Source organism: Chanodichthys erythropterus, chromosome 5, assembly GCF_024489055.1.
Source record: "Chanodichthys erythropterus isolate Z2021 chromosome 5, ASM2448905v1, whole genome shotgun sequence".
Taxonomy (NCBI): domain Eukaryota; kingdom Metazoa; phylum Chordata; class Actinopteri; order Cypriniformes; family Xenocyprididae; genus Chanodichthys; species Chanodichthys erythropterus.
The window spans coordinates 2,109,383-2,381,424 of NC_090225.1; the positions used below are offsets into that span (position 1 = coordinate 2,109,383).

Genomic DNA, 272,042 nt, shown 5'->3' on the forward strand with positions numbered 1-272,042 from the left:
TTATAAGGTCAGAATTGCGAGTTATAGTCAGAATTGTAAGATATAAAGTCAGAATTGCGAGTTATATAGTCAGAATTGCGAGTTATATAGTCAGAATTTCGAGTTATATAGTCAGAATTAATAAAGCCAGAATTGCGAGTTATATAGTCAGAATTGCGAGATATAAAGTCAGAATTAATAAAGCCAGAATTGCGAGTTATATAGTCAGAATTGCGTGATATAAAGTCAGAATTAATAAATTCAGAATTGTAAGTTATAAGGTCAGAATTGCGCGTTATATAATCAGAATTGCGTGATATAAAGTCAGAATTGCGTGATATAAAGTCAGAATTGCATGATAAAGTCAATTAATAAAGTCAGAATTGCGAGATATAAAGTCAGAATTAATAAATTCAGAATTGTGAGTTATAAGGTCAGAATTGCGAGTTATAGTCAGAATTGTAAGATATAAAGTCAGAATTGCGAGTTATATAGTCAGAATTGCGAGTTATATAGTCAGAATTTCGAGTTATATAGTCAGAATTAATAAAGCCAGAATTGCGAGTTATATAGTCAGAATTGCGTGATATAAAGTCAGAATTAATAAAGTCAGAATTGCGAGATATAAAGTCAGAATTAATAAAGCCAGAATTGTGAGTTATATAGTCAGAATTGCATGATATAAAGTCAGAATTAATAAAGTCAGAATTGCGAGATATAAAGTCAGAATTAATAAAGTCAGAATTGCGAGATATAAAGTCAGAATTAATAAAGTCAGAATTGCGAGTTATATAGTCAGAATTGCGAGTTATAAAGTCAGAATTGCGAGATATAAAGTCAGAATTGCGAGTTATATAGTCAGAATTGCGTGATATAAAGTCAGAATTAATAAAGTCAGAATTGCGAGTTATAAGGTCAGAATTGCATGATATAAAGTCAGAATTAATAAAGTCAGAATTGCGAGTTATATAATCAGAATTGCGTGATATAAAGTCAGAATTGCATGATAAACTCAATTAATAAAGTCAGAATTGCGAGTTATAAAGTCAGAATTGCAAGATATAAAGTCAGAATTGCGAGATATAAAGTCAGAATTAATAAAGTCAGAATTGCGAGTTATATAATCAGAATTGCGTGATATAAAGTCAGAATTAATAAAGTCACAATTGCGAGTTATATAGTCAGAATTGCGAGTTATATAGTCAGAATTAATAAATTCAGAATTGTGAGTTATAAGGTCAGAATTGTGAGTTATAAGGTCAGAATTGCGAGTTATATAGTCAGAATTGCGAGTTATATAGTCAGAATTAATAAAGCCAGAATTGCGAATTATATAGTCAGAATTGCATGATATAAAGTCAGAATTAATAAAGTCAGAATTGCGAGTTATATAGTCAGAATTGCGAGATATAAAGTCAGAATTAATAAAGTCAGAATTGCGAGTTATATAGTCAGAATTGCGTGATATAAAGTCAGAATTAATAAAGTCCGAATTGCGAGTTATATAATCAGAATTGCGTGATATAAAGTCAGAATTAATAAAGTCAGAATTGCGAGATATAAAGTCAGAATTAATAAAGTCAGGATTGCGAGTTATAAAGTCAGAATTGCAAGTTATATAAACAGAATTGCGTGATATAAAGTCAGAATTAATAAAGTCAGAATTGCGAGATATAAAGTCAGAATTAATAAAGTCAGAATTGCGAGATATAAAGTCAGAATTAATAAAGTCAGGATTGCGAGTTAAAGTCAGAATTGCGGGTTATATAGTCAGAATTGCGTGATATAAAGTCATAATTAATAAAGTCAGAATTGCGAGTTATAAAGTCAGAATTGCGTGATATAAAGTCAGAATTAATAAAGTCAGAATTGCGAGATATAAAGTCAGAATTAATAAAGTCAGAATTGCGAGTTATATAGTCAGAATTGCGTGATAAAGTCAATTAATAAAGTCAGAATTGCGAGTTATAAAGTCAGAATTGCGAGATATAAAGTCAGAATTGCGAGATATAAAGTCAGAATTGCGAGATATAAAGTCAGAATTGCGAGATATAAAGTCAGAATTAATAAAGTCAGAATTGCGAGATATAAAGTCAGAATTGCGTGATATAAAGTCAGAATTAAAAGTCAGAATTGTGTGATAGTCAATTAATAAAGTCAGAATTGTGTGATATAAAGTCATAATTGCGAATTGTAAAGTTCAATTGCATGATATAAAGTCAGAATTAAAAGTCAGAATTGTGAGTTATAAAGTCAGAATTAATAAAGTCAGGATTGCGAGTTAAAGTCAGAATTGCAAGTTATATAATCAGAATTGCGTGATATAAAGTCAGAATTAATAACGTCAGAATTGTGAGTTATAAAGTCAGAATTGCGGGTTATATAGTCAGAATTGCGTGATATAAAGTCATAATTAATAAAGTCAGAATTGCGAGTTATAAAGTCAGAATTGCGTGATATAAAGTCATAATTAATAAAGTCAGAATTGCGAGTTATATAGTCAGAATTGCGTGATATAAAGTCATAATTAATAAAGTCAGAATTGCGAGTTATAAAGTCAGAATTGCGTGATATAAAGTCAGAATTAATAAAGTCAGAATTGCGAGATATAAAGTCAGAATTAATAAAGTCAGAATTGCGAGTTATATAATCAGAATTGCGAGATATAAAGTCAGAATTGCGAGTTATATAGTCAGAATTGCGAGATATAAAGTCAGAATTAATAAAGTCAGAATTGCGAGATATAAAGTCAGAATTAATAAAGTCAGAATTGCGAGTTATATAGTCAGAATTGCGTGATATAAAGTCAGAATTAATAAAGTCAGAATTGCGAGATATAAAGTCAGAATTAATAAAGTCAGAATTGCGTGATATAAAGTCAGAATTAATAAAGTCAGAATTGCGAGATATAAAGTCAGAATTAATAAAGTCAGAATTGCGAGTTATATAGTCAGAATTGCGTGATAAAGTCAATTAATAAAGTCAGAATTGCGAGTTATAAAGTCAGAATTGCGAGATATAAAGTCAGAATTGCGAGATATAAAGTCAGAATTGCGAGATATAAAGTCAGAATTAATAAAGTCAGAATTGCGAGATATAAAGTCAGAATTGCGTGATATAAAGTCAGAATTAAAAGTCAGAATTGTGTGATAGTCAATTAATAAAGTCAGAATTGTGTGATATAAAGTCATAATTGCGAATTGTAAAGTTCAATTGCATGATATAAAGTCAGAATTAAAAGTCAGAATTGTGAGTTATAAAGTCAGAATTAATAAAGTCAGGATTGCGAGTTAAAGTCAGAATTGCAAGTTATATAATCAGAATTGCGTGATATAAAGTCAGAATTAATAACGTCAGAATTGTGAGTTATAAAGTCAGAATTGCGGGTTATATAGTCAGAATTGCGTGATATAAAGTCATAATTAATAAAGTCAGAATTGCGAGTTATAAAGTCAGAATTGCGTGATATAAAGTCATAATTAATAAAGTCAGAATTGCGAGTTATATAGTCAGAATTGCGTGATATAAAGTCATAATTAATAAAGTCAGAATTGCGAGTTATAAAGTCAGAATTGCGTGATATAAAGTCAGAATTAATAAAGTCAGAATTGCGAGATATAAAGTCAGAATTAATAAAGTCAGAATTGCGAGTTATATAATCAGAATTGCGAGATATAAAGTCAGAATTGCGAGTTATATAGTCAGAATTGCGAGATATAAAGTCAGAATTAATAAAGTCAGAATTGCGAGATATAAAGTCAGAATTAATAAAGTCAGAATTGCGAGTTATATAGTCAGAATTGCGTGATATAAAGTCAGAATTGCATGATAAAGTCAATTAATAAAGTCAGAATTGCGAGATATAAAGTCAGAATTGCGAGATATAAAGTCAGAATTGCGAGATATAAAGTCAGAATTGCGAGATATAAAGTCAGAATTAATAAAGTCAGAATTGCGAGATATAAAGTCAGAATTGCGTGATATAAAGTCAGAATTAAAAGTCAGAATTGTGTGATATAAAGTCATAATTGCGAATTGTAAAGTTCAATTGCATGATATAAAGTCAGAATTAAAAGTCAGAATTGTGAGTTATAAAGTCAGAATTAATAAAGTCTGAATTGTGAGATATAAACTCATTGCTTCCAATTGTGAGAGTGGGGTCCAAAAGTTTGGGATCGCTAGTCTCTTTCTGATGGTCCTGGTGTCACTTCTACTCCATGGTGTTGATAAATGAGCAGAGCCTGTTTAAAAAGACCATTGACTGGTCAATTACACTGATGAAAGCCAACAATCGAGGTCTTTCTCTGCCGGTCATCAGAAGGACTGAATCGGAGAGTATCTGGTCAATGGCAGGGTGTCACTTCCACTGCTCTGTGTCACAGAGGTCGTGACCCGCTCCTGTAGCCTGTCCCTCTGTCAACATTTGATCACGTCACAGGTCAAACTCACTTGACGAAGAAATCAATGTGCACTAACAGGCGTCTCACATTCTCAGTAGTCGATATCATTGCCTGAACCCAAGAAACACTTAATTTTATAAAAACATATTCCCTATACACATCCAAAATAACTAAAGATTTTTAATGCTTTTGGAAGAAGTCTCTTAAACTGTGTTGAAAACCCTGTAACACCTTTGATGTTTTGACCGGCCTTTTAAAAATTGCTTGTAAATGAGTAGTTATGTGATCCTTCAATTAGGACAGGTTTTGTATTAAACATTGTATTATATACTGTATAAACCTAATTTAAAGAATCACAAGATTGAATCCAATATTTGGTGATAATATAGTATAACAGGAGATTTATAAGCTATTTTTTGTATGCCGGTCATTTTTGGGTAGGGGGGGAAAAATCCCCCCCAAAATACAAAAAATATCCCCCAAATTTTGGGAAATGTTATACTCTGTGTGAGCAAAGTCAGCAAGGTTTAGTCCAATGCGACAACATTAACGAAAAAGAAAATTCATTCAGGGTCAAAATTATCTGAATACAACATAAAGGTAATATTGTGAAATATTATAACAATTTAAAATGGCTGTTTTCTATTTAAATATATTTTAAAATTCCACAAAAATATGAAGCAACACAACTGTTTTCAACATTGATAATAATCATAAATGTCTCTTGAGCAGCAGATCATCATATTAGAATGATTTCTGAAGGATCATGTGACACTGAAGACTGGAGTAATGATGCTGAAAATTCAGCTTTGATCACAGGAATAAATTACAGTTTAAAATATATTCACATAGAAAACAGTAGTTTTATATTGTAATAATTTTTCACAATATTTATGTCTTTTCTGTACTTTTGATCAAATAAATGCAGCCTTGGTGAGCTTAAGAGACTTCTTTCCAAAAATAAAAAACCTTAGATGTACACCACTGAACTAGAATGTGTTTCAGTAAAGCAATGGTTCCAGAAACCATTGTTGCAATGAACATTCGGAAACAACATTGCAAAGTTGCGTGCTTGGAATGACAGATCTTGACCTGTGGTTAGAAGCATAATTTCTTGTTTGCATGACATGTGGATTTACTCTTCCCCTGCCATTGATGGAATTTTCCTGCATTTCGTGTTTTTGCTGTTATACGGTAGGGGGCGCTATTACACATCTTCTGAAAGAGCACAGAATCTCAGCATCAAAACACAGGCAAAAAAAGAAGCAGAAACAAGTGATAAAAGATGCATGCTGTAGTCTTTGGAAAAAACTGCTTTTTGTTCATGTTCTCCTTTTTTTTTTTTTATGAAACACCCACATTAAAGTGTTGATAACAAAGAATGCATGAAGCTAGAATAAAACAGGCTTTTGATTAAAAGCAGAGGCTCTTTCTTTTGATATATAGCATGCTCCGATATTCATACAACAAAATATTCTGAGGGTTATGAAAGTTTTGTGAAAATTCTAAAAATGCTGCCAGTGGCTGGTTAATGAGTTAATACATCCTTATCTGATATAAATAAATCTGGTGAGCAGTTTTGCCTGTATTTCAGCTGTTTTTGAAGAGTGTGCATGTGCGTATGTGCTCTAGTATGTAAAAACGAGGCTATGACTGAATCTGGAAATAAAGCAAAAGAAAAAAAAAAAAAAGAGAATTAGTCCTCAGATTCCATGTCCGTAATTTATAGCAAAAAATCTAGCATTAATTCGATCTCAAATGTATTCTATAAAAGAAGTTATTACTGCACCACCTGCGTGACATCATTAACCAACATGGTTGAACGGCAAATTTGCAACAATATGGTTTCAGGAGACATTCGTATGGAAGAGGATTAGGGCCAAGCAATAATAAAAAAATAAAACCATCTCGAGATTAGTTGTTAGATTTCGAGAAAAAACTCGTTAAATTTCGAGAAAAAAGTCTAAAAATGTTGAGAATAAACTCGTTCAATACGAGAAAAAACTTGTTAAATTTCGAGAACAAATTTGTTAAATTACGACTTTATTCTTATAAATTAATGACTTTATTCTCAACATTTTATCTCAACTTTTTTCTCGAAATGTAACATTTTGCTCGTAATTTAACGAATTTGTTCTCGTAATTTAACGACATTATTCAACATTTTATCTCAACTTTTTTTCTCGAAATTTAACAACATTTTTCTCGTAATTTAACGAGTTTTTTCTCATAATTTAATGACTTTATTCTCAACATTTTATCTCAACTTTTTTCTCGAAATTTAACAACATTTTTCTCATAATTTAACAAATTTGTTCTCGTAATTTAACAACTTTTTTCTCGAAATTTAACAACATTTTTCTCATAATTTAACAAATTTGTTCTCGTAATTTAACAACTTTTTTCTCGTAATTTAACGACTTTATTCAACATTTTATCTCAACTTTTTTCTCGAAATTTAACAAATTTATTCTTGTAATTTAATGACTTTTTTCTCGTAATTTAATGACTTTATTCTCAACATTTTATCTCAACTTTTTTCTCGAAATTTAACAAATTTATTCTTGTAATTTAATGACTTTTTTCTCGTAATTTAATGACTTTATTCTCAACATTTTATCTCAACTTTTTTCTCGAAATTTAACAACATTTTTCTCATAATTTAACGAATTTGTTCTCGTAATTTAACAAGTTTTTTCTCATAATTTAATGACTTTATTCTCAACATTTTCTCAACTTTTTTTCTCGAAATTTAACAACATTTTTCTCATAATTTAACAAATTTGTTCTCGTAATTTAACAACTTGTTTCTCGTAATTTAACGACTTTATTCAACATTTTATCTCAACTTTTTTCTCGAAATTTAACAAGTTTTTTTTCTCGTAATTTAACGACTTTATTCAACATTTTATCTCAACTTTTTTCTCGAAATTTAACAAATTTATTCTTGTAATTTAATGACTTTTTTCTCGTAATTTAATGACTTTATTCTCAACATTTTATCTCAACTTTTTTCTCGAAATTTAACAACATTCTCATAATTTAACGAATTTGTTCTCTTAATTTAACAACTTTTTTCTCGTAATTTAACAACTTTATTCAACATTTTATCTTAACTTTTTTCTCGAAATTTAACAACATCTTTCTCATAATTTAACGAATTTGTTCTCTTAATTTAACAACTTTTTTCTCGTAATTTAACAACTTTATTCAACATTTTATCTTAACTTTTTTCTCGAAATTTAAGGAGTTTATTCTCAACATTTTATCTCGACATTTTTCTCAAAATGTAGCGAGTTTTTTCTCGTAATTTTTAACGAGTTTATTCTCAACATTTTATCTCAACATTTTTCTCGAAATTTAACAACTTTAATCTCGAGATGGTTTTATTTTTTTATTATTGCTTGGCCCTAATCCTCTTCCATACATTCGTGACTAGCTAGTTGATTTCTTCAACGACGCATTGATTGTACTTTGGTAACTCAGCAGCGAATTACGTCTTTGAACAGGAAATGCACCCTGTTTGATTATCACATTCATAAGCTATTGTATTTTAATGGTAGTGTAAGATAGTAGTATTTCATGGTATATTTTTAAGTTAAATCTAGTTATGCACAGGCAAAAATATAAAGGAAGATTAGCTAACTTTTAACAGATTCCTCTTGTAATTTGAATGTTCTTTTCTCTGAGCTTGAGCTGAAAGTTTGACCCGGTGTCATGGGAAACTCTCTGTCCAAATGTGTCCCGAGGGCCGTTTCTGACCAGCTCTCTTGTTATTCTCAGCACTGGCCAGTAGCCTCAGAGGTCACGACCTCTCTCAGTATTCACTGATTCATGAGGAGGCTGGAATCCTATATGCCGTCCCAGGGCACTGAGGATGTGTTTGTCAAATGTGCTGAATACTGAGAAACAAGAGCTCTTCACTGAAGCAAATGTTTCCTAATATCATGAAGAAATGGTTCACGTTGTGTAGTCTTGATGTGCAGCATTCTGTTGATTACCACAGATGATAATTTCACATTCATGCATTTGTACTTATTCACCAAGCTTGTTTTTTTTTAATAGATGTGAGAGTGTTTTACTCATGAACAGGTGTCTGGTATGGAGTGTTTGTAGTCGTGTTCGGGTCTCCAGTGATCTTTTATATCTCTTTACTGTGGTCCTCCTCAGCGGCTTTGATCTGTGTGGCTTCAAAGGTGAAACCCTGCACGTGTGTTTTGATCACGGATCGCCTCGCAGCTCTTTTACAGGAAAGTTCTGCTCTTGTACTTTCGTTCTGCTCTTAGGTTGAAGGTTAAAATGTGTAAATCTAGTATAAATATAAATACAAATCTGATCCTGTATTTGATCTGTCAATCAATTAAAAAAATAACTGAATTAATAATTTAACTAACTGCAAATAATTCAATATGCATACAAATTGGTTAAATGGGTAAATCTGTTATAAATATAAATCTAATAAGAAGTTTTGACTATTTCAGCTGTCAATCAATTAAAAAGTGAACTGAATTATAATTTGATTAATTAACAAATCATTCAGTATGCAAACAAAGGGTTCATTGAGTAAATCTGATATAAATAAATCTGATGAGCTGTTTTTCCTGTATCTGAGCTGTCAATCATTTAAAAAATGAACTGAATTATAATTTAACTGCAAATAATTCAATATGCAAACAAAGGGTTAATTGAGTAAATCTAATATAAATAAATCTGATGAGCTTTTTTGTCAGTATTTCAGCTGGCAATCAATTAAAAAGTGAACTGAATTAATTATCATTGATTAATTAAATCAATATGCAAACAAAGGGTTAATTGAGTAAATCTGATATGAATATGATGAGTGGTTTTGCTTGTATTTGAGCTGTCAATCATTTAAAAAAATAAATGAATTATAATTTGATTAACTAATTACAATGAATGCAATATGCAAACAAAGGGTTAAATTTGTAAATCTGCTATAAATATAAATCTAGTAAGCAGTTTTGACTGTATTTCAGCTGGCAATCAATTAAAAAGTGAACTGAATTAATTATAATTTGATTAATTAAATCATGCAATATGCAAACAAAGGGTTAAATGATCAAATCTGTTATAAATGAATCTGATGAGCGGTTTTGCCTGTATTTGAGCTGTTCCTGAATTATAATTTGATTAACTGCAAGTAATTTAATACACAAACAAAGGGTTAAATGTGTAAATTTGATATAAATATAAATCTAGTAAGCAGTTTTGTCTACATGAGCTGTTAATAAATTGAAGTTTGATTATTTGTTTGCTTAGCAATACTAAGATTGAATTAATGCAGAAAGTACATCAGAAGGTAAAATTACAAATAAAAATATAAAAACAAGATACAGATAAAAATACTTATAGAAGCATAAAATCAAATATACAGAACATGCTCAGAAATACCAAATAATAATAATATAAATATACATATGCATACATAAATTCATCAAAAAATAATTGAATATATTTGTTATATTTTCAATATTGCAATCACTATTTTCTGAAAAAATGGACAAGCCCTTAAATGAAGAGCATTCAAATACATTATTAAAAAAAAAAAAAAAAATGGATGTTAATTTAACATTAATATAAAACAGCTTTCACCTTTTGAAAAACAAATTTCAAGACCCCAGAATTCTGTTCCATCCTTTTTTAACAAAATATTGCAGTTGCTTCAATTTCCGAAGTCTATCCATTATGCATTTACTTATTCAATATCTCAGACTAATATATGCTGCCCTCTCGCTCTTTATTCTCCACATGCTCTTTTGTTGAGAGTGCATCTCTCGTTTGTTGTATTCTGAGCCAGTGGTTAATTGGCGGCACGCCTGTCTGTTGTGATTCAGCTCAATGTGTGAGGAAGCTTGTTGTACACTATAATATATTAAAAGGGTGCTCACAAAAGCTCTCTCGCTCTTTTCTATACGGCCGAGACTGTGGAAACCCCTCTGGGCTTCATTCAGGGAGGGGTTGGACATTTAGTGTCTGCTCTCTATGAATGCATGTCAGCGATATGGAAATGAAAGCCGATTCGAAGGCGTCCAAACATGCTTATTCAGTAAGGCTTTGTGTTGATGGCTCTGTCAATGAGTGAAGAAATACACACACATCCTCACCATCTGTATGTGTTGGCACCGATGGAGGGGCTCTTATGGGCAGACGCTCGTGGTTATGACCAAGTCTGTTCTGCAAGCTAAGATAAAGCAGACTTATAAAAATTGCTTCTGTCCATTTTCGCTGAAGCTAAACTCATCTTTAGTGTGCACAAGGGAACGGCACTGAAAGCAATTTTAGAGGAAAACCGATAAAAAGCAGGATACAAAATCATTGGGTGTAATGATGCTCTGGTTTTAAATGCTATTGGTCCAACTAAAAGAGAATGAGTCAACATTTGCAGAATCTTTAGTAGGCTAATATTACCTCAAATATAATGCAATTACTTTTCTAAGCAATCAAACTCACCTATCGGACCGTTAAACAGACGAGAAAAATCTTTTGTTGAAGGTGCGACTCATTCTAGAGACCAGAATGTCATAGAAGCTTAAGGGTGGAATTATTTTACTATTTTATTTTAATTAGCAACTGTATATTAACATCAATGCAACACATTGCAATGAAACCAACCAGAATACACTAGCAACTGCATAGCAACACCCTGGAAACCACCCCAAACATCCTAGCAATCACATAGCAACATACTAACAGCCTAACTGAATAGCAGCATCCTAGCAACGCAGCCACCCAGAATACCCTAGCAAATGCATAGCAACAGCCTGGAAACCACCCAAAACATTCTAGCAATTGCATAGCAACAAACAAACAACCTCTCAAAATTCCTTAGCAAATGCATAGCAACATCCTAGCAATACAGCCACCAAGAATACCCTAGCAACTGCATAGCAACACACAAACAACCCCTCAGAATTTCTTAGCAACTGCATAGCAACATCTTAGCAATGCAGCCACCCAGAATACCCTAGCAACTGTGATAGCATCACCCATGGCAACCACTCAAACATCCTAGAAATCACTTGGCAACATACTAACAGCCCCTCTGAATGCATTATTATCAATTACATAGCAGCATCCTAGCGATGCAGCCACCCAGAATACCCTAGCAACTGCATTGCAACACCCTGGAAACCACCAAAACATCATAGCAATTGTATAACAACACACAATCAACACCTCAGAATTCCTTAACAACTGCATAGCAACATCCCAGCAATGCAGTCACCAGGAATACCCTAGTAACTGCATAGCAACATCTTGGCAACCAACCAAACATCCTAGAAATCATATAGCAACACACTAGCAGCCACTCAGAATGCCTTAGCAACTGCTTAACGACATTCTAGCAGTACAAACACACAGAATACCCTAGCAACTGCATAGCAACACCCTGGAAACCACCAAAAACGTCCTAGCAATTGCATAGCAACACACAAACAACCCCTGAGAATTCCTTAGCAACTGCATAACCGCATCCTACAAATGTAGCCACCCAGATTACCCTAGTATCTGCATAGCAACACCTTAGCAACCACCCAAACATCCTAGCGATCACATAGCAACATACTATCAGCTCCTCAGAATGCATTAGCAACTGCACAGCAACATTCTTGCAAAGTAACCACCAAGAATACCCTAGCAACTGCATAGCAACACTCTGGCAACCACCAAAACATCATAGCAATTGCATAGCAACACACAATCAACACCTCAGAATTTCTTAACAACTGCATAGCAACATCCCAGCAATGCAGTCACCAGGAATACCCTAGTAACTGCATAGCAACATCTTGGCAACCAACCAAACATCCTAGAAATCATATAGCAACACACTAGCAGCCACTCAGAATGCCTTAACAACTGCTTAACGATATTCTAGCAGTACAAACACCCAGAATACCCTAGCAACTGCATAGCAACACCCTGGCAAGCACTTAAACATCCTAGAAATCACATAGCAACATACTAACAGCCCCTCCAAATGCATTAGCAGCTGCATAGCAACATACTAGCAATGCAGTCACCCAGAATACACTAGCAACTACATAGCAACACCCGGGAAACCACCGAAAGCATCCTAGCATTTGCATAACACACAAACACCACCTCAGAATTCCTTAGCAACTGCATAGCAACATCCTAACAATGCAGTCACCCAGAATACCCTAGCAACTACATCGCAACACCCTGGAAACCACCCAAAACATCCTAGCATTTGCATAGCAACACACAAACACCACCTCAGAATTCCTTAGCAACTGCATAGCAACATCCTAACAATGCAGTCACCCAGAATACCCTAGCAACTGCATAGCAACACCCTGCCAACCACCCAAACATCCTATCAATCACAGCAACATACTAACAGCCCCTCCAAATGCCTTAGCAACTGCATAGCAACATCCTAGTAATGCAGCCACCAAGAATACCCTAGCAACGGTATAACACCCTGCCAACCACCCAAACATCCTAGCAATCACAGCAACATCCTAACAGCCCCTCAGAATGCATTAGCAACTGCATAGCAACACTCTTGCAAAGTAACCACCAAGAATGCCATAGGAACTGCATAGAAACACACTTAGCAACTGCATATCAATATGGTAACATCTACTTAACTGCATAGCAACATCCTAGCAACAAGCTACAAAACCTAATTATTGTGGTAGTGAGTTTTGCATGGGCAAAACATTGGAAAATGTAAATATATAGTCTGTATTAGTAAATTTAGTCATTATTAGTCTACTTAACTGAATGTAAATGCCCTTTCATGTGAAATATATTTTTATTCATGGTTAAACTTATTTCCCAGGGCACATGTCATTCACTGGTTGGTTATGCAAGAAGACATGAGTTTAGTTAAAGGGATAAACACAGATGCATATAGGGTTGGTCGTCTCTGGCAGAGATGCCCATCGCAGTGGGTGAGGTATGGGACAGGCATTGGCATGGCCCCCACCAGCACTATTATGTAATCCATCTGTGCTGCCGCTGCAGGCGATTGGCACTGCCTTTAAGAGAATAGCGATTGGGTGACCCTCACCAGTCCCCTGACAGCCACAACTCTACCCACAATCCCCTTCTCAATCTGTCTGGCCCTCTGCAGCCCTTCACCTTCAAATGACCGGGAACAAATACAAATTACATGGTAATTCAGAAATATCAACTTCAAAACTAAACGACACAAGATCCACCAATAGCAAACCACAACCATTCAATCAGGACAAAATAAGCCCCGCCCTACATTTGTTCTTGTTTGGGAAGCTGTTTCACTCGGATACACATCACAATAGGGAAGAAAAGACCATCCCAACTTACATTTCATGCCGACTTTAACGTAAATACTTGAGTTCCTTGCATCACCACATATGCAAGTAAAATAGGCTGTAAATGTCATTTTATGTTGAAATGCTTTTTTACCCTTACATGCTTCTTTTTCTAAACTATATGAGCAGTAACTAGAAATATGTTTATACACACTAAAACACAGACTTCAGCAGATGATTCATCAGTCAGAGACCTGCGTCTGATGGTGCACGTCAATACAGAGATGAAACTGGCACAGAATTGTCTGTGACGCACATCTCGCCTGGCAGTGGCCTTTTCTCCTTCCTTTGCATTTGGAAAAGCTGTTTACCAACTGACCCTTGGCCCGTTCATCTCTAGACCTCAGTCCTGCAAAAACTCACAATTATATTTCTAGTTGGGTTTTGTTTGTGATTGAGGTCTGATCGCAGCATATCTAAGAGACAATCTTCACTAATTGATGGAAATGCAATGGTAGAGAGATAAGTTTTTAATTGGATTTCACAAAAGAGGACAACTTAACTCAAGAACATGACCTTCAAGAGCACTTTCTGGTTAAATTCCTGGCCACTGGCCATCTTACTGTGAACATTTTTTTTGCATTCTCTAACAATATTACATGCATTAATGTCAATATGTTTGGGATGTTTTAAGGGAACTTAAAGTAGCAAACAAAGTCTAGATTTAAGTTGATGTGGTTAGATTAATAGCATTGCACTGGCCATTTGTGATCATGCTGAATGATTTTTTGGCATTTTACTGTATGCAATACTGTCAATACTTTAAGGAATGTTCAAGAAAAAGTCCTTCTGTTTTCTAAAGACAGACAGACAGACATTTTTTAGCACACGTTTCCATATTCGAGGTGACAAATAAAACATCTGGAAGCCTGACTGTGTTTTCCTCTCAAATATTAATTTATTTTCCTGTTTAATGGGAAACATAGATACAGGAAGCACACGTCTCAGCAAGAGGAAAGGTCGGCGCCTTGGTGGCCTCTTTATCGAACTGAAGATGTCGAAGAACATTCACAGGGGCATCATTCCTCATCTTCATCCACAGTCTTCGTGACTCTCACGCTCCCTTCCTCCAGGACGCTTACTCCGAATCAATAATGCAGAGGTCGATCCATTATGAGACGTGTTTGAGAGAGAGATGCTTATTCACATGCATGTATTTAACACGTATGACACACTGCACTATATTGAAAGAACGGAGCGCCTAACAAAAATGAAAATTACTTAAATATATTATCAGTGGTTTATCAGTTCCTCTTCGTTCACTTCAGGCACTCCTGTACAGCAGACACAATGTCATCAAAGATCGTGTCTCTGTTTTCTTTTGTGACCTGTGGGAGGAAAAACAGACAGCAGAGATTAACTGGAATTGGACATTATCTGAAGAAAATGAGAATGGAAAAGATGAGCAATTGTGAAATGAGCACAAATAAGGGCTGATTTGTTTGTTAAACATTCATTGGAGATAGTTCCCAAGTGTCCATGATTCTTCCCAGTTGTTATTAATAAGATTTTTTTTGAACATCATTTGATAGAGTTTGCACACATAAAGGGCAAGTTTTAGTGGATCAATAACTAGAAATGCCTATATCTTAATATTCTCCCAGCTAGGCAATTGAAAAATGACAATAAAAAAAAAAAAATATATATATATATACGATTTAAAAATTCCAGGTTTTTTATGACTGTAGGAGCTATTATTGCATAAAACTAAACCTAAAACATGTCGACACTAGCTATGTTTCCATCCAAAAATGCTAATTTAACTAATTTGGAATATCACATCAAACATTTGCGAATAAAGCAGTGTTTCTGTCCAGTGAAAAAGAACAAAGTCGTCACTTCCTGATAAACTGGTGCAAAAAAATGGAAGTTGCGGCATAGAAGCCACTGTATATAATAATTTTCGTATGAATTATTTGCGCCTCAGAACGCACAGATGAAATGCAATACACACTGTCATGTTATCTTGCATTCAGATGCCTGGTGTTTGTGAAAGCAATTGCGTAAGGAGCTTCTTGGAGGAAATTATCCCGACCAAAACAGCATTCCAGATGCTGGGCAACAAGATGGGTCCACTGGTTGGTCCAGTAATCCCTTTCAATCGCAAAGTCACATGTCTTTTTTGATGCGCATCAAGGAATTTATTCGGAAAAAGTGTTTCCACCGTAGTTTATGCTCATTTTCGCATTTTTTTAATTAAGCAAATTTTTAGAATGTATGCCCATCTTGGGGTTTTCATCCAGCATTTTTTAATTTTTTTTTATGCGATATCCCAAAATGCACATAAAAATAGGTGGATGGAATCATAGCCACTGAAGCTGAATGATGCAATTCAAATGGTATTTTTGCTAACTTGTAATCACGGCACTTGTGTGTGTGTGTATATATATGTATGCTGAAATCTGAGCTCTTTATAATGCTGTCAGCTACGAATATATATATATATATATATATATATATATATATATATATATATATATATATATATATATATATATATATATATATATATATATATATAATAAAGTTGAAGTTATTCAAAAGGGCTATGTGTAGAATTCAAAAACCCTTGTTATTAGCGACACCATTGGCCATTAAGTGAACTGCAGCCAGCAACTTGCTGCTCGTGCTCGCACTCATGCACACGTAACATACAAGAGACTGAACGTCATTCAATGCCGATATACTCATGAGAAGTTCTTTTTCCAAACCCAAACATCCTAGCAATGCAGTCACCAGGAATACCCTAGTAACTGCATAGCAACACCTTGGCAACCAACCAAACATCCTAGAAATCACATAGCAACACACTAGCAGCAACTCAGAATGCCTTAGCAACTGCTTAACGACATTCTAGCAGTAGAACCACACAGAATACCTTAGCAACTGCATAGCAACACCCTGCCAACGACCCAAACATCCTAACAGTCCCTCTGAATGCATTAGCAATGGCATAGCAAAATTCTTGCGAAGTAGCCACCCAGAATACCATAGGAACTGCATAGCAACACCCTGGGGAGAACTTAAACATCCTAGAAATCGCATAGCAACATACTAACAGCCCCTCTGAATGCATTAGCAACTGCATAGCAACATCCTAGCAATGCAGTCACCCAGAATACCCTAGCAACCCAATTCAATGCTGATATACTCATGAGAAGTTCTTTTTCGTTCTTCGCTTGGAAGTAAAAAGATGTTGGAAATATATTTGCAGTGATATACTGTTAACAAACATCCAGACGGCGTCCACACTGATGAGAGCGACGTTTAGATGAATATGTAAATATGTGCTGCATGCTCTCCTCTCAATAACAAAATAAACACAAAAAAGACAGCGGTGAGAAAACAGCATTTCAGAAAGCTTCTGATCATAGCGATGTAGATATGTTTGAACCAGCGCTGTGATTCACCGCATCATGTCGACAGATGAGGTCGTTAAAATTACACTTTTGAATATAAAGTATATTAATTTTTGAGACTTTATAGATCTGACTATGTGAAAATATAGTTTGAATGAATCCTTTTCTTTGACATTACAGTACAGAACGGCTCTTTTATCCTAAACATTGTATAAGCATTCGTTTAATGTGTCATTGAAAGGAAAAGAGGAACTTGGGAGCATCCTTTTGATTTTTCCCAGCAAAAATGAGTCCTTCACATAAAAATCAGTCGACAGGCTTTGATAGACAACCCAGGAAGTTGGGAAGGTCTAGTTTAAGACTCATTACAGGCTGTTCACACATTGGCAATACAAAAAGCGACTAATACATAAAAATGGTTACATATAGCCTTTGTTAATACTTATTTCTCAAAACACTTTCAACACGCAGTGAGGAAGAATACTGAATAAACACGAGGAACTGTGGAATGCATAGAATTTGGTGAACAATGCAAGTGTGAATTCTGTGGAGCTTCTGTTGATGTGGGCGCAGATTACATACAGGCCAAACAAAACGCGTTGGAAAGGAATCTGTGTTATCAACCATCATATCAGCACACAGCACATGTAAACCTGCACTGGGGTTCACGCCATATGTTTCCACACGCCTCGGAGCAGACGCCTGGATTCATCACATGCTGGTCTAGACACAAAGGACAATGACTCATGGATGAACGGTCAAATGTAGCCACGCTTCCATTTTCCTTTTTGAGTAAGCCAGCATGCATCATGTATCTTTTGGGGAAATTTGTGCATTGCACTTTTGGTAATGAAAATAAATGTTTACTCAAAAAATATTTAGGCCTAATTTTAAAGGGGACCAATTATGATAATTTCACAAGATGCAATATAAGTCTCTGGTGTCCCCAGAATGTGTCTGTGAAGATAATTTATTATAGCTTGTCAAATTTGCCCCTATTTGGGTGTGAGCAAAAACACACCGTTTTTGTGTGTGTCCCTTTAAATGCAAATGAGCTGCTGCTACCCGCCCCCTTTCCAGAAGAGGGCGGAGCTTTAACAGCTCAACAACAACAAAGCTGGAGAATCTCACGCAGCCAAAATGAGGAAAGTTTTCAGCCTTACATTGTTCAAACCGACACTGATGGAGAGACTCAGGAAGAAGTTACAACTTTTAGACATTTCTGAATGGTTAGTGGATAAATTGATGTAGTTGCTGTGGAGTTGATTCAACTCATCCACTAGCATGTGCCGTCATGTTCATCTTTTGTGTTGAATTGACCCTCGTTTGGTGTAAAATGACGGCATGACAACAACACTCTACTACAACAACTCTTCCTCTTCTCTAAAGCAGCAAAACATGACCCCGCCCCCTTTGTTGTGTGTTCTTAGGGGCGGGGTTTATGTAAATTTTAGGGTTTGTGATGTCACCAACCCAGGAAGAAGTTCGTTGTAGTCCCTACCAGCCGCTTGTAGTTCTTAAAAAGTGACTTTTGTAATAGAAAATATCTCTCTTTGCATTGAACTTTGAGTGTCGTAACTTTGCAGATGTTTTTTATGATCAAACAGCAACATTACACACTAAATAAAGTTAAAAAAGTTTAAAACTGTAATCCAAATGGATGAAATTTTTATATGCAAATCAAATGCATAAACCCTAAATATATCAAAGTGTTATATAAATTCTTTGAAGTAGGAAAAGGACAAGAACTATATTTTTTTCCATATAGTGATCTGCAGTATTTCTCTACAGTAGTTGCATGTAAATCAAAGGTGCCAAGGATGTTTGCATGGAAAATTCCAGTGAGGTAAAACATATTTTTACCATAAATATCTTGACGTCCTGTCTGCTGCGCACTTCCTCCACCAGCGTGAGAGGTTTTCCTTTAGGAACAGGGATGGTGCCCAGGATTGAACAGCTGGAGCCGTCCAGAGTCTGTCTCACCGCACGGATAAACGCTTGGCTGAACAGCTCCATCTTCCCGATCTCATCGATGACAAACACCCTCTTGCTTCCCTCACACATCTGTTCGATGAGGACAATGAATAATGAAACTCAAATCTGAGCATGTTTAACACTTTGTGCATGCTGTTTTACAGTGTCACTTAAGGGAAAAGTTCATTTGGTAACCCTCATGTTGTTCCAAACCCGTATGTTTTTCGTTCTTTTACGGAACACAAAAGTTCAACCACAAAAGTAGATTGTGAAATTTGGCCGCCAAGCTCCAAAAAGTACAAAAACACAACTTTAAAATTAAAATGGAAAATATAAAATAACCTATTCAAAATTTTAAAAACTAATGATACTAAAATGACACTGAAGTTCATTCAAAGGTCTCAGGGCTCGTACACGGCGCATCCTACACTAACTAGCAAAGATGATTAACATGAAGGCTCTGGCTCCAGACGCACTAAATGTGTCAGTCAGGAATGCATGACTATGGCTCACAGACAGATGAAATATGAGTTTATATTTGATGGTAGCAGCATAGTGCTGAAGATATGGAAGTTCAAACCTGAAATGACAAACTGGAGAGCTCCTAAATGAATAAGAACTTAAAGGGGTCATGTTTGTCTTGATCTTTTGTCTTTGTACCATTAAAACACCCCACAAGTTTCAGAGCTTAAAACGTCCTTCTCATTATAAACAAAACATCTTTTGGATATTGTGGGATCTGTGATGTCAAATACATTTCCATATGACTTCCTCCAGAGCAAGACATCGACGAAGAGTTATACATCACTGCACCAAAGGGCCCGCCCACTGCAACTCAGTCGCTTAACGGCTGACATTTGCCTACACTGGATGTGAGCATCGCGTCAAAATCAAATGGAAGAGTGAAAGCTTTGACACGTCCAGTTAAGACAGCTCATTTGTGTCTCTGTACAGACTTCAGACAGATCCCAAGTGGATGGTTTATTTTAACGGCATCCCAGATCATGTTGGAGGAGTATATGTTTGTTCGGAGCATTTGTTTTGTAAACATGGCACAGTGTAATGGAGAGTTTTCAAAGAAACTTTTGTTGACAGATGAAGCAGACAACCGTATTGGATTTGACAGCAGCTGCATCACAAGTGAGTAAATGATTTCATTATGTTTTGTCTGTAAATTCTGCTTTGTCTGGTTTTAAATGGATAATGTTTTCAAAACACTTCCTTGCATGCAATAGCGAGTAGGCATTGATATGCTATATTGTAGGTTAGGGCTGCACGATATATCGCATGCAATTGTCACGCGCATTTCGTCAGCGATATTGCGTGGTTTGTCAGTGAACTACGGCTTTGTCTATTAAATGCCACTCCATTTGAAAGCAGGTGATGGCGATTTAGCGGTAATCAGGGAACCGGCTTTACTGAAGAAATGCGTGTGACAATCTCATGCGATCTATCGTGCAGCCCTATTGTAGGTTGTTACCTATGCAATGACGTTAGCCAATCATAACAGTGACTGTTTACTGACAAGCCTGATTTATTGATTCACATGATTTATTCCCCCTCAAGCCATCCTAGATGTATATGACTATCTTTTTCAGATGAACACAATCAGAGATATCTTTAAAAATATCAAGCATGGTAGTGAACGAAGGGTGTTTTGAAGCCCCCCAAAATTGCAAACATCCATAGTAAATATAATAGGGGGTTAGGGGTTAATAAAGGCTTTCTGAAGAGAAGCGATGGGTTTTTATAAGAAAAATATCCATATTTAAAACTTTATTAACTAGAAACGAATTAAAATAATAAATCTGTCATGATTCCTTTAAATTCCTCACTCAAAGCTATAGACCTTAGTCAGGTTTGACACCATATTGAATTTAATGAGACTTTAAAGGATAGACGTACAGTCTTTACAATGGCAAGCACTGTAAAAGGTCCTAAATCATGTAATTAAACTTTCAAAACTGTATTATATGGAGTTTTTGTCCAAGGTTTTTGCTCTTTTCAGAAAGGTATTTCATCAGCTGAACAAAAACAACAGTATAATCAGGCGTGCATATAACTGGTGAGTACCAGAAAACGTGGAGAGAAGCGCTTTTGAGTACCAACATTTTTGGGGAGAGGGACATGTTAGGATTTTTCCCCATCTCTGGTAAGATAGAAATCTTGATGATAAGTGTGCTCATTAATTATTAGGGGTGCAATGGATCACAGTTGATCCGTACGGACCAGGCCCCACGCTTTGGCATACATGTGATTCGCGGATTAACTGCTAAGTTTAATCATCATAATGTGAAAGTTTATCATTTAGACGTGTTTTGTCTTGCCAATTTACACATTCAAACGATTTTAAATGCGGAAGAAGAGTCAAAAATCGGGACTCGCGCTCCTCACACACCCGAAGCGTGAGCATGCTGAGAGAGGCTTTCAGACTGCGCTCGATCACATAATCAATTCTTCTTTCATGCTTACGTGCGCTTGAATGAACACATACACAAAATTTCGTAAAAATACCGGTATCGCAAGAATTCTCTCATAAGTCAACGGTTGAGAAAGAAACTGGTATATTCTGTCTTAAAGTGACAGCAGCCTAATATTCCTGCTGTTGTCTGTGTCATTAATGTTCATAAAATAAAAACAAATATTATCATCATCTACCATGATCGAGAGAAAAGAAGAGCAGTCAGGATGAAAGTGATGAGGACAGCTTTTATGATAAGTGTGTCGCGTAAAGTGTGAGTACCAAACAGCATCTCCAGGTGCTCCCTTGAGAGCCAGACCAAAAAAGTTATGTGCATCCCTATACACATGCATTTCTATATCCCTCATTTTCATTCCTGTCAAAACTTAAATATGGCTCTACCCTGATTAAGGTCTATTGTGTGGTTTCAGAACACTTTGAATATAGCACAGAGGTTGTATGTACTCCCTTTATGCTGCTTTTATGGTGATTTATGGAGCTTGAAAGCCCCAAAGCCCTCTTTTTGTATGTAAAAGTTTGTAAAGATTCTGCTAAACATCATCTTTTGTGTTTTTCAAAGTCAGGTCAGGGACTTTCCCTGTAGTTAGTTCACCGTAAAAAAGATTTTTCCGAAGTTGTGAATAAAATAAAATAATTGCAGTACGTTTTATAAGAAAATTGAAGTTTTTCTACTTCAAAATTTAATGTTACATGCAGTTTCTTTGTTAAATTTGCAAGCAATTTCTGAGTACTCACCATTTGTTTTTCAGTGTATATCATACATCATTTAGACTAGAAAAAATTACGAGACTATTAGTATGCACATAGGTTGTTTATATCATCCATCCATACATACGTTTTTGAAAAGAGGGAGTGCGAGACTCTCAAATGACTGAAGATCGACCGCGTACTGTCCGACCCTGTATTCACGTCCACCTGCGGCGGATTCAGCGCTGGGATCAAACAGACAGTGTGTTAGTGGATGACAACAGCACTAAAACACTAAGACGTGCGGCTGACTGATGGAGAGGCAAACGGAGATGATACCTGAGCCTGGACAGACGTCCTCTATCACCTGTGAGCGTGACCACATCAAAGCCCACTCTCCTGCCTCTCTCTCGGACCTCCTCTGTGTAGAATCCGCTGACGGAGACCCCAGAGGAGACCATGGCATCACACACTTTCTTCACCAGAGTGGTCTTACCCACACCTGGTAGAGAAAAACACTTTATTTGGGCGTAATTTGCCTTGAATTGCACCTTTTATTTGGTGATAATGATCATCCGACTGTAAATTTTCTTGCTGCATGGCTATTTACCAGATAAGTTAATACATGCACATATTAAAGGCACAATAAGTAGTTTTTCGCCACTAGAGGTCACCTATTCAAAACAAAGGCGTAGCTTGATGACGCCGAGATTGTGCGTGGATTAATGGCGTCTTCACCTCACAGAAGAAATGGGACAGGACTTGGGCAGAAATCATGTTCATGGATGGGATTATTAACGTTACTGTAGTATGAAGTAGACCAGGGCGAGTGCTGTGCGAGCAGAAACGATTTAATTTTATGGGGCGCTCACACCAGACACGACTTGCGCAAATAAATCGTGCTATTTACGCATAGTTGGATGCTTGAACAGCTTCAGTCGCGTGTGACATTCACTTCACAACAGATGCAAATTTGCATCATGAGATATGTGTCCCAGACTCTTCCACTTCTTTCTGCACACTTCCACAGAATAAACACAACTCATTAGCGGGGAAGTAGTTGTAAAATACGGCGAATAAGCTCAATTTGCCGGCTTTAGCCAGTTGTCTCAATATGTCTCAATAATAAATATATAGCCTAATATATAGCTCAAATTGAGTAAAGAGCGTTTCTGTAAGAGTATGAAGATGTATCGTACAGTCAGTGACGATAATTTTGTCCTTCATTGTTTCGGATTTCTGCCTCCGCTCGCTACGTCATAATCACGTCACTACTAGAGCAAGCTCCTGATTGGTTAACGTGGCGCGAATTTTCACCAAAGTTCAGATTTTTCCACTTGCGCGATTCATGCGAATCACGCGTTATGCACGTCAAACACCCGAAACGCTCATGGTAAAACATGGTACTCGCGGTAAATAAAGAAAATGAGATTTAAACAACAAGACTACAAAACATGATTAATTTTCTGTCTATAAATGTATCCAAACAGTTGTTCCCTTGTCTAATAAAATATATAACATATTAAAGCATCTTTGGTGTTTCCATCAAAATAAAACCAGAAATCGAGGGTAACGCGGATATGATGTCATTGACAGGTGACGCATGGACACGGTCCGTGTCCTGGTTAAAATTGCTTATTTCTCCGGATTTAAACATTCTTGAAAACATCTGGGTTACGTAAGTAAGTTAAAAAATATATAACATTGTTCTAGTGGTTTTTTTTGGGGGGGGGGATTTTTTAATCCAAAAATCTTACATATTGTGCCTTTAACTGATTGATGAAAAACTGATTTGATATGATTTTTATAAGGAAAATGCTGTGATATTCTAGCACAATAATGTATGAAACTGGTTGCTTGGGTCAGTGATCAGAATACTGTGATTGATTAATATTATTGCATATTATTAAACTGATTAATATTAATATAATTTGCATATTAAAGTCGTTTCATATGCCATTTGTTACCATTACTGTAATGTGGTAGTTCTTTCAAAAGTTTTGGCTTAAAAATCAAAGCTCAGAAGAGCTGCTGATGTGTCAAGTTTGTAATAGTATGCAAAACGAGTGCTTATCTCTGAAGGCATGCCGTTTATACTTTCTAGAAGTGTAAATGTATACTATATTCGCGTTTATTTACATTTCCATGGCACACAGAACAAGATGCATGACTTTTGTGTTTACTTCGTGAATTTATGATGCATTTTACCGGGAACGCCAGTCAGGAACACGTGCTTCATCGTTTACAGATGATTCCCGCTGCTTTAGTTCAGTAGTTCAGTCAGGTCAGGATCCCACACACACATGCACACTGCATACTATATTACTGCTACTTCCGGCAGCATGATTATGACGCAGGCGCTCGAGCGACTCAAGACTGAAAGTTTATAAAATGAGAAAAAAAGTGTCTTGTGCAAGTTAATTGTGCAAGAATTTAGTACTTCACCACGAGGAACATTAAATCATCTGCCATTTTTATGGCAAAAAAGTAAAAAGAAAGTATTTTATTCTCACAGAGGTTTAAAAAAAAAAAAAAAAAAAGGAGAAAGCGTAAATTATGTTGTCTAATAATTCTATTTATAGGAATTAATATTATATTAATTTACGTTTTATCTGATTATCTGCACTTTTATGCTTTATATTTAAAAATTCATGCTGTTAAAAACCCAAACAAAAACACTGTTTGACTTAGGATTAGGATATTAAGGAATAGAAAATGTGTAGTTGGTTCTGACAATAACTAACACATAATATAAATTTATATTAATGCTGGACAAATGATTAATCGCATCCAAAATAAAAGTTTGTGTTTACATAATATATATGTTTGTATGCTGTGTATACTTTTTTTTAATATTTAAATACATACACTGTATGTATTTGTGTGTGTATATATTATATTATATTATATATATATACATATATAAAATTAAATATTTGCATGTATATACTGTACATATATTTACATAATTTATATAATATATAAATATTTTAGATATAAATATAACTAAATCAATTAATTCTTAAATATATACATGCATGTGTATTTATATATACATAATAATTATAAACAGCACACACACACATATATTATGTAAACACAATGGGATTGTTTGATCAGCATTAATTTATATAAATCAAAAAGATAAAATTATCTTCCACCTGTTGCCATCAGACAGTTCAATAACCAATCCTGTTGCGCCCACTTTCAGACTGTAACAAATTAAAATGTTTTTTTTTTCATTAATTTGTTTTGTATTTAACTCCAGCTAAATTACGTTTCACACTGTCAACTGTTTCTGAGATAATGTATATTCATCAAATACAACAAATACAACAAATACCGTTATACTTAAATATTGAGGTTTATTCAGGGCATCAGTTTTCTATAAAAAGCATGAAACATCTCATTTATAACAAATATTCATTCAATATAATCCACATTTCCACTTTATCCATTTTAAATGACTTAAATGGGTTCATTACTCATTTACTAATGGATTGAACATTCTGCTTAAGGCACCGGGTATTTTCTAACCTCTTCACACAATCTCTCGTCTATGTAGGCCTTGATTGTCGCTGTAGCTTGCATGAGTTCCGTTCTGTTCTGTTTATGCCATTTTTCTTCAACTACCTTGTGAATTGACGCCCCCAGGGCATGGTTGCCACTTTGTTTATAAACTAATTTCTGCAAAAATGCGTATGTGCGACCTGCGCACATAAGTATGCACGGTTACAAAAATCTGGCGGTACACGTACAATACACACATACTCTTCCGATGGCGAAATTTGCATCATGCGCACTGTACATTGACCCTCACGTACGCGTAAAAAGTGAAGTATACTTTGGGATTAAGCCTTGGGTATACTTAGTTTTTTACGCATACGCACACAGCCGAACGCACAGCCTTGCAAAGTATACTTTATTTGACTTGTACGCGTACACAGGCATTCAATGCATGCACAGTTTTGAGCAATCTCTCGCCACGAGTTACAACCCATGTAAACATATTTGTATTCTTTAATGCTGAATTCTTCACACAATCTCTCTGTTATATAGGCATCCATTGTCGCTGTAGCTTGCATGCGTTCCTGTTCTGTTTATGCCATTTTTCTTTGACTACCTTGTGAATCGACGGCCCCCGAGCATGTCTGCCACCTTGCGGATAAACTAATTACTGCAAAAAAATAAATAAATGTGCATGTGCGATTACAAAAATCCGGCGGTACACCGACACTCGCGTACGTGTAAAAAGTGAAGTATACTTTGTGCTTTAGAAACAACAACTGTGTTTATTGTTGTAGAAATGCTGTGGATTTTTTTTTACAAATACTGAAAAATATATTAATTAATAATAAAACCATTAAATACTTATTGACATCAAATTAAATCTGTATTTGAACACACAAATAACTGTGCCAATGAATGCATTTCTATGCAACAATTCCGTGTGTAAAATATATTATTCATATTAAAATAAAAACAAGATGTTTGGTGGTTTCTGGTCTTTATCACAGTGTATATCCTGGAAGTTTATTGAAGACCAGTTCTGAAATGTGATGGCAATTCCTGTCCAGTCCCAGAGAACCCAGTTTGTCCCGTTCCTCTCCAGCGTCGGAGTGTTCTGGAGATGAAATGGACTTCAGCACAGGGTTATTAGAGGGTGAATCTGAGTCCTTGGACACCCGACTAAATGTCATGCCCTTTTCAGCAGGGTCACTGTCAAAGCTCTCTGATTTTTGAGTCTTTTGTCCACTGCTCTGTGATCCAGGCCTCCGACGTCTGCCACTATCAGAAGACACAAACCCATCCTCACAGTCATCCGAAGACAGACTCAGAGCGGAGGTCTGCACACGTGGTCTGATGACGTGTGTGCCTTTGAGGGAACGTTGCGGAGATTTCTCCGCTTTGACAGGAACAGGAAGACCTCTATTTTGACTTGAAGTACTCGAACCGCTGTTTGTTTTACGCCTGTTTGGTTCTGGACTGCTGAGCGGGTCAGGCGAGTATCCGTCAGTTGTGTTGAGGCTCGTGAAGTCATCCTGATACTCTTCTTGTTCGAAGGAGCCATTACTCAGGCTTGACCTGCGAGGACGGCTGCTTGCTGTACTATCTTCCCTGCTGTTTTCTTTAAAACTCTGGACGCCAGGATTGTTCAGATCTGAATGCTGCTCACTGCGGTCACTCAGTGCACTTGGAATATGAACTCGAACTTTTTTGTCTCTTTCATCCAACGTCGTCTCTGCAACATGTTTCGCAAGACTTTCATTTGAACGTTTTGATGATGCAGTTTTAATTGGTGTTGGGTCCATTTCAATACTGCTAACTAATGTTTCAACAGTTTCATCTAAGTTGACGCCTCTGTAAACTGACTTACGAACACGTTTATGGTCAGACGACGTCTGTCTCGTTGGCTGGTCTTGTTTTATGTTCTGGTATTCGATGCATTCGTGCCGTTTGGCAAGACCTGGTTTGACCAGCTTGAGTCTGAGATGAAAAGACTTTGTCAAGCCATATTTAAGCATCCTCTTAGGTTGCAACTTCTCTTCATTTTTCTTTGCACCACTTGCACTCTTTACTGATTTTACACCTCCTTTTATCTTGCATTGGACGGGTCTCTGTTTAGGACTAGCTTTGATTGTTCTCTGAGACTCCGTTTTTGCTCCAGGCGCTGATGTGTACAACCACGCCAGGTGAGGATGGATGGATAACGGCTGCTGCTGTGTCTGTCCGTTCAGCTGTGAAAGTTCAACTAGTAAAGCATTCAGCAGCGGTAACTGTCTGATAACATTCCCAAGCGGAGCTGAATCAGTCTCTTTATGCCGTGACCTTGTAGTTGAAGTTAACTTACTGGATCTGTCCGCCTTTACAGCTGCTATCTCTGGATAATCATGCATGTCTTCATTGTTTCCATCTTCTGGATCCTCTATATTAAGACTCTCAATTGCCTCAATTAACCCTGTAAAGCCTGAAATATAACATAATAGTCAGAAAAATCTTCCTTCCTAAATAGAACATTTTGCATATTTGATTCATCAGGCTCATATAGTGAGAATATGGCACAAAAGAGGCCCAAACTTAGCAAAAATGATGCAATTTGGTGCATATATTACATTTTATATGGCCAGAAAGTGAGTTGAAATTCTGATGCATGCAAATCAATGAGATCTTTATAGCAGATACTTACATGAAACACCTCAGTGTCACTCTATATCTGCCAATAATGTCTCCTTTGTAGTTTTAAAATCTTTGTAGGTTTCTTGATTATGATTTCACTTTTTTAACTTTAGTTAGTGTGTAATGTTGCTGTTTGATCATAAACAACATCTGCAAAGTGTCGACGCTCAAAGTTCAATGCAAAGAGAGATATTTTCTATTACAGAAATCACTTTTTAAGGACTACAACAAATGGCTGGTAGGTCCCTTTAAATGCAAATGAGCTCCGCTTTCCAGAAGAGGGTGGAGCTTTAACAGCTCAACAACAACAAAGCTGGAGAATCTCACGCAGACAAACACCAACATTACACACTAACTAAAGTTAAAAAAGTGAAATCATTTTATTTCAGCAACATTTTTATCCTTAGATGCCTTACAGAAATCCATTTATCAAATATAATACAGTAGGGTAAACCTCCTACTTTTCCTCTCCTGTTGGTTCTTCAGGCCAGAGCTGTAAAACAGAGGTGGAGGGCAGAATTCGGTGTATTCCTGTGCATCTTCAGTCCACGAGACTCTCTGTTCAGCTGGCTGTTCATCAGCTGACTGTCCATCAATGCTTATTTGTGGAGAGAAAGCATTACCAGGATGATTCTCAGACACTTTTGGTGGCATCTCACATTTTGCATGCACTGATTCGTGTTGTTCTGCTTTTCCACGGGTCACGCCGACTTCACAGACTCTGTTTTCAGGGATATGAGGGATTAAATGAGCTCCTAGACTTACAATCTTATAAGCCAGAGAAATGGCACCTATGCTCTTTCCCATCAGATTGCAGATTGAGGTCAGCAGTCTCTCTCCATGAGCGCTCGGAGAGCCAATACCATGTTTACCCACATCCAGTTTAATTCTCTCCGTCACTTTAGCCAGGGATATCAAGGAGCTTCCTATAAGTTTGGGAATCTCATCTTTTACATCCAATACCATTGCATAGAGAGGAGTGTTCAGCAGATGGGTGTGTAACGAGTCCAAATTCATCTTAAAAAGACAGGATTTGCCTTTATGGAAGGAATACTTCAGATTGTCTCCATCATCTTGTTGAGATACAGCCTCAGGTGACACGCACAGGTTAGCATAGCCTGATTTAGATGAAGCATCCTCGTGTCCTGATTGGTAGATGAGCAGTGTGGGGAAATCTAAGAAGCGGACACCGACTGCAGGAGCCGAAACACTGCCACGCGCACCGTGGACGCGGACGTAATCGATCACCAGTTCCAATGAGAAGAGAGTTTCCTGCGTTGATGACATGTTCCTTATGCATGAATTTATATATAAACAAGCATTTTAAAGGACAGATTATCTATAACGGAGATGAAACCGTATCAGGAAGCGTGTGTGTGTGTGTGTGTGTGAGTCTGAGAGCGTCGCATCACCTAGCAACGACATCGTCTCAGGATTAAAACGTCACTGGCACCGTGGGATCCTGGGAGATGTAGTTCATTTAAACATAATTGATTTTGAACCATAGACTGTAGTTTTGAACGGATGAATGGCATGTTTAAGTTAAAATGGTTGCAAGCATTTTTATACAATTCTGAGAGTTTTTAGTTTAAAATTCCAACATCATTATTTAAGAAACTTGGTGGCATTGAATTCTTACTTAAATATTTTTAAACTTCCAATTAAATTATCTGCATTTCATCAACAAGCTTTGCGATATTGGAAACTAGCACAAACCCACAACTTTACACAACACAATTCCTTAATATGGAATAATAAGTATATTCTACATAGAAATAAATCACTCTTTCATGAAGACTGGTTTTGTAGAAATATTTGGTTTATAAAGGATCTCTTTGACGATGATGGAAAGGTGCTGGATTACAGTGCTTTTACTATTAAACTGTTTTGGATGGCATGCAAAACCAATTTCAGCCATTCCTTCTGGACTTAAAATTATTATGAAAGGTTATTTATCGTAAAGTCGATTTATACCAATTTTACCATCACTATACCTTGGGCTAATTGAGTTTAAAAATAAGAAATGTACAAATGTTTATATTAGTCAAATATTCAACAAGATCAGGTTCCCTTACAGGTCTTCAAGAAATAATTTGGATATTTTCTTTGACAAACAAATGCTTAAGCATATTAGAACCTTCTATTTAAAATATTAGAAACTCACTTTAAAATCTTATATGATATTCATCCTTCTGGAGAGTTTATAAGGCTTAGATTTAATTTTGAAATTATGTAAATTTTGTAATTCTTCTCCAGAAACACAGAGCATATATATATATATATATATATATATATATATATATATAAATATATATATATATTTTTTTTTTTTTTTTTTGCTTGCAAATATTCTAGTGTATTCTGGGAAAAAGTGCAATTATGGTTAAAAGAGGGAAATGTGGTTGATTTGAACCTGTCCTTTATAGATATTAAATATGGAAACTGACTTTTAAAAAAAAAAAAAAAAAAGTTCATTCATGGGATTCAATAGATAATAGAAGGATCTTAGTAAACATCTAAGATTTGAATACTTAAATGCTTTTTAAATGTGTTTTATGGTTGTGGGACAGCAGTTTGACCAATTCTGTACAATGGCTCATATATTATTACAAATAATAATACAAGTGGAACTATGTTATATTTATACTCTGATACCTTTTTAAATTATTATTTTCTTATTTAATGGTTTGCATAATTTTAACTATGTACACTTGGTAATGTGTTGATTGGTGTTGTTCTGTGGTTTTTATTGATAATAATAATAATAATAATAATATATTTAGCTTACATTAGTTATTCCTCCTCCTCCTCCTCCTCCTCCTTTTCCTCTTCTTCTTCTTCTTCTTGTTATTATTATTATTATTATTATTAATATTATTAACAACAACCACAGAACAACACAACAGTTACACCTGAACCTGTGGTCAGTGCATTGTCATTTATTTAGTCAGTCATTTTTTTGCATTTCTATATAAGGTGAAAAATGCAGTTAGTCTAATTATTAAATATATATATGCATGTTTACATAATTGTTTGTAAATAAATATATATATATATATATATATATATATATATATATATATATATATATATAATATATGATGTCAAGCACTGTACTCTTAAATTGGGATTTTGAAGCAAGCCAAATTGAGACAAAGAAGAAAAGATTTTGCCTCAGTCTTCCAGTTGGGGCCACTATTACTCCAGGTTCAGTTTTCAGTTCATAGTTGTTATTAAACTGATATCAAAGAATATTTCATCCATAAACACCCAAACAGCAAACAATCCCATTTGAAATGACCTGGTGTGAAAACTATGAACTTGTCTGAAATACCTTCACTAAAAAGTCTATTTACTGTATATTTATGTTCTTGCCACCTCTGTGAACAAGTGCGTGGGCGGAGTTTGGCAACAGCTCGACCAATCACCTGCCGCGGTGGGCGGGGCCACAGACCGGCTTCATGCGATCCGAACAATCGGCAGTATTTTGGATGGAGTGAGTGGAGGGTGAAGATACCAGCTGCTCTCAGAACATCCAAGTGTTTCTGTATGGAATATGATCAAATCACTGGCTTTGTGTTTTAAAGGAATTAGACTGTCGTTTATCTGCACATTATGGGACTTTCTTCTACTCTGAATGCTGAAGGTAAGGTTCATTTGTGCTGCTTACTTATTGTGTTGTGATTTCTGTAATAATAGCGTGCGTTGAGTTTCTTTTAGTTTAGTTTTAGTTCAGTAAATATGTTTTAGTTTAGCAGATATAAACCCTTAGATTGTGACTTACAGCCTAGTGAGCTGCCTACCTAGGCGTCACAGTCGCGTGCCGCAGGTTTGGTCGTTTTGGGCGCGTTCCTTGTTGTCAACGCTAATGATGCCCAGAATGATGTCTGTCTGACAGCTCACTAGGTGTTGAGAAAGTCCTGCTGTTTGAGAGGCGTCTTTGAAACAATACTGAGAACTCAGGTGAAGACATCACACATATGCATGTGCATCAGACACATGCACTTTGTCATTTTGCACATTTATTGTCTTTATCATGGACTGTACCTATGGAGTTATCATCAGGTTCAGATGCAGCACAGGGACTGTGCTTTAAATAACACAAAGGCAGACTCAAAATTAAGTTGATTTTAAACACAGGCTGTCAGAAATCCACTAGAGGGCTCTTGAATGTTCTTTTAGATCAACAATCCACTTACTTGATGATGGGATTGTCAAATTTTCTTTATTCAGGTGATAATCTATACCACATGTGAACAATGCATTGGAGTTTTAAGATTATTTAATTGCAATTTTTATGTATGATGCTTGAGTGACAAATTACAGATTGTATACTACTTGATGTGAGATGATATTTGAGTACATGCATAGATTTTGCACCTTAAATATAGAAAACCGCTGCTTTAGGCTTTGATTCATAACACTTGTTGTCTTTACTTTTGTGGAAACCACAGATGAAACAAACAAGAAGTGCCATGGTAATGCCATATATGTTTTTGGACATGCACCATGGTAATTTAATGGTATTCTTCTGTGTGCACCATGTAAATAAATGTGGTAACGATGCAGTGATATCATATGTGAAACCATTTCTCCACCAAAGGAGTTAATAATAAGCTGTCATTTTTATTCTGCTCTAAACAAAGAAATCATCAGAAGTATAGTAATGCAGGAGTCTTTGTGCTGTGCCACTCAGAGGACTTCAGTATGTCTTCTGAACAGAGAGCACGTATCAGATTGTGGTCAGATAATTGCACATTTGATTAGACAAGTTACACAGCCGAGTCCTTGTGCGGTGCGGTGTCAAGGTTAATAAAGCCATTTTCTTTATAGCCGTATCATCAGTAATACGTGGGGGACACGGACAGGAGAAAATCAGTTCCTTCATACCAGCAAACAATATTGCATCCCTGTCTCTGAGGATGAAAACCTCCTGGAAAGACTTTATACGTCATAGACATATTCTAGTTTAATAAACAAACACTAAGCGTGAGCTATCAGAGTGTTTATATCCCTGAAAAGTGATTTAGTTGCAGATGGTGGGGGCAAAAAAAGCATTGTTTAAGGGTTTGTTCACCCAAAAATGAAAATAATGTCATTTATTACTCAACCTCATGTCCTTTGTTCATCTTCAGAATGCAAATTGAGATATTTTTGATGAAATCTGATGGCTCAGTGAGGCCTGCATAGCCAGCAATGACTTTTCCTCTCTCAAGATCCATTAATGCACTAAAAACAGACTACACAACAGACTAGGCCATCTGACCAATCAGAGCAGAGTAGGCTCGGGGTTTAGAAAAACTTCCCCTGCGTTCCATTCGGAAGGGCTCATCCCTACGCCCTAATCCCTTCAAAGGGTTTACCCTCCGGAGTGAGAGCTTCGAAGGGATGAAGGGGGTCAAAAAACTATTTTTTTGTAACGCACTTGTTATCTTAACGAGGCGCCTTAGTCTTTTTACCTCTGGTTTACTCTTTGTATTAATACGCATTCATTACTGTAGTAACATTATAAGCTACTGCTGGTCTTTTACTTTAAATATAATGTATATTGTGTCTATGTATTTGAAACATTTGAATGGACTTATAAAGGGAGCTGTAAAGTATTTCTGTTGAAGTACAATATAATTTTGACCATAATAATGTGCCAAATCTAACTTGTATAAATATTGCAGTATAGAAAAATACTATACATTTATAGGTAAAATCGAACTCTTAACCTCCTGTATCCATTCTGTGACGTAAAACAACTTCCCTTTGCAAAGGATCATGGGGGCCCGAAGTGTCCATCAATTGTACCCTTCGAAATCCTTCATACCGAAGGGCCCTTTGAAGTGACCAGTTTTGAGTACTTCGGTTTGGAACGACCCTTCAATATGACGACCATGACTCTTTTCACTCCGAAGTGCCCTCCGGAGGTCGATTATATCCCATTTGGAACGCACAAACTGTTTTCAGTCTCATTGAGAAATGTGCAATGTATATTATGAGGAAATTAACATGTTTTTTGACCTTGAATGCATGTTAAGCTATTGTAGAAGCAAAAAAACAAAACAAACAAAAGTAAATTAGCGTGTCAAATTTGCCCCTATTTGGGTGTGAGCAAAAACACGCCATTTTTGTGTGTGTCCCTTTAAATGCAAATGAGCTGCTGCCCCCGCCCCCTTTCCAGAAGAGGGCGGAGCTTTAACAGCTCAACAACAACAAAGCTGGAGAATCTCACGCAGCCAAAATGACAAAAGTGTTCAGCCTTACATTGTTCAAACCGGAGTCGACACTGATGGAGAGACTCAGGAAGAAGTTACAACTTTTAGACGTTTCTGAATGGTTAGTGGATAAATTGATGTAGTTGCTGTTTTAGCTTGCAAATGTTGTTTATGATCAAACGGCAACATTACACACTAACTAAAGTTAAAGTAAAATCATAATCAAGGACCCCTTTAAGAATATTGACAAGGTGAATGACTATGACATAAGTCAATGTGTTAATTAGTCTCATAATAGACTGTTAAATTAAGTTTCTGTTTAAAGAGAGTTAGAATTGATGAACTCGCCAAGGTTGGCTCTGTCATTGAATTCTTTAGCTGAATGAATTCTCAGTCTGAATAATGACACTATTGTCATCTGTAGAGCTGCTTTACAGCTGCAATTGAAGGCTTTTTTAAAATTGCAATATTATTGATTGAATTTTGTTATTTTCCTTTTATTGCTGTAAAGCTGCCTTGAAACAATCTGTATTGTATAATGTGCTCTTTAAATAAATGTGACTTGACTAGTTAAGGTAAATTGTGTATTTTCATTGTTATTGGCCTGTTTAAGTTTTCTTCTTTGTTGCTTTATGGAAGAAACAAGAAGTTTGTCTTCCCATCGCTGGGCTTGGATGGCACGGTGACTGCAGAAGGATGTTTATCTTGCGTTGCACTCATTCATAACATAATGACAGGAAATTAAAGCTCGTTTTGGAGACTCCTCTTGAAAATAACATCTGTCAGGACAGGTGGACAGCTGCTCGCTACCCTCACGTCAAGCAGGAACGTTTTGTTTAATGTGAACCAAGTTAACACTATTCAGTATGCTTTATGATGGGATGTGTGCATTGTTTTAGTGTGGCGGAAATGTGTTTCAGTCTAGTATTGAATACGAGACAGCATTTCTCAAACATACAAATCTTAGTCGTGCTTCTAATCCATTGGATAAAGGAATAGAATATCTTGAGATGTGGCAATCAGGACCAAAGGATGCCAAGACAACTGTTTATCGCTGTTATCGCCCACATTGTGTGATATTACAAGGAGATTTCATGTTTAACCAGAAGAGACGAGATGGACTCCAAATGAAATGGATTAGTAGAGGCCATCTGCTCTTCATGTTTACTGGCAACTCATTCAACAAATAATGGAGCCCATCAAAAAGGCCTTTCCTAAGGCAACAGTCTCTATTACTAATGCTTATAACATAAACCTTTGACTCCAACACTTCAGTATGTAATTCATCAAACACGTTTGTGCTCCAGATGTGAATGATTCTTCAAATCATGTCTTACTTTCGAGATATCATTGATTTTACTCCTTGGCAGATGATAAAATGGACAATCCACGGACTCAGATCATATTGAGACCAGAATATCACAGGAACATGAGGACTCTTTTGGTTTGGGTGCATTGGAGAAGAAATGGGTACTAATAGGTTAGCAAGAAGCAATGTATGGATCTTTAGCCATGTGAATTCATGCTTGGTTTGCAATCAGTCACCCGTCTGGTTCATTCTCTCTTGTACTTGTTAATGACCAACAGTTGTGACTGGCATCATCAGAGCAGATCTCTGCCAGCTGCTGGTTTACGCCACAACAAGCCTGTTTGTTTATTCAAACCGTATTTGTGTAACTGTTGTCATTTGGCGGAGACACAAGTATCATGACAATGAATGTTTTTTGTTGGTTTTGGAATGTGGCAAATTAAATCTTGTTTTAAAAACAAGTGTTTTATCGGGTATCAAGCATGCTTATTTAGCAGGCAGATTAGATAATGCAGCTACTTTAATTCTAAATTTGGCTTCTTAAATGAATGGTGAGATGAGTAGATAAAGCATAATGTGTTCTTGGATGTTTCTTTGGTCAAATTCAAGATTTATCTATGTATAAGGGAAAGTACATTTTAGGTCCAGTATCCATTTAATCCCATTTTTGCCCTTTATCATATTTTTTAAAATTGTTCTGCAGTGTGACAAATGAAATGTACTTTTCCATGTAGTCTCTCAATTAATGAGTTCATAAAAGATGCATGCATAGTAATTAGCAAATGCTGCTTAAAATAGTTTTGCATGGATTTGTACGTCACGCACACCACAAGACACTGTGTAACACAAAAACTACCCAAACACTGGGTTGTTACGTCTGACCCAGGATCTGGGTAACACAAAAACTACCCAAACGCTGGGTTGTTACGTCTGACCCAGGATCTGGGTAACACAAAAACTACCCAAACGCTGGGTTGTTACGTCTGTCCCAGCATCTGTGTAACACAAAAACTACCCAAACGCTGGGTTGTTACATCTGACCCAGGATCTGCGTAAAACTAAAACTACCCAAACGCTGGGTTGTTACGTCTGACCCAGAATCTGGGTAACACAAAAACTACCCAAACGCTGGGTTGTTACGTCTGACCCAGGATCTGGGTAACACAAAAACTACCCAAACGCTGGGTTGTTACGTCTGACCCAGGATCTGGGTAACACAAAAACTACCCAAACGCTGGGTTGTTACGTCTGACCCAGGATCTGGGTAACACAAAAACTACCCAAACGCTGGGTTGTTGCGTCTGACCCAGGATCTGGGTAACACAAAAACTACCCAAACACTGGGTTGTTACGTCTGACCCAGGATCTGCGTAAAACTAAAACTACCCAAACGCTGGGTTGTTACATCTGACCCAGGATCTGCGTAAAACTAAAACTACCCAAACGCTGGGTTGTTACGTCTGACCCAGGATCTGGGTAACACAAAAACTACCCAAACGCTGGGTTGTTACGTCTGACCCAGGATCTGGGTAACACAAAAACTACCCAAACGCTGGGTTGTTACGTCTGACCCAGGATCTGGGTAACACAAAAACTACCCAAACGCTGGGTTGTTGCGTCTGACCCAGGATCTGGGTAACACAAAAACTACCCAAACACTGGGTTGTTACGTCTGACCCAGGATCTGGGTAACACAAAAACTACCCAAACGCTGGGTTGTTACGTCTGTCCCAGCATCTGTGTAACACAAAAACTACCCAAACGCTGGGTTGTTACGTCTGACCCAGGATCTGCGTAAAACTAAAACTACCCAAACGCTGGGTTGTTACGTCTGACCCAGAATCTGGGTAACACAAAAACTACCCAAACACTGGAAAAATAACCCAAATAATAACCCAGAAAATGATCCAAAAGGCTCAACCCAGGACTGGGGTAGAAAAAAATAGCCCAAAATCTTTTAGAGCGTAACATTGGAAGTTGCATGAAGTTAAACGGGGTGAACGCCACTTCTATTATGTGTACTTCTATTGTGTGTCTTTATTACATTGAAAAGTGTTTGATTGGAGTGGTTGGACGCTGCAGAGACATTCATTTTATTTGCAAGGCAGTTTGTGTAACACCCTCTTTAACCTCTGGCTGTGTTCTGTATCCTGATCTTTAGCTTGAGAGCTTGACATTGTTCTTATATGAAATCTGAACAGGCATATGATCAATGATGATTCAGTCAAATGTATGCACACATCCACCCCAACACAATCTCATCTTGCAGATTGGTGAAGGAGACGCCCCGATTAAGTTTCTCCAGATGTGTTGCATGGTGTCTTTCGTCTCTGTGCAGGTATTAGATGGAGATGATTTACTAGCCCAGGGAATATCTGTTGCTGCTAATTTTGGCATTGTCACTGACATTGCTTTACCCTTTTGTCTGCTATTGTGTAGGGATTCAGTCCCACAATGGATCTCTGAGTGCTGTCACAACGTGGAGTGGCAGAGAGAAATTTATACACACAGTACTGCCTTAATTATTCATGGCATAGATTCAACAAGGTGCTGGAAGCATTCCTCAGAGGTGTTGGTCCATATTGACATAATATCATCACAGTTTCTGCAGATTTATCAGCTGTTCCAGCACATCCCAAAGCTGCTCTATTGGATTAAGATCTGCTGACTGTGGAGGACATTTGAGTTTTGTAAACTCATTGTCATGTTCAAGATACTAGTTTGAGATGATTTGAGCTTTGTGACAGTGCATTATCCTGCTGGAAGTAGCCAGAAGATGGTCATAAAGGGATGGACATGGTCAGCATCAATACTCAGGTAGACTGTGGTGATTAAATGATGCTCAGTTGGTACTCAGAGGCCCAAAGCGTGTCAAGAAAATCTCCCTCACTCCATTACACCATCAGCAGCCTGAACCGCTGACACAAGACAGGATGGATCCATGCTTTTATGTTGTTTACACCAAATCCTGACTCTACCATCTGAATATTACAGCAGAAATCTAGACTCCAGTCTTCTATTGTCCAGTTTTGGTGAGTCAGAGTGAATTGAAGCCTCAGTTTGCTGTTCTCAGCTAACTGGAGTGTCACTGGTGTTTTTCCTGCTGCTGGAGCTCATCTGCTTCAAGGTTATTTGAGTTACTGTTGCCTTTCTATCAGCTGGAACCAGTCCGGTCATTCTCCTCTCATCAACAAGGCATTTTCACACACAGAACCAATGCTCACTGGATATTTTCTCTTTTTCAGATCATTCTCTGTAAACCTTAGAGATGATTATGTGTGAAAATCCCAGTAGATCAAAAGTTTCTGAAATACTCACCTACAACCAAAACACATTTTTTGAACTTCAGCAGATCATCGTGACCATGTCTACATGCCTAAATGCACTGAGTTGCTGCTATGTGATTGGCTGATAGATATTTGTGTTAACGAGCAGTTGAACAGGTGGCCGGGCTGGGCTGTCAAACGTACCAGTCGGTACAAAAAATAAAGTTTGTTACCAGCATTTCTGCAGAATGGTACCCGGGTATATTCAGTATCTCTCGTTCGTGTTTGTTTACAGCTATTTACAGTGTGTTTTACAAGCGTTGAACATTGAAGCCAATCACAATCATATCTGTTGAGCATGTGAACGCAGTGGCCTATCAGAGGTACCCTTGGGCTGCACACTCGCAGATGCTTTCATCATAACCAACAAAGTGTAAACACAATGTAAATAAGAGATTCATTGTACAATTAAGACAGCTTTTTTTCTATTATGACGGGTTCTTGCTTTTGTGTTTATTACTCATTCACAATCTGAATACAAGTTTAGTTTTTCATGCTGCGAAGTACACACAGTTTCTGGATTGATAACCGTATTTGAATGCATGATTGGTAACTGCGATGATTGACAATGATAACCAATGGACGAGACAAAACAGGGCAACATTTTTTAAAGTACTTCATTCAGCAGTTTTTGCTCTGGTACTGAAATTGATATAGAGAACCGTGAAATATTACTGGTATTGGTACCGACTATTCTTTGGCTAAACACTACTACCACTACTACTACTAATATGTTTTATTCATATAGCACCTTTCAAGAACCCAAGGACACTTTAGATAATATAGACAAAAAACACAAATAATAGAGATGTACAATCAGGGAGCAACAACATGAACTGCTGTTAGACAGTGATCATATAATGTTGTGACATATAGCCAAAACTTAGCTTTCAAAGTCAGAAATCCAGTTCCTAAATCCCAATCGGTAACTGAGTGACACTTGTTGGATGTGTGTGCTTTCCAGCTGTGTATAATCATGTTACAGGCCCAATGTAAGCATGTTATGTTCTGCACAGTGAGTGCTACGGAAGTTATCTCCTTATTCTGTCACTCATCCCGTTTGGTTTCTGCCATCATGGCTTTACTGAAACATCTATATGAGAGTTTGGCAGTAAATGAAGCTGAAGTGGGTCATTTGTATTCGAACACTGACAAAAATCACATCAAGTCCATTTTGTTGTCAGAAATGTTGGCGTTTCTCAGCCACACATCTTGCAGTATTTATGCATCAGGGACTGTAGTGGAAGAAACGGCTCATTTTTCTTGTGCTTTTTACAGTCGCTTCTTTGTAGACGCATTGGGACTTGAATCATTTGTATCATTCTTCTTTTTTTCAATCGTGTATGCTTATTTGCCAGCATGTGTCAGTGATGCACATTTGTGGTTGATTTATGGATGGATGGATGCCCATTATTAAGACATTTCCTCCAGAGTGTGCTTTGTGTTAATGGATGAAATCTCTGGGATTGTGCAGATTTGTCCTAAACTAGTCAAGATTAGGACGAATGTGTTGTTAGCACAACATGGGCAGTTTAGCTGTCTCATCTTAGTGCATTAACGTTGATTCCAACTGATGTGCGTCAAAGGTGTGTGTAGACTGACTTTTAGAGGATTTAGGGTTGGAACTATATGCTTTATAGGGCTGGGCAATATGGCGAAAAATAAAATCACAGATTCAGCATCCTAATATCCTCTTTATTTCAAGTGCACCAGACCTACAGTGGAAACACAGCTTGATTTTTGGCCTGGTGACTCTAGGTCCGAGGCTATTGGCCCCACCCACACATTGTTAGCCCTGGCTCGCACTGGCCTGACAATGGAAAAGTGGCTTTTAGGGCCAAAGTGAGAGTGAAGGTCAGAGGAGAACCTGTGATGCAGCAGAACAAGCATCAGCTCGGCAGATGGCATCACGCGGGTCAAGACTGAAGACCCCTCTGGTCAGGGGTCGAGATATATGGTGACACAGACCACTCTGTGCTACTGAGGGCCTGAGATGTTGTGACCCACTTATCATCTGAAGTATGAGCTGCACACACGGTTCAGTGAAATGTAGGCTAAGGCCGACATACTGTTTGCACGCTTTTAATCCTGCACAGTTTATCACAAAGTGCTGCATGTGGATGGGGAAAATGGATTTCATCGCTTAGATGATCCTTTAGCTTTTGACCCTTGTGTGGATACAGTTCTTGTTCATAAACAGTGCGTGAAAATCATCATGTCAAGCAAAACAGTTGAAATGATACAGTAAATGCTCAGGTTGCCTTATAGGATTAGAATCCTCTTCTTTTCCTTTCTGTTGAATTAAATTTGCATTGAAGCTTAAAGGGGTCATGGATTTAGAAGTCAGAAATATAGAAAAGCAATCAAAAAACACTCCATTTACATTCACTGGAGTGTTCTGGACTCTCGCCAAAGCTCCCGTTAGAATCAACAAATCTCTTATTAGGGGTTCAAGTGTGTAGCTCTGAAACCCTATTGTAATTGTTAAAATTTCCAAGGATCAGCTTACTCCCCTAAAAGTGATCCTGCAGACCAAACTGTAAGTCGTAGAGACTTGAAACTTTTAGGGCTGGTAGCACTCACACCGTCTACAACGTCACCAAGGCTCACCCCAATCGGCCTGACGGGGGCACTACAGCGGTCAAAAGTATACAATATAACTCCTAAATTGTTAGGCATAGACACAAGTGTCTTATATCACAGAAATATACAACCCAGCGTTTGTCTTATATCACAGAAATATAATTATATCCTTGACTCAAGACAGACAAAATGCATGCTATGGAATCGCTTGTCGTTCATGGCAAAATTTTCAGGTATTTTGGAACCAAACCGGTGCAGCGAGATTCTCCGGAGTCTGATTGTCAATTATGAAAAAAAGTTTAAATTTTGATTCATGGTCCCAAAGGGCCGGCAAAATGTTCGAAGTAGGTGGAGCCACTTTTACTACAATGGCTATAACTTGTGAATGGAATGCTATGTTTTCACCAAACTCCGCACAACTATGTAAGAGCTCATTCTGAGGTCACGTAGAATAGTATGTGGCGACTGGCCACTTGGTGGCACTATAACACGAAAAAAACATGATAACAGCTATAACTGCGCAACTGTTAGTACGATTGACTTGAAAATTGGCATGCTGTGTCTTGGTCCAAGGAGCCACAATTGTGTATGAGGACATTGGCGTATCTCGAAAAACATGGCCGCCTGAATTTTGAGCACCTATTAGACAAGGTTAACGGAGGCCGATCGGAACGAAACTCATGGGCATGTTTGACTCATAGCCCTAGAGGTCTGTGAGAATTTTGAAAGAAATCAGCCACTAGGTGGCGCTAACGCGTTTTACACCTGTGTAATCATGTGGTGTTTCACACATACACACAATATTCATATCATTTGATAGATCTCCTCATGCTGAACAACTTTTCCTCAAGAACCACTGTGTCAATCAAATCGTTCATTAAATATTCATGATTATGTAAAAAAACCTGCTTTTGCGAACTAGTCCTAGGTTTTTCACCTGAACGGAACCAAACCAGTGCAGTACAATTCTCTGTTCTCTCTAGATCAATAATTATATGTAAAAAAAAGTTGAACTTTACCCTTTGGATAGCTATAACAGGGTCATTTAGAAAATTGCCGTGGAAAAATATACTCCAAAGCCTATAAATCCCAAACGAAAACTCTGAACTTCACAAAAATAGGTGAGCAAAAACAAATATGCAAATAGGTTGCGCTATAACTGTTAAAAAGCTTTAAAAAAATGCATTTAATATGGAAAACTGCCTATTGACAGTAAATGGTCTTTTCCATCTATGATTGAGATGGTTACATAATACTTCTTTTACTCGTTAGCTTAAAGGCCTTAAAACACTTGAACCCTGATATTTGCAGCTTTTACCTATATTTTACATCATGTTTGCACTGTTAGTTATGATGAAAGCATTCGTTATTGTGCAGAAATCGATTTAGAATGACGAGATCACTGCTTTCATGAGCTCAACAACATGTCTGTGATCGACTACAATGTTCATCTCTACAACCTTTCATGCCACGATCTAAATGTAATGCGATAATCAACACTTTTCACAAATAGTAAACCTTGTAATAGTAAAAACATGCTAAAAGTTTTCAAAAGAGTTCCACATGTAATACTTACATCTTTGCAAATGAAAATAGCTAAGTTTGAGCAATAATATCAGTGATGGTTTAATATTGAGCAATAGATATGCATACATTGGCTATTTTTCATCTGCTTTGAGTGAGTAAAAGCAAATCTTTCTTCATAGGTCTTTTTAATCTGACATCCAGGTCTAACATATTTCCCAGTGGTAGTTGTAAGCGGTAAAATAATGTGTTTTGATTAAGGATTGAGTGAGCGGCCTGACATCATGTTCTGGTTGGTGAGTGTCTGTTGACTCACGGTAGAGACAGTGAAAGCGGATCAGTCATTAACCGCACTGGAGCTGGACTCGGGGGTCACGAGGGTTAACCCGCTCGCTTTTCTCCAGTGGCTCCAGACAATTGGGACACTGACCCTGACGCTCTCGACCTCGGTTCTGAGATGAGAGGGATTTTCAAGCGCATACCTCTGCCCTATTGTGACGGGCAGGCGTCTGAGAGAGAGGGGGAGGTATGCTGCCGCTTGTGGACTCTGCTCTATTCACTTTCTCTCGACTCAGCCTTTTTCCTTTTCCTATTTTCACAGTTGCTGTGTGAGATAGTGAAGTGCAGTTTGCACAGTTGGTAAGGCCATCGAATGGGTAACATGTTCCTGCCATCTGGCCTTCTAGCACTTTTAGAAGGAATGCTTTTATACGGAACTCTTGGGTTCTTCACTCAATTATAATGCCAAAAAAGTTCTATGTATTGCGTTCAAGGTCCACTTATTTATCAGTCCATGCATTCCCTAGGAATTGAAGCCATGACCTTGACATTGCAAGAAACAGAAACATCTATTATGAACACTTTTCCGTTTTTATTATTATGACAGGATTTTATTGAATGAAATAAGCCTGAAACCTAAAAGTTGCCTGTAATATCTCTCAAGACCTCCAATACAAGCTGACATCATTCTGTGTGTAATGATAAAAACTCATCAACCGTTGTGTTAGTTGGAGTGGATTTGTATTTATTACACTGAGCTTTCTTATTATGAACTCTTAAAATGCAGTTTTTATGGGTGAGGAGTTTCAATTATTGTGTCAAATGGAGCGTAACCTTGACAGATGTGCGGTAATGTGGTCACGATAATATGGTTTGTGTTAGTATGAGCCTCATGGGAGTTGATGCTGGATGGGTTGATGTTCTAACCTCCTTCATCTGACCTTCCTTTGGCAAGACAACAAATCAGATTCTTCCTTCTTGCAATGCATGTGCACTAGATAACAATATTACAGCAGGTCTAATGCAGTAATGATGTCAAACTGCTGCCAGTATAATGAATCATTAAAGAACAGAATGTTCAACAAAACACTTTAAATTTGATGTTTAACTTATACATAGTTAAATTAAGATTGAATTTGATCAAGCATGATTGTTTGTTATTAATGAATCTAGATTGTTCAAGCAATGAATTACACAGATTGCATCAGTCCTGGCCCTGTTATTTGGCATGGAATACTGTTTTTTGTCTAGGAATCATGGTTGTACATGCATCGTGCATTATTGGAAGTGTCTTGGTGCATGAATATGAAAATCATTCAATGTCAATGCATCTCTTGTAATCTGATACAATCACAGTATTCCTGTAGTTCTTTATTTCGAAACAAAAGCATATGGGAACAATAGACCTGTAAAACAAAAATGCTGACATGAAGTTCTGAGACGTTTTCAGGACGAAGCCATTTATTTTAAGAATAATTGCTTTGACATGCATCACAAAAGGACAAGCACAGTATCATGGGAAATGACATTCTTGGTTATTGAAATATGATTTGATGTTGAACATTTCTATGAGGAATTGGCATAAAACTCAGTTACGCTGTAAAAATAGTTGTAAATAAAGATTATTGCAGTACATTTAGCAAGAAAAGACTATTTATTTAGATGCATTTAATTCAGTGTGTTACTTGTCATTTCTTTGTAATTATTTGGGAAATGTACTAGCAATTTCAAAGTGAAAATTGTTTCCTGTTTTTTCCCCCAAGTTAATTCCTTCCATGTAGGCTTTACTTACTTAGCACATATGGATGTCATGGATAATTGAGGCACTTGTTTACATTGTATATACAGCTAATATTGAAGTATGCTTGCACTGTAAAAAATGATTGTTGCAATTAGTTATCACAACTTGTGTTGTGATGACTCAAAAATCCAAGTTGATTAAACTTAAAATTTTAAGTCAGCACAGTACGTTTTTAAGTTGAAACAACATATTATTATTTATTCTAATGTTGAATTTCAAGGTGTGTAACAACTGACCAAGCCTATGTTCGGGATAGCATACTAATCATTCTGTTTTTGAAGTATATTGAGCCCTATCATGCACTTGGCGCAATGTGACGCGAGTCGCGCGACGCAAGTGTTCTAGGCTAGTTTCATCTCGACACAGTTGTCATTTTCATGTCCAGCACCATGTTGTTTAAATAGCAAATACACTCGTGTCTATCTGTTCAACCATGGGTGTGCTGGTCTGAAAATGAGGTGTGTTCAGGCGCATTGTTGGCGTGTTGCTATTTTGAGGCAACTGAAAACGACCAACAAAAACCTGCTCTATAGTCAATGGTGCAGTATTTTTTTTGTTAGTTAAAGAGTGCGTTAGTAATATGCGCCTATTTGGCGGGTGCACAGCGTGCATACACTCTGCTTATTACACACACAGGGACTCGCAGCACCACACAAACATGACAAATATTAAAAATAAAATAATTACTCTCTGGAGAAGCGTGCAGTCTTTCCGCTTGCAGATAAATAGCGAATCCACCATGGCGTGAGCTCAGCTGGCTTTTAAAGGGAATGGGTTGTTTTTTTGCACGTTATGCCCAAAACACACCCATGACTCATTAAGAGACATGGTACAACCCTTTTCTACCATGTGCCTGGCATGCCGACCATTCCTGTTGTTAAACTAGCAAAAGAGGATTCGTAAACGCCCTAAGTGCACCTGCGCCATGCACTTACATTGCTAAAATAGGGCACCTACAGTGCATACTGTGTGCTAGGCCTGCACGATTAATCGAAATTAAACCGCAAGCGATTTGGCTCTCTTCTCAGTGAAGCACGGCTCTGTGATCAGTAGTAAATGCTGCTCTATCTGAAAGCCAGAGGGCGCTCTCGTGCAGAAACACCAAATACGCCCCGCAGAAGTACGATATATTGCACGTCATTCCAGGAAATCCCTATGGGCGTCATACTTTCGCTGTCGCTGAATAAATAAAAGATTGAAATGCTTTGATTGTTTAAACATGATTAATAAACACACGACTATGACAATATATGGTTTATCTGAGTTCTTCAAGCCTTTTCAAATTATGCAATGCTAATCGACATAGCCCTTATCACTGAATAGAATACTATGAAATAATATGTTGTGTGCCTTATTCTGTGTAAGAAACATTCAACAGATGTTTGGTATAAAAGCATGTTATTAAATGTTGTCTTTTGTTGAGGTTCAAAAATGCTTTTCATGTTTGGAAAGATGTTTGACGTGTGTTGCTTTTTCAAATGCACATTATAAACTACTCAAACTCGCAGTGTTTTCAGATTTTTTTCAGATCAGTTTACTACTGATCACAGAGCTGTGCTTCACTGACAAGCTGCGCATAAAAAATGATCGCACTAAGCCAAATCGGTTTAAGTTAATTTTTGTGTTACCTGCGATTTATCGTCCAGTCCTACTGTGCAAAAGTTTATGTATGCATGGAAAACCTTTTTGATTTGATAATGGTTATTGTGCAAATGCAACACTCAGTTAATATACTCATTATTGGTCACGTTCCTGCTGCTTTACTTAAGCTGTCATTTACAGTAAAACATCTTGCTCTAGTCCTGCATTCACTCGGTTTCTTCTTTTCAATGCTGCGCTTGTCCTCAAACGCATTGTTGTTTTTCTTTTCCTGTTCAGCTAATGAAGGCTAATTAAGCTTAATCGGAGAGTCACTTATCAAGTAGTTCTGTATTTAACCTTCCCTGTCAGCGGAGCAGCCAGTTAGTGTCTCTGTCACAGGTCAAAGCTCATTTAGTGATGCATGAAAGCTGAGATTTAACTAATTCAGTCTCTGAAATGCATCGTGCAGTAGCATATTAAAGCATGTCTTCTCTGCTGCACTGTTTAGGCTTATCTTATCTCTTCTCTTGCCCCAGAAACTTCCTGTGGCCGTGTATAATTGCTGATGACCGTTTCATGAATATGAGTCTTTTGATAAAGCCAGCGGTCTCATTCTAGCAGTCATGTGTTCTTGACTGATTTCTGGAAGGAACCTGATTTATGTTTCTTTTGCTAGCAGAGATGTTCACAAATGCTTTTATAATCTGTTGCAGAACAGGCTTGGTGAGAACGCTGCAGTGTTTTGAAATGATAGATTCACTTTTTAACTTTAGTTAGTGTGTAATGTTGCTGTTTGATCATAACATCTGCAAAGTTACGACGCAAAGGGAGATATATTCTTTTACAGAAATCGCTGTTTAAGGACTACAACATGCGGCTGGTAGGGACTACAACGAGCTTCTTCCCGGGTTAGTGACACCACAAACCCCAAAATTTACATAAATTCAGCCCCCCGAGAACACACAACAAAGGGGGCGGGGCCATGTTGGGCTGCTTTAGAGAAGAAGAAGAGTTGTTGTAGTAGAGTGTTGTTGTCATGCCGTCATTTTACACCAAACGAGGCTCAATTCAACACAAAAGATGAACATGACGGCACATGCTAGTGGATGAGTTGAATCAACTCCACAGCAACTACATCAATTTATCCACTAACCATTCAGAAACGTCTAAAAGTTGTAACTTCTTCCTGAGTCTCTCCATCAGTGTCGACTCCGGTTTGAACAATGTAAGACTGAACACTTTCCTCATTTTGTCTGCGTGAGATTCTCCAGCTTTGTTGTTGTTGAGCTGTTAAAGCTCCGCCCTCTTCTGGAAAGGGGGCAGGGAGCAGCAGCTCATTTGCATTTAAAGGGACACACACAAAAACAGCATGTTTTTGCTCACCCAAACAGGCAAATTTAACAAGCTATAATAAATGATCTGTGGGGTATTTTGAGCTGAAACTTCACACACACATTCTGTGTGTCTTACAACGTGGCTCATTCCATCAGAATTTGTCTGAAAAATCGGTTTTAAAATATTTGAGTTGAATTATTATAAATAATGTTTTCATTGGACATGACATCACTGGACGTAACTAGACTCTTGTTTACAGGATATAAGCGATTTTGACAGGAAAGAGCTGTCACTTTCAGAAAGAGCCTTTTATCAAGCGTGTGAAGGAAATTGGCCTTAATTTCCTGTTGTGTTCTGCCATGCTGGTCACTCTATTGTTCTCACATAACAAGTGCTTGGAGGACACGGATGCATTTATTGTCACTCAAACTCCATTGAAAACCAACTGATGCGTTTTACATTCGATTACCTGACACTGTTTGGTAACATTATCTTGTAGCACTTCCAGATTCTCAGGCAAACTCAACAAGACTGAATGCGCTTTTGGAGATCATGTTGTCCATCTCAGGCTAAAGTTCGCACATTTACTAGAAGTGAAAAAAAGGACAAATGTCTTGAGTTTATTTATTTATTTTGGTCTTTGGCCATTGCTCCCTAGAAGAGATGGTAGAGACTAGAGAGAATTTGAACTTGTGTTGTCCAGATGAGCATCACATTTCAATATGTTGATCCACATGACAGTGATTTAAAAGATAGGAAATTCTGATTTCCAAACCAGGGTTGGCATATTTCCTGTTAAAATAATTTGAGGTTGAACATATAGGAGCTTTAAAGCCACTAGTTTACATTTCAGCCCATTGGTGTAAGGTGATAATGGGGTCAAGGATGGTCTCCATTTTCTGTACACTCCTAAGCAGTGATGTCATCATTATTTTAATCAATTTCATTGGTAGAGAAAGACTTTACATTTAAAATGCATATCTGATTTTTTATGTTTTAGTTGATTCAGTCCACTTTTAGAGTAAACTAGCATTTTAGGTGGCCATAAAGCTTACACACATTGGCGGTGTCTGAAATCGCCACCATATAACCCCTAGTCCACTAAAGTAAAGGAACTTACACCTGTATGATTCCTCTTTGGATGCCATCTTCCACAGAGTTGCAGAAATTAATTTGACACGACCTTCACAGTGCATTATGGGTATTATCTAGTCACTGACTGTACGTTCTATATTGTTTGAGATGCATTGTAGGATTGAATAAGTGTGCTCGATAATATCTACTATGGTTTTGGACACCATTACAATTGGCTGTCTCCTCAAATAGCGCACTGTTCAAGGGTATAGACCATTTGGGTGCAAAACATTGCAAACCGATGATGTTTTGTGGGGCGGAGCCTGTTTGGTGGCAGAAAATGGCAGTTCCGCAGTAGCAATCCATGGAAACCATGGAATAATGGAGTTTATATTTTACAATTCTGACTTTTTTTCTTGCAATTCTGAGTTATATCTCACAGTTCTGAGAAGAAAAACCTGTATTGCAAGATATAAACATGATATTCTACCTTTTTTTCCTTACAGCTGTGAGTTTATAGACTTTTTTTCCCACTCAGAATTCTTATATAAACTTACAATTGCAGAATTGGGAGATATAAATGTTATAGGTTTGAATGTTATCTATTTAAATTGTTATAGGTTAACATATTATTTCATGCTGTAACTGTCGGGCTAATACATTATGCCCCCTATGAACTGCATAATATGTGTGAATATTATGTAGATCTATCAAGTTCATGCTAATAGTTGGGAAATAGTTACAGGTTTCATCAGTCCAATCTGTTTAATGGCTTGCAACCATAAACGTCTGCATTTAGCTTCGACCACGGTATTCTGTAACAATGAAGACCCTCTCTTTTTTGCATTCCAATTCTGACATCCAACAAGAAATTTTTTCCTCTTATTCCGTGGATCTTGGCCGTTTTTGTGCAACTGCAGTGATGTAACTGTGATGCCTGTTCCCAAATGGACTCTGGAGGTGATTTTGGACACAGCCATTGATTAAAAGCCACAAAACTACAATTTTAACCAACCGCTATCATCGCTCAAAGAATGGGTTGCTAAACATTTTGAATATCCTATTTTCTTATACATTACCAAGTAAGTTGACTTGAAGACTTGTTGACTTGTTGACTTGAAGACATTACTAATGGAAAGAAAGTATAGTTTGATTGCTTTTACATTTATGCATTTGTCAGATGCTTTTACCCAAAGCTGCATTTATCAGTTCTGCTTTTCCTGGGAATCGAACCCATGACCTTGTAATGTCTGTATGAATGCCCCTATTTTATCCACCTTTAAAGCACAGTTGTCTGCAGTTAATGATCCGGACTGACAGTGGCCTGATTCTTCCTCATCTCCTGTTTTCTTGTAATCCGTTGTTCCTTGGCAATGTTGACCAGATCACAGATCTGTGGCTTCAACCTTCCCTCCCCCTCTTCTCAGAGTATCATCCTCTCTGGAAGCTTCAATCCAAGTTCCCGGTACGGATGCTCAGTTAAACAGAAGCCATGGGGCGAAATGGAGAAGGGATGAGACAGATGCATTATTCCCTACACATTGTACCAGAACGGAATGAATTGAAAGGATTGTTATGCAACAGAGATGTTCTTCGTTGCTTTGAAATATTGAGTTTATTATTGCAGTTCTGTTACATGATGTCAGCATGGTGGTTTTCGGATGGGTAGTAAATGTTTTTAGGAGGTGGTTTCTCTGAAACCAGGTCATAAACATCCATGTCTTTGAACTTGAAGCTGTCTACACTTTTAGTCTGGAACATATTTACAGTGCAGTAATCCCAGCAAATGCCACATGTGACAAACATGGTTTACTTCCATAAAATATTGTTTTATCATGAGTTTGTTTTAATCCTCTTTAAGCTTTTGGTCCTGACAGGCAGATGGTGGAATAAAACTAACTCAATTGAAAAGTGGTTTCATCACTTTGATTATCATTGCACAGTGACCAGCTCACTTCTGGTCAGTCTTGCTGGATAATCTAAATAAAACCAGATTAAGTTGTAGATATGAAACATAACAGGTTTCCACACAATGCAGTTGACCTAAAGGCCAAGGGCTCTGGCTGAGCACGCAGAACCAAAAGCTGGTAAAATGAGGTCAAGATGGATTTTGGACTATGGCAACTAGTGTGTTTCTAGTCTGAGATGGTTTTCCAGCTTAGCCAAATCCCATCCAGATGATAGTCAACCACCTAAAACAGCTTGAACCATCTAATGACTGGGAATAGATCACAATGTCGGACTAGTCTTTTAGTAGGGATGGGTATCATTAGGATACTATCTATACCAATATTACTTGCTGTCATCAATAAGTTTTATTGATGCTACTCTCCATAATTTGGTTCAGAAAATAAAGACTTGACATAAAATGAAATTGGAGGGTGAAACAATATGAACTATAGTTTGCATACTTACTCCACAAACTAACAAACCCAGAAAGGTAATGTTGACGGCATTTAGCTGTCACCTTTTGTCTTCGCCGTTGTGTTCTTTTCTCAGCCTCGATAATATGTAGCACTTCAAGTTGTCGTAGGAGATTTCGTCACTTAGCCCTCCTTTTTGCTCTTTCAGTCACATAAAATCAACATTCGATCTCCATTATCACGAAACCAAAGAAACTCATCCTCCGTTCTTAAATGACATCAATGTTGGCCGGCTTATGTGGTGCGAATGCAACCAGGAAAGTTTAATTCTCAGTGGAATGCCCTGGTGGCTACTTCTTATGACTGAGTTCCTGTAACTTCATGGTGCAAAAGCCCCTGTAGAAGAATCATTGTTGGTTCACCAAAGAACATTTCAGTAAACAGTTCTTAAAGTAACTAAAGAACCTTTATTCCACTATAAAGAACCTTTGGTGGAATGGAAAGTTCTTCATGGAACCATTGATGCCAATTAGAGCTGCATGATTCTGGATAAAATGAGAATCTCGATTTTTTTAGTTTCAAATAAGATCACAATTCTCCCATGATTCTGAATACACAACTAAAGAAAATAACATGTAATTTACTAGAGGTTCTGACAAAATATTAATTGCTGAAGAATGAATTCATGACTCATTAATAAATACCTGTTTCATTACTGGATGAATCAGTGTTTTTGAACAAATCTTTTGAATGAATGATTCAATGACAAATGCATTTCTTAAAGTCACTTGTCGCCAACTATAGGCGTAATTATGTAATTGATACAACCGTTATTTGAAGCGCCAAGTTAGTTTCAAAAGGTGGTTTGCTCACGCTATCGCAGACATCAGTGTTTATATCATAACTTTAAACTTTTATTTCAGTACTTCTGTGATAATTTGAATATTTGTAACACAGAAATAATTGCAATCTTTTTATGATTAATCATGCAGCTCTAATGCCAATAAAGAACTTTTATTTTTAAGAGTATACAGTTGAAAATGTTAACAACCATTCAAACTCCATCTGAACCCAGTAACCAGCGTAATTATTTTTGGTTTCTCTATGATCGATTGATTGGTCGTCCAGTCCAATAGCCAACTCAATGACTTGATTAAAGTCAGATTGAATTCGAAAGCATGTATTTGTATATGATTTTCTCTTCCACTTTTGTCCTTTAGATTTTCATTCCACCCTTGATATGGACTTACAGTCTTGTGGCTTTGGCTCATGTGTAGGGCTGTGCAATATTTATCATGTACAATAATATATCAATTGTCGTTTATAACAATATGCGAGCTGACATTATCAAGTATGTCACACACTGGAAAAAATGATCAAAAACACGTTTTGAGAGTCCAAAAGCATTGACTGTGTGATGAAGCCTATCAAAATTCAGTTACAATGCTTCTATAATTTAAGTTATGTGGGCAAAAAATATCCCTGTATGATTTTGTTGTTGTTTTATATTTAGCCTATAACAGTAAGTCAAGTAACGACACACAAGCAAGAGTGTGGTTTTCCCGAATATCAGCACATAAGCGTGATCATGAATGTGATATTGATTTTATTCAACAGTTCAACAAACAGGAAGTTAATATTGAGTGTTTTGGTCACAATATTGTCTGTTTTAGTTCCAAACAAAGCCAGAGCAGAACTGCAGAGCAAAATGTTTCATACTTGAATGAATCTGTGTTCTTAAATTAATCATTTGAATGAATGATTCAATGACCCATTCATAAAGACAGTCATTTGCTTAATTTCTAAATGAATCAACCATTTTGAATGAATTGTTTGAATGAATTATCAAATGAATCACTCATTAAGACAGGCTGCCACCTTTTAGATAGGCCTAAACCAGCTCTGGTACTAGCAAAAAAAACCTTCTGGGCAAAATATTGCCTAAAAAATCCCCCAAAATATCGAGATTTTATTTTTTGCCAATATCTCGCACCCATACTCATATGTTATCTGTATGTAGTTTCCATTAGTTGTTGATTTCAGAACGGCGTTCAGCAGTAGGTTCCCGCTACAGACCCATCACAGACCCCACAGCTCGGCTCAATGTAGCATGTGATCTGAGGCCTGTAAGAATATAAGCTTAAGATAACCCATGTGATAGCTTATGGAGAGTTTGTTCCCATGCTGCGGACTGCAATTTTGCAAAAAAAAACTTCAGTAAATTAATTAAAGTAACTCTTTTGTGGAACTTCCTTAAATTGGTCCCCTTTGGGCTTAACAAATCTCAAGTCTGCAGCTTTCTTCATCGTAAATGTCATATTTATCTGTGGCGGCTTTTATTATATCTTCAGGGGGACTTTTTTCTCTGGCTGTGAAATGAAGTTGTGAAGGAGAAGATCCTCTGCAGTACCATGCAGCCGTCCAAAGCTTTGAAAACATCTCCAGACTTCAATCAGAATCCCTGCAGTGAGGTGATAAGGGAGAGGGGAATAGGAACGACGGGTTTATTTGGGTCCATGTAGTTCGGCTCCAGTGGTGCTGCGATTAAGGACAAGCACCGTTCTCTGTTCATTTTTCATCTGGTGACTGATCTCGTCTCGAGGGCTTGGAAGAAACATTCTCTTGGTGTAACTGAAGCTCTCTTTATGTCACTCTGAATTATATAAACATTTATGCCTTGAAATTCTTCTGAGCTTTGAACACAGTCTCTTTTATGAAGAAAACAGCACTTCAGATGGTGCTGTCATGAATTAGATCCGTGGCACAGATCTAAACACGTGTACTACAGTACGTGGTGCTCATGTAGGTTTGAATATAGCTTGTGTTGTGTATCAATCCTGCTTCCTCCTAGTTGAAGTCCCATAATGCATTATAATGCAATTGAGTGCTAGTCTACTTCCATTTGTGTGCATAAGTGTCGATACATTCTCTAATTGTTTTCTGTGGTTTATTGTTAATTGTTTATTATTGTCATTGTTTATTGTAATTGTAAGGATTTTTATTATTTTTCTTCTGCCGTAAAACTGATCGTGAAGACCAAACTGTAAGGCCTAGAGACTTGAAACATGGCCAGATGAGAGGTCTCAATTTGGGGAGAGACTAACAAGATATGTCCCCGATTGACCAATAGGTGGCGCTACAGCAATCAAAAACGCAAAACTGCTCATAATTCCCAGACTGTTTGTCGTAGACTGCCTTATATCGTTATCATGCCTTATAATGTTCTCTGGAGACTGAATATCAAAAGTTATCAAAAAAAAGTTCGAAATTTTGATTCACATTCGCTAAGGGGTGCCAAAATGTTCTAAGTGGGCGGAGCCACATTTACTAAAATGGCTATAATTCTTGAACGGAATGAGATATTTTCACCAAATTTGGTACAAATGTGTATGGGCTCGATCTGTGGTCACAGTAAAAATTGGACAATTGGACACTTAGTGGCGCTATAACATTAAAAAAAACATTAAAATAAAAGTCCGATTGACTTGAAAATTGGCATGCAGTGTCTTGGTCCAAGGAGCCATGATTGTCTTTGAGGACAATGGCATTTATCGAAAAACATGGCCGCCATCGGCTCATGAATTTTGAACACCTATTAGACAAGGTTATCAGAGGCCAATCAGAACTAAACTTGGTGGGCATGTTTTACTCATGGTCCTAGAGGTCTGTAAAATTTTGAAAGATATCGGCCACTAGGTGGTGCTAAAGAATTTTACGGCTCTGTAATCATGTGGTGTTTCACACATCCACAAAATATTCATATCATTTGATAGATCTCCTCATGCTGAACAACTTTGCCTCAAGAACCACTGCTGTCAATCAAATAACTCATTAAATATTCACGATTATATAAAAAAACCTACTTTTGCGAACTAGTTCTATGTTTTTCGCCCGATCGGAACCAAACCAGTGCAGCACAATTCTCTGGACTCTCTAGATCAATAATTATCAAAAAAAAAATGTTGAACTTTACCCTTTGGGTAGCAATAACAGGGTCATTTAGAAAATGGGCACACCAAAATACACTCAAATGCCTTTAAATCCTAAACAAAAACTCACAAAAAAAGGTGTGCACATGCAGCATATGACTGAAGCATGCCAACTTTTATGGAGATCGGACCATAGGTGGCACTATAACTGTTAAAAAGCTTTAAAAACATATATTTGCTATGGTAAACTACCTGTATTGGCTGTAAATTGTCTTTTCCATCTATGATTGAGATGGTTACAGCCTTGCTAAATGAAACATTATACATTTTTATGCATGCACTTAAAGGCTTTAAAGCGCTTGAACCACAACAATTGCTCGCAGCTATATTTATGTTTGCAATTCTACTTAGTGCTGCCGACGTTGTCAATGCACCATTGATGAAATGATCTAAAATGGAATGCTCCAGATTATTCTGATGAATCCTGCAGAATAATTTGGTCTCATTTTGAATGGCAGCCCTCATTTATATTGCATGTCTGCATGCATATATTTCCACACATCTCTGGTTCAAACCAGGGTCGGAGAGGAGAACGCAGTATCACACACATCACGTCAGGCGTATTCATTTTTTAAAAAACGTAAATGCATGTCTCTCGATGAGTTGATTCACAGAATGAAAGAGGAACTCATTCACGGGGCTTGTTTCTCACGCCTGAATGAGAATGTCCTTTATCCATCGAGTCAAGTGGTGCATTGTGAAATCTACCAAAGAAATGCAAATATTGGGAACAGATGTACTGGGCTTTTCTCTTCTGCTGTCATTAGGAATGATCCCATTCTGAAGGACCCAAGGCAGTGGGACAGGCCCATAGTCTTTACAAGGGAAAAGCCATGTCACCCGGCACGTGACTCCTGCCGGATTCTTTAGCTCTTTTCTTTGCCGCTTCAAACTCTCAGGAAGGATAAATGGATTTTTTTAGTGCACTGAGCCTGAGGGAAGACTCTCACAATGAAGGACACACAGCGAGATTCTTTTCAGAAGAAAAAAAAAGTAGCAGCCACTCTCGGACCTCGTCTCTCTCTCTCTTCATGAGAATTTCCTTGAATGTTTCCACTCCACCCCGTATGAGAGCGGGATGAGAGAATGGAAATGACCATGTTCTGTTCCTTTCCACTCCTTTTAATAAGGGTTTTATTCACTGTATGTGAGAATATATTAATCCTAGCTGATGTTTGGTGGGTTTGGCGTTTTATTCTATCGCATGTGTAATATTGAAAGACACATTTTCACAACTTATCCTTGTCCTTGATTATGATTTCATTTTTTTAACTTCAGTTAGTGTGTAATGTTGCTGTTTGAACATAAACAACATCTGAAAGTTACATCGCTCAAAGTTCAAGTTTGAACAATGTAAGGCTGAACAACACTGTTACTGACAATCCTCATTTTGGCTGCGTGAGATTCTCCAGCTTTGTTGTTGTTGAGCTGTTAAAGCTCCGCCCTCTTCTGGAAAGGGGGCGGGAGCAGCAGCTCATTTGCATTTAAAGGGACACACACAAAAAGGCGTGTTTTTGCTCACACCCAAATAGGGGCAAATTTGACAAGCTATAATAAATGATCTGTGGGGGATTTTGAGCTCAAACTTGAGCACATTCTTGTAAAAAGGGCATTATAGGTCTCCTTTAAATAGTGCTTTGTAACCTAGGAATTCTCTCTCTCCACCTCTCTATATTATCATTATTATATAAAGTAAAAAACCTATATTAATATTAACCCATTTCAATAATAATAATAATAATAATTGTTGTTTTTTTGCATTTCCCTTCTTTCCATTTTGTTTATCTGTCGCTGGTTTGAGAACTGGTCAATGTGGCTTTATTGGTTTTGTCTGGCCATTTCCACATGATTTGGATTCATCTGATGCTTGTCTTGTCAGAACCGGCCCTGCGTCTCACGGCTGATGCCCACAGAACAGATGTTTCCAATGGCACTTTCAAAGTGACACTTAAAAAAAGAAAGAGAGAGAAAGAGACGGCAGCTGCGTGACTGAGGCGAACAGTCAGATTCTCATGAAGTTTTATCGAAGCCATCTCCCCGCGGGGTACGTCGGGGCTTTGGAGAATAAGTTAGCGGTTTTTAGTTAATCAAATATCTGTTGTCTGAGTTTCTCTTTTAATTAGTGGAAGTTCCTGCTGGGATGTGACAGATGTTTAAAGCTGCCACCATTTCCTCATTGTCGTTGTTTATTCGCTCTGTCGGTTGTGTTTGGTACCCAGCTGTTCAGCAGGCCGCCATGAACCTTCACCTCCAGATGCGAATACATAAACTCTTCATCGCATCACACCAATTTAAACCACCAGTAAGACTATAAATGAGCAGTTTGGTTGTTTGATTGAGAGCACTCGACAGATAAATCATCTGACCACTTGAGATGGAGTGAGTTGCTAGTTAGGGGCCAAGCACCTATTGTATCCGTTGGTGTTCTGTTTATTATTCTTCGTTCTTATTCTTCTTCCACTCTGGAAGTCTATGGCAGCTCATAGAACTGCTTGTGGGAAAGTTATGAAATTTGGCACACTGATAGAGGCCAGTCCCAACATTAACCACGCCGATTTTGGACTCTCTAAATCAATGCCACCAACTTTCATGCTCAAACAGCAACATTACACACTAAAGATAGATAAACATTGAAAAAAGTATAATAGGATCACTTTAAGTTAACACAATAATTGCACAGTAATTATTAAATATGAAACAAAATAATAAAAAGACAGTAAATTTTTTTTTTGTTGCGTACATAACACAAAGAAAATGTCAGTGTGACCAATGTAGTCTGATTCACAAACAAATGACTCTGATGTATGGAAGCTTGTTTCTGCCATTAAATAAAAAATAATTAGTAATTGTGACTTTTTATCTCACAATTTTTTACAACTCGCAATTGCATGTTATAAAGTCAGAATTGCGAGATATAAACTCACAATTCTGAGAAAAATGTCAGAATTGCGAATTTGCAATTCTGACTTTCTATCGTGCAATTCTGACTTTATATCTCACAATACTGACTTTATATCTCGCAGTTCTGAGTATGTCTCGCAATTCTGACTTTATATCACTCAATTCTGACTTTATAACTCGCAATTCTGAGTATAGCGCAATTCTGACTTTATATCTCTCAATTCTGACTTTATATCACACAATTCTGACTTTATAACTCGCAATTCTGGGTATAGCGCAATTCTGACTTTATATCACTCAATTCTGACTTTATATCACTCAATTCTGACTTTATATCTCACAATTCTGAGTTTATATCACTCAATTCTGACTTTATATCTCGCAATTCTGACTTTATATCTCACATTTCTGACTTTATATCTCACAATTCTGACTTTATATCTCACAATTCTGACTTTATATCTCACAATTCTGACTTTATATCTCTCAATTCTGACTTTATATCTCGCAATTCTGACTTTATATCACTCAATTCTGACTTTATATCTCGCAATTCTGAGTATGTCTCGCAATTCTGACTTTATATCACTCAATTCTGACTTTATAACTCGCAATTCTGAGTATAGCGCAATTCTGACTTTATATCTCACAATTCTGACTTTATATCTCACAATTCTGACTTTATAACTCGCAATTCTGAGTATAGCGCAATTCTGACTTTATATCTCACAATTCTGACTTTATATCTCACAATTCTGACTTTATATCTCTCAATTCTGACTTTATATCTCGCAATTCTGACTTTATATCTCACAATTCTGACTTTATAACTCGCAATTCTGGGTATAGCGCAATTCTGACTTTATATCACTCAATTCTGACTTTATAACTCGCAATTCTGAGTATAGCGCAATTCTGACTTTATATCTCACAATTCTGACTTTATATCTCACAATTCTGACTTTATAACTCGCAATTCTGAGTATAGCGCAATTCTGACTTTATATCTCACAATTCTGACTTTATATCTCACAATTCTGACTTTATATCTCTCAATTCTGACTTTATAACTCGCAATTCTGGGTATAGCGCAATTCTGACTTTATATCACTCAATTCTGACTTTATATCTCACAATTCTGAGTTTATTTCACTCAATTCTGACTTTATATCTCACAATTCTGACTTTATATCTCACAATTCTGACTTTATATCTCTCAATTCTGACTTTATATCTCACAATTCTGACTTTATATCTCTCAATTCTGACTTTATATCTCGCAATTCTGGGTATAGCGCAATTCTGACTTTATATCACTCAATTCTGACTTTATATCTCGCAGTTCTGAGTATGTCTCGCAATTCTGACTTTATATCACTCAATTCTGACTTTATAACTCGCAATTCTGAGTATAGCGCAATTCTGACTTTATATCTCACAATTCTGACTTTATATCTCACAATTCTGACTTTATATCTCTCAATTCTGACTTTATATCTCGCAATTCTGGGTATAGCGCAATTCTGACTTTATATCACTCAATTCTGACTTTATATCACTCAATTCTGACTTTATATCTCACAATTCTCACTTTATATCTAACAATTATGACTTTATATCATGCAATTCTGACTTTATATCACTCAATTATGACTTTATATCTCGTAATTCTGACTTTATATCACGCAATTCTGACTTTATATCACTCAATTATGACTTTATATCTCGTAATTCTGACTTTATATCATGCAATTCTGACTTTATATCACTCAATTCTGACTTTATATCTCGCAGTTCTGAGTATATCTCGCAATTCTGACTTTATATCGTGCAATTCTGACTTTATAACTTGCAATTCTGAGTATAGCACAATTCTGACTTTATATCACTCAATTCTGACTTTATAACTCGCAATTCTGACTTTATATCACTCAATTCTGACTTTATATCTCACAATTCTGACTTTATATCTCACAATTCTGACTTTATATCGCGCAATTCTGACTTTATATCTCACGATTCTGACTTTATATCTCACAATTCTGACTTTATATCGCGCAATTCTGACTTTATATCACTCAATTCTGACTTTATATCACTCAATTCTGACTTATAACTCGCAATTCTGAGTATAGCGACTTTATATCGTGCAATTCTGATATTATAACTTGCAATTGCGAGTTTAATCTTGCAATTCTAAGAAAAAAAGTCAGTATTGTGGGATAAAAAGTTGCAACCTTTTTATTTTTTTATTTAGTGGGAGAAATATTTGACATGATTTGGTCAAAATGGCTCTTGCATATTCAAGGACATTACCATAATGCCATTTTTACTGGACTTTGATCTGTGTGAAATGTTTTGAAGTCATGCAGTTAATGTGTTTTGATAATCAATCATTGTGGTCACCTCTCCAGTTTCATTGTACTGATGCCCATGCCTAGTTATGACTTCGCAGTCTCTTTCACGGCTTTTCCTGCATCTGGGCAAAAGCAAGAAAACCTCCCTCTGTGCTTTTAGCTCTTTCCTTATCTCTCAGTTTGTCAGTTTTTGTATTAGACAGGTGATGGAGCTGATGGAAAGCCTCACGCTCTCTCTCTGTGTTTTCCTTCCTCTTGTACCCGTACCCACACCCTGTCACGGTGCCCGTCAGCTGGCAGCACTGCTTTATGCTCTCAGAACATGAAATCTATATAAATCACCTCCAAAGCCATTCATTTATTTTTCATGTGCTAATTTTAGACTCAGCGGTGTCAAGTTCCAGCCCTGCATATGAAATCATCAGCTGTGGAGACAGAGAAATGAAACAAACAGCTAGTCAGTCGATGAGATGACTAGTTGGTTTATCTAGATTTTAGCTGTGATATTTTAGTGTCCGTGCATTAATGTGAATGAGATCTCGGAGATTTTTCAGATTGTTTCGGTGTGCTAAAACAGGTACAGCTGCTACTGTTAGCATTCCTAACCTGTGCGAAAAATCAGAGAAGTTACATGTCATGATTTTATTAAAGCAGCTTTAGTGCAACATTATATAACAAAATGAATCACTATTTCAAGAGAGTTACTGACCTTCTATCACCTGAGCTGAGCAACGCATGTTTATGCAAAATCCATTTAAAAACAAAAAAAAAAATTGATGGTATGTCAGTGATGTGCCTTTGTGCACCAATCAGTGCTTGTTTTTAAGTCTGTGTAGATTCATAGATTAATCTCGTTCCATCACAGTTTAAGATGGCAAAATCTAGTTGCATTTGAAAATATATAGTGTTGCACATCCCTAAACAACCCAAGTTGGGTTGAAAATGGACAAACCCAGCGGCGATTGGGTTAAATGTTTGCCTAATCTGCTGGGCATTTTTAATTAACTCAACTATTGTTTAAAAATGACTGTATGTCTGGCTTAAAATGAACCCAATATAGGTTGGAAATGAAAAATCAGACACATAATTACTAGAGGCAACAATAATAATCAAAAGGTGAACATTTATTAATAAGCAATAAATGTTTATTGTTTAAATATTATTCATTAAACTTATGAATAAATGTTCATTTATTAAACATTTTAATACATTTTAATTTCCAACAAATTTTGGGTACATGTTAAGCAAACAATACAGTAATGTTTTTTTTTTAAACAATAGTTGAGTTAAATAAAATTACCCAACAGGTTGGGGATTTTTAATCCAACTGCTGCAACACATTTGCTGGTTTAAAACAACCCAATTGTTGGGTTACAACAACCCAATCGCTGGGTTAAAAGAAACCATTTGCTGGTTTAAAACAACCCCAATTGTTGGGTTAAAACAACCCATTCACTGAGTTAAAACAACCCATTTGCTAGTTTAAAACAGCCCAATCGGTGGGTTAAAACAACCCAATCGTTGGGTTAAAGCAACCCATTCGCTAGGGTAAACCAGCCCAATCGGTGGGTTAAAACAACCCATTCGCTGAGTTAAAACAACCCAGTCGTTGGGTTAAAGCAACCCATTCGCTAGGGTAAACCAGCCCAATCGGTGGGTTAAAACAACCCAACCGCTGGGGTAAACCAGCCTAATCGGTGGGTCAAAACAACCCATTCGCTGGGTTAAAACAACCCAAACGCTGGGTCAAAACAACCCAATCCCTGGGGTAAAACAACACAATCGGTGTGTCAAAACAACCCATTCGCTGGGTTAAAACAACCCAAACGCTGGGGTAAACCAGCCCAATCGGTGGGTTAAAACAACCCATTCGCTGGGTTAAAACAACCCAATCGGTGTGTCAAAACAGCCCATTCGCTGGGTTAAATCAGCCCAATCGCTGGGGTAAAACAGCCCAATCGGTGGGTCAAAACAACCCAATCACTGGGGTAAAATAGCCCAATCGGTGGGTCAAAACAACCCAATCACTGGGTTAAAACAACCCAGTCGTTGGGTTAAAGCAACCCATTCGCTAGGGTAAACCAGCCCAATCGGTGGGTTAAAACAACCCATTCGCTGGGTTAAAACAGCCCAATCACTGAGTTAAAACAACCCATTCACTGGGTTAAAACAGCCCATTCACTGGGTTAAAACAGCCCAGTTGCTGGGTTAAAACAGCCCAATCGTTGGTTTTAAACAACCCAATCGCTGTGTTAAAACATTATTAGAGTATATGATGTTGTTGACTTGGCAAACAGGTTTTTTCTGCATGTTTCAGTTAAACATTATTGGATTGAATCAAAAGTGAGTGATTTATTCCGGTGTGTCTGTTTAAGCAGCAGTTAAACCTTCACGCTTGGCCTCCTAATGTCTGTTGGTGTATGAGTTTTGGTCGAGTGGCTCAGTCGTGGTCCTGTGGTGCCAGCATTCTGCTCGCTGTCTGGTGTGACTAAACAAAGCCTGCCAGAGCTGAATATGACACACGTCTTTGTGTCAGGATGAAAACACCCTCCAGTAGTGTAGAGGTGAGGTTCCTAAAGTCAACATGAAACAAACAAAATTGTCCCTGTTTGTTTTCTTAATGCACACTCTTGACCAAGTACTGCCCTACATTTTTTTTCCTCATTAAATATCCGGTTGCACTCCCATATAGTCACAAATACCAAAGGAGAATGGGTTGCAAACATATCATATTTCATTAGTGATGTTTAATTTTTCAGTTTTTAAAAGCAAATTAGTCAGTGGGGACGGCCGGATCATGCTGAGGTTGCCTAGCAATGAGTCAGTCATGTGTTGCGCGTTCCCTCTCCGTAACACTAGTGAGAGTTGATGGGAGCGACTGTGTGTTTACCGTTGACAGCTGACATCAGATGGAGGGATGGTAAGATTGAGAGCGAAACCGTGAATGAATAGACAGACCTCCTGAGTGCTGCATGCCCGGATCGCTCACCAGCTGCTGTGGGACGTTCTCTTGGCGTCCCTGTAAGCAGATCAATCTGAAGAATCAGCCTTGATGGATTATTGAATAACATGACAAATTAATTGCACTCTACAGGCATATGATCTTTGCGTAATATTCTTTGTGAATATATTAACTCTGTTTTAAAATGTAAAGCACTGCCTATCTAAACCACATTTTTTGCTGATGGGAGTTTATCTGGGAATTTTAACAAAATATATCGTAAATTCACTTAATTTACAATACATGCAAGCACCCAGGAGCAGTCAATGACGTATCTGTCTGTAGATTCCCTACAAATGCCTCCTGACCCCGCCTCTGCTGCAATTTCATTGGTTGAATCAGTAAACTAGTCATTTTCCTTTCTGCCCTTAGAATAATTTTGAGTAAGTAAAACTCCCATCTGTGACATTTTTACTTCTGACATGAATACTGGTCCAAAAGGTAAAGAGAAGGCAATCCCAGAATGCACTGCGATGAGCTCATTTATATATATTAATATTTAGTTAGTTTATTCATTTATTTATTTCGTAATTTAGTTGTGTAGCTTAGTTATTTTAGCAATTGTTTTATTTATTTTGTTGTTTATTTAGTTATTTTGTTACTTACTTTAATTAGTTATTTAGTTGTTTTAATTTAGTTGGGTAGCCTAGTTATTTGTTTTTTTTTTTTGTTTATTTATTTAGACATGACATGCAGGAAAAAAACAGTAGGCTAAATCGCGTGCACGATTTACTAATTCGTTCCCTCGATTTACTAAAAGGTGCGCATGATTTATAAATCGAGGGAACGAATTAGTAAATTGTGCGCACAATTTAATTTTTTTTCTAGCATGTCATATGCGGGGCTCCGTAATTTAGTTAGTTATTTTGGTTATTTATTTTAGTAACTTTGTTATTTTGTTGTCCATTTAGTTAATTATTTACTTTATTTATTTATCTTGTTATTTAGTTTTAATGTAGTCGGTTAGCTTAGTTATTTTTTATTTATTTATTTTTTTGTTAGTTATTATGGTTATTTATTTTAGTCATTTCGTTATTTTATTGTACATTTAGTTATGCATTTTGTTATTTAGTTTAGTTTATAGTTATTTTATTTTAGTTTAGCTAGTAATTTTTGTTATTTGTTTTAGTCATTTAGTTGTCTTAGTTATTTTTAGTTTAGTTATTTTAGTCAATTAGTTCATTATTTAGTCATTTAGTTTATTTATTTAGTTAAGTTACTTCGAAATTTTTCCATATTCATTATTGGATTAAGCCGTATTGTTCAGTGCAATCCACTGACTCATTTTGCATTGGGACGTTTTCCTGCCAAACAAGTGGCCTTGTTGTAGTCAGCTGTGGTCAAGTTGGCCGACTAATGACCACGTTTCTGGTTGACCTGGCCTTGTTCAGTGTGTGGCTGCTGTTCAGTCCAGTCTTTTTCTACTTTTGAGGCTTTTACATGTATTTATACACATGCAGTCAGGTGTAAATGGCCTCCATATTTTAGATATCACTGTTGTGACCCTGATCATGACACTTAACCTCACATTACTCCAGTCTTAGTAAGCACTATATTAGCTGATTTGGGTTAAAGTTGTGTCCACCAATGCATACTTTTTCATACCTGACTCTCTATCGTGTTGAACATACAGTATGTGAAGTGGCCCACATGAGGCACGTTCCTCCGAGGGGCCCCTACATGACATCTGTTCTTAGGCATTCATCACTGTCCCAGAAGTGTTTTGCTTTCATCCACTAGGTCATTTTCATTATCCTATTTACACACTCCCCTGCCGCCCACTGAAAACCTCCAGAACACTCCTCTGAAACGTAAGCCTCGCTGTAACGCCCGTCATGACCAGATGGCCTTTGCATTTCAGAGTCACACCGTGTCCTAACTTGGCACGATGAGACAAAGCGATCCCATCTAAGCAACAGTACTTGTTGTTGTTAGATTGGTTTCTGTTTTACACATGTACACAGCGTTATATCAGACATATTCTGATGGGTGTAGCATATTTTTTTTCTTTCAGTATGGATAAAAAAAAAAAAATCTGCAGACTATAGACTGTCTTCTGTTTTGCTTTGGAGTGTCCGGCTATGTTTATACTAGAACATAGTTCTAACAGTATGCAATGATAAAAACAGTAGTACACTGCATTATTTCCACAGTTTTTGGGCCCTATAATATACCCGGCGCAATGCGACGCAAGGCGCAGCGCAAGTGTGTTTGCTAGTTTGCGTCCGGCGCCGTTCGCGTTTTCCCGTTCAGCGCCACGTCCTTAAATTAGTAAATGCATTTGCGCCAGTTAGTGCACCCATGGGCGTGCTGGTCTAAAAAAAGAGGTGTGTTCAGGCGCATTGCCGGCGCATTGCTATTTTAAGGAGCTGAAAATAGACTGCGCCATAGAACAACTCAAACCTGGTCTAAAGTCTAAAGTCAGTGGCGCAATATTTTTTTTGTTAGAGCGCGTTGGTAGAAACTGCGCCTCTCCACAGTGCGCGTTGACTTTGCTTATTACACACAGGGATACGCATCACACAAACATGCCAAATATTAAAAACAAAAGGATTACAGTGTAAAAGAATATTATTGTGTAGGCTACATAAATATAAAAATGTAATGATGAATAGTCATTGCGTGTATTAGAATTAGGCTACCTGTTTTCAATTTAGCCTATTACTACTTATAACGATGAACCCATTTCAAAAATGCGTCCCAGCGCACAGACCGTTTTTCCGTCATTAAAATAGCAAAAGTGGATTTGGACACGCCCTGAGTGCACCTGCGCCGTGTGCTTTACACTTTGCGTTTTGATCGTTAAAATAGGGCCCTTTGTGTGTAATTCAGTAGAGTAGGGCTGCACGATATATTGTTTTAGCAACGATATTGGAATGTGCGCATCCACGATAGTTACATCACAGGATGTGCGATGTCAAGTGTAGGGACTGTAGTTGATCCGTACGGACCAGGCGTGATTCAACTGCAAATTTTATCTTTAATCTTGATCATGCATTATCGTTTTAGGTCCTGTCAGTTTTAGGGATGGGCATTTTTCCAAAAAATTTTATTCGAATATTTGGGCCCGTAAATAAACAAATATTTGAATATTCGTTTATTTAAATGAGGTTAAACGAGAAGGACGTTATTTTTTTAAATCATCAAGGTTTTGTAACCAATTTTGAACAAGTTTGCTGTTAGGCAATATACACAACAAGCTTACGTTTCATTTAGTTTAAAGCATTAAACAATATATGCAAACAAAACAATATAAAGAACAAAAGCATTTAAGCTCAATCAGCGCGAACGGGAAAAACGCTAATAAAGCAGACAGCGCCAGTTATCATACAAAACATACATAATACACTGAAGTCAGCATATGGTTATCGTGACGTGTTCATATTGTTTCACATGTTCATGTTGAGAAAAACAACATCCACATGCTCGGTTGAGAAAACTACCTGCTCTGACGAAACAAAAGATTACGATAATATATAACGGTATGCTCAGCTAAGTTTCTAACAGTAGCACTGTGTGTTTTCTCTTCATAAATATGTCTCCCTTAACGAAATTTAAAGGAAGCGTTTGCCTTAAAATCATTTTGCTATTAGATGTTATCTTCTCGGCTCACTTATTGGGGTAATGTTACAGCTGCGCTTTTACCTTTCGTGAATGCAGTGATGGACAGCTGTCTTTCCTCATTCGACTGGTGTTTTGATTTCATGTGCTTTCTCATTATGGTGGTGATATTATGATAACTCGGATTCATTAATTCTTTTGATCAAAAGTAATTACATTTTGTAAGATCATTTTCATCCAATTAATTCCAAACTTCGCGAGGCCGACGACAACTGCATTTACGGCCAGAAAAGCAACATGGTAAAATTCGAATAGTATTTTTTTTTCAAATATTAATTACAGGTCGAATATTCGACTATTTGTGCACACCCCTAGTCAGTTTAAACTTTTAAGTGATTTTAAACCATTCAAGCGCAAGAAGACGTGAAAGAAAGCTCAAGCTGCACAGACAGCATGCGAACACTGAATTTAGTTTTCTATTTGTGTCTTGAGCGGACAAAATTATGTCAAAATGCCCATCTCTGCAAGTGTCCTTGTAAACACAGGCGCTTGTGGCTTACATGAGCGTAAACAATTAAGAAAGAAAACCGATGCGTATCATTATATTGGATCTGTACGTTAGCTCTTAAAGTGACAGCAGCCTAATAATCCTGCTGCTGTCTGTCATTAAAGAGGTCATGAACTGCGTTGTTTTATTGTTTTAGAATGTGTTTCTGGGTGCACTTATAATGTTATTATGATTTTACATCAGAAATTTTAATAATTTAGAAGTAAAAGGCATTTTTTCCTACCCTGATTTTAGCCTTCTTATTTGAACGCTCTGTTTTAAGGGGCGTGTCTGCTGTGAGACTTGAGTGTAAACGCCCACTGCTGTGATTGGCTGACATATTTGCATATGAAATAGCTAAGTATTACTTTCTTAAAAACTTTTAGCACGTTTTTACTATTACAGCTCTCAAGGTTAACTAATCGTGAAAAGCGCTGATTTATCGCATTATATTTATATCGTGGCATGAAAGGTTGCAGTGATGAACATGTAGTCGATCACAGACATGTTGTTGATCACATGAAAGCAGTGATCTCGTCAATTTCTGCACACTAACGAATGCTTTCATCATAACTAACAGTGCAAACACAATGTAACTAAGAGATTCAATGAATAAAACATGAGTTTTGGTGCGAGTCCAGAACTCAGTCACTGATAAACTCGCTCTGTTTGATTGACAGCTCCAGTGATTGTAAAGGGAGCGTTCTTTGATCGCTTTCTATATATAATGTATTCGCAGTTTAAATTATACAACACATAGACATATTCTCCAATATCGTGTAGCCCTACGCTAAATATTGCCTAATATTATCTTTTCATTGCCGATGCACAGAAATACCCATTCAAGTTTGTTTACTTTTTTGATTAAGTGTTGTTGAACCATTTTTAATTAGTTTTTTGACCAATTTTTAAAAAAAATTTTTTTATTATTATATATTTTTATTTAGTCAAACTGATTATCTGTCAGCCTCAAGTTTAATTGAGTTATCTCAGAAATAAATAGTTGTTTATATTTGTAAAAATGTCCTTTCGGCAGTGCAAGGACATCAAATAATGTGTCAAGAAGCAAAAAAATGATCTTGCTTTGATCTCGTCACACTGGAAAGAGACGTCAAACACATTGCATTGTGGGAATTCTGTGTGCTCTGTCATATAGTGCATATTTTGCAAACTCAGAATTACTCACTGCAGAAGCTACAGAAGTAGTGCATCCACACACACACTCTCAGCTCTCTGTGTGTGGCATCTGCAGTGCCCATTCACGTATCATAAAAGCCTCACTTTCATGTGAATTATGCCGAGCTCCTCCAGGTCCTGCTGTTCAAGTGGGCATGAGTGCCTGGACGGTGTGTGTGTGTGGGTCTGTTGTGCCAGTTACTTCAGTGGAGGCCTTCTGGACTCCATCTTTTTCCCAAACATCCCTCAAATTGAAACTAAGACGGCATGTTGTCCTCAACCTCCTCCACCCCGCGCAGCAGATCAAAGTGATCCCTCTGAAAGGAAGCCCGGACTTACTTGAATTTGGCGTAATTAAGCTCCGCCATTTCCTTCCACTCAAATGGTCCTTTATTAGATTCTTTCTTCCTTGCACTGATGCTGAGGAGGAACGGGGGAGGGCGTGAGGCTGAACATGAATGTACTGATGTAGACGAGTGACCGGATTATTCCACACACACACTGAACGTCATTGTGAGGAGTGGAAGTAAAACCAGCTGTGAGCGCACTGCACTGCTGAACACAGACCGTAACCAGCCAACCATCAACAAACACACTCGACAGCAGCACAACACACTGATGCCAGAGCAGCCGCAGCACTGCTGAGTGATATTCACATCCTCCGTTACAGTTCCAGAACCATTGAGAACCAGCGCTTCATCTGACCTTCTCTCTGTCTGCCACTGTCGGTCTGTTCTCTATCTATCTATCTATCTATCTATCTATCTATCTATCTATCTATCTATCTATCTATCTATCTATCTATCTATCTATCTATCTATCTATCTATCTATCTATCTATCTATCTATCTATCTATCTATCTATCTATCGGTTGATTGATCATTCATTTGTTCACTCATTCCATCGTTCTGTCTTTCTATCATTCGTTTTATTATTCTGTCCTTCTGCATTTCTATCATTCATTCCATCGTTCTGTCTTTCTGTCGTTCGTTTTATTATTCTATCGTTCTGTCTTTCTGTCATTCTTTTATTCTATCGTTCTGTCTTTCTATCGTGCATTCCATCATTCTGTTTTACTGTCATTCATTCCATCGTTCTGTCTTTCTGTTGTTCGTTTTATTATTCTATGGTTCTGTCTTTCTATCATTTATTCCGTCGTTCTGTCTTTCTATCGTTCGTGTTATTCTATCGTTCTGCCTTTCTATCGTTCTTTCCATCGTTCTGTTTTACTGTCATTCATTCCATCGTTCTGTCTTTCTGTCGTTCGTTTTATTATTCTATCGTTCTGCTTTTCTATCATTCGTTTTATTATTCTGTTGTTCTCTTTCTATCTTTCATTCCATCGTTCTGCCTTTCTATCATTCGTTTTATTATTCTATGGTTCTGTCTTTCTATCATTCATTCCGTCGTTCTGTCTTTCTATCGTTCGTGTTATTCTATCGTTCTGCCTTTCTATCGTTCATTCCATCGTTCTGTTTTACTGTCATTCATTCCATCGTTCTGTCTTTCTGTTGTTCGTTTTATTATTCTGTTGTTCTCTTTCTATCATTCATTCCATTGTTGTCTTTCTACCGTTCGTTTTATTCTATTGTTTTGCCTTTCTATTGTTCATTCAATCGTTCTGTTTTACTGTCATTCATTACATCGTTCTGCCTTTCTGTCATTCGTTTTATTATTCTATCGTTCTACCTTTCTATCGTTCATTCCATCGTTCTGTTTCACTGTCATTCATTCCATCGTTCTGCCTTTCTATCGTTCATTTTATTCTGTCGTTCTACCTTTCTATCTTTCATTCTATCGTTCTGTTTTACTGTCATTCATTACATCGTTCTGCCTTTCTGTCGTTCGTTTTATTATTCTATCGTTCTACCTTTCTATCGTTCATTCCATCGTTCTGTTTTACTGTCATTCATTCCATCGTTCTGCCTTTCTATCGTTCATTTTATTATTCTGTCGTTCTACCTTTCTATCGTTCATTCAATCGTTCTGTTTTACTGTCATTCATTCCATCGTTCTGTCTTTCTATCGTTCGTTTTATTCTATTGTTTTGCCTTTCTATTGTTCATTCTATCGTTCTGTTTTACTGTCATTCATTACATCGTTCTGCCTTTCTGTCGTTCGTTTTATTATTCTATCGTTCTACCTTTCTATCGTTCATTCCATCGTTCTGTTTTACTGTCATTCATTCCATCGTTCTGTCTTTCTGTCGTTCATTTTATTGTTCTATCGTTCTGTCTTTCTGTCCATTCCATCGTTCTGTCTTTCTGTCATTCATTTTATTATTCTGTCTGTGGTAAGATGGTCGATACCGTGGCTGACTGACCGCAAAAGAAATGGCAAAACTCCAGAAAAAGTCCATGGAAAGTTCTTTATTTTCAGGATCCAAAGATTCAAGTGTCTATACACAGCAAAAGCCAAGGCAACATGTCCAATGGATTGGGCAAAATAACACAGGGGAGAAAAAAAACAACAAACAAAAAAAAAAACAAATAATAAAAAAAAACTACTTTGAGTACAACTCAAGACATAACAAGAAAACAAAAAAAACGAAACGGTTGGCTACAGACCCAACATACACCAGTTCTCTTGTTCAAGCATTTCCACTCGTCTTTTATTCTCCTGGCCCCCTCCCTTAGTATTCAAACGGACCAATCCCAACACTCCATTTGTTAATCAGGACATTTCACACTTCACATAGACTTTCAACATCACAAGTCACATCCAAGAGAAAGTTTTCCTTTAACCAAAGGCTTCTCTCCATAATAATTCATCGATGTATACATGTAAAAGACATTTTAATCCACATATCCTTGATTGACTAACTCCTCCCCTTCAGGTTGCCATAAAACTGGTTTCCTGTTCGTGGGCCACTCCTTTTTGGGCTTTCCAGGAACCTGTAAGACACAGAAATGAAACGCATACATTAATATTCACACATTTCTTGATTTCACCACCTTATTGAGTGTTCCACATTACCAGCAGTCACCATGGAATGTGCACCTTCCATGTTACTGCTTCTAAGTAAAAACAAACAAAATAAAGATCTTAACAAACATGTCTAAGGTGTTTTCATTTTAACCATGTGTGCTACATCACACTGTCCTTCTGTCTTTCTATCGTTCATTCCATCGTTCTGTTTTACTGTCATACATTCCATCGTTCTGTTTTTTGTTTTATTGTTCTATATTTTTTTCTATTGTTCATTTTATTTTTCTATCACTCTCTTTCTATAGTTCATTCCATCATTCTGTCTTTCTATCGTTTGTTTTATTGTTCTGTATTTGTCATTCTGTCATTCTATCATTCTGTCTTTCTATGATTCTGTATTCTATCGTACATTCTATGGTTCTGTCATTCTATCTGTCTGTTATTCTCTTCGTCTGTTATTGTCTATCATTCTATCTATAGTTCTATAATTCTATCATTCTGTCTGTTTGTTTGATCTATTGTTCTCTGTCTGTGCTCTGTCTCTGTTTGTGCAGTCGTTTTATGTTGTTTGTTCTGTCTGTCGTTTTCTCTCTTTCTATTAATGCCTGTCATTCTCTCTTCATATATATGTCTGTCATGTTCACTGGCTGTCTGTCATTCTGTATCCATCCATCCATCCATCCATCCATCCATCCATCCTAAAAACATGAAAGTGGAAGTTGAGCATTTTCTTGTGGTGATTTTGGAGCTAATGCCGCCGTTAATCCATCAATAATCTGTAAACGCTCATATATCAAACACATTTTATTGTCCTGGTCAATACAGAAGTCTGTCAGTTAAAAAACAAACAAACACTACAAAAGGCAGCTGCAAAGTACTAAATTAAACTACGCCTCAGGTGAACAGTTAATAATGAATTAAAGCACCCCAGAAGTTTGAAGAGTATTCCAGAAGAAGGTAATGTTCAGCAGTCGCATTTCTCTCTCTGAGCATATGAATCATAGTGTGATGTCTAGAACGCTTCTGTTTGTTCCAGATGTTGGTGGTCGCCTACAGATTTGATGTTGAAAATATGCAGATGTTTCGGGCTGGATGATTAAATGTAAAGTTTCCATGCAGAATGTTTATCTGTCAGGTAAATCTTTTGCACGGTCCGACTGCAGAGCTAAACAGATTCCTCCAGTGTCCGTCTCAGCGCCAAAAACATCTCTCGGCATCTAGAAGGTCACGTATTGAACCGTGGCGGAACAATGGAGCTTTTTTTAGTCTTTGTGTCGTTCTTCTTTATTTCCCAGTAAAGTTGAATGTCACAGTCTAGCGCCCCCCTCACCGCCCCTTTACATATGATAATGAGGCCGTTGTGTGCGGGTTGGGAGGGCGCAGATTACCAGGGCAGCTGTGAACATTTTAGCTAACTCTGCCTCAGTGCCTGCCAGCCCTTTCTCCTCAACTTTCACCTCCGTCTTTCCTCGTTCTCGTTGTCTTTATATTAGAAGGACAGGGTTCCAGCCAGTTGTTTTGGATCATTTCAAGATGTTTCTTTCCAGAATGATGCATTTGATGGCCTGTACTCAAGCAGTGGATGTAGGAACCGGTGTGGATTGAATGTCAAGTGGATTTAGGAGGTGTATTTTGGGTACGTTAAATGATTCTCAAATTAACTAATTTTGTTTGCTGCTGTTGAACTTGTCTGGATTGGAGTCAAAAACAGCACTAAAAGATTGAATTATTGAGAAGCATTCAGATATTTGTGGAATAATTAAATGGGGTTTACAAAGTTTAAGAGTCGTTCACTGAGAGGGATTTTTTTTAATGGATTAATTAGTCTCTGTGTTGGTGCTAGTAGGCGTTTCTCGACTAGTGCTTTAGGTGGTGGATCTGTATCCCCATTGGTAGTTGTCACATTGTGTCACTGCTTACTTGAAAGTTGAACTCAATGAAATTCTCTGGCCACTTAGTTGCAAATTACTGTCATTGTGAATGCTTCACTATATGTAATGTGTATGTTGGAACTGAATTACTGAGTTTTCAGACTTGTCTAGTTGATCAAGGTCTCGGACTAGTTAGCTATAGCAATCAGCTGATCTTAAATGCTCAAGATTGAAGTAAATGTCCCTTGCAACACACTGTAAAAAGTATTTTTTGAAGTTGTACATGAAGATTATTAGAGTACATTTTACGTTTTCTAAATTTCATTTTTAATTTATTGTTACTTGCTGTTTCTTTGAAATATTTTGCACTTAGAACCGGCAAGTAAATATTTCAAATTATTACAAAGTAAATTTTACATCAAGTTTTTTCAGTGTAGGTAATATGTAGGAAATATTTTACAATCATATTTTAGCAAACAGAACCCATTATAATCAGTGATGCTGTCTACACCGGATGCAGCGCGACACAACAAATTCCCGACAGTAAACTGATGCCCCAATCTATTTCTGACGTATTTCAAGCGCTTGTGCTACTTCTGACACGCAGAACAAATGGATTTGCACCGGTCGCTTTCGCTGTAAACACGCTGAAACACTAACTATGAGCAATATAATGATGCTTGACTTGGCAAGATTTTTTAGTTTTTGTGAAGGTGTTTCAAAGCTTTTGCTCTCAGTTGACATTATTTGACTGTGCTGTGACTAAGTGCACTTCCTCTGACCTGAGCTGTTGTAGGTGAGAAAACACAAGTGAAAAACGCACTTCCCACCATGACCTCTGCGCTTTAACAGATTCACATTAACACTCTCACAGCTCTGATGGGGTCTGTCCTCTTTGATAGGTCAGTGCCTCTCCAAACCCTGTGCGTGCAGCAAGTTTTTCAGATGTCCATATTTTTCTGGCACACATACTTTTTTAAAGAATGAAGCACAAATCCCTTTTTTTCTGTGTGGAATCTGTTGACTTGGTATTCAATTAATTATAGTGAACTATTTTAATTAATTTTATTTTAAATTATTTGTATTTATTTTTCAATTGAACCTGTTGTCTGCTCAACGTGACTTAAACGTTGCTTTAAAAAATGTTGGGTAACACTTTACTTGAAGGGGTGTGCATAAGACTGACATGACACCTTCATAATCATGACATGACACGTGTCATAAATATGAAGGAGGTTTTATGCATGTTTTGTCATTAAGTGTCATTCGCTCAATGATGTCATTTTTAATGCAAAGATGACATTGTTTGAGATGTCTTTGTTACGACAACTTGACATAAACCAACACATCATAACCTGTCAGTGTCTTTGTCATTACAACTTGACATTAGCAAAACATCATAACCCGTCATAAACATGACATAGCAGATTAATTATCAAACTTAAAAAACCACTTAGCTTTATGGGTTAACATTACATTACATTATTTTGGTAACACTTCAGTATAGGGAACACATATATAAACCATTAACTATGACTTTTACCTCAATAAACTCTTAATTTACTGCTTATTATAGTTAATTGTTAGGTTTAGGTATGGATTAAGAATGTAGAATAAGGTCATGCAGAATAAGGCATTAATATGTGCTTTATAAGTACTAATAAATAGCCAATATTTTAGCCATATGAATGCTTATAGTAATAAGCAACTAGTTAAAAGACCCTAAAATAAATTGTTACCATTATTTTATAACAGTGTCATCTTTTTTACGAAATTTGAAATTGTCTATTATCTGACCTTCTGTTGGAGGAAACTTAAAAAAAAAAAAAAACATGAAATGAAAAATAGTCATGACGCTGTTATAAAATTATTTGTCAGAGTATTGTCACTTAATGACATTTTAATGACAAGTTCAATTTGTACCACTGTACTTGAGCTGAAGATACATATTCATGACACTATTATAATGGCCTCATGTCAAAACCAACCACATGACAGTTTAATGCAATGTTAACCCATAAAGCTAAATGATGTCAAGTTGTCATAACTTGGACATCTCAAACAATGTCATCTTTGCATTAAAAATGACATAATTGAGCGAATGACACTTAATGACAGTTGTCATAAACATTCATAAAACCTCTTTCATATTCATGACACGTGTCATGTCATGATTATGAAGGTGTCATGTCAGTCTTATGCACACCCCTTCAAGTAAAGTGTTACCAAATGTTGGTAACAGTGTTGTGAAAAATGGCTAAACTCATAAAATAGATGTAAAATAAACCATGTAATATTTAGTCTGAGCTCTTACATTTGACAATTTTCTGATGGATAAGCACCTCGCTTCTCTGAACCTTTGCTGAAGAAGAGAAAAATGGACTTCTGTACCCTATTTCGAGTAAAGTGCTTTCTCGCTGCATGACAGGTTGCCATTATAGGGAAGGCAGGCGGTGGGTTTGTGCGTCTAGTAATGGCTGACGTGCGGTGCTGGTGGTGGTATATTGTTGTGGCCTGCTGAGGCACATCGTCTCTGCCAGCCGCGCTGTATGAGAGCTTTTCCAACGCTGCCACAACAGATGGTTGATTTGGAAGAGGCCCACCAAGGAGCTTGAGCCATCAGATGTCTCCTTTAGAGTGGCCAAGAACAAACATGAGTGAGCTTCTCTAGTCAAGACGCTATACGGGTTTGTTGAAGCGTTCCACCAGCTGTACAAGATCAAAGTCAAGGGTACGATTGAGAACCGACCCAGTCACGACTTTGATATTGTTTTCTTTCCATGGGTGCTTCTGAAATATATATATGGTTTTGAAATAATTTTTGTGTTTTTGGAAGCAGTTTCAGCCCACAACCGAAATGGGATCCAGATTAAACCTCAGAGCTAGAGAAATGTCATTCAGACTTGTGCATCTTAGACAAGTATTGCACATTTTCATGATCAATATTTATACAGAACTTTTTTGTAAGGGTATTGTTTTAGTTTTACAATGTCAGCAGTGCATAAACTAGAGCACCTGAATACCTTAACATATTTACTCCAAGATTCATGTTTGCAGCAGGGTTATTACTGAGGATTAAAAGCATCGTATTTAGATAGATTTTAAACATTATTCACTCTCTTTCTGACTTTGCTCATCATTATGTCGAATGCAGAAGCCTTAGGTGGTCTAATGCATCAAGGGGTCAAAAGTCAGTTCTTGCTCTTTGTCTTGGTATCTTCCTGTTTCAAGGAAAGGCACAATAGAGACATAATTTACTCTGTTAGAATATGCAAAGTGAATGAACTCTAGCCTATTGACAGTGCATCTTCCTCTTCACTTCCCAATGGATGTGCCACTTGTTTAATTTGCAGTAAACAGCACTTCCTTGGATCAGATCACTGCTTAGGGATGTGTTTTTTTTCTCTCACAAATTTATATGGATTTCTGTATAATCTGTATTATTAATGTATAGTCATATTGAATATGGTTTTCCTTCTTTTTTGTCCTGTTTTTTGACTGCTTCTATTTAAGAGTGCTGCATGAAGTGTTTCTCTAGTATACGGCCTGTGCTGTGAAATGTGGTTCCTCCAGCAACAAGTGTCCTGGAAGGATCATCATATACATCAGGAAAAAGTGCCGTGTCTTCAGGGACGAGTGTTTTAATATGGGCTACTGGCCAGCAATTTCATTTGGGCCATGGATAGATGGCTCTGCTAACAGCCCATTTCTATTTTCTGGAGAAGGAAGGCATCTGGGGATTTCAGAGGGGACCGTTCCAGCTGCTCGGGGGCAAGGGCAAACACTTGACATGTACACGGAGGATGAAGGATACTTTGGCTCTAAAACTTTGTTTTTCGAGTAACAGAAGTTAAACGCTTCTAGATGCACAAGCTTGTTTTTACACATTGTTGTGTTTGGAAATCTGTCAGAAATTGTGTCATTGCCACTAATGTGCACATTAGTTTAAATTATTGTCTTCTACATTTTTTTTTCTAGCAATGGTTGGAGCAACAGTTGTCTTGTTCAGCAGGTTATTTAAACTGTTGACATGTTTATATCTAGTTACTTAAGTTACGTTGGCTATGATACTAATGCTGTCCTATAGAGGGGGCCACAGGATAAGACATCTTTTATGTCTACTCTTTTACTCTCCATTTTCATCAGTTAAAATGACAAATAAATGCATCCTTTGAGAGCACTCCATATTTTTTTATTTGTTTATACCACCTGGATACTCAATAATGATTAGCTGAATGCACATTTTAAACTGTTTATTTTACAGATAAGTTAAGTTCTAAACGTATGCGATGCTGCAATGAAGCATGTTCTATGCAATTGTGTTGATAAAACAAAGATACATTTCTAGTTTCAAAATTATTTGTTCTTCAGATATTCCTCTTTAAAATAAATAAAGTATTAGCTGTATGAAAGTGACCCACATTTGGTTTTTGACCACTGAAAAATTGTATAATTTACTCTTAGAGCCATATTGAGATCCTGATATCTCTGGTATTGAACCATATTGGGCCTTAAAAATATGGATACCAAAAGAAAAGTTTGTTCAGAACCAGAACCTAAAAGCATATTAAGATATCTTTAATATTCCTTAAGTTACAGACATGCAAACTTTATGCAAAAAAACAGCTTTTGAACTGTCACCGTTGGCATTTAATGCAACAAACTTTGTTAAAGTCAACAGGTTTTCTAACAGACCTTCCAATTTCTGTGTAAAGATAATATAATGATGCTGCCATCTTTTTAAAGTCATTTTTACCCCCCTGTAATTGTGCTTCAAATTTCAGGTGTCTCAGTAAATATACATATGTGACATTTAATATGTCAGCTTTCATCACTAACTTTCTTCAGAAAAAATATGAACAAAATCAAAACTTTGAGCTAGGAAAGTTTCTGAAATTTGGTTGATTTAACAAGGAATGACCTTACAGAGATGATTCCTTAAATGCCATTAACTACACAAGACTGAATTTCGAATTACACAATAGTCCTTACTATTTCTGCATTATAAATATATAACAGAAATAGTATGCGATTCTGAATTCAGCTATAGTGTTAATTGAACAGCATTGCAGCCTTTGTAAAAGCACAGGGAGCTTCTCTTTATAAATCAATAATTAAAGATCAATGGGGACTTGAGAAAATGCAAATACTCACTTGAATTTTGACTCCAGTTTTCTTCTTTAGACTTTAGATAGTTCATGCCGTTGCCATCAGCCGATTTCTGCAAGAGAAGTGTGTGCCATGTCAGCTGTAAACTTGCATTTTTTTCCGTCAATATATCATCCATCATCATGTAGTCAGTAGACCCAACAAAAGCTGGATCTTTTAAAATGCACACTGCATTTTCTCCATGCTTGTGGATGTCAAAATACACCAGATGCTTTTCTCTTTCAGTGACTGAATTTGGTACATTTGCTCATTTTCTTATTTCTAATTAGGACACATTATCAGCATCTCTTTGCTTGTCTAATCTGGTCGTTCTCTCGCACAAAATGCAAATTCTCTCTGCATCTCTTTCAGCCACCAACTGTTGATCACCAAAGGGTGTGATTCCCCTACAAAAACTCACTATTAAATTCCCAGCGGTAGCTCGTGGCAGGCCTCAAAGAGCCCGGCTGACGGAGGGACGGTCTTATTACAGAGGAGGTTATAGACTCGTAACGTCCAGAGCGGCACGCTGGTGCTAATTTGAGTGCCAGCTTGTGGTGGACGCCTCCCCGTCGAGAAGCCTGAGTTATGAGCCGCAGATAAAAAGGAAGGGTGTGTTTCAGGGGGCCATTTGGATCTGTGTTCAGGATAGCCCGACTTGGCCCTCGACCCAAACAAACACGCACCGTTAAGAATAGCTCCGTCAGTAGGATGAGAATGAGTTCCAAGAACCTTATAATGAACTCTTAAATATAAAAGCAACACATTAACTGGCCTAACAGTTTAATTGCTTGAATTTTCTTGAGAAGGTTTGGCCCGTTTTCAACTCGCCATTAATCTGCTCCTTCAAGGCTGCGAACTGCTCTGTTGAAGCAGAAATACGAGTGTTTATGAAACCAGAGATGCCAGTGTCTGGTTACCGTTACCGGCCTTTTTTTTTGGACGGCGAGTGAGGAATTTAATAATCGCCATCCGTATCACCTCAAGGTTAAAACAACGGCGCTTGAAGTTTGATTGAAACCAGAAAAGTCCTGAGCGAGGTGTAAATTGCTTGTGTGTTGTTTTGTATTCTCAGATAATAGACTGTGATCTCTTTATTTAACCTGAATAAGGACAAAAATAAACATTGTTGGTTGAATGACGTACATGTGAGTTGAGTTTGAAGAGGGAGGCCTCCCTGAATCGTTTCATTAACTCATTTTCGCATTCAGCCATTTATTATTTATGAAAGCCGTTTAGTGTTTTTTCATGCCGTAAGGTGTCTGGTTGTGGAGAGTGTTATTCAAACACAACTGACTGGTTCTTGCCAACCACTTGTTATCACAAGCATTGCTATTATGAGCTACTATTGTGCAAATGCTATGCATTAAACTTTGCCACATAACTTATCCAGCACTGTTTGCTCTATCGACATGAATGATTGTTGGAGAGACATTGCTATAGCTTACAATTTTTGCTTTCTCTGGTGGATTATAATACAGGCAGTAAATCCCACACACTGGCAGTGTGAAGTGTCTGGTTTCACGAAACTATTTAAAGGTGCCGTAGTCTTTTTAAAAGATGTAATATAAGTCTAAGGTGTCCCCTGAATGTGTGTGTGAAGTTTCAGCTCAAAATACCCCATAGATTTTTTTTTAATTAATTTTTTAAACTGCCTATTTTGGGGCATCATTAAATATGCACCGATTTAGGCTGCGGCCCCTTTAAATCTCACGCTCCCCGCCCACGGAGCTCGCGCTTGCCTTAAACAGTGCATAAACAAAGTTCACACAGCTAATATAACCCTCAAAATGGATCTTTACAAAATGTTCGTCATGCAACATGTCTAATCGCGTAAGTATGGTATTTATTTGGATGTTTACATTTGATTCTGAATGAGTTTGATGGTGCTCCGTGGCTAACGGCTAACATTACACACTGTTGGAGAGATTTATAAAGAATGAAGTTGTGTTTATGAATTATAAAGACTGCAAGTTTTAAAAAATGAAAATAGCGACGGCTCTTGTCTCCATGAATACATTAAGAAACGATGGTAACTTTAACCTCATTTAACAGTACATTAGCAACATGCTAATGAAACATTTAGAAAGACAATTTACAAATATCACTAAAAATATCATGTTATCATGGATCATGTCAGTTATTATTGCTCCATCTGCCATTTTTCGCTGTTGTTCTTGCTTGCTTACCTAGTCTGATGATTCAGCTGTGCACAGATCCAGATGTTAATACTGGCTGCCCTTGTGTAATGCCTTCAACATGGGCTGGCATATGCAAATATTGGGGGCGTTCATATTAATGATCCCGACTGTTACGTAACAGTCTGTGTTATGTTGAGATTCGCCTGTTCTTCGGAGGTCTTTTAAACAAATGAGATTTACATAAGAAGGAGGAAACAATGGAGTTTGAGACTTACTGTATGTCATTTCCATGTACTGAACTCTTGTTATTCAACTATGCCAAGATAAATGAAATTTTTAATTCTAGGGCACCTTTAAGCTCAGATTCAGCATGGTGAGTGCCGCTGTATGAGACATATCATAAATTATAGGAAAGTTGCTGACCGCTAAAACAAACTTTTCCTACATCTTGCCTCCATAGTAGTTTCATAGTTACTGATCACGTGCACTCCACTGATTTCACTCGTATTGGTTGAGTGCTCCAAATGATCGGCTACCGATCGCTATCGGCCAATAATCGCTTTGGGAAGTTTGATTAGCGGTCTCTATTAAAGCCGATCTCGTAAACCGATATCATGCTGACGCCGCATAAAGACGCACACCTGTTGTGAGAGGATCAGCATGATCTCTGTTCGGCGTGGGTAAAATTATTATAATGAAGTACAATTCATATTTCTGTATTTTTGTTGCCACTGGTTGTTTTTTATGTCTGCGGGTTGAAGTGACCCCAAAAAGCATGACCCTTGGAATGTGAATTTTACCAGGGGAACCCTGCCAAAAACGTGAATTTTACCCCCTGGAAAGCGATTTATTTATTTATTTATTTTTTATTTGGGACCCCCCTTAAACCCGATTGGGCTAGTTTTGAATAGCAATTGGGCAGTTTTGTTGTGAAAACCTGGCAATGTTGGCGCTCATGCACGACTCGAAGCGCACACACATACGGCCGCCTCACAAACAGCTTGCGAGTAGCAAATTGTGCTTAAATGAACAAACACACATAAATGTATGTACAAAATTACCGTCTTGATGAGTTTGCACATAAACACAGTTTTGTCTCAAGTCAACAGTTGTGTAACATGGATCCATTGGATCCATGCAGCTTTTAAAGTGACAGCAGCCTAATAATCTGGCTGCTGTCTTTGATTTTTTTTATTCTATCTTTTGTTGTCTGATTGACATTAATGATGCTCGCTGCTCTTGACTAACTTTTGTAACTAAGTGTAATTGACCTTTTTCCGTAAGTTGAATACAGAAGGTGGTGTTCATTTGTTCTTATTTTATTACTGACTGTTTACTTGTCTTTTTTGTGAATTCAATTCAGAGATTGAAATAAGGCTTGTGTTGTGTGTAAAAACAAAAATGCACTGCCTGATCAAACATTTAGGTGAGATAATTATATATTTTTTGAAAAATGTCTAAAAGTGGCCCCTACCCCCTCAAAAAAACAAAAAACAAAACAAAACAAAAAAAAAACAACCCAAAAGAGTCACCTAAGGGGGGGATTTCCCCCTTTTTCAAAAATTAAATTCACGCCCTGAATGAATGTCTGTAACAATCCTGATTGGAGCATCCCTATAAATAATTCTATATGATAAAAAGAAGGATTCAAAAAGATCTGTTTTGTGATCTTTATTCCTGTAATCAGCGATCGCTGATTGGCTCCAAATATCCTGATCGGAGCACCCGTAGTTGCCACTCCTGAAAGTTGCTCTTCATTTGCATTAAGTTAAGCATATCTCATCTTTGTCACATTGCATCCTGTCGCCAACAGTCCCTGTCGCTTGTGTTACTGGAAATTGCTTTTTTATTGAAACAAATGTTGCTGCATTTCGCTGGTATTGTGAACGGGCTTCAGAGTTTGGTGGGTTTAATCCTAGGTTAGGTTTGCACTCATCCTAATCAGCATAACACTAAACCACAGTGCCTAAACTCTCTCCCAGCATCCTGACTTTGCAGCACAGCTCTCCTGTCAGAGCGGGTTTGGATGACGAGGAGGTTTGAAATGACCCCTGCGCTCAAGAGATTCACAGGATTCAGCTGTTTCTGCCCTGCATATCCAAGGTCTTGTATTGCATTAAAAAGTACAATCCACCAAAAAAATCCACTTTTTGTGCAATTTTTAAATATTTAGCTATGAGTGCAAACCTTCCACAAACCTTTATAATAGTACTAGGGATGCTATCGGCCACCATATCGGTATCGGCCGATATATGTTCATTTTTATTGTTTTCGTTATCGGCCCGATAAGAAAATTTGGCCAATATATAAAAGCCTATAAATAATGGATGATTTCCTTCAGCTGAGACACTTCAGATGCGCACTGTGTTTTTGAATTGCTTGAAATATGATTGAAATCCTAGTTAAGTGCAACATACAGCATAAGTCTGTCATATAAGATACATAATATTATAATGAGAACATTATAATTATGTGCTTGGGACATGGCTTTTAATGGTGAGACATTTGTTTTGTAACCAGGCTCTCAAAAAGTATAAATTGTTTATAGGTTATCGGCTTTCAAATATAAAGAATTATCGGTTATCGGTATCGGCCAAAATGTTCATATTGGTGCATCCCTAAATAGTACACAAGTATATCCAAAGCAAATAAAATCTCAAAATCTTTGCCAAAAAAACCCCAAAAAAAAATCATGCCGCTGATGACACGATGTCTACAATGAGATTTATTATAAATAAGTTTAATTAAAAAAATTAAAAAGTAAAAATAAATAGCTTTAAATGTGCATTAAATGATGGCAAATGTGGACATGCTGTGAACATTGTCAAACGATGTTCTTGTAATATTTTCCCCAGAGTCCAGCGATCACGTCTAACGCTGACAGTGCCATATAATTTTAAAGAAGACTGACAGCACCGGGTTCTCCTGGTGACGGCACATTAATACTCCCGCAGCCTCTAATCAGGCCACCGTGTCAAAAGATTATTTTAAGACCTGGCGAAACGGCTCCGCTGCGCACGAAAGACACCAAAACGGCCCAGCCAGCGACAGAAAATGAGTTCATTGCTATAATTAGTCTCGCAGCCACCACCCCCACTCCCCAATTTCATTTCTTTGGCCTTGGAGGTTGACCAAAGATAATGACTGCTGAGTTTTTCTCGTTAAAAACCTCTGTATGTGTGTGTGTGTGTCAGACCTCCCATTATCAGATTTCCTTCACACACAGAAGGCCCAGTCACAAAACAAACCCTGTGCAGGTCAGAGGTCATAGGGATGATATATATTTTTGCTGACCACCACCAAGTTGTGCTGCAATCAGGGGCCCCTGTAGAGAAAGACACGATGGAGAACATTTATCATTGTCTGTGTTCTAGATGGACTTCATAGGTTCAGAGACCACCATGATGTGTAGTTTATGTGTGTGGCAGATGTTTACACTTTCCAGAACCTTTCGTCTCTCTGTTCCTCTGTGGTGGAGCGAGTCTCCAACATCCATCTGATCTGCTGAAGATGGAAACTGGTAAAGATGCCACTTGTCTGTAGTTGTTGACCATTATATTGCCATTGCTGACAATTATTGGACAATATTTGTCTTTTTTTCTTTTTTAATTATCAGCTTTAGGCCGATAAGTGTCGGAAGTGTCAGCATCGGCCATAAAAAAAATCATATCGGTCGACCACTATCCTCTTCTCTTGTACATTTTTACTAGTAATATTTCGGTACCACATCGGTTATTGACCAGTATTAGATTTTTTTTAATATAAATTGTCTCTATTGGTCATTATTGGATATATATTTATCTGACAGTATTACATTTTAATTGTACATGATCTTTTTCCTTTTTTTTTTTTCATTTGCATCTTAGAAAACACTAATAATTTAATAGCAGTTAAATGTAATATTTAGCAAACCTCAAGATGAATTTTTTCATACTATACATTAATAATGGCTCAATTCAGTTGTAGCAAAAAACTATTGATTTTAGTTTTTAATGTTTTATTTTTAATGTACTTTTGTCTTTTATTGTAACTTTATTCAGTTATTCATTCATTCATCTATCCATTCATTTTTGTAGAATATTAAAATATAATTATTTTTATGTTGGCTATTAAAATAATTGACAGCTTACTGTAATTGGGCAGAATTTAATTTTATCGTGCAGAATATCACTGCATCCCTAGTTTTTGATTTTTCTCTAGTTTATGCAATTTTCTTACTAGGTTAATCTTGAAACTTTGCAATATTAGATCTTGTGTGATGAATTTCTTGTGATTTTCTTCATTTTAGGTTTCTTTGGACATTAAAATCTGCTTAATGATTAAAACTGCTGTAGGAGAACGTGTTTTAACATTGAGGCCTTCACAAAAAGCCTTTGGAAATGATTGCCGGGGTTTTGCATGTGATGAACTGGTCCTTTAAGGCATCATTTGGATTCAGATGTTTAGATTTGTAAGGAGCTTTTGGAGAAGGATCTTTCAGTTGGAATTCAACTGAGTCTCGTTACATTGAAGGAGACACTTTTAGTCACAGTTCAGTAGTCCTTGAGTGTTTTGTGTATGGGGTTTTTCCTCAGTTACCCTGCTGTGTGTATCTTAATGATTGTGTCGACGTGAAAAGGGATTACGTAATGGGAGCCCCTCTGTTTTGTCCTTGCTCATCCTTTCAGAAAAGCCTGTCTCATTTAATGAAGTTATTTCAGGAAGCACTTTTGCTGCTGCTGCATTTCAATGTGAAAACAGTTAGTTAGGTTACAGCACTGGGATCCAAAATCCTGCTCGCTTGAATTGTTGTGAAGGACAGTCCAAGGGGACGCAGTCTGTAAGAAAAGTCGATGCAAGTGAACTAATGCAGTCAGAAAATGACATGAAGCTAGCTGTTCTCATTTCAGTCGCATAGAAATCCCACCATAGTAATTCTTCAAAGTACTTTATGATCCCGTGGTTTTTCTTAATGATGAGCCCAGGATGCTATTAAGATTTGCAAAATGGTTTTCTGTAGGTCGGTGATGGGCTTTTGTTCAAACAATATTTTGACATTTTTATCTATTCTGCCTCAATCAATCATGTAATTTATTTGGATTCATCCTCATTTCTGGGCTTTTCTTGGCAAATATTGTGATTCATGCAATTATTCAGTCGATTAATCTACATGCAATTTGATTTTGATCAATTCACAGTAATAAAAATAACCATTTGAAGACGCTCTTTTATCCAAAAACTACAACCAGGGCATCAATCTCCCTTCCAGATTCAGTGTTCTCAATCCTAGTTGCATTTACACCAACTGTGAATTTGGGTCAACCTCAAAATTTGCTTGTTGCTAATCAAAATGCCTTTTGCAATAATGCTAATATCATCATAATAAAATTACAACATGCAGCACTGGCCTATATATTATTTAATGTATGTATATTTGTAACCACTATATTTAGTTTTTTTTATTGTTTTTCCTCCTCAAACAACAGCATATACATTTCATCTATCTTGATGTGTCAACAAATTCCCCCTCCAGATGTCGTTTGTCCTGCAAATATGAATGTTTCTCAGTTGTGTTGTGCTGTACATGAGAAACTGAACCGTGGAATAGGTCGGACACAGTGAAGATGGGATGTACTGTCCCTTGTTCCTGTTTTTTTTTTTTAGGCCTAGTGAAAATAGAATGAAGATTAGTGGTTCTGTTCAGAAAAAAAGGTCATACCGTTTATGTTGTAGGTCAAGCTATATATAATATATAATATATAATGGATTTTTTTTTTGTGTGTGTGCTGATAGCAATGTCAGGTCATGTAACATGATTCTATATAGCACATTATATCAGGATGCATGAATGTGGCATTCGCACGAAATTCATGAACATGAAAAACCCATTAAGGTCATCAGTGGCACCTTCCCAACCCACAAATGATAGCCGAGTTCAGTTCAAATGCTTGGAAAGTCCCCATTGGAAACCTTTAAGTAACCTTTTAAGCAATGCATATATATAGGTTTTCACAATAATGTTAATTAAAAATGAGCCCTTGTCTAGCTATCCCAATGCTTCAAATAGCAATTAAACATCTAAAAGTATCTTTATTTGTACGATTTCTTAGAGGAGTACCTTTCCTTTGTCCATGAAGAATGTCGTATTTCTCTGTTCACTTCTGGACATCTGGTGCATCCCTCAGCACAAGTTTGGTATCATTGTAAAGCGCAGAATTCCAACTTTGTGAATATTCACAATCCTGATATACACATCTACACAGAATTACAGTATTTCAAAAACTCTGTTATCTGTTATGTATTAAGTAATCATTTGGTTAACAGTTGGGGAAAACATCTTATGTGTAACATTATATTAGATCCGTGAGATACAGTAGGTCTTAATATATAGGCTGTCTGTTTCATGAATGTTAATCAAACAATTGTGGAATCATGAAAAAAAGTTGAATATGTATATTTTTCCTACAAATATGGGTTTTAACTTGGTTGTGCCAAATTTTGTGGTATTACCAGGGATTTTCTAAGGTTTGGTTGCTGGTGATTTTGTTTCAGAACCTTCAGAAAGCTTTAACTCGATATTTCTCAAAACTGACTTTACTGACTCTATCGACTTCAAACAGGTGTAGCTCAGTCATTTATAACAAATCATACAGCATTTTGAAGGCTTTTTTAGAAAATGTGAGAATAACAATAACCCATTTTTGAAAATATGCTCATTGTGACTCATTTTGCCAGCACGGGTCATATACAATAAATATGCAATGCATTTAGGGGCGCCAGTACTTTGTGAGAGCAAATAAATGTGGCATGAAAATAAAGACATTTTCCTGAGTTCTCCTTGTATAATGCACAATCAAGTATGAAAACCACTGAATGTACCCTTAAGTTTATCTCTCCTTATGGTTAACAAGACTGATTTGAACCCCTACTTGGCCAATACAAGTAAGCAAAAGAAATAGGCATTTATATTTTTAAATGATCTCTTTGTGAGAAGACCTTCTTGAAGGAGTCATCAGGCCTGTTTTGCGGTACACACCCTGCTACTTATCTAACAGTCTTACATTGTTCTGTGGTCATAAGGAGGTTTTGAGAAAGACATCCCACTGTCTTGGAAGAGTATCTGAATAAATATATTCTGCTGTTCTCTGTGAGATGCCTTAATGTGCTTTTGTTTTTCTCCTTGCTCCCAACAGATCGCTCTCCTCCAGCTGTCGTCCTAAATTAGCTGAGCTCTGTGAAAGGATAGCTGTTTCAGCTGACCCCTGAAGCTCCAGTCGTCCGTGACACCCAGTCGTCCTGCCTGTCTTTCATCAAACTGGTCACTCCTGAAGAAAAATGGACTTGGAGTGAAAGGAGCCCCTTCATGTGGGCAGACAACTCTTAAGCTAGTTGAGATAGCTGGACTGGGACTCAAATGGGTGACCTATGACAATGTAACCAATAAGGGGACTTGAGTTCTTGCTTTCCCAAGCAGCTGAAAGCAGGATATGAGCTTGAGCCGTGGGTATCGACGATAAAACAAACCTTCCATCGCTTGAGGGCTTCTCTAACGTCATGCAGTCATCTGAGGAATTGTTTACCAGGAAGCTGAAAGCATTGAATGGGAGTATGGGACATCCAGCGGCCAACACCCAGGGCAAGCTGGAAGGGGGTGGTAAAACGAACGGGACGCCTGCTATGCCTAAAATGGGGGTGCGAGCCAGGGTGACGGACTGGCCCCCGAAAAAGGAGGGTTGGGAAAGCCGAGGCGGGCCCAACTACGAGAGCGTCATCACGGCCTTCCAGAACGGACAGCCAGACCAAAGTGTGGAGATCACGGATTTGGGCGAAGCACCATTGGAGCCTGATTATTCGGATACAAAATATTCCCTGAGTGACCTTCTGAGTCGATCCCCCTTGAAGGGGCTTCATCCCATTCGCCAGCGGAGTAATAGTGACGTGACCATCAGCGATATTGATGCGGAGGACATAATGGACCAGAACGCCGTCAATCCCAACACTGGTGCCTCGCTGCATCGGGAGTACGGCAGCACTTCCTCTATTGACCGCCAGGGCCTTGGGAATGATGGGTTCTTTACCATGTTGCGAGGATACCGGATTGACAATTTGGACCATCGCAGTGCCCCGCCTGTCGGTTTCCCAGAGCTCCTTCGTTACGACACAACCCTCTCCCCAAGCTTGCAGACCGCTGCTCAGATAGCCCGCGGTGAGATCGTCCGCATCTCGGGCTACGACTACGTGGACAGCTCCCTCCTCTACAGCCGAGAAAGGGAGAAGTCTTTCATGCGTCGTCTCAAGTCGGAGTCATCCGAGACGTCGCTGTTCAGGAAGTTGAGGACTATTAAGAGCGAGAACGACGGTCTGCGGCTCTCCACCGAGCAGGATGACCGCCGGCCGCTCAGCTTTCAGAAATGCTTCGCTCACTATGACGTCCAGAGTGTCCTCTTCAACATCAGTGAAGCGGTGGCCAACCGCATCAGCCTCAGCCAGAGGAAGAACACCACCACCGGAGCTTCAGCCGCCTCGCAGTACCAAGTCCCAGGAGGTGGACAAGTGGGTGGGAATACTACTGGACCTCCATCCATGTTCGAATCACCGCTGGGAAGTCGGGAAGACCTCAATCCCAAGGAGAACCTGGATGCGGATGAGGGGGATGGGAAGAGCAATGGATTGGTGCTCAATTGCCCGCATTTTCGCAATGAGATTGGTGGAGAGGGGGAGAGGAGGATCTCTCTCTCCAGGGCTACCAACACCACCTACAGTGCTGGAGGAGAAAACTGCTCTTTTGAGTCGTCCTTGAGCTCCCACTGTACCAATGCTGGTGTTTCTGTCCTGGAGGTGCCACGGGAAAGCCAGGCAATCCACCGTGAAAAGGTCAAGCGGTACATCATTGAGCATATCGACCTGGGAGCGTATTATTTCCACAAATATTTCTATGGGAGAGGTAAGCCTTATTGTTTTGCATGAAAAATGGGGTTCATTCTTGTTGTTAAAGGGTTAGTTCACCCAAACATGACATTTCTGTCATTAAGTACTCATTCCAAACCCACAATGCAATCTTTGGAATGCATTTTAAAGGTGCCCTTGATTCAAAAATTGAATTTACCTCGGCATAGTTAAATAACAAGAGTTCAGTACATGGAAAAGACATACAGTGAGTCTCAATCCCCACTGTTTCCTCCTTCTTATATAAATCTCATTTCACCTCCGAAGAACAGGCGAATCTCAACATAACACCGACTGTTACGTAACAGTCGGGGTGTACGCCCAAATATTTGCATAATGCCAGCCCATGATGTTCCCAACATTATAAAAGGCATTAGACAAGGGCAGCCAGTTAACGTCTGGAGCTGCACAAAGCCGAATCAACAGCAAAAAACAACAACAGCGAAAAATGGCAGATGGAGTAATAATAAATTACATAATCCATGATAGCATGATATTTTTTTTTTTCCTCAATGTTTATTTTTATTTTAACAAGTGATACTGAAAAACAAAAACATTATACAGAACAGATAAGAACACCCCCATCCCACCCAACCCTATGTAACAGTCAGACACAAAAAAAAAAAAAAAAAAAAAAAAAAAAAAAAGGAAAGTTATATACATACACATACATACACACATACATATAAATATATATAATAAATAAAAATATAATAATAATAAGATACAAATATGTACATTCAGAATATTTTTTTAGCAGAAGTGTTCTCCACGAAGGTCAGCAAAGGTTGCCAGGTGATAAGAAATCTCTTATTTGACCCATTCATAGAACATCGCAGCTTTTCCAATTGTATGTTATACATCACATCTTTAATCCAATGTCCATATGTTGGAGGTGAAGAGTCTTTCCATTTGTACAAAATTAGCCTTCTAGCAAGAAGTGTACAAAAAGCAATAACATCAGACTGGGATCTACTTAGATTATTGTCTAGACTAGCAACTCCAAATATTGCTGTCGATATGTCTGGAGGAATAAATTTACCAAACATTTTAGAAAAGGTCTCAAAAATTTGGCCCCAGTATTCTAGCAATTTTGGACATGACCAGAACATATGAAATAAAGTAGCAGGAGCTTGTTTACATCGGTCACAGTTAGGGTCTACATCGCTTTTAAATTTAGCCAATCTGTCCTTGGACCAATGGAGACGGTGTACAATTTTGAACTGGACAATCGTGTGCCTGAGGCTTACAGAGGATGAGTGTATTCTCCGGATTGCTTCCTGCCACACATCGTCTGGTAGCTGATCCTCAATTTCTTTTTCCCATTTTTGTTTTAAAGATTCTAAGGCAGTCAGATTGTGTAGATTAAGTAGTCCATACACTTTACTTATGGACTGTTTTTCTCCACACCTGTATTCGAGAATAGAATCAATGAGAGATGGGGCGGGGCAATGAGGGAAACAGTTTGAATTTGATGACACAAAGCTTCTAAGTTGTAGATACCTAAAAAAGTGTGTATGAGGAATAGTAAATTTTTGGACTAAATGTTCAAAAGAGGCAAATGTGTCATTGAAATACAAATCATGTAATGACCTAATGCCATTTTTTGACCATATATCAAACGCTGCATCTGTCATAGAAGGAGTAAATATGTGGTTCTGTACAACAGGTGAGGCAAGCGGAAGGTTGTTAAGTGCAAAATGACGTCTAAACTGAAACCAAATTTTTATAGCTTGTAGTACAACTGGGGAGAGTGTAAGGCTAGATACTGAATGTGCCAGTGGCAGCCTAGAGCACAATACTGATAGAGGGTTGTATCGGATGGATGATTTCTCCATCTGTGCCCAGCTGGCTTTCTCATCTTCCCCCAGTAAGTATAGAATTGCTCTGATATTTACCGACCAGTAATAATATAAAAAGTTCGGAAGGGCAAGACCACCTAAACTGCGGGGCCTTTGTAAAACTTTATCCATTGCCCTAGGGCGTTTTTTATTCCAAATAAAACTTGTAATTTGAGTATTTAAGTTACAAAAAAAAGATTTTGTGAGAAAAATTGGTAAACATTGGAAAATGTATAAAAACTTGGGCAAAACAGTCATCTTAATTATGTTAATCCTTCCACCTAGGGAAAGGTGCAAAGAGTCCCACCTTTCAAAATCCTGCTTCATACTTGCTAAAAGAGGTTGATAATTGGCTTTATAAAGCTCTTTGAAATTTTTCGTAAACCAAATCCCCAAATATTTAAATTTTGTCGTAGTGATTTTAAAAGGTATTGAAACAGAGAGCACGTCTGGAGTCATGGGGCCAATTGGCATAAGTTCACTCTTTTGATAATTAACTTTATAACCAGACAGCTGACCAAATTCATTAAGTAAATTTAACAAATTTGGAAGACTTGATGATGGGTCAGAAATGTACAGCAACATATCGTCCGCATATAGAGATACTTTGTGTTCAAGATCCCCCCTCCACATCCCCTTGACATTAGTAGAAATCCTCAAGGCTATGGCTAGGGGTTCAATTGCAATTGCAAAGAGGAGTGGCGATAGAGGACAGCCCTGCCTTGTACCGCGTTTTAGCTCAAAAAAAGGTGATATGTTATTATTAGTACGTACCGCAGCCAATGGGGCTGAATATAAAAGTTTAATCCAAGATATAAAGCTAGATCCGAAACCAAACTTTTTAAGAGTAAAGAATAGAAAATCCCATTTCACTCGATCAAACGCCTTTTCAGCGTCAAGCGATATAATAACTTCTGAAGTATTAGTTGGAGAGGGGCCATAAATTATATTAGCAAGACGTCTGGTATTAAAGAAGGAGTGTCGACTTTTAATAAAGCCCGTTTGGTCAGGTGAAATGATCGCTGGAAGAGCATCCTCCAGTCGTCGGGCCAGGACCTTGGCTAAGATCTTAGTATCAGCATTCAAAAGCGAAATCGGGCGGTAAGAGCCACATTCTAAGGGATCTTTCTCCTTTTTAAGAATCAGAGAAATAACTGCTTGACGCATAGTACATGGTAAAGAGTGAGATAACAAGGATTCTTCAAAGACAGATAGCAATAATGGGGAAAGTTGAGTAGAGAATTTTAAGAATTCAGTCGGATATCCATCTGGACCTGGGGTTTTGCCGGTCTGCATACTTCTGATTGCTGCTTCTATTTCTGAGATTGTAATTGGTGAGTCAAGATGCGCAGCTTTTTCCGGGTCTATCAATGGTGTGTCAAGTTTCCTAAAAAAGTCTTCTAAAGTCAACAGGTCAGAGGGTGGGTCTGAGGTATATAACGACTGATAAAATTGATAAAAACAAGAATTAATCTCTGTACTATCCCTGTGCTTCAGGCCTTGAACATCACATATCTCCGAAATGATATGATGAGCTGATTGCTGTCGCAACTGGTGAGCTAGAAGATTCCCAGTCTTTTCCCCGTACTCATAAAAATTACACCTCAATTTAGAGATAAGGTATTCTGCCTGTTTAGTTGCCAGCAAATTGAATTCAGTTTGTAATAACATTCTTTGTTTTAGTCTCGCTGGGGATGGTGAGAGGCTATTCAAAGAGTCGAGTTCTAAGATCTGATCAGTCAATTTCTTTAATTGATCCTTTCTGGTTTTGCTCTGACCTGCACAATACGAGATAATTTGGCCTCTCAAATATGCCTTCAACGTTTCCCATATAGTTGACACAGCCATTCCCGGAGTCATATTTACACTAAGAAAGGAGTCTATTTCAGAGGAGATATAACTCACAAACGTCTCATCTGAGAGGAGAGTGGAATTGAATCTCCAGGGACTGTAATTTGGTTCTTTGGTATCAATACGCACCGTCATAGTCAATGGACCGTGGTCTGAAATAATTATGGCTTCATAATCACATTTTATAACTGACGATACAAGATTTGTGTCTATGATAAAATAATCTATACGAGAATAGGAGTTGTGTACTGGAGAGAAAAAGGAATATGCCCGGGTGATAGGGTTATGAAATCTCCAGACATCAGCCATTCCATATGTTTTAAGAAAGTTCTGTATCGTATGTGCTGATTTAGTTATTGAAATCGTTCTGCATGCACTACGATCCAGAGTGGAGTTAAGAACGCAATTAAAGTCGCCACCGAGGATAAGATGATGCGTTACCATATTTGGCAACTTTGAGAAGAAATTACTAAAAAAAGGTGATCATCCCAATTCGGGGCGTAAATGTTGGCTAAAATAACAGGGAGCCCATACAAATGTCCCACCACGATTAGAAATCGCCCATTCGGATCAGATTCAACACTTGACGCTACAAAGTGTATATTTTTACTGAGAACTATCGCCACACCTCTAGCCTTAGATTTAAAGCTGGAGTGAAATGTCTGACCCACCCACTTATTTCTAAGCCGGCAATGATCAGAGACGCGTAAATGCGTCTCCTGAAGAAATGCAATATCAGTCTTAAGATCTTTTAAATGAGCAAACACTTTTTTACGTTTTACAGGGTGGTTGAGAGATTTAACATTCCAGCTCACCAGTTTAACTGAACAACCATTTACTTGAGAAGAAATATTAATATTGGTCATGTGGAGCTAAGAACAAAATGTTACAATAGTATATCCTGATGTACATTGACTTCAATATTGGATGATATACCAAGAAACATACAAAAAAAGAAAATGGTCTGACATTACCCCTACCTTTGTCATCAACATGAACATGATGAACCAGGAACCCCCCAAAACTGAGTCTACACATTATGTGCTTGTCCGGGTAGCTCTTAAAGCAAACTAAGCTAAGCAGAGCTAGAGCTCCTACCCAAATTGTCCTGACCGAGATAACAACATTAATGACAACAGTCATCGCAAAACAAAATCACGAATTTAACTGCATCACAACAGGTAAATCATAAACTTCCCACCAGATTTATATAACAGAGGGAGAAAAAAAAAAAAAAAAAAAAAAAATAAAAAAATCTGTTATATTCCGGTGTCATCCCCAGCGACGATATACTTCTTGACGTGGGCCATGGCTTTATCCGGATCCAGGAATTCTCTATCCGCGCCGTTGTGAGTGATCCGTAGCCGAGCAGGAAACAGCAGGCCGTATCGAACACCTTGTTGCTCTCGTAATAGATTCCTGACGTCCGTGAATGCGGCCCGTGCTTTGGCGACACTAGCAGTGTAATCTGGGAATATTGAGATGGAATTTCCGTTCAGCTGGAGCGGAGCCTGATTGCGTGCTCGACGCAGGACCTCGACGCAATCCTGATAGTAATGTAACTTTGCTACTATCACCCGTGGTTTCCCTCCGGGGATCAACGGTCTCAGACCACGATGCGACCGGTCCACCAGAACTTCTTTATCCAGTTTCAGCACCTCAGATAGTAATTTAGAGACCGACTTCGTGGAAGCCGATTCCGGTCCCTCAGCGACCCCCACGATTCGAATATTGCACCTCCGCATCCTCCCCTCCATGTCTTCGGATTTGTCTCGCAGCTCCTTCAATTCCGATTTTAAAGTACCCACCACGGCTTGTAGTTCGTTCACTTCATCCGTCCACGTTGACATACTGCCTTCCATATCTTTAATGGTAGTTTTCATTTGTTCAATGTCAGTGCGCATTAGCGTCGCATTGTTAGCAATTTCCGTTCTGACAGCTTGTAGCTCGCTCTTTAGAAAGTTGAAATCGTCAGCGAGGGAGTTCTTAAGTTCAGTTCTTATCACTACGGAAATATCTGCTTTTAAAGATGTCAGGATCTGTAGCTTCAATTCTTCCATATCGGTCATGTCTGGCGGATTCGGTGTGTGGTCACGGTCAGAAGCTGAACTCTGTGTCGAGGGAGTGTCGGGCCTAGAATCGCAGGATCCTTTGTATTTATATTTCCGGAGCTTAGAGGCCATCACTCTTTCCGAGGTTCGATCATTGCCCACTGCGTGTTCAGGAATATACTATAAATCGCGCTGGGGATAATTGAAGAAGATATGTTGTTTTAAATGCAAACTTAGATAAAAATTAGGCAGGAGCTCAGCTAAACACGTTCTATTCCATCGCCTGCTCGCTAGCGCCCCCCCGATAGCATGATATTTTTACTGATATTTGTAAATTGTCTTTCTAAAAGTTTCGTTAGCATGTTGCTAATGTACTGTTAAATGAGGTTAAAGTTACCAACATTTCTTACTGAATTCACGGAGACAAGAGCCGTCGCTATTTTCATTTTTTAAACAGTCTGTATAATGCATAAACACAACTTCATTCTTTATAAATCTCTCCAACAGTGTAGCAATAGTTGTTAGCCACGGAGCACAGCCTCAAATTCACTCAGAATAAAACTTTAACATCCAAATAAATACTTTACTCACATAATTCGAAGCATGCATGCAGCATGCATGACGAACATCTTGTAAAGATCCATTTGAGGGTTATATTAGCTTTGTGAACTTTGTAAATGCGCTGTAATATAGTCGACAGCTCATGTGGCAGGGAGAACGCGATTTAAAGGGGCGGCGCCGAGTGTAAATCAGTGCATTGTTAATGATGTCCCAAAATAGGCAGTTAAAAAAATGTATTTAAAAAAATCTATGGGGTATTTTGAGCTGAAACATCACAGACACATTCAGGAGACACCTTAGACTTATATTACATCTTGTGAAAAAGCATTCTTGGGCACCTTTAAGACATTTCTGAAGCACTAATGTCATTGCACCTTTGTCTTTACTACCTTTCTGGCCCTTAAAAGGTGCAATGACTATGGGTGCTTCAGAAACCTCTCGGATTTCATAAAAAACGTCTTAATTTCAAAGATGAACGAAGGTCTTACGTGTTTGGAACAACATGAAGGGTAAGTAAATAATGATAAATCATTTTTGGGTGAACTAACCCTTTAAATCTAAATCATTTCTGTTTCCTTGGGGGAACTTTACCTTTAACTCGAAAATGAGTACAAAATACAAACTTAAAATGTCTTTTTTTTTTGTGCAGTGTAAATCATAAAAGATCTTGTATTTTGTAATATTTTCTCCTTTGGATGCTGTTCTGGTGATTTAGGGGCTGAGACAATAGCAGGTTTTGTTAGGCCTGGTGTTTATTACACATTTTGAAAGGAGAAACACTTGTGCCAAGGTTTGAGGTGTGAGAATGTTCTCCTGTCTTTGGCCTGTGATTTGTCATGTGAGAATAGACAGGGTGAGGTGCAGCTGTTCCCTCCGAGGAGCCGTGATGCCGAGAGCGGTGTGACGGGACCCTCTCCTCACACCACAGTCCCACCGCTCTTCATTAAAACACCTCTCCGTGTCTGGGAATGGAACAAGCAAATGATACTTCGACTTATACAGCACAATGTCATTCGTGTTTGACTGAAAAGGTGTCAGTGGCTGTCAGACTGCTTTTTTTGCATGTCTGCACATCTGCATAGTCCGGACAGGATTGTGTTACCCATTCCTAAGCTCTGGAAAACAGCTGCTTCACCTCTTGCCATGGAGAAATTCGTTTCTTTCCTTTGACTACGCTGAATAATGAGCCGCAGCCTGTGGGTGAAAGCTGTGATTGTGTCCTGCACGTTCACGGGCTTTCCAGCCATAGCGAATGAGTAAATTACAGCTCAGCTCATATGACAATAAATCATGTTAGCAAGCTCGTTCTATTGGGAAATAGATAATCATCCGCCTTGCCGTGTCGCCAAAGACCTTTCAAGCAGAAGAGCTCAATTGCCTCTGTGCCTCCATTTGTGCAGGGTTATATTTAAGACACTGATTAGTCTTGTGCATTTAACTATTTATTTTAAGTGCCGTTTAAAGAGGGAGGGAGTTGAAACTCAAAATGAAATCAAAATGGACCCTATTCAAACAACTTTTTGGCTGTATGGGCTCTTGGTTAATTCTTAACTAATAGCCAAATATAGTTATTTAGTTATTCTTTTTAAACTATGTTGCAAGTAATGCAGATTTTCTAACATCTTGCTAATAGTTAACTCAGTAATTTAGTGATGATTATACAATGAAGATAAAGTCAATAATCCAGCAAATAATGATGACAGATTTGTCAAAAAAAGGAGCGTTTGGGATATGTCGAAATACATTGAATTAAATTTAATGCATAACTTGAATGCATGACTTTGAATTAAATGTAATTGGGTCATTGATAAATAAAACATAATGGAGATATAATTAATGTTGAAGTTTTATATAGTATTAATAATGAGATTATATGGTTTTTATAATCAATTAACACTGCTTTTGACATTTTTTTATAAGATTTTTTTTAAAAAGTCAATTTCTTTAAGTTTTAAATTTCCAAATCTTTTGACACTGCCAGATGTAAAAATTTTATCGCAACGGTCATTAATCAGCTGTTGGTGAACATGTCAGACTAGCGATCAGAAACTACAGATTTTAGCCTAGGATTACAGGAATCTTTTAGGATTCTCAAAATTTGTTTCAGACGACCAAATCGTGGCCAAAATCACACAGTGTGCATCCGGCTTTACATACTTTGGATGTCATATCTTTTGTTTTTTATTATTGTTAAGTCCTTTGGATAAAAAAAATGACCCGTCACGTCATTGACCCAAATCATAACTTTAAATTGCATTAAATGGAATACATAACTTGATAACATATTACTTCAAATTAAATGCATAACTTGAAATTAAATTGAATACATAACCTTAATGCATTGAATTAAATATAATGCATAAATAGAATCGTGCATAACTTTAAATTCGAAGCATCATGTGATCCTGATTTTATTTTGACAGTCTGACTTTCCTGACTTCAGACTAACAGTCAGAGTCCATTTAACCTTTCATAGCTGATCATCACCCCGTCAGCGTCTCTTCAGGGACCTGTAAAGGACAGACCTGTCAACATGTCTCTCCCATGAGCCACTATCCGCTTTCACACCTTTACTTTCCGTGATGCTTTTATCACCCAGGGAGTAGCATTGATTCCATTAACTTCCTCTCCCCATTTGCTCCTCTTCGTGACCAAGATGCTGCATGATCAGGGATGATGCAAGATGTGACATGCCCACTGAAGGTTGCATTAATGCATGAATGTTATTAATACTTCATCTTGTTAATCATCATGGCAACATGCTCAGCTCGATTCCTCCTGTTGGTGATGGACAAGCTGATGTCTTTTTATTCGGTCAGACAGTTTAAAGGAGACCTATAATTCCCCTTTTTCAAGATGTAATATAAGTCTCTGGTGTCTCCAGAATGTGTGTGTGAAGTTTCAGCTCAAAATACCCCGCAGATCATTTATTATAGCTTGTCAAATTTGCCCCTATTTGGGTGTGAGCAAAAACACGCCGTTTTTGTGTGTGTCCCTTTAAATGCAAATGAGCTGCTGCTCCCGCCCCCTTTCCAGAAGAGGGCGGAGCTTTAACAGCTCAACAACAACAAAGCTGGAGAATTTCCTGCAGGAGTCTAGTAAAGTGGATTTTAGAGAAGATTTGGGCAGTCGACAGTGGTCATGTTGTTTTACTCTTCACTGCAGCTTTAGGCTTTAACCTCATGAGTCCGTTCGAGAGGATGAGATGAAGTGTCACTGCTGAGGGTGTTTGTTGTTGTTCACTGCTGGATTTGAGTTGGATTAGGGCTGTTTGAGTAGGAGCTTTCAGATCTCTCCCATCATGCAGGTTGCTCCTGCTATCATAACTTTGTATAAGGTTGTATTTGCTTTTCTTGTTGTGTCATTAGAAGGATCCCACACGCTACTTGAGCTGTTGCCAATTTCTTTGTTGTCCTATATTTTTTTGTTTTGTGTTTTGCATCAATACGCATTATCCTAATGTTTTTCTCCCTATGGTATGCTTTAGTGACATTGCCCATTATATTGCATAATTTTAGCCTCAGGTTTTTGACATGATTTCCAAATGCATGTTTGTCTACAAAGGGGCTTACTGAAAAGGATATCAAAAAGAAAGAGGTTAAGCCTCATCTGTGGCGGGTTTTATTTCTGTTGCTAATCTCTGACGGACCCCTATGGTGCAGTGAAATCAGAGATTATGGATCATATATGACACTAATGTGTCTCTTAGACTATCCGGGAATCTATGGAGATGTGTCCTGGATCAGACTACATCATTAGACATGACAGATAACATGGACATTTTAACTTTTCTCCATTATAACACCAAATTAAAATAATCCAATTTTGCCATTGTTATTTTTTATATATATATATATATATATATATATATATATATATATATATATATATATATATATATATATATATATATATATATATATATATATATATATATATATATATATATATATATATATATATATATATATATATATATATATATATAATATTATTTTATATTTTGTTTTACATTTTACACAAAAATCTAACAAGAAGCTAATTTATAAATTATTTAAAATCTATTAAGTAAATTTTATTTTATGTAAATAATGTCACAATGCAAAAATCATAATGGTCTCAAAATAAGATTGCTTTGGTTTATCCATCCATCCATCCATCCATCCATCCATCCATCCATCCATCCATCGTTTGTTCGTTCCATCAGCCATAGTTCATTCCAAGTCAAGTCAAGTCAAATTTATTTATATAGCGCTTTTACAATTGGTAATTGTTTCAAAGCAGCTTTACATATTAGAAGCACAGAAAAAAAGGGAAGTGGTTAAAACTGTACAAACAAGCGTGGTAATATGTAACATATACAAGATGGTGCTACATGAAGCCAATGTCGGCTGACTTCCAGGGGTGGAAAAAACCCCCTAGGAGAAAAACCCAGCGTGCTAGCACTGGGAAAAAAGTCCTAGGAGGGAAAAAACCCCTTGGAAGATATATATATGTAAATGTATATGGAGATCAAAATCTGAATTGTACATTTTTATTATAGAGATTAAAAATCGATTATATATAAATATATGTAAGCGGATACGGGGATTAAAAATCTGAATTATAGATGCAGCCAGAACTGGGTCTGTAGGCCCATTGTCTCCTGGGCTACGTTGTAGTCAGGTCCAGACGCAGGTTCTCCATCTGACCTGGATACGGCCTGGATCCAGCACCCGGCAAACCTCAGGATAAGCAGAGACACAGATATTAGCGTAGATGCCATTCTTATTCTGATGTACAGGTATATCTAGTGTTATAGGAAATGTTCTCGGTTCCGGCCGACCTAAATATTGCAGCGTAACAATCCTTTAACGGATTTGAAAAATGTTAATGTATTGATAATGTGTTATGTGTATGCAAGAGCAAAGAGATGTGTTTTTAGTCTAGATTTAAACTGACAGAGTGTGTCTGCTTCCCGAACAATGCTAGGAAGATTGTTCCAGAGTTTAGGTGCTAAATAGGAAAAGGATCTGCCGCCTTCAGTTGATTTTGATATTCTGGGTATTATCAACTGGCCTGAATTCTGAGATCGCAATAAACGTGAAGGACTATAATGCACCAAGAGCTCACTTAGGTACTGGGGAGCTAAACCATTTAGAGCTTTATAAGTAAGTAGCAAGATTTTAAAATCTATACGATGTTTAATAGGGAGCCAATGTAATGTTGACAGAACTGGGCTAATATGGTCATACTTTCTGGTTCTAGTAAGAACTCTAGCTGCCGCATTTTGGACCAACTGTAGTTTGTTTAAAAGCCGAGCAGAACAACCACCCAGTAGAGCGTTACAATAATCTAGTCTTGAGGTCATGAATGCATGAACCAACTGTTCCGCATTTGTCATTGAGAGCATATGTCGTAATTTAGATATATTTTTTAGATGGAAGAAGGCTGTTTTACAGATACTAGAAACATGACTTTCAAATGAAAGATTGGTATCAAAGAGCACACCCAGGTTCCTAACTGAGGACGAAGGTTTAATGGAGCACCCGTCAAGTGTTAGAGAGTATTCAAGGTTTTTTCGTGAGGAAGTTTTTGGTCCAAAGATTAGGATATCAGTTTTTTCTGAATTTAATAATAAGAAATTTCTTGTCATCCAGTTTTTAATGTCAGCTATGCATTCTGTTAGTTTTGTGAATTTGTAGGTTTCGTCAGGGCGCGAGGAAATATAGAGCTGAGTATCGTCAGCGTAGCAGTGAAAACTAACACCATGCTTCCTAATTATCTCTCCTAAGGGCAGCATGTACAGAGTGAAAAGCAACGGTCCTAATACTGAGCCTTGTGGTACCCCATATTTAACCTGTGATCGATACGACATCTCTTCATTAACTACCACAGACTGATAACGGTCAGATAAGTACGATTTGAACCATGCCAAAGCAATTCCACTAATGCCAATATAGTTTTCAAGTCTTTTTAAAAGAATGTTATGATCGATAGTGTCAAAAGCAGCACTGAGATCTAATAACACTAATAGAGAAATACAGCCACGATCGGATGATAGGAGTAGATCGTTTGTAACTCTAACGAGAGCAGTCTCAGTACTATGGTATGGTCTAAATCCTGACTGGAAATCCTCACAGATTCCATCCATCCATTGTTCATTCATCCATAGTTAATTTGTTTTATCCATCCATTGATCGTTGTTCACTCCATCCATCATTAGTTCATTCTATCCATCCATTGTCCGTTCCATCCATCCATCGTTTGTTTGTTTGTTTCATCCATTCTTTCATTCCATTCATCCATTGTTCATTTGTTCAATCCATCCATCGTTTGTTTGTTCATTTCATCCATCTATCGTTCATTCCATCATCCATAGTTTGTTCCATCAATTGTTCGATCATCCATAGTTCATTCCATCCATTCATTGTTCATTCCATCCATTGATCATTTGTTCGTTCCATCCATAATTTGTTGGCTCCATCCATCATTAACTCATACTATCCATCCATTGTTCATTCCATCCATCCATTGTTAATTTTTTTGTTTGTTTCATCCATTCATTCATTCATTCATTCATTCATTCCATTCATCCATTGTTCATTTGTTCCATCCATCATTTGTTAGTTCGTTTCATCCATCTACCGTTCATTCCATCATCCATTGTTTGTTCCATCAATTGTTCGTTCATCCATAGTTCATTCCATCCATTCATTCCATCCATTGTTCATTTGTTCTATCCATCCATTGATCATTCGTTCGTTCCATCCATAATTTGTTGGCTCCATCCATCATTAATTCATTCTATCCATCCATTGTTAGTTCGTTTGTTTGTTTCATCCATTCATTCATTCATTCCTTCATCCATAGTTAATTTGTTTTATCCATCCATTGATTGTTGTTCGCTCCATCCATCATTAGTTCATTCTATCCATCCATCGTTTGTTTGTTCGTTTCATCCATTCTTTCATTCCATTCATCCATTGTTCATTTGTTCAATCCATCCATCGTTTGTTTGTTCGTTTCATCCATCTATCGTTCATTCCATCATCCATTGTTCGTTCATCCATAGTTCATTTGTTTTATCCATCCATTGATTGTTGTTCACTCCATCCATAATTCATTCACTCCATCCATCATTAGTCCATTCTATCCACCCATTGTCCGTTTGTTCGTTTCATCTATTCTTTCATTACATTCATCCACTGTTCATTTGTTCAATCCATCCATCGTTTGTTTGTTCGTTTCATCCATCTACCATTCATTCCTTCATCCATTGTTCCTTCCATCAATTGTTTGTTCACTCAATCTCTCATTCATTCCATCCATCCTTTGTTTGTTAGTCCATTTATTCCATCCCTCCATCATCCATTGTTCATTTGTTAAATCCATCCATCCATCATTTGTTTGTTCGTTTCATCCATCCATTGTACATTCCTTCATCCACTGTTCGTTCTATCAATTGTTTGTTCACTCAATCCATTGTTCCATCCATCCATCCATCCATCCATCCATCCAAGATAAGGTCATCTGAATAAGGCCAATAAGGTCAATTTATTTGATGCAGATGATCTTAATAGTCATGAAAATAATATCACAATGCAAAAATCATTATGATCCTAAACTAAGCTTACTTCATATATTTTTTAATAGTGTCACAATGCAAAAATCCTAAAATAAGTTCTCACTGTTATCAGCGGAGTCTCCCATATGTGTATCTCCTCAGCTTGACCAGCACCAGAGAGGCTGTGAAGAGTTTAAACAGCCAACTTCCTCTCGACTCTTCCTGTCCGGTCTGCTCAGGGTCTCACTCACTTTGTAGGGTGTTATTAGATAGTGTTATCTCTCCTTCTTGACCCTGACCTCATATCTTCCTCTCCTTCCTGTCGTTAACCCCCAGAGCACCAGAACTACTTCGGGGTGGATGAGAACTTGGGTCCGGTGGCCATCAGCGTACGGAGGGAAAAGCTGGATGATGGGAAAGACAAAGAGGCGTCGCAGTATAACTATCGGATCACCTTCAGGACAAGTCAGGTACGGGAGTGCTTGACTAATGGACATGAATTTCTCAGTAAATACTGATATAAATAAATATTGATAATTGTGATTTAATTAGATTAATTAATGAGCATATCATGGAGTTAAAAAATTAATGGACTGATGGCCCTAATTGCATTACAGTTTTTAGTTTTAGTGTACACTCTAAAAAGTGCTGGTTTAAAAACAACCGAAGTTGGGTTGAAAATGGAGAAACCCGGTGATTGGGTTATTTTAACCAGCGGTTGGGTTAAATGTTTGCCCAATGTGCTGGGCAGTTTTATTTAACCCAACTATTTTTTAAAAATGACTGTATGTCTGGCTTAAATATAGGTTGGAAATTAAAAGTCAGACACATAATTACTAGAGGCAACAATATTAATTAAAAGGTGAAAATAAGCAATGTAATAAATGCTTATTGTTTAATTATTATTCATTAAACTTCATGTTCATTTACTAAACATATTATTAAATTATAATTTCCAACATATTTTGGGTTCATTTTCAACAAGCATTACAGTAATTTTTAAACAATAGTTGAGTTAAATAAAACTACCCAGCAGGTTGGGTCAAACATTTAACCCAATCGCCAAGTTTGTCCATTTTTAACCCAACTTGGGTTGTTTTTAACCCAGCATTTTTTAGAGTGTAGTTTAAATGGACTACAGGTGTCACACTGGAATCATACATAAACATTTAAATAATTCATTAAAGTTTTACCTGCAGAAATTATGCATTTAATTAATATTAGGAGATAAAACCCTTCCCCTTTCAAACTTAAAAGCTTGAAAATGTCTTAATTGGCAACATTTATAAGAATCCCCATGAGATCAATTAATAATATTTTTTTTTATGAACAGAATGTCTCTGTCCAAATTATGAAAATAAATGTGAATTGTTTATTTGTTTGTTTATAAAATTATCTTAATCGCCATGAATATGTCACAAAAATCTTAATGTTCCTAAAATGAACTTCATTTTCTAAATTATTTGTTTGTTTGTTTGTTTGTTTGTTTATTTATTAGGGATGGATGATCTTAAAATAAACTTTATATTTCTTCATGCAAAATATAATTCTCTTTTTTTTCTGAGGTTATTATCATTATCATAATTTTGGAGGACAGTAAATCAACAAACGCCGACATGCAGATTATTTTCTCTTATCAAATGCATCGCTGCACTAAACCTTGGGCTTTGATCTTCAGCTTCTAATGGCTCTTGTTCACAATTAAACTGAATTATGAAGCCTTTTGTCATTTCCTACATGCCAGAGATACTCACATGAATCAAAATCTCAGAATGACCCTTTAAAGAGATGCTCGAGAATTCAGCATAAAAGACTTTTACTTTATGAGTGCAGATAAAAGGGTCAAGACTCAATTTCTTTCTTTCAGACAAGAGCACACTCTCGAATCTCCTGCCAATAACATGATATCCCAATGGATCTATATTAAAAGTTTTATTTTCTCATAAACTGACAGGATTAGGTACTTGAGATTACATACTCTGCTGATATGTTGAACCAGAATAGTAAAAACCTACTGTCTTGTCATTGGATAATAAAGATTTTGATAGTTTGAGGCAGGAAAATGTCACAAATGCATGCAATGTTTAATGAATCTCTTTGTAATTTAAGCACACTAACAGCTCTTCTTTCTATGGCCCTCATCAGTTAACTACCTTGCGCGGGGCGATTCTGGAGGACGCTGTGCCTTCCACGGCGAGGCACGGGACGGCCCGCGGTCTCCCTCTGAAGGAAGTGCTGGAGTATGTGGTGCCTGAGCTGAACATCCAGTGCCTCCGACTGGCCCTCAACTCACCCAAAGTCCCCGAGCAGCTCCTCAAACTGGACGAGCAGGGGGTGTGTACTAGTCTAGAATGCTGGAATCTGATTGGATGAGCTGCGGTTGAAGCCGTAGTCAAGTAAATGATATGCATAGTAGGGCTGCACAATATGGGGGAAAAAATCTACTAGATTTTAATTGCGAGAAAGTTGTGAAATTTGGCACACAGATAGAAGATAGTCTGCACACTATGACATCATTTTCTGTCATGAACATTTTTCACGCTGTTTTGAATCTTTTTCCTCAGTCGTTGCTCTGATTTTCACAAAAATTGAACCAGATCATCTTCAGACCATGCTGACAAAAAGTTATGGATTTCAAGTCGATTTGTTGATAAACCAATCATAGTGTCATCTCCCAATTCCCAGTTTTCGAAAAACGCGCGAACAAATTTTACGAAGCACTTGCGACAGTAGTTGTAAAGCTGTATCTCCTCAAAAATTTATCGTATTCTGACCAAACTTGGTACATGTCATCACAAGAATGACCTGAGGCTACTTGCTGCGTTTCGGCACAGTGCCACCTACTGGTCCGGAGATATGAAAAATGGTAAATTTGGTAAAAACAACATAAAATGCTGTATATTATGAACACATTAGCATTTTATTATGAAAAAAAAGTTATAATGAACATTTACAAAAATGCTAATAGCTTTGGACTATATTAAACTATTGTAATGAAACTTGTCTTAATAGTTTCCTTGGGTCATGCCGAGAACATAGATACCGTTTTTGCCATATTTGGCCAAACTTCCTGTCTGCCACTTTGATTTTCTTTCAAAACATACTTTTTCGAGCTCTTCCTAGACTGTTCATCTGATTTTCACCAAAATCGAATTGTATCATCTTATGGATTTTGTGTCAATAGATTCACATCAACACAGTTAAGACATGATGCCAAAATATTGAAATATTGGCATGTTGACACCAAACTTTGCATGTGTCTTTGTCACCTCACCCTGACCACACCACATCAATTTGGTCACACCCATTGGTCAAAAGTGATAAACCATTAAATCTTTACTAGTGACTGTGTTTATAATATTTCAGTCATTATGCCTAAAATCATCTTAATCCGTCTTTAATTGCTTATTGTTGCAGTCAGTCAGTGCCTGCTTTGAGCTTGGCCCCATAATTTGCTGCTTGCAGCTATATTTATTTATTTTTATTATTATTAATGAACAAAATATATGAAAATTACTAAATTAAAACATTTTTTTTTATATTTCAATGTAAGAAATAGAGTATTTAACAAAAAAAGTAAAAAAAAACAACAACTTTTTACATTACTGTGAAATTATATTAATAGCCGTCTTCATTTCTTCAAACATTAACACTAGAAGTCCCAGAGAGCAGCCATTTGGCTTTTCTACCTATAAAACCCGCAGGACAGCCGATGGGCTGGAAGTCTTTAGGCTAATATCCTTAATCAGCTGTGAACAGTTGCTTTTGTTATGTAAACAATGTGGGGCCATGCTGAGCCACTTCAAGGAAACTTGTGTTTCACTTTGCCATCTTAGGGAGAAATCAACACACATGTTTTTTTTTCCTTTGTTTCTGAGATCTATTGATAAAAATAGTACAAAATAAAATAAAGAAACCAACCATTTATACACATATTTACAAATAATATTAAAAAGTGAGTGAGTACATTCCAGCAATCACTCACAATCCTGGCACTGCCTGGCAATATATTATAAATACATTTTGTATATATTCATTATATATTAATATTATATTTGAAATACATCATAAGTCCATTTTTAAAAGTGTTTGAAAGATGGGTTCAAGTGTACTACAAGTGGTAACTAAATACATTTTTCTATACAGAGATAGTATGTTAAAAGCACATTTTAGTTCAAATTCATGGTGTCTCAAAATAGCACAGTTGAGTACACTTAGATGTTCTTAAGATTATCTTAAGAAGTACTAAAGAAGAGCTTTTAGTATATTAAGTACAAAATAAGTGCATGGAAATAGAGCACTGTACATTAGTGTAAAAGTGTACTAAAATAAAGTGTATTTTACTGCACGTTTTTTCACCTGGGTAGACACTCCAACACTTTCCGTTTGCATTAAGATTATTTCTATTACCACGCTGGCAGATATTGATCATTTTACTTAAGTAAAATGTACTTAATTTAGATCCCCCCAGGAGACAAGACTAAATATCATATATAATTTTCTCATATAGAAAATCCATCTTGATTTAAGATTTTTTTTTTTTTTTAATTTACTTGAAATAGGATAAAAAAATACTTAGTATGAAAAGCATTTTTGCAGTGTGAATGAGTGAGTTAACTTTTTAAACATCACTTGCACTCCCTCATTTCAGGGTTAACATACTCAGAGTTTTCACTTAACCTCCTTTCTGAAACCGGCCCATAGTCAATCAAGTTCTCCGCTTTTAGCAGCCCTCCCTCCCCCACACATACAAACAAGCCACCAGCAACCATTCACACACACACCCCCAACCCCCCTGCAGATTGCTCAGGTAATGACCATATTTACACATGAATTGATGCTAATGATAGCCAAAAGACTAGCCAGTTAGCATCCACTTGGCTAAAGGAGGGTTACAAATCTCTGGGACTTCTAGTGTTAAACCATCAAACCTGTATTTAGACGGAAAAGCGCAGGTATGGAACATATATTTATTTAATTAAATTGCAGCCTTTGTGATTTTAGCATCATAATATGACAATTTTATTGAGTTTAATCGTGTAGCCCTAATGCATAGTGTCTTTTGTTATATTGCTTTTGCTGATGTTTTACGCCTATAAGCAACATTCATTGTTCTAATGCTCAAAGTAGTGGTCAATCAATATGGGTTTTTCAGTGATTGATTCTTTAACATTTTTATGTTTGATTTTTTTGATTATCCTTTTGTGATTTTTACTGATTTTGACATGCTAACCATAATTTCTTTCAAAATACTGTCGTTTCTACAGTTGTTGTGCAAGAAAACTTGTAACATGTAACATCAGAGCAGCCTTAACTTGGCTGTGTAAAGATGCCTTGAGAATGTGCATTAGAAAAGTAACCGTTTCTCACAAATCTGAATTATATCTGTAACACAGCAGTTCTGAAAGTGTTAATGCAAATAATGCATGGTTATATGACTCAAAATCAACATGCATTTGGTCTCAAAAACAATATATATAGAGCTGTTTTTCCCATGGAGCATCTGTCAACACGGTTTCAGATGGCCGTCTTGGTTCTGAGGGAGAAAATTAGCCAATATCATGCAGGTCGATCAATAACAGCTCCAGTCGCCCATTGATTTTCCAACTTGGAGAGGAAATGTGAATCAGGACGGACTAATATAGCCAAAATTACATTCTGTTTCATAGACGTTTCAAGACGTTTCATTCCCAGCCTCTCAATAATGTTTCATTATCGTCTTTAAATAGTGTTTATTGAAGATCTCTCGAGTGCTACACAGCATAATTCTCAGAGTTAAATCAACTCTGCTTAAAGTACATATGGTCCCTCTTTAAATAGAGTTAAAATAACAATGAACAGAGTTAAAGTTAACGTGCTGTTTGTGCAGGCTGTGATTGAAGTCAGTTGTAGTTCTTGAGTTTCTCTTCAGTGATTCTGCTTGTTAACAGCAGGTGTTCATCACTAATGCTCAATCATAACTTACTTATCTCATTAACTTTAACTCTGCTTCAGTGTTACTTTAACACTATATAGAAAGGGACCATATGTACTCTGAGCAGAGTTGATTTAACTCTGGGGATATTGCTGTGTGTAAATATAGACTGAAGACTGGAGTAATGATGCTGAAAATTCAGCTTTGATCACAGGAATAAATTACACTTTACTATATATTCACATTTTAAACTGTAATATATACATTTAGCAGACGCTTTTAGTGACTTACAAAAAAGAAAAAAAAGCAATTTGTCAACAAGTGAACAAAAATTATAATATTTCACAGTATTACTGTACTTTTTCATCAAATAAATGCAGACTTGCAAGTGCATTTACTATTTAAACAACTTGTCGCTGGATGTGAAAATAACTGTGTCAGGCTGAAACTAGCAAAAACACTTGCGTCGCACCATGATAGGGTATGATAGGGCCCGTTATATCTTTCTAGCTCCCTGTCTTATGAATGTCAAACTGTGGATTCCCATTGACACATGTGCCATGAATCTTGTTGCTTGAAGCTGTCAGATAATCCCCAGAGTTTTTTGTCTTACATAAGTGACAAAAATGGAAGAAAAGAAAACATTGCATTGCTGGATGAAATGGCACTTTATTGATTATAGTTTCGTGTTTCTCTGCAGGAGCATATAAGGGTTTGTCCCAGAAGAGTTGTGTTTTAGCGTAGGCCCTGTGCAGGTTTCCCTCTTAGTTAGTCGAACAAGAAAACTCTGTGAAGCACTTAACAACTGTTTAATACTGTTTGGCACATGACCTCTCGTAAGGATTTTGGGAGTTCTCTCAACTCGAGCAGGGAAATCTGGATAACGTGTGCTGAATTGCTACCAGTTGAAACAGCGTAATGTTGGCCTCGGACTTGGAGTGTGTTATTTGTACAGCCGTTCATGCGTACTATGTTTATAATTTAGGCATCAGGTTTTGGTTTGGCACGCACCACTCAAATTTTCCTATTTCGTTTGCTACTGTTAGTGCCACAAAAATTACACACTTCACCTTTAAAGAGCACCTGTTATGCTTTTCATATGGGGAAAAATAATGTGTTTTTGACCCCAAAAACAAAATCAAGACTTTGAAAAAGGGCGTAATACATAATTTTAAAAACATTCAACTGGCTGCCGAAGATCATCTGGTTTGGAGATGAATGGTGGTCTTCGCCTCAGGGGAAGTAGGTGTGAAAAACAACACCTATGTCCCATAATGTGCTAATGACCTCCAGTCTGCCGCCCACACGGCCCTCAGGGGCGCGTACAAAAGAGCAGGAACCGTATCACGTTACCTTGGGCTGCTGCGGGAAAGGTTCACTGCTCACTTGATGGTGACTGATAATGAGAAGTGAACTTTGTCGTTCCTATTCCTGTGCTTTTCTTCTCTTGCTTTTGTGTAAGTCGTCTCACAGGAGGACAGAATCGGTGGCTGCTTAGAGCACAACAGTCGGGATCAGCCAGTTGAAAGGACTGCTTAGACTAGTCTTAAAAGTTAGTTATCTCATTTTTTTCTTCAAGACTGCTCATTACTTTTTAAAGTCAGTTACCTCAAAAGGTAAATATAATTTGGTATAATTTGACTTGGAAAAATAAGTCTGGTTGACCACTAGTCAATCTTTACTAGTTGAATGTTGATTTTTAGCAACAATTTAAGACAATACCTACCATGAGCTCTGAAGTTAAGCTTAAGATATTATTATATTATATTATATTATATTATATTATATTATATTATATTATATTATATTATATTATATTACATTATATTATATTATATTATATTATATTATATTATATTATATTATATTATATTATATTATATTATATTATATTATATTATATTATATTATATTATATTATATTATATTATATTATTATTAAATGTTTTATATTGGGAAAAAAGTAAATAAATTAGAATACAGTATGTTAATGCAGTATTATATTATATTAATTATATGTTGGTTAATTTTTATATTGTTTTATATTGAGGAAAAAAACTATATTAAATATAAATGATTAAACGATATATTATGATTTATATTTAGTGTATATTTAATCAATCCATATCTGAATATATATATATATATATATATATATATATATATATATATATATATATATATATATATATATATATATATATATATATATATATATATATATTTGTAATTGTTATTTTTATTCAATATTACACTTTTATGATGTACAATATTTAGTATATATAATATTTAAAATAATTTACATGATTATTAATTAATGTATTTTAAATATATTACTATTTTTATATATTTTATTATTTTGTGTGTATTTGTTTTTTATATTTTTTATTCAATATTACACTTTTATAATATACAGTATTTAGTATTTATAATTTTTAAAATAATTTACATGATTAATTATTGTATTTTAAATATATTAATATTTTTATATATTTTATTATTTTATGTGTAATTGTTGTTTTTTATATTTTTTTATTCAATATTACACTTATATAATATACAGTATTTAGTATTTATAATATTTAAAATAATGTACATGATTAATTAATGTATTTTAAATATATTAATATTTTTATATATTTTATTATTCTATGTGTAACTGTTGTTTTTTATATTTTTTATTCATTATTACACTTTTATAATATAAGGTATTTAGTATTTATATTTAAAATAATTTATATGATTATTAATTAATGTATTTTAAATATATTAATATTTTTTATATATTTTATTATTTTATGTGTAATTATTGTTTTTTATATTTTTATTCAATATTACACTTTTATAATATACAGTATTTAGTATTTATAATATTACAATACTTTACATGATTATTAATGAATATATTTTAAATATATGTGTGTGTGCGTAATGTGATTCATCTCAGAAATGGTAATATTGTCTCAGATAATTGAATTAAAAGAAAAATCCCTTTAGAGAAAAGAATGGGAAAACACTTCTGGAAGCAGTGATGGTGATAAAGCGTGTGGTCATATCAGATCATTTGTGCCGCTTTACGCAGTTTAGCGGTCAGCGCTGTACGAGTCATGAAGCGCTGCATGACGACACTAGCCGTTTGCTGGTGCTTAGTCTTAGAGTCATGAGAAGTCATTACTGCCCCGAGGGCTGATGGGTGCAGAAGAGCGCGCAGTGATGTCACAGCAGTCAGGATGGTGTTATGTAAAGCACTCGGCTCAAAGGGAAACCTGGAATAACTGACTCTTTCTTTCTCTCTATCCCTCCATCACTGGCCTGTGTTTCTTCTTTCTTGTGGCGTTTCATGTCATTCAGAGGCTTATCTGTGTCATGTTGACCTCTTTGTTATGAACGGACAGAAGAATGTGTTTCATAACCGTTATACTCTCTGCTGTTTGTTTGATTAATATATCAGGATAGAATGGAAAATATCTGTGCCAAAGATTTCAGGTTTGGATATGAGAGATTGAATGCTTTCTTTTCTGCAGAGTTTCAAACCTTAGTGAGCTGCCTCTACCTGGTTTGTTTGCTTTGAAAGGTTAAAAGAGTAAATATTAATTACCGTTATGTGTCTGATGTTGTAAGGAGCGATACCGTTGTGCAGCGTTTATCTCAGGAAGTTGACCGAGTGGATCTCTGAGCTGGCCTGAGCGAGTGGAGGCGGGGCTAATTTGCATATTCATGGTTCTGCGTATATTAAGCAAACAACTACTCTAATAAGTAGAAACATTCAAAAACAAAATTGAATATCTTAAAGATCTTAAGCTGTAAGAACTTTTTGATGCAGTTGAAATAGAAACTGACAGGATCAAGCAAGTGCATGACATCACTGTTGGCTCATTTGACTTCTCTGTGTTTGCCTGGTCTAAAATCTGCCTGTTGGCCCTATACCTACCCATTCAGAATGTGTCAGCAGTTTGGATGATGCCTCTTTTATAACTCAAGTTTACTGCACTTATCCCAGTGTGTGTGTGTGTGTGTCCTTTCTAAAGCCAAGTAGGGCATCTCCTCTGGACTGCATTAGTGCTGTTAGAGTAGATGCCGTGGAAGTCACTGGCTGTTCCTAATCCAAAACAGTCGGCTGAAGGTTTCAGAGAGCAAGGTCGCCATGACAACAGCATGGTTTCCAAGCTGGGAATACTTGACCCATGTGAGAGAGTCGAATCTGATTCCTGAGCGCTGAATATTAGCTCCATCATGCAGAGAGGCCGTTTTTCCTGCCTCATCAGCCCCGTTCAGCGCATCTGAACTGGGTTACGGTTGCGTAAGGAGCGCTTCGGTGTGAGGGTCAGAGTTTGTGATGGCATTTCACTACATCTTAGTGTCAGATTGGAACTGATTTTTGTTGCTGTGTTTTTCAAAGAGATTTCTGTCCCAGCTCACTTCTGATCAAATGAAGTGAGGGAAAAGATTTAGTGTTTGAATTCACTGTTTTGATGGCTTTATGTGTATTTTGGGCAAAAATTGGTTGTTTTAACACAGCAGTTGGGTTAAATGTTTGCACAAACTGCTGGGTAGTTTTATTTAACTCAACTATTGTTTAAAAATTGCTGTATTGCTGGCTTAAAATGAACCCAAAGTATGTTGAAAATTTAGAGTTCATTTTAATCCAGCCATATTGTAATTTTTAAACAAAAGTTGGGTTAAATAAAACTCCCTAGCAGGTTGTGCAAACATTTAACCCAACTGCTGTGTTAAAACAACACATTCACTGGGTTAAAACAACTCTTTCGCTGGGTTAAAACAACCTATTTGCTGGGTTAAAAGAACCCAATCACTGGGTTAAAACAACCCATTCGCTTGGTTAAAACAATGCAATTGCTGGGTTAAAAGAACCCAATTGCTGGGTTAAAGCAACCCATTCTCTGGGTTAAAACAATCCAATTGCTGGGTTAAAACAACCCATTCGCTTGGTTAAAACAACCCAATCGATGGGTTAAAACAACCCAATAGCTGGGTTAAAACAACCCATTCGCTTGGTTAAAACAACCCAATCAATGGGTTAAAACAACCCAATAGCTGGGTTAAAACAACCCATTCGCTTGGTTAAAAGAACCCAATTGCTGGGTTAAAACAACCCATTCGCTGGGTTAAAACAACCCATTCTCTTGGTTAAAAGAACCCAATTGCTGGGTTAAAACAACCCAATCGATGGGTTAAAACAACCCAATAGCTGGGTTAAAACAACCCATTCGCTGGGTTAAAACAACCCATTCGCTTGGTTAAAACAATCCAATTGCTGGGTTAAAAGAACCCAATTGCTGGGTTAAAACAACCCAATCGATGGGTTAAAACAACCCAATAGCTGGGTTAAAACAACCCATTCGCTGGGTTAAAACAACCCATTCGCTTGGTTAAAACATTCCAATTACAGGGTTAAAACAACCCATTCGCTGGGTTAAAAGAACCCAATTTCTGGGTTAAAACAACCCATTCGCTGGGTTAAAACAACCCAATTTAACCCAGCATTTTTTTGGAGTGTAGTTTGTTGAAGTATTAAACTAAAATAAAAATTTAAGCTATTTAGAAATCTAAAAAAAAATGGCAAAAGCACAAAATTACTAAAAATAAAACAAAAAAATGTAAACTGCAAATATAAAAATAAAATCTCATTCAAAAACGTAGTAATATAATTAGTAAAATATAATTAGTTTGAGGAAGTTATATTTTTTTATATACTATGTCAAAGATTTGCTGACACAAACAGGACCATGTTTGTTTGAGAAACTCATCTGTAAGTGATCATTATTGCGCAGTTGTTTTTGACACTTCAAGCTGCACGTAAACGACACATTTCACCTTTAATTTCACAGTCTGAACATGATGTGATCCCACAGACATCCCAATCCCTCAATTTCCATAATGATTATTAAATCCTCATGAACAGCACGTCTCTGAAGCGTCTCCTCCTGTAGTCATCGTTGAACCTGTTTGAACCGATGTTCATCCCACAGACTGAGCTCTTCTGAATGGACTTGTGTATGATGGACCCATCGGACTTTGTTTCAGCCACACCCTGAAAATAAATGTGCAGCTGCCTGATGGTTCAAATATGACCAATTCATTAATGACCTAATCTGTTTTACATGCACTGATGCATACCTGACTAATTGGTTTTGCTTGAGGTGTAAAGTTTTAGTCATAGTTTCTATAAACAATCCCTTGATGTGTACTTCGTTGGGATCCTCATTTGACTGCACAAAATAAAGTGCAACCTAAATTGAGTTTTATCGATATTCGATCAGTAATGAAATCTAATATGTGTGTGTTTGCTCGTGTTGCAGCTGAGTTTCCAGCACAAAGTGGGCGTCCTGTATTGCAAAGCGGGTCAGAGCACAGAGGAGGAGATGTACAATAATGAGAACGCCGGGCCGGCGCTGGACGAGTTCCTGGATCTGCTCGGTCAGAGAGTCCGACTGAAGGGCTTCACCAAGTACCGAGCGCAGCTGGACAACAAGAGTATGTGCTAATGCTGACACCACGTACAGACAACACAGTGCATATTGTGCTCTTGTATACACTCCTGGGAAAAATGAGCCAAGCCCAAAATGTCTAAACACTAAGCCCTTTAATTGTCTTAACCACCAATTATTGGTCCATATTGCAAAGACAACCAAGAAGTGTCTTGAGAACAAGTCCAGCAGGCTCATGTTTTGGCCTTGGTCAGAGTCTAGTTTTGAACCATATAGGGAATATTTGGCCTCACATTAAACTCAAATGAACTGAGATGAGTAATTTTCAATTTGAAGCCATTAACATTGAGTGGAACAACACTGACTCTTTTTCCTGTAGAAAGTTGTCTGCAAGTTTGGGAAAGCTATTCCGTTCTTCTAACTCACTTTATCTACAGTATTATTGCAATTCTCACAAATTTTTATTTTTGCATTTTTGTGCTTGGCCCATTTTTCTGCCCAGGAGTGAGTGTATGTGTGTATAGATGTATGTATTGTATTATATATTTGCATTAACAAGCAGTTAAACAGGTGTAATAAAGTGGCAGTGTGTGTGTGTGTGTGTGTGTGTGTGTGTGTGTGTGTGTGTGTGTGTGTGTGTGTGTGTGTGTGTGTGTGTGTGTGTGTGTGTGTGTGTGTGTGTGTGTGTGTGTGTGTGTGTGTGTGTGTGTGTTTTATTTGTTTGTTTGTATTTTTATTATTATTTATTTATTTATTTTGAGAACATGAAATTTTATATATTATAGCTTTTTTGTTGTTGACAACTGTCCTCCATTACAGCGGATTCGACCGGCACTCACTCGCTCTACACGACCTACAAGGACTATGAGCTGATGTTCCATGTCTCCACACTCCTGCCCTACACTCCCAACAACAGGCAGCAGGTCCGTGTCCTCCTGAGACCAAACTGAAAGAGATCTACTTTTAACTTGACACTTAGGGATGAAGGAGTTTTGCATTAGGAATTGAAAAAAAATCCATCCATCCATCCATCCATCCATCCATCCATCCATCCATCCAATCATCCCACCCATCTATCCACCCATCCATCCATTCATCCACCCGTCCATCCATTTATCCACCCATCCATCCACCCGTCCATCCACCCATCCATCCATCCAATCATCCATCCTTTCATCCACCCATCCATCCATCCATCCATCCATCCACCCATCCATCCATCCATCCATCCATCCATCCACCCATCCATCCAATCATCCCACCCATCCATTCATCCATCCATCCATACAATCATCCATCCTTTCATCCACCCATCCATCCATCCAATCATCCATCCTTTCATCCACCCATCCATCCATCCATCCATCCATCCACCCATCCAATCATCCCACCCATCCATTCATCCATCCATCCATCCAATCATCCATCCTTTCATCCACCCATCCATCCATCCATCCATCCATCCAATCATCCCACCCATCCATCCACCCATCCATCCATCCAATCATCCATCCTTTCATCCACCCATCCATCCATCCATCCATCCAATCATCCCACCCGTCCATCCACCCATCCATCCATCCAATCATCCATCCTTTCATCCACCCATCCATCCATCCACCCATCCATCCAATCATCCCACCCATCCATTCATCCATCCATCCATCCAATCATCCATCCTTTCATCCACCCATCCATCCATCCATCCATCCATCCATCCAATCATCCCACCCATCCATCCACCCATCCATCCATCCAATCATCCATCCTTTCATCCACCCATCCATCCATCCATCCATCCACCCATCCATCCAATTATCCCACCCATCCATTCATCCATCCATCCATCCAATCATACATCCTTTCATCCACCCATCCATCCATCCATCCACCCATCCATCCAATCATCCCACCCATCCATCCACCCATCCATCCATCCAATCATCCCACCCATCCAATCATCCATCCATCCACCCGTCCATCCATCCATCCATTCATCCAATCATCCATCCATCCACCCATCCATCCACCCATCCAATCATCCATCCATCCATCCATCCAGCCATCCATCCACCCGTCCATCCATCCATCCATCCATCCATCCATCATCCAATCATCCACATCCACCCATATATACATCCATCCATCCACGCATCCCCCCATCCAATCATCCATCCACCCATATATCATCCATCAATCCATGCACCCACCTATCCAATCATCCATCCATCCATCCATCCATCCATCCATCCACCCATCTATCCATCCATTCATCCAATCATCCACATCCACCCATATATCCATCCATCCATCCATCCATCCATCCACGCACCCACCCATCCAATCATCCATCCACCCACACAAACCATCCATTCATCCATCCATCATCCAATCTTCCACCCATATATCCATCCATCCATCCATCCATTCCTCCAATCATCCATCCATCCACCCATCCATCCATCCATCATCCAATCATCCACCCGTATATCCATCCACCCGTCCGTCCGTCCATCCATCCATCCATCCATCCATCCATCCATCCATCATCCAATCATCCACCCATATATCCATCCATCCATCATCCATCCATCCACCCACCCACCCATCCAATCATCCATCCACCCACACATCCATCCATTCATCTATCCATCCATCTATCCACCCATCTATCCACCCATCCATCCATCCATCCATCCATTCATCCACCCACCCGTCCATCTATCTATCCATCCATCCATCCATCCATCCACCCATCTATCCATCCGTCCATCCATCCATCCACCCACCCACCCATCCAATCATCCATCCACCCATCCATCCATCTATCCATCCATCATCCAATCATCCACCCATATATCCATCCATCCATCCATCCATCCTTCCATCCACCTATCTACCCGTCCATCCATTCATCCACCCACCCGTCCATCTATCCATCCATCCATCCACCCATCTATCCATCCATTCATCCACCCATCCGTCCATCCATCCATCCATTCATCCACCCATCCGTCCATCCATCCATCCAATCATCCACCCCTGTCAACTGTACAGCATATTAGGATTTTTATTTTTTTATTATTTTTATTTTATATAAAAATTGTAAGCATACGCTTTTTTTATACTTTTTTTTTTTTCATTTACTTCTTTTTAGGGAAGAAAACAAAAATAATATGTCACAAAGCTGGAATTCAGTGTAATTTTGCCACTCCTGCCAACTGCAGATAACTTCACTTTTGTATTTGATTTAAAGTTATAATTGTCAAATTTTAAATGTAATACCATTAAATATACAGTATTTGATGTGTTTTCCGTATCATAATAGATTTATAGTCTATCAAATGCATAAACTTTGGAAGAGCCACTCCAGCCGTGTCACTGTCACTTGCGTCTCTGACAGTCGATTGGCAGGATTAGAGGATTTTCTGTCTTTTTCTTCTCCAACTTCAATTCTATTCGATTGCGCAGGATTAGCAAATAAATCCCTGGCCGTAAGCTTCAAGAAGACTTGGGCACAGTTCAGGCTCTCATCTTCTCATCCGCCCCGTCTCTCCCATAATCCTGTTTGTAACCCTTGGCCGCTCACAGGAAGGCAGGCACACAGTTAATATGACATCCCTATAGAGCGGCTCAGGGTTAATAGAATATATTGAGTTCCTGACTCTGTCGACAAACGCTCTTATCCAACATCTATGAGATATGAAGGCAGACTGTTCTAAAAAAATTTCCCAGATTCAGATACTTATGCATGATGAGCTTAAGAGATTTTAAATAGTCTTCCACAGCATCTGCAGATGTCTTCTGTGCCATTTATTGCACCAAAATTACACCATATGGCACATTGCTGGTGATTATTTGCATTCTTTTTAAAATATTTTAATATGTTTCTTATTGCTATGAAAAGAATTTCCTTCCTAAATTCTTTAAACCTCCTCAGACTGGCTTGATTTAAGAGCCAAACACAATGGAAATCCATCCAGCATTTGGCAAGGGTTAATTTTGAACCCTAATTACTAAAAATGATTTAAAATGTGTTTCTTCTAGTACATATTAGCCGAAATAAATTGGACTGATATGTCATCTTTTTTTCAAGGCACTTTGAAATACAATTTCACATTTCCAAAACCTTCACTTCCTGTTCATGATGGTGTTTGAACTGTCCGTTCACCTGTTTGTTCTGTTCTCTCACCAGTTGCTCAGAAAGAGGCACATAGGAAATGACATCGTCACCATCGTGTTTCAGGAGCCCGGTGCCTTGCCCTTCACACCCAAAAACATCCGGTCCCATTTCCAGCATGTGTTCGTCATCGTTAAAGTTCACAATCCGTGCACTGAGAATGTCTGCTACAGGCAAGTGATGAAACATCTGTCTGAGAGTGATGCCTATGTCGTAAATTAAGAGAAAGGAAGTTATTGAATGTACCATTGATGTCTGTTGCGTTAAATGGAGCTTAAGAACCTACATTAAATGCTGGAGGACCTAAAGGAATCATGTGTCTAAATGCTTGGCTTGTCTGTAATTTGTGATCTTCTGTGTAAAAGCAGTGCTAAAGGCTGTTTGAGTCATTTCATTATTACAATTAAAGAGTAAATTCTGTCCGTATTGATTCATCCACATGCCTTTCCAAACCGCTTCCTTTCATCCATGGAACACAAATTGAGAGATTATAAAGAAGATTTGAGCTTTTTCTCATGTAATGAACCTTCAGAAACCAGTGGCTGTAGAGCCTAAAAAGGTACTTAAAAATGAAGAAGCTTAAAGTACTATTAAAACAGTCAATATGACTCCTGTTCTGAAATCTTCTGAAGCCATACTGTAGATTTGTACAAGGAACAAAGCTAATGTTAAGTTATTGTTAACTCGAGCTAAAACTATTAAAAATAATTTCATGGAAGTTGAAATAAAGCTGATATAAAATATAAATATTAGATGAAAAACCTTAAAAACTTAAACTTGAAAAGTCTTCAGACTAACATAATGGAAATTCATCCAGCATTTCAAAACTTGTATCACAAACAGGGGCCAACTTTTTTTTTTACCACACCTTTTAGTTATATGTGTATGTGTGTGTGTATGTGTGTATAATATATATAATATATATATATATATATATATATATATATATATATATATATATATATATATATATATATATATATATATATATATATATATATATATATATATATATATATATATATATATATATATATATATATATATATATATACAGTGGTTACGGAAAGTATTCAGACCTCCTTAAATTTTTCACTCTTTGTTATATTGCAGCCATTTACTAAAATCATTTAAGTTCTTTTTTTTTTTCCTCATTAATGTACACACAGCACCCCATATTGACAGAAAAACACAGAATTGTTGACATTTTTGCAGATTTATTAAAAAAGAAAAACTGAAATATCACATGGTCCTAAGTATTCAGACCCTTTGCTGTGACACTCATATATTTAACTCAGGTGATGTCCATTTCTTCTGATCATCCTTGAGATGGTTCTATACCTTCATTTGAGTCCAGCTGTGTTTGATTATGCTGATTGGACTTGATTAGGAAAGCCACACACCTGTCTATATAAGACCTTACAGCTCACAGTGCATGTCAGAGCAAATGAGAATCATGAGGTCAAAGGAACTGCCTGAAGAGCTCAGAGACAGAATTGTGGCAAGTTTTATATATATATATATATATATATATATATATATATTGGCCAGGTGCCAAATAAGAGTAAAATTAATAAATTATGAATAATAATAATAATAATAATCCATTTTATGTTGCTAAAAATACTGCAAAGTACATTTTCACAGCCTGTTAAAAATATTTATCACAATTTTAAACAGGCTGTGAAAATGTATTTTGCAGTATTTTTAGCAACTTAAAATTTATTATTATTATTATTATTATTATTATTATTATTATTATTATATTTGTTTAATTTCTTTTAGTACATATTAGCATATATATACATATATAAAACTAATAAAAATGACAAAAGCACAACAAAATTACTAAAGCTTAAATATAATTATCAGATGAAACAATAGAAATGTAGAAATGCAAAAAAAAAAAAAATTGCCTTGGCAACTAACTGAAATAAGTTTAAGTTGAAGTTTATAATAACTAAAAATACAACTGAAAAAAAATAAAGATATATTGAAATGTTAGAAAATAATACAATGACAAAATTACCAAAACGTAACTTAAAATGAAAATGGAATCTAATATAACGGAATATAACAATAATAAATACTATGATAGTATACAATAATATTGAATTAACACTCCTTGACAGCAAACGCTGTTGCTTCTTGTAACATAAAAGTCTGAAAATGTGAATATGCACTTGTTTTTTCAGTAAATAACAATATATTTCAGTCGGTTCATCACAAAAATCTGACTTCAGAAAATGAAATTTGGCCCACAAGTCATATGGAGTACTTTAATGGTGCATGTCCATGTTCACTGCCGATTTCATTGTGAAATTTCTTCAAAACGTCTCCTTTGTCTTTCATGGAAGATGGAAATTACAGATTTTTGCAATGTCTTTGAAATGTTATGAGATCTGTGAAGTGCATCTTGAGCAATATGGTGAATTGTGAATTGCATTAGCGACACCAGACACTCCAATCTCTCTTTGTGACCTTTGCAGCGTTGCAGTATCCAGATCGAAAGATGTGCCTCCGTTCGGCCCTCCCATTCCTAAAGGCGTGACCTTTCCCAAGTCAGCCGTCTTCAGGGACTTCCTGCTGGCTAAGGTGATCAACGGGGAAAATGCGGCGCACAAATCCGAGAAGTTTCGTGCCATGGCGACCCGCACGCGACAGGAGTATCTCAAGGACCTCGCGGAGAACTTTGTGAGCACGACGACGGTGGACTCTGCGGTGAAATTCAGCTTCATCACGCTGGGAGCCAAGAAGAAGGAGCGCGTGAAACCGCGGAAGGACGCCCATCTCCACAGCGTGGGTGCCGTCACCTGGAGCGTGGTGGCCCGAGATTTCGGGCAGTCGGCGGACGTGGAGTGCCTGCTGGGGATTTCCAACGAGTTCATCGTGCTGATCGAGGAGGAGTCCAAGAATGTGATTTTTAACTGCTCCTGTCGGGATGTGATTGGCTGGTCTTCAGGCATCATGAGCATCAAGATCTTCTATGAGCGTGGAGAGTGTGTGATGTTTTCTGCGCACGACAACTGTGGAGAGGACATTAGAGAGATCGTACAAAGACTTGAGGTAAGAACATTGTTGGGTTTCTTGATTATAATTTGACTTTTTTAACTTTAGTTAGTGTGTAATGTTGCTGTTTGATCATAAACAACATCTGCAAAGTTACGACGCTCAAAGTTCAATGCAAAGAGAGATATTTTCTTTTACAGAAATCACTTTTTAAGGACTACAACAAATGGCTGGTAGGGACTACAACGAGCTTCTTCCTGGGTTGGTGACATCACAAACCCTAAAATTTACATAAACCCCGCCCCCGGGCTGCTTTAGAGAAGAGGAAGAGTTGTTGTAGTAGAGTGTTGTTGACATGCCGTCATTTTACACCAAACGAGGGTCAATTCAACACAAAAGATGAACATGACGGCACATGCTAGTGGATGAGTTGAATCAACTCCACAGCAACTACATCAATTTATCCACTAACCATTCAGAAACGTCTAAAAGTTGTAGCTTCTTCCTGAGTCTCTCCATCAGTGTCGACTCCGGTTTGAACAATGTAAGGCTGAACACTTTCCTCATTTTGGCTGCGTGAGATTCTCCAGTTTTGTTGTTGTTGAGCTGTTAAAGCTCCGCCCTCTTTTGGAAAGGGGGCGGGAGCAGCAGCTCATTTGCATTTAAATGGACACACACAAAAAACGGTGTGTTTTTGCTCACACCCAAATATGGGCAAATTTGACAAGCTATAATAAATGATCTGTGGGGGATTTTGAGCTGAAACTTCACAGACACATTCTGGGGATCTTGTGAAAAGGGGCATTATAGGTCCCCTTTAACTACCTGCTTTAATTGATAATTCCCACCGTGCACTGTGTTTCCCTAGGTATAATTACTTAATTTTATTATGTATTTCGTTTGCATATATATTTAGACATTATCAAAGACTGCTTTTTGTCACAGTTTAGATTTTATTTATTTGTTTACCTTTCAAGTAGTGTGCAACATAGCTGTATATGAATGTAAAATGAAGTTATTATTTCCTAAAAGAAAGAACTAATTCTGAACTGCTGAAACGAGTCATTAGTAATTCTAGTCTTATTTCCTATGTAGGTTTGTAACACATTTGCATAATGCCAGCCTATGGTTTTCATTGGCTGCTTGCAAACAGCGTCTGCTTTGCCCCGCCCACAAACACTGTAGTTGTATCTGAGGCCTGGCGATTACTCCGTTATATGGATTTTACTGTTGATGATTTGACATGAGGATTGTGTTACCATAGGATAAGGACTCATGCTGGAATTGATACTGTAAAACAGAAGCCATTGTTGCTGTTCGTATCAATGTGTGGAAGAGCTGAAATTCAGATATGATAATGGGCTTTTGGTTTCTGACACGTGCTGTAAGCAGTTGACCAATCACAACAGACTCGGCCATCTGACCAATCAGAGCAGAGTATGCTCTCGGAGAAGAGGGGTTTAGAGAAACTGAATCCTTTATTGAACCATTTCTGTCACTCTGAGAAAAGAAGTGATGCTGCAATATATAATACTGAAGATTGAAGTGTTTTTTAAACCTGTTGCAGGAGACTCCAAAACAAAATAGAGCCTTTAAAATAGCATAATTTAATGAATGATCAAACCACTAAAGTGTGGTCACATTTACCATTGCTTTGATTTCACAAATAAAATGCCATTTCAGTTGGAACCAGTGCAGCGAAATTCGCATTGGGATCAAATTTGGTGAACTTTGACATGCAAATGTGCAGTGGAGACCAATAGAAGACTTTCTGATTCCTCAGTGACGTCTTTGTGGGTGGAGATTCGCAACTTGGCAACTGAGTTCAATACTGCAAATATCAGCTGCGTGATTGTTTTTATTGTTGCAAAATGTAGAATATATTATCACTCAACTCTGATCTGCTAAATGCAAGTGTAAGATATTAAGATATTAAGATATTATGAACATTAACATCATGATTTTAAAGCTGCTTAGAAACAATGTAATGTGAAAATTGAAAAATAACATCTTAAAGACTCCAAACGTTGGAACAGTAGTGCATGTTTAATTTAATCATTTAAACTAGCAACCAAAACTCCCATGATGCCCAGTTCCTGTTCATTTATTTGATGTGTCTTCAGGATACCTCCATACAGATGTCTATCTTCTCATCTCAGTCCTTTCGCTTTTACTAAAACATGCTAATTCTTTTCCTCCCTTGGCTGGAGAAGTAAGTCTGCTTCCACTTGTGGTCGTGTTATCTCGGGTAACGGTCTAATTATTTCTTAAATGACTATTCTTCGGGGATGTTCAGGCTTAGTCTTTTATCAGAAAGCAGTCTGTAATTACACATTTCCGTCGTCTTGATGTACATATGTTCATGACTACCTGTGAAGAACTGGGCTTGATGAAATCTGAGAAGTCATCATAATCTTCTTACAAGATTTCTCAGAGGGATGGAGTAATATCGATGGCCAGAGTGTTTGACCGGTGCGGGTGTAGTGTTACTCTTGGCGGTGGTCCTGATCTATGTTCTTGGCTCTTGTCAATGCCCAAGCCAGTTAAACTCACTCGGGTCTATCAGTATTTGGCTTTCAGATGCCGTGTAGGCTGTAGTAGCTTCTTGGATATCATTTCCCATATATAACCTGATTCAAAGGCTCCCTCAGTCCCTGTGGACCTTTTCTAGTCCACATTTTGGTGACGTAATGCTGCATAGACTGTTGGGAAGACGCTGCAAGAAGAACGAGACGTGGCGCAGTGGTCAAAGATGTCAGTTTAGAGCATGTTTCAGGTATTTTAATAACATTTAAAATATTTCAATATTTATATATATTAGTATTTGTATTATATTTAGTGCTGTAAAATCAACCAATCACGATTTAATCATATTAACAAAAGTTTGTAAATAATATACAGTATATATATATATATATATTTGTACGCACACACACACATGCACATATTTTATATTTACAAACTTTTATGTTAGATAATCACGATTAATCGATTTGAAAACACTAATTATATTATATATGTTTTTAGCTAATATATTACATGAAATATAATAATCTTTATATAATTGTACTTATATTTTATAATTTATTAATTCATATATCAGTTTAGTGTATGTTTTAGGTATTTTTAAAACATTTAAAATATTTCAATAATATTTGTTTATTTTTTTTAAAATAATTTATTAAAAGAAATATAAATATTTATATATGAATTATTATTAGCATTTGTATTATATTTAGTGCTGTCAAAATCAACCAATCACGATTTAATCATATTAACAAAAGTTTGTAAATATACAATATATATATATATATATATACACACACACACATATTTATGATATGTTAGATGTGAAAACACTAATTATATTATATATGTTTTTAGCTAATATATTACATGAAATATAATAATCTTTATATTATTTTACTTATATTTTATAAATAATTTATTAAAGCATATATATGCATGCATTCAATTAATTGAAAATACAACAATATATTATATGATATAATATATTAATATATAATGTTATATGATTTTAAAAAAATCATTTATTGAAAACAAATATTTATTTATTTATAAATTGCATATATCAATTATTATTGGTGTTATCTAATTAGTCTAGGAAAAATCAAACTTAAGGCTTTTTTATGACTTTCTGTTAAATTTATATAGGATGGATAGTCAGTGGGTCAACATACCATGTGAAGCAGTTTTTGTGCCGGGAATGTGCCAATGATGCCTTAAAATGCTGTCTAGGTAGACTGCACACTATGTTTTGGAACAGAGCTATTGATTTACTGTGAGGTTTCCTTGTTTATCGTCAGCGAGGACATAGAAAGGCAGAGAAAGCTGTAATATGATGCTGTGACTGATGAGCTCCGCCAGGTTACCTGGATGGTTTGGGGACAGGGAGATCTCCAGGGATTAAGTGCAAGTGGGATTAGCATCACTCCTGTTTTTGGCCTCGTTTCCTAAAGGCGTTTTGTGTACTCGGGACTGCAAATGCTGTCAGACGCGACGCTCCCAGAACAGATGTTTCTCATTCGGGAGCCGCTCAGAGTCATTATGAAACAAGCCCCGTGTCACCTGTCTGAGCGGTTAGTTGATTTGATGGAGATTAGATATTCCCCGGTTAGTGACACAATGGGATTGCGTTCATGTTAGGACACCAGCATCTTTATTTAGGAGATGCGCACAGCAAAGCAGAGTAGGAATGTCAACTGTCTGATTTTTTTGGGAATTTGTTAAATTTACCATTAATTTAGTACCATCAATGTTCATTAAGAATGCATATACAATTTTTTTCTAGAATGCTTATATTAATATTATGAAGTAGCTATTGGAGTAATTACTTTTAACATTGAATTTTCTTTGTAAACATCAGCCTCATTAAATGAAGTCTCTCTCTCTCTTTGTGTGACTTTAGAGTGTAACCCTCCTTCAAAGTCAACGCACCGCAGGTCGGCACACAAGCTGAGGGTGTCCTTGTTTCTTAGAGCAGCCCCCCCCCCCTCCACATGCATCTCATACTGCGACAGACGAGCCAAACGGTCTCACCTCAGGGGCTCGCAGCGCTGCGACTGTGTGTGTGTGTGTGTGTGTGTGTGTGTGTGTGTGTGTGTGTGAGGTCTGAGCGTAAGGAGGAAAATGACATCCTGTACCTGTAGAGCATCCAGCACTGCTCCTGGAGGACGAGATAAATTTGCATATGGGATGAGCCAATGAATATCAAGGACGGGATAGGTCTGATCGCTACTTATGCTAATCATGCCCTCTTATTTGACTTCCTGTGTCTGCTTTACTGCAACAAAAACTGTGCCAGTGAGCAGTTAATGGTGCTGTGAGCGATTTGAACATTTTGCTTATTTTCACTAGACACTGTTCTGGAAGAATGGATAGATAGATAGATAGATAGAACGATAGATAGATAGAACGATAGATAGATAGATAGATAGATAGATAGATAGATAGATAGATAGATAGATAGATAGATAGATAGATAGATAGATAGATAGATAGAACGATAGATAGATAGATAGATAGATAGATAGATAGATAGATAGATAGATAGATAGAACGATAGATAGATAGATAGATAGATAGATAGATAGATAGATAGATAGATAGATAGATAGATAGATAGATAGATAGATAGATAGATAGATAGATAGATAGATAGATAGATAGATAGATAGATAGACAGAACAATAGATAGAACGATAGAACGATGGATGTATGGATGTATAGATAGATAGATAGATAGATAGAACGATAGATAGATAGATAGATAGATAGATAGATAGATAGATAGATAGATAGATAGATAGATAGATAGATAGATAGATAGATAGATAGATAGATAGATAGATAGATAGATAGATAGATAGATAGATAGATAGATAGATAGATAGATAGATAGATAGAACGATAGATAGATAGATAGAACGATAGATAGATAGATAGAACGATAGATAGATAGATAGATAGATAGATAGATAGATAGATAGATAGATAGATAGATAGATAGATAGATAGATAGATAGAACGATAGAACGATAGATAGATAGATAGATAGATAGATAGATAGATAGATAGATAGATAGATAGATAGATAGATAGATAGATAGATAGATAGATAGACAGAACAATAGATAGAACGATAGAACGATGGATGTATGGATGTATAGATAGATAGATGGATAGATAGATAGATAGATAGATAGATAGATAGAACGATAGATAGATAGATAGAACGATAGATAGATAGATAGAACGATAGATAGATAGATAGATAGATAGATAGATAGATAGATAGATAGATAGATAGATAGATAGATAGATAGATAGATAGATAGATAGATAGATAGATAGATCGATAGAACGATAGAACGATAGATAGATAGATAGATAGATAGATAGATAGATAGATAGATAGATAGATAGATAGATAGATAGACAGAACAATAGATAGAACGATAGAACGATGGATGTATGGATGTATAGATAGATAGATGGATGGATAGATAGATAGATAGATAGATAGATAGATAGATAGATAGATAGATAGATAGATAGATAGATAGATAGATAGATAGATAGATAGATAGATAGATAGATAGAACGATAGATAGATAGATAGATAGATAGATAGATAGATAGATAGATAGATAGATAGATAGATAGATAGATAGATAGATAGATAGATAGATAGATAGATAGACAGAACAATAGATAGAACGATAGAACGATGGATGTATGGATGTATAGATAGATAGATAGATAGATAGAACGATAGATAGATAGATAGATAGATAGATAGATAGATAGATAGATAGATAGATAGATAGAACGATAGATAGATAGATAGAACGATAGATAGATAGATAGAACGATAGATAGATAGATAGATAGATAGATAGATAGATAGATAGATAGATAGATAGATAGATAGATAGATAGATAGATAGATAGAACGATAGATAGAACGATAGAACGATAGATAGATAGATAGATAGATAGATAGATAGATAGATAGATAGATAGATAGATAGATAGATAGATAGATAGACAGAACAATAGATAGAACGATAGAACGATGGATGTATGGATGTATAGATAGATAGATAGATAGATAGATAGATAGATAGATAGATAGATAGATAGATAGATAGATAGATAGATAGATAGATAGATAGATAGATATCAAAACATTTTTTTGAAGAACAGTTCATGTCGAATCAACATTGGACCGCATTCACTTTTTCATGGTTTGGCCAAAAATCAGTACGACAATCTCTCAAAGTGTTTTACCAGGATATGTTTTTCCAGAGGGCTGCTGGGATCTGGAGCGTGTGCACGTCTGTTCTGGACGAGATGCTGTCGCTCGGCCCAGAATCTGTCAGAAGGCACAGGTCTGGCCCCCGGCCCATCTGGGTCTCTACTGTCCCGTTTCACCATCTGTGGTGCACCTCCAAAGTCCTGGCAATGAGACCCGCACGCCTCACATCTGCAGACTTATTCTGAGCAGCTTCATTTAGGCTGGGTGGGACGTTTACTCACTTTACTTCTATTTGCATGTAGATTTGGCTGTTCACAGCAGTCCTCCTCATCCTTACACTGTAGCGCAATTGTTTTCTCTTCAATTTTAAAGAGCTTGCCGTGTGAACAAACTTTGAGTTTATATTGTAAGACATTTTTTGCTTATATCTATTGGTGCATTATCCTGCTGATACACTTGCTGATACAATGACTGAAGTATTAGGTGAAGCTTTTTTTTCAGTGAAGATTGGCCACGAATCGGTGCATGTAGACGTTAAATCTCCCAACACTATATTGGCAGTGTTTCAGTTTATTGCCCAACACCTGTATAAGTTGAGATCGACTGATTATTATAATTTTGGTCTTTATTTTGTTTTCATTGAGCACAAAAAATGATACGGAAAACTTGTGTCCCAGCTAGCAGGGGATGTTCTGACAAGGTTCTCTCAAAGTTATGAACAAACATTCTTCCAGTAACATTGATGGAACGTATAGAACTCGCAATTCTGACTTTATACTTTGCAATTCTGACTTTATATCTCCAAGTCTGACTTTATATCACGCAATTCTGACTTTATATCACGCAATTCTGACTTTATATCTCCAAGTCTGACTTTATATCAGGCAATTCTGACTTTATATCAGGCAATTCTGACTTTATATCACGCAATTCTGACTTTATATCACGCAATTCTGACTTTATATCTCCAAGTCTGACTTTATATCAGGCAATTCTGACTTTATATCTCGTAATTCTGACTTTATATCTCCAAGTCTGACTTTATATCTCCAATTCTGACTTTATATCACTCAATTCTGACTTTATATCTCGCAATTCTGACTTTATATCTCGCAATTCTGACTTTATATCTTGCAATTCTGACTTTATATCTCGCAATTCTGACTTTATATCTCCAATTCTGACTTTATATAAGGCAATTCTGACTTTATATCTCCAATTCTGACTTTATATCACTCAATTCTGACTTTATATCACGCAATTCTGACTTTATATCTCCAAGTCTGACTTTATATCAGGCAATTCTGACTTTATATCTCGTAATTCTGACTTTATATCTCCAAGTCTGACTTTATATCTCCAATTCTGACTTTATATCACTCAATTCTGACTTTATATCTCGCAATTCTGACTTTATATCTCGCAATTCTGACTTTATATCTTGCAATTCTGACTTTATATCTCGCAATTCTGACTTTATATCTCCAATTCTGACTTTATATAAGGCAATTCTGACTTTATATCTCCAATTCTGACTTTATATCACTCAATTCTGACTTTATATCTTGCAATTCTGACTTCATATCTCGCAATTCTGACTTTATATCTCGCAATTCTGACTTTATATCTTGCAATTCTGACTTTATATCTCGCAATTCTGACTTTATATCTCGCAATTCTGACTTCATATCTCGCAATTCTGACTTTATATCTTGCAATTCTGACTTTATATCTTGCAATTCTGACTTTATATCTCGCAATTCTGACTTTATATCTCTCAATTCTTACTTTATATCTCTCAATTCTGACTTTATATAGCAATTCTTACTTTATATCTCCAAGTCTGACTTTATATCAGGCAATTCTGACTTTATATCACGCAATTCTGACTTTATATCTCCAATTCTGACTTTATATCTCTCAATTCTGACTTTATATCTCTCAATTCTTACTTTATATCTCTCAATTCTGACTTTATATCTCTCAATTCTGACTTTATATAGCAATTCTTACTTTATATCTCCAAGTCTGACTTTATATAAGGCAATTCTGACTTTATATCACGCAATTCTGACTTTATATCTCTCAATTCTGACTTTATATCTCTCAATTCTGACTTTATATCAGGCAATTCTGACTTTATATCACGCAATTCTGACTTTATATCTCCAATTCTGACTTTATATCTCTCAATTCTGACTTTATATCTCTCAATTCTTACTTTATATCTCTCAATTCTGACTTTATATAGCAATTCTTACTTTATCTCGCAATTCTGACTTTATATCTCACAATTCTGACTTTACATCATGGCAGAAACTAGTTTCCAAAAAATAGGAAAATGTGATCATGAGCGCTAAAACAAAACCTCAGTTCACTAGCTGTCTGCATGTATCTTTCTCTCACACGTTGGTCTAGGAGATCCTCAGTGTTGTGAAGCGGATTACGGGACGAACTGACAGCACTTACTCTACATTCCGCAGCGTCTGTTTCAGCACCTTCTCAGCGTGCAGATCTGTGACTGTTGTGCTTCACGGGGCTTTTACCGCAGTGAATTTAAGAGCTGCTGAAGCCTGTGATGTAATGTGAAGCACTCGGGCAGACAGATTGCTCTCTTTAAAGAAGTTTAACAGAGAGACAGACACTGTGTGGGAAGACCGGGAAAAGACAGCCGAGAGCTCATCCTCCCTCAGAGGATTACCGCAGCACAGCTTTTAGTTTCTCACAGCTCACTTGATGCTTCTAACTAGTGTCTGAGAGTTTGTTTGTTTGTCTTATAAATCTCTGATGCTAATTGACCAGCAGTCCTTCTGTGTCGCGTTGATCCGTCTAAAGCACAAGGTTGGGCTGTTTTAAAGTCAACTTCAAATCAAAATGTATCCAAATTTTGCTTGTTTGATACACATTCCTGGCCTTCTAATTTTTGCCCCACACATATATATATATGTGAGTATGTGTGTTATTTATTTATTTATTTGCTATACATTTTATTAATTATATATTTACATAACATTTGATTTTTAAATCATAGCAAATTTATCATATGTTTTCTGGTCTTCTAAGTTGAATAACCTTTTGATTGTAACTATATGTAAATGAAGATGAAGTAGTACTAATATTTTGTTTGCTTTCAATAAAATAACTAATAATTTTATAAATAACTAATTTTTTTAAATAAATAATTTTTATATGAATGGATATCAGTAAAAAATAAAGTCAGATTTTAGTCACATTTTGGTCTGTTTTTTTGATGTGCAATTTTGATGCTTTCAATGAAAACAGACTCAGGCTGTTGTGTTTTCAGGCCTCATCCAAACTAATAGGTCGGTCATTGAATCAGGGGCTTTAAAATGCTATATAATTGCTAACAAGTGCAAATCAAGTTCTCGGTGACTCACTCTCACTAGCTCGGCTTATTACAGTAAAGCTTTTAAGACGGATCAGCCTCTTCTCAGAGTTACTGACTCACTCATGACCAAACCTCACACTCCTGTGACCTTTCTCTCGGTGGCTTCTGACTCCGTTGAGTAATGAAATGCACATTCACTAAGTAATACACTTTCTTATATGTCCTCTTAACCCTTCACCTGCCCATCCATTGTAGTTTTAGACCATAGTTCCCGTTAAGAGCAGTGATGTGCTGCTGATTTGGAGATCAGTTCTCGCTAATGCTGTCTAATGATTGAATGAGATTGTGTGATGGCGTAGTTTCATGTGACTGTACAAGTGTGCTTCGCTGCACATAAACATGAGTGACACAGTCATCATATCAGAATGACATGTTTATACTAGATTAATGCTAATTATTACACCCATTAGCAGTCCAAAGAAAAACAGTCAAACCAGTTCAAAATGGGCAGGTCTGTAACGCTGTGATTTGAAGGACACCACTCCTTAACACGCCGCTTGATTTAAGATATATTATATTATATTATATTATATTATATTATATTATATTATATTATATTATATTATATTATATTATATTATATTATATTATATTATATTATATTATATTATATTATATTATTTTTAATACTTAGGTGTTTGTTTAACTGTTTCAATTGTTATACTATGTTATATTAATATTTACAAATTGTTTATGCATTTGTAGAAGTTAAGGACTGAGGGTTAGGTGTTATCTAATCTAATATAATATAATATAATTAATATAATATAATATAATATAATATAATATAATATAATATAATATAATATAATATAATATAATATAATACAATATAATACAACACAACACAACACAACACAACACAGTATGATATAGTATGATATGTTATGTTATGTTATGTTATGTTATGTTACTTTAATTATTATATTAAATATATATTTTATTTTTAGAAGTTTAGTACTTGGGGTAAGTGTGTTTAATATATAATATAACATAACATAATATAATAAGGTATGACATAGTATGATATTATATATTATATTATATTATATTATTAATTATGTTATATTATGTTTAATACTTAGGGGTTTGTTTAACTGTTTCAATTGTTATACTATATTATATTAATATTTCCAAATTGTTTATGCATTTTTAGAAGTTAACGACTTTAGAGTTAAGTGTTTAATATAATGTAATATAATATAAAACAACATAATATAACATAATATAATAAAGTATGATATAGTGTGATATATCATATTATGTTATGTTATGTTATGTTTTATGTTATGTTATGTTATGCTACTTTAATTATTATATTCAATATATAATTTATTTATTTTTAGAAGTTTAGTACTTGGGGTTAGGTGTTTAATATAATATAACATACCATAATATAATAAGGTATGATATAGTATGATATATTATAATATATCATAATAATAATATTATAATAATAATATTATAATAATATAATATAATATAATATAATATAATATAATATAATATAATATAATATAATATAATATAATATAATATAATATAATATAATATAATATAATAATAATATATTATGCTACTTTAATTATTATATTAAATATATCATTTATTTATTTTTAGAAGTTTAGTACTAATTATTTTATTAATATTTAATATTTTTAGAGGTGTAATATATAGGGTTTTAAATATTATATATATATATTATAATGTAATAATAATTATTTAATAATAAAAAATAATAATAATAAATAATAATTTTATAATGTGTGTTAGAGGTTTGTTTAATATCTTTAATTATACGTATTCTATAATAATATTTTTAAAAATTTTTGGGGGACATTACTTGGGGTTAGAGGATTGTTCAATAGCTTTCTATTATTATATTGTGTTCATATTTTAAAATGTTGTATTTATTTTCAGACTTTTAATACTTAGTTGTTTTTCAACAACTTTAATTCGATCTGACACAAAAGTATTAAACTCTGCTTTTCTAACCTTCATAATGTTTCACTGTAAATATTTTCTTCTTGTGCTCAGGACCGAAGTCTCTTTCTCTCCACTGACTCATGGCATCTTCCAGATTTTTACTTTCTCAAGCACATTTTCCCTCGAGTGCCCTTGTCTTTATTTCCATATGAAAGGCTCTTTAGATTGAGGGAACACACTCACGCATCCGTCCGCGGCTGGATTTAAATGTTGCCGCGGGATGTTGGTTTTATCTCTCTTTTTGGCATTTTTCCCTGTTACCATCTGTCCTTCCCGTCGGAGCTACTTAAAGGAATAGTTCACCCAGAAATAACGCTGTCATTATTTACCTACTGTCATGTTGTTCCAAATATATATGACCTTTTCTTTTCTTACATGAAGCACAAATGGGAGGATTTTGAAGAAAGTCAATGCTGCTTTTTTTTTTCAGATGTGTCAAGCTTCAAAAACTAAAACGAATCTTTTATGAAGTCATATTATGCTTTTTGTGACCGATAATTTGGACTATATTGTATGAGTCCAATATTTCTAAGGCTGATTTTTCTCGATCCAGATCGTCACCCGCGGCTGCGAGACCACAGAAATGACCTTGCGCAGGAACGGTCTCGGTCAGCTCGGCTTCCACGTCAACTTCGAGGGCATCGTGGCAGACGTGGAGCCGTTTGGATACGCGTGGAAGGCCGGCTTACGTCAGGGCAGCCGTCTGGTGGAGATCTGCAAGGTGGCGGTGGCGACGCTGACCCACGAACAGATGATCGACCTGCTGCGCACCTCCATCACCGTCAAGGTCGTCATTATCCAGCCCTATGAGGACGGAGCTCCCAGAAGGTATCAGTGATCCATCATACTATCAAAGGCCATGTCTGATATTAACACCCGTCCCATGTGGAAGCAGGTCCTTTTCCTTTTTTTCCTGATTGCTGCTTTGCTTTGAAACTTACTAATTGGTCGAGTGTTGAAATGGATTTTAAAATGGTTGTGTAACTCTAAAATTATATTATATTATTTTATAGTTAATACAATAAAATATTTTATACATTTTATTTTACTATATATTTAATTTTTATTTAACATTTATTATTATTTCTAATATTATAATAATAATTTATATTATATTATATTATATTATATTATAGTTAAAATAATATTGTTACTGTGTGTGTGTGTGTGTGTGTGTGTGTGTGTGTGTGTGTGTGTGTGTGTGTGTGTGTGTGTGTGTGTGTGTGTGTGTGTATACAGTCAAACGAAAATGTATTCAGACACCTTGAACATTTCATTCATTAATACAGTTGATTCACTATAAAAAACATTAATCTTAATTATGTCAGATAACACTTAAGCAAAACATGGTCAGGTCAAAGTGTCTGAATAATTTTTGGTCCCAATATTTTATAAATTTTTCTGGTATTCCACTGTATGAAGAATTTTTGGGAATGATATGTCACAGTTTACTTTATTTTGCTATCCTCACTTACATAAATGAACTATAGTGTCCTGAACACACTAGTAAAAATATATCAAAATATATCAAAAATATCATATATATCAAAAAATAAAATAAAATAAATATATAAATATAAATATAAATATAAATATATATATATATATATATATATATATATATATATATATATATATATATATATATATATATATATATATATATATATATATATATATATATATATATATATTTTTTTTTTTTTTTTTTTTTTATAGATGTTATTTTTACTATATATTGAATTATTACATATATTTTTGAATTTTTATATTTTATAGTTTTTATTAAAATGTATTTTTTTATTAAATATAATTTACACATTGTTTTATAATATATTATATTATTTTATATTATTATTTTTGTTTTGTTTTTTATATATATATAAAATTTGTATACATTTTATTGTACTATATATTTAATTATTAAACATTTTTATTATTATTTCTAATATTATTAAAATAATAATTTATATTATCATTATTATTATAGTCATAATTACAATAATAATATTATTAGTGTATGTATGTTTATGTATGTATATATATATATATATATATATATATATATATATATATATATATATATATATACACACACACACACACACACACACACACACACACACTAATATATCTAAATAATTTTGTAATATATATATATATATATATATATATATATATATATATATATATATTATATATATATAAAACACAAAATATATATATGTTTATATAATATGAAAATTATTTATAAATATAATTTGTGTAATTGTTTATTAATTTAATTTTTTACTATATATTGAATTATTATATTTTTTTGAATTTTAATATTTTATCATTGTTAAGATGTAAATTATTATATATTATTAAATATAATTTATATATATTGTTTTATAATTGATATTTGTTTTTTTTACTGTCATTGCATTTAAATGAGCTGACTGATTCAATCAGCTGCTCTGTCTCATTTATAATATGAAAGTAATTTTTCAGCGGACTAATTAGGTTAAGTAAACAAGTTCAATCACATTCTGAGCCGTCCAATTCATTTACTCCTAGACAGAGCATTGAAAATCTAGAGAGATATTCTAACAGCCTTATGTTTGAACCTTTAATATTGTCATATCACATGTAAACACACACTGATCATATCCTGTCAATCCAACATGTCAGCAAATCCTCGTACATACATGATCATCTGTTATCATACATCATGCAACAGAAGCTTATTTACAGATGGAGGCAGAACAGAGCGATCTACTGTCTGAATAGCTCTCATTGGACCTACTTAATATAAACCATAATGGATATCTATATTTTTACATATTCTAAAGGAAATATGCCCATGTAAAACACACCACTACTATGTTCTGGTGCTGTCAGGTCACAGGGAATGCAAAAACTGATCAAATGCATACTGTACCTTCAATGCAATGTAAGTCACTTTGGATTAAAGCATCTGCCAAGTGCATAAATCTAATTGCAAGTGATGCAGTTAAACAACCACAGAATATTTCTAGAATTGCCAGATGTCATCGCTGCGTTCAGGATGTTTGTACTTTACATTTAGATAAATACTACTTAAAGGAACAGCATGAATCTCATGTTTCAGGTCTGAATTTGAGGAGCAGAGCCTCATAATATTACATACACTCTCTGATTAGTCTGAAAACCAAATATTTACCCGCTGTTTACATTTTCAATCCATAAGTGAGTCATTTTCAGTGTAGACACATGTGAAATGTTTCTCTCATTAGTGTGATGTATGAGCAGCATGTTTAAAGATTCATATAGAAACGTTGGAAAGCGCTTGTGGACTGCGCAGGGTTACGGCCGGCCACATCCTGCTGCTCTAGTGTAAATAAATAGATTTTCTGGGTTAGGCTAATATTAGAGCCGTATTTCACCAGCCCAGACTGGATTCTGCGCAACCATAAAAAGACATATATGGGCTCTTTAAAATGAGAGAGGATGTAAAAACAGTTTGTTTGATGGGAAAAGTCACAGTGAAGCTCGATTTCCCACCCTTACAAAGAAGTACTGTGATGTTACACTGATGGAACTCTGATATTTATTTACTTGAAGGCACTTTAATTGGAAGATTTAATGTAAAAATGTAGTTTTATTTTATAATATACACTATTCAAGTTTGGAGTCTTTAAGAATTTTTTATTTTTTTTTAAAGTCTCTTCTGCTCACGAAGACTGCGTTCATTTTATCAAAACTGCAGTAAAAATTGTGAAATATTATTACAATTTAATAATTTTCTAAGTTAATATGTAGTAAACTTTAATATATATCCTGTGATTAAAGCTGAATTTTCAGCATCATTACTCATTACTCCAGTCTTCTGTGTCACATGATCCTTCAGAAATCATTCTGATATGATGATTTGCTGCTCAAGAAACATTAATGATTATTATCAATGTTGAAAACAGTTGTGCTGCTTTAGATTTTTGTTAAAACTGTGATGCATTATATTTTTCATGATTCTTTGAATGGAAAGAGAACAGCATTTATTTGAAATAGAAATCCTTTGTAACATCATAAATGTTTTTACTGTCACTTTTGATCGATTTCATGCGTCGTTGCTGTGTCAAAAGTCTGACCCCAAACTTATAAATAGACGTGTATGTAGTTGAAGGTCCTTGCGAAGATCTAATGTGAAACTTTTCTTTGTAAATTCAGTTTTATCAGTCCCTCCAGAAAAACGCGAATTTCTTTTGTGATTGTTGCGGGCAAAATTCCTTAAATTTTGCGGCATGTTTTCTTGAAGGTGTCCTCGAATTAAAAATTGAGTTTACCTTGGCATAGTTGAATAACAAGAGTTCAGTACATGGAAATGACATACAGTGAGTCTCAAACTCCATTGTTTCCTCCTTCTTATATAAATCTCATTTGTTTAAAAGACCTCCGAAGAACAGGCGAATCTCAACATAACACCGACTGTTACGCAACAGTCGGGATCATTAATATGTACGCCCCCAATATTTGCATATGCCAGCCCATGTTCAAGGCATTAGACAAGGGCAGCCAGTATTAACGTCTGGATCTGTGCACAGCTGAATCATCAGACTAGGTAAGCAAGCAAGAACAACAGCGAAAAATGGCAGATGGAGCAATAATAACTGACATGATCCATGATATCATGATATTTTTTGTGATATTTGTAAATTGTCTTTCTAAATGTTTCGTTAGCATGTTGCTAATGTACTGTTAAATGTGGTTAAAGTTATCATCGTTTATTACTGTATTCACTCACTGTATTCAAAAATTTTCATTTTTAAACACTTGCAGTCTGTATAATTCATAAACACAACTTCATTCTTTATAAATCTCTCCAACAGTGTGTAATGTTAGCCGTTAGCCACGGAGCACTATCAAACGTAATCAAATGTAAACAATATAACAGTATACAGTACTCACATAATCCGACGCATGCATGACGAACACTTTGTAAAGATCCATTTGAGGGTTATATTATCTGTGTAAACTTTGTTTATACACTGTTCAAGGCAAGCGTGAGCTCCGTGGGCGTGGAGCACGAGAATTAAAGGGGCCGCAGCCTAAATCGTCTCATTTATAATGATGCCCCAAAATAGGCAGTTAAAAAAATGAATTAAAAAAAAATCTATGGGGTATTTTGAGCTGAAACTTCACAGACACATTCAGGGGACACCTTAGACTTATATTACATCACCTTTAAAAAATGCAATGGAATATGCAGGATATTTTTGCAATTTTATGTGATGAAATTGCGGGAACTTGCAAAAACTGATGAAAAAGAGAAAAAAAGGTGATTCCCCCAGCACCCTTTCCTCAAATGTTTGGCGGTGGCAGTTTGCAGATGCTGTTCACGTCATGTGATTACGTCACTTCATAAGGTTCCCATGGCAATGGGGGGAAATAATGGCGCTTTACTTGTGTGAAGTAAACGCAACATTTTTTCAACTTTCTGCTAAGATATATGTGACTTTTTTGCAATGAAAATACAGGGATTATGAAATCATGCTAGCCCCGCATATTTTGCTTGCTGAAATCGGAAATTTATGCTGCGAAAGTGCGGCTTATTTGAAAAATTGCGACCCCCGCATAAATATGCGGACTTTGGCTGATTATGCATTAAATCAGGCGATCGCATAATCGCGTTTTTCTGGAGGGACTGTTTGATTCACTTCATTGTATAGTGCAGGATTGGGAAATGTATGCTAGATTTAAAGGGGACCTATAATGCCTCTTTTCACAAGATGTAATATCAGTCTCTGGTGTCTCCAGAATGTGTCTGTGAAGTTCCAGCTCAAAATACCCCACAGATCATTTATTATTTGCCCCTATTTGAGTGTGAGCAAAAACACGCTGTTTTTGTGTGTGTCCCTTTACATGCAAATGAGCTGCTGATCCCGCCCCCTTTCCAGAAGACGTGCAGATTAAGGGGCGGTAATAAAAGGGCTTGTTTTTTCACATGCTTGCAGAGAAAGGATTACCAAAACAAAGTTACTAGGTTGTCCTTTTTCACATTTTCTGGGTTGGTAGATGCACCGGGGACACAATTATAGCACTTAAACACGGAAAAAGTCAGATTTTCATGATATGACCCCTTTTTAAGCTTGTTTTGCACATGTTTTGCTAAACTCAGTAGCAAAATTATCCTTGAGGTGTTTAAACAAGCATTACGAATATCAACCAATACTGATCATTGTTGCATTTCTCAGGGTCATTAGTATCTTACCTTTATATCACATGCTTCTGTTTTCCATTATGACGGCAGTAGTGAGAGGATTGACTCAGTCGTTGTGCAGTTCTTGGCAAGCGGCAGTGGAAAACATCACTCTATAAATCTGAGCCTGTAAATGTGAGCAGAGCAACGGGCAATACATACTTTTCCTTGGATAAGAACACTAATGTTGGGAATAACTCTTGTGAGTTTTGCTTCGTTGGTCATGTGGGATCAAGTGTCTTTCTAAAACAACATTGAATCTTTAAAAGCTTCCACTTAAACGCAATTGGGTTTGTGTTCCTCGGCGCATTCACACGCTGTGGATTATTCTCCATGTGCTAGTGTACGTCAGAGGCTTCAGGTTTTGATGTGGAAAATGTGAATGTTTTGTTCTGTGTGGAAGTAAATAGTGAGGTGATAACTTCATTATCTTTATTATGTATTTAGCTTATGCTGTGAATTGTTTATCAGTAGTTTTGGATATTATTCACTCCAAATAGCCCATTTTAATGGGGAAACGGACTTGAAGAAACTTAGAACATCTCAAATGCTCGAGGCGCCGAATGTTTGATTCAGTAGTTTACTTTTCTTTTCAACTGGTTCTCATTACGTTGCATCTGTGAGTGATATACAGTAACTGCATTTATGTTGATTGACTTTTCAAACACATGAGCCAATGCTGTTAGCTGCGGCTGATGTTTAATGCATTTGCATCTGCATTTTGTTTGATTTCTGGTCATTGATAAACACTTAAGAGACATCTGGCGCCCAGAACTAAAGATGTCTCATATTACTCACCTCAGTATTCCCCAATGCAGTGAACTTCATACTGTTTCTCATAAATAGAGGCTGTGGATAATAAAGAAATTAAGAATTTTATTCCACAAGGAACATTCTATTGTTCAAAAGTGAGTAGACGTTTATAAAGTAACAAAAGATTTTTTACTTCAAATAAATGATGTTAAGTAGCACATTGATGATAATAATAGGAAATGTTTCTTGGGTAGCAATCATCATTAGAATGATTTCTGAAGGATCATGTGACACTGAAGACTGGAGTAATGATGCTTTGATCACAGGATATAAATTACACTTTACTATATATTCACAAGAAAGATGCTCTGACCCAGTCGCCTAGTCATCACAGTTTGGCTCTTGTCAAACTTGCTCAAATCCTTACGTTTGCCCATTTTTCCTACTTCTAACACATCAGCTTTGAGGACAAAATGTTCACTTGTTGCCTAATATATCCACTCGTGATGAAGAGATGATCTGTGTTATTCACTTCACCTGTCAGTGCTCATAATGTTATGCCTGATCGGTATATTTCACAATATTGATGCATAAATGCAGCCTTGAAGACCTCAAAAAACAATTGCAAAATACAAAACATCTTGTTTTTCATACAAGGAAACCATACAGAATCTGAATGACACAAGGGTGAGTAAATGATGACAGAATTTTCATTTATTGCTGATCTTTTCCTTTTATGTATTCCAGCATGATTTCTTGGTCAAAAAAAAGTCCCTTTCGAGGATGTTTTGCATTGCCGTGTTGCTCATGCCAAGAGATTGTGCCAGAAAGTGTAGCGTAGCATCTAGTGTTCTCTGCCCTCTTGAGAACGCCAAGGTCAGTGATAACCAGAGGGCAATGGGGAAATAGCTGATGAATGCAGCTCAATCTAAAACACATTTCAGCCGATGCACATTCTCTGATTTTTGGGGCTGTCTTCTGCATATAATTGATATGAGCCTGTGGGCTGGTTATGCAAATGGCAGATGAGAATGTGAACCCTTCACCCCAAGAGCTTCATGGAGACAATAGCGGCAGAGTTGAATTGCAAAAGGTTTTTTTTTTTTTTTGGACTGTTTTCATGACCAGGGTGCAGCGCTGAACCCTCAGGCTCTTCTCTTTCAACCCAGGAACCCCACCTCATCCAGCTTCTCCATTTCTGTGCATTTTCCAGCATTTATTTTTAATGTAAAAGCGGTAACTTGAATGTGCGGTGTCATTCGATTCCAGTTATTTTAGCTGTACAAAAATAGCTGCAACAATGGAGAATATGGGGAAAATAATAAACATTCAAGCATGAAAATCTGTTCTAGTAGAACAATAGATAATAGATCCTCTTTAATACAATCCTGATTCTGTTATGAGCAATTAATAAGTGCAAATTATTCCAAAAAATATTGGTGGCTTATTTTCTGCTCTTCATGTGTGTCTCAGGGGATGTTCAGAGCTCTACCGCATTCCTATGGTGGAGTATAAGCTGGACAGTGAAGGAACGCCCTGCGAGTACAAGACGCCCTTCAAAAGAAACACCACCTGGCACCGTGTGCCCACCAGCGGCCAGCCTCTTCCCCGCGGATCTCCCACCCAGGGTCCCGATCGCATGCCGTGCCAGCAGATCCTCCAGACCGCCATCCCACGCAGCACCTCTTTCGACCGGAAGTTGCCAGATGGACCCAGGTATCACTTTAGTTTCAGCTCCTCCGTGGACACATCTTTTCCTATTGAAATCTGAAGTGTGCGTGTCTCAGTTTGGTCCACTACGCATACTCAAGCACACGTGAACTTCATCTCCAGAGCTGCTCTGAGAGTCACTAAACAAGCTTTTACATTTGAGAAAACTATCATCATATACACACACAGAAACTCAAAGGTCTTCACTACAACCCGGCAAAATAAAAGATTGGTTTAACTTGAAGAAACTTATGAAAGAAATATATTACCATTGTACAGTAGTACTTCTCAGAGTAGTAGTAGTAGTAGTAGTAATAATAATTGTTAAAACTTAATTTTAAGGAACATTACACATTTTTTCTTCCATGTTTTAAGTTTAAAAGAAAATTTAAAAGTATTGTTAAATTTGCATTTTATTACTATTTTATAAGATTATATTGTTAATGTTTTATGCCTTTATTCGATTACTACAGATAGTGAATTTAAATCTTTAATCCCCCCCAAAAAAACTGAAAAACAGAATTTCTGAAGAAAAAAAAATTGGGCCTTATTATTGTAAAAATCGGACTGTTAAAGGTTTGTGAATGCAATTGATTAGCTTTTTGATTTTTGAAATGTAATTAAACCTTTTAAATAGAATCAAGAAAAATTTCAACAGAAAACAGGGAATTTGGGATAAATAAAACTGAATTTGGGAAGAAACAAAAATATGGCCCTAATCGCCTTCCTGTGATACTAATGATTGAACCAGATTCATTCAGATTGTGTTGAAGTGTTGAAGTGTTAAAGTGCATGAAAAAAACAGCAGGATGAAGGAAGTGGGGAAGAGTTTCACAACAGAAACAATTGTGTATTTTTGGTCTATTTTTGTTCTCAAGGTCTGATGGATTTTCCTTAATTTTTCTTTAAACATTTACAAACAAAATCTGCAAGTGTAGTTAGACAAAATACACTTATATTCAAGATCCAATCTTTGAAAACAAGTCTTAATAATGTATGCAGGATTGCTTTCAGTTAATTTATATCAATTTAAGATATTTATTAGATATTTTAACTGGAAAACAAAAAAAATATAGCTGCCGGCAGCGATGACGGGCCCAAGCCCCAGTGGCACCGCCACCCCAATGGCTTCAGGGCAACTTTGCAAAGTTTGGTATGAATCGTATGAATCGTGTAGAAGCAGTAGCTAAAAATGAAGAGCCTAATTGTTAGAAAAAAAATTACATTCAATCTTAAATATGTCACTTCCTGTTATTTGGAGCTAATGACTGTAAATTAGAAAGTTGTCCGGCTCAATGGGATCAACATATATATCGTATGGTGTTTGGTGACTGTAGGTAAAACTTACCCCCCACATTTGTCAAAAGGTGGCGCTACAGAGCTCCCTCTCCATGCCATTTCTGAGGCTTTGCCCATGTCTAAAAGCTGACCACTCTGATGTGTGTGTGTGTCGAGATTTGTGGAATTTGATGCATGCTAAGAGTCTCAAAAATGTGCCATGTTGCCATGGCAACAGTTTTTTTTTTTTTAACATATCAAGAATTCTTTCACAGGTCTACATCTGCTGTGTTTTGACATTATACTGATGAAGTTTGAAGGAAATCAAGTAAAATTAAGCGGGTGATTTCAAAGCATTTTGAAAGTGACACACCCCCTGCTGCCAATTGGTGGCGCTAAGACTTTGACTTGCAATAGTCACATCCATGTGATAACATTGCATAAGATGATGAGACTTGTTTTCATTTAGATTGTGTTTTTAGTATGAGTGTATTTTGTCTTACTGCACTGCCAATATAAACTAGTTAAAAAACAAGTAATGCAAAATCTGCCAGTGCAGTAAGACAAAATACACTCATATTCAAGATGCAATCTTTGAAAACAAGTCTTAATATTGTATGCAGTATTGCTTTTTGAGTAAATGTATCATTTCAAGATATTTATTAGATATTCTAAAAATACTCTTTTGCAGTGCAAAAATATATGAAAATTGCACCGTATGTGGTCATGCCGTGTCATGCAACATTTTTGTTTCCAGTTTTCACTATCATTTACTTGCTGCTGCAAAGTGATGTGTTGCATTACCAGTGTTCCTGGCATACTTACTGACCCAGAACATCATGAATTCAGGTTCCTGTGTTTGGTATGCATGCGATATGCCTTTCAAATATTATAATATGGTCATTTGTTCTTACTTGGAAGCCCCTCGTGGTGTTGATGACCTTTCCAGACTCTTCTGTGAGACCGCATGTGGAGAGAGCTGTGCGTCGCGTCAGTAATGCCACTGAGCTGTGCTTCTTCTCTTATTGGTGATGCATTAATACTATCACTAAAAACACACTGGACAGTAATGTCCTAGCAACCACTTTAACATTGATATGGCAATGTTTGCACACTTTTTTCACAAAATATTTACAGGTGTTAAAGGACTTGGCATCTGTCACAGTGATGTGTTAATATGCTAGCATGCGTATTGTCCAGTGGCATTGTTTGTGCGCAAATTCACCGTGCCAATTGTGCGTTTTGGTCTGTGCATCGTTGCTTCAGACTGACGTTGACCTGTTTGGGCAGGCGAGAGGTGAAATCACCTTCATTACGTTTCTTCACCTCACGTTCTGCGGTTGTGGAAGGTGTGTGCGATGTATGCATGGAGAATGAAACCACTGCTGACTCCCATTAAAGCTGACGGCCGGGAGTAATCAGAAAAACATTGCAGGAGCGGGAATATTAGATGCTTGAGTTTTCACAGCCGGTACTTTTGCGAGTTGACGTGTGATTGGATCACTGGTGGTTTAGTAGACGGGATCTTAGTGGTGTTCGGAATAACAAATTACCATTTGTACTCATGCTATTTTTATAGTATGCATCCATTAATAACAATCACATTATTATGTTTTCAGATTGATTTAAACCATGTTTTATGTTAAATACTGTAACCTTTTATCTACTTGATATTTGGGCAAAATCTTGAATTTCTTCTTCTGTATGCATAGAAAATCAAAGATGCACATTTGCCCGAATGTCAAGTAAATAAAAGGTAAATTGCACAAACATATTTAACATAAAATGGTTGAAATCGCATGATAATCTGACCATTATTAATGTCATATTAATCAGTGCAACATTTATGGGTCTGTGTGTTGCCTAATTATCCCAATTATTTCACTAATCCACTGATAAATTAATTTAATTATTTTATAAATTTATATTTAGTGTGGATTTAGTTTATTGAAAATAATTTAATTTAATTTTTATAACAACTATAAATGTAACAATTGAATATTAATATTATTAAATACAATATTTGTTTATTATTTCGTATACTTTATTCCATTATATTATTATTTATATTTTTCATATTATATATTATATTTCATCTTAAACAACTGAAAAAATGTGCTGTTCATCTGATATAGTTGATTTTGATTTTAGATATTAAGTAAATTTGATTTAATATTGGTTTAGCTTATTTAATATAGTTAATTTATTATTAATGTATTAATATCATTCATTCCTCAACATTGATAACAACATTATATAGTAGAAAAAAGTTTAATTAAAAAGTCCCCCTGTAGTCAATAATTGTATCCCTTAAAACTCATCTTTGATCATCAAAATGACATATTATACATTTCTTTCCAGTGAAAAAAAAATCATGCCTTGAAATAGCTTGAATGTAACTCTACACCCTTGCTTAATTTATAATACTCAAATCTATGAATATGCTAATTAGCCCCGCCTCCACTCTCTCGCACAAGCTCAGAGATCCACTCGGTCAACTTCCTGAGGTAAACGCTGCACAATTGTGTCGCACTTTACAACATCAGGCACTTAACGATAATTAATATGATTAGTCTTTTGCTTGACTATGTTATCAAACAGCTAATAATGTGTAATAACAAACCATACTCCCGGTCCAGCTGCCTTCTTCAAAGCGTTAATAGTTAATGATATGCTAAAGCCCGTCGGCACTTTGACATGATTGGTTACAAGGTAGTTTGTGACGTCAGAAACACTAACGATTTTAAACCACCTTTTTGAGACTGTCTTTAGATCGCTGCAGTTTTAAATAGAAAATACTCAGCAATGGTGTTGACTTATGAATTTGCACATGGTTTGTCTTAAAGCACATTAAAAACACCATATAAACAACATTAAAAACTTGGTTTTCACTGCAGGGGGTCTTTAACACACATTCAGCGTGTTACTCTTGTGGACAGAGTGATCAGATCAGACACATTGATGTCAGGCTGATGTTGTCTTCTTGACTCTACAGGCTCTCTGTTTGTTCGTTCAGCTGAAATCTGTTGCTCACGCCATATTGAATTCCACTGTAGTCGTACTCCTCGGTGCCTCAGCTGCTGTGAGAATGGAAACCCATCTGTTCTCTCTCTTTCTCACGCTACAGGACCGTACAAGATATGGAGAACCCTCAGATCTCGTCCTGCAGTAAAGGAGAGGCGTCTCAACACTACCGCAGCTCACCCAGTAACCAGTCCTCCTCCAGTGACCCCGGACCCTGCGGGAGCGCCAGCTGGAACCAGCAGCCCGGATACGACGGGTAACACGCAAACACAAACTCACAGATTCTGCTGGACATTAGGGATGCAGCGATATGAAATTTGGGCCGATATCGATAACCGATAATTCTTTATATTTGAAAGCTGATAACCAATATATCGGTTGATAAATCTAAATCAAAATTTGTATATCATTTTGAGAGTCTGATTATAAAAACAAACGTCTCACCATTCAAAGCCATGTCCCAAGCTCACAATTATAATGTTCTCATTATTATATTATATAATCTATATGACAGACTTAAGCTGCACATGTTGCACTTACTGTATTTTCCTTTTTGAAGTGATTTTCAATCATATTTCAAGCAATTCAAAACCATCATGGTGAACAGTGCACATCTGAACGAAATAATCCATTATTTATCAGCTTTAATATATCAGCCAAATAATCTGGCCGATAACAATAACATTAAAAATGAACATATATCGGCTGAAACTGATATGGTGGCCGATATATCGTGCATGAAATTAATAAAATGTTATTAATATTTTTTTTTATTTAATATATAATAATTTCATTAAATAAATAAATCAGTTAATATAATTATACTTATATTGTTATTTAAATATTTATTTTGTATTAATTTAATTTAATACAGTTTAATTTAGTAGTAATGTTTTGGTCCAATTAACAATTCAATAAATATAAATGAGTAAATCCACTGATAAATTATTTAAATAATATTTATTATTTTATTATAAGTATTTAGTATAGGTTTAGTTTATTGAAAATTAGCTAATTTAATATTAATGTATAAATAAAAAACTTATTATATATATTATTTGTTGATATTAAACTATTTAATTTTTTCCATATTTTTCATCTTATAAAAAAACATAAGAATATTGTTAATTTGGACTTTAGAAATTAATAAAATTTTATATTGTTTAATTAATATATTTTAATTTTAAAATATTAATTATTTAAATAATATTTATTAATATTATATTATTTTATTATAAGTATATGTTTAGTTTATTTACAATGATTTAATTTAAAATTAATGTATTAATAAATACATTTATTTTATATATATATATATTATTTGTTGATATTAAACTATTAAATTTTTTTTCCATATACTTTTTTACATATTGTTAATTTGGATTTTAGAAATTAATTTAATTTTATATTGTTTAATTAATATATTTTAATTTTAAAATATTAATATTAAAACATTTGTTAATATCTGAATTAATATTATTTCTTAAAATATATAAAAATTATATTATTTATTATATTAAATAATATTAATATGAATTAGTTTAATTTTATTTAATCTTATATAAAAACTGAAAACAGTTTGTTGTCTGTTATATTGTTCATCTGATATGGGCTGATTTGGTTTTAGAAATGAATTTATACGTGACGAGTCAACTGATTGATGTTCAGGAGCAGTATTTGTTCGTTTACTAATTGGCTATAAAGATGTTTAGACTTTAAGTCTCTAGCACAGCATATTTTTAGCTAATTTCACACATCTCGTTCCACTGAGAGGATGTAGTCAGTAGTCAATCCATAATGAATCCAATCAAGGCTGCCATTTTTTAATATCAGTAAAGAAATAAGCAATATGAATTTAGACATGTCCTCATACATAGAGTCTTTGATCACAGCTGGACGTGTTTTTAATCAAACTGTACATCAGTGCACTGCAATGAAAGATGAATAGCCCCAAAAAAACCTTTCATCGTCCTCATTTGGTTGATTGAGGTCATTTTCCCATTCCCCAAAAGGGCTAAACTCCAGCCTGTTCCATCCACAGGTGTCAGTCTCCCGTGCTCCATGAGCGCTCAGCTGAAGCCCAGGGCATGCTGGGAGACGGCGAGATGCTGAGGGAGAGGGAGCCCACCCTCGAGAGAACTCGCTCTGCAGGTGCGATTCAAACACAGCCTCATACATCCAGAGCTTTGTAGTTATCCTTCATAAGAGTGAAGGTCAGCGAGACAAATATACTGGAAATTATACAGTTCCTTAGCCTGCTGGAAAGAAAATAGGTTATTGTTAGTGTTGCACTGTTAATTAAAACCAAATTGCTATTGTTATGGTCATTATTAGCAGTAATAGTTATTGTGGTCAATCTGGTTTTTAGAATATCATAGTTGAAATATAGCTGCGAGCAGCGATGGCGGGCCCAAGCCCGGTGGCACCGCCACCCCGGTGGCTTCAGGGCAACTGTGCACAGCGGGCAATAGGCACTTAAAACGGTTAAACATCAAAGGACTATGTCAAATTCACTCCACATTTACTGCACTACAAGGTGCCGTTATAGAGCCCCTCCTCCCTGCCCATTTTCAAAGGATTACATGTGCCAAGTTTTAACATTATTCTGATGAATTTTGAAGCAAATCAGGTAAAAATAAGAGGGTGATCTCAATGTATGCTGAAAGTGACACATTTTCTGCTTCCAGTTGGTGGCGCTATGACTTTGAATCACAATAGTCAAATCCATGTGATCAGCCTTGTACAACGAAGACTAAGCCAAAGTTTCATCAAAATCAATTAATGTATGCAGAAGTTATAACACTTTGTTTCCCTTTTCTTGCCATAAATTCGTTGCCTCGCCACGGCCAAACCGTTTGAGATATCCAAAATCCGTTTGCAATTAAACAACTTCAATGTGTTAGCAACAAGTTAAAAAAAGCTTGGTGTAAATTGGATAAACCCTGTAGGAGTAGTAGTATAAAATTCATAGCCTGTTTTTTCAAAAAATTAACATTCAAACCAAAATAGCTGACTTCCTGTTGGTCGGAGCTAATGAATGTAAATTAGAAAATTGTCCGGCTTGATGAGAATAATATGTGTACCGAGTTTGGTGACTGTAGGAAAAACTAACCCCCACTTTTGTCAAAAGGTGGCGCTACTGAGCCCCTCCACCACGCCCATTTCTATGGCTTTGTCCATGTCTACTGGTTGACAATATTGATGTGTGTGTCGAGTTTCATGCAATTTGAAGCATGTTAAGAGCCTCAAAAACACTCAAGAATATTATTACAGTTTGACCTGTTGCCATGGCAACAATATTTCAAATATCAAAAATCCTGTCATAGGTCTACATCTGCTGTGTATTGACATTACACTGATGAAGTTTGAAGCAAATCAGGTAAAAATAAGTGGGTGATCTCAAAGCATTTTAAAAGTGATACACTTCTTGCTGCCATTTGGTGGCGCTATAACTTTGACTCACAATAGTTACATCCATGTGATCAGACTACTACAACCAACACACTCCTGAAGTTTCATAAACATCAATCAATGTATGCAGAAGTTATAACACATTTCCTGTTTCCCTTTTCTTGCCATAAATTCGTTGCCTCGCCACGGCCAAACCGTTTGAGATATCCAAAATCCGTTTGCAATTAAACAACTTCAATGTGTTCGCAACAAGTTAAAAAAAGCTTGGTGTAAATTGGATAAACCCTGTAGGAGTAGTAGTATAAAATTCATAGCCTGTTTTTTCAAAAAATTAACATTCAAACCAAAATAGCTGACTTCCTGTTGGTCGGAGCTAATGAATGTAAATTAGAAAATTGTCCGGCTTGATGAGAATAATATGTTTACCGAGTTTGGTGAGTGTAGGAAAAACTAACCCCCACTTTTGTCAAAAGGTGGCGCTACTGAGCCCCTCCACCACGCCCATTTCTATGGCTTTGTCCATGTCTACTGGTTGACAATATTGATGTGTGTGTCGAGTTTCATGCAATTTGAAGCATGTTAAGAGCCTCAAAAACACTCAAGAATATTATTACAGTTTGACCTGTTGCCATGGCAACAATATTTCAAATATCAAAAATCCTGTCATAGGTCTACATCTGCTGTGTATTGACATTACACTGATGAAGTTTGAAGCAAATCAGGTAAAAATAAGAGGGTGATCTCAAAGCATTTTAAAAGTGATACACTTCTTGCTGCCATTTGGTGGCGCTATAACTTTGACTCACAATAGTTACATACATGTGATCAGACTACTACAACCAACACACTCCTGAAGTTTCATAAACATCAATCAATGTATGCAGAAGTTATAACACATTTCCTGTTTCCCTTTTCTCGCCATAAATTCGTTGCCTCGCCACGGCCAAACCGTTTGAGATATCCAAAATCCGTTTGCAATTAAACAACTTCAATGTGTTCGCAACAAGTTAAAAAAAGCTTGGTGTAAATTGGATAAACCCTGTAGGAGTAGTAGTATAAAATTCATAGCCTGTTTTTTCAAAAAATTTACATTCAAACCAAAATAGCTGACTTCCTGTTGGTCGGAGCTAATGAATGTAAATTAGAAAATTGTCCGGCTTGATGAGAATAATATGTGTACCGAGTTTGGTGACTGTAGGAAAAACTAACCCCCACTTTTGTCAAAAGGTGGCGCTACTGAGCCCCTCCACCACGCCCATTTCTATGGCTTTGTCCATGTCTACTAGTTGACAATATTGATGTGTGTGTCGAGTTTCATGCAATTTGAAGCATGTTAAGAGCCTCAAAAACACTCAAGAATATTATTACAGTTTGACCTGTTGCCATGGCAACAATATTTCAAATATCAAAAATCCTGTCATAGGTCTACATCTGCTGTGTATTGACATTACACTGATGAAGTTTGAAGCAAATCAGGTAAAAATAAGAGGGTGATCTCAAAACATTTCAAAAAGTGATACACTTCCTGCTGCCAGTTGGTGGCGCTATAACTTTGACTCACAATAGTCACATCCATGTGATCAGACTCCTATAACGAACACACTCGTGAAGTTTCATAAAGATCAATATATGTATTAAGACGTTATAACACATTTCCTGTTTCCTTTTTCTCGCCATAAATTCATTGCCTCGCCACGGCCAAACCGTTCGAGATATCAAAAATCCCCTGGCAATTTTTAATCATCAGTGTCTTGACTTCATGCTGACCGAGTTTGGTGGCGATCGGATTAATCGTCTAGGAGGAGTATATCAAATTCCAGAGCATGCGTTTTTCAAACAACCCTTAATAGCTGACTTCCTGTTGGCGTGGCGATTAACTTAGAGCGCGAAAGTTGTTCGGCCCGATGAGGTCTATATGTGTACCGAGTTTCATACAAATACGTGCAAGCATGTTTAATATATGGACCAAATTTTCAGACTTTTTTCAAGGGGGCGCTGTTGAGCCCCCCTACCACGCCCGGGTACCAGCCTCTCCGGCGTCCTAATGGCCGCGGATTCCAATGTGTGTGCCAATTTTCAAGAGTTTTTGAGCATGTTAAGGCCCCCAAAAAGCCCCGGAAGACGGAAAAAAAAAAAAAAAAAAAAAAAATAATAATAAATATAGCTGCGAGCAGCGATGGCGGGCCCAAGCCCGGTGGCACCGCCACCCCGGTGGCTTCAGGGCAACTGTGCACAGCGGGCAATAGGCACTTAAAACGGTTAAACATCAAAGGACTATGTCAAATTCACTCCACATTTACTGCACTACAAGGTGCCGCTATAGAGCCCCTCCTCCCTGCCCATTTTCAAAGGATTACATGTGCCAAGTTTTAACATTATTCTGATGAATTTTGAAGCAAATCAGGTAAAAATAAGAGGGTGATCTCAATGTATGCTGAAAGTGACACATTTTCTGCTTCCAGTTGGTGGCGCTATGACTTTGAATCACAATACTCAAATCCATGTGATCAGCCTTGTACAACGAAGACTAAGCCAAAGTTTCATCAAAATCAATTAATGTATGCAGAAGTTATAACACTTTGTTTCCCTTTTCTTGCCATAAATTCGTTGCCTCGCCACGGCCAAACCGTTTGAGATATCCAAAATCCGTTTGCAATTAAACAACTTCAATGTGTTAGCAACAAGTTAAAAAAGCTTGGTGTAAATTGGATAAACCCTGTAGGAGTAGTAGTATAAAATTCATAGCCTGTTTTTTCAAAAAATTAACATTCAAACCAAAATAGCTGACTTCCTGTTGGTCGGAGCTAATGAATGTAAATTAGAAAATTGTCCGGCTTGATGAGAATAATATGTGTACCGAGTTTGGTGACTGTAGGAAAAACTAACCCCCACTTTTGTCAAAAGGTGGCGCTACTGAGCCCCTCCACCACGCCCATTTCTATGGCTTTGTCCATGTCTACTGGTTGACAATATTGATGTGTGTGTCGAGTTTCATGCAATTTGAAGCATGTTAAGAGCCTCAAAAACACTCAAGAATATTATTACAGTTTGACCTGTTGCCATGGCAACAATATTTCAAATATCAAAAATCCTGTCATAGGTCTACATCTGCTGTGTATTGACATTACACTGATGAAGTTTGAAGCAAATCAGGTAAAAATAAGAGGGTGATCTCAAAGCATTTTAAAAGTGATACACTTCTTGCTGCCATTTGGTGGCGCTATAACTTTGACTCACAATAGTTACATCCATGTGATCAGACTACTACAACCAACACACTCCTGAAGTTTCATAAACATCAATCAATGTATGCAGAAGTTATAACACATTTCCTGTTTCCCTTTTCTCGCCATAAATTCGTTGCCTCGCCACGGCCAAACCGTTTGAGATATCCAAAATCCGTTTGCAATTAAACAACTTCAATGTGTTCGCAACAAGTTAAAAAAAGCTTGGTGTAAATTGGATAAACCCTGTAGGAGTAGTAGTATAAAATTCATAGCCTGTTTTTTCAAAAAATTAACATTCAAACCAAAATAGCTGACTTCCTGTTGGTCGGAGCTAATGAATGTAAATTAGAAAATTGTCCGGCTTGATGAGAATAATATGTGTACCGAGTTTGGTGACTGTAGGAAAAACTAACCCCCCACTTTTGTCAAAAGGTGGCGCTACTGAGCCCCTCCACCACGCCCATTTCTATGGCTTTGTCCATGTCTACTGGTTGACAATATTGATGTGTGTGTCGAGTTTCATGCAATTTGAAGCATGTTAAGAGCCTCAAAAACACTCAAGAATATTATTACAGTTTGACCTGTTGCCATGGCAACAATATTTCAAATATCAAAAATCCTGTCATAGGTCTACATCTGCTGTGTATTGACATTACACTGATGAAGTTTGAAGCAAATCAGGTAAAAATAAGAGGGTGATCTCAAAACATTTCAAAAAGTGATACACTTCCTGCTGCCAGTTGGTGGCGCTATAACTTTGACTCACAATAGTCACATCCATGTGATCAGACTCCTATAACGAACACACTCGTGAAGTTTCATAAAGATCAATATATGTATTAAGACGTTATAACACATTTCCTGTTTCCTTTTTCTCGCCATAAATTCGTTGCCTCGCCACGGCCAAACCGTTCGAGATATCAAAAATCCCCTGGCAATTTTTAATCATCAGTGTCTTGACTTCATGCTGACCGAGTTTGGTGGCGATCGGATTAATCGTCTAGGAGGAGTATATCAAATTCCAGAGCATGCGTTTTTCAAACAACCCTTAATAGCTGACTTCCTGTTGGCGTGGCGATTAACTTAGAGCGCGAAAGTTGTTCGGCCCGATGAGGTCTATATGTGTACCGAGTTTCATACTAATACGTGCAAGCATGTTTAATATATGGACCAAATTTTCAGACTTTTTTCAAGGGGGCGCTGTCGAGCCCCCCTGCCACGCCCGGGTACCAGCCTCTCCGGCGTCCTAATGGCCGCGGATTCCAATGTGTGTGCCAATTTTCAAGAGTTTTTGAGCATGTTAAGGCCCCCAAAAAGCCCCGGAAGACGGAAAAAAATAAAAAAAAAAAAAATAATAATCCTTAGAAGAACAAGAGGGCCCTGCGCGAATTTTCGCTTGGGCCCTAAATATAGCTGCGAGCAGCGATGGCGGGCCCAAGCCCGGTGGCACCGCCACCCCGGTGGCTTCAGGGCAACTGTGCACAGCGGGCAATAGGCACTTAAAACGGTTAAACATCAAAGGACTATGTCAAATTCACTCCACATTTACTGCACTACAAGGTGCCGTTATAGAGCCCCTCCTCCCTGCCCATTTTCAAAGGATTACATGTGCCAAGTTTTAACATTATTCTGATGAATTTTGAAGCAAATCAGGTAAAAATAAGAGGGTGATCTCAATGTATGCTGAAAGTGACACATTTTCTGCTTCCAGTTGGTGGCGCTATGACTTTGAATCACAATAGTCAAATCCATGTGATCAGCCTTGTACAACGAAGACTAAGCCAATGTTTCATCAAAATCAATTAATGTATGCAGAAGTTATAACACTTTGTTTCCCTTTTCTTGCCATAAATTCGTTGCCTCGCCACGGCCAAACCGTTTGAGATATCCAAAATCCGTTTGCAATTAAACAACTTCAATGTGTTCGCAACAAGTTAAAAAAAGCTTGGTGTAAATTGGATAAACCCTGTAGGAGTAGTAGTATAAAATTCATAGCCTGTTTTTTCAAAAAATTAACATTCAAACCAAAATAGCTGACTTCCTGTTGGTCGGAGCTAATGAATGTAAATTAGAAAATTGTCCGGCTTGATGAGAATAATATGTTTACCGAGTTTGGTGACTGTAGGAAAAACTAACCCCCACTTTTGTCAAAAGGTGGCGCTACTGAGCCCCTCCACCACGCCCATTTCTATGGCTTTGTCCATGTCTACTGGTTGACAATATTGATGTGTGTGTCGAGTTTCATGCAATTTGAAGCATGTTAAGAGCCTCAAAAACACTCAAGAATATTATTACAGTTTGACCTGTTGCCATGGCAACAATATTTCAAATATCAAAAATCCTGTCATAGGTCTACATCTGCTGTGTATTGACATTACACTGATGAAGTTTGAAGCAAATCAGGTAAAAATAAGAGGGTGATCTCAAAGCATTTTAAAAGTGATACACTTCTTGCTGCCATTTGGTGGCGCTATAACTTTGACTCACAATAGTTACATCCATGTGATCAGACTCCTATAACGAACACACTCGTGAAGTTTCATAAACATCAATCAATGTATGCAGAAGTTATAACACATTTCCTGTTTCCCTTTTCTCGCCATAAATTCGTTGCCTCGCCACGGCCAAACCGTTTGAGATATCCAAAATCCGTTTGCAATTAAACAACTTCAATGTGTTCGCAACAAGTTAAAAAAAGCTTGGTGTAAATTGGATAAACCCTGTAGGAGTAGTAGTATAAAATTCATAGCCTGTTTTTTCAAAAAATTTACATTCAAACCAAAATAGCTGACTTCCTGTTGGTCGGAGCTAATGAATGTAAATTAGAAAATTGTCCGGCTTGATGAGAATAATATGTGTACCGAGTTTGGTGACTGTAGGAAAAACTAACCCCCACTTTTGTCAAAAGGTGGCGCTACTGAGCCCCTCCACCACGCCCATTTCTATGGCTTTGTCCATGTCTACTGGTTGACAATATTGATGTGTGTGTCGAGTTTCATGCAATTTGAAGCATGTTAAGAGCCTCAAAAACACTCAAGAATATTATTACAGTTTGACCTGTTGCCATGGCAACAATATTTCAAATATCAAAAATCCTGTCATAGGTCTACATCTGCTGTGTATTGACATTACACTGATGAAGTTTGAAGCAAATCAGGTAAAAATAAGAGGGTGATCTCAAAACATTTCAAAAAGTGATACACTTCCTGCTGCCAGTTGGTGGCGCTATAACTTTGACTCACAATAGTCACATCCATGTGATCAGACTCCTATAACGAACACACTCGTGAAGTTTCATAAAGATCAATATATGTATTAAGACGTTATAACACATTTCCTGTTTCCTTTTTCTCGCCATAAATTCGTTGCCTCGCCACGGCCAAACCGTTCGAGATATCAAAAATCCCCTGGCAATTTTTAATCATCAGTGTCTTGACTTCATGCTGACCGAGTTTGGTGGCGATCGGATTAATCGTCTAGGAGGAGTATATCAAATTCCAGAGCATGCGTTTTTCAAACAACCCTTAATAGCTGACTTCCTGTTGGCGTGGCGATTAACTTAGAGCGCGAAAGTTGTTCGGCCCGATGAGGTCTATATGTGTACCGAGTTTCATACTAATACGTGCAAGCATGTTTAATATATGGACCAAATTTTCAGACTTTTTTCAAGGGGGCGCTGTCGAGCCCCCCTGCCACGCCCGGGTACCAGCCTCTCCGGCGTCCTAATGGCCGCGGATTCCAATGTGTGTGCCAATTTTCAAGAGTTTTTGAGCATGTTAAGGCCCCCAAAAAGCCCCGGAAGACGGAAAAAAAAAAAAAAAATAAAAAATAATCCTTAGAAGAACAAGAGGGCCCTGCGCGCTTAATTCGCTTGGGCCCTAAAAATAATAATCCTTAGAAGAACAAGAGGGCCCTGCGCGAATTTTCGCTTGGGCCCTAATTAGTTGTTACACCAAGATCTAACAGCCCTACTGAAGGTCTAAGATGTCTAGATCAGTTTGCTCCATCTAATGACCAGTCTGGACCAGCTAAAGATCAGTTTCTTTGCTCTTATGTTCACTTTAATCAGATGTTCTGGGAAACTTATCCTTTATTATATCTTCACAGAGGCGAAATGGCATGTCCCTTCCACCAAGATCCTCAACTCTTTGAAGGAAAGAGGCAAGGATTCGCCGAACAAGTTGACGCGGGTAAGATTATTCCCACTTGACACTCTGGAAGAGTAAAAGTCATGACTGTGATTTTGCCAAGCAGAGCAACATCATTTGTTCTGATCCTGTAAGGAACAAACATTGTCCCATCCATTCAATACCCTTAAAACAGGTACTTTTCCTTGAGCTTTTGATAAATATGAGGTCACTCTGTAAGTTTCAGAACTGAAAACTTCCTTGTTAGTCCAATAAAAGCTTTTATTGACACCAGCAAATGACTGATCCTGGAATGTGCCTATAGATAGGTGAAACTCCGCCTCCACAGAAGAAATCAACGCCTACTTCATCATTGCAGCGTTAGCCCCGCCCACTGGTGTGTTAATGAGATGAGGAGGAGAGAAGAGCGATACAGGACTAAAATAACATTACCTTTCAAAGCATCCTAATGCAGGATTATGGTTATTTATTTTCATCAATGTGAATGTCTCAGTTGAGCTTTATTTATTTGTATTCGGTTCATTTCACTGTGGATTCTTTGGTAAATCAATCGCATTTCAGCGCAGGTTTTACAAACAGACTTTTACGATATGGACTCGACAGTAATGCAACAACATGTCAGTAACTGTGTTCATTCTAATGCCTGATCTGATATTAATGATTCATGTACAGTCACATGATCTTTGTCTGTGTGTCAGTAAATCAAACCAGTGACTGAACGCTCAACTTCACCTTGTTTCTCTTAGTGGGATGAAAATAATCTGTTATTTAAACTGATTAAATTATATAAAGAAAGTGATCAAAGAATGCTCCCTTTACAATCACTGGAGCTGTCAATCAAACAGAGCGAGTTTATCAGTGCTGAGTTCTGGACTCGCACCAAAACTCCCGTTGTATTCAACAAATCTCTTATTTACATGGCATTTGCACTGTTAGTTATGATGAAAGCATTCGTTAGTGTGCAGAAATTGAGTTGCAATGACGAGATCACTGCTTTCATGATCTCAACAACATGTCTGTGATCGACTACATGTTCATCACTGCAACCTTTCATGCCACGATCTAAATATAATGCCATAGATCTAAATGTAATGCTATAATCAACACTTTTCATGATTAGTTAACCTTGAGAGCTGTAATAGTAAAAACATGCTAAAAGTTTTTGAGAGAGTAATACTATTTCATATGGAAAGATATCAGCCAATCACAGCAGTGGGCGTTTACACTGAAGTCTCACAGCAGACACGCCCCTTAAAACAGAGCGTTCAAATCAGAGGATAAAATCAGGATAGGAAAAATGCCTTTTATTTCTAAATTATGACAATTTTTGATGTAAAAATCATACTAAGATTATAAGTGCATCCCAGGAAACATTATAAAATAATAAAACATCACAGTTCATGACCCCTTTGTTCATGAAGGTTTTCCTTTGGTATCTGCGCAATGCTAACGGTCTAATCAGATTCAATTAACTATGCTAAGCTATGCTAAAAGTGGTACCGCCAGAACCGGAGATCGGCTGAATGGATTCGAAAAAGGTAAAACTCAACTGTTTAACTCTAGGGGAGTTGGAAAATGAGCCTATTTTCAAAAAAAGTGGAGTGTTCCTTTAAGGACTACTGCCCTAAAACGCTAAAAATTATTTGATAGTAATTTTAGACTAACCAGGATGTCCTACTTGGCAAAATCACACTCGTCCTACACACAGCTGTATAGAAGGTCAAGAGGTCTGGTTCATTCAAAGGACAGAAGACCGCTGACAAAATAAACTATGTGCTTTATTTATAATTCAGTTGGTTCGTTGGCTAGCCAGCAGGCATTTGTTTATATATGCAACTGTATGTTTATAAATGCCGAACAAATTCATAATCTAGGGAAATTCCCCCTGGGAAATTCACTGCGGGGACAGTGTCAGAATGTGTTTTAATGTGGTAAGTGAGATTTACACTTCACATATGAACCAGTTTATCAAGTGGAAACATGGGCTGGATCTGCTGCTTGGGAAACCACTCCAGCTCGTCTTTAGGGTGTTAACTACCTACAGTACGCTGAAAACCTTGATATGACAAACACGCACACAGAGGCACAGTGAGCCCCGCTAGTCGTGCTGTCAGTGTGCATGTGCATCAGTGTGATGAATGAATGGAGATAAGGTCAGTCTGCCCTTGGTGCTGCCGCTCTGTGCTGTTATCAGGGACACGCTCGTGTTTGTCTGTCTCTCTCGCCATCTATCTCACCTTGAATGTTAGTTTTACCCAATATCTCTCACTTCCTGTTCCAGTAATAGCATCTGACCACCGGCAGCCAATTCAAAGTAAATTGCGGTCATTTAACGCAGGGCAGCAGGGGTCCAGAAACAACAGGCTCCTGTAGTGATGCAGCTGTATATATATATATAAGCTCTCTTCCAAAACGTTTGAGCTGAAATGATCCTCATACAAACTGTTAACTGTAGCTATGTTTCCATCCACCTATTTTTATGCAAATTTTGGGACTGCATAAAAAACACTGGATGCAAAAAAATGTGCATAAGAATCGTATGTGCTTAATTGAGGTATACAGTTTTATGCAGAGTTAAAGTTAATGAGATAAATAAGTGATGATTGTGCATTAGTGATGAACACCTGCTGTTAACAAGCAGAATCACTAAAGAGAAACACAAGAACTACAACTGACTTCAGCCACAGCCTAAGATGAACTCAACTGAAGATAAAAGACATTAAATCTCTCAAGATCTGATTAAACAACTCCACAAACAGCACGTTATCTCATGAACTTTAACTCTGTTCAGTGTTATTTTAACTCTATGTAGAGAGGAACCATATGTACTCCAAGCAGAGTTGATTTAACTCTGGAGATTTTGCTGTGTACATGCATATAAACTACAATGCAAACAAACAATAAATTTGCAACTTTGGACGGCAACATGATGCTTTAAAATGAGTAGTGCACACAAATATGGGCTCGAGCACAGATGGTGTGAGGATCCTATTGGAACTCATGAAACTTTGCATACGCGTCAGAAGTGGTGAAAATTTATGCCTGATTTGAGTTTCAGAATAAGGTGTGGCAAAATGACACCACCCATAAAATTTCAGCGAAGTGCCTCTTGTGCTATGTTTCACGTACAGGTATGAAATTTGGTACACACATGTAACAGCTCAATACCTACAAAAAAGTCTCCTGGAGCAAAATCTGAAGTCAGATATTTTGAATTTTCTCTGCAAAGTTTGTGCAGTTTTTGCCATTTCCAGACGTTGTACTTTAACAAACTCCTCCTAGAGATTTAATCAGATCAACATCATATTTGGTCAGTCTCATCTAAAGGCCTTAGCGACATTAAATTGCAAAGATCTTGAGTTTTCGTTGAAGGGTGTCTCCGTGACGGCCTGACAAATTGTTCACAATGAAACAGGAAGTTGTTGTAACTGTCAATCTGCCCCAAACTTAACATATATGCAAATATTCAGTTACAGTCATAGCGCCACCTGCGGGACACAGGAAATGGCATGCTTTACACTGTAATTTACTCACTGAAACACATTTAAATATGCCATGAAGTACCAAACATGTTAGAAATACATTAAATCATGCAACACTTGGCTTTACTAAGTGCTAATGTACATGGCAATATTCAGTTATTGTTAAATCAGGAAGTGTGGCACTTCAAAATTATTTCTCCTATATTTACCTGCTTACATGCATTACATACATTCTCTTGGCTGATTCATTAATTTATTTATTTTCACAGAGCTTGTTGTAAATGCATTTTTTGAAAGGATATATGTGCTGCTGCATGAAAATTAAGTATCTTAGAAAAGCATCATAATTTTGCTGCTTGCTGTTTTTCATTTGCATTTACCTCAGTATAATTGACTTTTCATTAAGCCCCGCCTTAAACGTTATTAACCAATCGTACTTTAGAATCAAAATGCATGCATGTAAATGCAGACGTTAGACAAAAGAGTTTATGGAGAATGTGTCTGGATGATTTTTAATGTATTTTTACAATAAATTATCCTAAAATACATGACAGACTACATTTAATAGTGATACTTTTTTCCTTTTTACGATTAAACTGTGTTGTCTTCCTTCTAAAATGAAAAAATTAGTAAGAAAATCTTAATTTGCTCCAAGGTAAATTAATGTTAATTACTTAGTTTCACTTACACTAATGTTATGACTTATAATTTGCTTCATTTGAGGCTTTCTCTCTTTCAGTGACTGTGGAAAGCACTTGCCTGTATTCTGATTTGCAATCACTGCAGTTTTTAATCACCTCACTTCTTAATTTAACAATTTCTATTAAAGAAAATGGCAGATAATGTCTTAATTCCTTTTCTTTCCCACGTTAAGTGTAATACTCAATCAGTTTTTACCACTTCATGCTGTTCAAATGAATCTCAGTAGACATGTTTTCTCAGTTAGCAACAGACTTTTAGATTTAATCTACAGCATATGATTTATTGTGATTGTGATGAAGAGTTATAGTGGGTTTGCAGCTGTAGAGCTTCTGAACAAACATGAAAAACCATGATAGATTAAAGGACTGTCTCATTATCCACGTTAAGTGGAGTGTGTTTTACAGCTGCATTAATGAGTATGTTGGATCATTTCATGGCAGTCTATATAAAAGCAGGTTTAATGTCAGAATTAGTCTCTTAATTATGTTTTCTGTTGTCTGTTTGCCTTTTACAATCTATATCAATAACTTACAAACCGTTTCATCTCTGAAATGGTCTCTAATGTCTGTTGCATTGTCTGAAATGCTGTTGGCCGTATCCACTGGGAGATGTACATGGCGCCGTTCACCACAGGCTCTGCTCTCTTGATTTATTACGCCTATTGTCTGCGCACTAATTAATGAATACAGCTCATATTTGCATACATTACCAGTCACAGAATTATTCATTAGCTCACAGTAATTAGTTTTGCTGGTCTTTGCAGTGTGCAGTGGTACGTTTAAATTGGCATGATGTTAGTTTGGACTAAAGAAGGTGTCACATGACAAAGAATATGACCGCAAATGCGGCCCATTTTCCATCTGCTAATTAAAGAATTATAGATAATAAACTATGCTAGCAAGCACAAAACGCCACATATACAATAGGATGATATGTATTGTGTGTTACAATGTGAGCTACTGAAACACTGAGCCAGTTTATGCTGGCAGTTTTTAATTTTAACATTTTTTATATATATTATTCATATATTATTTTATTTTAATTATATATATATGTATGTATGTATATATATGTGTATATATATAATATATATATGTGTGTATATATATATAATATGTAAATATGTATATACATACATATATATTATGTATAAACTGTATATACACACACATATATACATACATATTTATACACATGCATATATATATATATATATATATATATATATATATATATATAATATATATATATATATATATATATATATATGTATATATATGTATGTGTGTGTTTATTAATTTTATTATTTATATAATTATTTAATCACTATAATCACTAAATATATATATAATTTTTTTTATTATTTGTTTTGTTTTCTTGGGTGTTGCTAGATGGTTGCTAGGGTATTCTGGGAGGTGACAAGGTGACAAACATGCCTTAGTAAAAGGTCCCTATAATTAATATTTCCTCATGTGTATAATTGTCTTCCTCCAGCAGGGCGGCGATAAGAACTCCAGCCACTCCAGCAGTAACACCCTTTCCAGCAACGCCTCCAGCAGTAACAGTGATGAAAAGCACTTTGGCTCCGGGGACCTGATGGATCCTGAGATGCTGGGTCTCACCTACATTAAAGGAGCCTCCACTGACAGTGGCATTGACACCGCGCCCTGTAGCATGACCCCGGGAGTGGCCAATGCATCCGTGGCCCGTGTCGTGCTCCAGGGCCGGGGTGCGTCTGATCCAGGACACCCGTGGACACCGGAGCTGACGGAAGAAGGTTCAATGGAGGAGGACCACGGCAGGTTGTACCTTCCTCAGAGCTATGCCGCAGCTATGGCCGCCGGACATACACCCGCGGACGGGAGTATAGGAGACCTGAGCGAGATCTCATCCCATTCCAGGTGAGCAAAAGAGTGCTGCTGTTTAGGAGAATATAAATAGGTGAAGTCTTGAATCTGAATGGATCAAGCATTTCCTGGTTCCAAGCGGTGTGTTTTTGCCAAAATTATTTATTAGTCTACTGATTAGATTCCCACTCAGACCATGTGGAATGCTTCTAGTCTGCTTCTAGTCCATTATTGTTTATAAATATGTTCATATTCTTCCAGCTACACACAAACACACAATTAATTGGGTCCGGTTGTTTTGCATATCCAGCTGTGTGGATTCTCTTGGAGAGTGAGGGATGGTCATTTTTTTTTAACTGCAAGTCAGCAGACTTTTTGCATCTAAATTGCTATCACTGATTTCTCATTTTGAATATGCTGAAAGCAAACTATTATGCAAAATGTACTTTTACATGGTGTTTGAACATAAATGTGTCGGCAGTGTGTACACAACCACTGTATAATAATAAAAATCCACCCACTCTTTTTTATATACTCCCCATAAACAGCGTCTCAAATTGAGTTGTTTGTGTTTTCTGTACATTGTGACATCGCACTGTAACAGGCCCCGCCCACAACTGGTGACGAAATCTGCCCTGTTAGCTTAGCTCCTCCCCTGAGTGAGCCGTACACAGTCCGCCATAAATGTTATCGATGAAAACAGTTATCCACTGCGCTACTTTTCTATTGCTTTTCTATGTAAATGTGCTAGATGGACGTGTTTGACCGTTGCGCTCGCGTCTCGCATCTTTTACAGTGTGTCGTGCAGGAAATGGCATTTTAAAAATGCAGCGCTCAAGTTAAAAGAAGTTTAACTACCTTGGGTTTTCCACTGCCCACGTCTCGTGTTTTTAGACACAAAGAGCGTTATGTGTGAATAGTACCGAATCAGAGGTAAAAACGCAAGGTCTGTTTAGCATGTTTACATAGAAAAAAATGGAAAAGCAGCGCATTGGATTGCAAAAATGTGTTCTGTGGAAACGGCCCCATGCTGTTTCTCCTTTTTTGTTGTTGCTGGAGTATCCAAGGCATGAGCTGTAAAGGCTTTGCCCACTTCTGGAAATGTGGATGGGGAGCAGCAGCCCATTTGTATTTAAATATATACACAAGAAAACAGCATGTTTTTGCTTCCAACCAAAAAATGGCATTGTAGGCATGGTGTAATAAATGATCTGTGGGGTATTTTGAGCTGAAACTTCACAGACACATTCTGGGGACATCAGAGACTTGTATTGCATCTTGTGTAAAGAGGCATAATAGGTCCTCTTTAATTGCTTTCTGTTATCTTGAGAGTGTTCTTATATTCTTCAGGATGAGTTTCAAATGCATAGACAAGTGAGTTTTCAAAAGTACACTATTTTAGGGAGTAATATTAGAGCCTCTTAGAGGACCGTTATGTCAGCTAAACCCTTGTAAGCATAGACTGTTACATAAAAGGCAGAAAAATGGTAAGAAGTCTCTTTGAGATGGAGCGGAGAGAATGGCAGCTGTCATGTTGTTGAAGAAAGGTCAGGGTCCTGCTCGTGGCCATCTTGTCAGTTCTGATGTGTGTGTTTTTGAGTGCATGTTTGTCTTGTGAATGCATTTCTAAAAGATGCCCGAACAGAGCACTGTCAATACAGAATCCACCCAATGTCTCTTAAACGGAAGCCCAGGGGATTGTTCTTAGAATTAGATCACTATTGATCTAATTACTCGTAGGGCATTTTCAGAAGTGTAAATTTATTTCCCTTCTTCATGTAACCACCTGTGCTTAAATTAATTAGTACAGGAAGTCATTTCATATGGTTTTGATGCTTGGGTCTCACGTTTCACTACCCCATGTGCGCTGGCCAGTGGCTCTCGCCACTCCAGCAGCCCCTTACCCCACAGCTCCAAGCTCACGTCCTCTCCAGAACATCCCGGAGCCCAGGCAGTTCCCTACAGTAGCCAGGAGCCCGGGCCCAGCATTGAAGCACACACACACAGCCACCGTAGGAGGGCCGATGACAAACTGATCCCGGACGAGCCCCCAATTCAGTCCGAGTGTGGGTGAGTGTGTGGACGTGTGGAATAGGATTAGCGAAGCACAATAATCAGTATCTTCTGATTAAAGTTCATTTAGGGTACAACAGGGCTAAAGGCGCCACGGGGCAAAAGGCACCTTTGTTTTTATTTTCCTCTAAACCACTAGATGGCACAAAAATTGTGAGTAAGTAACATATGTGTGTGCGTGTGCTTCAATGAAATTCAGCACGCTAATATAGAACAGTGAATAAACTGACTTGGAACTACCTGTGCATTAAACCATTTTATTGCACACCTTCCAGCCAATTAGAATCGAATATTCAGATAGACCATGGTATAAAAAGATTTATCAAATATAAAAATTATGAATTATCGTTATTAACCAAATTTTCAGTGCATCACTAAATAGGATGCATCTGCTGGTATGATTGGAAAGAAAGGTTTTATTTAATTGTTTAGGCCACTAAAAGCAGCATTATAAAAACTAAGACACTTATGAGAGTAATTTGTTGTATAATTTAATTTACCATTGGCCATTACAACATACTTGGAGCCCTCAGAATCTCTAGAGCGTGTAAAGCTCTCAAGTAAAACTATGTTTTAAAAGAGTTGTATTGTGATTTCCTAATGTGAACAATTAGGTTGGGCTTTAGATTTGATTAAATTTAATCTTGCCCTCCAAGCTTGTGCCAGAGTGACTCATTAATCGTCTGGTTTAAAAGGCCAGGAGAGACCAATCTATTCCGAGACTGGATTTAGCCACCGGCGAAGTTCTTTCACTTCTATTTATCCAATTAATCTCTCCGCTGGCACAATCATCAAGCAATTCCAGTTTTTAAGGACAAAAAAAAACATTTTCAGTAGGTTGCTGATCAAAGTGAATCTTTCCTCAATCGATCCAAGTATCACCACAGCTTGGAATGAACCGTCAGTAGATTAACGGCTTCATCCAAGTGAGTTCTTGTGCTAAAACAGCTCTGTAAATGCGCAAATGCAATATACTAAGTATGTGTCTCCCCTCATTATTGATCTGTACAATGATGTCCAATCTTTGTGGACTGGACATTCCACACAGAAGATCGGTGTTTCCCACTGGACTCCAAACAGATCCTGAAGAGGAAGCAATTAAGCCACAGCCACTATTCTAGTTTTGTTTTTCCTTCTTCTAGGGAACCATGTTTTTATTTTTAGATCATGACGATGTTACTGGGAAAAGACTGGTATTAATTTATGTTGAATGAATGTAGGTATATTAGGTCACTTTTGGCATTGAGATGATGGTCAAAAATAGTTTGCCTTAATACGCTCTAGAGAAGTGTGAATTTGAATTAAATTGGTCACACCCTGCTCCTAGGGACCTACTGTCCTGCAAAATTTATTTCCAGCCTGCTTCAGCATACCTGCCTGTGATTTTCAAGCAATCCAGAAGAGTTTGTTTAGCTGGTTCCGGTGTGTTTGATTAGGGTTGGAGCTGAACTCTGCAGACAGTGGGTCCCAGGAGTAGGGTTGAAGACCTCTGCTCTATTGTTCTGTCTGCTCCATCCATCCATCCATCCATCCATCCATCCATCCATCCCTCCATCCATCAATCCATCAATCAATCAATCAATCAACCAACCAATCAACCAATCAATCAATCAATCAATCAATCAATCAATCAATCAATCAATCCATCAATCAATCAACTGTCATACTATCCATCCATTCATCATCATACTGTGTCCATCCATCCATCCATCCATCCATCCATCCATCCATCGTTCTGTCTGTCCATCCATCTGTCCATCCATCCATCCACCAATCAGTCTATCCGTTCATCCATTCATCCATATATCATCTGTCATACTATCCATCCATCCATCATCATACTGTGTTCATCCATCCATCGTTCTGTCTGTCCATCCGTCTATCTATCCGTCTATCTATCTATCCGTCTGTCTATCTATCTATCTATCTATCTATCTATCTATCTATCTATCTATCTATCATCTATCTATCTATCATCTATCTATCGGACTGTCTGTCATTTTATTGTTTTATCTATTGTCTTTATTCATTCAAACTTTAACTCTACAAATTACAGTTGAACACATTTCTTTGAATGTTAATTCATTATGTCACACTTTCTTACATTCCAATTCAAATTTCACTTTGTTTGCTACCTCAGTTCAGTAAAAAATGCTTTTGATCTTAAAGTTTTCAATCTAAAATGCAACAAAATATTCCTTTAGAGGAGCAATTTTGGTTAGGCTGTAATTATTTATAATTAGACTTATCCTAAAACAATAGACGTCTATGTTACGTCCTCATTCAGCTAGAAAAGTGAGTGTGTAATTATGCTCTGGTTGAAACTCTCTCAGGTCCATCTCTCCAGTAATGTCTTTTGTTCTTCTTAGATGGATGGTGCGGCTGAGCTGTTTTCCCCAGCTGTTATGAAAGAAGCCTTGTAATGCAGTTAGCATCTCCATTCTTGGTTTATTTCACGTTACGCAACTCAGCCTCTTGACAAATCATCCAATATTTCTCACATTTATTGTGCCTGTTAATGAAGCTTTTTCCAGTTTGCAATGTGTCTTGACACTATAAACCTTTCACCAGCTGCTAACTTTATTCTCTGTTTCTTCTACTTTCCTCGGCTTCTTTTGCTTAGTGGAGCCGAGAGCTTGTTGTCTTTCCTTCTGAAGGCTCTAGCCGAGCGGTCCAGGTAAATAACCCCCCCCCCCCCCCCCCCACTGTGTATGTTTGTGCTCACGCTGTTAGTGAACTTTCCCCTTTGACCCCTGACCTTTATGTTCTCCTCACTGAGTGTAAATGTCTCGAGTTGAAATTCCCCCTGCTGTGCCACACCGACCCTCCCCTCCGTGCTCACCTCGACAGTTTCTGTCAGGCTCAGACGTAGCCTGTAGTGCTCATATCAACAGTTGCTCATAGACACATACACCAGTAAAGGCCAATGGGTCACCAAGTGTGTTGAAGCCGCGGCGTTAGTGCCAGACAGCTGTGATGACATTGTCCAGTGCCTGTGGGCTTTGAGTGAGTTTTAATACGCCCTCTTCACTACTGCACTTTGGATTTTCGCTGCATTGCTCAGTTGTTATTTTTAGCCTAGGCTGAATCCGTAAAGGACGACACACCTTTCACTGCACTGTCTGAATGTGACCTTCTCACAGTATTAATTAACTCACCTCCAGTATTTACACACTTGCTAAGTATTTTTAACTTTGCAGCAGCTTGTATATTAGTAACCTTTAAGTTTTGCCTAGAACTTTCTAGAAGAAATTAAGCTATGCATGGAAATGCTTTCATTGTTTTCCCTATGGAAGTCTGTCAGCTGAGCCTGATTCTACATCCATAATAGGATGTTATCCATTGAATACTGCAGGTTTAAACGCAAGATATACTAGTACATTCAAGTTTTGGAACCAGTTACAACATTAAACCTTGAGTAGCTATGTGAGACTGTTTAGCTAGTTCGATAATGTAGATAAATTTCAATACAAGTGAAATTGACAATCATTATGTATATGGCCCTGTATACATGTAGTATTAAGATGCACTTTGGTCAATCGAGCGAGTGAGACAAATTCCCGTTTAAACCTGGTGTTTTAATTAGTCTCTTTTGTCCACTTTCGACCACTTCTGTCCTGATTTCTTCGAGGGGAGGGTCCATGGGCGGGTAAATGTATAGGATTTTTCAGATCTTTTGATCTAATGGACGAAATAAGCCTGTGCAATTTACATATGAATGCAAAAAGAGGTGACGGGAAAACATACAGAGAGCATCAGCTTTCGTTTCTGCTCTTATAGCCACAAAACCACAACAAACACTGTGAGTGTGTGTTAGGAATCAGGAATGACCAACAAAACTTGGGTCTTTAGCCGACAAAGTTTAAATCCTGTCTGGCTGGATAGTGCGCTTCCCATAATGATTACAGTAGGCGGATAGTAGATGGTCTTTTGTGGCTGTTCGAATGCATTTGACCACGAGCAAAGCAATCCATTCGAATGCATTTTCTAGTCCGCATCTACACTGCAGGTCTTGATGCCCAGTTCTGATTTGTTGGATGTATCAAATTGTTTTGATGACCAGCTTACTTATCTTCTTTTAAAAGTAACCCATATCCGATATCTGCATTTACATTAAACACAAATCGACGTGAATACGAAACAACCCAAGGTAGATGTGCTGACCCGGAAAAGCTTAGACCGAAAAGGTTTGTAATTTGCAGTGGACGCAGATGAAATGATAATACAAGCTTTTGCTTTCTGCACCATCTTTAAAGGTCAGCAAAACTCTGGGTTGAGCTTTCGTCCTTCATTACGCCATTGAAAAGAGTCATGTGATCACAGTTGGTGTCCACCAGAGTTGACGTCATTCGCCACTATCGCTTTTTCAATGACAAACGACTGTATCTGACAATATCTGATCTGTCCTTTTATGTGGCAGATGCAAATGTATCTGATTCATATCAGATTTATTTCCACAAATGAATAAAGCCTGAAACCGATCTGAGGATATCAGAATCAATGTGCTTTTTTCCTGCTTAGATGTTCGAGGGCCATATCCGATCTGAACCACATGGGAGGAAAAAATCAGGATTGGGTCACTTGAACCATGTAATGTAAATGCGGCCGAAGTGGTTGAAAGTGGACAAGCTTTATATATATATATATTTAATGTTTAAATAGTTTTATGATGATTAATGATTTGCTACAGATATTGTCGACAGTTTAATTTGTATTTAATATATAATTTCTTGTGTTCAGGTTTAGTTTTAGTCCATATGTGTGAGTGTGTGTGTGTTTCTGCATGCTGTCTGACAGCTATGTAACACCCTGCCAGTCACACACACACATGCACTACACGCAGTCACCACACTATCAAGGTCACATTGCTCTGCCACTATCCTTCCCCTTCCTCCTTTTCACCCGATGGAAGGACGTGTTATAAACTCATAGTTTAGTGTTCTGTGTGACAGTGATTAACATTACACTTACCAGCCGCATTTACACATCTTCTGTAATGCTGACTGTCTCCACAAGCTGCAGAATAAGAGACAAAAGAATAAGACAGACCCTCAATCCTCTATGTTTGACCACCAGCATGAGTAACCCTGGTTCTTCCCTCACTCCTGAACTCAACGCTGGGCTTTACAGCATCACCGGCCTGCTTTTATAATCCGTGCCCGGTTATGTTTGTTCCCACAGGCAGCTGTACGCCGGAGAGGCGTCCTGTCGGCTACAGGAGAGAGGATGTGACAAACTGAAAGACACGGGTCTGCAGCCCAACACGTCTAAAGAAGAATACATGAAGATGATGCTGCCTGAAAGCCCACCTGGAGAGAGCGGCCACAGAAAGGTACAACGAAAAAAATGAAGTTGTAAATAAAGCAATTATCGGGGTTCAAGCACTTTAAGGCCTTTAAGCACATGCGTAGAACAGTATTATGTTTTATTTAGCAAGCCTGTAACCATCTTGATCATAGGTGAAAAAGACCATTTACAGCCAATCCAGGCAATTTAGCATAGGAAATATATGGTTTTTAAAGTTTTTCACAGTTATCGAGGTTGAGCCTAAAACCTAGGACTAGTTTGCCAAAGTTTTTGAAATAGTCTCCAATATTTAACAAACAATTCGATGGACAGCGGCGGTCCTAGAGGACATATGCTACATATGCATGTGAAAAACGCAAATGTGCCGATTTCTTACAGACCTCTAGGGCCGTGAGTCAAACAGGCCCAGCGAGTTTCATTCCGATCAGTCTCTGTTAATCTGATAGCTGCTCATTCATTGGTCAATGGCGGACATGTTTTTTGAGATACATCAATGCCCTTATAGACAATCATAGCTCATCAGACAAAGACACTACATGCCAATTTTCAAGTCAATCGAAATAATGGTGAAGTAGTTATTGCCATTTTCATGTTTTTTTTTTCTTGTTATAGTGCCACCAAGTGGTCAGTCCTCTTTTACACACCCACAGAATGAGCTCTTACATAGGTGTGCTGAGTTTGGTGAAAATATCTCATTCCGTTCACAAGTTATAGCCATTTTAGCAATAGTAGCTCCTCCCACTTTGAACGTTTTGGCGGCTCTTAGGGGCCGTGAACCGAAATTCCAACTTTTTTTGATAATTATTGATATTTAGACTCTAGAGAATCTTGCTGCACTGGTTTGGTTCTGATCAGGCCAAAAGCCTAGGACTAGTAGGTTTTTTAAAAACTTCAAAATACACAAAAATTACGACGAATGAATCCGAGCAAATGATTCCAACGATATAAGACACTTGAGTCTACGGCTAACAGTTTAGGAGATATGAGTCATTTCGTACTTTTCACCGCTATAGCGCCCCTGTCAGGCAGAACGGGGTGAGCCTTGGTGACGTTGTAGACAGTTCTTCAATTGTAATTATTTGAGCTCATTCTGTGTTCGCGTGAAAAAGGACGCAGCAACAGGCCAGCTGGTGGCACTATAACAGGGAAAAAACATGAAAACGTCTATAACTACTTCACCGTTAGCCCGATCGACTTGAAAATTGGCATGCTGTGTCTTTGTCCGAGGTGCCATGATTGTCTTTGAAGACATTGACATATCTTAAAAAACATGGCCGCCATCGGGCAATGAATTTTGAGCAGCTATCAGATTAACGGAGGCCGATCGGAACGAAACTCGCTGGGCCTGTTGGACTCACGACCCTAGAGGCCTGTGAGCAATCGCCACCTTCACTTTTTTCCTGTGCATATATTGCACGATTTTTCGCACACGCCCACATCATTCGTATCACATGATAGAACTCCTCAATTTCTGAGCGAAAATTGTAAATCGTAAAGCACATTATTTTCAGTGTGCACATGCAGAATAGCTTTTTTACAAACTCAGATAATGTTCACTAGATCCAAATACTACGGTACTTTGAAAATACACCATGGTAGTGAAATGCATGCTACTCCAAGAATACCATGGTACTGTAGTTACAATACCATGGAAGTACCTTTTTTGGTAGGGCTTTTAGACATGACACCATGATAATACCATGGTTTTTAGACATTTACCAGAGTAATCATGTATTTTCTGATGTAATACCATGTTTTTTGTTTTTTGAAAATGGACCATGCTAATACAGTGTTTTTAGAGATGTATGATGGTGAAGTACCATGGTAATACCATAGTGTTTTAAATATGGACCTTGATTGTACTATGATTTGGGGCTTTAACAATGGTAATACCATGTTTACACATTTACCATGGTAATTATGTTTTTTTGACATACCATAATGCCATAATATTTTTTTTATATGTGATAAGAGTTTATATCATGGTAATACCTCATTTTTGGAGATGTACGATGGTAAAAATGTTTGTTAGACGAGTACCATGATAATACCATAGTGTTTTAGATATGTACCTCGATGCAATACTGTGGACATTTAAAGTGGTAATACCATGTTTTTTGATATTCCACAGCAATGCTTTGTTTTTGTACTTTAATACTGCGTTTCTAAAGTAATACTTGAATTAAACTTACTGTTGTTGTTGTTTTTTGTTTTTTTTACAATAGTAATACCATTTTTTTGATGCATCATAGTAATAAGTTGTTTTTTGTACAAGTACCATCAAAGTAGTATATGCTGTAGTATATGAATATGTTAATTATTAGTTTACATGCTCTTTCTGGTGTCAAATAATGCCTTTCCATCAGCTCTGATTAGTATGTGAATGTAGTCTCAGTCAGGGCTGTGTCTCTCACACACACACACACTCAGAGGGCTGTAGTGCTGATAACCTCAGTGTGTGAAGTGAATGAGGGTTGAACAAACATGTGTGTTATCAGCCAGAGCCGCTTCTGGACACGCACACGATAACACGAGTCTCTCACTGAACAGATTCAGTTTTGGTAATCTGATTGACGAGCGCTCGCTGCGTTTGTTCCCGTCGTGTTGTGTATTCGAGGGAGGAAGCTGTTGGTCGAGCGTCTGTTTTTTGAAGTCCCCTCTGCTCCTGGAGACCGTTTTAATTGCATTTTGAGTTCCCGCGTCTCTCCCACAGCCCGTTATCTGGCAGGAAAGGCTGAAGTAGATGCACAATGCCCTATTTTTAGTGGTCTGTGTCATGTAGCAGTGCCCTCAGAAGCAGACGGGTCATTGTGCTCTTAGGGTGAGGTGAGGCGTGCTTTAAACCGTCGCATCCAGCTGAGCTGACAGTGTGTTATTATAAATGTTACAGCAACTGGGAAATCAGTCCTTTATCTGCAGTTCTCTAACATCTACTTTTTCTGCAGGTAGTTGCTAGAGTGTTGCTTACTGGTCCAAATAAACAGAGCCCACTGAAAGTCTCTCTGATGTTCTGGTTTCTTGGGTTCCTCATTTAATTGTTTTGTTTTTGTGCTAGATTTATAATAATCCTGCAGTGTGATAAATGCATCTATAAAAGTGCAATGTAGCCTCTTGTTTGACATAACTGCATACATAAATATAAATAAATATTTATAAAAATACTATTAATTTATTTATATTAATTATTTGAATCCATAATAATGAATTAAATCCTAAAATGATCAATAAATGGTATTTTATTTGGATATTAAAATTAAATATTCTAATTGATCATTTTTAGGATTTAATTAATTATTGTAAATTAATATAAATAAATGATTAACATTTTAATATCCAAATAAAATACTATTGTTTTTCTATAATTTATTTACTATTATAGTTTTTATTAATATTTTGCATTAGCTTTTATTTTTATATTTTCAGTTTGAATTTTTAGGATATTTTTCTACTGTATGTGATTTTGTCATTTTTACTATTAAAATTTCTTTTTTTTTTTAATATTACTATTTAGGTTGAATTTATTTTATTTCGGTTTAATTTTTTTAAATTTATTTCCAGTTGATAATTTTAGTTTTTCTTCTAATATTTATATTTTAATTTATTTCAGCTTTATTTCAGTTAAAAGTTTTAGTTGTAGCTAATGATAATAACCTTGAATTATTGAAATATTAGCTTAAATATCAGGATTTGACTGCTTTATTCTAGTAAAAACCATTTCCCTTCAAAAAAAAATAAATGAATATATATATATATATGTATTCATTTGTAAACATGTTTTATGTGTTAGAACATATTATAATGTTTCATTATGTCATATACTGTAACATTAGTTAGTTTATTTTGTACAAAAGCAGCTGTTATTGACCATTAGAGATTTCCACCAGCGGAGGATTTTTATTGTAAAGGCCACATGTTCCCCCGCGGGCCCTCGGTGACAGACCTGTCACTGTGGAGCACGAGTCGGAATGGAAAACATTGTCAATTTGTTTTTTCTTCCTCCGTGGAAATTCCAGGCAGAGAACGGGAGAAGTGAGCGGACCGCTGTAAATAGGAGATACAGAGAAGGTGGAGGATCATTTTTCCCCAAAGAAAGGGATCTGAGTCTGATCTGAAAGATTCATACTTTCAATACATTCATGATTCTGTGCTCTGCTTTTATTTGCACACAACCGAGTGATGAGCATCGCTCACTGAGGAGAGGTGATTTAAACAGGTGAAAAAAGGACTATTTATATCTCTATACACGACTACTGGTCAGATGTTTCAGAATAATAACAACAATAGTCTCTTCTGTTCACCAATGCTGTGTTTATTTGATCGAAAATGCACTAAATATTTTGAAATGTTTACCGTTTTCAACACTGATAATAATCATAAATGTTCCATGAGCAGCAAATCAGCATATTAGAATGATTTCTGAAGGATCATGTGACACTGAAGACTGGAGTAATGATGCTGAAAATTCAGCTTTGACCACATGAATAAATTACATTTTATAATATATTCACATGGAAAACATTTATCTTAAATTGTAATAATATTTCACAATTTTTCACTGTATTTTTGATCAAATAAATGCAGCTTTGGTGAGCAGAAGAGACTTAATTTTACCACCATTTGCCTCCCTTCTTTCCAGATGAGTGCAGACAGTGAGTTCTGTATTATGTTTGTAATATTTTCATGCTAAAGCTCACTCTCATTTTATTTTTACGGGAGCTGCTTCTCAAATCCCATTTGAGGCTGTTTTAATGCGAAAGGACCAGGCCGGATCTGGTATTGTAAAGTTGCATGTGTGCAAGAGACTGAGAGAGAGAACTTGAAGGAAATATTGAGGGTGGTTCATGGTTCAGCGATGGGATTTGAGTGGGATTTTCGTCTAAAGGAAGTGAAAACAGAGGGCTGGTTTGGGCCCCGAGGCGTTTAGCTTAGCTGAATCCCGTGTGCCATGACGTCTGCTTTCCCTCCGGTAATGGCAATTCAGCAAACTGACGTTTTTGATCAAGTTTCAAATAGTGGAAGAAGTATTGTGTGCTATAAATAATATGAACAGGATCAAGTGACTCCATTTGGGAATGAACCAACTTCCTCTGGCTCACGCTCTGAATGGAAAACATATACAGTGTATCTAAATAGCTTTGGCACAGTTTAAGCCTGTTAGCTCATGGGTACGTGTTTAACTCTGTCCTCATGCCAGTGATATTTTTGACATGCATAAGACTACCTAGTGAGCTGCTTACCTAGATGGCGTCACACAATGTGATCTTGAAGTGAAGCCTGCTTCATGTGGTGCTACCTTCTAAGATACCTCATTTTGTCTAAATTTAGGATTGCATATGTCTTTGCAGATAATGTATTCCCAGAATGCATTGCAATAGGAAAAAAACATGGTTAGACTATGTTGAGAAAAGTTTTCGCTAAGGCTGCATTTATTTAATAAAAAAATACAGTAAAATCAGTATTATTGTGAAATATTATTACAATTTAGTTTTGTGAATATATTGTAAAATATAATTTACAATTTACTGAATTTTCAGCATCGTTACTCCAGTCTTCAGTGTCACATGATCCTTCAGAAATCATTCTAATATGCTGATCTGCTGCTCAAGAAACATTTGAAAACAGTTGTGCTGCTTCAGATTTTTGTGGAAACGGTGAAACAATTTTTTTCAGGATTTTTTTGATGAATAGAAAGTTTTAAGGAACAGTATTTAATTAAAATAGAAATCTTTAGCTGTCACTGTTGATCAGTTTAATGCATCCTTGCTGAATAAAAGTATTAGTTGTTTTTAGGGATGTACCGAAATTAAAATTTTGACCGATACCGATAACCAATAATTATTTATATTTGAAAGCTGATTACCGATATATCGGCCGATAAATCTAAATCTAAATTTTTTTAATAATTTTTGAGAGCCTGATTACTAAAACAAAAGTCTCACCATTAAAAGCCATGTCCCAAACACACTATTATAATGTTCTCATTATAATTGTATATGTAGCTCATATGACATGTACATGTTGCACTTACTGTATTTTCCTTTTTGAAGTGATTTTCAGTCATATTTCAAGCAATTCAAAACCATCATGATGAACAGTGCACATCTGAAGGAAATAATCCATTATTTATCGGCTTTAATATATCAGCCAAATTTTCTTGTCAGGATAACATTAAAAATTAACATATATCAGCTGATACCGAAATGGTAGCCGATATACCATGCATCCTTCGTTGCTTTAAAAATAATTGTACCAGCCCCAAACATTTGAACAGCAGTGTATATTAAGTGTTAATACATAATCTGCTCTTTTGAAAGTGTTAAACGATTTGTTATTAGCTGTCGACTCAGGAAAATGTGCTGTTTTGGTACTTTCGGATCTGAGCCCGGCTTTTTCTATTGAAACATTTAGAGCAGTATGTTGGTATTAAGGGAACTGCCTTAAATCGGTTCTCATCATACCTTAATGTTATGCCATTGAAAACTACACTACTTCTTCCTCTGCTGCTTGCACATGTGGTGTACCCCAGGGCTCCGTCTTAGGCCCTGTCTTATTTTCCCTCTATCTTTGTCCTTTAGCCAAGACCTTTCGTAAGAATCACATTTTACATCATCGTTATGCAGACGATATACAGCTTTACCTTCCAATGAAACCAGATGACAACATATCTCTTCAGTCACTGTTGGATTGTTTGAGTGATGCTAAAAGTTGGATGGCGGATAATTTTCTCCAATTAAATGACTCTAAGACAGAAATGTTGGTTTTTGGACGGCCTGAAGGTGCTAACATCCTCTCAGAATCCATTAGTCGTGTGACTAACTCTGTTGGTACTCGTGCATGGAATGTGGACGAATTAATTCAGTTGTAAAATCAACATTTTTTTTTCAGCTTAGGCTGATTGGTTTCCTCATAGGGATCTGAAAACTGTTATTCATGCATTTATTTCAACAAGACTAGACTACTGCAACTCATTGTATTTAGGAATTGCTCAATCTTGTTTATCTTATCTTCAGCTGGTCCAAAATACGTTTAACAGGGACTAGAAAGAGGGAAAGTATTACTTCTGTTTAGATTAGCTTGCATTGGTTTCCTATTGAGTTTAGAATTCAGTTTAAGGTGCTATTTTTTAAGTCCCTGGCCTTTAAGGTCATCACATACTTTGTTGTCGTCAATTCCTTGAATACCGTGCATTTTCGGTGGCAGCACCCAGATTATGGAATAATATGTGCTGGATAGTGAACTCTGTATGATGCACGGGCCCCGAGATCGCACTTACCCCTCACACCAGCTGATCAAACATGGCTCTGCTTCAGTCACAAGCGGAAGAGCGGCAGCACACTCTCAATAGTGCACAGCTGCAGATAAAGAACAGGCATTATTTATAACATCCTGCTGTTTAACGATACAAGACTGTGAGGATTTTCCATGTATTCAGTCCAAAACAAACCTACTATCTGCAACCTGCTGGGAGCGAATTCTGGGACTTTGATTGTGCATATACATTTACACGTCTTAGCAAGAGTTTTGCAATAAAATAGCTAATACGAATGTCATTTTTCATCAATTCCTTCATGTTTGTTGGGTTATCTGTGAATTACGTTATTCGTGTGTGTCTCCCGTCAGGCATCAGCGGCGGGCAGCCCGTCACCGCGGCGTTCCCTGTACCGGACTCTCTCAGACGAGAGCGTGAGCAGTAATAGGAAGGGATCGTCCTACGCCAGCTCACGGAGCTCCATGCTGGACCAGGCCATGCCCAACGACATTCTGTTCAGCAGCACTCCACCCTACCACAGCACACTGCCCCCTCGCATCAGCCTCAGCCAGCCCGCCTCCAACCTCAAGAGTGAGTGCTGCACCCTCATCACCGCTTAAATATACACAGCAAAATCCCCAGAGCTAAATCAACTCTGCTCAGAGTACATATGGTCCCTCTCTAAATAGTGTTAAAATAACACTAAAGCAGAGTTAAATAATTAAGCAATTAAGTGATGATTGTGCATTAGTGATGAACACCTGCTGTTAACAAGCAGAATCACTGAAGAAAAGAGAAACACAAGAACTACAACTGAGTTTCAGCCCCATACTGTTAAACAGACAAGATTATTTCCTGACCAGAGAGGCAGTTACGCCTCGATCAGGAGTGTGTGTGACACAGAACGCAGTGTGAGTCCTTTTATATGGCATCCTTAATTAAAAGCCAGGAAGAAGAAAATGTCATGGCTAAAGCAGCTCTTGCTCTGCACAGAGAAGACACCTGTCACAGCCACTTCCCTTCACAACCATGAGGATCTGGATCAGGATTATGTGTTATTACTGCACCGCTGCTGGAGCTGTTGCTGCTCAAAGTGTTTCGGACACTTAAATCACACATATAAATAAATCAGTGTATTACATGGGAAAATATCAAACCAAGAGTCTGTACTGTATGAAATCAAATGCTTCAAAATCTTTTCTCTTCACTGACTTCTCTTTTCTTCATTTCAGAGGTGATTTTTGTGGATGTACAGTATGAATTGCATTTTCAGCATTGCTGTAAGTGTTTCTGTGCTATAATTCTTTAATGAATGACACTTGGTTTGATATTTTGTGGTCTAATGCACTAATGTTTATCATTGTTTATAATTATTATTATTGTTTATTATAATGCTTTAATATATTTTACATCTATATTATATAAAATATATTTTTATTTTTATTTATTTTATATTGTTTATGTATATTTAATATTAATTATATTATTATTAATTGTTAATCACAATAAAAAATATTATATTTAATATGTTTATATATAATATCTAAAATATTATTATTGTTAATTATAATACTTATAGGTATTATAATCAACAATAATATTTTACATAATAATTATTAATAATTAATATAATTAATATTATATATATATATATATATTAAATATTGTTATAATAATTAATGACAATATAATTAATTAGGAATATATAGAAATATATTAAATATAATCTTAATTCATTATAATATTATTATTAATCATAATAACTGTATTTAATATATAATTATCATATTTGTGTGCTTTTATTTATATATATATATATATATATATATATATATAATATTTGTTATTAATTGTTAATAATTGTCCGTAATAATACAAATATTATTATTGTTCATTATAACTTATACTTTATACTTATATAAAAATACAGTTATTATGTTATAATAATTAATGATAATATAATTAATTAGGAATATATATAAATATATTAAATATATATAATCTTAATTCATTATAATATTATTATTAATCATAATAACTGTATTTAATATATAATTACTTTTTTGTTTTATATAATATTTAATATACTTATATTTAATACATTTATATATAATATTAATATTAGTTCTTAACTGTTAATAATATTTATAGTTAACTTATTTATAAATATAATCTTAATTATATTACATTAATTATTCATAATTTTTTATAAGAACATCACATCTTAACAATAATATTATCATGAATTATTCTTATTATATAAATATTTATTGTTAGATTTTTTTAGGTGTGACTTAAGTCTCTAAATACGCTTTGGGTCCACAGTATCAGGGGCGCCTGCAGGATTTTATCTCCGGGTACGCACAAAACTAACCCCACCTCCTTTTTTTTTCCTGTGTGCAAAAAAACTTTTATATAAAATAAATCAGTGAGTTGGTGAGAAAGATCTAATGCTGTACAAATCGAGTGATCGACAGTCTCTTTTATGTTCACCACTACTTAGAAAATTTGATGTAACTGCACTCTGATGTGCTTAATGCTTCTTTAATTTTTTGTTTTGTTTTGTTTTGTTTTTACATTGCCTCTGAGCAGCCTTGTCCCGAAATGTGGGTATTGTTTTCAGAGAAACGATCCTCGCATTTGTTTTTCTAGTCAAGTGAAACTTCACTTTGCGTGTCAGAATTTTTTAACATATACCATATGGAAGTTCAAGTCCATTCACTAAATATTTTAAATATATAAGCCTGCAGCCTATACTACATCATCATATGTTCTGTCATATAAACAGTATTTACTATAAAATAACAGCACAATATTGCCTCAAACACCTCAGTATGCATATTATTATTATTATTATTATTATTATTATTATTATTAGAGGCCTAATTGTTTTTGTTGATCCCATACATTTCATCTATTGCCAGACTTTAATATGTGAATTATATTATTGAACTAAACAGCGTCGTCAGGCTTTTGTTCGTGCTTATTGGATAAAACAACGGAATTACGCCTTCAAGTTTATGGGTGCCGTACATTTTACCTGTCACATGATGGTGCTGTTTTCAACACTCTTGATGCTAACCTTTCCTGAAACATTTCGAGAAAAGCTTCAAAGATTTATTAGGTTTAATTTCTCCATACCTACTCAATAGTTTTAGGCAAATGTTTAAGTCGAATTTAGTTGTTTTAGAGAGTGTTTACTCATTTTGAGCTTGTTTTTAAACATTTTTCATGTGTTTGAAAAAAAAACGATGAAACTAATCCAGCCAATCAGATTTCTTTTCAGCCATATCCCCCAGGCCCACCCATGGATGCACATGCACACGTTTGACTTTGCAACATACAAACGCACACCTTTATTTATTTTCATTCTTTCTTGTTCTCTTAATGTCATGAGTGTACGCAGATAAATTTTAATAATCAATTTAAAAATTATGTAAAAATAAAAACGGCATTAATAGCGCCCTCTCAAGGTACACACAGTGCCTACAGCCGTACAGCTGCAGGCGCCACTGCACAGTATAAACCCCAAATTAAGATATTCACCCTCCACTGGTTGTCTATAAGGGAATAAACTTCTGTTGATGTGCTGCAAGCGACACATGAAATACAGTATATAACAGATAAAGGCACAGTTCCACACACCAGAGCAAACAATCGCATCTAATTTGGTTTAGAGGATCTCTAATACGAACACATTTAACAGTTTTAATCAGTGTGTGAGAGGTGATTCATTTATAGCTGGTTTTTCGAGTGGCCCGCGGTGGCTGATTGCTGTCACGCATGATAAATTTCTGATTGTTTCGACAGATAGCAGTTTGCTGAATTTTTTCCCTCACCCTGCTCATCTAGTGAATGGTCTAATTTGACAGATTGCGTCCCTCTGAGGCTCAAACAGAGAGGCACATTTACCTCCAGTGTTCTGCTGTTTTTCCCTCACATCCTTTTCAGAGCGAGTTCTTTGTGAGATGGGAAAATGTTTATGGCATATCCTGTCTATCAGACGAGAGAGAGATGTACAATGAGAGCTTTGGACACACGCAATTGATTGAAAAATGAGGCCATGTTTAGGGATCTCCTGACGGCTGCTGCCGAGCGAGACAGCAGTTTAATTGTGTTGACAGTGCTTCAACACTGTGCTGCTGCCTAATATGCTTTATTTTGGTGTACATTTTAAAGCAGCATCACCTGTGTCCTTAGTGGAGAAGGTGATAAAAGTTGATAACTTTATTCAAATATTTAATCATGAAAATTGGACTTTTCCGCGTTTAAGTGCTACACAGCAAAATCTCCAGAGTTAAATCAACTCTGCTCAGAGTACATATGGTCCCTCTCTAAATAGTGTTAAAGTAACACTAAAGCAGAGTTAAAGTTAATGAGATAATTAAGCAATTAAGTGATGATTGTGCATTAGTGATGAACACCTGCTGTTAACAAGCAGAATCACTGAAGAAAAGAGAAACACAAGAATTACAACTGACTTCATATATAGTGGATGTATAGTGGGCGTTCATACGGGATTTGCACAAAAGATTAACATGAGATTGAAAGTTTGAATCAACTCCACAGCAACTACATCAATTTATCCACTAACCGTTCAGAAACGTCTAAAAGTTGTAACTTCTTCCTGAGTCTCTCCATCAGTGTCGGTTTGAACAATGTAAGGCTGAACACTTTCCTCATTTTGGCTGTGTGAGATTCTCCAGCTTTGTTGTTGTTGAGCTTTTAAAGCTCCGCCCTCTTCTGGAAAGGGGCTGGGAGCAGCAGCTCATTTGCATTTAAAGGGACACACACAAAAATGGCGTGTTTCTGCTCACACCCAAATAGGGGCAAAGGTCCCCTTTAAAATATACTGTCTATTTGTTGTTTCTACATGAATTTGGAGATTAAATGTGAAATTATTATGATATAAAAATATATTAAAAACTTTAATGTTAGGTGCGATTAATCGTGATTAATGATGAGTAATGATGCTGCAAATTCATGTTCCATTGCCATTAATATATGAAATATTTGGAAACATTTCCATAATGTTAGCCAATGTTTTGGAGCGCAGCGTCAGGTGGGCTCTCACACCACAGGTAGCTCTTTCCTTTCATGTCATCTGTCATCCACATTTTCAAAGACTTTCCTCTCCAAGAGAGCAGATCTTAAATGAATGGTCCGATTTGGCTCTCATTCTGCTGTCAGTTGTGTTGGAGGGAGATTTCATAAAAAGAACCATTATGTGGTGAAGACAGCAGGTGACCGATTCATCACGCTGGTCTTTCTCCACCACTGCCTTCATTATAGCTGACCTTCATGACCTCCTGACAGATGGACCGAATTGAGCTGTGCGCTTCCGTTTTCCGTCAGACGTCTGTGTAAACCCAGGAGAAGCCCACGAGATCGTAGAGGCCGTTAGATTGACAGTGACGAGTGGCGGCGAGTGTGTGTGTCACTGATCTGTCTCTTTGTGTGTGTAAACATCTCTTCAGATGAGTTCTGGTTCTCTGACGGCTCCCTCGCGGACCGGGCGAAGTTCAGCGACCCGGGTCTCATGCCTCTACCAGACACCGCTACGGGCCTGGACTGGTCTCACCTCGTTGACGCGGCAAGAGCCTTTGAAGGTACGTGGAGAAACGCTGTGTGTGGGTTTGGGTGGCGAGATGCATCATTAAAGGGATTCAATTATGCTTTTGCACATTTTCATCTTTCTTTAGTGTGTAATGTTGCTGCTTGAGCATGAAAAAGCTCTGCGAAGTCCCTCCGGAGATCAGCGTCACTGTTTCTGAACTCCCTGAAACACCTCTATTGTTCATTGAGAAACATTATATACAAATATGCCTCACGTTATGTTTAGTAGTTTGTTCATGTTTAAACTGTAATTTTCATACGATTCAAATACATATATCTTAAATTTAGGTCTAAATATTTATCGTAGGCACTCAGAATCACTCACACAAAGACCTCCGAGCTGCCAACTACAATTAAACACTCAGCCAGCATGTCGGATAATTATTGGGCCGTCCCACCCTCGGACATTTGCATGGGATCACACGTCTCTGGCATTCAGAAACACTCTGCCCCTCCTGTGTGGGCCTGTCATTTCTGTAAATGGATTAGTAAGAAGGCCATCATCATTTTGTTAATGGCTCCTGTATTCATTTAACCTGTTTTTCACTGTTGTTGTAGGATGTGGCCTCAAGCTGATGTTTGTGAGGAGCTTAATTGGTCTCTTATTTTAAGGATTTTTCTAGGTGTATCTCAGAAAGAATACATTTCATGAGGTTCATGAATTGTTTTGACTATAAACCCAAATACTGTTATCTACAGAAGAGGATTAGAGCCAAGCAATAATTAACAATAAAACCATCTCGAGATTAAAGTCACTATAAAGCGAGATTAAACTTGTTAAATTTTGGAAAAAAAACAAAAAACGTTGAAATAAAGAGCTGAGAATAAAATTTTCAAGAAAGTTTCAAGAAAATAATCGTTAAATTTCATGAAAAAGGTTGAAAAAAATGTTGAGAATAAACTCATTAAAATTTGATGAAAAACTTTATTCTCAAAATGTAATATTTAATCTCGAAATATAACAACTTTATTCTCAAAATTTTGTTTATTCTCGAAACGTAACGACTTTATTCTTGAAACATAATGACTTTATTCTCAATTTAAAGACTTTATTCTCGAAACGTGACAACTTTATTCTCAACGTGACGACTTTATTCTCGAAACGTGACGACTTTATTCTTGAAACTTGACGACTTTATTCTCGAAACGTGACGACTTTATTCTCGAAACATAACGACTTTATTCTTGAAATGTGACTACTTTATTCTCGAAACATGACGACTTTATTCTTGAAATGTGACTACTTTATTCTCGAAACATGACGACTTTATTCTCGAAACGTGACGACTTTATTCTCGAAACATAACGACTTTATTCTTGAAACTTGACGACTTTATTCTCGAAACGTGACGACTTTATTCTCGAAACATAACGACTTTATTCTTGAAATGTGACTACTTTATTCTCGAAACATGACGACTTTATTCTTGAAATGTGACTACTTTATTCTCGAAACATGACGACTTTATTCTCGAAACGTGACGACTTTATTCTCAAAACGTGACGACTTTATTCTTGAAACATGACGACTTTATTCTCGAAACTTGACGACTTTATTCTCGAAACGTGACGACTTTATTTTTGAAACGTGACGACTTTATTCTTGAAACATGACAACTTTATTCTCGAAACATGACGACTTTATTCTCGAAATTTGACGACTTTATTCTCGAAACTTGACGACTTTATTCTCGAAACATAAGGACTTTATTCTCGCAACATAACGACTTTATTCTTGAAACATGATGACTTTATTCTTGAAAAATTTAGACTTTATTCTTGAAACATGACAACTTTATTCTTGAAAAATTTAGACTTTATTCTCGAAACTTGACGACTTTATTCTCGAAACGTGACGACTTTATTCTCAACGTGACGACTTTATTCTCAACGTGACGACTTTATTCTCAACGTGACGACTTTATTCTCGAAATGTGACGACTTTATTCTCGAAACGTGACGACTTTATTCTCGAAACGTGACGACTTTATTCTCGAAACGTGACGACTTTATTCTCGAAACGTGACGACTTTATTCTTGAAACGTGACAACTTTATTCTCGAAACATGACGACTTTATTCTCGAAACATGACGACTTTATTCTCGAAACTTGACGACTTTATTCTCGAAATGTGACAACTTTATTCTTGAAACATGACGACTTTATTCTCGAAACTTGACGACTTTATTCTCGAAACGTGACAACTTTATTCTCAACGTGACGACTTTATTCTCGAAACGTGACAACTTTATTCTCAACGTGACGACTTTATTCTCGAAACGTGACGACTTTATTCTTGAAACATGACGACTTTATTTTTGAAAAATTTAGACTTTATTCTCGAAACGTGACGACTTTATTCTCGAAACGTGACGACTTTATTCTCGAAACGTAACGACTTTATTCTCGAAACGTGACGACTTTATTCTCGAAACATGACAACTTTATTCTCGAAACGTGACGACTTTATTCTCGAAACATGACAACTTTATTCTCGAAACATGACTTTATTCTCGAAACGTGACGACTTTATTCTCGAAACGTGACGACTTTATTCTCGAAACGTGACGACTTTATTCTCAAAACGTGACGACTTTATTCTCAAAACATAATGACTTTATTCTTGAAATGTGACTACTTTATTCTCGAAACATGACGACTTTATTCTTGAAATGTGACTACTTTATTCTCGAAACATGACGACTTTATTCTTGAAATGTGACTACTTTATTCTCGAAACATGACGACTTTATTCTCGAAACGTGACGACTTTATTCTCGAAACATAACGACTTTATTCTTGAAACTTGACGACTTTATTCTCGAAACGTGACGACTTTATTCTCGAAACATAACGACTTTATTCTTGAAATGTGACTACTTTATTCTCGAAACATGACGACTTTATTCTTGAAATGTGACTACTTTATTCTCGAAACATGACGACTTTATTCTCGAAACGTGACGACTTTATTCTCAAAACGTGACGACTTTATTCTTGAAACATGACGACTTTATTCTCGAAACTTGACGACTTTATTCTCGAAACGTGACTTTATTTTTGAAACGTGACGACTTTATTCTTGAAACATGACAACTTTATTCTCGAAACATGACGACTTTATTCTCGAAATTTGACGACTTTATTCTCGAAACTTGACGACTTTATTCTCGAAACATAAGGACTTTATTCTCGCAACATAACGACTTTATTCTTGAAACATGATGACTTTATTCTTGAAAAATTTAGACTTTATTCTTGAAACATGACAACTTTATTCTTGAAAAATTTAGACTTTATTCTCGAAACTTGACGACTTTATTCTCGAAACGTGACGACTTTATTCTCAACGTGACGACTTTATTCTCAACGTGACGACTTTATTCTCAACGTGACGACTTTATTCTCGAAATGTGACGACTTTATTCTCGAAACGTGACGACTTTATTCTCGAAACGTGACGACTTTATTCTCGAAACGTGACGACTTTATTCTCGAAACGTGACGACTTTATTCTTGAAACGTGACAACTTTATTCTCGAAACATGACGACTTTATTCTCGAAACATGACGACTTTATTCTCGAAACTTGACGACTTTATTCTCGAAATGTGACAACTTTATTCTTGAAACATGACGACTTTATTCTCGAAACTTGACGACTTTATTCTCGAAACGTGACAACTTTATTCTCAACGTGACTTTATTCTCGAAACGTGACAACTTTATTCTCAACGTGACGACTTTATTCTCGAAACGTGACGACTTTATTCTTGAAACATGACGACTTTATTTTTGAAAAATTTAGACTTTATTCTCGAAACGTGACGACTTTATTCTCGAAACGTGACGACTTTATTCTCGAAACGTAACGACTTTATTCTCGAAACGTGACGACTTTATTCTCGAAACATGACAACTTTATTCTCGAAACGTGACGACTTTATTCTCGAAACATGACAACTTTATTCTCGAAACATGACTTTATTCTCGAAACGTGACGACTTTATTCTCGAAACGTGACGACTTTATTCTCGAAACGTGACGACTTTATTCTCAAAACGTGACGACTTTATTCTCAAAACATAATGACTTTATTCTCGAAATATATTGACTTTATTCTCAAAATTTAATGATTTTATTCTCAATATAATATAATTCTCAACATTTTATTTAGAGTTTTATCTCACTTTATAATGACTTTAATCTCGTGATGTTTTTTTTTTTTATTATTATTATTATTATTATTGCTTGGCCCTAATCCTCTTCCATAGTTATTATCTCATTGCATTAACTAAAGAACTTTACACAACTTGAAATAATACCACATGAAAATAATGTCACAATCAAAACATATTAATTTTCTTTAAGCAAAATGTTATATATGTCTTTTTTATTTTAATTTTGTCCTGAATAGCAACGAGATTTACACCTCCAATTTAATGCAAAGATTCAGATTTATTTATTCATTACACACGAAAGAAAAAGTAGCATGGTGCTACCCTGGTTGATATATATTTACATAGTAACTCCAGCTACATTTTAATAGTCACGGTCTTGTATGGAATCTGTTGCAGCAGCACATTGATTAAGTCCCAGAATGCATGAATGTATTAACATGGCGACACACAGGGAAACTCTAGTGTTTAATTACAAACAGATTTCTGTGAAGAAACAACAAAACATACTGAACTTTGAAAACTCTGGTTCTCATGTGGTCTATGCAAGCATGATGTGGTTTATGATTAGAGCTCTGAGGAGCCATTGAAAGAGAGACACCGAGGATTTATTGTCATGTTTTTAATGAAAGACTACCTTCCTACACATGTAGGAATCTCCTGAGAGACGACCGTAAATTAAACTGCGTTTAGATCATTTCCAACAGCAGCGTCATCTCCATATGGTGTTATGAGAGTACGTTCATTGATTCGGGAGATGCAGTAAAACACAGTACAGCTGTGTTCTCGTTCTCATTGCCGTCTGTCTGCTAAACGTGTCATTAGGACTTTTACCCATATGTCGCATCTGATGGCACAATGGGGGCAGATTTAAACCCTTGATTGTTCAAGACATCTGCACAATAGTCATATATTTGGGTCTTCTATCCTACCAGAAAAACAGGTCTCAGATCAGTTTGTCATGTATAATTTTGGGTTTCCATCTGGTCTATGTTTGTAATTAATGAAAAAGTGAGGCTTCAAGCCCCTCGGTAGCATTAAAGAGCCACAGGGCTAGTCGTCTTCAGTCACCCACTTGTTGAAGATGAGTTTTGAAGTTGTTTATACATGTTTATGAAAATTTCTACATTTTTTTTAAAACACTTCTTCTCTTCTTGTTGACTTACATTCGTGCTCGCTGATGCAAATGGACGGCAAATATGTTATAAGCTAAATTTATCTCAGTGTTTTTATGCAGTGATGTTATTCTGTCATGGTGAGACCCAGAAAAATGCATCTCCTCTAAAACTGTAACTTTGTTTCCAAATATTGCATCATTCTTTAACGTCTATTTATGGTATCTGAAGCAGTTTGTCTTGTTTTAGCAGCTCATTTGCTGGAGGACGACTGTAAAAACAGGGACAGCCGCTCTGAGTTTGAACTCTCATCTGAGATATTCAGATCCCCTTTTCATCTCCACGTCGCTTCAGTCCCAGACGCTTTTCTCCACTATGGGTTTTTTCATTGAGGTTTTGATGAGAATGAGATCATTTTAACATTCGTTTAATATGTTCACATGTAATGGAGTAAAAGAGCGAAGACATTTCAGCTGCGTTGGTTCCGGAAGTATTTTTTTGCATTCATCTCTCCCGTAGGGATTTAAGAAAAGTCTTTGTTAAAGCATTATAAGCCATGAACTAAACCAAACAGCTACGAGGTGAATCACAACATAACAGACTTTGATTTGAAGCAAAAAAAAAACTACAATCCCACAAAGCATTGTGAACAGTGTAATTGGATTAAAAACAATGAAGAAATATAAACTACTCTTTTAAAATGTTGACATATATATATATATATATATATATATATATATATATATATATATATATATATATATATATATTGTATTCATTTTTGAAACCGATTGATTGTAAGCCTCACTGATCTGAGGATAAAGTTCATCTCTGTGCAAAAGAAAGCCTGTAATACTCAAAATAGTTTGTTTGTGTACATGAACGTGTGTGTATGTGCACGGATGCATGAGTATGCATGTGCTTGCCTATTTTTGACTCCCTCATTCATTTTCAATGGGTGGTCATTTTTGACTAATATAAGCTCAGATCAAAAATAAGTAGAAAACCTGTCCTAATTTAAAGAAAGCAAGCTGACAAAAAGATTGAATGTAGGCTGGTAATTTTTGACCGGAAACACCACAAGTGTGAATTTAATGCCGTTTTGTAATAAATAAAAAACAATACACATTTTTTGCCTACTCTCAGATCAATGAGGCCTACGATTAATCAGATGCAAAAAGAAATACAAAACCTGTCCTAAATGAAAGAAAACAAGTTGACAAAAAGATTGAATCCAATATTTAGTGATAATATAGCATAATGAGTGATTTATAATAAATTTTTAAGTGTGACAAGGTAAAAAAAAGTATGAAAATTATCACAAAAAAATTGAGAAGTAGTTATACCCTGTGTGAACAAAGTCATGAAGTTTCAGTCCAATGCGATAACATTAACTAGTAACAACCCGAACAAAAATAAGTTGGAAAAAATGCATGCTGATGGGTTCAACAGAAGCAAATATCGTTGATAAACAGCCTCGTAGCTCACAGCAGGTCTGTTTTTAAAGGGATAGTTCACCCAAAAATGAAAATTTGATGTTTTATCTGCTTACCCCGAAGGCCTCCAAGATGTTGGTGAATTTGTTTCTTCAGTAGAACACAAATGATGATTTTTAACTCCAACCGTTGCGGTCTGTCAGTCGGATAATGCATGTCAATGGGAACTTCATCTATAATGCTGCGTTCACACCGAACGCGTCTGGGGCGTCTGAGGCGTCTGACTTACATGTTAAGTCAATGCAAACGCACGTCTAGAGGTCCTGCGGCGCGAATCAAGCGTCTAGCGCGGCGCGAATCGGCCGTTGACGCGCGAATGGCGCGGCGCGAATTGAGCGTTCACGCGGCTGACGCGCGAATTGAGCGTCTGACGCCCAAACGCCCGAGTTGAAAAATCTGAACTTTGGCGTAAATTCGCGGCGCGTTAACCAATCAGGGACTCTGCTTTGGTAGTAACGTGTTTATGATGTGATCAGTGATGCCGGAGACCAGAACAAAGATGTCGCTGTGTGTAACGTTAGCCACCCTGAGTTCTGTGATGTGTCATTATATTTTTATCGAGACAGGAATAAAAAGGACCTTGCCTGGAAGAGAATAAGCGAAGAAATCGGACAATCTGGTTAGTTGTAAAACTTTTTGCATGATTTTAGCCGTTGATACTAGCCCACCTTCTAGCTAGCAAAAGTCGGCCGGCATAACCGAGTTAAATTGCCGCTACAGGTTTCCAACTGACGAGATTATGTGTTTATTCAGAGGATCTGTGCAGAAAGAGATGAAAGCCCCTCCCATGACGCGAATTCGCGTCTGAACACACTTTTTTAGACGCGCGAATTGAGCGAATTTTACGCGCGTCTGAAGCGTCTGACTTCAAAATGTTCAAGCGTCCAACTAGACGCGTCTGGCGCGAATTTGACGCCCCAGACGCGTTCGGTGTGAACGCAGCATAAGAGTCAAAAAACATGAAACCCCGCGGCTCGTGACGACACATTGATGTCCTAAGACACGAAACGACCGGTTTGTGTGAGAAACCGAACAGTATTTATATCATTTTTACCTCTAATATACCACTATGTCCAACTGCTTTGACTACGCGCACGGCATCCGGTGTGTGAGGTGTGTAGGACAAACGCTTTGTGAGATCACAATGCATTGCTATCAGATGCTGTTCAGTTACAGTCGTGTCTCATTCAGAACGTTTTGGTGTTTATTTATCAGTTTGACATTGAGAACACGTCATATGCATCCTGATCTGAGTCTTTCCGATGTGTGCTTGTGTCCAGACCAGCGCGTGGCCTCCTTCTGCACCATGACGGACATGCAGAGAGCCGAAGCGTTGCAGATCTCCCGCGAGCTCACCAGACGCGTGGCGGCCGCGGAGGGAGCGGCGCTGGAGGCGGGGTGAGTTCAACTCCAGATCAGACACAAACACCTCACACAATACACTGGGTTTCACGTGTAGACTAATAACTCTGTCTCTGTCCTCAGCGATACTTCTCCAGCCACACTGACGGGCAAAGTCAATCAGCTGGAGGTGATCCTGAGACAGCTGCAGTATGACTTGAAAAAGGTGAGCTGTGCTGTCCTGATGGAGAACAATAACTGTGATTGATGCTTCTGCCCACCTGATTTTCTCCATGACTTTTGTGAATGCAAGGAAGTACGTCAACTGTGATTGTGACTTCACTGGAGGAAGGGTTTTGAGGGGAAGGATAGGCTAACAATGCATTGAAGCGTGCAGTAGCGGGCGCCCAGCATGGAGAATTGCCACCTTGTCGGCCCAATTTAATATCCTGCTTCCTGTCGTTTTAAATCAACGCTCTCGCTCAATCAGCAGAGTGACGGCGGCTCACCACAAATGTGCTGAGCAGCCGATGATCACCTGATGTCATCGCTAAAAATGCTGCAGCGGTCACATGAGCTCAATATACTGTATGTATGAGTCTTTTGAGATGAATATCATCTATATTAATTAAAGGTTTCTGGAACTCAGTGGTATTGAACTTTTCCTTCTCTTAAATAAGATCTCTGTGCAAAATACACCAAAGATATGTCAAATACTTTATTCCAGAGGTTTTCAAACTTTAGAGAAAAATAGTGTAAAAAATGTAAAAAAAAAAATAAAATAAAATAAAAATTTATTATTAAATAAATGTAACGACAATATCGGCTTCACAATATTAAGAGTTTGACATTTATTAACACTTTAAAAAATGTGTACAAAATTAGAAAAAAGATCAAATGTAATAAATAAAAAATGACCGCATTATCCATTTCTAATTTGACAACATCACTGCCTTCACAATATTACAGATTTGACAATATTACCACTTTAGAAATGGTATAAAAATTACAAAAATAAATAAATAAATAATAAATATATGATCAAATTTAATAACAAATAAGTTTGACGTTATTAGCACTTTAAAAATAGTGTAAAAAATGACAGAAATAAGATGAAAATGTAATAAATAAAAAATGACAATATTACTAGTTTCTAATTTGATATTTCCACCTTCACAATATTAAATTTTGAGAAAATAACCACTTTAAAAAATGTGTAATTTAAAAAAAATATTAAAATGTAATAGATAAAAATTAAAATAATACTACTTTCTAATTTGACAGTTTGACCATATTAGCACTTTAAAATTGTGTAAAAAATTACAAAAATAAAAAAAATAGGATAAAATGTAATAAATAAAAAATGACAATATTATCTATTTCTAATTTGACAACATTACCGCCTTCACAATATTACAGATTTGACAATATTACCACTTTAGAAATGGTATAAAAATTACAAAAATAAATAAATAATAAAAATATGATCAAATTTAATTAAAAAATTACAGTATTATCTGTTTCTAATTTGCCTTCCTAATATTAGTTTGACATTATTAGCACTTTAAAATAGTGTAAAAAATGACAGAAATAAGATAAAAATGTAATAAATAAAAAATAACAATATTACTAGTTTCTAATTTGATATTACCGCCTTCACAATATTAAATTTTGAGAATATAACCACTTTAAAAAATGTGTAATTTAAAAAAAAAGATTATAATGTAATAAATAAAAAGTAAAATAATACTACTTTCTAATTTGACAGTTTGACATTATTAGCACTTCAAAATTGTGTAAAAAAATTACAAAAATAAAAAAATAAGATAAAATATAATGAATTAAAAATTGACAATTCTAATTTGACAACATTACCGCCTTCACAATATTACAGAATTTGATAATATTAGCACTAAAAATAGTGTGAAAATTTACACAAATAAATAAATAATAAAAATATGATAAAATGCAATAAATGAAAAAACGACACTTTAAAAATTGTGTAAAAAATGACAAAAATAAGATAAAATGTAATAAATAAAAAATGACAAAATTACTACTTTATAATTTGACAAAAACAACTCAACAATATTAGATTTTGACAATATAACCACTTTAAAAAATTATGTAAAAAAATTGAGACAAACTTAAAGTTGGCTTGAAAAAGCCGGTCCAGAAAATTTGAAGTAGTTTTAAAAGTTTGAGAGGTTTCAGTTTGAAAGTTTAAGTTTTAGTTTAGTAGTTTAGATAGATAGATAGATAGATAGATAGATAGATAGATAGATAGATAGATAGATAGATAGATAGATAGATAGATAGATAGATAGATAGATAGATAGATAGATAGATAGATAGATAGATAGATAGATAGATAGATAGATAGATAGATAGATAGATAGATAGATAGATAGAGTCAGGGTACTCAAGATGGTTGCTAGGGTGTTGTTATGTGGTTGCTAGTGCACTCGGGTGGTTGCTAAGGTGTTGCTATACGGTTGCTAAGGTATTCTGGGTGGTTGCTTTTGGGAAAAACAACAACAACTATTATACATTTTTAATTTGACAGCATTACTGCCCTCACAATATTACAGAATTTGACAGTATTTGGGCATCTGTAGCATCTAAAAGTTTTAAAATCTGTGTTATCCTATATACTCTAAAAATATATTTTTTTGAAGTTGTAAATTACACAAAGATTATTAGAGTACATTTTGCAAGAAAATGCCATTTCAGTCTTCAAATTTTCAAATTTAATTAACTGTTACTTTTTTTACTATTTACTAGTACTATTTACGATTTCTGAGTTAAAATCGTAAATACTACACCAATTTGTTTCATATTTTTTTCACTATCATGTCATTCCACCTGTTTGTCTTGACTTTCATGCAGAATCTCCAAGCTGCTCCTTTCCATATAATGATAGCATATTATAAGCAAACACCATAAAACACACACACAAAAAAACGCTAGTTCACTATATTCTAAAGCTGTTCTTTTGCATTTGTGTCCAGGAAAAGGAGGACAAGGCGATCCTTCAGGTGGAGGTGCAGCACCTGAGGCAGGACAACATGCGTCTACAGGAGGAGAGCCAGACGGCGGCCGCACAGCTCAGGAAGTTCACAGAGTGGTTCTTCCACACCATCGACAAGAAGCCTTGATGGAGACTCCGTCTGCCCCGTCTTCTCGGAGAGGTTCCTCTGTCTTTGGGGCAAACGAGAGTCGAAAACCACTGGAGAACTGCGTGCCGCTGGAGCTGGATGCTTCAGCGGCATCTACCTACGCTAGCAAAGCCCAATTCCTACTGCAATTCCAATGAGATGTAGAATGTAAGTACATACTGGACTGAGGAAGCCACTGGTGCTCGTTGGTGTAGCTGGTTCACTTGCATTGAGAAACGGGGCAGGTTTAACATGGAGAATGTACTATATCAGCAACTAAACGATGATCCTGGAGGTGGATTATGAATGTAACGCATCAAGACTTGTAGTAGCTGGGCATTTCATTCACAAAGCTTTCATTTTCTGCCTCCGTTATTGAAAGGTACAATCAAACGTTGAAGTTCGACAGTACCTCCATGTGTCATCTGAATGATTTCTGTCCACAATCATCAAGTTCTGGCAATAATCGTGGAGTCGCTGAACTTCCCCAACAAGATTTCCTGAAACTGTCCTGCAACTGAGATTGTGCCTCAAAGAAAAGATGAAGCAGGTGCGAGCATAACGTCGCTTTCTGTTCCTTCCAAACACATGCCTTGTCTCCGGCTCACTGCGTCCCGATGTGCAGTTCCTCCCGCAGTGAACCACAGTCACATGCCAAAACGTGTCCATCTCTGTACAGAACCTCCAATCAAGTGTCTTGTATTTAACACTGTTATTTAAGCTTATTTAACCTAAATTAGTTTATTTTATTAAAATGAAAAGGCTTCTGGTGCGGACGGCTGTGAGAAGGCCATACTGTGACGGCTGTAGTTTTGCCAGGACTGTGTCCAGTACATAGATATATTGATGATTTGTCTTTTTTCCCTCATTCCAACATTTGGATGCTGCTAGATAACACTTTGTTGGTTTCTACGCTTTTACAAATGTGTTTCTCTGTAAATGTAAGATGGGACATTGGTTGCTTTTTTTAAATAAATGTAGTATGTAAAATTAATCTGTGATGTGTTTTTTTTTTTTTTTTTTTTTTTTTTTTTTTATATATTTCATGTTCTAGGAATAAACTAATTGATGTCCATTATGATATATCTATATTATTTATGTCTTACACTGTGTCCTAACCAGACGATAAGATTCCATCAACAAGCAATTTGTCTGTCCACATCAGATATTATGAGATATTAGCAGATATTATATTATTACACCATTTTAATATGATTAAAAATACATACAGAGTTACTGAAACAATCTTTGTCATAGTCATCGAATACACTTGTAAGTTCACAATGAGTTGACAGTTTGAACGTTCTTGTTTTCTTTCATTTATTTTGAAGATCTGAGGTGAATTGTCCATTGTTGCTTTTAGTACGGCTATAAAAGACACACAGAATGAAATTCGCAATAGACGCTTTTAACAATAAATAAAGCACATGAACAGCACCTGAGATCATCATTGCCGTACTTGCTCATCGTTGTTGCTACCGCTGTCGCCGTGACGGCTAGTTAGGACAATAGAAACCATGTCTAAAATTGAATCGTCACATGTTGGCGTCGCAGCTAGTTAGGACAATAGAAACCGATTCTAAAATAGAATCATCACGTGACGGCGTCGCAGATAGTTAGTACAATAGAAACCCATTCTAAAATAGAATCATCACGTGACGGCGTCGCAGATAGTTAGGACAATAGAAACCCATTTTAAAATAGAATCATCACATGACGGCGCTGCTACTAGTTAGGACAATAGAAACCGATTCTAAAATAGAATCGTCACGTGACGGCGCTGCTGCTTGTTAGGACAATAGAAACCGATTCTAAAATAGAATTGTCATGTGTCGGCGCTGCTGCTTGTTAGGACAATAGAAACCGATTCTAAAATAGAATTGTCACGTGTCGGCGCTGCTGCTTGTTAGGACAATAGAAACCGATTCTAAAATAGAATCATCACGTGACGGCGTCGCAGCTAGTTAGGACAATAGAAACCGATTCTAAAATAGAATTGTCACGTGTCGGCGCTGCTGCTTGTTAGGACAATAGAAACCCATTTTAAAATAGAATCATCACGTGACGGCGTTGCAGCTAGTTAGGACAATAGAAACCGATTCTGAAATAGAATCATCACGTGACGGCGCTGCTAGTTAGGACAATAGAAACCGTTTCTGAAATAGAATCGTCGCGTGTCGGTGTCGCAGCTAGTTACCCTGTTCAGCTGTTCATGTGCTTTATTTACCCTAGATCTAATACTGTCGCATGGAATAGATATTGATGCTGTTGAAATTCTACAGCAGAGCGATGATATATCAGATCATTATTTAGTCTCGTGTATAATACAATTAGCCAAGGCTACAAAACCACCACCCAGCCATAAATATTGTAGAACAATCACGTCTGCCACTAAAGATTGCTTTATAAATAATCTCCCCGAGCAGTTTCATCGCCTTAGTATACCTGACAACTTAGAAGAAATCGATGCTGCAACAGAAACTATTGGCTCTCTACTTTCCAGCACATTAGATGCGGTCGCTCCTTTACGTCTAAAGAAGATTAAGGAAACTAATCCAACGCCGTGGTATGATGAGCACACTCGGGCTCTAAAACGAGCTGTTAGAAAAGCTGAACGTAGTTGGAAGAAAACAAAACTAGAAGTTTTTCGCCTTTCGTGGAAAGAAAAAATGATTGAGTACAGAACAGCCATAAGAAATGCTAGATCTACTTATTTTTCAAATCTCTTAATAGAAAACAAACATAATCCTAGGTATTTATTTGACACAGTGGCTAAATTAACTAGAAACAGAGATTCAACTGCTGACGTTTCCATAGAGCACAGCAGTAATGACTTTATGAACTTCTTTACGTACAAGATTGATAATATTAGAGAGAAAATTATAAACATGCAACCGTCTACAGTTTCTCTTCAGACAGTGCACTGTAGTGTCCCTGAGGTAAAACTAGAATCATTCGCCGCTATAGGAGAGGAAGAATTATCTAAACTTATCAAATCATCAAAATCAACGACATGTATGTTAGACCCAATGCCGACTAAACTACTGAAAGAAATGCTTCCAGAGGTCGTAGGTCCACTTCTTGATATAATTAATTCATCTTTAACACTAGGACACGTGCCAAAAACCTTTAAGCAGGCTATTATCAAACCTCTTATTAAAAAACCTCAACTAGATCCGAGAGATTTAGTAAATTACAGGCCAATCTCGAATCTACCTTTTCTGTCAAAGATACTAGAAAAGGCAGTTTCAACACAACTGTGTTCCTTTTTAGAAAGAAATGGAATCTGTGAGGATTTCCAGTCAGGATTTAGACCATACCATAGTACTGAGACTGCTCTCGTTAGAGTTACAAACGATCTACTCCTATCATCCGATCGTGGCTGTATTTCTCTATTAGTGTTATTAGATCTCAGTGCTGCTTTTGACACTATCGATCATAACATTCTTTTAAAAAGACTTGAAAACTATATTGGCATTAGTGGAATTGCTTTGGCATGGTTCAAATCATACTTATCTGACCGTTATCAGTCTGTGGTAGTTAATGAAGAGATGTCGTATCAATCACAGGTTAAATATGGGGTACCACAAGGCTCAGTATTAGGACCGTTGCTTTTCACTCTGTACATGCTGCCCTTAGGAGAGATAATTAGGAAGCATGGTGTTAGTTTTCACTGCTACGCTGACGATACTCAGCTCTATATTTCCTCGCGCCCTGACGAAACCTACAAATTCACAAAACTAACAGAATGCATAGCTGACATTAAAAACTGGATGACAAGAAATTTCTTATTATTAAATTCAGAAAAAACTGATTTCCTAATCTTTGGACCAAAAACTTCCTCACGAAAAAACCTTGAATACTCTCTAACACTTGACGGGTGCTCCATTAAACCTTCGTCCTCAGTTAGGAACCTGGGTGTGCTCTTTGATACCAATCTTTCATTTGAAAGTCATGTTTCTAGTATCTGTAAAACCGCCTTCTTCCATCTAAAAAATATATCTAAATTACGACATATGCTCTCAATGACAAATGCGGAACAGTTGGTTCATGCATTCATGACCTCAAGACTAGATTATTATAACGCTCTACTGGGTGGTTGTTCTGCTCGGCTTTTAAACAAACTACAGTTGGTTCAAAATGCGGCAGCTAGAGTTCTTACTAGAACCAGAAAGTATGACCATATTAGCCCAGTTCTGTCAACATTACATTGGCTCCCTATTAAACATCGTATAGATTTTAAAATCTTGCTACTTACTTATAAAGCTCTAAATGGTTTAGCTCCCCAGTACCTAAGTGAGCTCTTAATGCATTATAGTCCTTCACGTTTATTGCGATCTCAGAATTCAGGCCAGTTGATAATACCCAGAATATCAAAATCAACTGAAGGCGGCAGATCCTTTTCCTATTTAGCACCTAAACTCTGGAACAATCTTCCTAGCATTGTTTGGGAAGCAGACACACTCTGTCAGTTTAAATCTAGACTAAAAACACATCTCTTTGCTCTTGCATACACATAACACATTATCAATACATTAACATTTTTCAAATCCGTTAAAGGATTGTTACGCTGCAATAATTAGGTCGGCCGGAACCGAGAACATTTCCTATAACACTAGATATACCTGTACATCAGAACAAGAATGGCATCTACGCTAATATCTGTCTCTCTGCTTATCCTGAGGTTTGCCGGGTGCTGGATCCAGGCCGTATCCAGGTCAGATGGAGAACCTGCGTCTGGACCTGACTACAACGTAGCCCAGGATCCCCGTATCCGCTTACATATATTTATATATAATCGATTTTTAATCTCTATAATAAAAATGTACAATTCAGATTTTGATCTCCATATACATTTACATATATATATCTTCCAAGGGGTTTTTTCCCTCCTAGGACTTTTTTCCCAGTGCTAGCACGCTGGGTTTTTCTCCTAGGGGGTTTTTTCCACCCCTGGAAGTCAGCCGACATTGGCTTAATGTAGCACCATCTTGTATATGTTACATATTACCACGCTTGTTTGTACAGTTTTAACCACTTCCCTTTTTTTCTGTGCTTCTAATATGTAAAGCTGCTTTGAAACAATTACCAATTGTAAAAGCGCTATATAAATAAATTTGACTTGACTTGACTTGACTAGGACAATAGAAACCCATTCTAAAATAGAATCATCACGTGACCGCGTCGCAGATAGTTAGGACAATAGAAACCCATTTTAAAATAGAATCATCACATGACGGCGCTGCTACTAGTTAGGACAATAGAAACCGATTCTAAAATAGAATTGTCACGTGTCGGCGCTGCTACTAGTTAGGACAATAGAAACCCATTCTAAAATAGAATCATCACGTGACCGCGTCGCAGATAGTTAGGACAATAGAAACCCATTCTAAAATAGAATCATCACGTGACCGCGTCACAGATAGTTAGTACAATAGAAACCCATTCTAAAATAGAATCATCACGTGACGGCGTCGCAGATAGCTAGGACAATAGAAACCCATTTTAAAATAGAATCATCACATGACGGCGCTGCTACTAGTTAGGACAATAGAAACCGATTCTAAAATAGAATCGTCACGTGACGGCGCTGCTACTAGTTAGGACAATAGAAACCGATTCTAAAATAGAATTGTCACGTGTCGGCGCTGCTGCTTGTTAGGACAATAGAAACCGATTCTAAAATAGAATCATCACGTGACGGCGTCGCAGCTAGTTAGGACAATAGAAACCGATTCTAAAATAGAATTGTCACGTGTCGGCGCTGCTTGTTAGGACAATAGAAACCCATTTTAAAATAGAATCGTCACGTGACGGTGCTGCTACTAGTTAGGACAATAGAAACCGATTCTAAAATAGAATCATCACGTGACGGCGTCGCAGCTAGTTAGGACAATAGAAACCGATTCTAAAATAGAATCATCACGTGATGGCACTGCTGCTAGTTAAGACAATAGAAACCATTTCTGAAATAGAATCGTCGCGTGTCTGCGCTGCTGCTAGTTAGGACAATAGAAACCGTTTCTGAAATAGAATCGTCGTGTGTCGGTGTCGCAGCTAGTTAGGACAATAGAAACCGATTCTAAAATAGAATCGTCACGTGACGGCGCTGCTACTAGTTAGGACAATAGAAACCGATTCTAAAATAGAATTGTCACGTGATGGCGCTGCTGCTAGTTAGGACAATAGAAACCCATTTTAAAATAGAATTGTCACGTGTCGGCGCTGCTGCTAGTTAGGACAATAGAAACCGATTTTAAAATAGAATTGTAGCGTGTCGGTGTCGCAGCTAGTTAGGACAATAGAAACCGTTTCTGAAATAGAATAGAATGTGTCGCAGCTAGTTAGGACAATAGAAACCGATTCTAAAATAGAATCATCACGTGATGGCGCTGCTGCTAGTTAGGACAATAGAACCGTTTCTGAAATAGAATAGAATGTGTCGCAGCTAGTTAGGACAATAGAAACCGATTTTAAAATAGAATTGTCACGTGTCGGCGTCGCAGCTAGTTAGGACAATAGAAACTGATTCTAAAATAGAATCATCACGTGTCGGCGCTGCTGCTTGTTAGGACAATAGAAACCGATTTTAAAATAGAATTGTCACGTGTCGGCGCTGCTGCTAGTTAGGACAATAGAAACCCATTTTAAAATAGAATTGTCACGTGTCGGCGCTGCTGCTAGTTAGGACAATAGAAACCCATTTTAAAATAGAATTGTCACGTGTCGGCGCTGCTGCTTGTTAGGACAATAGAAACCGATTCTAAAATAGAATTGTCACGTGTCGGCGCTGCTGCTAGTTAGGACAATAGAAACCCATTTTAAAATAGAATTGTCACGTGTCGGCGCTGCTGCTTGTTAGGACAATAGAAACCGATTCTAAAATAGAATCGTCACGTGTCGCCGCTGCTGCTTGTTAGGACAATAGAAACCCATTTTAAAATAGAATCGTCACGTGACGGCGCTGCTGCTTGTTAGGACAATAGAAACCCATTTTAAAATAGAATCGTCACGTGACGGCGCTGCTGCTTGTTAGGACAATAGAAACCGTTTCTGAAATAGAATAGAATGTATCGCAGCTAGTTAGGACAATAGAAACCGATTCTAAAATAGAATCATCACGTGATGGCGCTGCTGCTAGTTAAGACAATAGAAACCTTTTCTGAAATAGAATCATCGTGTGTCTGCGCTGCTGCTAGTTAGGACAATAGAAACCGTTTCTGAAATAGAATCGTCGCGTGTCGGTGTTGCAGCTAGTTAGGACAATAGAAACCCATTCTAAAATAGAATCATCACGTGACGGCGTCACAGATAGTTAGGACAATAGAAACCAATTCTAAAATAGAATCATCACATGACGGCGCTGCTACTAGTTAGGACAATAGAAACCCATTCTAAAATAGAATCATCACGTGACGGCGTCGCAGATAGTTAGGACAATAGAAACCCATTTTAAAATAGAATCGTCACGTGACGGCGCTGCTACTAGTTAGGACAATAGAAACCAATTCTAAAATAGAATTGTCACGTGTCGGCGCTGCTGCTTGTTAGGACAATAGAAACCGATTCTAAAATAGAATTGTCACGTGATGGCACTGCTGCTTGTTAGGACAATAGAAACCCATTTTATAATAGAATTGTCGCGTGTCGGTGTCGCAGCTAGTTAGGACAATAGAAACTGTTTCTGAAATAGAATAGAATGTGTCGCAGCTAGTTAAGCTAATAGAAACTGATTCTAAAATAGAATCATCACGTGACGGCATCACAGCTAGTTAGGACAATAGAAACCGATTTTAAAATAGAATTGTCACGTGTCGCGTCGCAGCTAGTTAGGACAATAGAAACTGATTCTAAAATAGAATCATCACGTGTCGGCGCTGCTGCTAGTTAGGACAATAGAAACCCATTTTAAAATAGAATTGTCACGTGTCGGCGCTGCTGCTTGTTAGGACAATAGAAACCGATTCTAAAATAGAATTGTCACGTGTCGGCGCTGCTGCTAGTTAGGACAATAGAAACCCATTTTAAAATAGAATTGTCACGTGTCGGCGCTGCTGCTTGTTAGGACAATAGAAACCGATTCTAAAATAGAATCGTCACGTGTCGGCGCTGCTGCTTGTTAGGACAATAGAAACCCATTTTAAAATAGAATCGTCACGTGACGGCGCTGCTGCTTGTTAGGACAATAGAAACCCATTTTAAAATAGAATCGTCACGTGACGGCGCTGCTGCTTGTTAGGACAATAGAAACCGTTTCTGAAATAGAATAGAATGTATCGCAGCTAGTTAGGACAATAGAAACCGATTCTAAAATAGAATCATCACGTGATGGCGCTGCTGCTAGTTAAGACAATAGAAACCGTTTCTGAAATAGAATCGTCGCGTGTCGGTGTTGCAGCTAGTTAGGACAATAGAAACCCGTTCTAAAATAGAATCATCACGTGACGGTGTCACAGATAGTTAGGACAATAGAAACCAATTCTAAAATAGAATCATCACATGACGGCGCTGCTACTAGTTAGGACAATAGAAACCCATTCTAAAATAGAATCATCACGTGACGGCGTCGCAGATAGTTAGGACAATAGAAACCCATTTTAAAATAGAATCGTCACGTGACGGCGCTGCTACTAGTTAGGACAATAGAAACCGATTCTAAAATAGAATTGTCACGTGTCGGCGCTGTTGCTTGTTAGGACAATAGAAACCGATTCTAAAATAGAATTGTCACGTGATGGCACTGCTGCTTGTTAGGACAATAGAATCCCATTTTATAATAGAATTGTCGCGTGTCGGTGTCGCAGCTAGTTAGGACAATAGAAACTGTTTCTGAAATAGAATAGAATGTGTCGCAGCTAGTTAAGCTAATAGAAACTGATTCTAAAATAGAATCATCACGTGACGGCATCACAGCTAGTTAGGACAATAGAAACCGATTTTAAAATAGAATTGTCACGTGTCGGCGTCGCAGCTAGTTAGGACAATAGAAACTGATTCTAAAATAGAATCATCACGTGTCGGCGCTGCTGCATGTTAGGACAATAGAAACCCATTTTAAAATAGAATTGTCACGTGTCGGCGCTGCTGCTAGTTAGGACAATAGAAACCCATTTTAAAATAGAATTGTCACGTGTCGGCGCTGCTGCTTGTTAGGACAATAGAAACCCATTTTAAAATAGAATTGTCACGTGTCGGCGCTGTTACTAGTTAGGACAATAGAAACCGATTCTAAAATAGAATTGTCACGTGTCGGCGCTGCTGCTTGTTAGGACAATAGAAACCGATTCTAAAATAGAATTGTCACGTGATGGCACTGCTGCTTGTTAGGACAATAGAAACCCATTTTATAATAGAATTGTCGCGTGTCGGTGTCGCAGCTAGTTAGGACAATAGAAACTGTTTCTGAAATAGAATAGAATGTGTCGCAGCTAGTTAAGCTAATAGAAACTGATTCTAAAATAGAATCATCACGTGACGGCATCACAGCTAGTTAGGACAATAGAAACCGATTTTAAAATAGAATTGTCACGTGTCGGCGTCGCAGCTAGTTAGGACAATAGAAACTGATTCTAAAATAGAATCATCACGTGTCGGCGCTGCTGCATGTTAGGACAATAGAAACCCATTTTAAAATAGAATTGTCACGTGTCGGCGCTGCTGCTAGTTAGGACAATAGAAACCCATTTTAAAATAGAATTGTCACGTGTCGGCGCTGCTGCTTGTTAGGACAATATAAACCGATTCTAAAATAGAATCATCACGTGTCGGTGCTGCTGCTTGTTAGGACAATAGAAACCGATTTTAAAATAGAATTGTCACGTGACGGCGTCGCAGCTAGTTAGGACAATAGAAACCGATTCTAAAATAGAATCATCACGTGACGGCGTCGCAGCTAGTTAGGATAATAGAAACCAATTCTAAAATAGAATCATCACATGACGGCGCTGCTACTAGTTAGGACAATAGAAACCCATTCTAAAATAGAATCATCACGTGTCGGCGTCGCAGATAGTTAGGACAATAGAAACCAATTCTAAAATAGAATCATCACATGACGGCGCTGCTTCTAGTTAGGACAATAGAAACCCATTCTAAAATAGAATCATCACATGACGGCGCTGCTACTAGTTAGGACAATAGAAACCCATTCTAAAATAGAATCATCACGTGACGGCGTCGCAGATAGTTAGGACAATAGAAACCCATTTTAAAATAGAATTGTCACGTGACGGCGCTGCTACTAGTTAGGACAATAGAAACCGATTCTAAAATAGAATTGTCACGTGTCGGCGCTGCTGCTTGTTAGGACAATAGAAACCGATTCTAAAATAGAATTGTCACGTGATGGCGCTGCTGCCTGTTAGGACAATTGAAACCCATTTTAAAATAGAATTGTCACGTGTCGGCGCTGCTGCTAGTTAGGACAATAGAAACCGATTTTAAAATAGAATTGTCGCGTGTCGGTGTCGCAGCTAGTTAGGACAATAGAAACCGTTTCTGAAATAGAATCATCACGTGTCGGCGTCGCAGATAGTTAGGACAATAGAAACCAATTCTAAAATAGAATCATCACATGACGGCGCTGCTACTAGTTAGGACAATAGAAACCCATTCTAAAATAGAATCATCACGTGACGGCGTCGCAGATAGTTAGGACAATAGAAACCCATTCTAAAATAGAATTGTCACGTGACGGCGCTGCTGCTTGTTAGGACAATAGAAACCCATTTTAAAATAGAATTGTCACGTGTTGGCATCACGGCTAGTTAGGACAAAAACTCTGATTAACATGGAAAAGCATCATGGCATCATGTCGCGTCTTTTATTATTTCAGAAATCTAGACAGCATTCTTCTTTTTTTTAATTACTTTATTGAGAAAAATGATATTAATATATACTGTGTATTTAAATCATTGTGAATTGTCAAAATGTTTTATTTTTATTTATTTATTTATTGCATTATAATAATGAGAGTTTGGAGGGGAAATGTGCTTAATTGTCATTATAATATTAATAATGCAAACAAATTTACTTGCCAAATTATGAAAAGTACGAAAGTGCAAAATATTTGTATTTTATTTTTCACATTATGGTTATCAGAATTTGGAGGAAAAATGTGCTTATAATAATAATAATAATAATAATGCAAAAAGTGTCTATTTTCTTGCAAAATTAAATGCAAATGCTTTTTTTTTGCATTATGGTAATAAGAATTTGGAGGGTAAATGTGTTAACTGTCATTATAATAATAATATTATAATTTTTTTTGTAAAATTAGATGCAAGAGCAGAATATTTTTGTTTTATTTTTGCATCATGTTAATAATAAATTGTAGAGGAAATTTTCTTAATTGTCATAATAATAGCAATAATAATGTAACAATGCAAAAAAAAAAAAAAATCTTATAAAAGTAGATGCAGCTGCAAAATGTTCACATCAGGTATGATTAGGATGTTTCCTCCTGAGATTCACGTATGTGAACTGCTGCTTGTCACAGCAAACATCTGCCTCTGTCTGAGCCTCCTGTGATTTGATCGACTTTCTGATGACACTGACATTTTTTCCAGTTCAGCGGAAGCAGAGAATTATTGTTGCCATGGGTTTTTGTTGCCATGGAAGCAGCATATTCCGCTGAGGACCCTTTTGGGAAAACCTGCCTGAGAATAAGTTCATATCTAATGGACACTTATCTGTGCTTCCACAGATGGACCTGCTGCAGGTGTGTGTGTGTGTGTGTCGGCAAAGCACGAGGGAAAGGATGCTGGATTTGGTTCATTTTCCAAACCTTTTTAAAAAAGTAAAATTCTCAATCTGAATTCTGGATGTTGAAGCATCTGGCTGCAGCTGTTTCTGTATGTACTATAGTAGCTAGACAACACGTTTCTCTTTCTGTTTTTATATGTAAATTCTTAAAGCTTCAAAGAGGCCAAACTCATAAACTATGTTATGATTAAAGAATCTACTTTCCAATTACATGCACTGTAAATCCCAGCTGCCAGGAATTTCTTCCCAACATCAGAGACGGCCACAGGACTGAAGTGGTACGAGCGGAGGGAAGCGGGAAATGCAAGGAACAAAGCAACACATGGAGGTTCAGTCCTGGAGAAATGGAGACGTTCCTGTTCTCCACATGTGTTGCTGTTAGACTGTCATTCCATGCCATCACACTCTTACACACTGGGCATTAATAATATTTACACAAAGCCAGACAGGAAGTGGACATGTGACACATTGTGAGATGTAGGAAGTGGTTGTTGAGTCACAGTTGACTGTATTTGAGGCAACATGAAACAGCTGGTTCATCGGATCTCTCAGTATTCCAAAAGTGTGATCTACAGGACAGAATTCAAAATGATGATCAAAACACAGATGGAGTAGATGGAGTCCATCATCACCCACAAAGCTTCACAGTCATTTCCTCTTCATTGGTCGACATTTCATTCAGTGACTTTAGGCAGTTTTGATTTATTTGTTTATTTATAAAATGTATAAACTATAAAATTTATATATAGTTTTTTTTTTTTTTTTTTTTTTTTTGTCAGTGCTGTATATTTTGTCTTCATGCTGGTACACTCTAAAAATGCTGTGTTAAAACAGCCCAAGTTGGGTTGAAAAATGGACAAACCCAGTAAATGGGTTGTTTTAGCAAGCGAATTGGTTGTTTTAACCTGCGAATGGGTTGTTTTAACCAGCGAATTGGTTGTTTTACCCAGCAAATGGGTTGTTTTACCCAGCAAATGGGTTGTTTTAACCAGTGATTGGGTTGTTTTACCCAGCAAATGGGTTGTTTTAACCAGCGAATGGGTTGTTTTAACCAGCAAATGGGTTGTTTTAACCAGCGAATTGGTTGTTTTACCCAGCAAATGGGTTGTTTTACCCAGCAAATGGGTTGTTTTAACCAGTGATTGGGTTGTTTTACCCAGCAAATGGGTTGTTTTAACCAGCGAATGGGTTGTTTTACCCAGCAAATGGGTTGTTTTACCCAGCAAATGGGTTGTTTTAACCAGCAAATGGGTTGTTTTAACCAGTGATTGGGTTGTTTTACCCAGCAAATGGGTTGTTTTAACCAGCGAATGGGTTGTTTTAACCAGAGAATGGGTTGTTTTAACCCAGCGAATGGGTTGTTTTAACCAGCGAATGGGTTGTTTTAACCAGCAAATGGGTTGTTTTAACCAGCGAATTGGTTGTTTTACCCAGCAAATGGGTTGTTTTACCCAGCAAATGGGTTGTTTTAACCAGTGATTGGGTTGTTTTACCCAGCAAATGGGTTGTTTTAACCAGCGAATGGGTTGTTTTACCCAGCAAATGGGTTGTTTTACCCAGCAAATGGGTTGTTTTAACCAGTGATTGGGTTGTTTTACCCAGCAAATGGGTTGTTTTAACCAGCGAATGGGTTGTTTTAACCAGAGAATGGGTTGTTTTAACCCAGCGAATGGGTTGTTTTAACCAGCGAATGGGTTGTTATAACCAGCAAATGGTTTGTTTTAACCAGCAAATAAGTTGTTTTACCCAGCAAATTGGTTGTTTTACCCAGTGAATTGGTTGTTTTACCCAGCGAATTGGTTGTTTTACCCAGCGAATTGGTTGTTTTACCCAGCGAATTGGTTATTTTAACCAGTGATTGGGTTGTTTTACCCAGCAAATGGGTTGTTTTACCCAGCAAATGGGTTGTTTTAACCAGCGAATGGGTTGTTTTAACCAGTGATTGGGTTGTTTTACCCAGCAAATGGGTTGTTTTACCCAGCAAATGGGTTGTTTTACCCAGCAAATGGGTTGTTTTAACCAGTGATTGGGTTGTTTTACCCAGCAAATGGGTTGTTTTAACCAGCGAATTGGTTGTTTTAACCAGAGAATGGGTTGTTTTAACCCAGCGAATGGGTTGTTTTAACCAGCGAATGGGTTGTTTTAACCAGCGAATGGGTTGTTTTAACCAGCAAATGGTTTGTTTTAACCAGCAAATAAGTTGTTTTACCCAGCGAATTGGTTGTTTTACCCAGCGAATTGGTTGTTTTACCCAGCGAATTGGTTGTTTTACCCAGCGAATTGGTTATTTTAACCAGCGAATGGGTTGTTTTAACCAGCAAATGGGTTGTTTTACCCAGTGATTGGGTTGTTTTACCCAGCAAATGGGTTGTTTTAACCAGCGAACGGGTTGTTTTAACCAGCGATTGGGTTGGTTTACCCAGAGAATGGGTTATTTTAACCAGCGATTGGGTTGTTTTAACCAGCGAATGGGTTGTTTTAACCAGTGAATGGGTTGTTTTAACCAGCGAATGGGTAGTTTTAACCAGCGAATAGGTTGTTTTACCCAGCGAATGGGTTGTTTTAACCAGCAAATGGGTAGTTTTAACCAGCGAATAGGTTGTTTTACTCAGCGAATGGGTTGTTTTAACCAGCAAATGGTTTGTTTTAACCAGCAAATGGTTCGTTTTAACCAGCAAATAGGTTGTTTTGCCCAGCGAATAAGTTGTTTTACCCAGCGAATTGGTTGTTTTACCCAGCGAATTGGTTGTTTTACCCAGCGAATTGGTTATTTTAACCAGCGAATGGGTTGTTTTAACCAGCGAATGGGTTGTTATAACCAGCAAATGGGTTGTTTTACCCAGCGAATGGGTTGTTTTACCCAGCAAATGGGTTGTTTTAACCAGCGAACGGGTTGTTTTAACCAGCGATTGGATTGGTTTACCCAGAGAATGGGTTATTTTAACCAGCGAATGGGTTGTTTTAACCAGCGAATGGGTTGTTTTAACCAGCGAATGGGTAGTTTTAACCAGCGAATAGGTTGTTTTACCCAGCGAATGGGTTATTTTAACCAGCGAATGGGTAGTTTTAACCAGCGAATAGGTTGTTTTACCCAGCGAATGGGTTGTTTTAACCCAGAGAATGGGTTGTTTAAACCAGCGAATGGGTTGTTTTAACCAGCGAATGGGTTGTTTTACCCAGCGAATGGGTTGTTTTACCCAGCGAATGGGTTGTTTTACCCAGTAAATGGGTTGTTTTACCCAGCAAATGGTTTGTTTTAACCAGCAAATGGTTTGTTTTAACCAGCGAATAGGTTGTTTTACCCAGCGAATAGGTTGTTTTACCCAGCGAATAGGTTGTTTTACCCAGCGAATAGGTTGTTTTACCCAGCGAATGGGTTGTTTTAACCAGCAAATGGGTAGTTTTAACCAGCGAATAGGTTGTTTTAACCAGCGAATGGGTTGTTTTAACCCAGAGAATGGGTGTCACGGGAAATAACGAGGGATGCAAGTGCAAGTCAAAATATCTCATTTATTTGAGCTTCACGCCAGAAAGTCAGATGACAAACACACAGACAGCAGGAGAGCGGCGACACAGGGACCTTGGTGGGCCGCGGTGAGATGATCGTGGTGAAGTCCGTGGGAGTGAATCAGAAGTGAAGAATCCAACGATGAAACAGTAATCCAGAGTGAAGACACGACGAAACAACTCCAAATGGAAGCACACACGAGGAAACCAGGACACAGAACAGGGAACTCCAACAACGATCTGACAAACACGAGACGAAAGACAAGGAAACAAATAGGCAGTCCAGATTGAACACAGCTGCCGCTGATCGGCAATCAGCGGCGACGCCCACATGAAACAATTAACGTGACAGCACAACATAAACACAGACCACAGAACGAGACTGCGGATCTTCAACCGTGACAATGGGTTGTTTAAACCAGCGAATGGGTTGTTTTAACCAGCGAATGGGTTGTTTTACCCAGCAAATGGGTTGTTTTAACCAGCAAATGGTTTTGTTTTAACCAGCAAATGGTTTGTTTTACCCAGCGAATGGGTTGTTTTAACCAGCGAATGGGTAGTTTTAACCAGCGAATAGGTTGTTTTACCCAGTGAATAGGTTGTTTTAACCCAGAGAATGGGTTGTTTAAACCAGCGAATGGGTTGTTTTAACCAGCAAATAGGTTGTTTTACCCAGTGAATAGGTTGTTTTAACCCAGAAAATGGGTTGTTTAAACAGCGAATGGGTTGTTTTAACCCAGAGAATGGGTTGTTTAAACCAGCGAATGGGTTGTTTTAACCAGCGAATGGGTTGTTTAAACCAGCGAATGAGTTGTTTTAACCAGAAAATGGGTTGTTTTAACCAGCGATTGGGTTGTTTTAACCAGCGAATGGGTTGTTTCAACCCAGAGAATGGGTTGTTTTAACCAGCAAATAGGTTGTTTTACCCAGTGAATAGGTTGTTTTAACCCAGAAAATGGGTTGTTTAAACAGCGAATGGGTTGTTTTAACCCAGAGAATGGGTTGTTTAAACCAGCGAATGGGTTGTTTTAACCAGCGAATGGGTTGTTTAAACCAGCGAATGAGTTGTTTTAACCAGAAAATGGGTTGTTTTAACCAGCGATTGGGTTGTTTTAACCAGCGAATGGGTTGTTTCAACCCAGAGAATGGGTTGTTTAAACCAGCGAATGGGTTGTTTTAACCCAGAGAATGGGTTGTTTAAACCAGCAAATGGGTTGTTTTAAGCAGCGAATGTGTTTTTTTAACCAGCGATTGGGTTGTTTTACCCAGCAAATGGGTTGTTTTAACCAGCGATTGGGTTGTTTTAAACAGCGATTGGGTTGTTTTAACCAGCAAATGGGTTGTTTTAACCAGCAATTGGGTTGTTTTAAACAGCGATTGGGTTGTTTTAACCCAGAGAATGGGTTGTTTAAACCAGCGAATGGGTTGTTTTAACCAGAGAATGGGTTGTTTAAACCAGCGAATGGGTTGTTTTAACCAGAAGAATGGGTTGTTTTAACCAGCGATTGGGTTGTTTTAACCAGCGAATGGGTTGTTTTACCCAGCGAATAGGTTGTTTTAACCCAGAGAATGGGTTGTTTAAACAGCGAATGGGTTGTTTAAAACAGCGAATGGGTTGTTTTAACCAGCAAATAGGTTGTTTTACCCAGCGAATAGGTTGTTTTAACCCAGAGAATGGGTTGTTTAAACAGCGAATGGGTTGTTTTAACCAGCAATTGGGTTGTTTTAAACAGCGATTGGGTTGTTTTAACCCAGAGAATGGGTTGTTTAAACAGCGAATGGGTTGTTTTAACCCAGAGAATGGGTTGTTTAAACCAGCGAATGGGTTGTTTTAACCAGCGATTGGGTTGTTTTACCCAGCAAATGGGTTGTTTTAACCAGCGATTGGGTTGTTTTAACCAGCGAATGGGTTGTTTTAACCCAGAGAATGGGTTGTTTAAACCAGCGAATGGGTTGTTTTAACCAAGAGAATGGGTTGTTTAAACCAGCAAATGGGTTGTTTTAAGCAGCGAATGTGTTGTTTTAACCAGCGATTGGGTTGTTTTACCCAGCAAATGGGTTGTTTTAACCAGTGATTGGGTTGTTTTAACCAGCAAATGGGTTGTTTTAACCAGCAATTGGGTTGTTTTAAACAGCGATTGGGTTGTTTTAACCCAGAGAATGGGTTGTTTAAACCAGCGAATGGGTTGTTTTAACCAGAGAATGGGTTGTTTTAACCAGCGATTGGGTTGTTTTAACCAGCGAATGGGTTGTTTTAACCCAGAGAATGGGTTGTTTAAAGCAGCGAATGGGTTATTTTAACCCAGAGAATGGGTTGTTTAAACCAGCAAATAGGTTGTTTTAAGCAGCGAATGTGTTGTTTTAACCAGCGATTGGGTTGTTTTACCCAGCAAATGGGTTGTTTTACCCAGCAAATGGGTTGTTTTAACCAGCGATTGGGTTGTTTTAAACAGCGATTGGGTTGTTTTAACCAGCAAATGGGTTGTTTTAACCAGCAATTGGGTTGTTTTGTCATATGCCAGCTCATGTTCAAGGCATTACACAAGCCAGTATTAACGTCTGGATCTATGCACAGCTGAATCATCAGACTAGGTAAGCAAGCAAGAACAATAGCGAAAAATGGCAGATGGAGCAATAATAACTGACATGATCCATGATTACATGATATTTTTAGTGATTTTTTGCAAATTGTTGTTAGCATGTTGCTAATGTACTGTTAAATGTGGTTAAAGTTACCATCGTTTATTACTGTATTCACGGAGACAAGAGCCGTCGCTATTTTCATTTTTAAACACTTGCAGTCTTTATAATTCATAAACACAACTTCATTCTTTATAAATCTCTCCAATAGTGTGTAATGTTAGCTTTAGCCACGGAGCACTATCAAACTCATTCAGAATCAAATGTAAACATCCAAATAAATACTAAACTTACACAATTAGACATGCTGCATGACAAACACTTTGTAAAGATCCATTTTGAGGGTTATATTAGCTGTGTGAACTTTGTTTATGCACTGTTTGAGGCATGAACTCTGGGGGCAGGGAGCGTAAGCATTTAAAGGGGCCGCAGCCTAAATCGGCTCATACTTAATGTAATACGTTAAATGTAATATTTAAATAGGCAGTTAAAAAAATTAGTAAAAAAAAAATCTATGGGGTATTTTGAGCTGAAACTTCACAGAGACATTCAGGGGACACCTTAGACTTATATTACATCTTTTAAAAAGACGTTCTACGGCACCTTTAACCAAGCGAATGGGTTGTTTTAACCAACGATTGGGTTGTTTTAACCAGCGATAGGTCACTATATGTGTGAGTGAGCGAGTAAATTCTGATATATGGATGAAAATTGGGGTGAACTATTTAAGTAGTGCTAAGACACACATGTATACTCATAAATCAGACATCAGGAAGCATGTAAAAAGTGCATTAATGATCTCTGTCTGCTTCATTAGGACAAGAGAAAACCACTTCCACGACAGACGTCTATAAAATAAGTCAAGAAACACATCCAGACTGCTGCCGAGAGCCAAACAGAGGGCCGTAACTACAGAACAGATGCTGCTCCCTCTACCAGGACAATCACACGGACCGATTCAATTATTCATTTTGCATGTTGCTCTATTTCAGAACGATGATCATATATTTCTTGATGAGTTTCCTGTCTCTGTAAAGCCAGTGGTAGCAGCAGCTGTTGGAGTGTCCACAATCCACAACTCCACTGCAAATGATTGTGGGTAAGAAGAAGCATGCAATGCAGTGACTGGAGCTCTGCCAGACAGCAGCTGTAGTCATCAATGCAGAGCTGCTTTCACTATATTGTGATTCAAACATCATCTGGTTTTCATGGAGCAGATTCCCTCATGAAGCTCAACCGCAAGACTGCTGGTTTCCAGGTTTACTAAAAGCTCTGCTGATGTTGAGGTACAAACCTTAATTGGGGTAGACATGTTTATTTGATATGGATAAAAATTACTACTTTTATTCAGCAAGGATGCATTAAATTGATCAAAAGTGATAGTAAAGAGACAGACATTTAGAATGTTACAAAATTTTTTAAAAAGAATGCTCTTTATTTGATTGTGTTTCATCAAAGAATCTTGTTTTCAACATTGATAATAATCAGGAATGTTTCTTGAGCAGCAAATCATCATATTAGAATGATTTCTGAAGGATCATGTGACACTGAAAACTGGAGTAATGATGCTGAAAATTCAGCTTTGATCACAGGAATAAATTACATTTTAAACTGTAATTCATAATATTACTGTTTTCTCTGTATTTTCATCAAATAAATGCAGACACTAAACTTTTCCAGCACCTTGTTGAATCTATACATGAATACAGAATAAAATGATACAGAAAAATTTAAAAATAAAATAAAAATGATCAGGTTTTCACAACAATGCCATAGAAGAACCATTTTTAGTTGACCTTTGAGTCAACAATTCTTAAAAGAACCATTTTTTTCTTACTTTGAAGAACATTTTATTCATTTAAATAAACTTTTGTTCAATGGAAAGTTTCCATGGACGTTGAAGGATCTTCATGGAAACATCAATGCCAATAAAGGACCTTTATGTTTGAGAGTGTGAGAAAAAAAATGGTTCTTTTGAGAGCTGAACGGTTCTTTGCTGAACCAAAAATTGTTCTCCAATGGCATCGCTGCAAAAAAAAAAAAAAAAAAAAAAAAAAATTTTAAGAGCGTAGAATCTGCCAAAAAATTAAAGTTTGAGAAAGCGCCCTGCCGTTTTTGTGCGTAGTTTGCATCAGGGCTTCATGATCAATCCATAATAGAGGGCGGTTCTTCTTTTTGGCAGGAGATTGCAGTCGTATGTGTGTGTGATCTGAAGCTAAACCCGAGCGTCTGTGTATTTTGTCTTCATTATCTGCTGCGTTCTGTGCTGATGGCCTCTGGTGCTTCGCTGGAGCTTTTTTGGACGGTTTCAGGCAAATCCAGGCTGCCAAACCGGCTGGGCTTTACACAACACGGCTGCAGTAGCAGACACGAGGTGGATCTCTGAGAGTCTCACTTAATGGAGACATTTAATCTGTGTCTGGTGTCTCTGCCAGTACAGCAGATGGGATCTCAAACTGAGGACGGCACAACTGCTGGAGGCTTTTCTGATGAGGGGCAGTTTTGTTGGGTCTTCCGGAGCTCAGAACTGCAGGAGTTTAAAAGTGGCCGAATCAAGGCTTTGGCTTCGAGAACAATGTGAGATTTGGTTTATGATCTCCAGGGAGACATGGGAATCACCCTGATCATGATAAATTGATTGGTTTCCATCCAAATTATGGTCTTTGGAAGTATAATCTACCATTCTGTTTTTCATTGATGCCCAAAATATTGGTGATGTTCTTTTCTGTAGGAAGCATCACATACTGAGCAATCTCTGTGATATCCACAAAGAACTGCTGATGATTTGGGTTTTTGTGATTGTATGCACAATAGAATGGAAAAAACAATCTCTTTAATATCTCAATTGTTTCTTCTAGATGACGGTGAGATGAAACAGAGAAGTTTTGCTGGAGAAGTTTTTCCTACTTTTCAGAGTTTGTCAAACAAAAGATCCAAGTGTCTCAACAAATTGCGCTCAGATTTATTCTGTCTCATTTACATCAAATTTTCAGAGATTCATGCTCAAATAAAAACTCTGACAAAGAGCAACATCGGAGCAAATAAAATCCAAAAGATCTCAGTATGAATTCAATATCATCGTGGGTGGAAACATGCATATTAAGGGGCGGTAATATTATAATAAGATCCTCTTCCTACGTCACAAGTGGAGCGAAATCTGAGCGGCTCGTTTTTTCACATGCTTGCAAAACAAAGTTTGGCAAGTGGTTTGATAGATGCACCGGGGACCCGATTATAGCACTTAAACACGGAAAAAAATAATATTTTCTTTTTCAGATATTACCCCTTTACGTTTCCTAAACTATGAAAGAGCAATGCACAAACAACAAAAATGTTCTGTGAGTTCGAAAGATCTCAATATGAACTGAAATTCTTCTGAAATCAAATTATCTTAGATGCTCATTCATTTTATATCTTTATTTTCACATTTTCCCATGGAAAATTTCTAGAAACAAAGTTGACAAGTGTAAAAGAGAGCTGCGAAAGATCAACTTCTGAGCAAAAAAGTTCGAAAGATCTCAATATGAACTCTAATTCTTCCCAAATCAAATGATCTGAGATGCCTTCATTCATTTTATAGCTCTTATAATTTCCCATCATGATTTTTTTTTCTAGAAACATCTGACATTAAAGGAGCAGAGTGACATTTGAGCAATATTTATTTTTTTTAATTTAAAAAAGTGCACTGAATATACATAGGTCTACACTCTTAAAAATAAAGGTTCCATGTGGTTCCATGAAGAACCTTTAACATCCATGGAATCTTTCCATTCCACAAAAGGTTCTTTATTGCTGGAAAAGATACTTTAGATCAATAAAATGTTCTTCACATTAAGAAAAAAAGGGTTCTTTTAAGAACAGTTCACTGAAAGGTTCTTTGAGGAACCAAAAATGGTTCTTCTGTGGCATCGCTGTGAAAACACCCTTTTATTTTTAATAGTGAAGAACTTACAAAGCCCACCATGCAGTTGTTTTCTGTTGGAAGCATCAGATTTTGAGTGCATGTGAGTCACCTGAGCGCAGCGGGGCGTTAGGAGTGCCAAACACACTCCTCTGAACTAACGCTTTATGATCAGGCTCTCACTCTTTCAATTACACGTCCAGAACAGATGGCAGCCAGCCTTTCTCACGATCCATCTGTCCATCTACCCGCAGGACCTCACGCAGAAGTGTCCAGGCGTGGCATTATGAATATGTGAAGACGTTCTGAAGTTGGCTTTGTGTTGTGGTGCTCATACAGAAGATGCAGGTTGATTCTGGCCTGCATTTCGTCCCAGTGAGTCCCTCACTCACCTTGATGTGACTTCACGGGCCAGAAGAACATTGCTAATCAATACATTGCTCAGAACACATGTCATTTTGCTTCAGGTATGCTGATTTAAGAATGTTTACTGGAAACTACTGAGGAAGAAATCACTTTCTGCAGTGCATTGTCTGTTCCTGTTAATTGCTTGTCAATTCATTAGCAGCATGTGGTCCGTTTAGGCAGCAAATGCTCTGATTTCCCAAGCAATTTGAGAGAATGAGTGTGGAGAATTTTCTTATTAACATCAACATTAATTTCCTTATCATTTGAGGTGATTTATCAGGCTCAAAAACTTTACTTTTATGTCTAATCATAGCCTACTCAACTGAGTTATGTTTCTGCTATACTGTGCAAAGTATATGAGTTGGGTTTACATGGTAAAATTGAGTTGGCATTACTTAATGGTGCATGTTACAAATGTAAAGTCTAATTGATCAACACAGACTGGCCTCACAACCAATCTAATGCAAATAGATGTCTCAAACCTAGACAATATTTTTAACAGTGAAGTCAGTTAAAGTCAGGTGTTAGTATTTTCTCTCTGTGCCGTTTTTCTCTTAAAGAGTTTGTTCACCCAAAGATGAAATTTCTGTCATTAATTACTCATTTTGTTCCAAACCTGTAAGACCTTCGTTCATCTTCGGAACATAAATTAAGATATTTTAGTGAAGATATTTTTGATAATTAAGATATTTTTATTTTTATGCGCAAAAACATGACTTTATTAAATAATTTCCACTATGTTTACTACGTCAACAGTGTAGGAGTTTTACATGGGAGAAACAAAATTGTTGAATAAAGTCATTATTTTTGCTTGTTTTTTATGCACAAAAAGTATTCTCGTCGCTTCATAACATTAAGGTTGAACCACTGGAGACACATGGACTATTTTAACGATGTCTTTACTATGTTTCTGGACCTTGAATGTGGTAATTACATTACTTTGTCCTGGGGATCAGAAACCTCTCAGATTTCATCAAATCTTAAAGGTGCCATTGAATGTTTTTTTACAAGATGTAATATAAGTCTAAGGTGTCCCCTGAATGTGTCTATGAAGTTTCAGCTCAAAATACCCCACAGATTTTTTTTTTATTCATTTTTTTAACTGCCTATTTTGGGGCATCATTAACTATGCGGCAATTCAGGCTGCGGCCCCTTTAAATGCTTACGCATTAAACAGTGCATTAAACAAAGTTCACACAGCTAATATAACTCTCAAATGGATCTTTACAAAGTGTTCGTCATGCATACTGCATGCATGCGTCAGATAATGTGAGTATAGTATTTATTTGGGTGTTTACATTTGATTCTGAATGAATTTGAGGCTGTGATCCGTGGCTAACGGCTAATGCTACACTGTTGGAGAGATTTATAAAGAATGAAGTTGTGTTTATGAATTATACAGACTGCAAGTGTTTAATAATGAAAATAACGACGGCTCTTGTCTCCGTGAATACAGTAAGAAACGATGGTAACTTTTAACAGTACATTAGCAACATGCTAACGAAACATTAAGAAAGACAATTTACAAATATCATGATATCATGGATCATGTCAGTTATTATTGCTCCATCTGCCATTTTTCGCTATTGTTCTTGCTTGCTTACCTAGTCTGATGATTCAGCTGTGCACAGATCCAGACGTTAATACTGGCTGCCCTTGTCTAATGCCTTGAACATGAGCTGGCATATGCAAATATTGGGGGCGTACATATTAATGATCCCGACTGTTACGTAACAGTCGGTTTTATGTTGAGATTCGCCTGTTCTTCTGAGGTCTTTTAAATGAGATTTACATAAGAAGGAGGAAATAATGGAGTTTGAGACTCACTGTATGTTATTTCCATGTACTGAACTCTTGTTATTCAACTATGCCGAGGTAAATTCAATATTTAATTCTAGGGCACCTTTAATTTGTGTTCTGAAGATGAATGAAGGTCTTACGGGTGTGGAAAGACATAAGAGTGAGTAATTAATGACAGAAATTTTATTTTTGGGTGAACTAACCCTTTGAGTTTCTTTTTCTGATCCTAACAGTCTTGCCCTCACTTTTCAGTGCTTATTTAGCTGGATTTATAGTCACGTGTTAACAGGATTAAACACTCTCAGGATGTCTGTATTTTCATCACATAGTGGACCTGATTTCATCATCGATGCAAAACCATAAAAGCATCATGTTTCTATTACCGTCACATGTGATGAAGTGCTACAGATGAATGTTGGTGGACGGATCTGATATCAGACTATACAGTACGATCAGGTGATAAATATCCACACACATGCTCTGCATTACCAACTAAAGAAATGAAGGAATGTTTATCAGAATTACATTTTCATTTTGAAGTATTTTTTTCTTTCTATCTTTGCAGATGGATTTCATTCAGATTCATGCAGATTCACCTTCATGTGCTCAGAAATGTTTTTTATTGCTCAGAACATTACACAGAAACACAACTGAAAAATGACACTACACCTTCCATCTGTGTACTTTTTTGCCTTCATTCCTTTTTCTTCTTTTAACCACAAATGAAAACGCTAAAAATAAAGATGCTTGCTTCAGTTAAAAATCTTGTTTGGTGTCTCTTTTCCTCAGATTCAATTCAAAATGTTCTCACGACTGCAGTGACTGTATGAAAGACTTTTCACATTCACCGACACACAGACGGATCTCCTCTCTCTGCTGTATTCGATTCCAATCGGACCCTTACTTTACCATTTCCCTTGCGAATGAGATCTCGACGTGAGAAATGAACTGTATTTAAATTCAAGTGTTTGCATTCTGCTTTTTCATTACGTTTCAGACAGCTGAAGTCCTCTGACAGACGAGCTTTGCATGAAATCATTTGGAAAGCAAATAGGAGAGATGCAGCGGACTCATTCTCATAGACGTGTGGGATAATTTGATCTACTGAAGTGTCCCGATCAATCAGAGAGCCGTCTGTCTCCAGAAGAGGGTCAACAGGGAATATTGACCTGAAGTGTGAGCTGATGTTTACGCTATAACTGTTTTGGGGGGACAAGGAACAGCAGAGGATGTTTAACTCCAAAGTCAACATTACCATCTTCACTTTCTACAAATCAGACTTTATTTATTTCACACATCTCAAGTTCTTATTGAGAATTAACAGGTGTTTAGGTCTAGATAATTTTTCACCATTATGGTGATTAGTGTTTGCTTTAGTTGACCCTTAACTTTTATTTTGGCCTTCTCTGGCCACTGCAACAGTGTGTTTGTAAGCCATATTTGCAAAAGCAAAGAACGTCAAGACAAAATGAGAACAAATGATGTTGGCTAAATATTTCTGATTATATAATCATCATAAAGTGGCCTAATCTTTCACCACCAGCATTTTTTTTAAAGTTTCCAGACACTTTCAACAAACTTTCATGGCCCCCAGAATATTTTGTTATATGAATATCTGAATATATAAAAATATATATTAGTAATATATGCTTTAGAAAAAGAAGAAAAAAGGTAATAGCTTCATGCATTATTTTATTTATCAGCACTTTAATGGGGTAAGTTTCATATTTTTTTTTGGTTCAAAAGACCACAACGTGCATAAGCAAAGCTTTTTTCACTTGTTTCTGCTTCTTTTTTTCATGCGTTTTGATCCGGAGTTACTCTACTCTTTAATAAGATGCCTAATAGCACCACCTACCATTAAACAATGAAAACACTGAAAGCTAAAAAAGTCCATCAATGGCGGGAAAGAGTTAATATGTTTAAATTTTGCATCACCAGCCCTGTGATATTACAGCATGAGATCCAGCAGTTGCAGCAATCAGTTATCATGGAGGATTTTAGAAATGTGCACAAAAAGAGTGTTGAACTACACTCCTACATTCAGACATCAACAATATGTATCTCAACAGTGGTGACAATCAACAAAAAGCTTCATGCCGCAATACATGCTGGGTGCCAGTGTAGTACAAAACTCCTAGCATGCATTGCTGCAAAAATAAATGATGCAGCTGAACTCATATTGAAGCTCATATTATATCCTTTTTAGTAGCTTGTTTTGTGATGTTTCGAGCTGATCTGTTTATCTGAATGTTCTGATGATAGTCACTATTGTTAAGATTTGTATGATGAGTGTTGATGTCAAAATCTCAGTGCCTAGTTAAAAATGTTTGAGATTTTTTTGTTCACCTTATAATGGTACTGATGCAATACATTGATCTTTCTATCACAACAGCTTTATTAACAGTTCTTTAATGTCTCACCTTTTGAGTAAATCATTCAGTTACAAAAAATGTTTTTTTTTTTTTTTTTACAATTGTCTTTAGTAAAACACTTTTGAAATTGTTAGAAGGGAATTAACTTAAAGGGTTAGTTCACCCCAAAATAAAAACTCTGTCATTAATTACTCACCCTCATGTCGTTCCACACCCGTAAGACCTTTGTTAATCTTCGGAACACAAATTAAGATATTTTTGATGAAATCTGATGGTCCAGTGAGGCCTGCATAGCCAGCAATGACATTTCCTCTCTCAAGATCCATTAATGTACTAAAAACATATTTAAATCAGTTCATGTGAGTACAGTGGTTCAATATTAATATTATAAACCAACGAGAATATTTTTGGTGCGGCAAAAAAACTTGACTTATTTAGTGATGGCCGATTTCAAAACACTGTTTCAGGAAGCTTCGGAGCGTTATGAATCAGTGTGTCGAATCATGATTCAGATCGAGTGTCAAACTGCTGAAATCATGTGACTTTGGCGCTCTGAACCGCTGATTCGATACGCTGATTCATAACGCTCCGAATCTGCCATCAGATTTCATCAAAAATATCTTAATTTGTATTCTGAAGATGAACAAAGGTCTTACGGGTGTGGAACGACACAAGGGTGAGTAATTAATGACATTGTTTTCGTTTTTGGGTGAACTAACCCTTTAAGAAAAGTGAAGAGTCAAGAGCACATCTCATGGAAACACTGATCACCATAATGGTGACATCAAATGAAAGTTTCAATAACCATCAACATTATTATTTTATAGACGTATGAGAGAAGTTAAATGAAACTGGTTTGTGGCAAGTGAAGCTGGCAATGCTGTATTTGGAGTTGTTTAATCAGATCTAGAGAGATTTGTGTTCTTTTATCTTCAGTTGATTTCATCTCCGGCTGTGGCTGGAAGTCAGCTGTAGTTCTTCTGCTCACCTCTTTTTCTGTTCTCTTCTTTCCTTCAGTGATTCTGCTTGTTAACAGGCTTATTAAGGCTGAGATTACTCTATATATTATGATCTTGCTCTTGGCTGACATTTGGCATTGCTTTGGCCTGCTTGTGCTCCAGATCTAGCAAACCGGAGCAGAGCGCCAGAGAACATCATTCCACACGGCATGATCTGACACAATGTTGCTATCGGGTAACATTTCAGAAAAAAGTTCCATGAAAGATGTACAAATAATATTTTTGTGCTAACATTTGAGAACATTGCAAGCACATATGCAACACATTCAGTGGAAAATTCAGTTATGTAATACATGCATGGCAGTAAATTACAAACAATAAATGTTTTGCACTATTTACAATAGGTTTTTAAATACACTAACAACCAGTAGACACATGGCACTTGGTATTTAATGATCATAAATATTATGATTTTACAATATAGTATTGAAATTTACCAGTACATTTTCTTTGTAGAAAAGGTAAAATAACAGAATTTGAGTGTACTAACCCTTTAAAATGCCGTCTTACATTGACTGTGAAGGTTTCTACTTCAAACAAACAAATCACGTCAACACACACCATTACACTGTGATTGTGGTCTTAAGCAGCAATTCAAGTCACAAAGGACTGTCAGATTGATTCTGCTATTTGTTTACCCACAAATAAACAAGACAAGATTGTTTGTGAATTACAAGATGTATGGAATTCATTTTGATCCACGTAGGTCCTCGGTGATGCATGAACTACAGCACAAATCCTCCATTCTCTCCAGCACTGACAAACGCATGAGGCAAGAGCTCTGCTGCACGCCTTTGCATCAGAGAGACACTGAAAGTGGATTTCTTCAGGAACAAAAGCAGCGCGATGTGGGTTTATGATACTGCACATTGGAGGTTTAGGCCCGTAATGACTCGAATTCAACACACAAAGACTCTGTGCTGTTTGGTCGAGATGTGGCTGATATCAGTAATGAAGCGGGATTGATAAGTATGAATGGCAGGTGCAATCATTTCTGATTACAACAGAGCTGGAAGGAGGGAAGAACAAAATTCCTGAGGAAGCATTCTGTCCAAGCTACTTATTACTAGCACACAAAGTGTTTTCTAACCTGCCAAAATGCAAAACTTGTTAGGGTAAACATGGCTTCTATATATAGTCGGAAATGCCAATTCAAATTCCGCTCTGAACAGTGCGAGTAGATCCGGAGGGGTTACACATGTCCTAATGAAATTAGCAAAGAACCTATCACTATTAACTTGTATCTACAGTTGCAAGAAAAAGTATGTGAACCCCTTGCAGAATCTGTAAAAATGAGAATTATTTTAATAAAATAAGAGGGATAATAAAAAACGCATGTTATTTTTTTGTTTAGTTCTGTCCTGAGTAAGATATTTCACATAAAAGATGTTTGCATTTAGTTCACAAGACAAAACAACAGCTGAATTTATTAAAACAACCCCATTCATAAGTATGTGAAGCATTGATTCTCAATACTGTGTGTGGTTACCTGATGATCTACAACTGTTTTTATGTTTTGTGATGGTTGTTCATGAATCTCTTGTTTGTTCTGAGCAGTTAAACTGAGCTCTGTTCTTCAGAAAAATCATCCAGCTCCTGCAGATTCTTCAGTTTTCAAGCATTTTTGCATATTTGAACCCTTTCCAGCAGTGACTGTATGATTTTGAGATTCATCTTTTCACACTGAGGACAACTGAGGGACTCAAACTCAACTATTAAATAAGGTTCAAACATTCACTGATGCTCCAGAAGGAGTCGGGGGGTGAAAACTTTTGCAATATGAAGATGATGTCACAATTTTCCTTATTTTGTTTAAATATCATTGTTTTTCATTTAGTACTGCCGTTCAGAAGCAACAGAAGATACTTGCATGTTTCCCGGAAGACAAATTAAGTACAATTTACCTTGATCTTCAAATAGCAAAAGTTTTCACCCCCGACTCTTAATGCATCATGTTTCCTTCTGGAGCATCAGTGAATGTTTGAACCTTATTTAATAGTTGAGTTTGAGTCCCTCAGTTGTCCTCAGTGTGAAAAGATGAATCTCAAAATCATTCAGTCACTGCTGGAAAGGGTTCAAATATGTAAAAATGCTTGAAAACTGAAGAATCTGCAGGAGCTGGATGATTTTTCTGAAGAACAGAGCTCAGTTTAACTGCTCAGGACAAACAAGAGACTCATGAACAACCATCACAAAACACAAAAACAGTCGTGGATCATCAGGTAACCACACACAGTATTGAGAATCAATGCTTCACATACTTATGAATGGGGTTATTTTAATAAATTCAGCTATTGTTTTGTCTTGTGAACTAAATGCAAACATCTTTTATGTGAAATATCTTACTCAGGACAGTACTAAACAAAAAAATAACATGCATTTTGTATGATCTCTCTTTGTTAAAATTTTGCACATTTTCACAGATTCTGCAAGTGGTTCACATACTTTTTCTTGCAACTGTATATAGCAACATTCAGCACATAATATAGTCTTAAAGTGTTGCAGCTATACTTATGGGAAATAGACTCAAAAAGAGTTGATTTTTTGAATCTGAATAGCCTTAGAGTTGGGTTCATAAGAAAAGAGACGATCATGGGCACTTAGTGCCATCAGTCAACCATTCTAGATGAATTCATTAAACAATTTCCTGCATTTTCATTTGCAGCATGTTGCACCACTGTTCTCAATTACAGACTTTTAAAAGGCAGATTTATTTTTGGAGTGAAATGACAGAGTTTGTTTTATGGGTGAAATGTCCTGTATTGTACCTGCATCATGATTACGTGAGGACTCATAACCTTCATACCCAACATAGTTGGCACCGTTTTGCATTTCATGCGGCTATGAATCCTGCCAAGCAGTCTTATTAGTAAATTCTTGCCGTGGCTTAGCATCACATCAGTTCTACACCGCTCAAGACGATTACTCATATTTGGGCTTCCCTCCAAACGCTCAGAGTCAGTAAAAATAGCAGGGTGTTTGTTGGTAATTAGACCAGAGGCTCAGTAATCCACATTTAATTGTGTTATGCTTTTTGGTGTCTTACTTCACAACTGCTGAAGGACGACGGCTTCATTTTCTTCCCATGACACAGTGCCAAAGTATACGAGCTTGTTAGTGAATAATGGGTAACTGAGGTAAAGGATATGATGGGTTTTGGCAAAATCACTGCACAGTTTATTTGTCTCATTCTGTATCTTTCAATCAAATCAACATGTTGATTAACGCTTCAAATAAATCTCTATTCCAAAACCTGCTGAGTTGCCTTCCTGTCAATAGAGTCTGATGAAAGCATGTTGAGCTAATGATGCAATATTCCAAAATATATAAAAATAATGGGTAAAGAAGTAAGAATTTGGAAAGAAGTCAGAAAAAAACTTTTTCCACTGAGCTTGTTGCAATGCATCCTGGTATTTCTTTCCAATTAAGAATACATGCAAATGTAATGTCTGATTTACCAAATATGCAGCAGATGTTTCTCCTAAAATTCCAATTTGTTTGAGACGGTGTGATCACTTCTGAAACTCTAGAGTAGATATGTATGACATTACTGGGTCTTTTAATCAGGAGAAACATCACCATTGGCTTGTGTTTGAATCTCATTGTCATCTAGGAAAAACAAGTGAGGTATCAAAGAGATTTTCTTTGCTGTGGTTTCTTCTGTTTGTGCTTTGGTTATGCCTTGCTATTAAGTGAGAATGTTAATGTATTCCATGCACTGTTGGCCTAATCGCTCTTGGCAAAAACATTGTATCTCAATATTAGACTACATAATATAGTGGGTCATGGGTAATGCATTACTTAACAACAAGTGAATTGTGTTCTTCAGAGGCAAAGCTACAGGTAAACAGCAGAGAACAACAACACATAATTTGCACAGACGGAGGTGAAGGACCAGATCTGTCATGTTTGAAGACGCGACCCGCACCATTTAGAGATGCTGAAGATGGACTGCAGAAGAGTATTGTGGGAAACATGGTTATATTCATTGTTGCAGCAATACCTGTGTCAGAATGCATGAAGAAGACAAAGCATATATATAATGTTGATGGTTTATTGAAACTGTCATTTGAAGTCACCATTATGGTGATCAGTATTTCCATTAGATGTGCTCTTGATTCTTAACATTTCTTAAGTTAGTTCTTCTCTTGCAACAATTGCAATATTGTTTTACTAAAGGCAATAGTATATTGTTACAGAAATGATAGGAGAACGATAAACAAATAACTGAAATTAAATGTTTGAGTTACATTTGAGTGAGTGACAAAATGGATTAATCACTGATGTTTTACTAAAACGTTGAGACAATTTTGAACTGTTAATAAAGATGTGGGCAGAAATATCACTGTCATGTATTAATGTATAAGGTGAACAGCATCTCTCTATGAGGAGGACAAAGCACTGAGGCCTGGGACTAGTCTTAATCCTTGTCTGTGAAACTGGGCATGGATAAAAGAAAGAGAATTGACGATCAACCATGAGGAAATTATACATGTAAAATGTCCAATACAGTTTGTAAAGTTCACCTTAGTTTAAAGCAACTATAAAGATTTAATTAAAAAATGTACATTATATATATACATATTATATATATATATATATATATATATATATATATATATATATATATATATATATATATATATATATATATATATATATATATATATATATATATATATAATGTTGATGGTTTATTGAAAATGTCATTTGAAGTCACCATTATGGTGATCAGTGTTTCCATTAGATGTGCTCTTGATTCTTAACATTTCTTAAGTTAATTCTTCTCTTGCAACAATTGCAATTGTGTTTTACTAAAGGCAATAGTATATGATGGAAGGAGAAAGATAGATCAACTGAAATTAAATGTTTACAGTATTTGGGTGAGTGACAAAATGGTTTAATAACTGATGTTTTACTCAAATGTTGAGACAGTTTTGAACAGTTAATAAATCTGTTGGGGCAGAAATATCACTGTAATGTATTAGTACTATAAGGTGATCTCTCTATGATACGAACAAATGTTTGTTCAAAAACTTTAAACTAGGCTTTGAGACACATTTAGACATCAACGCTCATCACACAAACCTTAACAATGGTGACAATCAACAAAATATTAAGATAATCATATCAGCTCTGAACATTATAAAAGAAACTACGAAAAAGCCATAAAGGAAAGCAACAGCAAGAATAAAAGCAAACAGTATGAATTAAAGAAAACAACAGGGAAATTCAGATGCATAATTTATTCATTCTGCAATGCTTGCTGGGAGTTTTGTACCATGCACTCAGCATTCATTGCAGCATGAAGCTTTTTGTTGATTGTCACCACTGTTAAGATTCATATGCTTATTGTTGATGTCTGAATGATACTCAATGAGTCCACAACTTTTTATGCATGTTTCTAAAATATCTCATTGCTGCAACACTGCTGGAACTCATGCAGTAATATCACAGAGTTGGTACTATGTAATTTAAATATATTAATGGCACAACACACTTATGATCAGTGTATGATATATAGACCATCAATAGTAAGCCAACATCATCTGATCTCTTTTGGTCTTTGTTTCCTTTGTTACTGCAAACATGTTGTATAAACACACTGTTACAGCAGCCAAAGAAGAGCAAATGAAAAATTAACTACAGCTTAAACCTCTGTTAATTCTCAGTAAGAACTTTTGTAGATGTGTGAAAGAAATCTGTCAAACTGGTAATGGAGCTGGTAATGCTGTATTTGGAGTTGTTTATTCAGATCTTGAGAGATTTAATGCGTTCTTTTATTAGCAGTTGATTTCATCTACGGCTGTGGCTGGTAGTCAGTTGTAGTTCTTGTGTTTCTTTTTCTGTTCTGTTTCTGTTTGGGAAAGTTTTCAGTCCAGTGATCCAGTAAGCGAATTCATTCAAACAATCAGTCCAAACCAGTGCTAATGTAAAGAAAACTCAGTCTGATTACATCAGAGATGACAGAGAGAATAGAGACTCATGTTGTGTTTTCAGTGAATTATTCATTCCAGTGTCTGTTTAGCTTTAAAACACGAGCTCTGTCATATTCTGTGATTGTTTCTGAAGAGAGCGAGCCCTCAAAAATCTCGCTGTGTGAAATACAGACTGAACGTCAAAACATCTCATCACTGTATGGCCAGATGACACACAAACTATGTTTCTCAGCTGGATAAAGCAAACCAGTGTCTCGTTAGTAGGCACTTATGAGTCCGTTATATTGATGCGCAATCATGCGATTCTGTTCGGTATTGCAACTTGTCTTAAATGTAAACACGTTTTTTGTTGTCACACTGTACACATACTATACACTGTGAATTCTGAAGTTTTTTCCTGTAAATCTATGAATTATATGGACTCTTCATATCATTTGGTTATTTGTTGTCCTTTTGTTGTCCTTTTCGTTCAGCCTCATTTAAAAGGTGTGCTTACGCACAGATTTGATCTTAGTGTGCGTACGCTTAAATCCATGCCAACGCTCATAAAAACGGTCTTTGACGTGGAAAAGTGCTTAGAGCCATGTTAGGGTCTGAGCAGACATACACACTTTTCCTGGTCAGATTACTGCAGGTTTTTGGAAATCTAAGCTGTTCTTGCAGTTCGCCAAGGATTTGAATGATGACTCGGGATTTTTTATTTGTAAATGACATTAATTTAGTGTAATTTAAAACACAGAGAACTGAAATCATTCAGCTGCGTGCATGTTCAAGATCATTTACGATTCATAGATTTCACATCTGAAAGAGAGGTGTACACTCATTTTCTGTGTGTACGTTCATTCTATGAATCACACATACACACACCAGAGAATTGGAATTACAAATTGTGAGTAAAAAAGGAATGCAATAATTTACAAATCTCATAAACTTATATTTTATTCACAATAGAATATAGATAACATGTCAAATATTGAAAGTGAGACATTTTGAAATGTCATGCCAAATACTGGCTCATTTTGGATTTCATTAGAGCTACACATTCCAAAAAAGTTGGGACAGGTAGCAATAAGAGGCCGGAAAGTTAAATGTACATATAAGGAACAGCTGGAGGACCAATTTGCAACTTATTAGGTCAATTGGCAACATGATTGGGTATAAAAAGAGCCTCTCAGAGTGGCAGTGTCTCTCAGAAGTCAAGATGGGCAGAGGATCACCAATTCCCCCAATGCAGCGGCGAAAAATAGTGGAGCAATATCAGAAAGGAGTTTCCCAGAGAAAAATTGCAAAGAGTTTGAAGTTATCATCATCTACAGTGCATAATATCATCCAAAGATTCAGAGAATCTGGAACAATCTCTGTGCGTAAGGGTCAAGGCCGGAAAACCATACTAGATGCCCGTGATCTTCGGGCCCTTAGACGGCACTGCATCACATACAGGAATGCTACTGTAATGGAAATCACAACATGGGCTCGGGAATACTTCCAGAAAACATTGTCGGTGAACACAATCCACCGTGCCATTCGCCGTTGCCGGATAAAACTCTATAGGTCCAAAAAGAAGCCATATCTAAACATGATCCAGAAGCGCAGGCGTTTTCTCTGGGCCAAGGCTCATTTAAAATGGACTGTGGCAAAGTGGAAAACTGTTCTGTGGTCAGACGAATCAAAATTTGAAGTTCTTTTTGGAAAACTGGGACGCCACATCATCCGGACTAAAGAGGACAAGGACAACCCGAGTTGTTATCAGCGCTCAGTTCAGAAGCCTGCATCTCTGATGGTATGGGGTTGCATGAGTGCGTGTGGCATGGGCAGCTTACACATCTGGAAAGGCACCATCAATGCTGAAAGGTATATCCAAGTTCTAGAACAACATATGCTCCCATCCAGATGTGGTCTCTTTCAGGGAAGACCTTGCATTTTCCAACATGACAATGCCAGACCACATACTGCATCAATTACAACATCATGGCTGCGTAGAAGAAGGATCCGGGTACTGAAATGGCCAGCCTGCAGTCCAGATCTTTCACCCATAGAAAACATTTGGCACATCATAAAGAGTAAGATGTGACAAAGAAGACCTTTGAGCAACTAGAAGCCTGTATTAGACAAGAATGGGACAACATTCCTATTCCTAAACTTGAGCAACTTGTCTCCTCAGTCCCCAGACGTTTGCAGACTGTTATAAAAAGAAGAGGGGATGCCACACAGTGCTAAACATGGCCTTGTCCCAACTTTTTTGAGATGTGTTGATGCCATGAAATTTAAAATCAACTTATTTTCCCTTAAAATGATACATTTTCTCAGTTTAAACATTTGATATGTCATCTATGTTGTATTCTGATTAAAATATTGAAATTTGAAACTTCCACATCATTGCATTCTGTTTTTATTCACAATTTATACAGTGTCCCAACTTTTTTGGAATTGGGTTAGTATATATATATATATACTTTCAACATAAGATAGTTTTGATGATGTCATTGTTGCAAACATTACACTAAGTACAAAACCACATATGACCTGACTAATAGACAAAGAAAGAACAGATTTACAAATTCGTTTCACATAACTCCACAGTCTCTTAAAGTAATTTCACACAAACCTGATCAGAACTCTTCTGGCCACAAATCATGCCAGGTACCCAGCAGCACATTTCAAATGATTTACTGTTTTTCCAGGATCAAAAAATGTGTGCATTTCCATGCCTGAAATTTAGCACATGCAAAAATATTGTAGTGTTTCTTGTGTAATTTACTTGTTACTTTGCTGTGGTCATATGCTACAGGTAACTATGCACTATTAAGTGTGGTTGCACAGCCTTTCAAATCGCCATCTGTGTGGATGTTTCTTCCTTCTCCAGAACACTGTAAGATTTGGTTTATTTACCTTTTAGCAGCTGTAGAAACTGAGATGTCTGGAGCACTGGCTTGTTCTAAAAGCTGACTGATTCATTAGCATTTTTTGTTTGCTCTGCTGTTTTTTGACGGCTAAACTGGAGCGTTCCCAGAGCCTGTGTGTTTGTTTGGGGCAAAGAGGTCTCTATCCTTCCTCTGCGTAGGATGAGATGAGTTTCCTGTTAAAACACACAAAAAAACAAATTAGCTGTTAGCATTGGCTCAAACACCACAGGACATTGTTAGCAGCGGAAGGGAGAGGAGGTCATTATGTGTTTGTTTGTGTCTGGAACAGAGGCCTGATTACAACCACCAACCCTGTATTATTTTCTTTATTCTATGAAACGCAAAATAAACGACAGGATTTTTAATTTTGGAGGGGAAATCCTCTAATGTAATTACAATTATTAGTTGGCAGATGCTTTTCTTCAAAACATATCAAAGTTCAGATTTCATCAGCATTTGAGTGTACCAGTTCAGCTACAGGAGCTGCACAAGGACACTGGTCAAGACAACACGAGTCCCTGTTGCTTTAGGGAGGACATTATTCCAAACATTTGAGTACTGTAAATTGCTTTGCATACGCCATAGCATCACTAATATGTTCTCTGTGCCTGCATCTTATATCAAACTCTTTTTGTTGCTGTGGAACCAATAAATGCACATGCAACTATACAACAACATAAAGATGAATGGCCCAATCTTCAGCCATCCTTCCTATTTCTCATCTCACAGTGGAATTAATGCTCAGCTGGAATACAGTACCTTGTTTCACTGTAATATCTTTCACCTGCGTCATGCTGTTTTATAAGCTTGAACAGATGATGAATGGCACACAGCGATATGCAGTAATTTTCCTGTGTTTACACAGATGAAACTCATCTAGTCTTTTGCTGCCTTCAAGTGCTTGTCAGAAAATCGTACTTCTTAAGTTGTAAGAGTTCAGTGCGTCGCATTCAAGTGATTTATTTTTGGATGCTTGCTACTTTGCAATTGTCCAGTATTTGCTTTTTCTCTATGTAAAAATGTGCAATATGCAAAAAATTTATTGAAAAATAAGTAATTACCAACAATTCACGGCTTAAGTTATGGGACACCCCAACTAGGAAACTCATCAAAATGATGTATGACTTCAAAAGTCACAAAAGTTGAGAAAAAAATCAACAGTTTTTATAATTCAGATTGCACAAAAAAGCAGCATTGCTCCACATTTAAATAATGAAAAAAACAAACTGATATTGATGCTTACATTCAAGATGATTTGATAGCGAAATGTTTCCCCTACATCCTTGGACAGATGCTTATGGATGGATGTGATCATCTCACAATATTTCCTTTCTGCTCGGAAGCCTGGCATTTTACAGCACAATAAAACAGATTAATATGAATGCACCAATGCTATGGTGGGATCTCTTGAAAAAAAGCGAAGAAAAACCAACAAGTGACCAGAGAGGAAATGAGAAACGAGTGAATTAGAGCTGTACAATAATTAGTTGTGGTCTGGTTTAGTCACTAATGGAATTATAATGGTTGTTTTCTGTGTGGGCAGACACTGATGAGGAAACATTTCCAATCTATGAAGAGTCATTATTATGTCAATTATATGATTTTGATGATATGTTGTGGGATAATATTATTTTTAATGATGGTTTTGGGTTTTAGATTTGGATTAATTCATCTAAATAAATGCATGGTCATTGCTAATTAATTCAAAATAAAATGAAATAATAACACATCTAAAGTGTTGCTTGCATGTGCATAGGTGTTGTGGGTGGTTGCCAGGGTGTTGCTATGTGGCCAATCTCGAATCTACATTTTCTGTCAAAGATACTAGAAAAGGCAGTTTCAACACAACTGTGCTCCTTTTTAGAAAGAAATGGAATCTGTGAGGATTTCCAGTCAGGATTTAGACCAAACCATAGTACTGAGACTGCTCTCGTTAGAGTTACAAACGATCTACTCCTATCATCCGATCGTGGCTGTATTTCTCTATTAGTGTTATTAGATCTCAGTGCTGCTTTTGACACTATCGATCATAACATTCTTTTAAAAAGACTTGAAAACTATATTGGCATTAGTGGAATTGCTTTGGCATGGTTCAAATCATACTTATCTGACCGTTATCAGTCTGTGGTAGTTAATGAAGAGATGTCGTATCGATCACAGGTTCAATATGGAGTACCACAAGGCTCAGTATTAGGACCGTTGCTTTTCACTCTGTACATGCTGCCCTTAGGAGAGATAATTAGGAAGCATGGTGTTAGTTTTCACTGCTACGCTGACGATACTCAGCTCTATATTTCCTCGTGCCCTGACGAAACCTACAAATTCACAAAACTAACAGAATGCATAGCTGATATTAAAAACTGGATGACAAGAAATTTCTTATTATTAAATTCAGAAAAAACTGATATCCTAATCTTTGGACCAAAAACTTCCTCACGAAAAAACCTTGAATACTCTCTAACACTTGACGGGTGCTCCATTAAATCTTCGTCCTCAGTTAGGAACCTGGGTGTGCTCTTTGATACCAATCTTTCATTTGAAAGTCATGTTTCTAGTATCTGTAAAACCGCCTTCTTCCATCTAAAAAATATATCTAAATTACGACATATGCTCTCAATGACAAATGCGGAACAGATGGTTCATGCATTCATGACCTCAAGACTAGATTACTGTAACGCTCTACTGGGTGGTTGTTCTGCTCGGCTTTTAAACAAACTACAGTTGGTCCAAAATGCGGCAGCTAGAGTTCTTACTAGAACCAGAAAGTATGACCATATTAGCCCAGTTCTGTCAACATTACATTTGCTCCCTATTAAACATTGTATAGATTTTAAAATCTTGCTACTTACTTATAAAGCTCTAAATGGTTTAGCTCCCCAGTACCTAAGTGAGCTCTTGGTGCATTATAGTCCTTCACGTCTATTGCGATCTCAGAATTTAGGCCAGTTGATAATACCCAGAATATCAAAATCAACTGAAGGCGGCAGATCCTTTTCCTATTTAGCACCTAAACTCTGGAACAATCTTCCTAGCATTGTTCGGGAAGCAGACACACTCTGTCAGTTTAAATCTAGACTAAAAACACATCTCTTTGCACTTGCATACACATAACACATTATCAATACATTAACATTTTTCAAATCCGTTAAAGGATTGTTACGCTGCAATAATTAGGTCGGCCGGAACCGAGAACATTTCCTATAACACTAGATATACCTGTACATCAGAATAAGAATGGCATCTACGCTAATATCTGTCTCTCTGCTTATCCTGAGGTTTGCCGGGTGCTGGATTCAGGCTGTATCCAGATCAGATGGAGAACCTGTGTCTGGACCTGCCCAGGAGACAATGGGCCTACAGACCCAGTTCTGGCTGCATCTATAATTCAGATTTTTAATCCCTGTATCCGCTTACATATTTATATATAATCTATTTTTAATCTCTATAATAAAAATGTATAATTCAGATTTTGATCTCCATATCCATTTACATATATTATATATATCTTCCAAGGGGTTTTTTTCCCTCCTAGGAATTTTTTCCCAGTGCTAGCACGCTGGGTTTTTCTCCTAGGGGTTTTTTTCCACCCCTGGGAGTCAGCCGACATTGGCTTAATGTAGCACCATCTTGTATATGTTACATATTACCACGCTTGTTTGTACAGCTTATTTTTAACCACTTCCCTTTTTCTGTGCTTCTAATATGTAAAGCTGCTTTGAACAATTACCAATTGTAAAAGCGCTATATAAATAAATTTGACTTGACTTGACTATGTGGTTGCTAAAGTGTTCCGTTTGAAGCAAGAACTGCTAAAAGCAAAAAAAAAAAAAAGGTTTTAATTATTTTGAGTGGCATACATAATTCAATAAGCAAACATTTAGCAGATGCTGTTATGCAACATGACTTACAGACTTGCCTCATGCAAGTTAACGGTAAATGAATCACGCAACGTGATTTACTAATGTTTGTGCTAGTCAATTTACTGGTGCAATATGTAAGAATTTTGCAGTAAAATATCCAAAAACCACTAGGCCAGTGTTATATATTTTGTTCAGTTGAGTACTTTCAATATCCCAAATGTTTCCAACTATTTGTAAATCGTGAGAAAATTGCAATTTTACCTAAGGCTCGTGTGAGGATTCGCCTGTCAATTGCATCATACCCGCGTTACCCTTGGTTTCCCGTTTTATTTTGTAGAAACCATGGAAACACCAAAGACGCTTTAATATTTACATGTTTTAATAGACAAGGGAACAACTGTTTTGATATATTTATAGATAGAAAACTATTGTTATATAGCTCAACACGTTTAGTCTTATTGTTTAAATCTAATTTTCTTGATGTTTTGCGAGTATGCTTTACCATGCCTCAGAGAAAACACTATTTTGTGAAGTAGCTAACATAGCATAATCAGATGCAGCTTTATTTTTAGTAACAGTAATACAGCATTTGCTCCATTATACAATACGTTTTAAAATTAATTGCATGCCATTTATCAACAAAATCATCCAGCATTTAATATGATATTGTAAAATCGATCTATCTTACTGCAGTGTGTAACAGTGTCTCACAGCAGCCGCCGAGCGAACGCACAGAGTAACGTTATAACATCATTTTCAACACTCTCAAATGTATCTAATATGATAAACAGAGCTGCGTTACCTCATACTCATGACTGGAAGAGCGGAAGCGGCGCCGGTGACTGCGTCATAATAAAAGTCCCGCTGCTCGTGATCGTTGATCAATCGCTCCAGCTCCTCGTTCAGCTCCACAACACTTGCTCCTGCTCTGCTTCATACTACAGTAACGTTAATAATCGCATCCATGAACATGATTTCTGCCCAAGTCCTATCCCTATTTATTTAAACCGGCTGTAATGTGAAGACCACATGTCCAAAGATTCCACGCTCAAACTTGGCGTCACCAAGCTACGCCTTTGTTTTGAATAGGCGCCCCTTAGCGGATGGAAAAACTACATAGTGCACCTTTAATGCCCCCCAAAAAAGCATGTCTTAACCCATTTTGTGACATGGCTGCAATCGTTGCTGCAAGGAGACACCGCAGAGAACAGTTGCACCTATATCGACCCGCACCTGATGAGAGCATCAGCTCTGCTTATTTGCGACCCAACGCTAATTTGCACTGCTCTTGGTAGATTGCGTTGGTCATTATGTAAATGATTTGACTGCATCTGTGTTTGCATAAAACTTGCCACTCCCATCGGCGCATTTGTGGAATTACGCTCTCACGCTAATTTGCCCCGTTTAGTAAATCTGGCCCATAGTGTGTCTAGTGTATAGTGCGTTCTCAAGCCAACATAAATGCCGCAGCATTTTTGAAGTTGATATCCCATTGCTAAATGCCAACACAGTGTGTGCGAGAGGTAGAGGGGGGTTTCTGAACTGTCTTCAAAGCTGAAATCGATTTCGATCATCTATCAGATTCACCCCGTGTGCAGTGGCATCGAACAGCAGGACCCATTTACCCTGAGAACAATTAGCCCACTGTCTCAGAAAATCCCCAACACATGCTGCTGGGATCTGTTTAGTGGAGACGGACCACATCCGTGACTGTAAACACACTCACATCTGAACTCACGGCTTCTTCTAGAGACTTCAAGAGGGATAATGTGCTAATATAATGAAGCTTAAAGATGTCACTGTTTATTAAGATTTACTGTGAATGAAGCACACTTGAAGGATTTTGTGCTGTTGTTGTGCACTGGAGGGGCCATGTTAGGATCAAAGATCTTCTGGAGGGCAGGCTTCTCTGGAAATCATTTATCCTCTTGCAGACAGTAAAGAAATTTGTGGAGAAACTACTGACACACTTCAAACATAACTAGATTTGCATGTCCTGAGGGAAACAGCTGTGCGTGGCAGCAGAAGAGCTTAGGCTTTGTGTTCTGCATTGATGAAATGAACCTTCAGGATCTTAGGCCCTGTTTACAACTGGTGTTAAGATGTATCCATTGGATCCTAAGTGGATGATGCTAAATACAGGTGTAAAACATTTTGAGCTTGTCCACTCAGTTTCAACCACTTCCAGAGGTAGTCGCAAACACATTTGACCAGATTGCTTTCGTAGTGTAAACGCTCATGTGGTCGAATGTGTTCAAACAGCCACAAAAGACCACCTACTCTTCGCGTAAACATTATGGGAAGCGCGCTAGCCAGACGGGTTTTAAACTTTGTCGGCTGAGGACCCAAGTTTGGTTTGAAGCCGAAAAACGTACCAAGCACAATGGTATCTCACCGTTCCTGATTTCTAACACACACTCACAGCGTTCGGAATGGTCTGTCACAGTAGAAGCTAAAGCTGATGCTCTTCGTGTTTTTCCATCGTCTTATGTAAATTACGTGAGCTTATTTTGTCCATTAGATCGAAAGATCTGAAAAAGCCCATTCATTTACCTGCCCATAGACCCTCCTCTCGAAGAAATCAGGACAGAAGATACGGATTAAAACACCAGGTGTGATCGGGAATGTGTCCCCCTTTGGTCTACGACCAAAACTCATCTTAAAGGGATAGTTCACCCAAAAATAAAAATTTGATGTTTATCTGCTTACCCCCAGGGCATCCAAGATGTAGGAGACTTTGTTTCTTCAGTAGAACACAAATGATGATTTTTAACTCCAACCGTTGCTAGGGCTGGGCGATATATCGCATGAGATTGTCACGTGCATTTCGTCAGTAAAACTGGTTCCCTGATTCCCGCTAAATGGATGCTTTCAAATGGAGCGGCATTTAATAGACAGAGCCGTAGTTCACTGACAAGTTTATCGAAGGCGATTCATCTGCGATAATAAACGTGATTTTGCGTAGCTTGTCAGTGAACTGATTTAGCACTAATCAGGGAACCGGCTTTACTGACGAAATGCGCGTGACAATCGCATGCGATATATCGCCCAGCCCTACTAACCGTTGCCATCTGTAAGCCGTATAATGCATGTCAATGGGAACTTCATCTATAAGAGTCAAATAAACATGCACAGACAAATCCAAATTAAACCCTGCCGCTCATGACGACACATTGATGTCCTAAGACACGAAACGATCGGTTTGTGTGAGAAACCAGACAGTATTTATATAATTATTTACCTCTAATACACCACTATGCCCTCCAACTGCCCTCCACATCCGGTTAGTGAGGTCAAAAAATGCGTTCTGATGACAGAAGTGATGTCTGGCACGTATACTTCAATGAGTGCCAGACATCACTTCCGTTGTCAGCGCGCATTCAGACCTAACCGGATGTGGAGGGCAGTTGGAGGGCATGGTGTATTAGAGGTAAAAAATAATATAATACTGTTCAGTTTCTCGCACAAACCGATCATTTTGTGTCTTAGGACATCAATGTGTCGTCACGAGCTGCAGGGTTTAATTAGGATTTGTCTATGCATGTTTATTTTTACTCTTTTAGATTAAGTTCCCATTGACATGCATTATACGGCTTACAGACGGCAACGGTTGGAGTTAAAAATCATCATTTGTGTTCTACTGAAGAAACAGAGTCTCCTACATCTTGGATGCCCTGGGGGTAAGCAGATAAACATCAATCCCTCTATCCATTTAATACCAGGTATAAACAAGACCTTATATGCTAGAGCTAAACCACATCGGAGAGCCTTGCGAATCATTGATTTTAATAATGATGGTGCATCACAAGGATGTCGAGAAAGAACACAAGAGTTTGTGAAAATGGCACTCTGCCATGTGACCAAAAGTTGAAGGCATCCATTAATTCCACACAATGTCCAGGAAATTATTACGAGCATTATGTAGCTGGTTGATTGGGACAACAGCCAGCCATGCTCCTCTAGAGGCATGTGAAATCATCACGCATGATACAACAGCAGAAGATGATCGCTGTTGTGATTGACACATCAGCAGTGTATAAATACCAGCACACTGGCACAGATTGATGGATATAAATAGATCTCAGGACGGGCATCCCTCCGTTTGGTTTGATGACGTGTCTTTGTCTTTCTCTAGTGAGCGTGCTCGACTGCTGATGACTGCAGGTGGTGGCGCCATTTCCAGGGAGAAATGGTAATTAATGTACAGTGGCGTTCTCTCAGCTGATTGGACGTGATTATGGGAAGAGAGGCGGGGTGAGCGGGTGGATTGGTGTCTGGTGATGAGCACACACATTTGCTCCCATTATCCTCTGAGATCAGCCACAAATTAATACAATCACACGTGCCACCCTGCTGCACCTGACCTACACAGAGAGAGGAAACTGCATCCGAAATTGCATACTTCCCTACTACTATCACAAAAGTAGTATGTCCAAATTTACGGTACTCATAAAAGAGTAAGCAAAAAGCGACCTACTACTTCCGGTGGGATACTGAAGGGTGCATACGATGGATGCTTTACTATCCCATGAGGCCACTGGAGAGGGTTTGTGAATGGCAGTGAAGCGACCAGGTAGGTCACATGATAAAGACAACATGGCAAATGTTGTACGTTCAGATTACATTCATACTATCATTTTGGTCTTGGGTTTTCATGTCTTTTATTTTGTAATTCATGCTCACTGTCATGGTTCCTGTTGTTATATGCCTTTTCAAAGCTTCAAATCAACTGAACCAATTGCTTCGCAAAATGATTCACTGTTTTGAAGCATTCGAAATGCCACACGCTAGTCAGCTGCTGGTCAGAACAGTGTCAATTCAACAAAAACATGCATAAAAACACCTTTTGCAAACCCATTTTGAGAGTAAAATCTATCAAATGCAATTTAGTAATCATCAAATAAGATTAAACATAAAGTGTCTGTATAACGTGTTCTTTTATCAATTTTCAGGGCTTGTTTTGTTTGTTCCATGACATTTGGGTTATTACATTTACATTTACATTTATGCATTTGGCAGACGCTTTTATCCAAAGCGACTTACATTGCATTATACTACACATTTGTATCTGAGTATGTGATCTTTATCTTTGCATATAAAAAAAAACATTGTGGTAATAGGCCTAAATTAGGTAATAGTTAATGCATTAACTACAATAAGCATTTTTGTTTTTAAAACTCAAAATTGGATTAAACTTCAAAATAAGAATATGATGCAACTCACATGGAAAGAGATGAGGTCTTGACTACTCCTAGTTGGAACTGTTATCACAGAGTATTCTACACTATTCTACATTCATAATCCTAATCCAAACTGCAATTCCTCTTTCAGAGGCTGGAGCACCAGTTTAGCAGTGGTGTCAGAGCGACCTCTTCAGGCCTGGAGTTTAAAACAGCAACATTTGAACCCATCCTATCAGGGTAAATGTGTGGCACAAAAACATCAGAATCGAAAATATCAACAGACATGTATTTAGTAGCCACTGTTTCTTCATCAGCAATGACCACAAGAACCAGACAGGTCCTCCAGACCATATGGCCAGTGTCGGCTCCATACCAGCGTGATGAATCCCATCTTCAGGCAAAAGTAACTGGATGAATATTTGAATGCTACCGATCCTGATCTGAATCTTGAATTCTGAATCATAATCACAGTGTTCATTGGCCAGAGGAGAACTGAGCAACTGAGCCTGGTTTCTCCTAAGGTTTTTATGTCCATTCTGTCACCTGATGGAGCTTGGGTTCAATCTTAGTAGACTTTTATATAGTAATCTAAAGATTAAATTAAATGGATTTTTATAAAAAAATCTTTTACTAATGTACTAGCTATAAGTACATTTTCCCAACTTTGGTACTTAAGTACACTTAATATAAATGCACCAATTTAACACAAACACAAACTGATTTTGATATAAAACACTTCTGTATATTTGGTTTACTAAATTAAGTTTTTTCCTTTTCCTATTTTTTTAACCCAGTAGCAGATGCATTTTTCATGATTTTTTATGCATAGTCACAAAACTTTTTATTATTTTGTATAATTACTTATAAGTCATGCATTTTCCTCTTGAATGCACATGATCATAATCCATTATACACTGATTTATAAGTACTAATTAGTCAGTCGTATGGTTTCATGAATGTATTCATAAAGCTACAACCTACATAGCTATAATGTTATCATATTATAGTTGCAATTACGGCTATAGTTGTGTTGTGTTCTTATAAATACTTATTGTGAGTAATAATACAGTTACTAATCTTTATAAATGCAACATTGATGGCTTTAAGTAATGTGAAAACACAGGATGCAATTTTCCTAAATCAAATGTTAAGAAATCAGGAATATGTGCTCATTATACATTTTAAGTTGCTTACTTGTAAATGTAACTAATGAACAAAAATTCCTGTAATAATAATAATAATAATAAAAGAAAGAAAAAAAAAAAAAACATTTTTACAAACAGTTGGAAATTTTTTAAATTTTTAAAGTATAATTCCAAACTGCTATAAGCAATACCATGCATATGGCTGAGGAGATATAGATTTTAACATATCAAAATTAAAATGCATGACCTCTAATGCAAACATTAGCCATTAAAGACATAATAACTAATTGATACAGCAAACAAATGTCTCAGCTATGATCATTTATAAATCAGTGTATAATGGATTATGAACATGCACATTGAAAAAGCAAATGCATGGCTTATAAGTATAAAAATAATATAAATGTATATTAACCGTTCTTATAATGCAGTATAGGTCTTAAGTCTTATAAATAAGTATTAATGGGCCTATAAATCATTATAAGCATGGTCTTCATAGAAAGTGTTATTGAATTTTCTTATCAAATAAATGTATCTTGATTTAAGAATGTTTAGATATTTGTACTGGAAAACAAGACAAAAATCCTGAGGAAGAACATCATTTTCTGCAGTGCATTTAAACTGTGCTCAGGCAGAACAAGAGATGGATGTCGACTGACCAGAGGTCAAAAATGAATTTCATTTTTTATTATATCTCTTACCACTATCTCTTTTAACTCCAAGAATATCAACAGCTCATACATATTCAAACATTAGAAAATGATCTCAAGTGACCATCAACCCCCACCTGAAGACACGCACCCAAATGAAATGTATTTCACGCTCACCGAGCAACTAATGCAACCTTGATTTACACACTGACCTCTCATAATGTGATTGACACCGCGGTCTCCATCCTAAATAGGAAAAATCCAATCTTCTCAAACAGCGCAGAAATTATGACACGTTGCTCTATTGGGTGAGACCTCTGTGGTCGCTGCCTGTAAATACTCGGACGTGAGGATTTGTGTATTGATTGCTGTTGGCCTTTGGAGCGTTGCAAGATTTTATTTCTCCTGGTCATGCTGTGACATCGTTTATCAACGGAGCAGCTCATAAATTGTGGGGGTCGAAGTGTCGCCAGAATCTGTCGAGGATTTGTACATCTCTTTAAAATGGCAGCAGGCAAGTCGTTTTTGATACTGTCCAGTGAAATGTGGCCTGAGACTAGTATGTTTTATGAACTGAAGACCTAATTGTAATTGAATCAACATCTCTACACAGTTTTCAGAAAATGCCGTGCTTGTCAATCATCCAACATGCTTTTTTTCAGTTCATGCTTGAATGTTTCCGCTGGTGAATAATTATTGATAAACCCTTGAGCTCAAAATATCAGCATGAAGACATTGGGTGTGTTGCCTGTGCTGTTTGTGGCGCTGATAGAGTCCAATTAGCTGCCGTTTATTTTTGTTGCCACAAATGTGCAAAATGATGCCCGAGGACAGTCTCACCAGAACCCCAAAAATAATCCTCCCCCTGGAAACACTGACAGCAGAGATTTGCGGCCACCCGTCAAACCTGTCAAAGCCCATCTGGGACCATTTTGAGCTCAGTGGGACGGCTGCGCCTCCCGCCCTCCTTCTTGCCCAGAGTTCAGTGGATTCCTGCCAGAGTCGCTCCCATGTCGAGATTCAACACTCTCACGTCATCTGAGGTACATGAGAGGCAATAAAACACAAATGATACAAACTTTAGCGTAAACACTGAATTAAAATTAAACTAGTTTCATAACATACGCTGCTCCTGGCCTCAATGTGCATGATTCTCCAGTGCTCATTTTTCCAAACACTGCAAAAACAATAAAGATGACTAAATTGCTTGGATCAAAACTAAACCAAACTGAACAGGCATAACATTATGAGCACCTTCCTAATATTGTGTTGCTACCAAATCAGCCCTGACCCGTCGAGGCATGGACTCCTCTAGACCCCTGAAGGTGTGCTGTGGTATCTGACACCAAGATGTTAGCAGCAGATCCTTTAAGTCCTGTAAGATGTGATGGATCGGACTTGTTTGTTCAGCACATCCCACAGATGCTCGATTGGATTGAGATCTGGGGAATTTGGAGGTCAAGTCAACACCTCAAACTCGTTGTTGTGCTCCTCAAACCATTCCTGAACCATTTTTGCTTTGTGTCAGGAGCATTATCCTGCTGAAAGAGGCTACAGACACCAGGGAATACCGTTTCCATGAAAGGATGTACATGGTCTCAACAATGCTTAGATAGGTGGTACGTGTCAAAGTAACATCCACATGGATGGCAGGACCCAAGGTTTCCCAGCAGAACACTGCCCAAAGCATCACACTGCCTCCGCTGGCTTGCCTTCTTCCCATAGTGCATCCTGGTGCCATGTGTTCCCCAGGTAAGCGACGCACATGCACCCGGCCATCCACTTCTTCCATTGCTCCATGGTCCAGTTCTGATGCTCACATGTCCACTGTTGGCTCTTTCGGCGGTGAACAGGGGTCAGCATGGGCACCTTGACTGGTCTGCAGCTCCATACGCAACAAACTGATGCTCTGTGTATTCTGACACCTTTCTATCAGAACCAGCATTAACTTCTTGAGCAATTTGAGCTACAGCAGCTCGTCTGTTGGATCAGACCACACGGGCCAGCCTTCAATGAGCCTCGGCCTGTCGTCAGTTCACCACTGTTCCTTCCTTGGAGCACTTTTGATAGATACTGACCACTGCAGACCGGGAACATCCACAAGAGCTGCAGTTTTGGGGATGCTCTGACCCAGTCGTCTAGCCATCACAATTTGGCTCTTGTCAAACTCGCTCAAATCCTTACGCTTGCCCATTTTTCCTGCTTCTACCACATCAACTTTGAGGACAAAATGTTCACTTGCTGCCGAATATATCCACCCACAGGTGCCGTGATGACGCTTTCAAAGATGAACACAGCTGCTCAAATGCTAACGTTTAATATGTAATATTCTTAATGTGTGGTCACATTCAGGCCTATCTAATCATTTCAATAGGAATGGCGCATTTGCGACGAAGTCACATGACCAACTTGAAAATGAGTGAAATCTGCACGGGGAACTTTTTCACTCTCATCTGCAACTCCCGATCGCATGAACAGGGCTTTTAATGGATTTCGCTCATGAAATTTCACCAAGCAAAGGTAAATGTGAATGTTCAGAGTTTGTGCTATACAGTTTTCAGAAAATGTATATGATAACGCCTGTGCAAAGTCATAGCCACAAATAGTCATTTAAGTAGGCTATCTAATTCTGAACTGAAAAATTCAAACTAATGAATATTTAAATTAAACAGTGATACTCTGGCTGTGTGTGAAATCACCCACTATACCCTCATTCACTATTCCCTATATTACTCCACTAATATAGTTCACTTGAGGGAGTGAATGAAAACGAGTGAATAAATTTTGCATTTATCTTGAACTCTGTCATGGAAACTATGTATAAACCTTAATTAAACAATTTAATAACCAAGTAATACCTGTATGATATTATGCAGTAGCCACATTGGACCAACGGTTTGGAAAATGGTCAAAAGCGAGAATTCATTATGAGTGCATTATGAGTACACTCATTATTGCGGTGCATTGTGGGATTGAATGAGTGAAATAGTGTCCTATATTAAAGGTATGGGGTATGCCTATGAGTATATTTTAGCTCAGATCTCAGAAAACACTGATTAGCTTTTTTTATTGGTTCCTTAATGGATTCAGGACGAATGATGCTGAACACAAATTCTTCTATCTTCCTTTAGTGTGCCTGAAGAGGAACCAGAGGACACTGGAGATGAGCTCTTATGTCTGATTCCTTTGAGATTCCTCTCATTATCCCTCTATTTCTCTCTCTCTCTTTCCCCTCCAGCTATTTCACGACAATCGTGTTTTAGTGCAGCCAGAGGCACACGGCCATACCGATAAGACGCTGGCAAGAGGTGACCGTGAAAGTGGAGCACCATCTGTTATTGCTTTGTCAACATGAAATCAAAATTCACACCATTTATTGTAATGTTTCGTCCATTTTTCTCATTGATTATCCTGATTCACTCAGAAATACATCAAATTACAGACATGAAAGGTGCTGTGAATATTATTTCATGTTGACTTGAAATAAGGTAAAACAATGCGAGTTCTGCACCACTAGCAGGGCCAAATGAAGCTGCAAACTTATAATTTATGTGTTTACTGTACAATTTACTGGTGATTCTTGTCCAGAATAAGCATTCTGGAGTCAAAAGTAAACGTGAGACAAACTTTAAAATGTGACACAAGGTCCTATTTTTCAGAGAGAGATGCTTTAATATTCTCAGAAGAACTGAAGATCTGACTAGATCGAATGAGCACATGAACAATCCTATAATTCATAAGAAGATCATATTGAAAAATCCAAGACCAGACCAAGAAGACTCTCAAAGACATTAAAAGCATCTTCTAATGAGAATATGATGAGGTAAATTATACATAGCACCTTTTCTACTTCAAGACAGACCTTTTGAAAATTGAATAATTTAATAAGTAGTCCTTCCCTGTATGTTAATACCTTTCAGAAGAAAGAGCCTGGTTTCCAGTTTCCAGTTTTCTGCTTTTAGAGGTTTTATTCACCTCCAGTTAGAGTCTTAAAATAATGTGATGTGATTTTGTTCAGAATAGAGCAAGATTATTCTATTTATAGAGTTTAATCATAACTGGAGAAATAGAACGACTACTATGCCTGTCCATTTTAAAAGCGACGAAGATTGAGAGATGAGAAGCACAGAAGGACAGTGTTTGAGGAACCACAGAGGGAATTCTGGGTCTCTTCAACATCTGAAAGCCCTTTCATGTGCCACGGACACTAGCCAGCGGGCTTTACCAAATCAATCACAGTGACAGGAGTCCGTGCCATATGGAGGAACACCTCAGCACACTATACACACTAAGTTTCTGTACAAGCATATATCTTATCCTACAAACCCGATTCCAAAAAAGTTGGGACACTGTACAAATTGTGAATAAAAACAGAATGCAATGATGTGGAAGTTTCAAATTTCAATATTTTATTCAGAATACAACATAGATGACATATCAAATGTATAAACTGAGAAAATGTATCATTTTAAGGGAAAAATAAGTTGATTTTAAATTTCATGGCATCAACACATCTCAAAAAAGTTGAGACAAGGCCATGTTTACCACTGTGTGGCATCCCTTCTTCTTTTTATAACAGTCTGCAAACGTCTGGGGACTGAGGAGACAAGTTTCTCAAGTTTAGGAATAGGAATGTTGTCCCATTCTTGTCTAATACAGGCTTCTAGTTGCTCAAAGGTCTTCTTTGTCACATCTTACTCTTTATGATGTGCCAAATGTTTTCTATGGGTGAAAGATCTGGATTGCAGGCTGGCCATTTCAGTACCCGGATCCTTCTTCTACGCAGCCATGATGTTGTAATTGATGCAGTATGTAGTCTGGCATTGTCATGTTGGAAAATGCAAGGTCTTCCCTGAAAGAGACCACATCTGGATGGGAGCATATGTTGTTCTAGAACTTGAATATACCTTTCAGCATTGATGGTGCCTTTCCAGATGTGTAAGCTGCCCATGCCATACGCACTCATGCAACCCCATACCATCAGAGATGCAGGCTTCTGAACTGAGCGCTGATAACAACTTGGACTGTCCTTGTCCTCTTTAGTCCGGATGACGTGGCGTCCCAGTTTTCCAAAAAGAACTTCACATTTTGATTCGTCTGACCACAGAATAGATTTCCACTTTGCCACAGTCCATTTTAAATGAGCCTTGGCCCAGAGAAAACGCCTGCGCTTCTGGATCATGTTTAGATATGGCTTCTTTTTTGACCTATAGCGTTTTAGCCGGCAACGGCGAATGGCACAGTGGATTGTGTTCAGGAAGTATTCCCGAGCCCATGTTGTGATTTCCATTACAGTAGCATTCCTGTATGTGATGCAGTGCCGTCTAAGGGCCCGAAGATCACGGGCATCCAGTATGGTTTTCCGGCCTTGACCCTTACGCACAGAGATTGTTCCAGATTCTCTGAATCTTTGGATGATATTATGCACTGTAGATGATGATAACTTCAAACACTTTGCAATTTTTCTCTGAGAAACTCCTTTCTGATATTGCTCCACTATTTTTGGCCGCAGCATTGGGGGAATTGGTGATCCTCTACCCATCTTGACTTCTGAGAGACACTGCCACTCTGAGAGGCTCTTTTTATACCCAATCATGTTGCCAATTGACCTAATAAGTTGCAAATTGGTCCTCCAGCTGTTCCTTATATGTACATTTAACTTTTCCGGCCTCTTATTGCTACTTGTCCCAACTTTTTTGGAATGTGTAGCTCTCATGAAATCCAAAATGAGCCAGTATTTGGCATGACATTTCAAAATGTCTCACTTTCAGCATTTTATATGTTGTCTATATTCTATTGTGAATAAAATATAAGTTTATGAGATTTGTAAATTATTGCATTCCTTTTTTATTCACAATTTGTACAGTGTCCCAACTTTTTTGGAATCGGGTTTGTATTAAACACCAGGAACAGTTCAACAAGTTGGGAAACAGATCTTTGTTCTGCAACTTATGGAAAGTAGTTTCCAGTCCATAGCTTTGAGGTCGTCTACCCATTGCCCACTCACGCCAAGAACGATTACTATAACAATAACTATTAACGTCCACACCAATGAACGATAACGGTCTGTTTATTCTAAGCTCACGTGCTGCAGTTTCAAAGTTGTATAACATGTTTTTGCTGTTTTTGTTGCATTTACACTGCTTTAACCATCAGATGTCCTCAGCATGCTATGCTTCGTGTGAATAGCTAGTGTAATCGATCAAATCTAACAGTGAATTTAGCTGACGAAGTCAAAATAGTGGAATAAAAAACAACGCCTAGTGTTTTTCACTGCAACTTCAAAGGAAGCAAGACCATGTTGTTGAAGCTAGCGCTGGATCCCTGAGGTAATATTATGTTACACTGTTTGTTAGCCTGGTATAATGATGGTATATGTGCACTCTGTCCTGCAACATGCAATTCTTATCCATAAATATGATTTGTGCCAGAGTCCCATCCCGATTCTTTTCCACCGGCTGTAGATGTGAAGACAACACATTGCATGATTACGCAAAATCAAGGCGTCATCAAGCTACGCCTTTCTTTTGAATAAGCTACCTCTAGTGGTGAAAATTTACATATGGTGCCTTTAATAAAACGACCAATATTTGAATCTCTTACATGCCTTGAACGCTAAGACTCTGCATTGATAAAAGTGATCCTCCAGATTTAGATCTAGATATTGTATTTATAGTGTTGCCAAGCACATATATCACTGTTATATATTGTTATATTGCCCAGCACTAAAACTTGCTCTATGTTAAAGCACTAAAGCATTATAGACATAACAGTATAACTCTCTGTAAAGCTGGTGGAACAAATTCCCAAGCACAGTCTGAACATTAAACTCATCTTTAATTATTTGACCAGACCTGAAACACCCACTTGTCACAAACACTTTCTAGTATATCAGGAAATTAAATGTATCGATGCGCATGGTCAGATACATGAGATGGGTTCATGCGTTGTCAATCTCATGGTGTTTAGGTGGTCTATCCTCCAGAGTCACACATTACACTTCATCTTTGCTTTGTAGTGTAAATCAATCACAACGACCTGGGATTCTTCCCATCTCACAATCTAAACTGACCGACAGTCCCTCTGGTTACAGACTTCACAGACGCTGTTCTAGCGGTTTCTCAATATAACAAAGGCTGCCAGGATCTTCATCCGCCCACTCTAATGAGAGTCTCTGCCTTTGAGCTCAACGCCTTTGTAGTGGGAGGAAAGATTCAGAGTATAACTTTCAGACAGATGAATAAAACTCCTGCATTTGTTCTTCACAGGAGTACAGAGAGCTTGGTCACCAGCAGTATCAGTCTATAAATAGAGTGTTTTCTATAGTGTTAGTCCTTGTATTTATTGCACATATATCTGTTGAAGTTTAATGCTGATAAAAACTGCTAAAAAATATAATCTTTGCAGGATTTACTTTGAAATCTTCACTTAGAAATCGCTAGTAAATTTCACAAATAATTACAAAGAAACAGCAAGTAATGCATTGAATTAAATGTGAAATTTTGAAGTTGAAAGACAGACATAGGATTTTCTTTTCTTCTATTTTTTTTTTATTCCGTGGCAGAAACAAGCTTCCATATCTTTGTTTTATTAAAGCAGTGGTTCAATGCGATTTCAGAAGCTGCTGTTTATTGGCTTCAAACTGTAAGTACATTTTATTGTAAGGCTGTCAAATGATTAATCGTGATTAATCGCATACAAAATAAAAGTTTGAGTTTGCCTAATATATGTGTGAGTACTGTGTGTAATTATTATGCATATATAAATACAAACACATTCATGTATATATGAGAAATATTTACAAGTATATGTATTTATTTATATTTTTATATAATTTATATTATATATAAATAAAAATATTTTGTTCATAAATAAGATATTTCTCTTAACTATATACATTAATTTGTTTGTATTTATAGATGCATAATAATTACACACTCAAACTTTTATTTTGTATGCGATTAATTGCAGTTAAATGTTTGGTACCAACCCAGAAAATGTGAAAAAGGACAACCCAGTAACTTTGTTTTGGCAAGAAAACAGGTACGCTATGTATAGTGGGCGTCCATACGGGGTTTGCACAAAAGATGAACATGACGGCACATGCTAGTGAATGAGCTGTATCAACTCCACAGCAACTACATACATTTATCCACTACACTCTAAAAAATGCTGGGTTAAAAACTGGACAAACCCAGCGATTGGGTTGTTTTAACCCAGCGGTTGGGTTAAATGTTTGCCCAACCTGCTGGGTAGTTTTATTTAACCCAACTATTGTTTAAAAATTTGTTATATGGCTAGCTTAAAATGAACCCAAAATAGTTGGGAAATTAAAAACAGATGCAATTAGAGACAACAATAATAGACAAAAGGTGAATGTTTATCAATAAGCTATTTTATTCATATAAATGTAATAGTTTAATAGTTTATTAATATAAATTTATTAATAAGCAATTTAAGAAATGTTTAGTTTAATAATTACTCACTGAACATTAATAAATGTTCATTTCCAACATACTTTGGGTTCATTTTAATTAAGCAATACAGTTATTTTTAAACAATAGTTGAGTTAAATAAAACTACCCAGCAGGTTGGGCAAACATTTAACCCTACCGCTGGGTTAAAACAACCCAATTGCTGGGTTTGTCCATTTTCAACCCAACTTGGGTTGTTTTTAACCCAGCATTTTTTAGAGTGTAACCGTTCAGAAACGTCTAAAAGTTGTAACTTCTTCCTGAGTCTCTCCATCAGTGTCGACTCCGGTTTGAACAATGTAAGGCTGAACACTTTCCTCATTTTGGCTGCGTGAGATTCTCCAGCTTTGTTGTTGTTGAGCTGTTAAAGCTCCGCCCTCTTCTGGAAAGGGGGCGGGAGCAGCAGCTCATTTGCATTTAAAGGGACACACAAAAACGGCGTGTTTTTGCTCACACCAAAATAGGCAAATTTAACAAGCTATAATAAATGATCTGTGGGGGATTTTGAGCTGAAACTTCACAGACACATTCTGGAGACACCAGAGACTTATATAACATCTTGTTAAAAGGGGCATAATAGGTCCCCTTTAACATTTATTACATTGCAGGTTTAATTATTTGAAGTAGTCTGTAGCTTGGCAAAGTGTAATACGCCGATTTGCACATATTCAAGCTCAACACACATGTACAGAGAGGTAGATAAACACACATGACTTTCCCTCCAGGCCAAATGCATCTAGGGTGCATATATTCAGTCTAGCTCTCTCACAAGCGAACACACAAATGTAGGTTCCCCTTTAACCCTGGAAAAAGTCAAAACATCTAAATACTTGGATGTCAAAACATGCAATTCTAAAATGCAACTTGAAATGGAATATAGTATGTTAAACAATTAGCTTTGAGAGATCCAGTCAGGAACACAAAAGGGCAAAAGGAAAACGGCTGTTTTTTTCCCATCTAACCCTGCAGGTCAGAGAAACAGAGAAGTTTGTAGCCTGAAGACAGGATTTATGCAACGTCTAGATTTAGCATAACAAACTGACATGTGGGACAAACTGGTCTATGTGGCATTATATCCAGGCTTTGGCAGGAAAATTAATGTGCATTTAAATGATAACAGAAACTTAAAAGTACTTTGCAAGTGGGTGAATCTCACAAAACTGGTCGCAGTGATATATCACTGCAAAATTTGCTATTTGCATGGCCATTGTGCACGCGATGTTTGGCATTGTGACATAATTTCCATGACAATAAAGCACAGTTACCCTGACCTGAACATGATTTCGTGACATTCAGGCGAGTATTCTTTGCCTGAAGCCAGTGTGTAACATTTCACCTTTATAATAAACCACATCACTGTATTATGTTCACAATTGTTCATGTACAGTAGAAGAATATTCATAACACTGTTCAACAACAGCAATCCACGGTTATAAAATTACCTCATATATCTCCATTTGGCTGGATCGCTTTAGAAAAGGCCATCACTTCTCATTTTACATGAATCTCCTCAAATGAACTCTATTTGTCTGGAGTGCTTTAACATTCTTGTTTACAGGAGCACCAAAAACAGCCTGACCTTTGTCAGTGGTCACTTCCTGACTGTTGTTTTGGATTGATGTTACATTCATTTGATTTCTCTGGTTAAAACTCGCTGACTCAGCCGCACAACTTTGTTTATTCCCTACAGCAAATCAACAACCTTCAGATATTTGAGATGTTGAGCAATTGCATTGGACATGACATTACAATTGCAACGTCTGTATCTCAGTAACTATGTCATTTTGAGACAAAAGTCCAATTGCACAAATGACTGGTGAAGAGTTGTGTGAAGTTTCTGCAAAACACGTTTTAGTCATACGAGTTTGGAACAACATGAGGGTGAGAAAATGATGCCAGAGTTGTCAACTATTACTTTAAGAGTCTTTGAGCTTAAAATAACTTAAGGGAACTTTATTTATTTTAGACTTGGACTGCTCACAGCTCTCCACCACATTCATGTAAATCAGATGGAGTAAGAAACTTTGAGACAGCAGAATCAGGGCACTTTGTACCATTTCCCATCTCATATTCACCTGCTCGAAAACATCAGTGCTGGAGATGGAAATATCAATCAGGCATCAAGCGTGTCAGGCTGTCATGTGCCACCATCCGTGAGAGAGAGCTGACAAATGAAAACAGATCACCGTTCACTGATACAGCAAAGCAGAACCTCACCACTGGAGCAAGAGGAAAACACTCGATTTCACGAAGAAAAATGGGCCTGAATGAAACTCAATAGAGGTTTAGATCCTCTAGTTAGCATTCAAAATAATCAATTTGGTTGTAAAGTATGGAGGACTAGGAGTGACACATAAATAAATTAAAGTTAACAATTTAATAATTCAAACATAAAATGAAAAAAAAAAAAAAAAAAAATTCAAAAGGGTCATGACATGGATTTTTTTATTATAATGTTAATAAAGTTTTGTGCACCAAAACTATTATATGCACCAAAACTTTGTGCACCAAATATATATATATAACCCCTAGCGTCAGTCACTAGAGCATCTCTTGAGATCAGAGGAGTGAGGTTTACTCGCACAGCAACTACTAGCTGGCCTCCGTTATATATATATATATATATATATATTTAATCAACAGTTCTTTCTGGTTCTTGAATCTAATTGGCTGATAGCCATGCAATATTAGAAGTGATAACGGCACTCATACCTTTTCACCATTTGTATCACTCCGCTTGAAGTGACTGTTATGGCGGCCGAGCAAATCCACCGTATTTTTTACAAATACTACACTTGTTGTACCACAAACTGTAGTTTTAAGAGTTTCTAGGTGAGAATGTAGTTGTTTAGACCTGAAATATGTGCCTCATATTTAACCATAGCACCTATTTTCCAATTTGTTTATCATCCTGTATAGCATTACATATTGGCTACAACTAGAGCTAATGCATTTCAAGGGCTAGAAATCCATTTGAAATCCAGTGCAATTCATGGTTGCATAAAAGAAATGTACAGCGTTTTCTTTGGCCAAGAAACACTATGTCTATAAAGAATAATGTATTATGTATTTGAGGAGCGGAGAAGAGTCTTCATCTCAGCTATGATCAGCTGATCATCCTTCTTGGCTGAGCTTTCAATGTTTTGTTACGGAAAGGAGGAAGATGTTTGGTTGGTTCTTGTCACATGACATGCGCTGCATTTGCGGCATTCTGATAAGTTAAGAATTTTTCATCTTGCTGCACCTGGAACACACGCACCTACATTTGAAATAAAGAACTTAAGTGCACAAAAGACACGATGGGCCCTATAATACACCCGGCGCAATGAGTTTGCGTCCGGCGCCGTTCGCGTTTTCCCGTTCACCGTGTGGGATTACAAATTTAAGAATCTGTTTAAGATCTGCGGATCTTACATCCTGACCATTTGGCAGGACAAGCTTAAGATACAGCAGTGTCTTTGTCTCTATGATAATGTAAAGGTATGGGCGATACTGTCAGACTGATTGGATTAGCACCTATGCATTTGAATGACACAAATATGCCGATTAGATCATGGCTGGGAAATGTAGGGAATGATCTGATTCCTTACTGCATTTGCATCCTTTGTTTAGATTGTCCACACCTCTACTCTATGTATCCCTCCCCCTTGAATGTATATGAACTACCAAGTCACTGCTTTAGTTAGATTTTGGATGACCACAGCGACGCACAGCGTGATTCTCAATAAAGAGTAACTTCTGCTTCAAGAGATCCCAAAGTCTCCTGGTCTATGCTTCTGAGATTTCCAACAACCGCCACGTCCTTAAATTAGTAAACGCATTTGCGCCAGTTAGTGCACCCATGGGCGTGCTGGTCTAAAAAAGAGGTGTGTTCAGCCGCATTGCCGACGCATTGCTATTTTAAGGAGCTGAAAATAGACAGATCGGTTTCTTCGCTTGAAAAGCGTTCAGCTTTTCCGCCAACAAATTCCGCCATGTAAATAGCAATCCGCCATGGCGCGAGCGCATCTCGCTCTTAAAGGGAATGGGAGATGACACTCTGATTGGTTTATTGAACGTTACGCCCATTACTCATTAAGAGAATAGGGACAACCAATTTCAAAAATGTGCCCCGGCGCACGGACCGTTTTTCCGTCGTTCAAATAGCAAAAGTGGATTTTGACATGCCCTGAGTGCACCTGCGGCGTGTGCTTCACACACTGCGTTTAGATCGTTAAAATAGGGCCCGATATGTGAACAGCACCTTAAGGGACTGGGCGGGGCCTATGGTGCAATGATTACTATTCGTCAATGTCTTGCTCTGGAGGAAGTCATATGCAGATAAGTAGATAGAAACTAAAACTGCAAAAACGACTAGAGGCTGAGGATAAATTTAGCTTTCAATAAGTCTTTTTGGTTTTGGTTTTGCCAAAGTGTCCACTGAGAAAACCCGTGAATGTGTTTAAAAGATGAGGGGAAGTAAGAGAATCCAGCTTGAATTGCCCTTCAGCGTCACACATGAGCAGATCCTAAACCTCTCAGCACATTATTCTGCTGTTAATGAAGAGCAGAAATCATCCAGCAACAAACAAACACAAACCTCCTCCCTCTTTTTGAGGACTCTCTCTGCCTAAGATGATAATGTCATTTCCCTGCAGAGTGTTTCAGGAATGGTCATTGAGCGATACTGGGGAAGTAATTCCTTTACTCGCAGCGAATCCGAGGCTCGAGTCGGTGTGTGGTTTGGTGGCGCATACATACTGTGGCCTGCTGAGCAGCAGTAATAAGACATCTGTCCCACAGCACCTGCTTTCCCCATCATGGATGCCAGCGGTCTCATGGACGCCCCAATCCAACCTGCGTCAGCCGTAATCACTCCTGACACACACCGCATACATATGTGCATATTCTAAACGCAGATATAAGAGCGCGGAGAAAAGGGACCCATGGCAAACGTGATGTCACAGCAGGTTAAACTCAATTCTAGAATGATGCGGGAAAAACAGCTGGAAAAGAGTTCTGTTAACACCAAGGATGATAACTATCTGAAACAGTATTAAAACAGTGTAGTCCAACGATAACGTCACAGAAGATTGATATCGGCTGGAACAAAGTCCCTTTCAAGGAAAGTCTATTTCGGGCAAGTCCTGTCTATTTGAATGGTTGAATCCTGAAATCTCAAGTAATGATTGGCGAACATATTTCAAATCAGCAGCAAAATCTGACATGAAATGACCCATAAATGTTGTTTCTTATGCTCAAATATTATTAAAAAAGCTTATTTTTCAGGCTAGACGAGCCAATGCGCATGTGCAGTCCTAAGCGCGAATCTCGAACCAGAGCTTCTAACGGCTGCTGCAGTGATGCAATGACTTTACCAATCAGCGATTGGCTCTTTTACTTAGAAGGCGGGACGTGTATATTGCATGTTGCACTTTTTCCCCATTATAGGAGTGAACAGTCTTTCTATATCTATAGTCTTTGGCTGGAATCACTTTCAGAATCTTTTCCTGCTGATGAACAATAAAAACACTGACAGCCAATCAGAATCCTCGACTTTAAAGAGTATTTTAAGGAATTGTTCACCCAAAAATGAAAATTAGCCCATAATTTACTCACCTTTAAGCCATCTTATAGGTATATGTCCCTTTTCTGCCGAACACAATGGTGGTTATATTAAATAATATCCCAGCTCTTCCCAGCTTTGTAATGTACGGAAGAGGATTAGGGCCAAGTAATAATAAAAAATAAAACCATCTCGAGATTAAAGTTGTTAAATTTCGAGAAAAAGTCGAGATAAAATGTTGAGAATAAACTTGTTAAATTTTGAGAAAAAAGACGTTAAATTACGAGAACACATTCATTAAATGTCGAATTTGTTCTCATAATTTAACTACTTTTTCTCGTAATTTAATGACTTTATTCTCAACGTTTTATCTCGACTTTTTCTCGAAATTTAAAAAAAATTTTCTCGAAATTTAACAACTTTAATCTCAAGATGGTTTTATTTTTTTTTATATTGCTTGGCCCTAATCCTCTTCTGTAGTAATGGCATTAAAGGGTTAGTTCACCCAAAAATGAAATTTTGTATCATTTATTACTCACCCTCATGTCGTTCCATGCCCGTAAGACCTTCGTTTATCTTCAGAACATAAATTAAGATATTTTTGATAAAATCCGATGGCTTAGCGAGGGTACTAAAGACCTATTTAAAACAGTTCATGTGACTACAGTGGTTCAACCTTATTGTTATGAAGCGACGAGAATACTTTTGTGTACAAAAACACCAAAATAACGTTTTTGTTCAACAATATCTAGTGATGTGTGATTTCAAAACACTGCTTCATGAAGCTTTACGAATCTTTTGTTTCGAATCAGTGGTTTGGAGTGTGTATCAAACTGCCAAAGTCACGCCCCCCAGTGGTGAACCATTGAAATTTCGAAACAGTTATGATGTAACGAAGCCTTGTTCACTGAAATCACATGACTTTGGCAGTTTGATACAAGCTCTGAACCACTAATTCGAAACAAAAGATTCGTAAAGATCTCAATGTTTTGAAAATCGCCCATCGCTAGATATTGTTGAATAAAGTCGTTATTTCGTTTTTTTGCCGCACAAAAAGTATTCTCGTCGCTTCATAACATTAAGGCTGAACCACTGTAGTCACATGAACTGATTCAAATATGTCTTTAGTAGCTTTCTGGGCATTTTAAAATTGTGTTAATTATCTTGCTGTCAATCCAGGCCTCACTGAGTCATCAGATTTCATCAAAAATATCTTAATTTGTGCTCTGAAGATGAATGAAGGTTTTACGGGTGTGGAATGACATGAGGGTGAGTAATTAATGACAGAATTTTCATTTTGGGATGAACTAACCCTTTAAATAGTGCCCAAGGTTTTGAAGCTCCAAAAAGCGCATCCATCCATCATAAATATAAACAATAATCACTGGCTATAGTTTATATACACTATAATCCAGCAAAGGCCACCCAGGCGTTCACAAGAGATTTATGGTGACTATACAATGACTACGATTGTGTTCGGCTCTCGTATACACCTAGTATGGTTTGAAGGTAAGTACATTATGGAATTTTTTTCAATTTTGGCTGAACTATTCCTTTAAAACGACATTTCAAGCAGTTTAAGGTGGGTAAAATTGAACCAAACACAAAAACAGAGCTGAAGTTGAATTGCACAAAGTTCCTATTTCAAAAATGTTCTAATTTTAATATACAAATACTACAAAAATGTCTGTTATGATGATATAAACAAATAAAATCTGCCAATGTAATAGAGCATTTTTCTACAATAAATACAAGTCCTACTATGCAGCTCTGCTTTTTAGATAAATGCATCTTGTTTCATATGTTGCTGACATATAAATGGCCAAGAATTATTGTCCAAATCAGATGTTTATTACTCATGAAGAGGCTGATGTACAGTTCATTGTTGTTAGGAAAGTGTCTGTCCACATGAAGTGAAAGCCACTGTAAAACACTGAGTGATTATGAGACTACAACACACTGAATGAAGTGTCTGTGTGAGGATCTTCACAAAGATCTGCTTCCTGTCTCAATCACTGGGACAGATTGAGCCTGTTGACCTTTGACCTGGCAGTCTCTAGAAGGAATAGAATTGAGTTAACTTCCTCTCTGACAGCAGGAAACTATTCTTCCACGAGAATGACCCTGAGATTGGCTGTTATCTCTGCTCACTCATTTCAAGTGTCACATGAGGGCGAATCTCATGATAACTGTCAAAAAAGCCCAAGTCGTATTTCCCACTAATATCACAAGACACACACACATAACACATTACAAGTATTTGTGCATCATAGTATTTTTGTTAAAGGGGTGGTTGATTATGATTTGACTTTTTTAACTTTAGTTAGTGTGTAATGTTGCTGTTTGATCATAAACAACATCTGCAAAGTTACGACACTCAAAGTTCAATGCAAAGAGAGATATTTTCTTTTACAGAAATCACTTTTTAAGGACTACAACAAACGGCTGGTAGGGACTACAATGAGCTTCTTCCTGGATTAGTGACATCACTACCCTAAAATTGACATAAACCCCGCCCCCGAGAACACACAATAAAGGGGGTGTGGCCATGTTGGGCTGCTTTAGAGAAGAGGAAGAGTTGTTGTAGTATGAGCTGTTAAAGCAGCAGCATCATTTGCATTTAAAGGGACACACACAAAAACGGCGTGTTTTTGCTCACACCCAAATAGGGGCAAATTTGACAAGCTAAATGATCTGTGGGGGATTTTGAGCTGAATAGGTCCTCTTTAAATACATGCTGGTTTGAATTTAAAAAAAAATTCTATCTGCTGTGTGCTGCGGCCATGTCGCTAAAAGCCCACAGTCATGAGACAGCAGAGATGCATCAGCAGATTTCATCTCATTTCTACAAAACCAGGTCAGTGAAAAAGCGAACAGACACTTTAAATTCATACAGCATCTATAGCCACGAGCAGAAGAACGGTGAAGACAGAATCGTGGAGGATCTCCAGTGCTCAACACTGATGCACAGACTGCCCTATGGGGATGCTGTCAACACTATTAAAGACAAGCCACGTGCTTTTCTTGTAAACTAAAGCACAGACTGCCTCACATGTCATTCAGTGACAGGCTCACATCCTGTTCGAAAACAACATTTATTCTCACTCATAACAATTCACAAGCAAATGCACTCTTCGTTTTGCATAAAGATTATTAAGCGATTATTATCAACCTTCTTAATATACAAATATAATATCACTTTGCAATATCACATTGAACTCTACAAATCAAAATCATAATCCTTTAATATTTTTTACCATATTTAAATCCGTTCTGCGGAAGATGTGTAAAACTTGAGCCTTATGATTGAACGCACATAAGCGTGGGGCAAAGTGACACAAAAACACTCAAGAAGAGGTTAAACCTGGGTTAACATGCCAGATTAAGGTCATGGGTTGCAGATTTAATAGATGCAGCCTCTATATAACCTTTGGAAAGTGTGGCTTAAAACCATACTATAATGCATATATAGTGTATGCTTTTGTCTTTAGAGGATTTGACTGAAACTACAAAACATATAATGCAAAGCCATCAGGCTGAGTTTTATTACGGCATGATTTGAATAGATCTACATACTGTAGATGAGCACTTTAATAATTTCCAATGGGAAACTTGAGAGAAATAAATGAGGAGCTCAACTGAGTGAAGTACAGAGTCATTATGCATTTCAGACTAATCAGCCATTACAACGGTCCCTATAGCGAGCGCCTGCTGAAGTGTGTTGAGAACAGTAATCAACTGCTGCATGTTATTAATTGAACAAAAAATAATAATCTGAAACATATTTGTAGCTGCACATCAAGGCTAAAGTCATTATGGGACGCAGCACGGACAACCAGTTAGAAAATGTGAAAACACAAAAACGTCTTTTGAATGCAAGTCAATGGAGCGAAAAGTGTTGTGTGACTGTCCCTTGAGCCTTAACAGTACACTCAATGCCTTGCAAAATGGCAAAATGGTGATAGTTCCCAACAGCTAAATGAACACGAAGTTCATTCTACACAATGGATGATAGAATCGCAGAATATATAATGACTGTCCCTGGTTTCTGATGCAGCAGGTATCCGCATCATCTCCTCCACCAAAGGCAAAGATAATTTCAGTTTTAGGTTTCATCCCTGCAGGTAGTGAATCATCATCTGTGGTTTTCCCAACTCTTCTTCTCTGTCTCTCTCTCTTTCTCTCTCATCTTTCCTCCAGCTATGATCTGTCTGGCTGTGATGTGGTCACAGTGTGCCGTCTCTCACTGTCTATCCAACAACATTTCTTGGGTGGAATCTCACGAAACATTTCCACATCATATTTCACTGCTAAATATTCAGATTTAGATTTTGTGCATTGTGACATTTAATGACAAGTAAGCACATTTTACCTATGAAATACCATAATGCCAACCACCAAAAACAAAACAAAACCTCATTCTCATTACTATAATGTGAAAAAAAAACAGTGACACATTATTTACAAGATGTAATATGAGTCTCTGGTGTCTCCAGAATGTGTCTGTGAAGTTTCAGCTCAAAATCCCCCACAGATCATTTATTATAGCTTGTTAAAATTGCCTCTATTTGGGTGTGAGCAAAAACACGCCGTTTTTGTGTGTGTCCCTTTAAATGCAAATGAGCTGCTGCTCCCCGCCCCCTTTCCAGAAGAGCTGGACTCAACTCAACAGAGCTCAACAAAGCTGGAGAATCTCACGCAGCCAAAATGAGGAAAGTGTTCAGCCTTACATTGTTCAAACCGGAGTCGACACTGATGGAGGGACTCAGGAAGAAGTTACAACTTTTAGACGTTTCTGAATGGTCAGTGGATAAATTGATGTAGTTGCTGTGGAGTTGATTCAACTCATCCACTAGCATGTGCCGTCATGTTCATCTTTTGTGTTGAATTGACCCTCGTTTGGTGTAAAATGACGACATGAGAACAACACTACTACAACAACTCTTCCTCTTCTCTAAAGCAGCCCAACATGGCCCCGCCTCCTTTGTTGCGTGTTCTCGGGGGCGGGGTTTATGTAAATATTGGGGTTTGTGATGTCACCAACCTGGCAATACACTCGTTGTAGTCCCTATCAGCCGTTTGTTGTAGTCAGGAAAATATCTCTCTTTGCATTGAACTTTGAGCGTCGTAACTTTGCAAATGTTGATTATGCTCAAACAGCAACATTACACACTAACTAAAGTTAAAAAAGTGAAATCATAATCAAGGACCCCTTTAAAGGTGAGGTGAAAAAATAATGAACACGCCCCTTGCCTGTCATTGGTCAGCCACTATCTTCCTGCCCAAAGCCAGAAGTTAACAGGTCTGGATACTGAAACACAAATTGTATTATATTGTTTATTTATTAAGTGGTCCATTGAGCACAGTGCTATACAACTTTACGAACCACATATGAAGACAATCACAACTATAAAAGATGCAGCAATAAAAACCACACTTCATGTGCAATCCACAGCCAGTTATGATTACCCTGCCTCATCACATGCTATTGCGAGGAAATATTCTTTTTACTTGAGCTTAAAAGCACTTAACGTGAGTGTCAAACCGACTGCAAATGCTTGATCTCCACTCGTTTTCCTTTTGGTCCTAGGAATCGTTAATGCCAGCTGGTCAGCTGATCTTAAAGACCATTTTGGCTCATATGTCTTAATCATTTCCTCCAAATACGGAGGAGCCAAATTGTGTAGCGATTTATAAACAAAAAACAAAAGTTTAAAATTGCTCCTAACCCCACAACTTGAGTTTTATTTTCATTCGGATCTAAAAATAGTTTGATTTCATTTTGTTTACAATTCAACAAAGTTGTGCTTCTGCAGAGGGAAATACACCTGCATATCATCTGCGTAGAAGTGAAAAGAGATTCCATGCTTAAGAAAAACTGACCCTAGGGACAGCATAATAAGAAAACCAGATCGGGCCAAGAACGGACCCCTGTGGTACCCCGCTAAACAACGAGACAGATTGTGGATAATCTTGACTAACATTGACAAATCTGAAACAGAAGATCTGGGCATGCCACAGCAAAGACTTTAATGATTATTAATTTATGCAAAATATAACATTTTTGTCTATGGTCTGAAACGCTGGAATAGGCTCCAGCATTCCTGCAAACCAACACTGGACATGTGCTTTGAAGAATGGATGAATAGATTTATTGTCTTTTAAATTTTAGAGGTTAAATATAACGTTTCATCAAGAAACCGTGATGAAGTTGGTCATCATATCAGACTGGTGCAAAAGTAGTTTTATTCCTTCTATAAATATGATAAAGGTGAGAATTTGAAAGATTAGTGTAGGTAAACATATAATTTTGTGCAAATTTGTGGACACAGTACAGCTTAAATATTGTTCTGGATGGTGTATATTGCATGTGTTTGCTTATGGCAACCTGCTGCGTTTAAAAGCCTTTGGCCGTGAGCGATAGATTCATTATCACATCATGCAAAAAAGATTAACGCAGCAACGCTTCAGCGACTCAAGATTCACAAGAGCCAAGAGTCAACTCACGCCCCTCTGGTGTTGACCAGGCCTGCCAGTCCCACTTATCGTCCCCGAGAGCATTTGCACAGAGAGATTTTCTCGTTTTCTCATGGTGTGCCTGTGAACATCTGCCCGGCATGTCATCCGGTGTGTCTTGTAAAGCTCTTAAACCGGAGCCCATGATTTCATTCCCTCCTGACTGCTGTTATGGTCCTGTGAGCTGGAAAATAGCTGAAGGTCAGCATGTCCTCAACACATCAGCTTTAATGGCGAGGGTCACGGTACAGACGTCCAACTGAGGCGCAGGATTGTGTGGATGATGCTTCAGTAGATGGAAAGGTTGGGTGAGGTCTATCTGTGATGTAAAAAGCACGGTAACACTTTATAATAACGTTCAGTTATAAGTCATTTGTGACTTATTAGTTAATGATTAACAAATAATTTACAAAACATGAATATACATTTATAAATGATTTATAAGTTATATACTAATACTTTATTAATGTTTTATTCATTCAGTTATAAGTCATTTATAAATTATTTGTTAACTATGAACAAATCATTTACAAAACATGGCTATACATTCATAAATGATTAATAAGTGATATGTTAACATTTTATGAATGTTTTATTAATTCAGTTATGAGACATTTATAAGTTATTAGTTAATGATGAACAAATCATTTACAAAACATTACAATATACGTTCATAAATCATTAATACATGTTATGCTAACAATTTACAAATCTTGTTAAATAAATCAAACAGATCATTAGTAGATAGTTTATAAGTTATTAGTTAAGACATTATTTATCACATTGAAGTATTGGTAATAAATCTGCTTCTCAAATTTGAGATTCTGTCAATGAGTAACTCCTATAGGAACTAATCTGCGAACATCTGAAAAATTGTTTACATCTGGTGCTCCAAACCCTATAACATCAGACTGATCTTCATTCAGATTTAAAAAGTTTAACAACATCCACAGTTTGATTTCAAGACTCTGCTTGCTTTTTGCTGTGCTTCTGCAGAGGGAAATACACCTGCATATCATCTGCGTAGAAGTGAAAAAAGAAATTCCATGCTTAAGAAAAAAATGGACCCTAGGGACAGCATATTCAAAGAAAACGAGATCGGGCCAAGAACGAACCCTGTGGTACCCCGCTAAACAACGAGACAGATTGTGGATAATCTTGACCAACATTAACAAATCTCAAATCTGAAACAGAAGATCTGGGCATGTCACAGCAAAGGCTGCATTTATTTAATAAAAAATACAGGAATATTGTGAAATATCATTACAATTTAAAATAAGTGTTTTTTATGTGAATATATTTTAAAATCTAATTTATTCCTGTGATTAAAGCTACACCATTACTCCCGTCTTCAGTGACACATGATCCATGAATAAAGCTCAAAAGAACATTTATTTGAAACAAAAATCTTTTGTAACATTATAAATGTCTTTACTGTCACTTCTGTTCAATTTAATGCGTCCTTGCTGAATAAAAGTATTCATTTGCAGTTGTTTTGCACCACTCATATTTTCTTCAGAAAATCTCTGAAATATAAGCTTTTTAAATGTTTTCTCATTCAGAAGATAAACATACTTGACTGCTCAGTGGATCATGATGACCTCTTGACAGCCTGCTCTAAAGAGTTTTATCATAATCCTGGAACAGAATTTAATACTTGTATTACTTAAAATCTCTTCATTTAATCCATCTCACCTCCGAGACAAAAGGTCTTGTGGAATCTCGTGATGGTGAGGTGTGCGATGGTGACGTGTAGTTTATTCTCCTGCGGCTCTCACATCTGAGCTGTCAAAGGGCAGCGTCCTCATCCATCAGCCGCATCGATCGGCCTCCTCCGGTGCGTGTGATCCGGCTGAGTCGTGTGGAGCAGCGTGAGAGATGGTGATATTTCAGCCCACAGGTGATGTTCCCAAACTCAAGGTGAGCTGAAGGCTGTTTGGGTTTTTGTAGAGATAAAACTGAGTGAACAACTCAATGCTAAAACAGAAGCTGCTTCACTGTACAGCCGGATTCTGATTCTGTCACAAACCACTGCATCTGTTTCAAACGGAATCTAAGAAAAGGTTCTATATAGAACATTAAAATGTTTTTATATAAATCCTTCTCTATATACAGTAGAACACTGATCATCTCTTCATCGGGATACTTCATTGGGATACTTTCATGTCTACAGGTCGAAGCAACCCCAAATAACATGATATTTAGCCCATTTTACCAAGGGGAACCCTGCCAAATAGCAGATTTTACCCCTGCAATGTGATTTTTACTGGGGGACTCCCCCTGAAATGCTATTGGGCTAGTTTTGAATAGCAGTTGGGCGGGTTTGTTGTGAAAACCTGTCAACCCTGCCTGTGTGATATTAGTTGACTTTTACATGGCTGGGAAAAGCTCTCAGCCAATCAGAATCGAGAGCCAGAACTATATATTCTCTTCCATGACAACATACACCAATAATCACATTTCATTATGAAGCACTGAAGCTCTCTGCGTATTCACTGCCTCACTCCTCAACATGATGAAATATCACACGACAGCCTTGTCAAGTCCATACAGCGATCAAACAGTGCAGTAAAACATGGTACTGATCCATGACAACTCAACACAACAAGCATCTGCATTCACGTCCTCTGACAAACATGCTTTACTGGACAGAACTGACCACCGCAGGTTTGTGCGTCACAAACGCTCAACGTCACAGGTGATTTAAACAGATCTGCTGTACGATCTCATGATGACCAGACATACTGTGATACTGACCTCATCAACTAGATCTGATGGTTTATTGATTTAAAACATTTACATTGCAGAGGATATATTAAATCACCTCACAATATTTAGTCATAAAATAAAATATTTGAAACCTGAAAATGTGCATAGCCAAATATCAGTCAGCTTATTGATAAACAGATCTGACATTACCTTCCACTACCTCTTCATTTACTGATATGGAGTCTAAATGGGTATTAAAACTCTTAAACATAGGGGCGAACTCATTTGGGAGCTTTTGAAAAGGTTTGAGAATTTGTGATAGAAACTAAAAAAATATTTATAATGAGTACTTACTTGTTTTCCCTCCATTTTGAAAGTATTCCAGTGATGTAACTTCCTGTGTGACACAATTGGAATGTTTCATTTCTTTTAAAAGGGGTGCTTTTTGTAAACTGATTGTATCAGTGTATCAGAATATCAGTTTACAGTTTTTGACTAAATTATACATTGATTTGTTCTTTTTTACTTGTAACATTTACAGCATTTTACTGTGAAAATGACATAAAATGTCTGGTTAGAGCTTTTACAGTTTTTCTATGTATATAATAACTTAGTGTTAACCTATTTACAATTTTTTTCCGTAGCATTTTTACAATATTTTACCGTCAAAATCACATTCATTTTTTACAGTGGGGAGAAACTTCAACACGCAAAGAGCCAATCGCTCGCGCTTAGGACTGCACATGCGCACTGGCTCGTCTAGCCTGAAAAATACGCTTTTTTATGCTATTTGAGTACAAGAAACAACATTTATGGGACAGTTCATGTCAGATTTTGTTGCTGATCTGAAATATGTTATTTAATTGTGAGTTCACCAAGCAGTTTTTGAGATTTCTGGATTCCCCCATTCAAACAAATAAGACTTGGTCTTTCCTTAAAAAAAGGACTTCGGAATAAATTACATTTTAATATATATTCAAATAGAAAACAGCTATTTTAAATTGTAATAATATTTCACAATATTACTGATTTTACTGTATTTTTGAACAAATAAATGCAGCCTTGGTGAGTAGAAGAGATGTATTTATACAGTACATATAGAAACAGAGGCACTGAGAAATAAATAAATGATTAATGCATCAGATTTATTAACAGGAAGCCGCAATAATGAGTCTTAAAAGTTCACAGGATCCCAGAGATGTGAAGGTAAAAGGAGGTAAACGATAAGAAAGCTGGTGGTGAAACAACGGCAGTGAAAGTCCTGCAGCTCAGTATTTGTGCCATTAGCAGGCAGCCTGTCACATCTCATCCAGACCTAAATGATGTGTCTGTGTGTGTGTGTGTGTGTGTGTGTGTGTGTGGCAGACAGCGCTGCTCCCACAGGCATTGTGCTCATAATTAAGTGTGATTTCCACTGGCAGAATGACGGAATAAGAATGAGACGAAACCATTTCTGTTCTCTCGTTCATCACTCGCCCGTGTCCTCTTTTCATCTCACACTTGCCAGAGAGACACACTGACGGCTGTTTAAGACCTTCTGAACGCTCATTAAGTCTTCGGACACTTTCTCTTCAGATTAAATGGTCATTTGAATGTTTTTTTTCCCCTTCAAATGTTTCCTTGTATTCAATCACAATCAGGGCCTGTCAAGCCCTTAAAAGATTTCATTTACAAATTTAATGGACTAGTTATACTAGAATAACCCTAACTCTAAAAATACTCTGCTCATCTGGTCCCCACTTTTAAAGGTGAAGTGTGTCATTTCTGAGTCAGTGTTATTAACTAAAACTAAACCTAAGAAAATTATTTTTGTTAACTGAAAAAAAAAAGCTGCAAATATTCAATATTAGACAAAAAACAAAGTTAAAAAAATGTTGCATTGGTGAATAACTGAAATAAGTACTTAAATTACTAAAAAATAAAGCCAATTAGAAATACTTTAAAGGGGACATATCATGAAAATCTGACTTTTTCTGTGTTTAATTGCTATAATCAGTTTCCTGGTGCATCTACCAATCCAGAAAATGTGAAAAAGGACAAACCTGTAATAATCTGTCCGAGCAATATTTTGGAAAAACTGTTAGACCATTCACAGCATTTGATAGCAATCATAAACGTGTGTATTCAACGCAATTCAACACTGGATTTGCATAAAACATGAACATGACGGCACATGCTAGTGGATGAGTTGAATCAACTCCACAGCAACTACATCAATTTATCCACTAACCATTCAGAAACGTCTAAAAGTTGTAACTTCTTCCTGAGTCTCTCCATCAGTGTCGACTCCGGTTTGAACAATGTAAGGCTGAACACTTTCCTCATTTTGGCTGCGTGAGATTCTCCAGCTTTGTTGTTGTTGAGCTGTTAAAGCTCCGCCCTCTTCTGGAAAGCAGAGCTCATTTGCATTTAAAGGGACACACACAAAAACGGCGTGTTTTTGCTCACACCTAAATAGGGGCAAATTTGACAAGCTATAATAATTGATCTGTGGGGGATTTTGAGCTGAAACTTCACAGACACATTCTGGGGATCTTATATTACATCTTGTGAAAAGTGGCATATTAGGTCCCCTTTGTAAAAATGGCAAAAAGCACATAAAATTACTAAAACTTGAACTAAAATTAAAATGCAAACTAAAAAAAAAAACATAAAAATAAAAGATAGTTCAAAATATTAATAAAGAATAGTATATAAATAATGCAAACGTGTTCAAACAGGTTTTCCAAAGCCTTGATTTACTATTAGTCAAACAAACAGGTAGCCCCGCCCCCAACTCACATCATTGGTTGATACACTGCTGCTTATTTGGGCTGAATGATGCTGAAACAGATCATTGTTCAGACAGTGCTAGAGTTTAGTATGTTTTCAGGTTCAGATTTGTATTTTTAACTGAGCATTTTAAAATCGACAAAGGTGGTGTGGAACAGAAGGGGTTGAAGAGTGTAAAATAAGAAGCATCTCTTCATGTGTCTCCCACAAGACACATGAAGCTGGTGTGTTTTCATAGTGGAGAGCGAAATTAATCCACCTTATCGGCGGCAGCATGGAACAAAGAAAGATTCAATTAGGAGAAAAGAATGTACCCGTCCACCGAATACTGCGGGTCCGGCGTGATCCGTTTTGAGCTGTTGCATGTGTGCCGCTGTCTGGACCGTTATTCTGCTGGATGTGTTCATGTTTCAGATGTTAGTTCAGTATGATGCTCATCTGATCAAAAATAACATACCAGCGGATTGGAGATGGAGTGTTAAACAGAGTCGTGCATCATTCAGAACTCATTTTCTTCTTCCCGTCACTTCAATTCAACATCCTGTGGGATGTGGCTGATTCAATTCAAATTCACACTCATGAATCAAAAAGAGCCCCTATTATGCTATTTAAAAATTCCTAATGTTGTTTTGCAGTTTCCTACAACAGGTTTACATGCATCCAAGGTCAAAAACACTTTAATTTTCATCACCTCGTTTCTGAAAACGGTTTGTTCCAAGATTTGGTCTCTCTAAACCCCGCCTTTCTGAGAGCCTGCTCTGCTCTGATTGGTCAGATGGCCCAGTCTGTTGTGATTGGTCGATTGCTTACAGTGCAAGTCGGAAACTAAGCGTCCATTACCATATCTGAATTTCAGCTCTTCAGCAACAATGGCGGCGGTTTTATCGTATCAATTCCAGGACAAATCCTCATGCTTTGGAAGTGCAGCAAAGTGGATTTGCTTTTGGAGCATCTTCTCGACATGAACAACACGAACCAAACTCTCCCAGTCTCAGATACAACTACAGTGTTTGAGGGCAGGGCAAAGTAGACGCCTTTTGCAGGCAGCCAATGAAAACCATATGCTTGCATTATGCAAATGTGTTACATAGATATGAGCAGGAAGTGGATTTATTGACGACTCGATTCCGGCAGTTCAGAATCAGTTCTTTCTTTTAGGAGACAATGACTTTAATTACCGTGCATTTTGATCTTTGAAACTCAGATCTTTTACATTCACAAACAGCTTTATTGCACGCTAAATGAAAGGTAATAATCAAAAAAGCATATAAGGGGCACTTTAAATTTTACTTTTTATCTGGTTTAAAACCCATTTTATTCCTGTAATCCGACATATTTCTGAATGAAACTGGCCATGAAGAAACTTTTCAATATCCAATCAAGTCCTGCCCTTATTTTTTCACTAACTGAATGCCTTTTTACAAAATGTAAGTCTCTGGTGTCTCCAAAATGTGTGTGTGAAGTTTCAGCTCAAAATCCCCCACAGATCATTTATTATAGCTTGTCAAATTTGGGTGTGAGCAAAAACACGGCGTTTTTGTGTGTGTCCCTTTAAATGCAAATGAGCTGCTGCTCCAGAAGAGGGCGGAGCTTTAACAGCTCAACAACAACAAAGCTGGAGAATCTCACGCAGCCAAAATGAGGAAAGTGTTCAGCCTTACATTGTTCAAACCGGAGTCGACACTGATGGAGA

At 37.1% G+C, this 272,042-nt stretch overlaps 3 protein-coding genes across 9 annotated transcripts; 1 reads left to right on the forward strand and 2 right to left on the reverse strand.

The window, feature by feature from the left end:
- Positions 1 to 14,613: 14,613 nt before the first annotated feature.
- ntpcr (nucleoside-triphosphatase, cancer-related) lies at positions 14,614 to 24,570 on the reverse strand. Of its 2 annotated transcripts, none has more exons than XM_067385635.1 (5): positions 24,437 to 24,570; positions 22,568 to 22,730; positions 22,377 to 22,473; positions 18,949 to 19,149; positions 14,614 to 15,054 (listed from the first exon to the last, which is right to left on the reverse strand). In XM_067385635.1, exons 1-5 carry the CDS (start codon positions 24,465 to 24,467, stop codon positions 14,986 to 14,988), a joined length of 561 nt encoding a protein of 186 aa, XP_067241736.1. In that variant the 5' UTR covers positions 24,468 to 24,570; the 3' UTR covers positions 14,614 to 14,985. The 2 variants fall into 2 exon arrangements, with proteins under 2 accessions (XP_067241736.1, XP_067241737.1); XM_067385636.1 differs by having other exon boundaries at positions 24,412 to 24,525.
- On the forward strand, positions 19,812 to 198,210 carry LOC137020307 (signal induced proliferation associated 1 like 2). 6 transcript variants are annotated; one of them, XM_067385630.1, is made up of 22 exons: positions 19,812 to 20,199; positions 88,577 to 90,327; positions 104,516 to 104,649; positions 106,325 to 106,513; positions 116,414 to 116,588; positions 117,362 to 117,465; positions 120,738 to 120,895; positions 123,212 to 123,788; positions 136,461 to 136,735; positions 144,351 to 144,593; positions 148,993 to 149,145; positions 150,931 to 151,040; positions 159,635 to 159,717; positions 165,354 to 165,760; positions 167,582 to 167,776; positions 170,403 to 170,456; positions 172,961 to 173,111; positions 180,707 to 180,926; positions 185,813 to 185,944; positions 194,022 to 194,139; positions 194,227 to 194,308; positions 197,094 to 198,210. In XM_067385630.1, the coding sequence occupies exons 2-22, from the start codon at positions 88,938 to 88,940 to the stop codon at positions 197,238 to 197,240; spliced, it is 5,097 nt and encodes a 1,698-aa protein (XP_067241731.1). In that variant the 5' UTR covers positions 19,812 to 20,199; positions 88,577 to 88,937; the 3' UTR covers positions 197,241 to 198,210. The 6 variants fall into 6 exon arrangements, with proteins under 6 accessions (XP_067241731.1, XP_067241730.1, XP_067241733.1 ...); XM_067385629.1 differs by lacking the exon at positions 19,812 to 20,199 and adding an exon at positions 31,914 to 32,051; XM_067385632.1 differs by lacking the exon at positions 19,812 to 20,199 and adding an exon at positions 31,914 to 32,051 and having other exon boundaries at positions 165,357 to 165,760.
- On the reverse strand, positions 26,740 to 29,698 carry map10 (microtubule associated protein 10). Its single transcript, XM_067386040.1, has 2 exons — positions 28,867 to 29,698; positions 26,740 to 28,196 (listed from the first exon to the last, which is right to left on the reverse strand). Exons 1-2 carry the CDS (start codon positions 29,690 to 29,692, stop codon positions 26,740 to 26,742), a joined length of 2,283 nt encoding a protein of 760 aa, XP_067242141.1. The 5' UTR covers positions 29,693 to 29,698.
- Positions 198,211 to 272,042: the final 73,832 nt, after the last annotated feature.

What these genes read in the sequence shown, in the direction of transcription:
- LOC137020307 (XM_067385630.1), top strand. Translation starts at nt 88,938, where the DNA reads ATGCAGTCATCTGAGGAATTGTTTACCAGGAAGCTGAAAGCATTGAAT. An exon ending in AGCGCAGCTGGACAACAAGA is followed by an intron (nt 116,589 to 117,361) that starts GTATGTGCTAAT and finishes CCTCCATTACAG; the next exon opens with CGGATTCGACCGGCACTCAC. An exon ending in GAGGACGGAGCTCCCAGAAG is followed by an intron (nt 136,736 to 144,350) that starts GTATCAGTGATC and finishes TGTGTGTCTCAG; the next exon opens with GGGATGTTCAGAGCTCTACC.
- ntpcr (XM_067385635.1), bottom strand. Translation starts at nt 24,467, where the DNA reads ATGAAGCACGTGTTCCTGACTGGCGTTCCCG. An exon ending in GTTCCTGACTGGCGTTCCCG is followed by an intron (nt 22,731 to 24,436) that starts GTAAAATGCATC and finishes TTTCTCTACCAG; the next exon opens with GTGTGGGTAAGACCACTCTG. An exon ending in CACTCCCTCTTTTCAAAAAC is followed by an intron (nt 19,150 to 22,376) that starts GTATGTATGGAT and finishes CTCATCGAACAG; the next exon opens with ATGTGTGAGGGAAGCAAGAG.
- map10 (XM_067386040.1), bottom strand. Translation starts at nt 29,692, where the DNA reads ATGTCATCAACGCAGGAAACTCTCTTCTCATTGGAACTGGTGATCGAT. An exon ending in GAACCAACAGGAGAGGAAAA is followed by an intron (nt 28,197 to 28,866) that starts GTAGGAGGTTTA and finishes GTTATATTTCAG; the next exon opens with GCTTTACAGGGTTAATTGAG.